Source organism: Mugil cephalus, chromosome 12, assembly GCF_022458985.1.
Source record: "Mugil cephalus isolate CIBA_MC_2020 chromosome 12, CIBA_Mcephalus_1.1, whole genome shotgun sequence".
Lineage (NCBI taxonomy): Eukaryota > Metazoa > Chordata > Actinopteri > Mugiliformes > Mugilidae > Mugil > Mugil cephalus.
In genome coordinates this window covers 6,060,634-6,297,828 of record NC_061781.1, presented here as the reverse complement: position 1 = coordinate 6,297,828, position 237,195 = coordinate 6,060,634, and the positions used below count along the sequence as shown (strand labels likewise).

At 40.8% G+C, this 237,195-nt stretch overlaps 7 protein-coding genes across 16 annotated transcripts; 5 read left to right on the top strand and 2 right to left on the bottom strand.

The window, feature by feature from the left end:
- Window positions 1-6,555: 6,555 nt before the first annotated feature.
- Window positions 6,556-10,547, top strand: cxcr2 (chemokine (C-X-C motif) receptor 2). The gene is made up of 2 exons (XM_047601200.1): window positions 6,556-6,991; window positions 7,846-10,547. The coding sequence occupies exons 1-2, from the start codon at window positions 6,917-6,919 to the stop codon at window positions 8,911-8,913; spliced, it is 1,143 nt and encodes a 380-aa protein (XP_047457156.1). The 5' UTR covers window positions 6,556-6,916; the 3' UTR covers window positions 8,914-10,547.
- Window positions 10,548-16,971: 6,424 nt separating this feature from the next.
- On the top strand, window positions 16,972-21,779 carry faima (Fas apoptotic inhibitory molecule a). 2 transcript variants are annotated; one of them, XM_047600420.1, is made up of 5 exons: window positions 16,972-17,262; window positions 17,997-18,119; window positions 18,209-18,437; window positions 20,158-20,207; window positions 20,325-21,779. In XM_047600420.1, exons 2-5 carry the CDS (start codon window positions 18,006-18,008, stop codon window positions 20,472-20,474), a joined length of 543 nt encoding a protein of 180 aa, XP_047456376.1. In that variant the 5' UTR covers window positions 16,972-17,262; window positions 17,997-18,005; the 3' UTR covers window positions 20,475-21,779. The 2 variants fall into 2 exon arrangements, with proteins under 2 accessions (XP_047456376.1, XP_047456375.1); XM_047600419.1 differs by having other exon boundaries at window positions 16,978-17,262; window positions 17,994-18,119.
- Window positions 21,780-21,964: 185 nt separating this feature from the next.
- parp9 (poly(ADP-ribose) polymerase family member 9) lies at window positions 21,965-27,498 on the bottom strand. Its single transcript, XM_047600418.1, has 8 exons — window positions 27,359-27,498; window positions 25,605-26,492; window positions 24,796-25,008; window positions 24,346-24,561; window positions 24,003-24,063; window positions 23,373-23,851; window positions 23,116-23,278; window positions 21,965-22,980 (listed from the first exon to the last, which is right to left on the bottom strand). The coding sequence occupies exons 2-8, from the start codon at window positions 26,475-26,477 to the stop codon at window positions 22,700-22,702; spliced, it is 2,286 nt and encodes a 761-aa protein (XP_047456374.1). The 5' UTR covers window positions 26,478-26,492; window positions 27,359-27,498; the 3' UTR covers window positions 21,965-22,699.
- Window positions 27,499-27,580: 82 nt separating this feature from the next.
- On the top strand, window positions 27,581-37,914 carry parp14rs1 (poly(ADP-ribose) polymerase family member 14-related sequence 1). 2 transcript variants are annotated; one of them, XM_047600417.1, is made up of 17 exons: window positions 27,581-27,763; window positions 27,884-27,984; window positions 28,516-28,546; window positions 29,532-29,816; window positions 30,077-30,301; window positions 30,394-32,666; window positions 32,841-33,071; window positions 33,302-33,520; window positions 33,697-33,772; window positions 34,083-34,229; window positions 34,480-34,542; window positions 34,691-34,867; window positions 35,042-35,257; window positions 35,350-35,961; window positions 36,080-36,216; window positions 36,406-36,580; window positions 36,873-37,914. In XM_047600417.1, the coding sequence occupies exons 1-17, from the start codon at window positions 27,589-27,591 to the stop codon at window positions 37,157-37,159; spliced, it is 5,430 nt and encodes a 1,809-aa protein (XP_047456373.1). In that variant the 5' UTR covers window positions 27,581-27,588; the 3' UTR covers window positions 37,160-37,914. The 2 variants fall into 2 exon arrangements, with proteins under 2 accessions (XP_047456373.1, XP_047456372.1); XM_047600416.1 differs by having other exon boundaries at window positions 34,080-34,229.
- Window positions 37,915-40,412: 2,498 nt separating this feature from the next.
- Window positions 40,413-53,889, top strand: esyt3 (extended synaptotagmin-like protein 3). Its single transcript, XM_047602044.1, has 23 exons — window positions 40,413-41,163; window positions 42,450-42,491; window positions 42,894-43,028; window positions 44,238-44,314; window positions 44,470-44,539; window positions 44,618-44,707; window positions 44,783-44,838; window positions 44,924-45,044; window positions 45,168-45,344; window positions 45,928-46,010; window positions 46,220-46,268; window positions 46,466-46,555; window positions 46,849-46,911; window positions 47,002-47,061; window positions 49,267-49,338; window positions 49,448-49,534; window positions 49,854-50,003; window positions 50,154-50,524; window positions 50,668-50,766; window positions 51,033-51,164; window positions 52,105-52,210; window positions 52,868-52,917; window positions 53,450-53,889. Exons 1-23 carry the CDS (start codon window positions 40,828-40,830, stop codon window positions 53,487-53,489), a joined length of 2,556 nt encoding a protein of 851 aa, XP_047458000.1. The 5' UTR covers window positions 40,413-40,827; the 3' UTR covers window positions 53,490-53,889.
- Window positions 53,890-56,156: 2,267 nt separating this feature from the next.
- dnah7 (dynein, axonemal, heavy chain 7) lies at window positions 56,157-117,206 on the top strand. 2 transcript variants are annotated; one of them, XM_047600372.1, is made up of 66 exons: window positions 56,157-56,299; window positions 56,533-56,620; window positions 56,740-56,881; window positions 58,088-58,166; window positions 58,567-58,747; window positions 58,952-59,024; window positions 59,191-59,316; window positions 61,345-61,464; window positions 61,623-61,806; window positions 61,922-62,101; window positions 62,303-62,575; window positions 62,782-62,909; window positions 63,220-63,298; window positions 63,476-63,700; window positions 63,886-64,032; window positions 64,497-64,676; window positions 65,085-65,225; window positions 65,345-65,712; window positions 66,761-66,947; window positions 70,727-70,920; window positions 72,030-72,228; window positions 72,384-72,524; window positions 73,101-73,313; window positions 73,424-73,533; window positions 74,162-74,330; window positions 74,943-75,045; window positions 75,703-75,830; window positions 75,930-76,142; window positions 77,197-77,295; window positions 77,607-77,855; window positions 78,772-78,921; window positions 81,460-81,642; window positions 83,002-83,178; window positions 83,434-83,565; window positions 85,317-85,538; window positions 86,395-86,592; window positions 89,130-89,285; window positions 89,429-89,597; window positions 90,665-90,791; window positions 91,473-91,692; window positions 91,964-92,590; window positions 92,942-93,187; window positions 93,385-93,614; window positions 93,840-94,170; window positions 94,279-94,625; window positions 95,348-95,528; window positions 95,833-96,018; window positions 96,443-96,606; window positions 97,371-97,525; window positions 99,527-99,717; window positions 101,695-101,828; window positions 101,928-102,263; window positions 102,434-102,560; window positions 102,851-103,045; window positions 104,990-105,082; window positions 105,165-105,341; window positions 105,573-105,734; window positions 105,843-106,043; window positions 106,224-106,385; window positions 106,971-107,156; window positions 107,968-108,105; window positions 110,009-110,239; window positions 111,434-111,586; window positions 112,593-112,770; window positions 113,498-113,601; window positions 116,521-117,206. In XM_047600372.1, exons 1-66 carry the CDS (start codon window positions 56,231-56,233, stop codon window positions 116,725-116,727), a joined length of 11,964 nt encoding a protein of 3,987 aa, XP_047456328.1. In that variant the 5' UTR covers window positions 56,157-56,230; the 3' UTR covers window positions 116,728-117,206. The 2 variants fall into 2 exon arrangements, with proteins under 2 accessions (XP_047456328.1, XP_047456327.1); XM_047600371.1 differs by having other exon boundaries at window positions 56,533-56,641.
- On the bottom strand, window positions 117,041-146,541 carry slc39a10 (solute carrier family 39 member 10). 7 transcript variants are annotated; one of them, XM_047600374.1, is made up of 11 exons: window positions 146,348-146,541; window positions 135,634-135,712; window positions 131,643-132,983; window positions 130,772-130,949; window positions 124,334-124,509; window positions 123,058-123,222; window positions 122,752-122,860; window positions 122,387-122,680; window positions 121,562-121,642; window positions 119,527-119,717; window positions 117,041-119,376 (listed from the first exon to the last, which is right to left on the bottom strand). In XM_047600374.1, exons 1-11 carry the CDS (start codon window positions 146,437-146,439, stop codon window positions 119,224-119,226), a joined length of 2,859 nt encoding a protein of 952 aa, XP_047456330.1. In that variant the 5' UTR covers window positions 146,440-146,541; the 3' UTR covers window positions 117,041-119,223. The 7 variants fall into 7 exon arrangements, with proteins under 7 accessions (XP_047456330.1, XP_047456329.1, XP_047456332.1 ...); XM_047600373.1 differs by having other exon boundaries at window positions 131,643-132,986; window positions 146,348-146,540; XM_047600376.1 differs by lacking the exon at window positions 146,348-146,541 and adding an exon at window positions 137,806-137,958 and having other exon boundaries at window positions 131,643-132,986.
- Window positions 146,542-237,195: the final 90,654 nt, after the last annotated feature.

The following is a 237,195-nucleotide window of genomic DNA, read 5'->3' as shown; positions in this document are numbered from 1 at the left end:
GAGTTCATCTCAGCTAAATAAATATATAAAGTTTCGCAGTACTGTCTGTGCTGGCGACAAATTCCTGTCTAGCTTCAAAAACGCTACTTCAAATTTGAAGAAACATTGGGAGGCACAGCACGGTGAAGTTAACACAATAAGTCTATAACCAGAGCCTCATTTATCAACCGTGCAACTGTTTATTAATTTGTACTGGTGCATAGAAAAAATGTGTACATTTACGTATGTACGGTCACATACACACAAAATCTAGTGGTAGAACAGTGGAACTACACATAGAACTCATTAAGAGAATCCATATGTGTATTTGGTTCCTTCCTGTCTGCATTTATAACCTACTCGTTTCTGTTCTGGGGCCTCATTTATCAAACGGTGCAAAGAAAATGCTCTAAATGTGTTGAACTTTTTTTGATTTTTTTATGTAAACTATATTTACCTAACGATTTATATCAAACTCTGATGGCACAGAAAAACCTCCATAATCCTGATTCCTTATTTAAGCAGAATTTGCTATATGTGCGGCGATCAAATAGCATTGGCTGGCACCAGTCAGGGGCAGGGATTGTTGCGTGCAACGCTAATGGGCTCGAGTGAGACTAATATAGAGGGACAAAGGTATTGGTGTTAAAAAAACAATGGTGTCAGCAGGGCCCTAACAATGAGGGGATGACAGTAAACTGAAGACAAATGATGAATGTCTTCAGGTATTCTGTGCAAAGTCATGGAGCACATGAGCATTGCAAGTAAAGTGTTGAGTCACTCACTGCTGACGTACGTGGCAAAAAGAACTACATTCATCCACTTTAAGCCTTCAGAGCTTGGGCAACTTAGTGATTACTAAAAAGACTACAAAGTATGTTTGATTTGTTCAGTCTCCTGTTTATATTTTACACTGATGTCACTCTGTATCTAGTTGCTGTGTAGTAGTCAGTACTTTGTCACTGTAAGCCCTGTACATTCCTTATGCCTGGTAATTGAGGGTCACTATGGTTTTATTAAGGTAGGGCACTGCGCTGAACAGAAGAAGTTTCCAGGTCATTGAACGAATCTTGTCAGACAGGCCTTCCTTTTCTCTATGTTCCCATGACTTTGTAGGATTTATAGAATCCATTATGAAATAATTTATTGTCCAGGAAACAAATCTGAAAGATCCACTTGGCTGACTTTGGTCCTCTGTCAATATCCCAATTGTTTTTGAACATTGTGTACCCAGCCACAGGCACACTGAATATTTTCAGCTCATTGAGATCACAAACATTTCTTGTGCCTCGTCAGATTGATGAGGCTTGCGCACTCAGTTTATTTGTTTCAACACATATTCCCACCGAGCAAGATCATGTTTAGCTGTGAAGTATATTGGTTTTGGTCCTCGGGGTGAATTACACTTCCCGAGCTCCAAACTACAAACATTCAAAGTTCTCCCTTTGCATGTAATCTGCTCGTTTTGATTAGATTGATTGAAGGCATGTGGGAGTTGCTCCTCCGGACAGCTGACACTTCAGGTGTACCTTTTTTAGACAAACTGTGGGGAACCATGTCACCACTTTAAAACCAGAGGGTATGATCACATCACCCCAATGCTGTGCAAGGATTATTGTGACACAACACAAGACAAAAAAAATAAAAACGTTTTTACAGTGCAAGGTTACATAACTCTAAAATACCCAAAAGGTATTTAAAAAATCAGACCACAGACACCCTTTGTAATAGTAAAGCTTGCACATGTCCTGCATGTTATTCTCACATTACCGGATGAGCTTGTTTGCCATCAATACGCTATGTTCAAAGTTGAATCCCAGCGTAGGCATACAGCTTTCAGGTAAGAGTTGCACTAATCAAAATTATACCAAGTGTTACGTGAAAGGAATCTTCCATGTAATGCCTCTCAGTTCTCCAGAGCCTGTCTGCTTTTTGTGCAATGAGCTGTGGGTTTTGTGGCCTGCAAACACTCCTTTCATCACCCTTAGTTCCAGCTGCTTTTTGTTAAAAAAATAAAAAATAAAACAAATTCAAAACACATTAAACCCAACTTTAAAGTATATATACATACTTCAATGTGTTACGTGTTTTTAATTGTGCCAAGCAATGTATTTTTCATCAGCTTACAACCAAATCATATTATTATTTTATGACTGATTGTAATTACTTACTTTACAGTGTAAAATCTATTGTACTTATATTTCCAAAAGGCATTGAATAAAGGAAACGGGACTTGTAGAATTTCTTGAAACCTTCGATGCCTTTTGGATTACCATGACTCAGATAACTGAGAACCTTCACAGACATATTGCACTTACGTTTTCTTAAGGCAGTACATACTGTATGTGTACACCAATTTAATCAAGTAGGCCTGTTGTATTTTATTTCCAAGTTCATATGCAGACAGTCGAAAGCTCAGGCGGAGTTCACTTTTTGGCAAATAGGTCACGTTTTTAGAGGCTCAGGCACCATGAGCCTTTCTTAGCCACTTAAAACACACAGATCTGCCACTGTTTCAAGGGGGAAAACACACCACTAGTGTGTGGGTTGGCATAGCAAACCCCTTCCTTCTTTTTCCTATGTGAGCTACCAGGCAAGCTATTTTAGACCTGACCAGGGCCGTTGAAACCAGCCTAAATGGCACGGTGGTTGACCCTGATTAATACGTGCTTTTGGAATACGTACAGTATGCTGTTGGACAAGTCTGTGAATCATGCCATGTGCAATAAAAGAAAAAAAAAAACAGAAATCTGTCTTGAGGCCTCTGGCTCTTTGTGTATCTGTCCGGATTCAGTGATAAAGCTGATGTCATCAGTAATGACAGTTTGTCCTGTTATTCCAAACTTATATAATTATAGTTTAACTACTTGTCCCGAACTACAAAGTTGAATAAACAAAAAAGAGAAAAGAATATCTTAGTGAGTCAGAGTCCTTACATACGTCCATGTATTTGGTCAGTAAATAAATTCCAATTCATGATCGCTGGTTCATATTGTATTACAAGAGTTCATAGGAAAAGAATAACCCCTTTCAACAGGAAGCAGTGCATTGTTAACACACATATTTTCTTTTGTTTTCCCGCCTTTTTGAAGCTATTCTATGCTTCACAAACTTTAAAGCAGCATTGTGTATCTTTTGTCTATCTGTCTATTTGGGCCCTCCCTGGAACCAAGTATGCTCTTAAATTTCCAACACTGTTTGAGTGGACACGAACAGAACAACACAACGCTGAACTTGCCGTACCTGGATGAGCTGACAACAAATACAAAACCATGGAACAGGTTGTGTGAACTGACAAACCAGGTGTACAACCCTTCTGCAGCAACTGCACTGCGCTCGGGTCAGAGTCAGACAGACACACGTCACTTCTACATAGTTTGGTATCTTTTTACACACTTTCCACGACTTTAATGAATAAATTCAGCAAGAGCTGCTATACTTTCTAGTACTTTATCTTACGAGTGCAACAAGAACTTTACTCTGCAACTGTTTGTGAAGCACAGTTTCTGGTCTGTAAAATAACACTCTTAAGACATTTCTTTACCTTCACGTCACATACCATTAAAAACAAAACCCTTTGTAACAGAATTTCTTCAGTACTGCCCCATTGAAAACAGCAGGCAGCACAGATAAAAACGGGAGTTGTCACTGTCTCAACAATGACAGCATTTAAATACAATAAGGTGTGTACACTTGCTTCTGTTTTCCAGACCAACTTGACCCCTGTTTAAACAGAAAGGACCTTTCAGTGGTGTGTCCACAAACTGATCTCCAGCCATTAGGCAGACAAAAACCAGAGCAAACAGAGCCGGATGGGTAGATGGGAGGATGGGCGGGCCCATTTCAAACTGACAGCTCATAATGCAAATGGGCTGCCTTGTGTGCTGGATCTCCGTTTCTCGAAGTGTATATCAAGCTATTAAAATAGCAAAGCTCACAATAAGAGCTTATATGGATGCCAGAGGGAACGGAAGTGGATTAGAGTTCCCAAATCACCGCAGATATTAGCCTGGCAACCCTATCACAGACAAATACGTAAAATGAATAATGTGCACCTGCTCTTCAGAAATATCCTAGGAATTCCAACGAGCTCCAGGGAAACAATCAAATAATAAAGTGGCCAGTGTACAGCAGCCTTATGCCCAACCAAGCTTTGCAAGTACTTCATTGGCTCAAGTGTATGTGAATGTATGTCATTTGTTATTAACTTTTTTTTTCTTATTATTTTTTAAAATCTCACACATTATTAAAAGTTTCTCAATGCCCCTGAAAGGTTTTTGGTCTCAACCAAAAGTTGTTCCATGAGGACTGCTGGGGTTTTGACCGCTTCAGCTTCAGTAGTCGATAATTGTGGATTTCACATTTGCAAGACTAACATCAACTTGTTTCCAGTGCAGGGAGGCGCCGGGTCAAATTCATCCTCCTATTTATACATTTGGTCAAAGAAAAGTGATGGGAAACAAGCCAAGGCTTTCTGCTCTGAGCTTGACGTGAAAGGAAAATAGCTGCCTTGTAAAACAAGTCTATTCCTCAGGCCAACCTCAACCAGATGAATATTTGAATCAACACATTGGTATAATTGTATACCTAATAAACTGGTAACGGAGTGTATTCTGATCCTGCTTACAGTTCTGCCTATATTGGGTTAGGGTAATATTGTCAATGTCTATGAGCTGGAGTTCTCTTAAAATAAAGGCCTCCCTGTTTATTACCTCGTGATGTAGCTCACAAACAGCTCAATACATACTTAAATAATGTACCATATAGTATGGATAATCAGCATAATGTGTAGTCTGTTTGTTTCCAAGGATTTATAAGACAGGCCTCGTTTTCTAAGCTGTCGCGTGTCAAGGTCAGCGTTAAGAACAGAAAAAATTATCACACCGCAAATTTTAACCGTTTTATCACTGAGAGCAGTATATGGTTTTCCTGGACTGGTTTTCCTGCAGAAACAATCCATATGAACTTGTTGGATTATCTTTGTTGGGGAACTTACTGGTAGAGGTTGACCTGCTTTCTTAAAGCACAAGGAATGGCCGGGGGGGTGAGATTTCCTTCTCGGGCCAATCCTTCAAGCTAGAATCTGCTGATTAGAACAGCATGTGGTCCAGCAGATAGAAAAAGACTACAGTCTTTAAAAGGACAGAGCGGGGTTATATTTGGAAACCTTTCTGTTCAGTAGGCGTTGAGAGCAGGTAGTATGGTGGGCCTGGTGGTCTAGGGTCACCAGGGTGCTGGGATGAGAACACTCAGAATAACAACTGTGGTGGGAGGTGCCTACTAGTTACCCTGTTTAACATTTTTGCTCTCTCCTCCAACTTTCCTTAATTCTGATTCTGACTTTATTACAGGTTCATCTTCAATGCTTACGAGTTCACACATATTCATTTATAAAAATGGTTCGAGTATAAGCTCCAATGACTTGTACCAGTTACCAGTTGTAGTTACACCTTAAACTTGCAGCGTCATCATCATCTATGCAAAAGCTCTCCAGGAGTTCCTGGAAAAAGTGGTTACATCAACAGATTAAATATTTGTCTTCATCAGCGCATACTAGCTCATAATAATATGGTTATGGTGTTGCTGGGTGGAGGACTGGGCAGGATTGAAGAGGTCAAAACATGGTAACTTGACTTTTAGTCCCACGTGTTGGTCATGCTCAAAGCCACACTGTAACTCAATGGTTTTTTAATATCTGTAACTTTTATCACACACACTTTCAGTTCGTCTCAAGCCCTGTGTCAGAATGGGTGAAGAAATCACCAGTGTTATTTTCTCAGACTTGAAGAAGCTCCTTTTAGAGCCACAGAAGAAATAGGCTGAGCACTGCTCCTCCGCTAAACTACTTTCATGTCTAAAGTGACATGGCAAAATTTTGTATTTCCTAGGTGCATACTCCTACAACAATTTTGTTTAACTCTGATTTCAGGAGGTCCCACAACAGAACTACACTGAACAGAGGTTGTGTCTGCCCCCAAGTGGACAAACACTCAATATGATAGCTATCCTTAAAATATTCTGCCATTCAAACATACTTACAACTTCTCTCTTTTTCTTTCTCAACTTGATAACTTTTTTCACACAAACAGCACTGGGGGAGGCATGTTTTGTCAGGTTAAAAAAAAAAGAGAAAAAACCCCCAAAAAACAGTTCCTGTTATTGTAGCAGTGCAGAGTACAGGATACTATTCCTGTCAGTCAAGTTGGAAACATAGCAACATGGCCAATTATAAGTAAAGTGTTAACATACAATAACTAGTACAGCAGACTATACATTACACTACTGTCTTTCTGCATTACACATTCATTAATCCTAGAAACAATGGTGTCGATTCCACTTTTTTCAGAGGTATACAGCTACACGTGTGTAAGAAAATAATGAATTACATACAATCAAAGTATAAAAGGAAAACAAATATGCAAGTACGTTAAAAAATGTCCAACAGATGATGAAGATCAGTATACGTTTAGCTCATGGATGGCTCCTCTGTTCTCCAGTCCACTAAATATCTAAATAGTATCTCTACAGTAGTGTAGAGCAACACTCTCTTTCTGTATGTCTCGTCCTTGAGGTTGCTTGAGCTTACTCTGATAACTCTGGTGCTTGTGACTAATCTGATGACTCTAAATGTGATTTCTTTATTTCTTTTCATACAGTGCATTTTGCACCGTGCTAAGGGAGAACATTCAACTCACTCACTTCAACATCCACCTGTGTGATCAAACATTGAGATACAGTTGAGACAACATGCTGTCAAGTCTTATTTATGTAGATTGACAAAGAAAGATAATGTCTGTGGTTTGCCAACTTCCCTCCTCACACAATCACTAATACTGCATCTACTCTGCACACATTACACAAGGACTTCAAGAACGTCGAAGTAAAGACAGCGTGTGGCTTTTATATTCTTCAGGCAGTGCCGATCAAGAAAGGCGAGATGAAGCTACAGCTCTTCATATTTAGCGTTCTGAAGTATTTGGTGATGACCAGTCAGGCAGAAGAAGAAAATCAGGTAAACTATGAATTTCTTGAATTTTCATATTTGTTGCAAATGTGAGCAACTATAAAATGACCTATAGATTTTTGTATGTTAGATTAAGAGAGTAGATTATGTTTGTGAACACTGTTTTTCACATTAAATCCAAACTATTCAAGCTGTTTTTAGTCATTTTAGTTTACGCCAGTCATGTGAAATGACTCACTCGCGTTCCTTATAAGGGTGAAAAGATAAACCTGACCACATTAACTGCTATTAACACCTGCAGAATAACCAGCAACTCACATACAAGGCGAGTGAATATTAAGAAGATGCTGATGATTGTAGTTTACCATGAGATAATGTTTAGGCTTTAACATCTTACACACACAGTGGTGTCTTGGTTAGCACTGATGCCTCACAGCAAGAAGGTTGCATGTTCTCCTTGTGTCTGCATGGGTTCCCTTCAGGTACCTCTCACCATCCACGGACATGCTGATTAGGTTAATAGTAGATTCTAGATAGTAGATTCTGGCCATAGTGTGATTGGTTGTCTGTCTCTCTGTGTTAGCCTCGTGACAGTCCAGGGAGGTTTCTAATAGGTGGATTTTCTCCGCTTTCCACTTTATGGCAAGATGCATAAAATCAGATGCAGGATTATACTATATATAACAGACATACAGGGTACAGTGTCTTTTTAGATTTAGACCTGTTGAACGCAAAGAAGGCTGTGTTTCCTAAATGTCAGGCATTTCTAGCAGCTCATGGGTTTGTGTTTAAGTACATTTTATTTTGATACTGTTGAGCTGGACTGTTTCTGTCACCATTTTATTTTGTCATTTAGGCGTATCAGGCTACCAACAAATTGTAATGATTTTGCTTTTATTTAGGTGACGACCACAGAGGAATTTGATTTCAACGAGTTATTCTCCAGTGGCAGTACATTTGAAGATGCCTCATCCATTCCATGCGATGTAAAGCCGCCTGCATTGAATAGTACAGGCTTGATGGTCGCCTACATGATTGTGTTTGTTTTTGGCATCATAGGCAACAGCATAGTTGTCTGTGTGGTTTGCCATATGAAGAAACGCAAAGTCAGCACAGATATCTACTTGATGAACCTGGCAATAGCAGACCTCCTCTTCTGTCTTACTCTCCCCTTCTCAGCTGTCGATGTCCACTTTGGTTGGATCTTTGGTGACTTCCTGTGCAAAGTTCTCTCAGGCTTTCAGGAGGCATCAGTATACAGTGGTGTCTTCCTGCTGGCTTGCATCAGTGTGGACCGTTACTTTGCCATTGTGAGAGCTACACGTCTCCTGTCCACCCGTCACCTGTTGGTCAAAGGAGTTTGCACTGTTGTGTGGCTGGTGGCTGGATTGCTGTCCATACCTGTGGTAATTAAGAAGGAGAGTATGTATGCTGAAGACCTGGACCAGTTAATATGCTATGAAAACCTGACTGGTGAAAGCGGTAACCACTGGAAAGTCAGCATCCGCATAATGCGGCATACCTTGGGCTTTTTCCTGCCTCTCTTGGTGATGGCTGTCTGCTACGGCTGGACTGCAATGGCCTTGTTTCACATACGTAATCAGCAAAAACACAAGGCCATGCGTGTCATCCTGGCAGTGGTGTTAGCATTCATTGTGTGCTGGCTTCCTTATAATATTACTGTCCTGATTGACTCGCTCATAAGAGGAGGGTCGCTCAAAGTGGACTCATGTGATTCTCGAAACAGAGTCGAAGTGATTAGAAACGTGACAGAAGTGTTAGCCTTCATGCACTGTGCCGTGAACCCAATTCTGTACGCCTTCATTGGGCAGAAGTTCCGCAACCAGCTGCTCGACACTCTCTACAAACAAGGCCTCATCAGCAAGAGGCTCCATATTGCTTACAGGACGTCAGAGGTCAACAGTTTAGGCAGCATGAGATCACGCAACACTTCTGCATCTACAATGTAAAGAACCTTGATGATATTTAAAACCCGCAGTTCATTGAGTAGCCACTTGAGGCTGACTCCAAGGAAGCAAATTCCCATAGACCCCCCATGTTAAAAATCCCAACTTTACAGTATTATTAATCATTTTTACAGCCTGGAACAGAAAAACGATTTTGGTCTCAATAGTTTATTTCAATATTCATGACTACCGTACAGGGGGTGAATTTTTTTCTAACTAATTTTTTATTAGCATAATTAAGTGAATTTTCGCTTTGAGCCTGAGCTGCTTTAACTCCACCCCATCACGACCCCTATGTCCACATTTGGAGTATCTGAGTGTGGGCTTCGTCCACTTGGAGCTGGGTTTGCCCATAGTATATAAAGTCAATGGTTCAGTCCCAAGGACGCCACTTGGGAAACAAGCCCAGCTGCCTCTGTTTCAGCTTTGTTTTAGACATACTGTAACCTGGATGACAGAGAATCTTCACAGACAGCCTCCAGGTGCATCAATATTGGCTGTATCACAAGCCAAAATAGTCTTTTATTACGCACACTTAATTTGGAATAACCTTAAAATCTGAAAATTTAGGACACAAAATTAATTATTATTTAATGGAAAAAGGCTTCACTTTGCTCAAAGATAGTAAGTAAATAAGTAATCTCTAACAACCACTCAACCAGATTGAATGAGCAGAGGGTTAGCGGTTTGATCCCCGGCACATGGACAGTATGCTCTTGACCAACACATTGAATCCAAAGATGCTGCTGGTACTCTGCCCTGATTTATATGCGCGCTTGTGAACAAATGGGTAGATGTGTCACTGTGACTTGGATGCCATTAGGGAGAAAAGAGCTATATAAATAAAAGATCATTTAAAACAATAAACACCATCTTTGTTTTCGAGCTTTTCCACGAATACGCATTATCAAAAAAAGGGAGTTCCCCGTATGAAGTAGGATTGACTCATTTAAGTCGTGTTATTAACAAATTCGTGTGAACAGGTGCAGTTAATATCTTTTTACTGTTGTAGATTTGAATAAGCTTGTGGGTGTTTGTGTCAAGAAAGCCTTTTATGTCATATCTTTGCATGCGCTCCTTTTATATGAAAAGCAAGCCTGCGGTTTTTGTTTTTGTTTCTGTCATGGAAAAAGAAAACCCTGTTCACAATCAGACTTAAAAATCTTTTGAACAGGAAGAAGTGATGAAATGGTGTTCCTGCTGTGCACCCCTAAACAACTTTCATTTAGCCAAGAGTTCTGTAGAAAATGCTCGTACAGGAAGCAAACCAAACATAGCCACAACTATAATCTGAAAATCCTTTAAGCTCTTCATTATCCAGCTACATGTTTCTTGCATTGTTAATCAAATACATAGTATTTTTGCTATTACCTGAATGTGTACGTAGACTAGATGATGCTTGATATGCTTGATATGAAGTATGCATGTGCACTTGAGCTGCACTTAGATATGTTAGGAGGTTAAGTGACTGGTGTAAATGAGAAGAGGGGAAATGTGACTTCATGAGAAACTGTGCAACAGCCATTCTTGCAAAACAAAACAAAAAAATTTCAATGTAAAACCATGTCCTGGTAAATGAACTTTCATTGTATTCTTGTACTGTTTATAGTATCAAATAAAAGTAAATCCACATGGAATTGTTTGACTTATTTCCAATATCCCAGTGCTCATAGTAATTATATGTTGGTTCTGCAGCGTGTGTAATGCAACAATATAAGTAGTGTACTCTTTTACGAGAAATTATCTTAAAATGTAATAAAAGCGGAAGGATTACTCAGCTATTGTGTGACCTGGGGTCAGTTTTAGAATCAGAAATTTCTGTTGACTGTGGAAAACATAAAATGGCCAAAAGTACATATAATTTCCACTGGGTCTTCACTAGGGTCATGGGGATTGCTGGAGCCTATCCCAGCTGTCGTCGGGCGAGAGGCGGTGTACACCCTGGAGAGGTTGCCAGCCTATTGCAGGGCTAACACCGGGACATACAACCATTCCCACTCACACCTAGGGTCAATTTAGAGTCACCAATCAGCCTAACAAGCATGTCTTTGGAAGTGGGAAGAACCATTCAGTATGCAAGATTGTTTGTGTATGACATTCATTTGTTGCGCAATTCAACACAGACGCACACAGCTGATGTTTCTCATCAACATTTTTCCACGCACGCACACACGACAATTTCACTGAAACGCTAATTAAACGCTGTCTCACTCAAAGTTTAGTGATGTGAGTTTGTTGCCCGTCTTGTTTGGTGTGACTGTAGTCGAGAAGCATTCCCTCTAAATTAAAGAAATGAACACTACAAACAGAAAAGCTAAATTAACAAAATAGTCAAACATATTTGTTTTTTAAAAAAAGTGTCAGTCATGTCTGTGAGATGACAAATATATGAAATAGATCAGAAGTAACTAATCCTTCAAATACTGGAGATGACTACCTCAAATGCAAACTGGCCAGGTGGGCGTACGAAGAGACACTTTCCTGTCGTGCACATTTGAAGTCTGAGATGACTTTCAGTTTATCTCAGCAAACTGCTCCAGAAGTTTGCTTCATACTTGGCCAAGAAAAGGAGAAATAAATAGAGGAAGTACTGTATTTAGTAATCACATTTTGCTCTGTTATGATGAGTTCATGTTGAATTTATAATTATGTGATTAGGTTAATCTTCGAAACAAGTGCAAAGCAGTAGAGAGGTTGACAGTTTAGACTATATGCTCATTTACATCAACATGAGTTACGTGGAACTTCTGCCAGAAGATAGAAGCCTTTTCTTTCAGATTATTCTGTCTCTGACTGAAGTTGCAAGGTGAGAAAAACAAGCACCATGTGCACACCTACACTTGGTTGTGGTGTAAAACACACCACTGAACCATGAGCAAACACTGTGTTTACAAGGCTACTACGTCAGTCAGTCCATTGGAAAAGAGAAGAGGTTCCATATTTAAAGTCACTATTTACTCTGTGTTTGGAGTCAGTCGAATACCTGGATATTTTTATCCTGACGACACACATTTGAAACCGACTTTTATATCGTGTACTGGCACACCCTCTGCAAATTTATTTATAGTTTGACCGATAAGAATTTGAATCTATACATTAAGTAACACAGGCAGGGAGTGAACAGGGTCCACTATTACTGCAAAGATGCATCCGCTTACATAGACGGCTTATGCTCTCATCTAACTTTAATTGCTACATCTGCCCTTATAATTATACCCAGTGGCATATTGAAAAGAGCAGGGTAGATAGAGCATGGCCCCATTTGGTTCCTCTGGAGAGACCACAGAAACCACAGATACCATAGTTATTTCAGGACTCTTGAACTAATCTGGACTGGTTTTGAACAACTACCTTCATGTTTTTGGTTAGAGTTCAGTACAGTACAACTGTGAAGCATTTTTGTTCTATTCTGTGAGACTGCGGACATTCCTCTCCCTGTCCTGTTTCTCCAGTGAATGTCAAAGTTTTAAGGGCCTTCAGTGACCACTGAATGAAAGCAGGTCTGAACTACTTAACTCTTACAGTCTCAGATATCCACATTCATGGATGCAACTTCTATGTACAATTTTGAAATGTTCAAGCACATTTGAGACACGGTACGCTTTTAATTGCAAGGCAGACATTAAACGGTTTTAACACCTGTCAAATTGTGGTCTGAATGGTGAGAAGGTGAGAGTGAAAGCCCCCTGTCACCCTACTTCCTTGTGATCAACTTGTCTCCATTTTCCTACACCATTTGTGCTGATTTGTTTTCCAAAATGTCTGTGGACAACTTGGGAAACAACCCAAATATCTCACTATACAGTATGTCACACATACTTGTGGGCTACACACTACATGTATGCTTCTCATTTTGACCATCTGTGACCTTCAAAATATAACTAGTTGAATAGAACAACTGCAGCTAACCAATGTCCATTCAATTTGCCGGTCAAACTGCAAAATGAAAACTGGGCTTATCATTCATTTCTCTTTCTGACTTTCGGTTTAACCTCAGTTTTTTTTTTGAAAATCTGAAACCAGTCATTACATCATACTGATTTGTTTTTAAATATAATGAAAACTGTGTTTAAACTGAAGCAGTATGCAACAGACATTTTGATATTGAATCTTTTTCATCCAGGCATCAAGGCATCCTGGGTGACAATGTGGCAAAGACCGACTTTCCTACATGGACTTCCAGGATGTGTTTATGAACTTTATCAAACCCAAAATGCAAGAGTGAGCACAGCGTGTTAAAGTCAATAAAAGTGAGTTAACGAAAACCTCAGCAGGGAGGTAAGTCCAAAATAAAAATCCATAAATTCAAAAGGCAAAATGCACCGTGGAAACTCCTGGAAACTCCAGGAGCAAGGAACAAAAAACACAAAACATCTGTAAGGGCACAGACCAAAATGTGTGGAACTATCTGGCACTGAAGGGAAGCCATGCCAGCCTTTAAAAGAGAGCTGACTGGTGATTGGCCACAGCTGGGTCAGGTGCTCCCACCATTTTCCTGCACAGGTGAGTCTAATGAGAGTGAGTGAGGGAGAAAGAGAACCAAAACAAGGCACTAGATGCACAGGAAACTCACAACCAGTGGTGTACAAAGACAATGTGGCCTTATTTTCAGATCCGAGACTGTATGAATGCATTATTTGTCATGTCAAAGCATGAAATACAGAATAGAGGGACTATGACAAAAGCATTACTTGCCCAGTGTATTAATGGACAGTCTACCGCAGCTCCAGCTCATATTCTTGGCAAACTCTCCCCCAGCTCTTATCCATGGTTGGAGTCATCCAGCTTAAGGCATTTTGACCCAGCATCTTCTATGTTTGTCAGTTTTGCTGTGATGTTGAACAAAACCCTGAGCAGGGCAATGGAGCTGATAGGGAAAACGGCACGTCTCTTACCTTAGATCCTAAACCGAGGTCCAATTTTCTAATCTTCTTCTAAAAGCATCGGCAGCCTGACTGAGAAAGGCTCCGTCACAGGATGTGCGGGATGGAAAGCTTACTAAAGCTAAGAATAAACTGGCTGCTCTCACTTGAGAAAGCTGGGAATGTGCTGCGGTGATGGTCAGCTCTCTGAGCAGAAACCAGAAGTGCTGCTTTTGGCATTAAATAATCAAGGCAGACCAAAGTGAACTACTGCTCCACCCATCCTGTCCGGAGAATCTGAAGTGAGCCTCGAATATGGGAGAGCTGAACGTCTTGCAGATGTTAACAAGGACAACAATGGGGTTGTTAAGGATTAAAGTTGGTATTTATTGGCTTCGTTATCCAACCTGAAAGATCTGCCCATCTCTAATATGATGTGAGGCCTTTTTATACAAAGTCTTCATGGTAAAACAGTCGATGTGTGTTCATGTGTTCATTCAGTAGAAGTTTAAATGTTGGCTTTGTTTCTGTTGTGAGGTTCGTCAGAGACATACATGGACAACTGTCCATGTTCCAAACCCTAACCAGTCTGACAGCCTGAGACTGATCCCGATAAGAGTCCCAGCACCAGCCCTCTCCTGTAGCTCTTTCCCTGGCTGCCTTTCTTCTCGTACCTCCCATATCTGTCCTAGAGTCTACTCTTACTGTTCTCCAAGTTCTTCTCCTAACCAGTCTGTCCCTGTACCACAAGATGAACCATGGTCTTGTGTGTCATCTGAAGAAGAGAACACGAGCCTCCCCAGACGCCTGTTAACTCCTCAAAACCCAAGCAAGCACCATTTGATGACAGCAAGCCCTGAGCCCAAGTGGGTGAAGGGTATACAGACCATCATCAAACAGAGAAACAGGCAATGAGGCTGCGGACAACCCTCACAAGGGCAACCTCCACAGAAACGCTCAAGGAAGACGCAATAAAAATGACTTTTAATTGGTCTTCCTGTGACCTTAAGCCAGCCTTTCTATACACACAAAAATAAATGTCACTATTGTTGGCTATAAAACCCAGTATTATGTTTTAATGACTCAAAAACCATGAGTTTTTAATATCAGCTTGTAAAAACGTGCAATGTCAGGTATGTGAAATGGAAAGCACTTTTGGAAGCACTTTTGGCCTGTGCCAGATTAAAAAAGTCTGCGGGTCGTAATTTGCCTGAACCATTCACACTCACATGTGCATCTACAGCCAATTTAAAATCACCAATGAAACATACAACTACGTCTTTGGACAGTGGGAGGAAGCTGGAGAACCCAGAGAGAACTCAGGCACAGGGAGAACATGCAATATTATTATTTTATCGTTTCCCTGTAATGCCTGCATTGACCCAGTAGATGGTGCACTTCAGCCACATTGGCCTTTAATAGAGGGTTGCGTATTACTCTCTTCTTACTTTTGATAGTTTTCAGATAATTTTAAAATTATTAAAAAATCTTGTTTTTTTCATGCGCTAAGAGTAATAAAAACACATAGGGGAAAAACCCTGACTGAGGTTGTCATAATTCATGTAAGAAAATGCTCAATGCATTTTGAAAACAATTTGTACAATGAATCTTGTATATTCATGTTTTCCTACCTTAAATACCAAATCCTTTCATGTGATAACTTTTACATGTCATTTACATATGTGCACACAAACCATCTATCTGTTCCTACCTGTTCGATCAAATTTTAAAACCTGCGTGGTCCGCGAGTCAAAAGGTTTGCCCACACCTGTTTTAGCCAGCATCTTTCCTCAAAAAGCAATTTTTACTAAACTGCCATGCTACCTCAAAATATGAAGATCATAATGCTATTTCAAGATTCAAGATATATGTTATAGTAATTTCTCATAGGGTTGACATCCTCAAGAAACTAAATTATGTTCCCTGCCAGCGGTGTCAGTGTAAGGAAAAATGGAAAAAATTGCATTAAGACAGAATATAAATTACTAATAACTGAACTAATGGAATAATATTATGCAATTTTAAATGATTTAGACATTATGAGAAAAATTATTTTACAGTCAGCTTAACTGTTTTGCAAGGAAGAATGGAGAAAAATTGCAGTGTCCAGATGTGCCAGCCTGCTGGAGACATATCCAGACTCATCTACTAAATACTGACCTAAAGGGAATGAATATTTATGCAATCTTTTACTTTAAGTTAGAAACTTGACATTATTTTGCAATAACAATATAACAATATTTTCTTTATTTTTGTGCAAGTTTTTGTCAAAGAAAAAAAATGATGTTGACCGTGATATCATGTATAAAAGCAACAAAAAGATGAAACATCTGGGGACTGGTGAGTACTTAAGTACTGTAGCTGGAAGCCTGCTCGTAGCTGGGATGTTGCATTTTCACTTGCATTGACTTGCTTGTCTAGGAGTCTTCATGGTTGGGAAGCTTCACTATCAAACCCTGGCATGCTCAAGAGAGTTTTTGTTTTCTCATGGCTACCTACTGTGTGTAAAAATGTGGAGGTGAATATGTTTCTTGCAGTATCTTTTGACAGCAAATGTTGACGGTGGGTCAGTCGAAGATGCACAATGTCTTTGGACAGTTTGAGGCAAATTTCTAGACTATATAACATAATTTAATTGACACAGAACTTGAACATTTGAAAATAAAATGAGACGCACATTTGCAATTTAATAATTACCTAACAATTTAATTTATTTATTTATTTTCAATTTTATCACATGTTAGATATCACATTCTCCAGTAGTAAGTACAGAAATCACACCTCTGGTTAAAATGACACAAAACCCAAAGCCAGTGATGTGAAATAAAGTGGGATCTTTTAGAATCATTAATATAGTATGTAAGACGCTGAAGTTAAATGGGTTTGGTTTGGTACCCTGTCTTCTTGACCATATTCAGCTTAATACAGCAAAAACCAAGAAGATGGTAGTGGATTTCAGATCCAAGTCCCCCCCGTAAGTATCGGGGTCTACAGCTGGACCACAAACTAGACTGGTCGGCTAACATAGACTTAGTACACAAAAAAGGTCACAGCTGTCTCTATTTTCTCAGGAGGCTAAGATTGATTAATATCTGCCAATTCTATCTAGTATCTATCTACTTTGAACAGTCTAAAGAGACTCTACTCAACTGCCCCCTGTATTTAACTCCATACTATGCTTACGTGGTGGTAGAATAATATTTCACTACATGAAATCCTGTCTGATTTCTGCCATAATGATAAAAGAAGGATGGAAACCTTAATTTACCTGGGAGTCAACAGCTCATTCCTGCGGGCGTCTTGGCCGGGTGGGCGGGGACAAGCCTGCGCGTAGGCCAACATCACGTTACCATAGTAACAGCATAGTCACAGCTCGTCTGTCGGCTCTCTGCACTGTTAGCTAAGACCCCGCTAATAAAAACTGCGTTGAGGTGGCCTACAGAGCATTTGTTAACTTCGGAGCCAGGGGGAGTCCTTCACCACCATTAAGGTAACAATGATGGATGACATCCCAGAGCTAACGCTGGAGATTATCCTCTTATAGCAGCGAGGGTTACGTTAGCAACTCGGTAGCAGCTACGGAAAATTTGCTCGACAGCGTGGTCGACAGCTAACGCAACAAGGCTTCCGCTTCATTTTCAAAATAAAACCTTTATTGACGCGTTGCACATGAAATTAATCAAAAATACGCCTCACGCTAAACCTATTCACAAAGACGAATATTTTAATGGCCATTAAAGGTCGGAGGCGCTAAAATCTGATCTTTTTTTTTGTCACTTGAAGTCTCTAAGACGTGAGAAAGAAGAAAGAAACTATGTAAATATTTAACATCCACGAAATAATCTTACCATTATTTATTTCTATCACTTTGGATACAGTTTGTCAATCAATTTAAATATGTGGTGGAACTGTTTTTACATTGCATATAACGTTACATACATATATCGAATATCTACGTTCATGTTAAAAGGAAATCCCTGGCACCGGATGTCACAATGCAAGAAACTGCGTTAACTTCATTATGTTTAGCCATGTTTCTTTCACGAGTTGACGAACTGTGATTACTTTAAAATAATCCCCTCTCATTCCTGCCTGTCGGTAGCATTGTACATTAGTGGAGATACCTACACAGAATACGCGTTCACGTCCGTGTTAGCGGCTAGTTGTTAGCACCTTCCCGTCGCTACATGAAGCCGTAGTTCTTTTATTGTTTGTCTCCAGCAGGTTCTCAGGATGTCGAATGACCTCGCTGGTGTGTGGGAGGTGGCGCTGAGTGATGGAGTCCACAGGATAGAGTTTGAACACGGCACGACCACTGGAAAGAGGGTCATCTACGTTGATGGAAAGGTATGCGTCCACGGTGGCTGCCGGCTACGAACCGGAGGCATTTCTTTTTTCCTTTTTTCTTGACCCTTCGTTATTACTCCATCCTACAGGAGATACTGAGACGAGACTGGATGTTCAAACTTGTGGGGAAGGAGACATTTAACGTGGGCAAGCCAGAAACCAAAGCAACCATCAACATCGATGCTGTCAGCGGGTTTGCTTACGAGTACACATTGGAGATCAATGGGAAGAGCCTGAAGAAGTACATGGAGAACAGATCAAAGGTCACCAGCACCTGGGTGCTCAACTTGGACGGCATTGACTGCAGAGTGGTCCTGGGTGAGCTCCTTCTTGCTTCTGTTTTTCCACTCCCCACTCCTCCTGTCTGTCTAGTCATCATGTTATCTGATTGCTATGTTTTTCTCTTATGCTACTTCCAAAACAAACACATAACCAGTACTGGGAGTTCACTTCAATTCAACACATCAGTTAACATCCTATACAGTAGTAGCACATAATTGCAAGACTGGTAGAGAAGAAATTAGGTAGGAAATCAGAGGACAGGAGCTTGGTGCAAGAGAGTAGAGGATATGTGCTCAGTGCATCAGCCATTCAGAGTTTTTTGTAAAAAAAAAAAAAAAAAATTGGTTCCATCTTAAAAATTATTATCTGGATGCTTGCTTGACATAGATGTTCAATCGATATTCATCTTGGTGTGATTTATGGCTTCTTAAAACTCCCCTCTAATGTCATGCTGGAGCTAAGGCTAAGCTGTTTACCTGCTTTAAGCCCCGCGCCACCTCCAGCCACCTCTGTCATCTGGGTAAGTTAATCCGTTTTGTAATTGCACTGCTTACAGCTGATCAGGCGGCATACTGCCTAAAGCACATGCGGCACATAAGAACTACCCGACACGTTGGCAGCTTCAGTCGAAATATCTGAAATGTGAGTGTGGTCTGTAATTACATTTTCAGAAAGCAGCTTTGTGGCCGCTGATCTGACCACCACATTGAATATAAATTATCTATCCATGTATTTGCTTTCACAAGCCTATAACACAGTGGAAATGACGTCCTTGGTAGCCGTTACCTAACTAATATTTACAACATTCAAATGAACTGTATACAGGTTGCATTTGACTAAGGAACTGAATAATACATACAGTGAAATTTAGTTTAAGTGTCAAAACCTGTTGAATTTGAAATGTGGAAACACCAAATTAGTTTCCGTACAAATGTTCTTATGTAACTTAGTTGTTCTGAAATTTATTAAACAAAATTAATTCTCAGATTTATTTATTTTTTGTGTGTATCCACAGTGAATCACTGAGTTTTGGCGCTGAAGGTTGTCTGCTAGTAAGCTGAAAATAGGGAAAGAAAACTTTCACCTTTAAACATGCCAATCATCCAAAGAACACATCCAAACCAATTAAAGAATGGCTTTAGCAATAAAAGAGAAACATTTTGAACATGAATCATTTTGGATTGGAAGAGAGTGGATAGAGAGAACAGGAAGGTCTGGCAAATAATTCAAGTCACAGAAGAGATATCAGTCACGGCGTTGCCGTCTGACCAACTTCCACGCCTACAACTTTTTTGTGGCTGAAAGTTGGTCTGTTGGGAACTGATTATGCTCCTTCAAAGACCTACCCAGTCAATCAGATTACTTTGTTGGGGTTTCGACAGTAATAAACAGAAGAGTGTCAGCGGCGTAGTCATTCACAACATCTGAGTGCAGTTGTGATAAATGATATTGACCATGAAATGACAAACGGTTATGACGTGATAACAGGGAGAATGTTACGTTCTGTTGCACTGATTGGTTGTGGAGGCTATGCAGTTGCTGTGCCAGGCTACTGTCTTGCTTGTTTTTGGGAAGGTGCACAATGAACAGATGTGCTCGTACGCTGCCATACCAGCACACAAAAGAATTTAAAAAATGTCTGTACAAACACTGAAACGTATTTTGCCACCGTCCCCTGGCAGTCACACCGCACGCTGTTTATTCCCCAACTGCTGTATGTTGACGGTGGTATTTATTGTTTGTTGACTTCTTACAGAGAAAGACACCATGGATGTGTGGTGTAATGGACAAAAGATTGAGACTGCAGTAAGTACAATGGCAGTAATTTTACACCGATCTGTTATGCAGTAACATGGCTCAGTGGTTCTATGTTTTTCGCATGCTTGCTTTCCCTGAGCACGCTTTTGTGATATGCGCTCACAGGGGGAGTTCGTGGACGACGGCACAGAGACACATTTCACACTCGGAGACCACAACTGCTGCGTGAAAGCCGTGAGCAGCGGGAAGCGGCGAGACGGGATCATTCACACGCTGCTCGTAGACGGCACAGAGATAGCCGAGTGCACAGAGTGACCGCAAATGTGTTTTTTATTTTTTTTTACATTTGCATGAAAGCGGAGGTCCGGTTCGTATGTGTGACTTAGAATCTGTGACAATGAGCGAGGGTGCTGTTGAGTAATATATTTTAAAACCTGTTGGGAGTCGGGGAGCGTCTGACGTAAATGTGCTCTGCTCTCCGGTGTGTTGATGGCCGTACTGTGCAGGGTGTTATCAGCCATATGTTGGTGAAGGTTGTCCTGTAATTCATGTAGTAACCTCCAATGACAGGTCCTGCAGCCTGGCCAGTTTTAAAAGACAAGACGCAGCTAAAAGAAAACATTTACTGTCTCAAAATGTCCACACTGGAAAAACGGGATTTTTTTCACTATAAATACAGCCAATCACAGTAACATCCAGATGCGCCGCAGGTTTGTCACTAAACCAGGCTCTGATTGTAAGTGAAAACGCACCATCTCGGGTCGCTAAGGTGACAACAACTTGTCCCATTAAACCCCAGACTCTCCCTCCTCACGCTGGCTTTCTTGTATGTTTCGACATTGAACAGCTGATTTACAAAAAAACAGGGTATGAGATTATCTCTTGAATGTAGCATCATTCCAGAGTGCACTGGAGTGATACTTGTGTCCTCCTGCATTGACATGCTTAGTGGTCTTTGTTTCGTTGTTAAAGTCAGTTGATATTAAAGTAACGTGTAATGAGTTTTCAGCAGACTAGCCTAGATGTGTAGAATCATTGGCATTGTGCACAAACTAATGGCTTTCATAGACAATCACTCAGATGTGACAATATTGCCAGTAGCAAATTGTAGACACAGCTGAAATACATGACTTGGTCATATCCAAGCACAATTCAGAGACGTTCTGTTGTCTTTAGGGATTGTGTGCCATTCTGTTGTGCAGTCTCTTGCTTTCATCTGAAGGTCAGATATTGTTTTTACATGATTTACGCAAATCAGATTTTACGGACTTCTTCTTGAAGAGCTCATTGAGCATTAGTAAAATCCTACGAAAAGGCAAACATTAGTTCGCTTTACTCCGCCGAGTTGGCTGATCACATGGTAAACAAAGAAACCGGTCACTGTGAAATGCAGCTGAAAGCTCCTGGAATTAGTTTTTCTTGTCAAACCGTTTCCAAGGTTGAAGTTGGTGACATTTCCACTCAACGTGCTGCTGTGATTTCTAGCGGTTGTATTACTGTATCATTAAGAATATGAGGGACCCTCTTTCATGTGTTCTGTATAAAAGCACTACATTTGTATGTCTTTTATTTTGTTAAATGATCTTTGCATTTAATTGTATTAAATCAATGTGATAGCTATCTGTTATTGAGCTTGAAGTGTAATGTATACTGTAGCAAACAGTGCTGGACACATTAAAAGACCAGTGTGTAGGGATTTTCAAATCACAAAGCAGCGGAACACTCTTTCATGTTTCAAGTGTGTAGAAGCAGTGTTTATTAGGCTCAAATGAGCACAGTAGCCCAGAAAGAATAAATCAAACACATTTCAAAGTTACCACTGATTGTTTATTAATGGAACCATACAGGCTTTTAAATACTTTTAATTTCTGCTAGTACAGTTTATCTTTCCAAATCCTACACAATAAGCTGTCTGTCCATGTGTTTCACCAAGTAACCACACAATTTATAAAGCAATGTTTTTACAGTTAAAAAGACAAAAACATGACAAAAAAATCATTTATTTTTTAATTCCAATATCAATGTCAAGGAAACATCACAAAATTCTCAATTTACATTATGCTCCATCTTACTCTCCACAGTTCAGTCATTGCAACAATGACAAACTTTGTCTTCATTTTAAGATTTAAGTCTTCAATCACAACTTGTTTATTCTACGCTGTAATACACAGTGAAATATAGATGTATTGTTATTTGATGATTTGTTGCTTTAATAATGTGGTGCCACTCAAGACTTAGCCCTCTATAAAAAGCAGAATCAGGCCAGGACATTTTTAAGGTGTCACCACACAGACAATGACGTGTCATGATGACTGCTTTCTTCACAATGCTAGTGATGCTATATGATACATGTCGAAAACTCAAAAAGAAACAGAAACAGAAAATCTGAAGTTTTGCAATCATCAGCTAAAAGGCAATAAGCCTCACATCAGTGATTCCTTTGTAATTTTACAATGCTGATCTCCGTTATGTGTCAAGGAAGTGCTTCCTAATAGTAAATACATCTGTTAAGGATGCACTTCCGCTTGTTTTACGGTGATCTACTTAACACTCCTACAGGTAATGATGTACCTGGGTAGAGCTTGATAGCCGCTAAATATGACGGCGAGATCGTCCTTGTCTCCGGTCACGCTGTCATACAGAACGTCTGGGTCTGACCCCACGGGAGGCGGCAGAATGAGACCTGGTTTACCACGGGTGGATTTTCCTGTCAGCACATCAGCCTCCACAAAGTACAGGTACTCTTCAGGTTTCTCCCTCCACACTTCCAAGGCTTTCTCCACGCTGCTAGCGAAGTAGATGCCCTCTCCACACGCTGGCTCTGTACTCAGAGGAAGACACATAAGTCATGTTTCTATATGTTCTACCTTTGCGTTTGTGTAGCCTGCAATTCTTAATATTTAAAACCCTACAGATTTCCTATTAATACTTTTGTTTTGTGGAAGAATTCTCATACCATTAGGTGGCGCACACTCTGCATAGAATCCGATACGGCTGACCATTTCACAGAACTGTGCAGGTATGCGTTGTAACATTTTTCGAGGACCAGTGGAGCAGTTTAACTGGTTTCTCTTCAGGTCAAACATTGTCTGCAGTGTGGGGTTCACTACTTCATCCATCTGAAAATGAAATTATTCAAAGTAATAAGATTAACACAAAACCTGAAACTAACTGGAAACTAACTCAAGCATGTTGCATTCACACATAGGGTACCTTTGATATCCGCAGCCCCTGCCTGCTGAAGATAGATGATCTGGCTGTGAACGTCTGGCTTGAATGGTCAACTGTCTGTCTTTCAAAAGACAATTTTCTTTGGCTTGTCCTGAGACACAATTCCCTCTCTTCCTCGAAGACAAACCTCTTGTGGATGTTGCAGAGCATGGTCTCAATCTTCAACACGGTGACCACGACGTCTTCACGGGGAGTTCCGCTTACACTTATGCATGCGTGGCCATTCGAAAAAAACTCCTCAATGGAAACGCCTTTTCTGGACAGGCGAGACACCTGCTTCTGTTCTTGATCACTGAAGTGCGAGATGAAGTTGTTGCAGATATCAACAGTAGAAGGTGGTCTTAAGAGAAGACCATTGAGCCATTTTTCAGCTTCGCGTGTTGCTGCATCAGAGGAGCTGCTCAGGCTGATCTGTGGAGTTCGACCTCTCTTGTCAGGGAACTCATGTCGGTCATTAGATGCTGGTGGAGAAGACAAAATCGCTGCTTTATAGCTACATAATCAAACTAATCATACTACATAATCACCATCCACCTGCAACAAGTATCTACACGGGTCTTATTAGCCTAGATAAAGTGTTGTGTGTGGTGGGGAACTCAAATATATTGTTACCGTGTAGAAAGCTGGGGTTTGACGCCCTCTTCTGGAGCAATTTCATTTCTTTCTCAAAAGCCTGGAAAGAAAAGGTAATGAACACGTCTGTTTAATTCTTGGTATGAGACTATTCACAAAGCATAAAATGATTTCTGGCTGAGTTAAGTTACAGGACATTAGCAACAAAACTTGACAAACTGGATAAACCCAATCAACTTTTCTCAGCAGGTGTAGGGAGTGTTTCATACCACAGTAAATATTTAACCACGATCTGAAACTCACAGCTCAAAATCCCAACTTTTTTTCATTTACCACATTAAAGATGTGGTAATATTAATATGAGATGGTGACAGATACAAACCTGAAAGATGTCGTGGTCAGAAGGATATATGACAATGTAAACGTCAAACTTCTCTGGAAAGTTTTGGGCGAAGCTGCCGACCACTTCTGACATGATTTTGGCAACTTCCCATTTTGGGAACTCAAGGGCTCCAGTGCCGATTGCAGGAAAGGCAATTGACTTGTGTTTACTTGTCACTGCACTCCATAAGCAAAAGCTTACTGAATCAAAAAGGATCTGAAATGATTGAAAAGGTGAACAGAAAAATAAAATGCAACAAAATGTATTGTATCCATTCAGTTTAGTGATTTCTTCATTGTTGCTAGAACATGAGATGACTTGACAAAGAAAATAATGATACTGAGAATCTAGACCCCAATCTACATGAGATTCTTTACACTGTAGTATGTATCAATTTATAAAACGTCAAGCCGAGTTAAAAGACCCACAACACTTTCATCTCATGTGTACCTTTTCTGCTCCACGGTTTTTCTTTTCAGTGCAAAATGTGTGATACACCACTTTACATTTCAGCCTGTAGGCTCTCGTGGCGATGACTGTACTTGGAGGGGCATTGCGTATTTCGACTTGCATTTCAGGACCAGCTTTGTTGAACAAAGCTTTGGAAATCCGACCAATGCTCAGATTGCGGTCTTGTGAAGCTGTGTTTACAATGACATCTGTCTGAAAAAACAAAAACGAAAACAGAAAGATGTATATCATTTAAAGAAATTATCACAGCAATGTGTGTTTTATTGTAGTTTACACTGAGTTGAAAACAGTTTACACCCAGAACAAAGCAGCGGAACTCAAGAAAGAGGCTTTAGGAGAGATTAAGTATAAGACTATGGTTTTTATTCAGCTTAAAGCCTAAGGTCAGCATTAATTCTTTTAGACACACTATGTTCTTTTCAATTATTTTCAGTAGCAGTGTATTAAGGTTTAAGCAACAAAAGAACTTGGTTTGTTTTAGATGGTAACTACCTGGTAAGTTAAGGAAAAGATCACGGTTTGGGTTATATAAGACCCTTCCACAACTTTTAAAGCCTTTCTGTCAGATCTACAAGTCCAGTTGCCTTTATTCAACGATTACTATGACCTGAATGACTGAGAACCTTCACAGACATATTTCTGTCGGATGTAAATGGCATTACTGACTACAGGCCCCAAGTACCTGAATATTCTTGTGTCAATCCAAAACAAATTCCCCCAAAGGACAATGCAATTTTATATCGAGTTATCATGTGATTACGTCAGGAAGAAATAGAGCCAATTCTTACCTGCTGGTCCTCAATGTGGCCCATCTTCAGGATCACTTGGACATTTCCTACCTGGAAGGTAGACGCTGGCATGTTGGCCGCACCTCTGGTGTTGTATCTTGTTGCCTGGCCGTATGAGTTTGACTGCTGGTGGGTAAATATCTTCTGGCAAGCTCTCACCATTTCTTTGACTGTTGGCTCATCATTGTTCACAAGAAGAATCTCTGTGGGAAGATATCCTTTGGACTTCTCACAGTAGTGTTTCACAGTAGACACTATGGTCTCTGCACATTGCGGCAGAGGGTAGTGGAACAACCCAGAGCTTATAGCAGGAATGGCCACACTGTGCAGACGATATTCACAAACTAAGTCTAGGATGTTCCGGATGACCTTCTTCAGCAGAGGTTCAGCGCGTGTCACATCAGAATGGCCCGACAGATGTGGACCCACCGCATGAATCAGCATCTTGCATGGTAGTGACCCAGGTTTGGCAGGAATTGCTTCTCCTGTTGGCAGTTGACCATTTTTAGCGACATAATCCTTACTTTCTCTCTGGATGTCAGGTCCACCAGCATCACACAGAGCTTGAGCAAGGCCGCCCCAGTGCTGTAGATCGGTGTTCGCAGCATTCACGACAGCATCCGCGCGGAAATTGGTGAGATCGGCCTTCCACACAGAAACCTTAACACCTGAAAATCGAACAGAAAACCTCTCCTCTGGGGTGACAGTTGGCAATCTTTGACTCGCAGCACTCGGGTCACTCTCAAAATCGACACCATCGAATGTGGCCACGCATCCAAATTTGATATCAAGGATTTCACTCAGGTCGGGTCCACATTGTTTCACAATGTCAATTGATGATCCATGAAGAGGAATGTCTAATTTACAGTCCATGGTTCCTGAACAGATCTATGAAAACACCTTGTGTCAATCAATCACACAAGCACACTTGTCGAGAATCATAAATATGCAAAAAAACAAACACAAAACAAAACAAAAACTGTCACCGTGTCACATATTTCTGAACATAATAACAGTTTTTACAGGAATTAATTTTATGATTGCCAGTGTTATCAGGTCTGAAAATGCACAGGAAAATACTGGTCAACAGGTGATTTATGCAGGCGATATCCTGTCAAATGACCAGATATCTGCGCACCTCTCCTTTCTCTCCAGTAGAGGGAGACACACACTGTGCAAGACCATGTCACTCGGTAATCATTCACCTAGAAAGACAACACTCATGTCCTGTTCCATAAAACTACAATTAAAAAAGCATTATGGAACAACTGTACCTATGTGCTCATATTGCCTGCTAATACAAAGAACATTAATTATACTTAGTGCAAATTGTAAAACACGGAAAATTGAGAAATAGAACATAAAACTCCACAATTTATCATTAAAGGTTTACAGAGACTTTCATGTAGGTCACACGATATGTGTAGCTATTGCCTGTTGATAGCTACCTGCTACTCTATTTAGTGCATTAACATAATGATAAAACTCAAAACCTAATAGAAAGGAGGAACAGGAGTTAAATATTTATATCGCCTTCACTGTTTCTGAGTCCGGTCGCCATTTTTTCTTTTGTTTATTTGTTATCATATACGGATGAGAATGAGCGCGAGCAACTTGACAGCGCGTGTTCACGAGGCAACAAAACAAGAGAAGTTTTGCATTAGTATTAACGACGATATATAATATAACGGCGAGTGCAGAAAACTACACTTGAGGCCTAAAGGAAAGTTCATTGCGTTGAAAAAGACACTCACCTCGGCCTGGAAAGTACCGATGTAAAGGAGAAAGTGAAAGAATGAGATGGCTCGAGGGTTGCCAGGTTCAGTCTGTCGTTTATGACAAGTATTTAACTGCCTTTAGCTGCAGTCTGCCCACTGTGCGTCAATCCGCCATGATAACGTTCGACGCCCTCCTTAGAGGGGTTTTATTTCATCAGAAACAAAAGTGAAAGTTACAGAAGGCGGATGGTGTCGAACCAGAAACCATGGCCGACACGTATTCGCATGCTCTCCTCGTCGAGCTCGAAGAGAATAACATACCTAGGTTAAAAACTAAACTAGTGAAATACTTTCAGAGTAAGAAATCTAACGGCGGCGACTGTCAGGTCGACTATGAGAGTGGCAGCAACACGGCGGTGCTGCGCTTCTGCAGAGAGGAGGGTAAGCTGGCCCCGTAAATTAGACCTTGAAAAGTAAAAAAAAAAAAAAAAAAAAATGTCGACTTATTTTTATCTGTTTACTTATGTTAGAAAACTTCAATGCCATTCTTCTCCCTCACAGACCAGAAAAATGTCCTGCAGAAGGAGGCACATCAGATCACCCTGGATAAAGGGGTTTTGAAGATGACAGTTCGCTTACTCGCGGAAGAGAAAACATCGCAGGTGAGCGGTTTCAAAATGTCATTAAAATAATAATAATAATAATAAAAAATACAGTTACAAAGTAGACGGTATTGGACAGGTAATTTAGGTGGAGCTGAACTTTGCTCTGTCCTTTTATAATGCGTTTAACGTGTGCCAATTTGTCATTTCTGTTACTTTCTGTCGTGTGCTCACACAACGTTACAGTTAACTAAGCTTCATTTGATGGGGATCATTGAACATATCCTCAGACTCACAGAAGCCTGTCTCAGAGTCAGTTTTAAGAGCACACAGCTGCCCTGGTCCTGCACTGCTTATATCTCACAAGAAGTCATGTGAGTGATCATAAACCAAAGGCGGGGCTGCTCTCTGTGATTTCTATTCTTCCCTGTTCCTGCTGTGTGGATAAACAAGTGTGCATAATGCATCATCACTGCGTGCTGTTTCCTCAACCCAAAACAGTTTGAGTGGATTCTTTTTAACCCCGCTGGGGTATTGTCAATCCATAACAAATTTAACATCCATAACAAAATTATTTTTTATTTCCTACAGGACGTTTCATCTGATAAAGTGAACAAGAACTGTAAGTACTGGCACAAGTTCTTATATAAAATATTGACATATACTGACAACCTATGAATGCACACATCTTGTGGCACCATACAATTTATGTACAGTAGTCCGTGACAAAGGTAATTTATGGTGCCAGAAATTGCAAATATACTGAGAAGTGACATCATTTCATTTATAATTATGTTTTGTTTTTACATGTTTACATTGTTTTTTCTGTTTACGATTAGTAGATCAAACTTTAAATGTTTAGTTTTGACTTTTGACTGGTAGTGTATGTCAGTCACTATGAAAAGAAAAAAAAACAGCTGATCAGCATGTTTCATGTAGGACGCTTTGTACCTCTTTCTTGCTCCCAGCTTAGCTCTTCCAGGTTTCCTAAAGAATAATTTACTTCCACAGAACCTTAGTCATTGTGGTGTGTTCAAGTGCAAATTTCTGACCCAGACAAAGGGAACTGAGAAGTTATGTCATTGCTGGTCTTTATGGCTGGTAGTTTATGATGTCAGTTTGGTGTGTTCATACTTTTAATTGAGCAAGTACACTTATCCATCCTTTTTATCTATTAAGTAATATATTAAGTAATATATTATACGATGATATATATATGCCACCAGGCTCAGTGGAGAGTAGCTGACGCCATCTTGGTATGGTTGTATTGACTGACGGCTGTTTGTTTTTATCAAAAATATATATGGGTGTTAATTTAAACAAAAAAGCTTCCCAGCTCTGCTAACATTTCATACTGGGCTTGAACCAAATCCAATGTGCCTTTGTTTCACTTTCACTTCTTTACATAAGTGCCTATGCACCTGTTCCCTTTTTGTCTCTTTTTGTCATTTTACTTTTATTATTTAGCTGATTTGGTGGTGAGTGTTATGTCTGTGAAACTCTCACAAGAGGGTAAAATTAATTTCAGTCTTGACAGATGTTATTAAGAAGGCCATCTTCACACATGAGACATGTGTATCCACTCAGTCTCCATGTCTCATTAACAGCGGATGTCGCTGCTACCAACAAACAGCCGAGTGTTGAAGAACGCAAACCAACAGCTGAAGTCCAGATAGAGGCAAAAGGCGGAGATGACAGCACAACGGATGAAGAGCTGTGTTCCACTTCTTCAGTTTTGGAGAATGTCTCAGGGACGTTAAGCCAGGAGTTTTTGGAGATGCTGGTGGAAAACATTTTAAAGAATGCAGACTCTACATGTGCCTCCCAAAACTTCACACTGGAAACCTTTTCCGACATCTCCTCCACTGTGGTGACATTCCAGACTGCAAAAGGTACCCGTCAGTATTAAAATAAGTTTAACCTTGGCTGACCATTAGGTTGGCTTAGGTTGACCATTGCATAACGTAACATAAAAATACAGTGACTTGATTCTGCTTTTCTAGATCAATAGTGGGCAGCACAGAAAAGTAACATATAACAAAAGTAACCAGAAATACACATGCCATGTACTGTATTGTATTTACAAGATAGCCTACTGACTGTGAGTGTGCTGAGTTCTCACACAAATGCATTTCCTTATACCTTTTCCCAGAAAATACTAACTTCATGGAAAGATGTCCCCAAAACAGAACATTCACAAAGAAGGGATTATCAGTTCGACCTCTTGAAGTCACAAAGCAAGTTGTAGTTGAGGACATTTCAAATGTTGATGAAGAAATCGTCCGCCTCTATTTTGAGAATGAAGGTGGAGATGTGGAAGACATCGTATTTAATGATGTGGAACAGTCTGGTGTCATCACGTTTAAGGACCATCAAGGTAGCTCATGTACACTATATTTGAGATATTACTGTGTGAATATACAATTATTATAAGATGATATGACAGTGCATTGTGTATTTTACCCATAGCTGTTAAGAAAATCCTGAAGAAGAAGCATCACATCAAGCAGAAAGCGATCAGAGTTTATCCCTTTTATAAATCTTTGGGAATCACCCTGTATGGCAAAGACAAGCCTTCACTAAAACCCCCTGCTGCCATCTCTGAACCAATTGACAATGCTATTTGGGGATACCTGACTAAGAAGCAGTCAGCAGCAGAGACCATTCGAAGTAACTTGGAAAAACACTTCTGCAGCGTAAACCTTGGTCAGTCTACTGTGCGCTTGACCCCCATGTCTTCACTACTGCAGCAAAAGGATGCCAAAGCCATTGTCAAAGAGTGGAAGGATACTGTGAAATCAGCCTTTGCACAAGCTCTGTCAGAATTCAAGTCTCTGAAGTTCCACCCAGAGTTAGATATGTGGGAAGAGTGTGAGGAGAAGATCAGACAGATGCTGCGGAATGAAGATGTGGTTGTGGTGCCTGATAAAGCCAATAAGGTCTTATCAGTGGGTGGCCTTGTGAGCGATGTCAACAGATTAGAGAAGAGTCTGACTGGAATCGTTAGCCAGATTGCGAAAAGGGTGCAGAGAGAGAAACAGACCAGGACTCAAGGGCTCAAAGTGTCACCATCGATTTTCCACATCCTGTGTCAAGATGGCCTCCAGGAAAAGCTTCTGCGTGTGTACCCAGAGCTCAAAATGTCATTTCCCAAAGAGAGTCAAGATTTGATGCTGACGGGCTTAACTGATGAGATACTTACAGCAAGCAAAGTCATAACAGATGCAATGATTTCATTGAAACGACAGAATTTGGAATTAGACAACTCTGTACTTGACTTGGTGAAGGATGAACAACAGGAGGAGCTTACAGATGCTCTCCTCACATCCAAAGGAATACATGCTGCATTTGAAATAGGTACATACGCAGTGCAACTTGTTGCTGTTTCTGACAGAGATCTGAAAGATGCCCAGGACTATTTGAGACGCCTGCTAATATCCGAATGCATTGATGTTGAAGACTTGAATGTCCTGGAGAAGCCAGAGTGGCAGGATCTGGTCAGTCGTCTAGAGAATGACAACAGTCGGTCGTGCAGGAGGATTCGAATCCACACCACTAGTCGTCAAGTTGTTGTGTCTGGCCACAAAGATATTGTCATAAAAGTCAGCAGTGAACTTAATAATTTCTTAAAACAGAATGCTGAGGTTGAAGAAACTGTTGTGGTCAAGCCAAATGCCATCATTGAATACATTAAAAATCAAACATCTTGGTTGGATCAATTGGAAGAAAAGGTGGTGGTGTCTTGCAAAAAGGAGGCCATCTGTCTAAGTGGCCCTAGAGTTGATGTGACACACTGCAAGACCCTGGTTGAAGAAGCACTGTCCTCAGTGGTATTTGATAGTTTAAAGCTCCCCAACCCCGGAGTAAAGAAGTTCTTCAAGGATAAAGAAGCTATGTATATTTCCTCAATCAAGGACCAAACTGGTTGCCTGGTGCAGCTGGTTGACGAAACTGGTCAAGAAGAGGATGACTCCGCCCATGGGCAAGTAGCACAGCCTGTATACCAACTTCAAACATCTGAAGGAGTGGAAATAGTTGTTTGCAAGGCGGATATGTGCAGTTACCCAGTGCACGCAGTCGTCAATGCTTCTAATCAAGACTTGAAACATGATGGAGGTCTCGCAAAAGCACTTTTGAATGCTGCTGGCCCTCAGTTGCAGGTTGAATGTGACAAACTAATTAACTCCAGGGGACAACTCAAGCCAGGGGACTGCGTCATAACTGGTGCAGGAGGGCAGCTGTGTTGCAAAAAAATTATCCATGCAGTAGGACCTGCATTTGAGCCAAATAACCCTAAAAAGTCTCTGGCCCAGCTGAAAAGAGCTGTAAAAGGGAGCTTAGAACTTGCTGAACTGCATGGCTGCATCTCTGTGGCTCTTCCTGCCATCAGCAGAGGCAAAGGCTTTCCCCTGGGTCTGTGTACAGTCACCATTGCCAAAGCAGTGAAGGAATACTGCGATGAGATGTACGATGACAACCCCCTGAACAAGATCCATTTCGTGAACAATGACGACAGTGCTGTTCAGGCTATGGAGGTCGCAGTCAGGCAGGAGTTTGGGAATCATGGTGTCAGCCATTCTGTTCAAACTCCAGGAGCTACTAACCCTAACAAAGTTAACCCGGTCACAGCTACCAAGTCTCCACTTTCGAAGCACCCTGGATCCGACCCCTGCTTGGGTCGCGCGCACACCAAAGAGGGCTTAAAAATCACCCTTAAAAAAGGAAATATAGAAGCTGCCACGGTAATGATTTTCCTTATTATATTTATATAAGAATAATTACTAACAGTTTAGTAGTATTTAGCATGATTAGCACTATGTATTTGTGGATGACTAATTAACAAGTATCCTGTGTATGTTAACAAGATAATTTGAAGAACTCAAAACTAATGACAGTGTGTTAACCCCTTTTTTCAGACGGAGGTAACAGTGAATACAGTGTTTGAAGATCTTGCACTGAACAAAGGGGCAGTTTCAAATGCCATCCTGAAGATGGCTGGGCCCAAACTTCAGCAACTGGTTCATGCCAAGAATACTAGTGGAACTGTTGGAGAGGTAATTGTTACTGACGGATGCAAGTTGAAGAGCAAACAAGTCTTCCACGCAGTTGTACCTCATTGGGACAAAGGAAAAGGCACAGCTGAAAAGGTAATTGGGATTTCTCTTATCTGAATTTGATGAAATGACTATATTGATTATACAGTGATATTACATACAACATAAATTACATTTACCAATGTTTGCTTTCAGCTATAACTTATTCAACAATGAAAGTTGAAAGAATACACACACACACACACACACACACACACACACAGTATATACCAGTGTCCAAAGCTTTTGACAATGTATGCCATTTATTATATTTATGCTTCCAGACCTTGAGTGGGATCTTCAGGAATTGCTTGGGCCTGGCAGAAGAGAATGGCCTGACCTCAATATCATTCCCTGCTATTGGCACTGGTGGCCTGGGTTTCCCAAAAGACCTTGTCGCTTCTCTGATGTTGGATGAAATCTTAGAGTTCAGCAAGAAACAACCCAAACACTTGAAGAAGGTCGCCATCATCCTTTACTCGGGAGATGCACCAACTATACAGGTAAGGAAAGAAAACAAGCTCGACAAACAACAGGAGAATTGGTGTAGTGACATCACCACAACAGCACTGTTTACAAAGTGTCAGTCTTAAGTGTGGTCTTTTTTTTTTAACTTCTGCTTGTAGGTGGTGTAGTATTTGTGGGTTTTAGTAGAAGATATCTCTGATTTTCTCCCCAGGTTTTCAGTGATGAATTTACAAAGAAGTTTCCCAATGCCACGGGTGGTTCAGTTGAGAGTGCCCCACAGACTTCAGGTTGGCAACATTTTTTTATGTAAACTTATTATTTATGTGCAGTTATGTCATGTTACAGATCTGTAAGACTTAAATTAAAAACATAATATAAACACAAACTTTAATTAGTGTATATTATACAGTGCACATCAAACAAACCTAAGGCAAGGGCAACCTCAGGTGAATAATTGAGCTAAATGAAAAATTTGCCCAGCACTTAATAATTTCTTGATCATTATCATATCTTTATTTTATTTATTTTTTTTTTCCAGAAATCTTCATTATAAGAGGAATTTTGCTTTTAATTCTCATTTGTGTTCACTCCCAGCAGGCCCCTTCTCTAAAATTGTCTCGAGCTCAGGAATGCACGAGACCAAAATGGGAGGTGTGACTATACAGGTGGTCACGGGAGACATCACCAAGGAGACCACTGATGTCATTGTCAACTCCTCCAATGAAAATTTCTCTCTTAAGTCAGGTAAATGGTATCAGGAGATTAAATATTTAATTTGTTCAAAATAAGTCAGACTTAGGATTTTAATTAGACTTAAGTGCAAATGTATACAGACTGTGGATGTTGATTCTTTCAAAGTATCAAATCAAATCAATTTACCTGACACAAATCCTTCTTAAAGTCAAACCATTTAAATGAATGAAAATCAATCCAAATCCATACACAGTAACCATGACGTCCATTTGTTTGTGATTTACTCTGTTGCTTTCTCTAGGTGTATCTAAGGCTATTCTGGATGCAGCTGGCCAGGCTGTTGAAGTGGAATGTCAAAATCTGGGTAAGAAAACACTTTATGATAGTGTACCCAGAGAGGATGCCAACAACAGGGCAACAGTATTCTTATTCACTGAGTTAATGATTAAGATGATACCAAAGGTAGCAATGGTTGTTCAAAAGGCATTCAGTGTCAATGTCTACACCTTCAGGTGCCCTGGCAAACCAAGGCATGATTATGACACAGCCAGGAAATCTACAGTGCAAGAAGATCCTCCACCTGTGCGGACAGACGGACCCAGTGAAAATTAAAAAAGTAGTGACAGAGGCCCTCCTAATGTGTGTGAAGGACTCACACACTTCTGTAGCATTTCCTGCCATTGGCACAGGTAAGATTCATTAGTAGAGGAGTTAACTACATGGAAAGTCCCAACAGTTAAGGGAATGTTTATGGCAGAGTTAAGGGTATTGGTCCAAGTTATGCTAAGTTTTATGATCCATTTAGACTTTACCCTGTTGCAGACTAGTTTATTTCAGTTTTTTTTGGCTCCTTCTTTTTTTAGGTCAAGGAAATGTACAGGCAAAGCAAGTGGCGGATGCCATGTTGGACGCAGTGGTTGATGTGCTGAGCCAAAACACTTCCAGTACCCTGACAACGATCCGGATTGTCATTTTCCAGCCGCCTATGCTCAATGAGTTCCACAGCAGCATGCAGCAAAGGGAGGCCACTGGACCTAAGGATAAAGGATGGTTTTGGGAAAACATCAAAAAAATAAAGAGTAAATACTGAGAAGAAAATAAGTGTTGCTTTAAACATTTCTCAGTTTGGACTGTTCAGTTCTAATATTGATCTTTAAATTTATTCTTTCAGCATACTTTGGTGGTGGGACCTCTGACAAATCACAGAAGGAGGGAGATTTTGTCATCGAGCCCCTGAAAGTGGATCCCACTTGCTTCCTCATCTGCGGTGACACACAGGCTCAAGTAGACTTGGCTAAGGAGCGGATCAACGACCTGATATCCCAAGAACAAAACAAGATCTGCATTCCAGACAGTGCCATCCTTTGCTTCTCTGATGCAGATCACCAGCACATTAAAGACATCCAGAAAACCATGGGTGTGAGCATAAGGATTGAAAAAAAGAAGGAAACCGCTTCACTTACCATTGAAGGATTCAGAGAGGTGGTCAAAGCCAGCGACGAGATCCATAAAATGCTGAAAAAGGCCAGAGAAGATGAGCATCTGAAGAAGAAAGTGGAGCTGGCAGGCACATTCGCAGAGTGGCAGTACCAACAGCATGGGCTTCAGTTTCAGAGATTTGATGCAATGGCCAACTTCCAGCTTGAGCAAGCACTAGAAAAGGAGCAACCAGATGTAAAAGTTAAAATCAGTGGTGAAGACTACACTGTCAACTTGTCAAAACGATCAGCCACTAACAGCAAAGGAGACACCCTGAACATAAAGCGAATTGACAAACTGAAAGGTATTTCAAGGATGGTTTCACTTTGATTCTAAATATTCACAGACAAAATCATAACATGAGCCCAGAAATCTGTTAGACAATAAGAATAAAGTATTTATTTATTTATTTATTCCACTAGATGAAGACACGCCTGAGCACTGGGATACCATGCCAGCTAAGACCAGGTGCCATGCTGTCACCATCCAGGCTGGGACACCAGAGCATGCTGAAGTCTTGAGTCTGTTTCAGGCCACGTGCAATCGCGCCGTTACCAAGGTAACATCACTTCAGCCTTCCTGCAATGCTTTAGTTATCACATGGCATTGTCAGGTATCTCTTGAGAACACAAGTCGGATAGCTAGAATAACAAGTTTTGTGGGAGGCACAAAGGTTGTGCGTTTCTTAGAAATGTAAAAGTATTTGTCAGAGCAGAATCTACAACAACATCCTTTTTCCTCCTTGTAGATTGAGAGGATCCAGAACCCCACGTTGTGGAAGAGTGTACAGATCAAGAAGCGCGACATGGATCAGAGAAATGGTCATCAGAACAACGAGAGACGGCTTTTCCATGGCACCTGTGAAACTACTTTGTCCATCATAAATGAACTCGGCTTCAACAGGAGTTATGCAGGAAAGAATGGTAAGAAGACTGGGCACTGTCTTTGAGTGAATTTGTAAAATCAGGAACAGTGCAAATACATTTCCAGTAGGGAATGGCAGGTGAGTTCATGGGTTTAATACACAGTTGGATCAGTTTTAAAATTTCTTTTAAAAAAGAACTTTGCCTACTTTGAGCTGTAAATTCTTCTAAGGAAACGTTTCTTTTTGATTTACTGCTCTATGATCTAATTATGAAGTGATATGATGCTAGCTACACAAGTAATATTGTAAAACATGTGTCAGAGATCACTGACTTTCTGTTCTATTTTCAGCTGCATGCTACGGCAATGGCACTTATTTTGCTGTCAATGCCATTTACTCTGCTCATGACACCTACTCCAAGCCGAATCAAAGTGGGGAGAAGTTCATGTACCTCTGCAGGGTGCTGACTGGAGAATTTACTGTAGGACAAAAAGACATGAAAGCACCACCATCCAAAAGCTCGTCCATCTCCTTTGACTTGTACGACACTGTTGTGGACAACGTGGCCACACCCAGTATATTTGTTGTGTTCCATGACTCCCAGGCTTACCCTGAATATCTGATTACTTTTAAGTGACACGGCTGTGAGATATAACTCATATAATTGATATAGCTAAAGTACTGCCTCACGATAGTAAACACCTGTTATTCGCTAGTGATTTTTTCATTTGATTTGGCATATTTGGATGATGCTTGAAATTAGTGCAGTACTTTTACTGGATTACACGTGATGAACGCAGAGATCAGTTACTAGCAGTCAGACTCATTTAGTGCCTTGGAAATATGTCAGGGAAATATGCTGTCAGAAATCAGTGGATGGAAACAAAATGGAGAATGGAGAACTAATCTTGCCTTAAAAATTTCAAAAGCTCTGAACAGTGTTCAGAGTTTTTATGATGATCTTTTGTTAAGTACCTGCTCTGTTCCTGGAAATAATGTTATAGCACAAGCTTGTGTATATTTAGTTAATAATCAGTTCTGGTTTTGAAAGGAAAACCGAAAGTAACTGCTGTTCCAGTAAACAAGCCACTTTACTGACATGAATTAAACAATGATGTTTTCAATGTTCCGCACATATTTAATGTCACTTCACTTGCTTTTGTCTATTTGAACAACATGTGTAATAAGCCAAAATTTCCAGTCATGTCACCAATTTATTTACTTGTTAACAAATTAATTAAGGTGGACTAAACTTCTGTTTACACTGATGCATGACCAGGTTTTCAACTACTATATGAGAGGGGTATTAAAGAGGCCATGCTGTGATTTTAAAGACCTTGTCCACCACTATTCTGTCCCTAAAAATAAAGACATGTAGAGAGTACAGAGACACTGAGTGCCTTATTATTTGGAGTTTCTTTACCTTTATCATCTTTACCAGGATACCAAATCCCTTTGACATGCTACAGTAAGTCATATTTTTGACAAATGCTGACACATACTTGGAGATCTAAACTATTGTAAGATGGAGTCATTATTTAAAAAAATAATAATAAAAAATCAGTTATCAGTATTTTGGGATACAACAGTCATTTACTCATTTGACGTTTCTGACGATTTTGAGAAAGATCCTCATCATTTTAGAAAGGTTTGTCATAATATTGAAGAAGTTTATAAAGTTTCTGATTACTTTAGAAAATTTCACTATTTAGAAAGTTTCTCATCACTTTAGCATGTTTCTCATTACTTTGAGAACGTTTGTTATTATTTTGAGAAAGTTTCTCATTACTTTAGACAATCTAATTTTTTAGAAAGTTTCTCTTCATTTTAGAATGTTTAGACAGATAGATAGATAGATTACTTTATTCATCCGAAGGGAAATTAGGTCCTCATAGCAGTCTGGCAGTCTGGTATTTGAATACAATAGAATAAAATACTGAGGTATAAAAATAAAAGCAAAAATGAAAACACAGAAAAGGACAAGGACACTCAAAAAAACAACACAAGATACACAGGTAGATATGGTGCAGTGGCAAGATGATGGCAGTAGTGCTGATGATATGATGGTAATGTTATTGTAACTAAACAGTATATAATAGTAGTATAGTATATAATATAATAATATATAATAATACAAGTACAACAGCAGTATATAACTGTATATAATAAAAATAACAGTATATAGTACTAATAATAGCAGCAACAGTATGTAATAATAATAATATACATATATGTAGTTATGTACATAACTACAATACATATATATATATGCACACATGTATGATGATGAGCATACACAAGATATGACATAATATATAGCATAGGTATAATATATGCATATAAGTACTTGACTATACAAGATATACATACAATAGATAATATACTGTGAGTATAAGAATATGTAAATAGAATGTGCAAAAAGACAGAATATTGCGTAAATATGATATATAAAATCAAAACGGTTAATATTAACACAGATCAGATATGATATGAAGTAAATGTGTTGTACAGGGTACACAGTGCAAAGGTGACAGGTAGATTTAGTGCAGTTCTGTGATGGTGGCTCTGACAGAGGTGAGTTGTAAAATCTTATTGCGGTTGGGAGGAACGATTTCCCGTATTGCTCGGGAGCAGCGGGCTTGAATGAGTCTGTTGCTGAAGCTGCTCTTTAGCTCGTCTTTAGTTGTTTTGTGGAGGGGTGAGAGGGATTGTCCATGATTGCCAGCAGCTTTGCCAGCATCCTGTCCTCCACCACCTCCTCCAGGGTGACCAGTTTAGAGCCAACAACAGACTCTGCCTTTCTGATGAGTCTGTTCAGTCTGTTGGCGTCCTTTGCCTTGATGCCTGCACCCCAGGACACCACAGCAAAGAAGATGGTGCTCGCCACAACAGACTGATAGAACATCTGCAGCATCTTGTTGCAGACATTTCTCATTACTTTTAGAAGTTTTCTCATTATTTTGAGAAAGCTCTTCATCATTTTAGAAAGTTTCTCATTACTTTTAGAAGTTTTCTCATTACTGTGAGAAAGGTTTAGAAAGTCACTCATTAGTTTTAGAGGGTTTCTCGTTATTTTGAGAAGGCAACAAAAAAGTGGTGATTCTTCTATTTGTTCAAGTGCTAGGTATTTCACAACCATTAAATCAGGATCAAAAATACAATTTAAACACGCTGTTGTGCTGCCGACAAGGTGACATCTACCCGATCTCATGTGGTGTCCTGGTCTGTGCTGCTGCTTTCACACTGATTATAAGATTATAAGTTTCATATAAGTCATGAACATCCTCAGCTGCTGTGCAAAGGTTGGAGATGCTTGGAAATCTCATTTCAACTGTTTAGACTGGATGAAAGACAATGGGTCTAATATAGTAGTAAAAATAAAGCAGTTTGTTGGCTCTCGTTTCAACTAACACTGAAACTACTAAACAAGGCTATAGTGAATTCTGTGCAACGAAAGGAAGAACTTTTGGAAAAAAAAGTTTGACAGCATTCTGTCTTTCTGATGTGGATAAAACTTTTCCACAAAATCCAATTTTCTCCTCAATCAACCAAAGACGTAATATTTAGTGAGGGCATAGAGAGCAGAAACTATATTTATTCCACAGTGTCAGTATCAATCTGAATCCAAAAGAACTGTAATCTAAATCTATTGTTATATTCAAGTCATTTATTGCTAGTTGCACTGTAAAAAGGCATAATTACATCTTTATACTCATATTTTTATATAGTTGCTGTGTCACTGGATTCAAATCGCTGGGTATTGTAGTTTCCAGACTCCCAACATCAGATTTGTAGGCTGCTAAAACGATTCGATTAAAATGAGCCGCTGCCTTCTGGCGCCATCTGCTGGACACACTACAGCAGTGTAGAGACGTACCGCGGACTACTTTATCTCAAATTTGAACCCCAAGAAACTCGAGGAGCTTCACCACAGCAAAACGCGACATGAAAACAAATAAATAAATAAATACAGCTTACATCATGTGCAAATAATAAACAGCAAAAGCAACGCGTATACTGTGGTCCAATAATATGGTTATTTCTCCCCACGTGTTTATTTTTAGGGTGGAATTCGCGTTTTGCTGCGCGCATTCCACACCCACGAGCGCAGGTGTGCCTACCTGGCTGGTTCGAACACGGAAGTTTTTGGGAGCGTGACGATTTTAGGGAGGGAGGTAGTCAGGCGTCCGCTGGTGTTTCATTTTAGAAAAGAAGACTTAAGCCCGACGAAAAGCTGTACAGGCGCCGAGGGTTAACTGGTTTACCGCACCTCTGAAACCGGGTTCTCAGCCAGAGTCCGACCCGATGGCATCCGCCGGTCAGATGGGTCCGAGCGCCCCGGCACCGTTGGCCGGAGGCGGGGAGAGTCCGCCGACGCTGAGCCCCTCCTCTGTCAATCGCATATTGATGGAGTTCTTGATTTATTTGGGGCGAGCTATGGCCTTCTTCTACCCCGTGTATCTGACGGGGTACCTGGGCTTTAGTGTCAGCTGGGTGCTGCTGTGCATGATGATGTTCACTTGGTGGAAGAAAAATCGCCAGTGGAAAGACGCGCGGATCGGATCGGCCATAGACTTTGTGGACAACGAAAAGAACGTGATCGACACGGAGCTGAAAAGTGCCTTACAGATGGCATCCTGGGTATGTATGGTGGTTCAACCAGAGACTGAATCTGAGCCTCTTTACTAGTGTGTGTGTGTGTGTGTGTGTGTGTGTGTGTGTGTGTGTGTGTGTGTGTGTACTGCCTGGATCGCAGCAAAGTTGCGTAAAACTAGCTTTTAAACTGTTGATATCTTGTCACCCCGTTGCCATGACAACGCCCCCCTCTATTTGCATGACAGGACAGACTGGGACTTAATCCTCCCGTCCTCGGAGGTGGGCTGAGCCAACCAAATGTGCTGTTATTTTGCAGGAGGTTTCGCCTCTCCTCATTTGATTACACCACACCCGCTCAAAACAGTGACTCATGAGAACTGGGAGAGACAATAAGAGAAGTTCTTCCAGTGGCAGAGGAATGCAGGCTAATATGTGCAACTGGTGTGCCATCAGATCAGATTTTCCTTACACGTTTTTCTTTGCGTCTGCACGAGATAAAGAAAGAGGTGGCGATGGCATACGTAAAAGCAAAAACAGGTTTTGAAGCATGCAAGGAGCTGTATCCGTGGATCTTTTCAGACCCCATTTTTATGTCTGTTTTCCCCCTTCAGCGTCCTGCAGGAGTTTAATTCAGTTTTATTTATGTAGTGTCGATAATAACACAAGTTGTTTCAAGAGACTTTACAAAATCTGGCCTGAAACCCTTCAGAGCAAGCCTGAAGCTTTCCCATTTAACGGGGAGTAAACCTCGAGGAGAACCCAGCTCATATGGAGGGACGCATCTGCCGAAGGTCGGCCAGGTTGAGACAGAAAAGGGAGAGAAGAGAACAGCAGGAGAAACGGGATAAACATACATCTGTCATAGAGCCATACATCTGACGAAAGCAAACATAGGGAGCACAGAATTGCATGACTAGTGATAGAGAAGAAATTAGATAAGACATTAGAGGATGGCATGGTGCTGTAGTTTAATGTGTTGTGGATCCATCAGATGGTGTTCTTTAGAACGTGATCCCTAACTTCTGCTACAGTCCACAGTTTTGATGCCGCAAAGAAGCTTTGGTAAGCCATCAAGAAAATACTACTGTGCCTGCGTTGTGTCAATTCTTTTGAATAAGGAATGACGTCAATATCAGGAAGGGGTAATGCTTGGGGGTAATTTTACTGATTTCGTGTCCACTAATTTTACTCGTAATTTGCATGAAAGATTTAAGACTTAAAAATGCCACCACAAACTACAGTATGTGCATGCCACTGTGCCATGTGGAGAATACTGATACATGTTGGGTTACAGATCTGTTTGTAACTTCAGGTTTCTTTATTTTCCAAAGGTGCAATTTACAGAGGTTGAGAAAGTCCACTGGGTTAATAAGGTAATGTATTACATTAAAAGTTATCTTGCACCTTTATAAATTTGTGGTTTATTACTTTTTATGGAGTGGGCAGTTCTCAGTCTGCAAAGTTGGCATGGTTTACATTTGAATGAAATGCATAGATTTATAATGCAGAGCATGTGGATAAAGTATTAATGCCACTAAATGATAAACTGGCAGAAGTACGCAAACTGTGTACTGCAAGCTGTGTTGTCATGATGTCATTACTAAAAGAAAAGAAAAGAAAAGAAAAGAAAAGAAAAGAAAAGAAAAGAAAAGAAAAAAAAAAGCTCTACAAATAGTTCCATACATCTGTAGGCGTTTAGTGTTGTTACATTTGCTGTTTGATCAAGGTGTTGAATCAAGGCGTTTTCCTCAGGCTGTGTTTTGTCTTGTGTACAGGTTCTGGAGCAGGCGTGGCCTTTCTTTGGGATGTACATGGAGAAGCTACTTAGAAATAACATCCAGGAGGCCGTCAGGCAGTCCAGCGGTGCGCTCAAAATGTTCACTTTCACCAAGGTCCACTTCGGACATGTAGTGAGTTTCATTCCTGTCTATTTGTGCCGCATCACTCCATTCAAAGTTGTTTCTCTGTTTGAGGTGGAAGTCCTCATGAAATATCAGTCAAATACTTTTGTGTTTATGACTTGCTGCGCATAAACACGACGTAGTCACACTCTTCGTCTGAGCTCCGTGGAGTCTAATTTGTTTACCACTACATGGCTGCCGTCGGAGAACCATTGCTGTTTGGAGTCTGCTATCGCCTCTGTTGTAAAAGATATTGGTGACAAAATTTGACAAAAGTTTAAAGGACTAATAGTTAACAGTGATTAAGGCGTTTGTTGAGAAAGCCTGAATGTCTTGAAATACAATAAAATCCAAATCGAGTGTTCACAGAGTCATTTGGATAAAAAAAAAAATGTTTTAGTGCCAGGTTATTAACATGTTTAAGTCGGTTGTAAAGTTGGTCATGTCCTGGGGAACCTTAAGGCCCGACTACTGAGCCAAAGCAAGTAGAGCTCCCCCTGGTGACTGGCTGCAGTATAGGTCATAAGCGCCACCTCCCCAATATTAGTGGATGGGATTCGGGCCAAACTAAAACACTAAAGTACACACCAATTTTTTTCGGTTATTTTAAGTAGTTAATATAATGGTGATACATGTTCAAATATTTAGTTTTAGTTAGTCATTTAACTGGTGGAAGTAGAGCAGAGCATAGGAATAATTAAGTCTGGAGGAAGTGTGGTCGGGTCATCGGCATCTCGGCTCCGCGTGGCTCCACTCTTGGACCGTACTGATCAGACTCTGCTTCCAAAGTCACAAGATGGCACTGCCCATATACCCGGGAAGATATCTTCAGTTTGGCTAAAGCAAGGAAGTGGGGACACGTCCATATTTATATGCTCTATGGGCTTGACTCACTCGTTAGCCTCAAGTGGCCATTAGAGGAATTGCACAACACTGCATATAGTACATTTATTTATCCCCAAGGGTGCAATAGGCAATGAAATGAAGTCTGGCATCTAACCAGAAGTGCAAATAGCAAAATGTGCAAAATTAACACATATAAGGAACAAGCTACGAGTACCTGGAACACTGCCCTTTGATTTTTGAAACACAAAGCATAGCAGTGAGATTTCAGGATAGTCAGATAAGATGCTATCCCGGTCGTTTGCAGTGAAGTGAGTTCCTATGATAAATACAGGACTGTTGACAAGGTTCCTTCAAATGTCTCCCTTATTTCAGCCTCTCAGGATCACTGGAATGAGAGCACTCACCCATGAAGTGGACCATAAGGAGGTGATTCTGGACATGAACATATGGTTGGTCACACACATTTCTCTCAGTTCAGATTTGTCAGTAGGCGTAGGATGTGTTTTGGTCTCATGTCAATGTCAACTTTAAATTGTGGTCGTTTGTCTAGTGACATGGGTGAGGTAATGTGCTGTGCGTCTAACCAACGCTGTTTACTTTGCAGTTACAACAGTGACGTGGACATTGACGCCGACGTCAATCCGGCAATCACAGCTGGGATCAAAGGGCTTAAAGTGAGCATTTTTCTCATTTCGATGTGTACTCTCTCAATGACTCCATGTTTACTGAAAAAATGTCCCTCAATCTTGCAGTTCAAGGGGACACTGAGAGTCATTTTAGAGCCTCTTATTGGTCAGTCACCGCTGGTGGGAGGAGTCACTCTGTTTTTCATTCGCCGCCCCGTGAGTGCTCAAATATTTCTTCGGTATCTTATTGTGAAAAGCTCTCGTCTTAAACTTAAAATCTCTTTTCCACAGACGCTAGAAATCAACTGGACTGGCGCCACCAACCTTTTGGATAGCCCTGGATTTAGGTCAGTTTCTACAGCACAGTCATCAGTCTTTCCGTGTTAAGTTGTCTGGTTGCAGTCCTCTTTCATCTCATGTGTCCCCTCCCAGTTCGCTGTCTGAGGGAACCATCATGGACATCATCGCCTCTCTCATGGTGTTACCCAACCGCATGTGTATCCCCCTCATAGACCAGGTCAAAGTGGATCAGATGAGGTTCCCGCTTCCTCGTGTATGCACCAGTGACTACTTTTGGGCTTCAGTTTCAGTTTATTACAATTTTTAATGAAGGTATAGACAGTGTGTATCTTTTTTTTTTTTAAAGACTGTATAACGTGTCTCCTTTGCCCTCCAGGGTGTGGTGAGGGTCAATGTGCTGGAGGCCAGGAACCTGTTGGCTAAGGATACATACATGATGGGTTTGGTGAAAGGCAAATCGGACCCCTATGTGACACTCCGAGTCGGCAACTGCAATTTCAAAAGCAAGACCATCAAAGAGAATTTGAACCCAAAATGGAACGAAGCGTACGAGGTAGAGTCACGAAAACACACGATAGCTGTACATATTTTGATTCAGATAATAGCAGTATAAATGCTCTATTCACACACTGCGTCAGTTGATCATTACACTGATTCTGTACGCGGATGCTAGCAGTATAAAGGATCATAAAGATGGACGCAGCCTGCGTGGCGTCACCCATAACATTCATGAATAGTGGGCCAAAGAGGTGGAGTATGACTGGAGCTGGAGGTGACAGCTAGACACACAGCTAGCGACCTGTGATCGTATCCACCTGTCAAAGAAAGCATTGTGTATAATTTTTAGCTTGATGTAATCTAATTTTTTTGAATTGGGTTATCTAGGAAAAGTTCAGGGCCGCACCGTATGTGCGAAAACCTCTCAAGCTTGTTTTTCTTGCCCTGCAATACCGTGCCAATCATGCTATGCAAAAACCCTATCACACATTCCTTTTGTGTTCCACATTCAGTTGAGGATCTACTCAAATCAGTGTCAGCTATTTCAATAGTGATGTCACTAATTGCTCTTTCAGATATTTGGTTTGCTAAACTGTGTGTTTGCAGTAACTGACCACTTAGTCCCGCTCTGTGTGCAGTTTGTGATCCACGAGGCCCCAGGACAAGAGCTGGAGCTGGAGGTATATGACGAGGACACAGATAAAGACGACTTCCTGGGAAGGTAAGACATAATGTTTGAGTCACATACATGCGTTGTGCTCCCTAGGCTTCACAAGCCATCTTTGACCTCGTCTTTTATTTCTCATTATTTGACATATTTTACATTTATTGATGCACTATGCATGTCCCAATTCGGAAATAGCAAATGTGTATTAATACAGTTGTCATAATCTGAAAATCTTTTTTTTTTACACTGGCTTTCTGCTTTAGGTATAACCTGGATTTTGGAGTAGTGAAGAGTGAGAAATCAATGGATAAGGTGAGCTTGTTTTTATAATATTCCACTGAGTAAACTGGTAAGCACACATAATAACACTACTGCTGTGCCTCTGGAATCAAATGAAGGCTGGCAGTATAGGGCATTCCTTATTAGATATACATTTGTTGGCACTTTCTGTTTAGAATAAACCTTTTGAGTGAATGTCCCGTTGATAAATGACTCTCCTGCTCTCGTAGTGGTTTCCTCTGGAGGGGGTTAATCACGGTGAAATTCACCTCAAGCTCCAGTGGTTTTCCCTGCAGACTGACATCAGACTGATGAAGGAGGTACGGTAGCCCCGGTGTTTGGATCAGAACACTTTTATTCTCTTCTGTGAGGATTTTGTTTTGTCTTCATCTTATGCTGGAGCGATTGGAGTGCGAAATGTTGCTATGCAACTTCCTGAATGGCTGATGTCGTACGCACAGAGTACGTGGTGGAATTGAGTAACTTTAACCTGACCCCGACAAGTGTTGGGCTATCAATCAACTGCTAAAAAGATTAGAGCAACAAAAAAAATAAGTGTGTGCGTTTGTGTGTGCGTGTGTAGCTCATGTGTTGCCCCCTTCCTCTCTTCCAGTCGACCGGCGGCCACGCTTGCGCTATGCTTGCAGTTTATCTGGACAACGCCTCGAACCTACCAGTAAGTGGACTTTAAAACAGAGTGATGCTGATGATGTCGTTGTTGCTGCGAGCGGATGATGCAGAGCTGTATTTTTGACCTTGTCTCTAGAAAGACCACAGTGAGATGGCAGAGCACCAGAAACATGGGAAGCACGCAAAGGGAACGCGGGTGAGGCGAGAGCTCTTCAACCCTTTTTTTTATTCTTCCATCGGACTTTTATGAGTTTGCCCGTGTGTTTTAAGAGGGCCCCGTACTTTCACAGGCGTGTTAACATTCCAGGACAGACTTCCTTCTGAGTGAACCATAAAGGTTTTATTCGATAATGGGCACGGTATAGATAGTCTCTGGTGATTGGACAGAATCGTCAGAAGTAAAGGCCATGCTTAGTGTAGGCTGGTGGGGACGGTGAGACGAGGAGAGTGCTCTGAATGAAAAGACTGGAGGTGGGTGGGGTGGGGTGAAATAAGGTCACAGCACTTCACCTGGAATGACACCTGACAGCAGCAGAGGGGAACGTAGTATAACTCCGAGACTGTGACGGCATTTAAATGGAGACGGATAGAGGAAGCTGTGAATGGATGAGGACGACGATAATGCTGAGGCTTGTAATTTCAGTAACTTCAGTAACAGTTGAAGTTCACTAAAATACATTATTAACTCAACAAGTAAAAGGTTTGAAGAAGATCCTGCATTATCCCTCTATCAAAACTGACTTTATGAAATAGAAATCTCAGATTCAGCAAATTATCGGAAACAGAGGAGGCCGGAGGTGGACAAGAGTGAAAAAGAAAAAAAAGCACATGTGTGCTATATATTTTACTTCAAATGATTAGTTGAATATTATGCGAGAAAGAGAGATTTTCTGGAGAGCAGAGAAAATATGTTGCAGCTTCCCTCTCCTTGCAATGCCTCACAGCTGACAGCGTTTCAGTTCGGCTGTCTTGCTTTCTGTTGGTGTTCCAGGTGTCTTTAACCCTGGGCATAGCTGGTATTTCCCGTTTGTCCGGTGCGTGCCTTTCATTCTCTGTGGGTGTGTTATTACCAGCTGGGATTCATGGTGCTACATTTCCCCCTTAACCTACGGCAGTTTCGGGTTTGGCTTTCCCAGCGTAAAGAAAAGAGGAGACGAGAAGAGTTGTTTGCTAGCTAAACATTAGTGCAGTGAGGACTTTGTTGAGGTAATAAAAACAGTAGATCTTTAGACGTGTTTAAAGCAAGTATAGGCTGATGTTTCTAAGGTTGTCGTAACGGCAAATGCAGTCAGGTTTAAGGATCTCACTGGAGTGTCTTTGGAAGAAGCCCCGTCCATGTGGTAGTTAAAGCAATAATAGGCAAACTGTCATTTGTTGCAGTTCAACTAAACCTGTTAACCGAGTTCAGTGCAAGGTGTCATAAACTGAACTTTGCCTCTGATTGCCATCCAGTGGCCACTGTGTGAAATTACAGTGGCGAAAAGCGAGGAAAACGATGAATTTCCTAATTGTCATGCGTTTATGTGCCAGGAAGATTAAAAAATAAAGTCTAGTCACCAGTAGCATTCCCATTCTGCTCTTGCGTAAAGGTTTCTTTGTTTTATGTGCCCCAGATGGTGTGTCTGCAAAGCATTAGAGAGTGAAATGCAGAACGTTCCCAACTTAGAACAGCCTGCTTTCAGACTGACAAACTCCCAACATTAGTTTGTTGCCTACTGTATTAGTCACGCATTGTTTTAATGGCAGAGCTGTGGCATATGGACAGGCAGGAATTTCCTGTTAACAGATAGCCAACATTACAGAAAAGAATTATTGTCCACCCCTGGTTTCCTATAAAACGACAGGTAAAACCCTAGCCAACATCAAGTGTACTCTTGTAACAATGATTCAGCAACGTAAAGCCGTCAAAGAAAGAACAGCTGAAATAAATGTGGTGAATTTACTCAAATCTCTCTCCCCTACAGTCAAGGCTAGACTAGCAGCATCGAGTTAGCTATTTCGCATTAATCACTATTATCTGCTTTACTCATCATCACCTTTTTCTCTTCCTCATTCTTTTTATTCTTTCAATTTTGAATTGAGAATCTACTTTAAAGATTCATACACTCAACATGTGGCTTTGCGGCACAACAATGTCATTGAGCATGCAGAGTTGTGCCTCTCACGCTGTCATTGAAAACGTAGCACATCGCTACTGCTGTAGTTTAGTTTGTCAGTCATCATGGGCCTTGCCTGTTGCGCCCCAGGTTAAAGTTACATCACCAATATACTACTACTACTACTACTACCACTACTACTACTACTAGAATTACTGTAAATGTTTGTACATTTTGTTTGTACATGTCTGACACAGATAAAAATCTTACTGCTTTTCTTACCGCTCTCACTGATTTATTTTCAGCTCACAAAGAAAACCGCCGGTCCAAACTCCCTTGTGGAATTATCCATTGATGACGAGGTTAAGAAAAGCAAGGTACTGTTCTCGCTTTACTACACCCAAACACAATTTTTCCTTTTTTTTTTTTTTTTGCAGTAAAACCGTTGGGTCATAGTAGTAGTTACCTGGTCTTCTCTTTCCACAGGTTGCCTATGCGTCCAAAGATCCGGTGTGGGAGGAGGGCTTCACCTTCTTTGTGCATGATGTCAAAAGACAGCAGCTCGTTGTTCAGGTAATTGTGCACACAGAATAAATGACTCGGCTGTTCACGTAATGGCACGTCAGGTAATGCCGGTAGTTGACAATTATCAATCATCACTGTCACAACCAGATATTGGGGACTTCATCATTCATTCCCACATTTATTTAGTTTTGACTTGACATCAATCAACTGCTCAGGCCCCAAAACATACACGACGAAGGCTTCCAGTCTAAATGATCTCATTTGGATGCCTTATTGACATCTTCAGTTGAACTGATCTCCCTATGAAGTTAATTTATTGCCAGTTTTAACTGTCCCGTCGTTGTCTGCCTTTGCTCATGTGGTCCAGGTCAAAGAGCCTGAAAAGAAGACTCTGCTTGGTGTTCTGAACGTGCCCCTGGACCGCCTCGTCAGAATCTCTGACATGACTCTAGACCAACGCTTCTCGCTGGAGCGCTCTGGAGCAAACAGCCAGATCAAACTGAAGGCTACTCTCAGGGTGAACATACACACTCCCTTCTTTCTTTGATCCCCATTGGTTTCCACTTTCCTACTGTTTCCAGCTGGTGCACCTTAACTTACGTCATTCAGGCAAAATGCCAAGATAATTTGACCATTCCTGACATTAGCCATGACCTTAAATCTGCAGATTCTTGTCGCGGAGGAGCGACCACCCACCCCCTCTCCTCCCTCACAAACCAAACAACAAATACCACAGACCAACCAAGGAGGGAGCACCTCTGTATCCAGTCCCTCTGTCGCTGCAGCATCCTCTCCAGCAGTCTCTTCCAACAGTACCCCTGCTTTCAAAGCCTCTTCTCCGACTCAAGCGACCTTTACACAGTACGGCTCGAATGAGGATTATTTAGGCCGCAGACGTAACTCCTTCCTGGCTTCTGAAAACGGGAAGACCTCTGCTGCCGTATCAAACATGCGTCGGTTCGACTCTCACAGTCTGCTGTCAGAGAACTCCATCGCTTCATCTCGTTTTGACCTCTCAGACGGAGCCTCTTATCCAGAGTGAGTCTATGGCTTTGATCTGTTTGCGTCCACATGACCCCCTGACTGGCGTCTAACTTTTCTACTGATATCATGAACTGCGCCAGATGGATTTCATTAAGAGTTAAGTGTGAAAGTACCATTTAAAATTTGTATCTCCACAGGGCTATTAGGAAATACCAGGGTTCATTTGGAATGATTAGCCTGACTGTACGCCATGCTTCCCTGAGGAACAAACTCATAGTCCTGGTTAATTCCTGCAGGTACGTCACAAACATTTACCCTCACTTCAGTTTTACAGGGCTGGCCAACTGAACTAGAAAGAGAAAGAAGACATGGAGTGGCGAAGAAAAAAAAAGTAATCTTTACGTCCTATGAAATAGTCTATAATATGGCACTTTGCTCCTGCCGTATGCAGTATAGTTGCATCTCTTTTTTTTCTTTTTTAACAGTTAGGATCTCATGAATTGGTTTCTATTGTGATGCTGATGATTTGATAACCCTATCACACAACATTTGTTCCCCACAGCAACATATTCCCCTGCAGTGAGAATGGGACAGACTCTTATGTCCGTCTGTATTTGCTCCCCGACCAAACCTGGAGACACCGCAAGAAGACGCATACTAAGAGGAGGACGATCGACCCTGTCTTCAACGAGAGGTACACATACTTGAATTATCCCACGCAACTCATATTAGAATTGTATATACTGAAAGTCAATATGCTGTGAATCTGATCACAAGTGACCAGCGTAAAGTACAGGTGTGAACACAGCCAGCATACGTTGGGGATGCCTGGTATTTATCCACAGTCAATTGGTAGTGTGAACACATCCTGGGTCACATTAAAGACCTCCTACTCATCCAAATGCTCCTACTGCTCCATTAGAGGAGTTTTGCCTCATTAAGTCAGAAAATAAACACACACACACACAACCACTTTTATAAATGATCACCTCTGAATGAAAAAAAACACCCTTAATTGATGTCAGTTCATAAATAATGAGAGCCTTTTCAAATATATCCGTCCCCGTAGATGTTAAATAATAAATACATCTAATCAAGAATGAACAAATGAAACTGTTTAATGAGTACTTTTATATGAGTACACTGTTTGGTTTGTGATTAAATAACTTATCAGCATGTGGTTAAATAATGACGTGATTTATTTGCCTTTATTACCACAGATAATGGTGCATAAGGAAGATTCTGGTGTCTGAGTTGTAATGTGAGTTTTGGGCAAATCTTAAAAAAATAAATAAAAAAAACTTCAGGTCAGTTAACATGTGCGCCTAAGTCATGATGCACACGCAAAAAAAAACACTGTTCCTGGTTCTGAAACAACAGTAGTGATCCATTAGAGGACGCCTCTGTTGTAGTATTTATTCTGTTGTGCCCCAAACAATGTCCATGTTTATTTACATACAGAAAACAGATCTGAGATCAGATCTGAAGAGGTGAGACCTATTTTAATACCAGGTGTGAACACGTGTACCCAGAGCTGGTCACTTGAGGACGTTATGTTAATGCAAGGTCTGAACAGGGACCTTTGTCAATGTCTGACTTTTGGTTTTATCTTTTTTTCTTATGCCCTCTCACAGGTTTGAGTTTGATGTGTCACTTGCGGAAGCACAAACTAGAAAGTTAGACGTGTCAGTGAAAAATGACAGGATGTTCCACATGCGCCAGAGGAAAGACATTGGCATGGTAGGCAATGTTATTTATGGTAAAACATGTGTGTTGTTGTTGCATCTGTTTTAAAGGCTATTTTCCCTTAAAATGTTTTATTTGCTGTCATTAATTGCAGATATATGCAATCCAAGTTCTCACTTTGATTATGATATAGTGCTGTAAATCTTATGTCACAGGTGTCAAACATACGGCCCGCGGGCCAAAAGAGGCCCTGGATGAATTGAAGTGCAAAAATTATATTGAAGACATTAACTGCAATTTTTTCCAGTAAAAGTAGCTGCCATTCCACGAGTCCGCACAATATTATTAATAGATGTGGACATAACACGACACTGAGACATAGAACTATGCAGAAACTGCACTTCTTTTTCTTAAGAAATGTCTGGTCATTCACTAAATCTAAACATATTCTTGATGTCCTTGCACTTCTTTCCACTAAAACAAAGGAAACATTTGGAGTTGTCATTATTTATAGGTTAATATGCTATCGTGTTACTGGTCCGGCCCCCTTGATATCAAACTCGGCTGTATGTGGCCCCTGAACTAGAATGAGTTTTACGCTTATGTCTACATGTGTTGCAGAATCAACATGTCAACCCCCTTGGGTGTCTTCTTTTGTAGTTTTTAACTCAGTCTGGATAATCAACTGAATTGTGTTGCTTCTGTCCACAGGTCGTCTTAGATCTTTCACAGCTGGATCTAGCCAAAGGCGTCACAGACTGGTATGGGGCCCAGTTTCTTTCTCTCATTTTCCATGATTTGTGCAACATAGTCGCTCTAAGTAATTATTAGCAGTTTTGCTCTGAGAGGAACAAAAAGTTGAGCTTGATATATTACTGTTTGTAAGAACAAAACTGAAATATGAATTGAATTATCAATACGTTCTTTGTTTACAGTATATATTTTCTTGAAGTCATCACTAATTTACATAAGAGGAAAGAAAGAACCGCCTTACCAGCAACACGGTGTACCCCGTACAGCTTCTTTGAGTGTTGCTTATTATGAGGTTTTGTATTTATTTCTAGACTGTTGAGGAATCCACCACGTGACTGCACACAGTCAAGAACTAGTCTGGCAGTTTTTTGTCACAACTGAGTGGAACCAAACAAGCTGTTTCCCCGTCTTTTAAATTCATTTAAATCAAGGGCTTAGCTTATAACTTAAATATCTGTTTATTTTAATTATTTTCTCTGGTGGTTCCAACAAACCCAAATAATAATCACACAAATGTTTTCACACCTCTCTCCTGTGAAGGTACGAACTCACACTGCCTGGACTGAAGAAATCCGTCTAGCAGGTGGAACCGTAACACTTCTGTTTGCAGCTTCAACAACGCCACTGCTTCCGATCAGAGACACACGACGACGATAATGCTCCAAACTACATTATTACCTTGAATACAGCATCGAGTTGGCTCTGTTCTGTCTTGCAGATATTTAACGCTTAAACACTTTAACGCTAAACATTATTAAGCATTTATTTTCCATGGGGGGAAAAAAAAAAAGTTTCATCGTACAATCGTTCTGTTTTTTAAGCAATGTCTGTGTTTTGGATGTTTTTTTTCTTGGCTGGTTTTTTGCCTTCATCTGAGCCAATGTTATCATATTGTATTTTTATGTAAATATTTGTATTTACAATTTTTATGTAATATGTACATATACGTATATGAGGGGAAATAAAGTTTTTTAAAGTGCGTTTGTCACAGCAACAGTCTTGCACATGAGGAAGGGCTGCACGCTTTAATGCACGCTGAAAAATGCATTCAAGTAAAAGTGGTCAAGGGCAGTCAAGGTATAGGCTCGGTTAGTCCCGTCCAATACACATAGAACCAGCATCAACCTTTGCAGCAGTCTGAGCTACTGTACTGTCTGTCTGCAGAGGTCATGTCCCCTGGATCAGAAGTGATTAAAAACAAGGTAAGAAATAATAAAAAAAAGTTTAAGAATATAGAGTCTGTCAACAGCAGTGTGTGAGTGATTAACAGTGTCTGCCAGTTAGGAGCGTGGACTGCTCAAAATTAGTGATGTGTCATGCGCAAAAGAGTCGGCTCTGAGAGCCGATGCCTGCTAGTGAATCAGAAGAGAGACGGTGTAGTTTATACACATAGTTTACGTGTGAGTGTTCTCTCATCAGTTTGGCTCGCTCTGCTGCACTTTCAACGAAGGCCACTGAAACTTGCTGAAAAATTGCATCAGCCAATCAAAGCCGAGGCATCTGATTTTTCTCAATGACAGTGTGCACTAAGGACATTTGTTTACTGAGTTTGGTTCTGTGTTTGCTTGTGTGGATTTGATTGCAGTGTTTTGTTAATTTTATAATTAAAAATGAAATATTTAAAGTTTTATTGGACAAAATCATGGTTACAAAATCATTCTTCTTCTTTTAATAACAGCACAGAGGCAATTATTAAGCTTCTCATAAAAACATTAAATGCTAAAGGGATAATCAACACACAAACCATATGTATGGTGTGTGCTGTGTTGGTCTAAAATATTAGCCTACAGAAGACAGTAACCCTGTCACAGAAAAGGCCACGCCCCCTTATGGGTGAAAACAAAGGAGAAGTTGCTGCGTTGTGTATTGTTTAAACGATACTCTGAGAACCCCTCAAAAGAGAGGCACAGAAACTGAAGAAATGTATGGCTTCAGGCCATAGAATGGGTGGACAAAGATTGAAAGTTGTGACGCCCTGATAATCGATATGTTTATGTGTGCTGCAAAAATTTTAAATTATGATGCTAACGTTAGCTGATGTCAGTCATCAGAGTTGTCAGTTATGATGTTAAATATAACAAATTCGTGTTGAAAAGTTAAAGTGCTGAACTGAAATGACAGTAGGTAATGATAGAGCACAGAGTTATGTTAGAGTAAAGCTTTTTTTTTTAACAAGAGGGTAACGTTGGCTCAGTTTCATGATGCGTCATGATTAATTTCGGATTCATTGAGGTAAGAGTAATGTTTATATTAAACTTGTAAGTATATTGAGCTAGCGGCCTCATTGACTATACAGTCGAGCTAATACAACAACAGAAAAACCAGAGGACACAGTCATACAAAATATGTGGAAATGGTGTTTCAAACACAAAAAGAAATTACTAAAACAATGAGACCATTAAAATAAATTGTTTAACTATTAAGAGCTTCTATAAAACTAAGTTTTGCATCTTAATTCTGACACTGTACTCTCCTCTTCTGTCCACCTCATCATAAATGCCTCATATTCTATATTGTGGATTAACCTGAGGTGTTTCACAAGGTTTGTTGTGTTGCCACAACGCAATAATTTAATAATTATTGTCGAATAATTTTCACTGTGGTACCGCATTACCTCAAATGACTGATGTATCAAAAGTATTGATATTTTGATTTGAGAATCGATTTCAGAGCATGAACACCTGGTATCAGAAGTGTCGATATTTCAGTATCGACCTGCACATCACTACTGTGGAGCCGCGACCATGCCGCGTCCACATGCGATGGAAATCCGCCTTGAACTGTCTGCCCTACTTTTTGCCACATCTAATCTCTGTGAGATGGGCTTCTCAGTTGTTGGTTTGGTAAAAACAAAATGACTAAAGTGTTTCATTGTTTTCTGTACTTTTGACTTTTGATTTTGAAGCAAGTGGTTGCACAACTAAATTTTCATTTTCTTTTGAACTTTGTGTTATTTGGTGTTGTTGTCTTGTTCAAAGTGGGGAATGACCAAAAAAGTTTGAAAAGCACTGCCGCTAGTGGTTTGTTTTCACTCACATGGAGGCGTGGTTGTCATCTGTAAACGATAATAAATAAAGAGCCGTTCGGGAGCCGAAAGAGCCGTTCGGGAGCCGAAAGAGCCGTTCGGGAGACCAAAGAGTCGATTCTTCTTTGAGAGCCGGGACAAAAGAGAAGACTCTTAGGAAAGAGACGAACTTCCTTTCATTACCACCACCTAGGCTACTGTTGACTCCTTCGCAACGGTGACCTAGCAACGACCCTAGCAACGGAACGGGTTTTCGCTGAGGACTACATGTTAACGTATGACTATCTTTCCCCAATATGAGTTTTGTGAAGAAGAAAAGAAATATTACAGACAGCCAAGCACCATTTCCACCAAGTCCACCGCAGGTAAGCTGGAAGCAATAACTAAAATCGTCAACTCATTTGGAAAAAAAAGTTTCAACGCGACAACATTTACCTGGTGGCGTTGTCAGTCGCTTAACTAACTGGCTAAGAAACTCCAATGTGTAGACTGCTGAGTGAAAAAAAATAAAATAATACAGTGTATTTCTTCTGCCTTTAAGTTTGACCTATTGAACTGGAGCTAACATACCTAAGCTAACTTATACACCTCTGGCCAGGTCCCTAGAAAACAGCCGTGGCTGGAAACAAAACCGTCGTTTTCTCTGTATCCTCCACCGAAGCAGAAATCTGAAGGACTCGAAGCAGGTTTGGGGTTCAATACTCAAGGTTTGAAGTCTGTCTTGTTTTTACTTAGATAAGAATATCTGGTCTGCCATTGGTATACTGCTGTAATTTGTATTATGGTTTAACCGTATGTGCTGTAGACGCGTTGAGGGACAGTGGACCCGGGCAAAGTTATGGCGGAACCCATAACCGGTTCCAGAGCAGGACGGCAGGACGACGTGTCCCCAGGACGTCCAGCAGTGTCCTCACACAACTCCGTAAAACTCCGGTCAATTCCACGTGGTGAGTTGAAATGGTTTTAATATTCATTTAAGATAACTTATCTGGTATGTCCACATTTAATCACCATCAATACTTTTTTGTGGCAACTTTGCATTTTGAACTACACTTTCAACTGGCAACAAGTTATTTAACCTCAACGGATGCAATGAGTAGCTTCTCATTTCTTAAATAACCATGTCATGACCCATCCCTTGGTTGTGGAAAAGATGTTAGTCTGTTTGAGAAGGGTCAAATTATTGACATCTATCAAGCAGAGAAAACATCTAAGGTGTCTGAAGTCTTTAAAAGGTTAACAACTATCCAGCGCGTTGTTCAAAACTGAAAGGCTTGGTGGTTCAGTTATTGCCTGAGAAAAAAAGTCTTTCACTTTCACACAATTATTACATATAATTTATTGCCCAACAATCTGTGGGGAAAATACAATAAAACCTCAGATTGTAGATGCTCATTTAAACATATTCCATGCAAATACGTGAAAAAAGTAACTTAAAAAAATAACTTTTATAAAGTGTATATATATCTGTATTATTGAGCCTATGCAGTTATAGCCTATACCCTTGAAGTAACTTGCACTTCGGTTCAAAAAGAAGTCTTATGTGGAGTTTTCTTTTACTTGACATCGTTTAAAAAAAAAGGACACACACACATGCATGCAAACAGGAACAAATACAAATGTAAATGTACATGACACCAATGATATTAATATCCATCTAGCTGACATGACCCAGGATTCATCAGGCTCAAATTGTGAAAGAGAGGTGCATGAGACATCATTTACACACATCGGGATGTCCAGGAAAAAGCTTTGTGCAGTGTATGTTAAATACTCCGTAAGAAGCGAGAAATTTGTTCTTGTTCTCGAGTTGAACTCCAGTGAAGTCTTCATATAGGCCTCCCGCTGCAGCATATGTCACACGTGTCAGGCGTAGTGGGAGATGGACCACAAGAAGCACTTCTGTTATTATTTTCGGATGTTGGCCAGTCGTTTTGACGACACTCTCTGTCAGATCACGCCGTTCATTCAGCATGTACCCACACACAGTATGCCGATCTTTATCCAGGAGAGATTAGCACTTACGCTGCAAATATTAGCATCTGGGAGCTCACAGAATGGCTGCTAGCATTTCCGTCTATAAGCGTTAACCACGAAATATTTATATGTAATTTATACGTAATTCTGCTTTGCACTTTTTTTCTTCTTTTTAGCCCGCTGGAAAAGGAGGAGGACAGTGACTCTCCATCATGTGGCTCTCTCAAATCTACAGGAGAGGCTAAACGTAAAAAGGTGAAATATAATGCACACTCCATATTATATCACAGGTTGTCTTTTGTTGTGCATCATTCTTTGGCACAATCCCTTCATGACACTTGATCCTGATAACCTTTTATTTGTGTTTTGTTGGTCTCACCAGTTGCAGTTGCTAAGTGCTGCTTTTTTTCCCAAGCAATAAAAGTAGTGCATATTGTGGATAGGGTTTAAGCATTTAAATGTGCAAATCTGCAACAAAATCATACGGCTGTATGAAGAAAAAAAGACTTACACACTGAATCCTGTCCTCCACAAAAGTTAAAGCATTCTCTCAATCAGGTCCTGGACCAACATCCAATAATAAGCAATCAGTAAAATGTTTCCTTAAAATGTATTAATGACTATTTACAATAATGTTAACATTCTCCCTTGTCAGACCTATAACTACTACATCCAGAGAGGGATAGAACTTGGGAACGTGGCTCCTCTGGAGGAATCTAGCCTGCAGAATATTGACGAAATGATCCCCTGCCGCCTGAAAAGCCGGAGCGTACCCCAGAAGTTGCTGGTTAATGAGATCAAGGAGGACTATTTGCTCAGCGTCAAGGCAGCAATCTGTATTTATTTAATTACACTTATAACTCATTCAATTTTGAGAAGCATGAATACAGTATAGCATGCATGAATTAATATAACCTTTAAAATAGACATCAGAATCAAGATGGAATGAAATATACGTATTTTCATTTCAATTGTTATAACTTCACCTAAAAATCATGACCTGATCATTTGCTTGTCACGTCTTTTGTGTGCGATTGCAGTGAAATATACACTTGGAGATTTAAAGGGAAGTGACAAAGACAAAGTAAAAGAGCGGCCCCCGCACAGACTTGAGTAAGTCAGCTGGATGTGATGGAGAATGTTGCAAATGTATCATGTAACAAGTATGCAGCTTCTTAATAACAAATGACTGGAAGCCTTCTGAGAACAAATTATGTATTTAGTATTCTCTTGAGAAAATAAGTCTTTTCCAGTCCCTTCTGCTTTTTTTCACTGTCAGGGTGGAAATGGTGCCAAAGCCATGGAACAAATCATTTATCCATGCGCGAAAGAGGATGAGCGATAAGCTTCACTCCATCAACCCCATTATGCTACAAACGATGGGCCTTTGGCACGTCTCTTACAAGTAAGTATGCTCTGACATGTTTTTATTTAATCCTCAAATTGTCATGGTTTACGAGAAGGCTGGACCTACAATGCAGACGGACAGACCAAGAAGTAGCTGCAAAAAGGTCTTGTAATATTATTCGGAATGTAGATCAGGAACTGAAGTCGAAGCTGGAGCGGAGTTGGTGGTTGAGTCTGGGAAGGTGGCAGGCAAATACAGGAACTGAGGACAGAATGCAGGATTAATTGGATGAACGAAGTAAAGTGATGACGCTACTGGGCCAATGTACATATCACTACCACTGAGGTACGCTGATAATCTGGCAAAGAGTGGTGAACTGAACCGGGCTTATGTCCAGTGGAGAGTGGCAGTGGCTGATTGAAGGCAGGTGTCTTGAATGAGGAACGCTGATGGTGTGTAGGTGTGGTGACTCCAGCTCCGCCCAGCTCCAGACAAACACGCACAACAGGGACAAGACAAAACATACGCCCACAAAAGGGAAGGGAAAACAACTAGGGAACACTAGGACCCTGACACAAATTCATTATTGCAAAAAAAAAAAAAAAAAAAACGCATCAGGTGTATGTTTTGCTCTTATAAATTTAATATCGATTACTTTCATTCATTAATGTTTTGAATCTGGTGACTGTGGTGACATGCCTGTGCTGGTGCACCTGTACTGATGCATTTTACATCAGCCAGCTGTAATTGGTTTGCCAGAGCTGAACAGGGTAGTAACCATAGTGACAAAAGTAGAACAGGCTACAGCAACTTGGACTACAGCCTGTTAGAAAAACCTACAAAGCAACCATGAAGATTTACATTATCAAAAAGGAAGGAATCAGCAGTGGATACAAACATGGACTGGTGTATCGTTTCCTAAAGACTGTGGAAAGAAGAAAAGGAATTATGGGGCCGTAGAGTGCAAGCTTAGATCCTACCCAGTTGTCAGTGTTTGTGTAATTACTCTCTACCATGAGGGAGAGACTGAAGTTTCATACTTTATCTTAAAATAATTTAATATTTTTTTCTGATTAAGGCAACGGTTCTCAAACTGGGGTCCCCGAGCCATAGTTTGGGGGTCCGCAAAATAATTTGTAAAGAATTCTTTAAGTTATGCTGTTTGATTAAAAAAGTACATATAACTACATGTGGTGACTGCTGTGCCAATAAAGCAAACATTTTAAACCAAGTATTCCCTCCTACATTAGCTCTGGGTCAAGAAAAAGTCTGATATGATCTTTATCATATGATATGAAGTCACTCTCCTGTATCTGTCGCTTTACTCCTGAGGCACTTGCTACACGGCTCCTGCACCTCTTAGCATTTCTTGCTTGCAACAATGGACAAGTATCAGTACGTCCGCTTCGAGTGATGCTAAGGTTATTATTTAGCTTGAAAAGTTTAATACAAATAATTCCTATGGCACCTGGAATCACGAATGGTAGCTAACATATGTTTAATTGGCGAGGATTATGAGGGGGTCCTTGGAAGTTTTCTCCCTTGTAAGGGGCTCCTAGCTCCAAAAAGTTTGAGAACCCCTGGATTAAGGAATACATTTTGTCCCAGACTTTCATTGTCTTTTAATTTTAAGTTCAAATCACAATTTGCAAAAGTACAGTAGAAAGAAACCCATAAATTGTGAAGATAATCAAAGCAGGGAGTCATACTGTGTAAGAATACCTAAATAAATGCAGTCAATAACAGGATGAACTGCACAGTTGAATACTGGATGGTAACTGTGTGTATATTAACATGCCAGTGTAATACTATGACGATGTCAAACATATTTCCAAATGACACGTACAAAGTGTATGTTACACTTTACAAAAATCATTTTTGTGAGAATTATTTACCGGTTTCTTTGAGTATTTATACAGTTTTTCAAGAATATAAAGTAATCAAAAATGGGTGAGATCTAAAAGACTTTTATTAAATTTGTGGTGTTGTGATATGTCATATACACACTTCATAATGCTGCTAAGACTGGTGTGTTAGATCCGTGTTTGCCATATGCTCTTATCCTCTGCGTTAACCTATTTGCAGAACGCTCCGTCTGATAGATGTACAAGAGTTCCACAGCAGAAAGGAGTCCATTGAGCTGTCCGTGTTTCAGCAGATTGTCACCCGACATGTTGAAAATGCCAGAGGAATTCTTCTCAAAAAGTAAGCCAACATTATTACTTAACACCAATGTACCTGTCTGTGACTGCATTGCTAAGTACGAAGAGCAGATTGCCCGTGTGGATTCAGTGTGCACATGTAGTGAAGGTGTTCTACTTTGATATTTGTGGTTCAGTATCTGATTTTGTTTTCTGCTCTAGTTGGGTTCCTGAAGTGCAAAACATTTACTACCAAGGGTACAGACGCAAACTGGTGCCTTCCTCCAACAACATGGCCAAAATTCAATCATTCTTCAACTGCGCAGGTGCACTGATGACCTCCCAGCTACAGAATCTTGCATTAGACTCAATGAGCGACTATACGCGTCTTCTTTCGAAAGACCCGGTAGGAGGAAAACACATAAGGCCAATAGAGCTTCGAAAATGAGAAATTCTGTACCCGGACGATAAGCATGTGGTCACTCAAGGTTTCTGTTTTGATTTCCTCTGCACCAATCAAGCATTCACATCGAGCCAGTGAGCACCCAGGTTTTGTTCTGCATCTTATCCTACAAGACAAAGAAATCAAGTTTGAGCCTGCCCTCGAAATATATGAAGAGGTCCTGCTTAAGGTCTATGAGTTAATGCTTATGTCTGTCAGCGCGGTACCTCGCTTGGAAAGCCAACTGCACCCTGAGTGGGTAAGAAGACGTTTGTATTTGTTTGTAGTATATATACACAAGTTACCATTTTGTTAAAGACTGTATAAAACAAAGGGATAGTTTGTTGAACTGTTTGAATTCACACAAGGTAATCACTGAAATGCTACAAACCTCTGTTTTTATCACTCAGGAATGCATTTAATTTTATGTCTGAGTTTACTTCTTGCTGTGTCTTCTCAGCCAGTTTCCCAGCTTGAAAGCACCCTGAAGCCCATCATCCTTCCAGAGATCCTTCAAGCCCAGCAGGAGGAGGTACGCGAGGTGTTCTGGTCCGAGTGTGTCAGGCCCAAGGAGTTTGTCCACGAGTATGATAAATATGCTACGCTAGTGTCCAGGGAGGCAGAGGAAGATGTGGAGCAGTTCCTTAGTGAACAGCACTCCTTCCAGGAAATAATGTCAGAGGTGATACACTACCAGCAGCTTACCGACCAGATCCAGAGCTCATCATGCAAGGTACTTAGATACAAAAACACTCAAATCCAGCAAAGTCATTAGACTTATCTGTCTCATAAGATCTGGTTTAAACCTACGTAAAATATTTGTGTTTACATTTGATGTTTCTGCACTCTCGAATCCCTAATAATCTGCTATATTATAGGTTTGTCACTGGACATTTGTATTGTGATAACTGTGCTACTGACTGATACCATTCATTTTAGGTGGTACAGCTTGGCATGTTTGAGGTTCAGTCCCATAAACTCATCCACTCCCTTGTTAACCGGGCTCAGGAGCTACAAACAAAACTGGTTGCACGGATGCTACAGGACCATCAAGAAGTCAACAGAAAGTCAGTTCCTTCACCGTTTTCACACTTTTATTGAAAGCAGAACTGTATCGTATACAGAACAACTCAGAAAATGCAGTTGAATCAAACGGTTTGGTACATACTGATCAAATATAGACTTTAGAGTTTAGACCTTTGTTCGCCAATCTGGAGAAAAAATATTAAAAAAAAAAACTGTTTTCGCCTGGTTTTAGATCCAGTGTGAGCTGCTGTATTCAGTGTTCTCTAGCCCCAAGCTGTGCCTTAATAAGGCTGTAAATCTGTGAAATCCAACACATATATTTCTGAATTAATGCTGTGATCCCTCTCACAGGCTCTGTGATGAATTTAAGAACATTTCGGAGAAGGCACTGAGCACACCACCTGATACTCAGAAACTAATGGAGCTTAAGGTGACTATCCCATTGTCTCACCCCATACATCAGTTTGGTACAATATGCTATTCACAGTTGTCCTTTACATCATGTCCTCAAAGTAGGTTTGGTTTGCATTTCACATTCACCATCCAGTCAGTAAAACTTGCATTATATGTATTAGAAGTATAAACTCTTGCCCTGTTCCCCACTCAGACATACATTAATACGGTGGAGACCGTAGAGATGCCGCTGTTGGAGCAAAGATTGGCAGACTCCAACAAACATTTGTGTTTCCTGATGGACTTCTTCACCTTCTCGCCTCTTGACATGGAGCTCAACACAAAGACCGTCCAGTGGTTTAAACGTATGCCGTCCATCTTTAGGGAACACAGACAGATAATAACAGAAAAGACGGAGCAATATCAAAGTGGACTCAAGGTCTGTGTTTTTTCTTTGCATACATATTTCATGTATTTATAAAACTATTGATCTATGTTAACATTAAATGGATATTTTGTCATTGGAGCTGAAGAACCATCAGATTTAACTGTTCATTTGTTTTCATTTTACCTTCAAATGTACAAAGAGCAAAGAGGATGTTTGTGTATGTGCTCTCATTCCAGATGTGCCGTGAGCGCTTTGTGGAAGAACTGGAGAGCTACAGTTCACAGGTGGAGGAGTTTGTGGGCTTTGGTGATCTGACTGATCTCAGCATATACCTAAAGAAAGCCCAGGTCCTCAATGGCAAACTGGAGTTAGCCATGGAAAAGGTATCAGGACATTGTTCTAAAAAATATACATGGCTATATACATGGCTATAGTAAAATTTGTTGCACGAATCTGAGGACCAAGGAGAGTGAGAGCAGACCAGTATTGGAGGTAACTTGCAGAAGAAGTATAGGTTTAGTGACATGGCACAGCAAGAGATGCCTTTGTAACAGTCCACCAGCACCATACACAGTTGTGTAATGTAATATTTTTTAGTGTGTTTCAATGGTAAAGTTTGCTTTTAGAAGTACTTCAGAAATTAGGTTAAAGATTAGAGGTTGGATTAGTTCATTGTATTTGAATGTGAACAGTATTTACTATACCACAAGAGGGCAGCATTGGATGGAAAATTAAGTCGGTCAAGGCTGTGATGAAATTTCTCATGTGTTTGTTATGTGTCAGTCATACACTGATTCTGTATCCATCTTATCTTCACATTTCTCCTGCTGCCTCCTATTCTGGACAGATTAATGATTTCAATCTAGAAGAGGAGGCCTTTGGCTGGTCTATTTCCCAGTATCCGCAACGCAAAAAGATCCAGGAGAAGCTGACACCATTCCTGAACCTCTATGAGACAGCTACTGAATTTCTAAAACAATATGAGCTGTGGCTTCATGGGCCACTCTCCGGAGTGAACCCAGACAAGGTACAAGCAGTGGAAAATGAATTATATTTAATACATTACTGACTGGGGAGTTTAGGCTACATTAAAAATTAAGCTTTGATTTTCACTACACGAATTTGAAACAAGTTACAATGACACCTTACGTTTCCAGTTTACGTTATAGAAATTCTAAAAATACTTTGGGAATGTCTGTTTTGTCAGTCATGCTGGTCTGAGCTAAACAGTAAAAATAATCAACAATAATGTACAATTTACAATTGCCATATGCAGTTTATTGAAATATTATAACATTTGCTTAAAAACAATAGAGCTACAATATATAAATCCATGACGAGTTTTATTTTGTGAATTCAAGTGAGAAATATTTGTTCATGTCCATTTGAGTAATTTCCTGTTTCTTAATCGAAAAAAAAAAAAACACCTCTGTAGGTAGAAGGTGATGTCAGTAACTACTGGCGCAATCTATATAAGCTGGAGAAAGGCTTCAGTCAAGTACCCAATGCCCTGAACATAGCCACCACAGTAAAGGCCCAGGTGGAGGACTTCAAGGATCACATTCCAATGGTGCAGGTAAGGCCCTGAGAGACAGATTTAGTAGCTATAGATCTCAGAATTTCTTTAGTTTCAGTTAAATTGTTACGCTATTACACTTAATAACTTTTAACGTACTACTTCTACTTTTATTGTAGGTACTATGCAACCCAGGCCTGCGCCCACGCCACTGGGATGCTATGTCGGAGTTGGCTGGCATTGCCCTGCAGATGCCTGAGGACCAGGCCTCTGTGTCTCGCTTCCTATCTTTACATTTGGATGAGCACTTGAGCAGTTTTGAAGGCATCAGTGAGGCGGCCAGTAAGGAGTACTCCTTGGAGAAGGCCATGGAGAAAATGGCAAGTGAGTGGAGTGAAATGGAGTTCAGCCTCCTCGCCTACCGAGAGACAGGCACCCACATCTTGTCGTCCGTGGATGAAGTGCAGATGCTGTTGGATGATCACATTGTGAAGACACAAACCATGAGAGGCTCGCCCTTCATTAAGCCTTTTGAGGTAGAAATACGGTAAGAGACTAGATGAGTTGCTTGAAATATAGCTTTGCTCTGTTGGAAATTTTTTTTGTCAGATCAGTTTTTGTCTTATGAGAAACCATCGGCAGATAGGCCTGTTTTGGACATGGCGACAGCTGTGGTGAGGACACTGAAAAGCGACTGATCGGTTGACTTTAGGCTACGATAGACAGATGGTTGAAGTATTTTTTGAAAGTACCTGCACATTTCCAAACAGTTTTCATAGATGACTCCTTAACTAGTTCTGTGTTACAAACCTTCTGGTGAGTAAGGTTATTGTCAACCCTCACTTTCCCCAGGGTATACCGCAAGTGTACCAAGAACGAAATTATCTTGCATATAATATTACAAATATTGCACATAAGGCAATTGAACAAATTCAGCAGATACAGAGACCAGAAGGGAGAACAGCCCACGGTGGGAGTGTGAAGAGGCAGTGATGATGTTTCTTGCTTGGGACAGGCAGTGCTTTGGTGCAATATCCTGAATGGGGAGAGTCCTAATAATCTTCTCCACTGTCCTCACATTCTTTCAGTCAGAGGCTGCTCCGCCAATGTCAACTCTTTCCTTTGTTTGTCTGTTAAAAAGGATGGAGAGTTGTATACTTATACCAAAAATAGCAGAATGGACAACACAGTACAGTACGTGGATTAAATTACCCATAAAAAAGTCACCAGAGATCGATCTTTTTTTTCACCATTCACCCTTCTTTATCCCTCATAATTTGTGACATTATTGAAATATTTTGCTGCCAGGCATAGCGTCGTTCAGGATTCCCTGCAGCTTTTAGATATGTATCGTGATATATTGGACCGAATGCTTGCACAAGAAGATTTTGATCAACATTTGTTATACCACATGAAAATTTCATATTGCTATTATCTAGCTTTGTGGGTGTTAGAGTTACAAAGAGCACAGTTGTACCTAACCAAACTGTGGTATCATCCTCTGAATACCTGCCACACCTGCCAATATAGTAATGCAGATAACGCAGAACTAAAATTCTAATTGTCTTCATCGTCATTTTTGCCATGAATTTTAGGGAGTGGGAGGGAAAGTTGCTGCTTCTCCAAGAGATCCTGGACGACTGGTTAAAGGTTCAGTCCACTTGGCTTTATCTGGAGCCAATATTCAGCTCTCCAGACATCATGACTCAGATGCCTGAGGAGGGACGCCGTTTCACAGCTGTTGACAAAACATGGAGGGACACCATGAAACAAGTCTCTCTGGTAAGTTTTTTAATTTTATTCATTTTTAAAAAATAATTATCTCGGCTGCATGAGCTTCTCTTTTGGCTAATACCGTAAGTGTATTATGGCTCATGGTACCAAAAGCAGAATTCAAGAGGCAAATCTGTTTTAGAGGAGTTTTCAGGAGAACAAATAAGTGAGAGTTACCTGAATCTGACTAAACACATTTTATCATTAGAGAGGTTTGAAAGTATATTCAAACTGTAGGGCTGAAATCTAATTGTTTTGATGACATTAATGGTTATTTTAACATATTTTGGATTAGGGACACACCCATCGGACCATTGCCATTACATTGTCATTTTTTTACGCAGTCATTTTGACATTAGAATAATTTTTATGTGATTGATTCTCAGTAATTATAGTTATTACATAGTTGGTAGTTGTGACATTCTGCAAAAATGATCAGACAATTTCCTGGTAAGATGAGAAGAAAGTTGATTTTGATGTTCAGTCAACAAATAAGGTAAATGTGAAAAGGACTTGGAGTCAGTTTGAATTGCAAATACACATCTAAATTCAAATATGACAGACACAGCCCAGGCCTGATATATTTTACCAAACAGCAACCTTATTAAAATATGAGGCCCAATATTCAGATTAAACTGAATGCTGGGCTCTGACAGGTAAGACAGCATAAACCTGAGCAGGTGGGGAGACACGCATATCTACATGAACATGCAGAATGAGAGTGAAGTACAGAGGAAAGGAAGACAAATACAATAGAAGCATGGATGAGTAAGTAAACAGAGGAGAAACAAAGTGGAGTGAATAAGCTGGAAAAGAATAGAGAGCAAGGCAAAAAATAATAAATAAATAACTGAACAAGGATAGAAAGTGAGTCTTGCACCAGCATCCTCAAAGAGTTTCCAAAGGGTAATTGGCGTCCTCAGTAGACCTGAAATGAGACACATCAATTTCAGGCAGTGTCCTCCAGAAAGCCCAGGCTGACTGCACCATCAAATAGAAATTATGGATTTTGTCTGGAAGGGGCATGGGTGTATGGAGCCACAAAGAAAATGAGGTCACCAAGGGACAGAGAGCCTACGCACACAGATGCATGCATACTGTCTCATTCACTGTGAGTTGTTTACACTGTGTTTTAGAGCATGTTGGCAGAGATGTAGCACCTTTTACGCTTTCATTTGTACTCACCCAGTTTCTGGAAAATGGGACTCAGTCCGAGTCTGAGAACTTTTTTTCTAGAAAAGGTGCTGTTCAGTTGAATACTGTCATTCTAAAGACTACCTTGATGTTGGAGAACAGAAATATGACAGTTTATTGTAATATTATTGTATTTTAACATACAAATTAAGAAGGAATATAAAACACACACACAGACACTGTTTTTTACACAGCATATCAGTCACAAATAAGTATTTTTTTGCTAAACATAGGGCTCACTGGTTAATGATAACTTTACCTCTTTGCCATTGCATATACATACCAGTGTATGGCTGTTACGTTTTTGTTGTTAAAGATAAGATGTGAGCACAATTTGCTGCACAGCATGTTTACAGCTTCCAATCCCCCGTCTCCATTTTAGGAAGCAGTGAGTGGGATTATGAGTGATAAAAAATAACACCCAAAACTAATTTGATTACGACTGAGACTGTGCTAAAGCGTATTTGAAGAGCACCTCTATTGGTTATAAACAGCTTTGAGACTATTGGCTCAATCCCCTCTATGTCTATTGTTGAAGTGCCTTGAGCAAACAACTAAACCTCCCAAACTGCTTCCAAACAGCCCTTTGCATGGCTTCCCACTGCTCCATGAGTGATTAAAATCAAAACATATTGTATTATTTGTCACAATGAAAATTAGAATTTGCCTTATGATCCTCATGTTTATTTTCTTTCACTGTTCAAAGCTAAAGACCATCTTGTGAAGGCCAGTTATAGAAAAAAGCCCCCTTTTGCTCAGACTAGTACTGCATCAAAAACATCCTTTCACATCATGATGATGAATTGATGTACATGAAGTTAGAGTCATCTCAACTACATACTTCGATGGAACATTGTGAGCAAAGAGGCGAGCTACAGTACAGCTCTCCTCTCCACAGATCCCATCAGGCTGTGATGTTTTGTTCCCAGGCTGTCGTTATAACATCAGCCACTGGGAGCTGCTCAAGACACACTGATCTTCCAGTGCCTCACATCTCAACTTTCTTTTCCTACCCCTTCTTTTTTATTTGCTTCTTGTTTTAACGCGTCGCTTTCCTACAATTGCATGCACAGTTACAGATAAAAACAGGGTCAAATCAATTTAAAAGATTTATTCCAATGAACCTCTTTCCTTTTAACTATGCAGCGCATCACACCCTTGCCTCCTCTAATGAGCCGTGGGATAGAGAAACAGTTCACCTCTGAGCTCATGGAGAAGATGACTGGCATATTGTTTACTAACATACTGACTCGATACCCGATCAGAATTCAGTCAAATAGGAGCTCACTTAATATTGCATTCACAAGCAGGCCAATACTCTGCAGGATGTACCTTGAATATATAAGACATGTGTGTCCTGGATGTGCACTCTTTGTCAGTTGAGAACAAAGATAAATACATTTTCTTAATGCAGATTATAGACCTGCTGTATCAGCTGTGGACAGACCCTGTCCTCCATGGAAGCCATCTGTTTGGTTCATAAAAACTACATTACCACGTATAATACATGCATTACAGCAACGCCATTCATTCAGTATGCTCATGAATAGCCTCCCTTGGCACCGTGGATATAAAAATAGACCTGTTATTGCATTGTCCTCCCAAAGAATGGGCCCGATTCACAAGTGTGAGGAAATCTATGAAAAGATAGAATCACAGTTCATCAATCAGACGTCCTTAGCCGGCATAATTGTATGCCCATGAAAATACAATCAAGCAGAGTCATTATGGAGAAATTGAAAGCAGTCATATTTTAATTATGATTAAATCACTGCTAAGCAACTTAAAAGGAGATCTCAGCCATTTGGACCTGTTTAATATTTGTTAGGAATAACAGGTAGGCAACAGTTTTCGGATGTTTTTATTTTTTGGCATTTTGCTTTTAAAGTTGATAGTCTAGAGACAAACAAAGGGAAGGACAGAAAGCCTTGACATGGAACCCCAGGACAGGATAACCATAACCATTAGAGCACATGTTACTCTATTTTTCATGTTGACTCCACACTAGTTTTTTCACCCTCCTTTATCTCATTAAACACCACTCAGGAGATGATGTCTGGCTTCATTTCAGAATTGTAAACATTTTCATGTGAGCAGGTTAGACATTCACTGTCCAACCTTGAAAATTAGATAGACTTTCTATTTGGACACTTCCTGGGACTGACAGTTCCACAGGATATTGAATTAGTGTACCGATGAGATGATATCAGAGCTGAAATATTTCATAGGTGCTAGACAGGCCTCGGGTGAAATCTCTATTACTGTCACGCATCGGGTTTTTTTAGGGTGCTGTGTGACAAGTGGCCCTCACTGTGGAACATATAGTGGATGTCGCTAAAGAAAGCTACTGACGTGTCACTTTCGAAGCAGCAGTGAAAAATATGAATCCTGAAAGTACACACCTGCAGCTGGGAATTTTGTATGAGTCAGCATGGACCTGAATTTTTTCAAAGGGTCAAAACATGTCAAACCTGATTGTATTTCATACTGTCTAGTATTGTAAATATGGTGTAATGACCTGATGAAAAAGACAAAAGTTCCAGTCTTGGTGGTTGTTCAAAGCCTTTAACCCTATTCGCTTCAACCTGATATAGGACAAGCATGTGTTGGCAGTAATAGCCATTGACAAGATGCTGGAGAGGCTTAAAAAGTCAAATGAGTTTCTGGAAATGATCCTCAAAGGTCTCAACAACTACCTGGAGAAGAAACGTCTCTACTTTCCTCGGTTCTTCTTCCTCTCAAACGAGGAGCTGCTGGAAATCCTCTCTGAGACCAAAGATCCCACGAGGTAAGTTGCCAAAATCACAATCTTAATGTAATTTATTTATTATATAAATTGTCGTTTCTTCTTGTGTGTAGGTAGAATATCCATTAGCATCCAAATACCTGGTCAAAATGAACTAAATAAAAATGAATAAAAGTTAGCGTTGCACCACAATATATAGTGAAAAAATTGCAGAACTTCAAACCATTGTCATTGGCACAAATTTACTAGTATTGAAATCGTGTCATTCAATCTGTCTTAGGTTCCATGTTACAGAACACTAGCTACTAACTAGAGATTAAACTCATTACAAAACAGCTATATATATATATAAAAATAAAACAGCAGTTTATATAATAAATGCTAATGTTAAAACCACCATCTGCAACAAATGGCACCATCGGTCTCAATGTGTGCAACAAACCCACTTCTTCACGTGAAGGGTCACCAGTAAAGAGAAAGCTACAATGTGTACAATTCTGTGCGATTGTAGCATGGGTTAATTTATTCTGTTGGCATAAGCTTTTTTCAATAGAAAATGAGACTAATTAATAATGAAGTTGTTCATTTTACTAAAAGTGCTGCTGGAGTCTTGACCTCTTTACAATTTCTGTGCTTTGGTAGCAGGTGAAGTTGTGCCAATTTCAACTTTTCAAATTAGACTACGAGGTATTAATTAAAGCATTCTTTTCTATAACAAAATCAAATTTGAAGTTCTAATGCTACATATAGGAGGCTCAAGCTCATAACAACATAGATTTGTTTGGGTGAATTGTTACAGGGACACTGACAATTTATTCCTCATCTTGTTGGATGTGCAGAAAAACCCGTGTTCCTTTGTCACCGGATTGTCACTGGATTCATTTTTATACAGTTCTGCTGTGCTCTCAGAGACGTTTGACAAACTAACAACCTCATCAACCTCACCACAATCACACAGTTGTGTGCATAAAGTGTGAATAAAGCTTGGGCAATTTACAGCCAGTATGTGAGTGTCATTGTTCAAGCCTGTAAAATGTGTCAAGGCCAGTGTAACAATCTCTGTGGCCATTAGATCAGATATGGGACCCTGTAGACATTAGGCTACACCTAAGTGATTCTATTTTCTTGTTCTTCTTATTCCTCTCCATAAGGGTGCAACCCCATCTGAAGAAGTGCTTTGAAGGCATTGCCAGTGTGATGTTCACTGATGTGCTGGATATCACCCACATGAAGAGCAGTGAGGGTGAAATGGTGCAGCTCCTGGATATCATTTCCACATCCAAAGCCAGGGGCCAGGTGGAAAAATGGCTTTTAGAACTGGAGAATGGAATGATTGCCTCCCTGCACAAGGTGTGTAGGAGACTTATTGTCATAGTTTTATAGTATATTGCATACATCATTTGGCAACAATTATCTTTTTTAACTCAGGCACTATGTTTATGTGTAACACTTTATACACAGTGAGTTCATATGTAAACCCTTGTTACTCTCGTGGTCCATTGTAGGTAATAGGAGAGGCTATTGAGGCCTACCCCAGTGAGCTGAGGATCAACTGGGTGCGTGCTTGGCCAGGTCAGACCGTGCTGTGTGTCTCACAGGTCTACTGGACAAAACATATCCACGAAGCTATCAGTTCAGGACAGAAGGTGATCAACACATCGTTGTATTTCTTTACACAAACTGTGTGTTCTGGGTTATGGTTTTCTGTGCATATTTTTCTTTTAAGTCATTTAGTAAGGTTTAGAGTACATCCTACAAAACCTCACTTCTGTCACTCTCAGCATGGGCCTGCATTGCAGTGTTAGGCATGTGGTTTTCTGGAGATAAATCCTTTGAGAAACCCAAATCATTTAACACCCGCGGTTGTTTTTTTCAAAAATCGTCAAATATTCTGCTAACCATATACACTAAAATTTAGCCAGTTCACTGCAAACTCTGTTTCTACATTTTAGTTTAAATCAGTCAAATCACAGTTATTCAGACTTTATTTTTGCAGACCCAGATGTATTCACTAATTTCTCAGCATGCCTTCCTATCTGCAGTATGCTTTGAAGTGCCGTAAAGTCTGAATGAAAGAAGTAACTATGGCAACATGCAGTAGGCTACATGCTAGTGTACAAAATTCATGGGACACAGCTTTTCAACGAGTGTGTAGAGTTAAAATGTGACAGGAAACCTCACATTTATTACACGTAATATTTCTCTCTCTCTCTTTCTCTCAGGCTCTAGATGCCTACCTGGAGCAGAACAACAGGCAGATTGATGACATTGTGGCTCTTGTACGTGGAAAGCTGTCCAAGCAGAACCGTGTGACTCTCGGAGCCCTTGTTGTGCTGGACGTCCATGCCAGGGATGTTTTAGCAGTACTCGTGCAAAAGGGAATAAGTGACGAGAACGACTTTGAATGGCTCAGCCAACTGCGCTACTACTGGGTGGTATGGAAGGGCTGTGGGAGAGTTGAATAGTTTGGGGATTAATGTCAACTCATGGATCATATAACCATACCTTAGGGATTAACCTCAGAACTGCTTCCCACCCTGTCCAGGAGAACCACCTTCAGACCAAGATGATCAATGCTGGTTTGCCTTATGGCTATGAATACCTGGGCAACACTCCACGTCTAGTCATCACTCCGCTCACTGACCGCTGCTACCGGTAATGCTACTATACGAGCAAACCCAACACTGTTCTTCTTCTCTAATGTTGACTTGTTGAAAATGCCTCAGCTTAATGTCTTGTCTTTATAAAAACACTAGTTGGCGATAACTTTAAATAACCGAACACGCTTCCTCCTTTTTCAACCATTTGTAGGCCTAAATTTAACTTTTCTTGTCCTTGTTCGAACTAGTGTCATAATTAAGAGTAAATATGTAAGATCAACGCAACAGTAAGAAGATAGTGTAATGGTTTCATCAGCCACCTGGTGAACAAGCACAGTGTTAAACTACAGAAATTAATTGTCCTCTACACCTTCTTATCAGAACTGTAATATTAATTAATGTTTAAAGCTAAATTTACAATTCAGTGACAACATTTCCCATCCAGTTGTTAATGTGTTCTAGCAATGAGTGTGATTAGCCATACCAAAGATTACTAAATGTTTTAGAGTTTAGACTATAATGACAGGAATAAGACAATGCCATGACACAGGATGTTCTTCACTGTACTGTATATGCTACAGCTATGATTTCAAAAATGTGTTCAACGTTCTGAGTTTATTTTTAAAGTCCACAGTTGATTCACTCGATTATTTACTGTGTTCTTTATGTTTGTTGTTCTCCAGCACTTTATTTGGTGCCCTCCACCTCCATTTGGGAGGGGCCCCAGAGGGCCCGGCTGGTACAGGAAAAACAGAGACAACCAAAGACTTGGCCAAAGCTGTAGCCAAGCAGTGTGTGGTATTCAACTGCTCTGATGGACTAGACTATATCGCTTTGGGCAAATTCTTCAAAGTGAGTGTATTCACTTAGTGCTACTGAATTTGAACTGATGCAGACTAAATAGCCTTAGTTGGGAGTGAAACCAAGCACTTGGAAAATGTTTTACTTCAGATAGTTATTCAGAAGCAGATATGAACTCATGCTGTTACCTTCCTCTTTTCTACCTGGGAATATCCCGCCAGCAACACTATTAGCAATTCAAAGACCCACATAACAAAAGGTGCCACGTGGTTAAAATATCTCTAGTTCTTAATTCCTTCTATCCTAGAATGGTATACAAACTTGTGTCAGCTCATACAGCACTGAAACCTGTCCATAGAATTTACCGCATTGGTGCAGTTGTGTTTGAAGGTGATTTCCTTTTAAAAATAGCACTTTACCGGCAGCTCTGCATGATTGCATCTTATGAGCGTCATGTGATTGCAGCTATATGTGTATGTCTTGAACGTGTGAAGTCACAAGGGCCACACTAAGTGATTAGTGCTTACAGCCGACTCAAATTTCCTCCCTTTTGCCATACTGAAATAGCTCACATATACAGGCAAAACTTTCTCATATAGCTGTGTGTGTGTGTGTGTGTGTGTGTGCGTGTGTGCGTGTGCGTGTGTGTGTGTGTGCGATCAGGGCCTATTGTCCTGCGGAGCTTGGGCCTGCTTTGATGAGTTTAACCGCATTGACTTGGAGGTGCTGTCTGTGGTGGCTCAACAGATTCTCACCATACAGAGAGGTTTGTTTTTTTCACATTCTGCCTCCCTTTCCCTTTGATCTTTGAATAAGCTGGCAGTATACCAGGAACAATTTTGACATAGTTTCACCAGTGAAAAAGCAGATTTTAGACAACAAAGAAATGAAACACGGAGCTAAGGCAATTTTTGTAAGTTAGCCAGCAGAGCTTCAAGCACAGCTTTGTTCATTGCAGCGCATCAGTGTGTCCTACATGTGCTAGGGGCGGTGAATGATTTGCGTCATAACACGGCCAAAGTAGCTAAAAGGCTACTCAAAATATCCTTAGTTCAGAAGTGAAGTTTCAAAATGGTAATAAGTTTCTGTTACTTAACTGTTGCTAAGTTGTTTTTCCAGAGTTGTTTTTAAAACCTAGAGTTTGACAAAGCTTCTACATCTATCTATGGCCATCACAGCTACGTGTCTTTATAAGGGCATTTAATGTGTATGAGCCACTTTGTTATGAAACGATAAGGTGAACAGATTGGGTGGACTTGGTGTACAGGAGTAGAGAAGGCTCCCAAAAACTACTTTTGGAGTGAATCAATGATACATATTTAGCCTTTGACATTGCAAACATTTTGGCAGCTCTAATTGTCAGAATCCACAAAGTCATACTGCAAACACGATGCTGTATGTAACATCATCTGTGTTTTCCCAGGAATCGCTGCCCATAGTGAGATGCTGTTGTTTGAAGGGACAGAGCTAAAACTGGACCCATCTTGCGCTGTCTTCATCACTATGAATCCTGGTTATGCCGGACGTTCTGAGCTGCCAGACAACCTCAAGGTACAGTATTCGTGACTTTTTTTTTCCTGTTTTAAATGTCGGAATGTGAGTTTGAAAGTATTTGGTATTCCTTTTCATAAAACTGACTCTTTACACCAGGCCCTCTTCAGAACTGTTGCCATGATGGTACCAGACTATGCAATGATTGCAGAGATCGTGCTCTACTCATGCGGTTTTGTGACTGCGAGGCCTCTTTCAGTGAAAATAGTGGCCACTTATCGACTCTGTTCAGAGCAGCTGTCTTCACAGCATCACTACGACTACGGAATGAGAGCTGTTAAATCTGTGCTAACTGCTGCTGGAAACCTCAAGGTAAGACAAAAAACGGTTAACTCTGATACGATGAGATTCTTTATTGGTATCTTCTCCAAACAGCTGCACAAAACCTAATCTCTATGAATGTTTATGAATCCCACATAAATGCATATGCATGAGCAGAATCTGTAGACGAGGAAAAAGATTTTGGTACCAGAAACTGCTTCGCTAAGATGTTTGTCAAATTCTTTCATCAACAGTGTGAGCAAATTCGGTCCAAGTGAAATAATTTCATTGTAGACTACACTCAATTCAGACTCCAGTCTTGTGTCACAAGTGCTCGTAAATAGCTCATACTGTTATTGTGACTGCTCTGTGAGATTTAAATAGTAATTAACGTTCATAGTGAATAACACATTTTAATCACTGAACAAAAAGTACTACAAATAGTAAATGAGCACAACTGGGGGTACAGCGTGTCTCAACTCTCTCTCAGTCCGTCTGCATCAAAGTGCTGAGGAAGTTGAAAGGCAAATATGCACATAGCAGAGTGTATTGTGTTGCCTCATCCCCAAAACAGATTTAGTTGTATTTTAAATGCAAACAAAGGAAGTTTTCAGTTGGGTTAGGTTACATATTGGTAACTCTGTGTTTCTACTTGTAAATTTATTCCTCAGAAGTAATCTTTCTAATGTAGTGAGAGCACTGACTATTGACCCCTACATTTTCCAAACCGAAAATGACAACTGTTTTGCAAAGGGCAAACGGTTGTTTGAGAGAGGATGAAAACTTTGAAAAGGGTTTCAAAGAAAGTTATCAAAAGACATCTGTCTTTTTATAAGCAGAGGATATGCCCCCAATTGGTGACCTGATGCATACATGGATTCTTTCCCCTCATGATTAGTTTTGTATAGGCTCAGCAGATACACTTAGTCAGAGGTTGTTTTTTTTGTTTTTTTTTAAATGTCCTCATAAAACTCAGTAATTCATTTGCATTTTATGTGTGCTCCTCTTATTACTGTGTTGATGTCTCATATTATCTGCCCTTTACTTACATTTTTCCTCTCTCTGTTCCTCCTTTCTCCTTCTTGGTGGGTTTGTTTCTCTGCAGCTCACATTTCCAGAGGAGAATGAAGACACCCTGTTGCTGAGATCCATTATTGATGTAAATCTGCCCAAGTTCCTGGACCATGATCTGAAGCTTTTTGAGGTGTGTGGAGCTCTTGTCTGGATTAATGGAGCAGTTCACATCAACTCATGCCAGCCCTGTTAATTCCAGCCAGTTTGGAACCACGATGCACAAGAACAAATTAAGTCTGTTTGAATCAGTGCACTTTTGTGTGTGTGTGTGTGTGTGTGTGTGTTTGTGGATGAATGATGATGAGCAATGACTTTCTGAAAGGTTTCATTTGTGTGAATATGTATTTTTGTATGAGAGTATATAAGTCTGCTTGTTCCTGTTGGAACATGGTGCTTCACTCTCATCCTTTCACTTTCTTCTTCTTTCCTGTTTCATCTCAGGGTATTACCTCCGACCTCTTCCCGGGGGTCCAGCTCCCCAAGCGTGACTATCGTGTCCTTCTGGAAGCTATCGAGGAAAACTGCAAGCGTATGAACCTTCAAGTCACAGAATTCTTTATTGAGAAAATCCTCCAAATCTTTGAGATGATGATAGTGAGGCACGGTTTCATGCTGGTGGGGGAACCCTTTGGAGGGAAGACCAGTGCCTACCGTGTGCTATCAGCAGCCCTTCATGATGTCTTCGAAAAGGTATGATGTTCATTTGAATTTAACCAGCAGACTGAGGAAGAAGGTGGAGGTTGTACATGTAGTGTTTTAACAATTATAATTAAGATTAAGAAGAGATTATGATTAAGAATACTGTGAACTCACAATTATAATAACCAGAGAGTAAGAACTGAGAGAACACAGGTGGTAAAAACAGACACATTTATTATGTTAGTGTCAGGTATTATCCTTTCCTCCAATTTTTCAGACATCTTGAAAACACAGCCTTATTTTCATATGGTTGACCATGCATTTTTAAACGTTTTAGTTTATAATGCTTATAAAATTTGATGGGGCTTCCTGAGTCCTTGGGACACCAAGTTAGTCAATTTGTAAAAAAAAAAAAAAAAAATTAATCCTAAACCTTCATGTCAAGTAAAAAATATGTGTTACCCTCACTATCCAAGGCTTATCTGAGCTACATGTTTGTCCCAAGTAAACACATCCATCCAATTTGTCAGAGCTGTAGTCTTTGTTTAGTAGTTATCGATCTCACAGAGAGGACCAGAACTGGTTTGTTGTATTTACATGGCTGAGAGGGCTGAGAGGCATCCCACCAAGGAGACAGACGAAGGCCTGCTGATGGAGCGCCAGGGAACGCCACATTTATCATCGTCATCTTTGTCGCCGCACATCCACTGATCGTGTCCAACACCCCTCCTCCTCCTCCCTCTCTTCCCCAGCAGTTTGATTTCTCATTGTTTTTAACTCAAACTGGCATCTTGTCTGAATCAGTGTTTGTTGCAGTTTTTCCTTCTCATCCTCAGTTAGCAGAAGTTGTGCAGCTATTTTCTGAGCAGGGGCAAGTCAGTCAAACGGCTTTTTATCTGTATATGTACATGTCTAGACAGATTCTAAAAATCTTTATGGATTTGTGTGCGTGTTGTTTTTACATCAGGGTTTGATGGATGAGAACCAGGTACAGATCACAGTAATCAATCCCAAATCCATTACCATGGGCCAGCTGTATGGCCAGTTTGACCCCGTCTCTCATGAGTGGTCTGATGGCATCCTCGCTGTCAGCTATAGATCCTTCGCTGCCTCTCAGGTAAGATGGTAGCCCGTGAGTATTCTCATAGTGTCTAGCACTGCTTTCATCTAAAACACACCTCAGTTCAAACACAGTAATCAGACAAACACACAACGTTGGACACGTTCACACTGTAGAGTTGTGCAGGACTAGTCCCACACGACCCGTCTCCCATCGGATACAGAACACTATGTATCCACAACAATGTAACAGAGCTTCAATATGAGTTGAATTCTAATGTTCACTTTGTTACTAAGTTTTCATCAGACTTCTGTCCATTGAAATTGTTTTGTGTGATACATCACTTTTGTCAAGAGAGACACACATTTTCATTAGAGACATTTAACTGGAAACATTTCTAAAAACAATGTTTCTCTGAAGAGCAAACTGCCTTTATATCTGTTGTGTTTAGGTTTAGCTGGATTGGACTTGGTCAAGTTCCTTCTGGACATGAATGTCTAATTTATTATTTACTCGACAAACTGAACTCTTGGCTCCAGTGTTGGCTTAAGAAACGTTCTGTTCCTCACACATTTTTCTCAGTGTAAAAATATTTGTTAACAAGGAAGACATCCATCCTTACATCCTGCTGTAAGTTTTGATTTATACGTCTTAGGTTGGAGTTATGGGAGTTCTGAGTCTTTAGCTGAGCTTGTTATTGTCTTTCATCTGAAGTATTGTTGTTTGTCCCTTTGTCGTGTTTGATTCTTGACAACTTACACAAAAAATGACTGTGACATTTTAACCAACCTATAATAATTTCATATACCACGTTTAGTCCAATGCTATCTCCACAGAAACAGGCAACTGAAACAACTTTTTGTCATCAGCTGAAGCAAAAATATTTCTATTGTATCTTTGTTTCAGCTGTATTCTGCTGTGCTGCTACATACAGGCTGTGGCTTTGCCCAGGAATGTTTTCTCAAAATAGACAGCGAGGACCTTCATGTCAGGCAGGCGGTAGAGATGCAGAATTGTTGAATGTAGTGCAGCGCTTCCTTCATAATGAGTAATTCAGAACTGAATCACTTAGAGCAGGAAATGGCTGCTGCACTTCTTGCTACGAGAAACTTTAAAGTGGTTGTACTTGTGCTACATTAGGCTGTGACCAGATGTGCATACAGCAAGACAATGACGCATTATTGTCTGCTCTGTCTCAGTTTATGAGTTTTGGATGGATCATTGTACAATAGGCATGACATTCCAATTAACTGCAAGCTGTGAGAAAGAAAGGCTGCTGTGACAGGTAAACAAAAGAAACATTTGGCTGTCTTGTTAAAATTAGATCTTCAATAACTCTCTTTCATTTGTGTACACGCGTATCCACACACATACACTAGACACACATGGGCTGACAATTTAGAGATTGCAATGTAGGCATGTCTTAATGGAAAATCATTTGTTCACACTATTCTCAGATTCCTTCCAAATGAACTTGTCATTTAAAAAAAAAAAAAAAAAATGTCTGTATATGAAGTTGTCATTTTACAAATTGTATTTTTGTCAATGAATAAGGAGTGTGAAGAGTGGCAATACATACTGATGCAATAATAATAGAAAACAAGAACAAATAATGGCTTCATTTATTTTCAGAAGTCTTTTTTTCCTCTCTGGGCAAAATCATTTCTTTGTTTTGTCTCATTCTCTGCAACACATTTTACTAAACTAATTTTATGTCTGCTAATCTGGAGTCAACAGCAGTGTAGTGTATTAAATCCTCTGCATGCACAATGTATTTTTTTTTTTTTTTCAGTCAGATCATTACATTACAGCATACTCTCTTTTCCTCAGCCCAGGCATCTCCATTTGTTTATATTATAACAAATCAATTAAAAGTGCAACTCTTGCCAGTCCATTTAACTGGAGAATTGACACTTATTTTTTACCAGTGTAGGTGTTACTTTCATTCATTTGCAAACATTCTTTACTTAGTGTCGGGAAAGGTGGGCTGTATGGTAGGCCCCAAGTGCAGGAGATGAGGCAGGGGTCCCAAATAAAAAGTATTTTATGAACACAAAAGGAAACAATAGGCACTGCAGAGGTGGCAGGTGATTCCAAAATATGTAGAGAAAAATCACAAAGAGGCAAGAGCATACAAGTACAACAAAAGCAGGATGACAAAAGCACGAGAGGACGACAAGATGACTTAAAAAAACAACGCAACCGAGAACAAAAGGAAAGGCAGGGTTTATATACACACATGGGCAGAGGGGTGACGAGACACAGGTGAAACCAATCAGGGTCCAGCACACAAGGAGAAACCAATAAAGCAATCAAGGGAAAACGGAGCGACACAAGACAGGAAACCAAGGAAGAACTTTCAAAATAAAACAGGAAACTAAATACAAAACCATGACACTTAGATTTTTAATGCACAAGAGTTCTTTCATGACCTTGAAAATATGCACAATACGTTTTTCTGAAATTATGTTCTATTTATCTTCTGGTAAGTTACAAAAAGTAAAATGATGAGCCAACATGCCACTGCTGTGGTCAATGCTTATGACTGCTCGTGACTTTCCAGATGTGAACAGTCGTATGTCTTGTGCCTCTCAGAGTCCCGACAGGAAGTGGCTTATCTTCGATGGACCGGTGGATGCTGTGTGGATCGAGAATATGAACACGGTACTCGACGACAACAAGAAGCTTTGTCTGATGAGCGGTGAGATCATTCAAATGTCACCACAAATGAGCCTCATCTTTGAGCCCATGGACTTGGAGGTGGCATCACCAGCTACGGTGAGAAGCACCTTTAGTTTCGTTACATGATTCTTTGTAGCGTCTCTTTTTCAACTGTGGCATTGAGTGTGAGATGACTGTAATTAATGCCATTCAGTTCTGAAATTCACAGTGAAGTACTTTATTCAAAGGTCACTATACTTACTTCACATGCAATTGTTGCAGTGAACTATTTTATGACTTCATGTCCTATCCAATTGGAAGGTTCACTTCTCATTTCTTCCAGTTTCATACTAGAATGAAGAGACTGTAGAAAGAGAAATTACATCTTTTAGTTTTGGTTTTGTGAACCTTTCTCACATTTTGAAATGCCTTTTGCACCGTGCTTCTTTTTAACTACCACCTCTGCTGGTTTTGGAAGACAGCAATGAGAATGTTGTTTTTTTAATGTTTTTATTTATTTATTTTTTTTACAAAGAAATGGAATTTACCATGAGGGCATAACATGTAGCTTCCCTGCCCCCAGCCTCCAAAATCCACTCCAGGTGCAGATACTTTTGACAGATGCAAGCTTTTCCATTCCTCTGAAATAACCTGCAATCCATGTATAGTTATTTTCAAGTATTTAAAATGTTTTTGTTTTTTTAATTGCACCTCTATTTATGGTTCTTGTGAGGCAGGGACAAGGGCTTTTACTTTCACTACGTAGAGATAATACCTTTACATCTTCCTGGCTCTACTTTTTAAATAAAGACACTACTATATTTTTTAATCCTCTCTAGCCTGACATCTGTTCATTTAAACATGCTGAATGCAGAGGCATCCAAATTTATGGATCACAAGGAACTCTAGTCATACTGCACAGTCCCCCTTTGGGTCTGTTAATCTCTTATTCTTTATTTGTCTATTAAAGTTATATTTCCTCCCTATGTACTATCTTAAAATTGTACCTTATTTTCTCTCTTACCACATCTGCATTCATGTTATGCATTTCTTTTATGCATTCACCCATCTGTTCTCAACGTTTCTTCTATTGTTCGTGGGAAGTGTAAGTGTTCGGACTAGATCATTAGAAATGATATCATACAATATGAGCAGTACACATTTATTTACACTGTTATTTATACATATTTTTACAGGATGTAATGAACTCTCTGTAAAAGTCTTTTTGTTAAATATCACAGCAGCACCTGAATGCTACCCTACACTACAGTGTACTACAGTGCCTACATCTAGTTCCCACCTTTACACCAACAATTTTCTTTTAATGAACCTAATCCTGATGTATTCCTGCTTATCTGCTGATACAGTTTTGTTTATTGAGAATATTACAGAAAATGTTTATTCTTAAAAGTGTGTTTTCCTCTTTGAGTTAAGGATCACAGGACTTGTATATTGATTGTTGTGTGTTTATGGCAGGTGTCTCGCTGTGGCATGATATACATGGAGCCACATATGTTAGGCTGGCGGCCTCTTATGCTGTCCTGGCTCAACACCCTGCCAACTACAGTAAATGCCGTGCACAAAGACCTCGTCACTGCCCTCTTTGACCGCATACTGCCAGCCTGCCTTCAACTCATCCGAAAGGCCACCAAGGTGCTGAATTTATAAAAAACTTTCATCAAAACATACCGTACGCTTAGGCTAGCAGCGGTTCATTGTACTACCTATATGAGAAGTAAATATTTAAAATATTCATGAGAAGTTTTAGTTTAGTTTTGCTCTTTTTAGAATTTTAAACATCCTGTATTAGCATGTTTAGTCAATTATATTTATATTATATTATCTTCATATTACATATTTCACATCACGTCTGATTCAGTGTTGATGTGTGTCTTTGCTTCGCTCCAGGAGCTGTCCCCGACTTCTGATGCCAATCTGGTGAAGTCCCTGATGAATCTGATAGACTGCATGATGGAGGAATTTCATGATGAAGCAAAAATGAAGAGCATGAATGAAAAAGATGTTTGCTCCTGGTTGGAGGTTTGTGTCCACAATATTGGTGCTCGCAAATGCCTGCATCATTATAACGTAATTATTATAGGTTTTTAGTGCAACCCTACAAGACATGTTTACACTGTGTAGTGTCCTGTCCAATTCAATGTCCAATTCAAATTCCCACTCTCACCAGTCTCTATTTCCACGTTAGAAAAATGTGTTTAATTAAGTGTTAAATTCTAGTCATTCTGTTTGAATAATGCAACGTATAGTGTTGGGCAAATTAGTGGTGCAAAAAAAAAAAAATGTCAAGTCCACAAGAGATTAGAAACACTAAACTAACATCCAAGACCTTTGAGAGTCTCTGATGTGTCCCCTCACATTTAATTACACTGCACATTAAAAAGTTGCACTTGAACAAACTACAGGGACTGAATCAGAATAAACAGTCTTGTCATGTGCTTAGAATACAAATTGAGAATGTGTCTGATAAAAAAAGAAAAAAAGAAAAGGTTTTATTTTGCTCCGTGATGACATTGTAAGCCTGTGATGTTGGTCATGGAAGCAGAAAGAAATGCTCAACGACCTCAAAACAATGACTAAAATTGACGTAATAATTGAAACTTGTCTCAGGTACTGAAATGTGAAAACTTTCTTTTTAGTTATCTGCAGTTTGATTTTCTTTACTTATATTCAACTTTTGTTAGTTGCAGGGATAAAAAGAATATTATCCATTTTACCAACCAATTGCAGTGGTCTTTGTGCATTCAAAAACATTTTTTTACTAAACAACACGGATACAGTATGAACAAAAGAGCATTCATATTCCGTTTTAAATGTACTGTACTAATCAGGTCCGCCTCCACAAAGCATGGGAACGTTTTAGCAGATGAGCCTTTTCTTGTGCCCCCTGTATGAGTTCCAATTGATTTTTTTTGCCTCTGAATCATGTCTTTTGAAAGGACTGCTATTATCCCCCTGTGGCATACTGCACTGATGAATGCCTTTCAACCCTCTCTCCCATGTTTCTCAGACAGTCATTATCAAAGTGTTGAATTAATCAGCTTTTTAACAGCAGGAGCTATCATGAGGCTGCTAAGCCTCATTTCCAATTCCTACAGTATCCCTGCTGTTTTTTTTTTCTAACAAAGACATCTCTTCTCTGTGGATTCTGTTTGGTCTTGTAAAGAAATCTGTACACTGGTTGATGCATTTATCTGGTTGCTGTACATTTAAAACAGCTGAGTAATTGCAAACCTTTCCCATAGATAGAGATATTTGACTGCAGATTTTGTATGCACACATAAGTTTTGTCTTTGTTATAGGGTAATACAGTATTTACCCATTTGATTGGGTGTTTAATATCTTAAGATATTAAACACCCAATCGAATGGGTTCGATTTGGTGTTTATTCTTTATATAAGGAATATATATAAAGAGAGTAATAAGAATTATATATAAATTCTTTATAAGATAAAGTAAATACTTTATCAGACTAATAAGTCCATAAGGTACAATTTGTAGTTATTCCATTTATCTGAAGAGTAAATATTCCTTCCACAATAAAGTAAAAAAAAAAAAAAAAAAAAAAAAAGTATATTTTCTTAAGTGCTGGGCTTTTGTTTTTTATTTGGAGATGCACATTCACTTCCCTGTAAAACAGGGAGACAGGAACATTATTGTGGTAATACCAGCAATCTATGACTATAATAAGTCTTTTCATTAAGACTCATACACACGAAGTGACAACCCACAAACATGTCTAGCAGTGACAGTTGATGTTTTCTTTTTCAAAGGGCATCTTTGTGTTCTGCCTGGTGTGGTCAGTGGGTGCCAGCTGTGATGATTTGGGCCGGATCAAGTTTGATGCAGTGGTCAGAGAGATACTGACTGGCCCCTTAAGTGAGGAGACCAAGGCCCAACATGGCATTCTGGCCAGTGTTGAGGCTCCACCTAAACAGCTCACAGTACCCGTGCCCGCTGAGGGAACAGTCTACCAGTATCGCTTCATTAAAGAGGTTAGTCTGCTTCACATGTACAATTAAACTTGTGGTTTAATTATTGTGTTGCGGCTAAAGACAAAAACTCTCTCTCTATTATGGTGACGAATACAAATGATTATGGTGCATAGTTTTATTCCATCATTACCACAATAACTGACAACAGACACAAAAAGAGCCCCTGAACACTGAGCCCCTGTGGACATGACTGACAGACATAGAAGTATTAAGCATTGCTTCTCCTCAGATGGTTAGGAAAGATAGTTGTGACCTTTATGTCACACTTTAGTCTTTGTCACAAGGATCCATCTGCGTTGAATTTGCTTCCATTCATAGTAAAATATATATATATATATATATATGAATTCATATCTAGAGTGAAAAAATGTTGCTCATGCAGAATGTTTTAACCTTTTAATGACATATTAATTATCTCTTTATTATATAGCATCCATTAATAGTTTAGGGAATCCTAAAAAGAAACATTTATATTGGCATGGGTCATGTCTAAGTAGTCTTTGTTTTGCAATTTTAGATATTCTCCTTGTTCTTAGAACCTAATTAGAGGAGGACAAGTGGTATGGATTTAACCAAGAGGTCTGTAATGACTATAGGTTTGTCTCAAGTACAAAAGGCTAACAGGTTGTTGACACTTCATTTAGCCTTAGAGACATCTACCTCACACACATCAACTAATGTTAGGTGCAGGCTACTGAAGTGAATCAATTCAGAGCATAAACTAAAACAACTGGTATTTGTCTCAATATATAGACAAATTGTTGTGTGTGTTCTATATTGCCCAATGTCTTTCATATCCCAAATGAAAATATTTATAATCGATTTACATTTTTTGTTTTTTCCATATCCTCTTTAGGGCCCAGGCAGGTGGGAGCTTTGGACAGATTTGTTAAAGACTGCTCCCTCCATAACAAAGGACAGGCAGTTCAATGAGATCATTGTGCCCACGGAGAACACAGTGCGTTACATGGCACTGATGGATCTCCTCGTCACTCACCAGAAGCCCACTATTTTCATCGGCCCCACTGGTACCGGCAAGAGCGTCTACATCACAGTGAGTCCTCGGACATATGCGATACATTATGTTGAAGAAATGTGAGTTATAAACTATGCAGGTGCAACTGGTCGCATGTTCAAAAAATATATCGACAAAGGTTCAATTTAGCTTCTTTATTTTACTGGGTTGGGAGTTAACTTAAACATTGTCTGACAAAACTAAACAATATTTTGTTATTTATATTATAAGAAGACAAATGAGTAGTTACAATAGAGACAACTTTTTTAATATGATGTTACATTATTATGTCTTTGGCTTGTCCATATGCCCATTCTTCTGAAAATATTTTAGGAACATTTTGAGGGGAACATCTTCATGTTTCACACAGTCGTCTACTTGGACTATGAATCGATTCGATTGGATCTCACAAAACAAATATTTGGCCATAACTAAAGAATCCTGCCATAAAATATGACAAAAATTCACACAAATGTCTTAGGAGGATAAAATTATGAAATCACATAGTATATCCAAAATGTCAAATGTTAGCTTAACTATGGCATCATAATGCTGTGGAAAGACACTTGTTACATTTCTTCAAAGTCTTCACTACCTTTCAATTATGAGTCTGCACAGACACATGTGTTGCCTTGACTAGCTAGAGAAGACATGCACCTGCAAGGCTGGAGTCCTTGTTTATATCTGTATTTTCTAACTACCAGTCCTCATCTTCACTACATCTGGGATCACTTTTCTGTTTCTTTTTTCCCTCCTCTAACGCCACATGTGCAAAACATGAAAACAAAATTACGATTAATGCATCATCAATGCGCTGCAACCAGCCAAATACTGCTCATGCTACCAATAACGACCAACAGCTAATTATTTTCTTTTGCTCCATTTACAGAGAAATATAATTACCAGGCTGTCTTACGCAATATGAATCTGTTTGTATTAGCAGAAATTATTACTGTATGCAGAAAAACATACCTTTGCTACTGATAACATCACTTCCAAGAGCAGTGAGAATTCATTTCTAAGAAGCGTAATTCCAGCCCAGAGTAGTGCTCTGAACACACCAATCATTTGAAGGCAGACACCAGGTGTGAAATGACCGCCTTCAAAGAATACAGAGTATCTTTCAGCAGAGCTCTGGCTATTTATATCAAGGACTAATCCCCCTCCTTCCTTTGCTTCATTAGTTCATCCATTAGTGTGCTCAAACTTGAGTCTCTGGGGTGAATAGAGTTCATCTCATCGGGAAGCCTGCCTCGCTACCCACTTCCTGCCTGTCTTTGTGGTGGAGGCTCTGTCCCATAATGCCACCAAACGACTACAGCCCCAAATCGAGCCAAAATAATAAAGACTAACACACAAACCGTGTGAACATGAATAGCATGGTGCCCGTGCTGGTGCCTGCACGCAATATTAAATAAGGCTCCTTCACCTACCCCATATTTTCCTGGAGTGACAGAGCCAAGCTGTACTTCTGGCTTATAATTCAGACAAGAGGATAATGATGCACTTTGGCTACATCCTGTGATCATTCACATCACAAGTCCCCTTTGATTATGCAGCTCATTACACACATGATGTGTGAGGAGTGTGTACATGCATGTGCACGGGGGAAGCACGGCCATGTCCTCTGAACCCACGTGGGCCATAACAGATAAAATCCTAATAAAAATACTCTTCTTTACTCTGTCTCCTAAAATAGAATAAACACAGACAGCCATTTGTCCAAATAGGCTATTAGTCAGTATCATTTTGTAAAAGCCTGTTTTAGCTTCTAGTCATGTCCCTTTGGAAACTCTTATGTATCATCATAATTTCATTGATTTTACCATTTTTAGCTGCATATTATTACTTCAGACCATGTCTGAGGGCAGGTAATTTCCCGCTTCTTTTCAGTGTGATTTTCAGGGATTAACTGAGATGGAGTGATTATATAATGAAATACATACTGAATGTCACATTTAATTAGATTATAAAGCTTATCACAACCATTTGGGAGGATAAATTTGTCAATTATCATTTTATGGGCACTCTACTTGTACAAGGTATCATGCTAAATCAGGATAGAGGGTGAGAATACTTATAAACCTTTCCAACCTAATGAGCAATTGAGTGCTTTTTGTTGAATGTGCAATTGCCAACAAATTTATTACCATAATTACACTTATTCATAGACAAAAATCCACAAAACTCCTTGGTATTTATTATTCACACTTGTTCACATTGATTAACTCTGACCTACCTTTTTTCTTATAACTTTCTATTGAATTCTTTTTTATGTAATGCTACTTTTCTTGATAGATCAAACTGAGAAAATACATGCACGTCTGAATAGAACAAGGACAGAGCCCCGGCCCGAAACGTAGCAAATAATGACAAAAGCAAGGAACAGCCAGCTCAACCTCACCAGGCGACTCTGCATAATGGTCACACTGCCAGAAAACTACGAGAGACAATAAAGAATAGTTGTGTTGTAGATGTGCAGATATTAACGCTGTTAGAACACCGCATAAAATGCACCTCCACACTCTGAGATACGGTGATAATTTGTGTTCATATTTCATTCACCTCTTGCCCAGGACTTCCTGTTGAATCAGCTGCAGAAGGATGTGTACAGCCCACTATTCATCAACTTTTCAGCTCAGACTACAGCAGCCCAGACACAAAACATTATCATGTCCAAGTTAGATAAGCGACGCAAAGGCGTGTTTGGCCCTCCGCTGGGGAAGAAAATGGTACGGCCACTTAATCATGATCATATTATGTTTGAACATCTTGTTCGTCAGTGTGCACTCCTTCTTTTTGACGGCTTAACAAGGTTTTCATCAGCATACAGGCTGAGGTCCTGTTCCCAGTATGTTAATTTTCATCATAACAGGTGGTGTTTGTGGATGATGTGAACATGCCAGCCAGGGAGGTTTATGGCGCCCAGCCCCCCGTGGAGCTGCTGCGCCAGTGGTTGGACCACTGGAACTGGTATGACATGAAGGACTGCTCTATGATCAACTTGGTGGACATCCAGGTCATGTGTGCTATGGGGCCACCTGGTGAGTAGCACTTGTGGTGCCCTAAACTTTACTGTTACAAACGACAATGACACATCGACATTACTACTCTTGATTAGTTAACAAAAACGTTTTTAGACTGAGTACAAGGGCTGTTGAATCAGTGTCACTAACCACTCCCTGCTGTTTTGTAGAGCTCCTTACTGCCTTAAGGTTTTTACAAATAGAATGTGTTTACAACTGCACTCCCCCACATTCCTCCACTACAATTACCAGTGTAAACATGAAAGCAGCTCTGTCCACTGAGGCAGCTGGCAGCGACATCTGCAAAAGAAACACGGTGGGTGCCACTCTCAGGTGGCCGCACTACAACTACATTTGCTGGCGGTGCCAAGTCAGACAGTTGTTTACCTTTTCCAAAGATTTGCATGGCTGTGGCAAACGCTGACCCCAAACCAAGTAAAATAGTAGAGGAGCTTGATTTTACTGATTCTATTAACGTAATTATACATATCCAGGGAAGATCATGGCAAGGAACTGGTTGTGACATCATCTTTACAGTTGTCTTTCTTTTTTTATGGTATTACTTGTTTGCCTATGAGAAATGTGACTCCTACTTGGATTAGTGCAATTTTCCACTGGACATTTGGAAATTAGTAACACAAACATAACTCAACAGTAGATCTAAGAGTAGCACTTGTCTGAAAGCATTGCACAGAAAAGGTACCTTCAGTGGATGAACTTTATTGATTCAGGTGGCCTTGCAAGACATGAAGAGCTATAAAAGATGATAAGACACATCTGAGACACAATTGGTTTCGCTGTCCCTGTGTGCTGTGACACTGAGGCCTGGAAAATACTAAAATGATGAGGTTATCTGTTAGAATTTACTTTGAACATGGGGCAGTGTGTAGCATGGTTACCTCTGACATATGCCCTGGGCTGCTGGGTCATCTTTGAATACTCTCATGTAAAAATAAACTAACCACCATGAAATAACAAGGCATTAAACTGGAGTACCAGAATTACTGGTTAAAACTTTTCTGTCAAATGTCTTATCTAAATATTCAATATTCAAATTTGTCTTGTTTGCTCTTTCTGTTTTTTAGGTGGAGGTCGCAACCCAGTCACTCCTCGGTATCTGCGCCACTTTAATATGATCACCATTAATGATTTTGATGAGAAGACGATGTATACAATCTTTTCAAGGATCATAGATTGGCATTTCACCATACGGTCAGTATAACCAACATATAGCATCTACTGTGATTTGACTCGTGGCACAGAATATATGCATAAGTTTAGAAGTGTACATAACCAAACTTGTACATAACATTCAATAAGCTGCTCCAAGGTGCTGCATGTTCTTTATGAGCTACAGATTTTCAGTAATCTTCTGTGTAAGATTAACTACTGAGTTGCTTTAGTGATAGTATGAACCGTAAACTATTACAAAGGAAAAGCATCTCAAACAGGAATGTTGGTAATATTGTAGAAAGAGTTAGGAGGATAAATGGCACTTTTCATAAAATTATTCTATGCATCAGTTTCAATAATAACAGGATTAAAAGCTCTTCATCGTCTCTTTTCGTATTACATGATTGTTTATGTCAGAGATCACAGGTCCTAAAGCAATGGAATCTTTTGGACAGATTTCAAGTCCACCCCAGAGCATATGCATTCAGATATACCACCTGGATGTTAAAAAGCTAGACATTTTGGATTTGTTTGGTTGTCATTTTGACAACATATCAATAAGGATAAAGAAAATATCCTTAATCATGCAGTACTATAGTCAATATATTCTCTTACATATTTAGTTAGTAAAACAAGAATTATAGACTCAGTGCATTCAACTAAACTGTATGAAGCAATCAGAATGGTCTCTGACCAGTGAATCAACCATTTTATCTACAGGTTTTCCTTCCCCAAGCCATTTGCAGCTTTGACCTCTCAGGTCGTCAATAGCACTATGTCAGTGTACCAAGAGGCCACCAAGAACCTGCTACCGACCCCGGCAAAGTCCCATTACTTGTTCAATCTGCGTGATGTCTCCCGGGTTATCCAGGGCATCTGCTTGTCACGGCCAGAGACTGCAGATGAACCATCTGTCATCAAACGGCTCTGGGTACACGAGGTACTGTTGAGTTACCTGAGACCAGTACAGCTAAACTAATAAAACAGAACAATCCTGAAAATGTGTAAGTGCATCACATTACAGTTTCAGATGAGGTAACTTCCTCTTCTCACTTGTTGTACAAACAAGTAATTTTTTTGCGACCTTGTGAATGTGTTAAGAGCTCTCTGTACTGTATCTGTTTCTTGCATGTATCCTTAACTAAATCTATCCCTTTGTGTTTCTCGCATTTATCCCTAACTCCTGACTTCTTTGCATTGTTAATTCTCAGGTCCTGCGAGTATACTATGATCGTCTGGTCCATGACGCAGATCGCTCCTGGCTAGTAAGTCATTTACAGGTCGTGACTCAGAAACAAATGCAGGAGAATTTCCATCAGCTCTTCCAGCATCTGGACCAGGACCACGATGGAACGGTTACTGAGGACGACTTGCGCAGCCTTATGTTTTGTGACTTTCACGACCCCAAGGGTGAGGACCGCAGCTACCGTGAAGTACACAACCTAGATCAGCTCCGTCAGGTTGTAGAGTCACACCTGGAGGAGTATAACACCATCAGTAAAGCAGCTATGAACCTGGTGCTCTTCCGTTTCGCCATCGAGCACGTATGCCGCATTTCCCGCATCCTCAAACAGCCAAGTGGCCACGCCCTTCTGGTGGGTGTGGGCGGGAGCGGCCGCCAGTCTCTCACCAGGCTGGCTGCCTACATGGCTGAGGCAGAGCTTTTCCAGGTGGAAATCTCCAAGACCTATGGAACCACTGAATGGCGTGACGACCTGAAGCTAATCATGAGGAAGTCAACGCAGGGTGAAGCTCATGCCGTGTTCCTCTTTACAGACACTCAGATCAAAATGGAGTCATTCCTGGAGGACATTGGTAATCTGCTTAACACTGGTGAGGTAAAGTGGATGGAAGTGAACATCGATGAATGATTTATGGATCAGGTTTTAATATGCATGAATAGAACAATCAGTTGACGTATGCAAAATAATGTGCACTACCAGACAAACGCCTTTTTATTCCATTTAATGACAAAGTGTCAAATTAGTCAAACTTTTGACTAGTATTGTATAAAAAGTATTGTGAAGATGGGACAGTAAATGAAGGCTCGGATGAGAGGTTAGAAATTATAATAGATTGATTGACAGATTGAGGCCCAGTGGTTGATGAATACATGGTTAGAGAAATGAATGTGGTTAAATATTAATACAGAGAGAAAGAGTGTAACATGATCATGTGGTTGTCTCCAGGTTCCTAACTTGTTTGCTGTTGACGAGAAGCAGGAAATCTGCGAGCGAATGCGTGTGCTGGACCGGCAACGTGACCGCGACAAACAGACAGACGGCAGCGTCTTGTCCCTTTTCAACATGTTTGTAGAGCGCTGTCGCACACAGCTGCATGTGGTGTTGGCTATGAGTCCCATTGGAGATGCATTTAGGGATCGTTTAAGACGTTTTCCCGCCCTCATTAACTGCTGCACTATCGACTGGTTCCAGGTGCGTGTCAGCATATTATGAATGTTCTGGTGTGTTGTTTGTCCAACCTAAGAGTCTCTCTAGTTATTTACAGTTAAACAGAGAAATTAAATAGTGTATGCTGACAACATTCATTAGTAACAATCACATCACTAGTGCATCATGACAGAGAATAAAAGACACTGTAGATACAGACAGCATATTTCCTTCCTTGTTAGACCTGGCCGGAGGACGCCCTGCAGGCTGTGGCCTGCCGCTTCCTGGAGGACGTTGAGATGACTGATGAGGCCCGAGAAGGCTGCATCAATATGTGCAAGAGCTTCCACACCTCAACCATTGATCTGTCAGTCCGATTTTTGAATGAGCTTCAGCGCCACAATTATGTCACACCAACCTCATACCTGGAGCTAATTTCCACCTTCAAAGCACTGCTGAAGACAAAAAGAGCGTAAGATCAATATATAGTGTATGTGTCCACAATGAATTGTAATGGTTATTTTATATTTATGTTAATTTCAGATTTTATAAGAAGTTGTCTGTAGTTTTAAAATATTGAAATTAGATTTGAGCCATGTAAGTATTGATCGGGCCGTTGCAATTCAAGGACCACAAACATCCAACTTCAGTTTCTATATGTTAATATTTTGCTTATATCTCTCCGTCCTTTGGCCAGTGAGGTGATGAAGCTGAAACGCCGCTATGAGGTTGGTCTTGAAAAGCTGGAGTCAGCAGCAGACCAAGTGGCTACTATGCAAGTTGAGCTAGAGGCTCTACAACCACAGCTGCTTGTTGCTAGCAAAGAAGTAGATGAGATGATGGTGGTGATTGAACATGAATCTGTGGAGGTGGCTGAGACAGAGAAGGTGGTGAAAGTGGATGAAGCCATAGCTAATGAACAGGCCATGGGTGCCAAGGCCATCAAAGACGAGTGCGATGCTGAATTGGCTGAAGCCATGCCAATCCTGGACTCAGCCCTAGCTGCACTGAATACTCTGACCACTCAGGTAAAATCACTCATATGCTTTGGGCTTAATGTGAGTCAGTGGTCCTTTGATCAGTTTCAAAGGCCAGACGTACTGGTTTAGAAGAGTAAATAGTTTTTCTGTATACAGGATATCACAGTGGTGAAGTCCATGAAAAGCCCACCTACAGCTGTCAAGCTGGTTATGGAGGCAATTTGCATTCTCAAAGGCCTCAAGCCAGATCGTGTGCCGGATCCCTCTGGCTCTGGTAAAAAAGTGGAAGACTATTGGGGACCAGCCAAGAAGCTTCTGGGAGACTTGAGATTTCTCCAGAGCCTCCACGAGTATGATAAAGACAACATCCCACCAAATCTTATCGCCGTCATCCGCAATAAGTACATCACCAATCCAGACTTTGTACCTGAGAAGATTAGAACTGCATCCACTGCAGCAGAGGGCATGTGTAAGTGGGTTTGTGCCATGGAAAAATATGACAAGTAAGTCATTTCAGTAGGTAAGTTGCCCTCTTGTGTTTTTGATGCTGAGTTTTCCTTTTGTCTTTGTGATTAACATGAAGCTTCATTCTCTTCAAAGGAATAATAATTCCTGTGCATGTGATTCATCTAATAGGCCAAATGCGAGGCACGAATATTTTAAAGAGAAATGTTTGTATCTTTATTTTAAAGGCCATGCATATTTCTAGGAGTTACTTTAATTTTTGCTCACAAAAGAGCGTACAGTTTCCCAACACTTAAAACAATACCCAGACAAATCAAGCATTTCCATACATGGTTAGTTTCTATAAGCCTTGTACTAAAATCACATTAGATCATTTGTATCATCTGCAATAATGCAGCAATGAGGAAGTTACAATATTCTGTCTGTGAAAAAAAGATTTGTTGACACCTGCTGCTACTACTACTGTGCACATACTGCATAGAATTTAATTATTTTTATGTGTTATTTTATTTCCTCCCTCCTCCTGGTGTGTGAATGTGAGCAAATGGGTGTATGTGTCATTGTGACTGTAAAGTGCTTTGAGCACCAATAGGTAGAAAAGTGCTACATAAATACAAGACGATTTACCATTATCCTAGTGATTGTTGACCGTTGGTTCGTACAAATTTGGTTAATCCAACCTATCCAAGAATCTGCACTGAGATATGACTTATGTTGTAATTGTAGACTCATGGTATTATATGCTTCATGTGACTTTCAGAGTGGCCAAGGTGGTGGCTCCAAAAAAGGAGAAGCTGGCTCAGGCTGAAGGAGAGCTGAAGGTGGCCATGGAGAGCTTGCAGAAGAAGCAGGCCGCCCTCAAAGAAGTCCAAGATAAGCTAGCAAAGCTTCAGGAGACTCTGGATGCTAATAAAAACAAGAAAGCTGACCTGGAGAATCAGGTTGCCAATTATATTTTATACCTGTGTGTATGAGGGGAGGCATTTCAATTTTAACAGATGTCATTACTTGAGAAGATAAATTTTTCCTGCACATATTTGACCACAGGAAGGTTTTTGCAGCCCATGTTTACTAGCCAGATGTGTGCTGTAGTTAGGTAAATGTGGAGATGGAGAAGTGGATAACTACAGTAGTCAATCAGGAAAAATAAAACAGGCAGACACCATTACTGTATGACAGCTCTTTGTCCTGAGGAAACCACAATATAGCAATTTTTTTCTTTCCTCTTCTGGTGATGCCCTCCAGGTGGATATGTGCAGTAAGAAGCTGGAGCGCGCTGAGCAGCTGATCGGAGGCTTGGGTGGGGAAAAGACACGCTGGAGTGAAATGGCCTCCGATCTCGGAACACTCTACAATAACCTGACTGGGGATATCATTATCTCAGCAGCCATAGTGGCTTACCTGGGCGCCTTCACCTCCAGCTACAGACAGGTACAGATACCTGAGGGAGCAGGTCCTAAATACACATGGAATTAATTGACACTTAACTGAAGCTTTGTTTGTGTTGAGCTCATGGTCAAACCCCAGCACTTTTTCCAGCCCTCCTTTCTGAGGCTCATGTCTCCAAGACAACAGACAAAGGTCCTCTCTTTGACCTGTCTACATGCAAGGCCTCTGTCAAAGGAGAATTAGTTAGTTTTAATTGTCCATAATATGATGATAATTTTTCTTGGCACTGTGCACATATGTTACTTGTGTTTCGTTTACTTTTGTGCAAGTCTATATTTTTGTATACACCTGAAATGTCCATTAACATATTAATATATCCTTTTTTGTGTGGATTAGTGGATGTGTTAGTTTCTGTCCTTGTAAGGAATGGAAATGAAATTATTACCAGTCATGTTCTTCTCACCAGGATCAGACAGAGGAGTGGATTAATCTTTGTAAGAGCAGAGAAATCCCGTGTTCATCCAACTTGTCTCTCATGAACACGCTGGGCGACCCAGTAAAGATTCGCGCATGGACCATTGCCGGGTTACCTTCAGATAGTTTCTCCATCGACAACGGTATCATCATCTCGTGAGTACTGAAGCAAACCATACAGTGACACAAGTGTTATCTCATTTTTTATCATCATATTGTCTTTAACACAGTAATTATAGATGAGTTAATGAACTTGCACCTGAATTGTTGGCATAAATCAGAATCACATAGTGGCCTCTACGGAAACAGAAAACTAACAGTTGCACGGAAGCACTTTGGAGGTGTCAAACAGCTGCAAATTGTTTCTTCGAAAGAAAGAAAAAAGAACATTTTTATTTTCTTCAATGTGAAGAGCATTTTCTTACTCTGTGCGTGAGTATTTTAATTGAACCTGCAGGATGGTCTTTATATATTCATTACACTCAGCGTGCATAAGGAATGTGTTACATTGTTTAAATGCAGTGCAGCTGCATATTTTGACCAATTATTTAGCAAGATCACAGGAGATTAACAAAGAATAATTACCGACCCCTAATTAAAACAGCTACAACTAAATATGCCTAGTTCAACCTTAAAGTTCTCTAAAGAAAAAGTAACAAGACAAAGCATCTGCTTGTTTGTGTAAATGAAGATGCAACATTGTTTTTTAATCACAATACCATGGGTCCTGGTGTGCTCTCCAACTGTGAGCTGTCTAACTGTGCTCAGAGTGAATGTTCACCCCTAAGCTGCTCTCTACATCTTAGTTCTAGTCCTCCAATATCCCCCATGCTGTTATGATGTCTCACAGTTAACAGTAACAAGATCTTTTATTCCGACAATGCAGCACCATTTGATCACTCACCGCTCTGTGTGCGCAGCAACGCCAGGCGGTGGCCTCTGATGATCGATCCCCAAGGCCAGGCCAACAAGTGGGTGAAAAACATGGAGAAACCCAATAGGCTTCACATTATTAAATTGAGCGATGGTGACTTTGTACGCACTCTGGAGAACTGCATCCAGTTTGGTACCCCAGGTAAGCACTGTGTTCTTGTTTCTGCTGTGCCTCACCCATATTGGTGCTGTTCCTTTCCCCACCTGTTGAGGTCAGTCTTTACCACAAAACCTAATAGTTCCTGCATAAAGATTGCTCCTTTGTTCTCTATTTTGCAGTGGAGAGACTTGAAATGAGCAATAATGCTGATTGAGGCATTTGTGTAACCCTTTATATGTGGCTATTGTACAATTAGTATTTAAAACTATTGTAAACCATACAAAAGCTCAGGAGAAATCAGTTATATTGTCTGCACTTATATTTTCTCTGTCCTGTATTAGGGTCAGGTTTTTATTGTCTCTTTGTCTTTTGTTTTTTATTTAGCCTGTAGCTTTGAAGTGGAACAGGGTTCAATCCCTAGTGCATATTCTATGTGGATGTGACATTCTGCTCCACTAGCTTTCAGTATACACCCTGTCAGCTCAAAACCAAACTACATAAAAAGAAGCTCAAAATACTTTTGTCTTCTCATAGAAGTTGGGGACATAAGAGAAAACATCGAGGAAGGAATTAGAATTAGAAACAGAGACAGCTATACTGCCATTAAAAAGACATCTAAATAATGATCCAACCCAGCCAGCCATTGGGTTTTTGCTTACTGGCAGACTAACAGTTCAGAGAGTGGCTTATCCTCGTAGGGTGCAAAATAGTCCCCCGAGGGTAGAGTTTCATAGCCTGCTTTCTTACTTTACAGTTTCTTACTTTACAATTCTTGCTGTTTCTACTGCATTCCACAATCCAGAAGATGTAGTACCACTCTTACATTTAGCATGCTCATAGGACTTTCCACAACAAAACTCTCGGACTAGACATATTTTTTGTGTATTAAATAATGTAAAGTATTGTTTAATCCGCTGAAATATTAGCATCACTGATAGTCTGCAGGGGCAGAATGGTACTCCTGAGCTCTTAAGAAAGAATCTTAAGAAATGATTGATAAGCATCATCAGCTATATCATCAACATATCTAGGAGGAAAAGGGGGAAAAAAACATTAAAATATTACCTTGTGAAGGCATAATCTCAATTATATAATGCTAATGTTCTTAACAGGAAAATAACATTATCATATTTAATGTGAAATCGCATTACAAATGATGTTGTGGGATTAAGGCATTTGCTAATGGTAATGTTTTACAAGCTTCACTGATTTCTTGAAACTACATGTGAATTTATCTGTCCACAAAGTTTCTTAGTCCGCAGGGGAAGTTTATTATTGATTATTCAATAGGGTGGGGGTTAACATTAATTCATTGTGTAGCTTATAATATATAGCTGCTGTAGCAATATCATACTGTCGTTTATTTATAGTTAGGAGGGTTTGACTACAGCTCCAGCTTTTTCAAACACGTTTTAAACTGCTGGCAGAGCCGGAACGATGGCACCAGCACTCTGGCATAAAGCAGGAAGCCTGCATTAAATAAATCCTGCATGAAGGAAGTAAAGTGTCAAGATTTAATACCATGATGTATATTATGTTCAAATCACAAAAACACATCATTTCCATAGTGGTCAAATCAGAGATGAAATCAAATATAACAACAGTTAAATTCTAATAATAGCCGGTTAAAAAAACATTATGCATTTAAATTTAAAGTCTATAATATTTTAAAGTCCAATTTATACACAGATATATTCGCTAATCTAATGCTATCTGGAAGTTTTCCAGAGCCGAGAATTCAGCAGAGTAGAAACATATTTGCTCTTTATTAACCCTGGTCTCTAGACTGATCTGCCAAACTGGTGCTCTAAAACGGTTTGGAAACCAATGCAATGACATGATCAAGGTTTTCTGGGAATACCACTTTGTCCTGGCTCGCAGTCTGACTGCACAACACAGAGATATCTGGAGTTGTGCAATGGCTCGGCTGATGAGGTAACAGTATAAAACTGGTCTGCTCCTGAATGACATTGTTTTGAAAACTGTACGTATGAAAACAAAATCAATGATTACAATATTAATTATGAGTTCATTTTCTTTCAGTACTCCTGGAGAATGTTGGAGAGGAGCTGGACCCCATTCTCGAGCCTCTTCTGCTGAGACAGACCTTTAAACAGGGTGGTGCCATGTGTATCCGTCTGGGAGATTCTACTATTGAATATGCTCCAGATTTCCGTTTCTACATCACTACAAAGCTACGCAACCCTCACTACCTGCCTGAGACCTCTGTCAAGGTACTTTAGAAGCTGTACCGTTACCATTTTACTTTAAGTATATATAGTACAAAAAATGTTATTATTGACATGGAAATAGACTGATTATCATACATAAACAATAACTATGAATAATCAATGAAGTGACAACATTTGAAAATGAATTTAACAACATACATAAGCACCAGTCAAAGGTCTGGACACACCATCTCATTCAATTCAGTGAGAAAGTTTGTCCAAACTTTTGACTGGTAGTCTACTTTGGACAAGAAAACATTTTTAATTAAAACAGTTTCAGTACTGTGAGTACTTGCTATGAGAGCCCATCTCCAATTTCACTTTTTCAGCTTGATACCTTTTGATAAAAGGGATCAGACAACTTTGCCAACTCTGAATGCACATCAGTGCCAAGCCACTGTAAATTAGCTTTGTTATAGTCATTCTAAATACGCCTGTGTCTGGTTAGTCCCACTGCTGCAAGTCTTATTCACACCCACACTACATGCACACACACTCTAATAGATAGGCACTCACACACCTTTTGACAGGGAATAGTCATGAAGCATAGCATAGCAAATCCCCACAATAACCATACACCAGCGTCGTTTGCGGCAGGTGTCAGTGTTGCATCCATGTAATGAGCCTTGTGGGTTTTTCCATAGCTTTTCTACAAACCTCTTCCACGCAGATGGTGCCAGTAACCTTCAATCCTGCCGCAGTCATAGATCTCTCTTCTACAACAGAAATTCTGCCGACATAATAATATAATCAAATATAAGTACTTGCAAGAACCAACACAGACATCTGCATTTTTTTGTATTTAAAGTTAATTTTAGTGAAAAACGATTGCTGTGCCATCTAGAATTTTATCATTAACTGTAAACTAATGTGGAGCAATGTATTTTCCCTTTGCACTATGTAAGTTGTACATTGTTACAGGCAAGACTTCACTGCTTAGAATTCACGATTAGATTTTCTGATATGATAGCAATTTGTTTGCAGTCTGTTTTTCCTGATGACACATAAGCCCTGCTTTGCCTTTATTTAATATTGCATGATACCTTTTAAATGACTGCCCTTTTTTTTTTTACCTCAACACAATGAATCTTTGTCCGTGGATATCATCTTCCCAAGGAACCCCTTCCCAACCGCCAAAAAATAAGAAAAAAAAGATTCCAAGAAAAGGAGCATTAAAGGAAATTGCATTACAGAGAGGCAAGGGGTTGGAAAGCATTACTGAAGATCACATTTCAAGCATCTATTTGCAGGGGCTCGGCTCTTTATGGGCAGCTATTAGATTGATTCAACTCATTTTTCACAACTGGCTCAATTCTTCTTCTTCATTTTTGCCTAAGTCTTTTTTTGCCTACAGTACATTACACTATGATGCTTCCATTATTCCCATTAAACCCTATTTGAAATGCAATAGTTCCAAGTACAAGAGGGTGAGCAGCTTGAAAACCAACCGTTAAGGAACTCAAGGGACTAAGGGAAGCACAGAAGGAGGGTGTATGTGTGATAAGGACAAACTGGAGATTTATATAGGCTCCGAGTCTTTACCACCAGCTGAGTGGGTCCACAGCATCAATAGAAATGGAATTAGACCCCAGAGAAGTGCACTCGTTTATTAGGGCGGAGAGTAGATAGCAGATATAGGCTTTTAACCTCTGGGTAAGTGCAAAGCAGGATGACTGCAGCTGTGGTAAAAGACACTCCTACACTCTGAGCAGCAACACCTTTTTACTGAAAAGAAAAAAAAGTAAATGCATCCTACCTGTACTTTGCCAAGACTAGAGTGGTTACTGTAATTGACTGGCAAGGAGGTTAGTGAGTAGAACAGCACTGAAGCCAAAGTGATTAATTCTGCACTATAAAGTACTTTGTTTTAATGACTGAGAGCAAAGGTGGCCCAAGACAACCCCGGACACGTACACACACATACATGCTTATTGTATGTTTGTATTCTGTATCTCTGTGAGTATGTTCTCTGTTGTGTAGGTGACACTGCTAAATTTCATGATAACCCCAGAGGGCATCCAAGATCAGCTGCTGGGCATCGTGGTGGCTCGGGAGAGGCCTGATCTGGAAGAAGAGAAACAAGCTCTCATCCTACAAGGTGCAGACAACAAAAGGTACGGTAACACAATCAATACTCAAGTCAGAGTATTTCATCCAGTTAAATAAAATGTGAAATATGTAGACGTTTCTAATTGGGTTTGCATTTTTGTCAGACAACTGAAGGAGATTGAGGACAAAATCTTAGAGGTGCTTTCTTCCTCTGAGGGCAACATTCTGGAGGATGAGACGGCCGTCAAGATCCTCTCCTGCTCCAAGGTGCTGGCCAATGAAATCACAGAGAAGCAGGCTGTAGCTGAGGTGACAGAGCAGAAGATTGATGAAACCCGCATGGGCTACACACCCATTGCCAGGCATTCTGCCATCTTGTTCTTCACCATTGCTGACTTGGCTAACATCGAACCTATGTACCAATACTCCCTCACCTGGTTTATTAACCTCTTCATCAGCTCCATTGACAGCTCAGACAAGAGTGAGGATTTGGATCAGAGGTAAGCAGACCTGACGAGCACAATACTAATTCCTGCAAGTCACTTATTAAAGTGACCAAACCACTGCTTTAAGTTTCCTATCCAATAATAGTGCATGATTAAGTTTGTGAGTTCAGTTTGAATGTATACTCTACTGAACAACATGATTAAATTTCTATGTATTTCTTCAGACTGCAGATCCTGAGAGACCACTTTACCTACACACTCTATGTCAATGTGTGTCGCTCGCTGTTTGAGAAGGATAAGCTGCTCTTTTCCTTCTGCCTCAATGTCAGTCTGCTCATGCACAACAAGCAGGTAGGAAAACACACACCCTTGCACAGCTTTGAAACACAATCCATGGAAGAGAACACATCCAATATTGTTTTTTGGTTTCTTAGTAAATGATTAGCTAATCAGACACAGTGGTTTGTTTCATTACGCTGAATCTGTCCTCTTAATCATTGCTTTAGTTTATTTGTATCTTTTTTTCTTGCATTTGCATAAAAAATGTCACCCAGAGACAATCGCCAATATTTTCATCCACAAACTAGTTAATCAGTTCTGGTCTTTCCACAACTGGGTAAACACTTCACTTGATGTTGTAGGTGGATGAGGGGGAGTGGCGCTTCCTTCTAACGGGTGGTGTTGGCCTGGATAACCCCCACTCAAATCCCTGCACCTGGCTCCCGAAGAAGTCTTGGGACGAGATATGCCGCGTGGATGAGATGGAAAGTTTCAAAGGTCTGCGTCAGGCCCTGACTCAGCTCAGAAATGAATGGAAATCTGTATATGACAGCCCAGTAAGTTGCATCGACTTATTTTTCATTAAAAAAATAATAATAATACAAAATAAAACAAGCTTAACAGAACTAGTCAGAGACAAAAGTATGAAAACTTATAGAACTATTATTGAAGCCGTAAGTCACATAAGTATATAGTGGTATATGGTATAGTAGTGTAGGCAAACCTCAGCAAAATCTATTTTAGTCAGAGATGAAGTGCATTTAGCACAAGACCCACAGGCCAACTTCTGCACATGCTTTAGCTTTAGCTTTAGCTCAGCAGGTTCCTCAGTCGAACCCTGGAATACTGATAAAGCTCCTTCTTCCACCAATAGTGTTGTGACTGAATATGCCACAGCCCCTTCACAGCCCCATACACCAATGTGCATCATATACACCAATTAGTCATAACATTATAACCCTCCTAGTATTGTGTAGTTCTCCCTTGCGCCTCCAAAACAGTTGTGACTCATCAGAGAATGGACTTCTTAGGGTGTCCTGTGGTGTCTGGAAACAGAATGTTGTTAGTGGACGTCTTTGGGTCCTATGGTTCCAACTGAATTGAATTGAATTGTGTTTAGGGGAGGGGTTATCCCACAGATCAGTTTGAGATCTAGTGAATTGTCAGGCTGCATCCTGCTGGGGGTGGCTGCTGCCATCAAGGAGTGTCATTGTTATGGGGTGGGGGGGGTCTAGTCTGGTCTAGGTGGGTGCTACATGTCTAAGTAACATCCACATGAATGTCACATCCAAAAGTTTCCCAGCAGAACATTGAATTGTCACAAGATGGTCAATGTTATTTATTTCTCCTGTCAGTGGTCATAAAGTTATGCCTGATTGCTGTATTTTCTAATCGATAATACAGTACGCTACCTCCTTGGTCTTTTGTGTGAATTTGCATAATTGCATTTTTTCCCTGAATCAGTGAATACAAGGAATTTTAGCGACATCTCCTTATTTTTATATTTTTATTTTTTCACATCAAATTACACCATTTTGTTAGTTTAAATGCAATGCAGCAGAGACAAAGGAGAGAGAAATTAAAGTGGGAGAGGAGAATAATTTGCCTGTCAAGTATAGATGATGCACATAGACACTCCATCTTTGAATTCTAAAGAGTCCAAAATTGAAGTTTTATCTAATTAAATCTATTCAGTCCCTGTTGTGCTAGTCACATCTATGCAATCTAGATACAAGAACAGCTGTTTAATCAGTGTGGGGTGATCACAAACGCGTGTGCTCCGTGCATGCTTGTCTCTTGTCTCTCACACACACACGCACACACACACACACCATCTTTGATTTATAATCAACGGAATCAGCCACAACACTTCTGTCTAATTAAATGTAGTTTGTTCCAGTTGTAGAATTCACATTTATTGAATCTTGATGCAAGAGCAGCTGTTCAATCAAGCACGCATGCACTCAGACTCACACACGCTAACACACCTCTGTTCACACAGAAAATCCCCAGGAGACCCTAAATAGGTGTATCCGTCTCAAAGCACCTGCCAACACACACAGCCAGAAGGCTCTTGGCAAATAGCCTGAGGGAAATAATTCTTAAAGTTCCCGCTAACATTGCTCACTTCCTCTGGTACGCTTGTCCCACATATTTATCAAACATTTTGCTGTGACCCAGTACCCAAAGCTTTTTCATTCTGTTCCACCGCCTTTCTCTTTCCTCAGCATTTCCTTTTTCATACGTGTGTGGGTCTCTCCTGGCGTAACTCTCCTCATTCCCGTTCATATCACAGCTTGTTTGTGTTTGAACTTAATTACATTGCTTAATCTCGCCTCTCCAAAAAATGTATTTAGCACCATGTTTCTTTAAGGTAACCTTGACAAAGGGCATTCCTTTTTTCATCCCTTCATTCCAAACCAAATTAAAATGAGTAGAGTTTGAAGAAAATTTCTGTTTACGTACGGTCTGAATCCAAAGCGTGTTGTCAATATTTACAGAGCCCCCATCAGACTCCTTTCCCTGGCGTGTGGCAGGAGAAGCTGAGCAAGTTTCAGAAAATGCTGGTGATCCGTTGTCTCAGACCAGATAAGGTCAGCTTATGTGAGGAATTACGTCTGTTTTCTTGTTCTTTTTTTAAAATAAAAATACTCAACTTGTTTCATTAATTTCCAGGTTATTCCCATGGTACAAGAATACGTTTCAGACAGTTTGGGTCGTCCTTTTATTGAAGCACCACCCTTCAACCTAAGTAAGGCCTTTGTTGACAGCCATTGCTGTGCCCCCCTCATCTTCATCCTCTCCCCCGGCTCAGACCCCATGGCTGCTTTGCTGAAGTTTGGAGATGAAAAGGTACTGAGACGTCTGGAATATTTGGCAGCTTTGAAGGCTGCTGTGTGTACAAACTAAAAAAAAGAGAAATGAATCCTCTTGATTTACTAGGCTCCCACATAGGTCTTAAAAGCACCGAAAATTTCTTGGCACCTTCCAAGGTAAACAGCAGCTACAGTACATAACTGAGTGTGTGTGTGTGTGTGTGTGTGTGTGTGTGTGTGTGTGTGCACCACTGTTCTTATCCCACAGGGGTTTACTGGTAACAAGCTGACCTCCCTCTCCCTGGGCCAAGGCCAGGGTCCGATTGCCATGCGTATGATTCAGACAGGCATTAAAGAGGGCACCTGGGTAGTCCTACAGAACTGCCACTTGGCCACTTCATGGATGTCAACACTGGAGAGAGTTTGCGAGGTCAGAACACGCACATCTACACACAGCTTCGGTTGATGAAACAATGCTGATTTATTCCATTTAATGTGGATGTATTTACTCATTTGTGAACATTGTGGCCGTGAGCAGGGACTGAACCCAGATACCACCCACCCAGACTTCAGACTGTGGTTGACCAGCTACCCGTCCCCTACTTTCCCTGTGGCCGTGCTCCAGAATGGGGTGAAGATGACCAACGAGGCTCCAAAGGGCCTTCGCGCCAACATCGCACGCTCCTTCTTAATGGACCCCATTTCAGACCCAGAATTTTTTGGCAGCTGTAGCAAACCGGTCAGTGTGTGTACATGTCTGTGTGTGTGTCTTGGTGGCTTCCTGTGCATATCTACTGTGCATGCAAGAGTGGGTGTGTTTTAGCTTTAGTGGGTGTGTTTTTTTAGCAGGTGAAATACCAAACAAACAGCAGTCATTTATTTTAGACCATACCCTCATCTTTGCTTATCTATCTCTCAGGCTGTGTTCAAGAAGCTGCTGTATGGCCTGTGTTTTTTCCACGCCCTGGCCCAGGAGAGGAGAAAGTTTGGACCTTTAGGCTGGAACATTCCTTATGAGTTCAATGAGACCGACCTCCGGATCTCTGTACAGCAGCTACACATGTTCCTGGAACAGTACCAGGTAGTGTTTTTGTTTGTTTGTTTTAAGATATTTCCTTTCATGAATGATTTTATTATGTGTTACTGTATTACAGTATTACAAACTGGTGCATACTAACACATCCGTCCTCTGTCATATATAAACAGTACCTATATAAATTGAGTTTATCTTCCTGATACAAAATAAAACTAGAGCTAGTCATATGTAGACTTACATCTGTGATCTACTCCTAAGTATATACAGTATTCAGCAACCAGGTCTGTAAGAAAGGTTCTGTTTTTTACAAGTGGGTTCTGCTCTGCTCAAGTATTCACTTTCATAAGCCATATTCAAAAACCCTCTTGACATTTTTCCTCAAAAAGATAGCACCGCAACCCTCCGCCATGTGCAGTTCCTTTGCTCTAGCTGAGAAAAAGCAGCCGAAATAAACTACTGAGGATATCTTTTTTGAACACAGTGACATTTTCAGCTTGTAACCAAGTGTTGCTCAGAGGTCGTACACTGAATTTCAGTTTAGTTTCCTGTATCAGAGGTTGAGTGTACACAACATAACTAACAATTTACAAAGAGGACCACTAGCAAAATGTTTTTTCTTGCTTCTTACAGGAAGTGCCATTTGATGCCATACGTTACATGACCGGGGAGTGTAACTATGGTGGACGGGTAACAGATGACTGGGACAGAAGAACTCTGCGCACAATCCTCTCTATCTTTTACACCTCAAAAATGATCGAGGACCCTGACTATAAATTTGACCCCAGTGGCCTCTACTATGCACCTGCTGAAGGAGATGTAAGAAATACAGAAAATCTGCAAACAAGGGAACACAAATATTACAATCAAGATGTTTTATTAAAATAAATCCCAAATTTAGTTTAGATTTGGCTGTGACACAAAATAATGCTAATGTTTTGTATACAATGTTATTATCCAGGATATTTTAATTTGCTCTATTAGAAAACCTTTTTGTCACTCACCCAGTTTGTGAGATTTAACTGTTAAGTGGCTCCTTGTTGCTTTCAGCATATACAAAATGAAGGCCTGTCATGTGTGTTCTGCTGTGTATTTATTAACACAACAGTACTACCTATATAATGTCATCACACCCACTCATGTAGATGTTTTTCAGTTAGAGCGGCAGAGCAGACATTTCCCATCAGTTGTTGCCACTATCATTGCCTTGTAAACTCAACGAAATTTAAACTCGCTAGTTTTTTAAACTAAGCACATTAAAGACTCTTAGTTCCTTAGCACTGTTGTTGAGCTACCTTTAAAAGGTCATTAGGAGATAAAATGCGTGGAACAAGGCACAGCAGGCAACCACCATCAGCGAGGGTTGATATATTTGTTAACACAAGTGCAGTCTATGGCGGGCACCATTTTATTTGGCATTTTGTTCTCCAGCACTGTGCCCCCCTCCAACCACATCTTTTATTCATGAAGTCACATTTACATAGTCATTAAAATAAATGTCAGCAATCTAAGGAGCCGACTTGTTTTTCAGTGAGTGTTATTACTCGAGATGTTTCCCGACGTCGTGTTAAAAATTGTCCCTTTAGTTTACCTCTCTCCTCTCCCTCTGTTTTCTGCGTCTCTGCTGCAGTACAACAGCTATATAGAGTACACCAAGGCGTTGCCGCTCAACCCATCGCCGGAGATTTTTGGCATGAACGCCAACGCAGACATCACCAAGGATCAGGCCGAGACACAGCTACTGTTTGACAGCATCTTGCTTACACAGGTAAATCGAACGTAATGTACAATAAAACTAGTGTTATATTGATTAGCAACTAGCAACAAAGAAAAACAAGTACACACAAACACACACAGTATATATAATAAAGTTGAATTGGTCAATACATCAGTTTTATGAAAAGACTTTAAGTGACCATAAAAGTTGGCAAAAATATTAGCCACAAAACTGTTTTGTGGCCTGGAATTGGTACAGAAAAAAAAAAGAAAAAGAAGCATTGACTGATTTTCAGAGCCAACCATCCTGGGTCACTTCCCAAACCAATGCCTCCCCCCTTGGCCAACGTCCCAGAAGCTCAGTTAGAATACGCCCCCTCAGTTGGTAGATATTCAAATTGTAGACAATGTGCCTCGTACTCTGACCCAGCAAGTGCATGGTATGCAAATACTCCCAAAATAAACAGATGAAAACACATCAAGCTAGACACTGAATCAATTTCTCAGATAAACACGCACAGTATCAGCAATGTTTTTTTTTTCCTTTCCAGCCCAAAACATTTTTATCATGCTCAATAAAAATATGTACGTATAAAAATATGCCGTGCAACATTAATTAAAGCGAAAAACTATAAATAAATACGCCATTTGTTTGTAGAGAGACTTCTCAAACAGGTTGTCTTTCTTTGATGCATCAGCGACACAGTGTGACTCACGGTGGCTTTGGTGGAGCTGTGTGATCCAGCATCGTTATATCTCAGCTCTATAGTGTTAGGCTGGTTGAGCTTGTTGAGGATTATATCTTACCCACTTCCCCGCTCCAGTCAATGTTTGCTGCAAATAATTTCTGAGGGATTTCACATCAAGTCCTGCTTGAAGATGAAAGAGTGTCTTCGTCTGCAGAGTGGAAAAGGATATTTATTTATTTGTGCATCCATTTATTTATTTTAAAAAACAGAGCGGGCCCTGTCACCTTGAAAATAGTGTTTCGCCCTGCTAACAGTTTAAATTGTTTTAACTCCTGTGGAAATTGAACAGATCCACAGACAAGAGTGACTCTCTCTCCCTCTCAGCATCAAACCTGGGCCACAAACAAACCGAATATTTCCCCACTCATCGTCTTCAGGATTTCAAGTTAAAATTAGAGCTCCTTGGAGTCTGCCATTTATTCATATAAATTCCATTCAACAAGATTAATAATGGCTTCAGTCATGTGTGGACTTCATTAGCATCTAATACGCTCTCATCAGTCTCAATGACCGATAAACAGGGAGACACTTCAAATGGAATGAAGCAGCTATTTATCATTTGCCTACTGTAACCTCAGTGCCATTAGCCAATGATTATCCATTACCGCTGGCTAGTGACTAAGCATCATATAGGTAAATGGTGCAAGTTGGACTGAGAGGAAAGCAGAAAGATCACAGATTGGAGTGAATAATTATCGGCATGAATGATCATTAGGATACTTGATAAAAGTGTTTCAAACTACCGTGTGGGAGAAATTGGGAGGAAATGATGTCGACCCTTTCATCTCATGCTGCGCGACAAGATCCTGAGATTATAGCTGCCACAGTTCTAAATACAATGTTAGAAGTAGATACAGGCAAGTCTGAGAAATGTCTAAAAATAAAGAGACGGATCGGGAAATTAAGAGTTAACGTCTAAGACTTTAATATTTTCTGTCATTTTGTTCTTAAGTCTAAAACAGCACAGCATGAAGGTGATGAATAAGCAAAGTCAAGTTTGAAGTCAGACCCCCTTTACATCTGGGTCTTTTCAGGATCAAAATAACACCATTGCAAAAGCCTCCTTTAAAAGGAATACGTAATTTGACAAGTCAAAGGCAGCAAATTATGGTTTTCCCGAAAAACCAAGAACTGTCAATCCAATCCCAGCCACACGTCCTGCCTCCCCTTCTCATCAGTCCTCTGTCGCTCTGTGTCTCTGATCAGTCCCGCTCTTCAGGCGGAGATGCCAAATCCTCAGATGACATGGTCTTTGATGTGGCAGCTGACATCCTGAGCAAACTGCCTGGAGACTTTGACTTGGAGGCTGCAATGAGGCGCTTTCCTACCAGCTACAATCAGAGCATGAACACAGTGCTGGTGCAGGAGATGGGCCGCTTCAACAACCTGCTCTCCACCATCCGAGACTCCTGCATCAACATTCAGAAAGCCATAAAGGTACGTAATGAAGAGCAAGGAAAGGAATGTGTTTACAGCGTCACATTGCCACTGAGGAAGATTTGATGCCATTGCACAAGAGAAATGTGTAACACCTTACATTGGCAGTAAAGGCAGGGTATTAAGTCTTTAAACCTGACCCTGGTCCAACTATCAGTGATCCTTATTTATTGGATACTTAATAGGCCGTGGTACATGGCCAAATGCACTCTAATTACACACAAATTTGTTTGTTTTGGATAAACAGTAAGGCCAAATGATAAATCATCATTGATTTTACATTTCTGTGCAATGAAAGCAATTATTCATCTGTAGACGCACACGTCTGCTGAATGATTACAGGAATTGTTGGTAATGCATTCTCAAAAATCAGATACTGTAAACATTAAGCACTCCAACACTCCAAACGCCCAAACCTAACAAATGTACTTTATTAGTTAAACCAAGGAAACAGTGACTACAAAGGTTTGAGGACATTTAGAAGGTAGAAACATTTGCCTACCTAAAAATCAAGTCTTACAAGCACTGTTGATTATGTTATTATGCATAATTAAGATAAATGAATCCATTAAAAAAAATAAGAGGAAGGAGGTTAATATAATTTTAATCTCGCTCTCTCTTTTTATTTTAGTTATGTTTTACTTTATTTGGGCCATAATATCCTCAGGCAGGTTTTGTCGCTTCCAAAACTTCTAGAGTTGTCTATGTTTGAAATATAATATAATATAATATAATCACAGTTAGACTGGAGGAAGTAAGTAATTATACCTCATTTATGTAGTTCACTGAAGTGTTTCCCATCAAAAGAGCAAAGAGAAACTCATCTGATTATTTGTATATGAATGTGTGTAACATTACACTCTCAATTATACCACATTTAAAATATTAAAAAGTATGAACACTCACATGCTTTTCTTTCTACTCTCATTACACTGTTATACACAAACACATTTCCTCTCCTCCTGAGATCCACCATCCTCATGAGAGTGAACTAGAGAGTGAATAAAAGAGTCAGGAAGGAATGAACACATCATGATTCAAACTGGGCCCCCGTAATGTGCTTGTCTGTCACCTAGTAGCTCCAGAGAAGGGACACCTTCAACTTATCCCACATTCAATTTATTGTCAGAACAAGACTTGAACAACTACACAATATGAAGTTATGACTATGTGTGCGTCTGTGTCCGTGTGCAGGGTCTGGTAGTGATGTCTGCGGAGCTGGAGGAGGTGGTCAGCAGCATCCTGAAGGGTCGCATCCCAGGCATGTGGATGAAGAAATCTTATCCTAGCCTCAAACCGCTGGGAAGCTACGTCAGTGACTTCCTAGAACGACTCCAGTTCTTACAGGTGCCTCGACACAAAATCACAGAATCACATGCCAGAAAGTACTTTGTGTTATTCAGAACTGCTTATTAATGCACATAGCGCATAATCACTGGAAGTTCAAGGAAATATTGAAAAGCAGTTGTGTAATCAGCAACAATTCATCAGTTTTGGGTGACTAGAAAAAAACTACAAACAAAGTCAGCAGTTTCTTTTCTAAGCAAACCATCAGAACATAAACAGGAGATTTGGGGTTTTAAAAGCTCAGTACAACAAATAGCAGCATGAAAACTATTTTTGAAATAACCTTAACCTTAAGTCTTGGACTTGCAGGGTATGAAGTAGTTCCAAGTCAGGAGTTGCTGGTGTGAAAGCAGAGCTTAAAATTAAAATCATATTACTTGTGAGTCTACACCTCTGGATCTAACGGCACAACAACCACAAGGTCCCCCTTTCCATCTCACTACCTTTCACACAGAAAGTCAAGGCAGAATGGAGGAGCACCTTGAACAGACGGTACAGGTCCACAACCCTGTTGCCTCATTTGTCATCTCAGAGTTGAACATGAAACTACTATGTCTTCACATACTTTACCCCCAGTGTATTGTGAGCTGGAACCTGCCTTAAGCTGCTGAAATATGTGCAGCCACATGACCTACCATGTGAGCCTGTAAGATGACCTGCTTCATCTAACAGAACACTCATGTGGTTTTCTTTGCATGTTATCCAAAAAAACGTCTTCCCACAGGGTGAACTGGAGAGTCATGGGTTTGTTATCTGAGACAGCACAGTTCTTTCTACCAAAACGATGATAGATAGATAGATAGATAGATAGATAGATAGATAGATAGATAGATAGATAGATAGATAGATAGATAGATAGATAGATAGATAGATAGATGAAAAAGGGGAAACTCAAAATGCCATTGCAATTAAACAGTGTTTTCTTTCTTTCTTTCTTTCTTTCTTTCTTTCTTTCTTTCTTTCTTTCTTTCTCTTCTCTGCCCTGTTTTGTGTCTGACTGGATCAGGACTGGTATGATAAGGGCACGCCGGCTGTATTCTGGGTCTCTGGATTCTTCTTCACCCAGGCCTTTCTCACAGGCAGCCAGCAGAACTACGCCAGGAAACACACCATGCCCATTGACCTGCTGGGCTTTGACTTCGAGGTCCTGGACGACAGACAATACAAACGACCTCCAGAAGACGGTAGGACACTGCCGGGAGGGAGAGGGGGGTTGATAGCAGCTGAAGCAGCATAGAAGGTTCCCTTTATCGAATCAAGGTAAAAACCAAACCGATGGAGAGCACTTGTAGAGGAAGGGGAACCTGAAAGATGAAAAGGGGGAAAGCAGGAAGTGAAATAGGCAGTTGGTGCGAGTGAAGAAACGGATGAAAAATGACATGAGGCTGACTGAATGTGAGAAATGCAGAGTGTAAAGTAAGAAAGTAAGTTATAGAGAAGCCTCCCTGCCGCTCATCTACATACAGGCCTGCATCAGCCCCTCGCTGCGCCTCCAGCTCCACTTTGAGATTCTCAGTCAAAGTCTCACATGAAGCCTCGCCCTCAATCAGTCCCCAGCTGGGCCCCATCACACTAACACAGCCTGCACCGCCGAGCTACAAAACAGACTGTGTGTGTGTGTGTGCGTGTGTGTGTGTGCGTGCGCATTTGAGTGATACCGACAAGATGGCAACAGCCAGTTATCTGTAAACATGCACCCCTTTCTTCCAGCCTATCAGGGGAAGAGCTCACATGCTCTTATGAAAGAGCGAATAACACAGCAGACGTCAGTTCAGCTTCATCCATAACAGGTTACGGTTGTTCATGAGCCAGCACCTGCACGTGTCGTGTTGACAGGGTTCCTCCATCTGTCTACTTTGTGGTGTTTGTGTGACGATAATCAGCTCTGTGTTGTCTGTGTGTCCGTGTCAGGTGTGTACATCAGAGGTCTGTTCCTTGATGGCGCCCGCTGGGACAGAAAGACCAAGCTTCTTGCAGAGTCCTACCCCAAAGTGCTGCATGATCCCATGCCTGTGGTGAGGACACTGAGTGCACTGCTCACATTGATTACAAATATTTACTTTTATCACGGTCATGTTGACCCATGTCTCTGCGATTAAGAGGTCACTTTCAGACATTCACAGCCACTTTTGATCTACTTTGTTGACTTTTACACTTAGTTGAAGTCATCATCATTCAATTATAGAGTGAATGAGACATTCAGCTCTGATTCTGTCTAGTACATTCAGGGTTGATTCCTGGATAAATGTGGCATTTACAAGCTCCACTTAAAAAGTTCAGTACACACCTGAAGGACAAAGGACACCCTTTTGAAAATAGCCACATCAAAGTCTTAGCCAGAGAAGACAGATGGTTTGAGAGAGGAGTAAAGGAAGCCATCCATGTCAAATTGGAGACACTAAACTCTAAACAGAGGAGGTGGACTGAGATTTAATCTGCCATCAATTTACAATACAGTCTTAACTTCTGTCCGTAAGAAGTTTTAACACCATTCACGTCTTGGAGGCTCCCACAATAGCTTCGTTAGGCACCATTCATAGGGGAAGTAGCTTAGCACACAGTCCCCCTCCTTAACGACAGGTAAGTACTCAGCCGTTAATGGAATTATTGGCACCAGTTTCTGGTTCTTACAGAAACAAGTCAAGCAGGACACTTTCTGATGGGTTTTACTCCAGAGTTTCCTATTTAAACCCACAGTCTCTCAGAACTGAAGAAGCCACTTGGATGAGTGGTCGTCTTCAGGAAATTCTACAAGCCCAGCTGCCTTTCTTTAAACACCTTTTGCATCCATGACCTGGGTGACTGAGAGCCTTCACAGACATTCAGTACATGTTTTTCTGACATCACATTCTGAATTTTACTTGCGGTATTTCCATCATTTAAAGTGTTTGGCCAGGAATCACACACTGTCAGTCTCAGTTGACACTGTTGCTCTCAGTCACATGAGGCTGTTCAGTAACATTAGCAAGCACATTAGTTCAGAAGAACGATTAGTTTTTCACTCAGAAGCCACTGACTCAAGTATCACTTGAGGCGAGCACAGTCCCGGTCAGCCCTGAAGCTGTGGCAGCAGCTGCTTAAAGCTTCAGACTTGTTCCATATTTTGAGTCGACTTCCATTAATCTGTTCAGTGGCGTCGACCTTATTCCTCTTATTGCCATTTGAGGCCATTTTCCGTTGCTATGTAGCAACAAACCTCCAATTGGTCATTTGTTTCTCCAATCATCAGCAAGGACAATACAAGATTCATTTGAAGTCTGGAGCCGCTCGACCCTGGAAACACCTCGACTCAACAAACTAGTCTCCTTCAGGAGCGTTTGTCGGGAAGCTCTCAGTTCCCCACCACACACTTCTCTGACATCAGATTCGCGGGTGACTTTCTGATCTGGATGCTGCAACTTATCCACCCACTTCTCGGTGTGGTTGTTTGTCAAACTGCATAGGCACGGGAAAGGAGACAGCGGTTTGAACTTCCCTCTCAGCCTTTCAACTGTTTCTGCAGCGTTCCATGTGAAAAACCGAGTGCTCCACTATGAGCACCCTTCAGCGGAAACCGTGAGAAAATGTGCTCTGTTGTTTGAACAAGACGCCTACTGAGCCCGCGCTCTGATTGGTTCAGTACGAACACTTACTTTTTCGACTAAAATTACAAACCTGCTGAGAGGAAAGTGTGGGTTTACATTTAATATTACAGTATTTGACACTTCAGTGTGGGCAACTAGTGCGCCTCACTGTGAGATGAATTTGTAGCGTATAGTTAAAACACTGCAGACAACCTGTCCAAAAACCCCTGTTGCATAACGCATTACATAAAGTTAGAGGGGCGGAGGTTTATTGATTCTGCCCCAGTGAATTCCTCTGGGCATCGGAATAGAAGGAAGTTATTATCTTTCCTCACAGCAGATTATGAAAATAGGCCAGACTCCATGTTATTTTTTGTTGTTTTTTTGTTTGTTGGTTTTTTTTTTTGACATCAGAGAGCAACAGAGCCAGTGGTGGAGGAGAAAGTGAACATGAGCCACTGTGCTGTAGCTGCAGCTGCACCCAGGAGGATGTTCACAGCTCCTCTTTCTCTGGACTCAGCAGCAGCACTGTTTCCCATTCTGCCTGCAGGACGTCTGCCTCCTTTGCTTCCCATCCTTTTATTAATTATCCAAGCTTGATATTGTATATGAAAGCGGACTGACAAGAGTGATGGAAATGAGCGCCAGTGGCTGAAAGCGACGGCTGATCAAGTTTTCCCTCCATTCTTCTCCCCCCTCTGTTCTCCGCTCCTCACAATGCAGTCAGCGACTATGAATAATGCACAACCCTGACTTTTTTAATATTCAGACATTTCAGGGCAAGTTATTAACAGAATCAGTTCTTGACAAGAGCAGAACTTAATTAAAAATGTGTTTATTATTTGTGGGGGGAAAACACAACAGAGGCTGGCTTTGAAATGCTAATCTTCAGCGAGGCGCCCGTTGTGGAACCAGATGAGCACTTTTCAGGCTGCAACTCTACAAACTGTTTTTGTTTTGTTGTTTTTTTTTTGTTTTTTTATTTCAAAGATGTTTTTCGAGTGGCCCAGTTTATCCCTTTTTGCACAACCAAGACTTCTTAATGGCCCAAAGGGGGCTCCTGCTCATTAACACTTTTGTTATTGTTCTAAGTTTGTGTCCCTCAAGTTCCAGTTTGTAAGTTAATGATTGGACCAAATTAAGATGCAGGTTAGTTTCCACTGCTTTAAATGTTTATCTCTCTCCACCCTGACTTTTGAGACACTCTCACCACCATACATTAGTCCTCCAATTAGGACAGGTTACTTTTGTTGCTGATGAGCAGAGGCACATCAAACTCCTTCGGCCCATTTAACTATTAACCCCTAAATGACAGTTTGGCATCTTTTTAAACCCCCTGAACGCCTCTCACTCACTTGTACTCTTTGTCAGATGTGGCTGAAGCCCTTGAAGCGACAGGACATTCCCCAGAAGATGTGCTATGTGGTGCCTGTCTACAAGACAAGCGAGCGGCGCGGCACCCTGTCCACCACCGGGCACTCCACCAACTACGTCATCGCCATGACGCTCAACTCCGACGTTCCTGCCGAGCACTGGATCAGACGAGGGGTGGCCCTGCTCTGCCAGCTCAGCTCATAGTCTGTTTGATTTACGCCCAATTAAAAGAGACTGAAAAGAAAGACGCCGGCTCTGTGGCTTCTCCATGAAGCTAAAAAACAAAACTAAATGAATTCAGAAGTGACCAACGAGACTGAGATAAAGAATTCAAGTGTGACAGCTTTAGAGCAGGTAGTGAGTCTTTTAATGAGCTATTTGTGTTTCAGATCTGGAGGATTGAAGGAGCTGATATGTAAACAGACAGAATCAGAGCCAGACGGAGGTAGAGTGATGTGTGTCACTGGTACACATGTTGTCTTGTCACCAGTTGTAAAATTACATTCAGGAGTCCAGGATCTTTCAAGGCTTTATTCTTCTTTTGTAATGGGGACAATGCACAGACAGGCAAACAGCAAGATGTCGCATTTTATATCCAGATCACAAAAAAAATGTACAAAGCAAACATGATCATGGACTTTCATTTTGCAGGGGTTTTCCCAATAAACAGGTAGGGAAGCTTTGGGGTATAGTGTCACTGTGTCTCACTCAGATTTTATTTTAAAAGACCCAGAAACATAGCGAGCACATGAAATGAAATGGGAAACAACTGGAGAGATGTGAACTCATCTTATCAAAGAGCTTCACTTACATTCAGCTCATTAAACAGGAGCAAAAGTAAAAAGATACGACATGATGATGATAACTTACATGCTCCCACAACTCCATCATTTTCTTTTAGAAAACAAATACAGGCTCGTACCTTTATGTCACACTACACCCCAAAGAATCTCCCACAATCTTCACGCACAGATAATTTAAAAAGTAACAAAACTTTTCAACATGGCAGTACAAAGAATGAAAACTTTACACTCAACACAATGTCTGTACCGTTTCACTCATGCTACATGCATGATTGAGTCAGATCAATGACATGAGTTCAACGTGACTGACGATGACTTCCAGCCAGTTAAGACACAGACAATGGATGTCACACAGTGACAGGATAAATGAAGTCACACACATTTGTGTGCTCCAGCAGCTGAAGCTCGGTCAGGTAGCTTTAGCACGTGAGCCGCAGAACAGCCAATGGAATGTGAGGGTGGGGGCGGGGCTTCGGGGGGGGGGGGGGGGGGATTAAGGGCGGCATCAAGCACCAGCCACTGAGAATCCACACTGTGGCCACTTCCGGCACAGGCAGCAGAGCGACTATGAAGTACACCCCAGAAACATTCAGGAATGTTTGTGCTTCTCTTGCTTTGTCTATCTCAGATTGTCAGGATGAGAATTCATTCTTTGACAAAAGTACCTTGAAAATATTAGCGGGAACAAAAAAGTTAGCTTTTATTTCTATAACTACTGACGCTATCGAGACCTCATGTATTTACAGGAAGTAAAAACAAAACAAAAAAATCAGCAATGATGTGTCAACTGATCCTCCTACTGTCCGGTTGGTCAGAGTACCTTTTAGGAACTCAAAAGAGGTAAAGACTTTAAAGAAGAATGACGACTCCATCTGAATTCACATTTTGAATCCTTACAAAGAAAGATCAGACAAAGGCCTCACAAAAATATGTCTTTTGGCTACAGATAGTCAAACCTTTACAAAAGAAATTGGTCAGATATTTGCGACATCTAGTTCCTAAACATAAAAAACACTGATTACTGTAAATGTTCATTTGTGAACACTTTGGCAGCTGTGTTAGCAGCAGTTATCACTATCAGCTACGAAGGTTTAATAGTTCGCAAAAAACGCTAATAACAAAACTAAGGGAAAAACGGAGGAAAACTGGCATTCAGACCAGCGGAGTCAGGGGAACGCTTTTCTATTTTGACACTGCAGCATAGAAGCTGTTGACACATCCTGCAGGTGAAGTGACATTAGCTGAAAGGTTCCTTCTGGCTCTAGCAGCTCGCGAACGGAGCCGAGCATCTTTGAGGACAGCGTGGGACGAGGGGGACGGTGCAGCTGTGGGGGCTGCTCCAGTGGCCGGGGCTTGGCATAGAGGGGATGGATGGATGGATGGCAGGTGGAACACAGCACAGACTGATGAGACATGGATGATGGGACACAGCACAGACTGGATGACACACAAGGAAGGTGGAGGTGGAGGTGGAGGTGGAGGAGGAGGAGGAGGAGGAGGAGGAGGGGGGCACACGACGACAACACACTAACACAAGATGACGATAAATGGGTGGTGAGCAGCTGGACCGTGACAGCTGTCTCTCTGCAGGGACGCTGCTCCCACCTCACCAGATTTTTTTAGGATGGGTTTACTGGTTCAGAGGACCAGGATGTGTGCTCTGGTCGGCCACAGATACATTCTTCTGTCATTGGAAATGACAGGAGAGGGTGACGGAGGAGCACAGTGTAAACATCACTAGCAGAATGGTGGGATGTGGTTTGAATGAATGAGGCACGGGCCGTGAACACGATGCACATCGCATGCAAGACTGGGCCGTTACGTTGCAAACAAAGCATGTTAAGGCCGAGAAGGACAACACTGATCCACCTGCTTCTCCCCTCCTTCACTCCCTCCGTCAAAAGCCGAAATCAAAGACGATCTGGTCTTCGAAGATGGCGATGAGCAGCATGATGCCGAACCCGGTCAGCAAGCCCAGGTTCTGAAGGACGAAGTGTCCCAGCTGGCAGCGCTTGTGCTCCTCGCTGTCCCCGTGAAGCATCTCGGGCAGCTGAGAAAGAAACAAAGCAGCCAGTCGGCATCAGAGACGAACGTTTCTGGAGTAAACACGGCAGATCAGAAGCAGAGAGACTGGAGACGTGAAAGTTAAGCTGCTGTTATTAGGAGACAATGGGCTGTGGAGAGAACTGTGCCAACTCACCATATCCACCAGAGCCACATACAGGAACATGCCAGCTGTGATGGCGAAGATCCAGCTGGTGACGTTGTGCGTGTACTGGCCCACAGCGGTGCCGATCATCATGCCGACGTAGGCCATGAGGGCAGACAGCAGGTTGTAGACGATGGCCTGCTTCACTGACATCCCGGCTTTCAGCAGCACCGCAAAGTCACCTGTCAGAGAACACGCTCGTTTAAACGCCGTAACAAACTCTTCTGACACACGTCCTTACGTCGAGCTCTCCTCATGAATACAGCTTTCTTCACCAACTCTTTATGAAACGTAAAAGCCAGAGGAAGCTGACGACGTGAAGCCGCGCGTCCAAGTTCTGTCAACAGTTTGCTCTGCTGTGCTTTTTGCTTTGTTTAATTTCTTCCGACTTTTCCAACTCACACCTCTGTCAGTCTTCGTGTAGGTAAAAAAAAACTTAGCCGCACTTTTTAAGAAATATATCATGAACTCCTCTCTGATACACTAATGATTACACATGCATGCCGTAGCCTCTCTACCCTCTTCAATCATTGCCGAGCCAAATGCAGGGAGAGGCCCAAGTCTCAGCGGAAACGCCCTGGTTTTGGAGGGAGATGAATACTGAGAAGGGGGGTGGCCTACATTTCCTGCGCCGTGTAACAAGCGGCCTCTTTTCCTCGCTAATTACCTCAATGAATATATTACCACTCTGCTCTCATCCATCAATCAACCCGGGAGAAAAGAGGGGAGAAGTTAAAGAGAGACGGTCTGAACACACCTCACGTCCCTGCCACCCCCCCCACCTCCCCCCTCAACTTACTCCGGTGTTTCCTGCCTCCCCCGTTCCAGTCCATCACACACTCAGACACGCCTGCCGCCGCCTCATCTACCGCAATTAACACACCCATCTCAGCCAATTAGCTTCACTGTGGGTGGTTAAAGAACCCTCATAATCATCATCCTTTCCATCCAGCTGCCAGTCGGGGACGGTTTTTGTGTTTTTTTTGTGTTCAGGAGGAGCTGAGAGGTGCACTTGTCAAACTGCTGGGTTTGTCTGACAAGTGGCCCGACACGAGGGAAGGGGGGTCTGCTGAAGTGCAGGCGCAGACTCAACAGGAAATGTGAAATTACACAGGGACAAAGAGAGTGATCTGGCATATCTTCACTGTGTGCTTGAGACAGGACTTCAGGGCTGCAGTTAGTCGCTCATCTGGAAACTCAAGTACAACTGAGCAAAGAAGAGCAATAAAGGACAAAAATGTTCAAAGCCCGGGGCCTTCTTGTTCTTATGATGCCTCCGTGATTTCCTGGCACTTCAAACGAATGTTGGAATGACACGTGTTAAAGTGGCCTCCTTTAGCAGCATCAGTTAAAAAAAGAGCTGCACCACTTCTCCCCACGTGCTTCCTAATTTTAAACACGACATTAAGAGGACTCAATCCTATAGATCAACATGAGGGGGCTTTAAGTCACCGGTTCACTCTCCGTTCTATTCATCAGGTACACAAACGAGGAACCCAGACACATCCTCTGTGCTGATGTGCTGTGGATGGGCCCATTGTGTGTCTTTTCCACCACACTCTCTCCTCTCGCTATAAACAAACAGGCAGAGCAGAGCACCGCAGAGTAAAGAAAAACAAAACACAAAGGCAGAGCAAAACTGTACACTGTTGCTGAATCAAAGGGTCCTCTGAGATGACTGTATGTAAATGAGTGCACCAGCAGCTGTAGGTACATCACCTCCGCACCGACAAGTCATCTCGCTGCTGTCAGACAAAAGCCATTCATTCGGAAGGAGTGAAGAGGGGACTGATGATCACTGACACTGCTGGCTTAGGTTTTAAGGGACAGATGCTCACGAGACTGATTCAGAGCTGTTTTGCATGAGGCAGCATTGATTTTCATATTGAGCGTCATTGTGTGAACCGAACAAAGAGTTCGAACTGCTGCTTTGTTCCACTTGTTGAATGAATGAAGTGTGCTGCGTCTGGTGCGTGAGGACGAGCAGACAAGCTTGTGTTTGGACCCTTTGTCGCCGTGTTCTTACCGAGTTCATGAGGTAATTCGTGGCAGAAAACAGCCACTGACGTGCTGATGCCTCCCGTCACATTTGCGCTAAATGCTGCACCTGCAGAGACGGAGATGAGAAAGCTGGAGTTACATGAAGACAGTTACCACTCTGACCCAGTCAATGTAACTTCAGACAGGAGATTATTGGCTCAAAGTCTGGAAACAATAGAAAGTAATAGAAGTCCAGTGACTTCCTACTGAAAGACACAGCGATGGCAAGTTCCTGCTCCCGGACGAGAAATGATCTGGCTCTTAATTACCTTCACAAGCACAATAAATCTGTACGCATTGCACAGGTATGCACCTGAGTTTTTGTCAGATTAAATAACCAAAGTCTTTTAATTTTTGAGAAGAGTGCAGAGTCTCTAAATGTTGTAGCAGCACGCTGCATGTACAGATCACAGAATTCAATCTAGTCCAGTTCATTTAACCACTGGAAGCACTAATCAGTAACAACCATGAATTGAATTCACTGAGTGTCTGCACTGAAGGAAATCATCTAACTTAAAGGACCAGTATTTAAAGGATTTTTCAAAACTTCCAATTACCTTCATCACTGGATCTGATTTCTATGAACCAAATACACAGATCTTAACTTAGTGGCCCATGTAAAATACATACAGCTTTCTCCATCTAACATTATCTTAATACTTGGGAACCTTTACTGTCTCACTTTCTGTCTGATCTGGGCTGAAACTTGAGCCACTGACACTGAGCCCATGTCTCTGTTGTCGTCACAAGTAAATCTACTTCCAGTGTCTTTCAGGGATGTTGCAGGTTTTATGAACTCAGAACTCGTTACCTATAGCGAGGCCGTCGCTAAAGTTGTGCATGCCGTCTCCCATGATGACCATCCAGGCAATGCTGGCTATGCCGGCGTCCTTCATCTCCTGATCCGAGTGGCAGTTTCCTCCGTGAGAGTGTCCGTGTCCATGGCCGTGCTTCTTGGCTTTCCGTCCATTCTCCTTGGTGGGAGACGAGTGAGGGTCTGTGGCTGCCAGCGGCGTCTTGTTGCTGGGAGATTCCGGTGTCTGGAGCTCAGTGAGCTGCGTGTCGTTGTGACCATTGTCGCAGGAAATGACTGTGCTGTCAGGGTCTGAAGAAGACAGGAAAGGTTATAGTGAGCGCCACAAACATAAAGCTGCTGCATGACTGAACATCTCTTACCTTCACTGAGTGGCTTTAGGTGCAGCCACTCTGCATCAGAGCGCCGATTTAACTTGTGATCCGACAACTTCCTGCCAATCTTTCCCTCCTCGTTCACCTTCTTCATGCCCTGTGAGCAATGATACGATTTTACAATCGATTCACAGACATTTCATTACATGTCAAAAAATTCTTAAGCTTTGTGACCTCGAAATAATCAATGTCAACGAGAACTGAACTCAAGGAATACAGCAGAGAAAGCCAAATGCTGGGAGAATTAGCGTTCAGCCCAGCGCATCAGCAGCAGCAGGGTCATGATGGTCTTACCTTTTGGTCCTTGTAGTGCTTAAACATGCCAATGCAGTGTTCAATAATGAAGAGGAGGTAGATGCCAGCCAAGGCTGTGAGACCTTTCCACACTCCATCAAAGGCTGTTACCAGATCACCGCTGTGGCTTGACCCGTGTTCACTGTGGTCGTGAGCCCCTTGAGACTGTAGGTAGGAAGAGAAACACAAGAGTGACCGAGAGGACCGTGAGAAGCTCACGTTTATCACCTAAGAAACGTCAAAGTGTGTGAAGCGGAGGAAAGTGCGCAACTGTAACAGCACACACAGTGACCCGAGGACCCAGACGGTTTACTGAAAAGGGGAAGAGGGATTTGGAAGTTCCAGCATCATTAAGATGAACTAGGTCATCATTCATTGCTGGCTATCACACGACTCCCAAAAGACATACGAGACCCTTCTGTGCAAAATACTGTTAGTACGGGGGTGGGGGTAGTTAGTATTTATTACAACAATATTTTGGAGCTATTAGAGCTTGGTCCCAAATTGGTTCTCTGTCTAACAGTGTGTAGATCCTATTTGTAGAAATGAAATGAAGTACTTGTGTTTTCATTAGTGTAAACGATAGGCTTTATAAATATGGATGGCGGAACAGTTCCTTTAAAAGTGAAGCCAAAGAAAGCAGAGCTCCCTCTGATGACTGGTTGTAGTATAGATCATAAACTGGGACTTGGGCCAAAATAAAACACTAAAATGTACGTCAAATAATTTTATTTTCACGGAGGTTTCAGTGATTTTAGGTAGTTAATATAATACTGATGCACGTTCCAAGTATCAGTTTTTTAGATAAGTTTGGTTTTAGTTTGTTATTTGATGCTGTAGAAACAGGATGTGACGTATTAGTGACCATCAGTTGTCATGCCAGCCGCTCTGTAAAGTGGTGAGAACGGGATGACTTCCCTCTAGTCTCCAAGACTCTCCAAATAGGCCTGTGAGCGGTTTCTCCAAGTGTCCCAGCCGCGGCCTTATTGGAACGCTCTGACAGGGCTGGAATTCTTTCTGGACAGGTGAGCAGAGCGGTCATGTTCAGGATGAGTCAAGCACCCTCAGAGCTTTTCATATGTATTATTCCCAGTCCAAGTATCATTTCTTCTGGGCAATCACTGTATTTTGTGCGCTGTGTCAAGAGTCTGGGTTCTTAAAATACTTCAGTTAGTGACAGCTGCGCCGGTGAACTGATACAAGTGGACCAAACGAAGCTGAGTGTGCTTCCACCTCAGAGGGGTTTGTTCCGGTGTGATTAGCGCGGTGCACTCACGTGAGGCAGCAGGTGAAGGAGAGCGTCGCCGCTGAGCGTCCCCACTGCCAGCGCTACCAGGAAGGTGAGCAGGAACTTGAAGCAGGACTGGTTGAGGATGGGCACGAGCACCACCCCCAGCAGAGACAGCAGGCTGATGATGGTGATGGACACAAAGCCCCACAACCACACCCACACTGCAAGAAAGACAAACAGATGAAATATGACAAATATTCTTTATTTTACAGCAGATGAATGAACTGCAGACGTCTGTATAAATACAAACACAACACCTGTTTGGATGAAAGAAAATTCCTGTAGCTTACTACATGTTCAATAGCAAAGACACTAACAGCTGCAGTTTTATCAGTATTCGGCTGCTGGCTGAAGGACCTTTCCCCATCGCGTTCGCGAGTGAAGGAAAGTATCCTCCAGAGGTTTTCAATCCATGTGTCCTTGTGATGACACATGACGCCCGAAGCAAAAAAACATGAGGTGACATTTCAGCAGGTTTCTGCTCGTCTCATTTTTCATTCAAGGCCACTGTCCTGAGACACGAAGCACAGGAGAAAAAGTGGAAAGGTACACTATCATTTAAGCTGTCAGTCCGCCTGTCAGTCCAGGACACACTTCAAAAGTGCACGAGACCGAGGGAGAAAAAGTTGGAGATTCTCTCGTCAGAGATGACAAAATGTTTAATGTGGTATGAAATTCAATGTCAGACCAAAGCTGGAACTGTGTCTGCTAAAGCGGAGCTGGGTCGCTCACCGCTGATGTTCAACAAAAGGACGTCTATTGACTAAAACGATGTCTGCATGTAATGCACATCTTACACACTATTGACTTCACTGATGTATTTCACAAGTATGAAACAACACAATCAACTACTGCTCAGCAAATATTGTCCTGGAGGTGACAGCAAACTATTCACCACACTATGTGTAATTAACATTGAAAACAAAGAAACCTACTGGCTCTACGTTCCCTGGCAAAAAGGTTAACCGTGCAACTTATTCCACCGGTATATTCTTTCACCATGTGACAAATCATTGAGCCCGATTCATATAAACAAATGTCCCAGAAGTGACACACTGGCAGAAGGAAGAAAAATGACTAATAACAGTAAAATGACGCAGACACGTCTAATCGGCCCCAGGTGGCGTCGCTTTTGAAGAGATGATCTGAAACATGTCTCATGCCTGACGGAGTGGTCTTTAGAGAGACTGAATCAAGCTGTTCTCTGACCGTTATCCAGCTGCAGGATTAAAAAAAAAAAAAACTCTCTCCCCAGGCACCAGTCTCACCACTCAGAAAACAGGAGGCTGAAGTTCCTCCTGGGGGAAATATTTTAAATAAAGAGCCAGGTCCTGACGCTGAGTACACTCAAACATATCATTATCTTTTGGGAGGATGGCTCCCCAAACCCCTGACGCTCACTGTGGATTAACATGTGTCCTCTGAAGCCACGACAGAAATAGGAGGCACTTACGATGTTGGCGAGTACAGTCTAACGGCGTCTACGTTTGTTATGTTTCTGCACTCAATTATTCAGGCTCTCTTTACATTTGCCATCTGAGTGGTTTATTTACTTGCTGACATTTCTTTTTTTGCGGAACAAGACAAACCTTCTGACAGTGCAGTGAAGTTCACTGAGCACTGGGACCCTTTGAGCCATCTGAATTCAAACTATAAGGTGCAAATATTCCCCCCCACTGACAGCTGCATCTTTGCTCAGGCTCAGATTAAAGGTGAAAAACCACAGAAATATCCTGTGACAGTTTCTACTGAACAGGAACAGTCATCAACAGGAATGTCAAAGATCAACTAGACTTTATCCTCAGCTCTGTTTGTTCTTGTTTGTAACTAACATAAGCTTTTTTTTTTTTTTAGTGTGTTTGGCCAAATTAATGAACGGAAAGCGACATTTCTAATTACAATCATCCCTCTCGTGATGTAATAGACGCTGCTCAGATTAAATGCTCATCTGTTTGTGGATTATTAGCAAGTTTATATAACAACAGGAAGATTATGCAACTTTTTACTTTAGAAAATAATGTAGCACATATAATATGCTTCCTCACTGTGTAGCTGTCTCTTTCTATTGCTTATGATGTGACTCAACAATTTCCCATATGGGTATATAAAGTACATCTATCTATCTATGTACTTAACTGCATGGGATTTTGGGTCGATATAATATCAAAGTTGCACAACCTCCGGAGGGTGGCGGGGGGGTTGGAGCCCATCCCAGATTTCACTGGGTGAGAGGTAGATCTGGTTTAATCCCAAAACACTGGACATAGTCTACACTCCATGGCACACAGCAGATGCCAGCATCGTGCCTCGACATTCAAACTGTCCACGACCCTGACAACAATATATTTATGGAGGAAAACGCTCTCAGACCGACTCATCCTTATGCTGAAATGGAATGAATACAGTGGCAATGATTGGCCGTGCCCGTCGTAGCTTCTGAGACACACACTTAGTATTGTTTCTGGACTCAACCTGACACATGCACGCAACTGGTCGTCAACCCACAAAAATACCAGAAGTATGTTTGGACACACCTTACATAAACTGGGCAGGGCATACATGCTGTGATCTGTGCTGTGCAGCTGCGGTTACAAAAATAGACCCCTCAATGTTTATTTATTAATTATTAGAGCGGACAAGAGATTCACATGTCTAAATGTGTTTATCACATGATTATCGGCAAAGAAATCTCACGTATTTTCATCTGTTCTAAAAGACAAATCTTTCAGATTTTAAATGAACTTCGCTTTGTCCAAATGTGCGGTGTTCTCACAGCTCAGAAGGACTAAATACTCAAAACAATGATCCAGTGGAATCTGCCTTTAGCGAGAGGGAGCAGGGTTTTAAGTATCAGCTGTGCGCTTGGCCAGAAAGTGCTAGACTCAAAGGCTGCTGGTAACTCAGTTCACATCCACAGTAAATTCAAATGACTGTTCTTGTTGAGAATGCCATCTGGCAGAGCCTTGAACTTTCTTTATCTTTTATCTTTATCCATTTTTGCTCCAGAAAGTGTGTGTCTGCTTCCACCCACCATGTGACTCCTCAGCAGGTCAAAGGTCACATCACTGAACAAGTGTGTAATAATGACACATCAAAACGAACGGTGTTAGCAGGTTTATCTGTGATTAAAGAGAGCAGCTTTATGAGGTTCAAGTGAAACATTCCACTCGTGTTGTGTCTGAGTGAGACAGCCGCTGAGCTGCTGCGTGTTTTAAGCCGGTAGGAACAATGTGACGGCCTGTTTTCATGCGACCCCTCTATTCTTTCTATTTGCCAAACCGTCGCTGGCTGACACATTTCCCTGTTCTCCGTAAAAGCAAAGATATTCTCTCCCTTTCATGTGTTAAGCAGCAGAATAGAGTCATCAGTCTTTCCAGCTCTAGTTTACTGAATGTATTAGCTATATACGTAAGATGGACAAACTGGACGGGATGAAATAATTTTCTAGCCATAGCTAAAAGGTGTCTTTAATAACCCTCGCTTTCTCATTTTATTGTCCACCATTATTTTGGATGTGCCTTCCACACGTAAAGGTTTTCCAGTTGGCTTCTTTCTTATTTGTCGCCATGAGGCGGAACGCTGTGCAACCCTGAGAGGCAACTGTGTATCAGCCAGACAGTCCATCACCGAGTCACTGCAGGTTCTTACACTCACGCAGCTCATTTACTTCTCTATCTCATTACCTTTATGCAGTTGTGGTTTTGTGCGACTGTGCGCAGATGTAGGAGAGGGTGGGGGGTGGCGGGAGGGCGATTGAAGGCAGTGATAAGGGAGCGTAAGAGAAGAGAAGGAGACCAACTGCTCTGTGTCTTCTCTCCAATTACACATCTCCTGTGAGCCACGGCTCAGACAAATGGTTCAGGGTGTCGCTTAGGCTCTCCTAATTGGCACAGCGCAAAAAGAGAGGGGGGGGGGGCAGAGAGAAACAAACGGCAAATTTTCTGAGTCCCCCCGTGGATGCCAGCAGGAGGGAAATGAGAGGCAGCTCTGCACCGTGTGGTAATGTCTATGGCTGAGTCTTGGTGCACCATTTCAGAATATCCAGCGCCTCTAGTTTCCCACTAATGAGGAGCCATTGCTGCCCTTTTGACTTGTTTGTGCAGTCTTCCCCGTCATCATTACCATTTTTACGACTGTCTTCAGCGGTGGCACGCTTCTGCCTGAGGCACATGTGATACAGGTTTCTCTAGAGGGGAGAGTTTGTTTAATAATTAAAGACTTAAGAGGCCATACGTTTAGGGAATTCCTCCGACCTCACAACAGAGCTTGAGTTCCTGCTGTTTTGACAGTATTTTTTCACACAGTTTTCTGCTGTTACTGTACTGTATTTGACATAAAATGGGACTTCTAATTAAAAGTAAACTCAGGTTATGTAGTGGTGTTGCAGTGTATGCAGCTCACCAGCTTCTCGCCTACTCTGTGTAACACAAATTAAAATTAAAACACAATTACACTTGAAGCCCAATAAAGAGCGTAAGAACAAATCAGTTCAGAAGCTGTAAATGGAACACAATCAGGCTTATTATCCAGGTTCATGATACATTTTTCTTTCTAGATTTCTCTGTTTTAAGTATTTTATGAGATTTACAAACTCTTCCCACTGATTATACCCACACATCAGTGTAGCATAAAGCCCCAAAACGCTGCAGCGCTGTGTGTGGTTTGGTTTTTTGCATGGAGAAACTTATTACTAGTGGTGTGAGGTTTTTATGGCTTTATGAGTTTTATACGACCTGTAAGTCATTAACTGTAAAACGTTGCGTTGTCATAAACCTAGTACCTAAACCTAATGAGATACCAGAGCAGGGCTTAACATTAACCTACTTCTTCTTCTTCTTCTTTTTTTTTTTTTTTTTTAAATAGCTCATCATTCAGCCGCTTTCATTTCTGGATTGTTAGAACTTCAGGCATGTGATTAGAATAAAAACAGAAATGGACAGAAAAACAAACTAAATGTTCAGCACATGACGGGCGCATTTGTTCACTGCCATGGCAACTAAAATCATTTGATAACAAGAGCATGTTGTCACGGACAAAAAGCTCAGTTTGAGCTGCGGTTACATGAGTGTCTGATAGTGATTCTATCAGATGTACATAAACATCTATCACATGTAGAAGAGGAGCTGGATGAGGTAAACTCACCACTTTCTCATTCAACACCAATTTTGTAATAAACAAAATAAACACTCTCTTACTTCCTGGCTATGCATGTGTACATTAGTGGGCCAGACCCAGACTGACTTTTCCTCAGTAATCAACTCTCTTAATATATTTGCTGCCTATCAGCTGATGGCCATTAGCTGCACCTACGCTCACTGGAATTGAGACTAACTAAAAAAATGAAAATAAATAACAGTTGCGCTAAAGCCATTCCTGCTTATTTCAGCCTTCCACACCTACGACGGCAACTGAGATTGAAGATGAATCCATTTAAGTCCAGTTCACACGTCAGGACATGCAATAAAAAAAACTTTTTTCCACCGATTGTTCTTGTGTGGTTACTAAATGCACACAGCAGAAGACTGGCTACATTAAGCTGCTCCCTGAAATGTACAGCTGTGAACAGGATTCAGGGTTTCAGAAAACGTTGCATGTTTTCAGAAACGTGTACAAAAACTTCTCACAGGAACAGCACGAAGTGTGGTCTCATGTTACTTAAAGACGTTTTGCACTCACTTTCAGGATCCTGTTTTTAAACTACAGTCAGCGTTTGAACTATTCTCTTGTGAGTGTTTGCTCTGGGAAGCAGAAATGAGAAGAAAAGCAGAAATGAGAAGAAAGGCAATCCTCACCCACAGAGGGTCGGCCCCACCAGAGCACTGTAAATAAGGAAAGATGGAGAAACCGATAGTGGCCATGTCCTGGGGGATAACGGCTCTAATACCAGGTTGACTTGACAATTATCATCATTAGATTATTTCAAATAAACATTCTATTGTGCAGGTCTGCCACTCATCCCCAGGAGAGGAGCTCCAGGTTACACATCCTGATAGTATCAAGGTGGTGGTTTACGCTGGAGTCCCAGTGGTTTCCAGATAAAAACTTACAGATGGCTTTTTCATCAAACCTGGTCGCTTTACCGACAGTTACTCCATTATTTTAATTTAATGTAATGGCATTCAGGGTTTAAGTGATGCTTCAGTAATGTATGTCATTTAGTTACTGGAGGTGAAGGATCTGGCAGTGGTCATTGGTCACTGATCATTGGTCTCCCTGACAAACCTTAACTCCTCCTACATAATCAGACTAACAACTACTTTCTTTGCTCTATGTTTTGTCAAACAAAAAAAAAAAAACACAAAATGTGGTGTAAAACACATGAGATCTTTTGCACTTAAGACACTATGATATTATCGTTTGTTGGTTTCTATGTCTTAATCTCATATCAAAATGCACTAGATCTATAAGATACTTGGCTCTTACCAGTACTGACAGGTTCCATGGCTTCCTGCTCAACATCCACGTGGTGGTAATGAAGGATGCAGACACGACTATCTATCTGGTAGAGCAACGCGGGACACAGATAGGTGAACTGGCTGGGCGAGATGAGCGAGTCAGGACTCAGGCCGTAGTGGGCGAGGAGCTGAGTAACGTTCAAACACTGGAGAGAAAAAAAGAAACGTAGGAATGTAAATTTGAAGAGAATAAAGCATTGACCACACGACAACTGCAAAATTATTATGTTAAACCAAATAAAACTAGTAAGTATCAGCTACTCTCAGGCCTTCTTCCTGTCAACTTCCATACAAACTTCTCCACTTTTTACGGTGGAAAGTTGGTCCCAGAGTTGCTCCACTGGGAACTGACTATGCCCCAGCAAAGATCTGTCAGGCCAAACTGTTTGTGTGGGCCTTGTGCAGGGATGGACAGAAGAGTAACACGTCGTATGTGGTACATGTTGTCTGAATGCTGTGGAGGTGAATTTGTTTACAACAAAGTGGCTTTGATTGGAGAACCTCCTTCATATTTTGTGTTATCCTTTATTTAAAGTCACCCAAATTAATGTAGGAACTAGAGCTGCAATGTCTAGTATGTGACATCGAGTTTAACTGATAAAATGAATAAGAATGATAACATTCATTATTTCTATGATAGTTTTCTTATATTTTAGTCATTAGCCAAAAGAATAATTGACTTTTTCGAAAACAATCAATGATTTTTATTTTAGGAAGTAACAGGAGAGGCAAATATACTGACAATAAGTCATTGTATGAATGCAATATTACTATAAGAAATGTCATATAAAACACCATTTCTACTTCTAAAAGATAAACATGTTCCTAAACTGCGTTACCTCCTCGTGCTGATGTGACAATCCACCTGGGTGACCAGGATCAGGGACTGGGAGAGTGGGTACTGCTAGTGGTCCTGGTGCTTCTCTCTTATCTTTATGAGAATGGCTGTGTCCATGTTTGTGATCATGGTCGTGGTCGTGATTATCAGATGGGGAAGGAGTTTTATTTCGCCCTTGATTTCCTCTAACTCTCGCCGGCTTTCTGGGCTTCTTGGGCCGGGTTTCTGTTGGGGCAAGAGATGAGTGTGGCCCCTCAGGGACTTGGGAGGGCTCCAAGAGGGTAGAGGGCAGCTGTTCCTGTTTGGCGGGAGTGATCTCTGTGGTTGGCTGCACGTGAGGACCACCGTGATCGTGGTCATGTTCATGATCACCACTGTTGTGACCGCTGTGGCCATTATGAGTTTCAGAAGACAGCTCCTTGTTGGTAGCAGGGATCTGTACCTGGTCATGACCATGGTCATGGTCATGATCGTGGTTGTGATCGTGATCGTGGTTGTGATCGTGGTTGTGATCGTGGTCAGGGTTGTGATCATGACGTTGGTTGGGATCGTGGTTGTGATTATGGTCATGGTTGTGATCGTGATCGTGGTTGTGATCGTGATCGTGGTTGTGATCGTGATCGTGGTTGTGATCGTGATCGTGGTTGTGATCATGGTCGTGGTTGTGATCATGGTCATGGTCGTGATCGTGGTCATGGTCGTGATCGTGGTCATGGTTGTGATCGTGGTTGTGTTCATGATCGTGTTCATGTTTATGATCATGTTTTGCAGGCGCACCAACAGCTGGGCTGGCAGCAGTAGTCTGGCTGCAGCCTGTGGGAGCTCCGTCTGTGTGTGGACGGTGGAAACCCGGCTTGTGGTGTGAGTGACCATGCTCATGCTGGTGGCCATTGCCTTCAGTGGTGGATGAATGTGAGTGTAGCCCCTCCTGCACATCCAACAGGTCTAGGTGGGCTACATGGTCATGACCCAGGTCCTCGTGATCCACACCTACCATCTTCACCTCTCCTAGGCCCAAGCTATCAAGCAGACTCTGAAATCCCTGGAAATCTAACCGGCCCTTCTGACCGTAACGCCTGAACAGCTGTTGGATGTAGAAGCGTTGCTCCTCCTCGAGACTGTCCTCGGGGAGACCGTTGGACACCGGGGACACAGTGGCTCCTCTCACGTACGGAGCCTCAGAAATTTGCAGGTCGTTGTGGGCGTGGTCGTGGTCGGCATGCTGATGGCCGTGTTCTTCTCCGTGGCAGTGGTTGCACTGATGGAAGAGAAAGGTGAGCACACACAGGAAGCAGAACTTGGTGTGCACGTGGACTCGCATTGTCCCCTCACTTCTGGTCCCCTGCTAAAACAGAACAGCATCAGAATTTGTATCAGTGTTTTCTCATAGTCATGAGAGAAATTTGTCTTGGTGAGAATAAATAGGGATGTTCTATTTAAGTGCGCACTGTTGGAGCCGACAGTCTGCTGTATTACAGATAAATTATTATGGGGTGTATATATAAACATCTTACACAACCAAGTAAGCATCATTCAGTCTGTCTCTTTCCTGCTGACTTTATGTTTCTGACTCCATGGAGTTACTTATTCCATCTGGGATTTAATGCAATACCGATAAAAAATAAATTTTAAAACAGAGGCAGGCTTTTGGATAATGGTTGTCCTGTAGACAGTCGGCAAACAGAGAAACACTATATCAACCGCTCAAATTATTTCAAAACAAAAAATACAGGCTTCATGGGATTGGATGTCCCATCCCAGTCAGTGAAAAATTAATCCTGATTCAGTTCTCAGTTTTAAAAACACTGGCACAATTTGATGTTGTGAGAGTTAATTTATTTCAAGTTAAGTGTATCAGCGTAAATAGATCTGGCTCTGTGTAACAGTATACAGTGTACGTGGTAGACAATTACCTTAAAGCAAAGAAGAATAATATGTTTTGCATTAGAGTAAAAAGTCATGTTTTTGTGTAGCTTTCACTGCAGAACTTGTATTACAGCTGTGAACATTAGATACAATGAACTGACACACAGCGACATCTTCCAGCGTAGCAGGGTTAGCAGCAGTTCACACGTAATTTGAAGGAAACATGAAACGAATTAGGATAATAAGCCTGCACATCATAGATAAATTCAACTTTCAGAGCTGCTAGCTTTAGCTTAGAATAACGGATCTAATAACTGAATCGGGGACCCTTCTGGAGCACAATAAACTCTCTACCGAGAATTGTGTAACATATTGTTTGTACCCTCCCACTTTAAAAAGCCTGAAGCAGCAATATCATTCCAGTCAAATGATCCTCATAAGGTCTCTTGTGAAGCCCGTGGGCAGTTGATGGGTGAGGGGTGGGGGAGGAGTGGAGTAAAGAGAGGTCAGATGAGGAGTACTGCTGGATAATGGTAAAATGGCACACAACGGAGACCAGACAAATACACAAACGCACAGGCGGTTGGCGTGTTAGTGAAGTTTATACTGAATATACAGCACGCACATCATGGGGGAATAGAGGGAAAGGATACGTGTTGCGTGGACCGCAGATAATCTAAAAAACAAAGAGGGTGACAGATCCTCCTCGCAGCTGTCAAGGCTCGTAAAAACCGAATGCAAACTGTAGGCTAGTGGGAGCAACAACAATAAAAATATCACAGTTATAACTACATACATGTCTCTGGGAACACAAAGAGCAATAAACGGCGTAAGCAAAAGTTGAGAAGAACAGACAAAACTATCAGACCAGTTCGAGATTATCCACGTGAGCCTTTATCAGCAGGACAAAGTCAGTTTCTGTGCTGAAGTTAAGAACAATCCACCATTTACACCATCTAGAGCCATTTATCCAACAAACTACCTCACCTTGTTATTCCAGAGGAAGGTTTGTTGTTCCAGGTAAAAGTGCTGTACACAGGATACCAACAATATAAGGAACATAATCTCTACACATACGAGAGACGAAAGTCACATACACAACATGCAATGAAAAATCCTCCCACCTAATGAATCCTTCCCAGTGGAAAGTAAAACATTTTTAGACAGGAAACATTTCCACCGAAGTTGAGACAAAGCCACTGTTAATTCATCAAAGCCTTAATCACTGGGGCGACGACATCAGTATCTTATCAGCTCATAACGTCAGGAGTTCCTTTTCCCCGTATAACAAGATCAGAACTTGTTTAAAAGTAGCGTTTCTCATTAGTATGTTATATTCCTTGACAATGTAATGCCAAAAAATGGACATTTCTGATTAAAATGCTAATTTATGCGAGAAAATAATTCAAATTACAGTACACAAATTTAAAAAAATGAAAAAGCTACCGCTGATCCAACTTTCGCATTCAAACTGTTCACAATCCAACACCTTCCAAAGACATTGAAAACAGCACGGATATTCTAAAAGCATGAAAAATTAAAGCGGCTTCGTAACACTGCCCTCACTCTCATTTAAAATTAGTTTCAGAAACTAAAACTGAGACGACTTACCGCTGTGTGTCCTTGGAGGAGTGGTGTGTGAAATTAAAGTTTGACCAACAAGTGAATGGCGGTGTTCTGACTCAAGGCTGCTGACATTAAATGCGGTTACAATCCTACTTTGCCGCTGTAGATAAGACAGTGTTTATAAACATGAGACAGCAGTGACCTATGAACCTCACAGCAGATAGGTTGAGCCAAAACCAGGACCAGCACAGCACCAACAGAGCCTGCATTGTTTCCTGATTAGAGTCTTTGTTGTGTCTGGCCTTTAATAAAAACAAGGGAATCTTTATTTTAATTGCATGTTACACAAACTAATGCAAAACATAAGCGTCAGAAATTCATTTCCCAAGGTTTTTTTTTTTTTTCAGACTTGAAACTAAGTACGAAACTACTTTGTATGTTTTTATGACAATATTCCAGAAAGAGATTTCACAGGGTGGTCGGAGATGTAATCACACCACGAGACAAACAAATAATCCCATCATTACACTGCGAAACAGAATAGGTAAGTGGTAACTCACCAGATGCTTTTCCTCCTGCTTGGCCCCCAGTCCTGGTCTAACAATATCAGGGGCTTTGACAACTCTTCTGAAACTGGCACTGTGGAAAAATATGAAAGCAAAGACACGAGTAAAATTCAGACGCTGGCTTTAACAACAAGTTTAGTGAAGTAACTAGTCAGGTCGTTATATGAGGTGAGTAATGTCTGTAGTCACAACTAAATATTAGTTTGTCTTCATGAAGAGATCATAGCAGAAACACAGATCAGCCACAACATTATGACCACCACTGGCAGGAGAAGTAAATAACATCTTGTGACAACACAATGTTCTTCTGGGAAACTCTGGACCTGGATTCCTTCCTGTGGATGTTACTTAGACATGTAGCACCCACCTAGACCAGACCAGACCCTCCACCCCCCACCAGCCCTCCCCAGCAGGATGCAGCCTGACACAGACACACAGAAACAGTATAGGAACAACTAAAAAAATAAACATCACAAAAAAATAGTACAAGGTGTTGACCTGGCCTCCAGATTCACTTGATCCAAACTGATCAAGTATCTGTGGGATGATCCACAGAGGACCCTCCCCTCAACCCACAGGACCAGACACCACAGGACACCCTCACAAGACCCATGTTCACGTCTTTGATGAGTCACAACTGTTTCGCACAAGGCAGACTTGATTGGTCTGTATACAACTTATAAATCTTATTTCACTCATCTCTCAAACATTTCTGCTCACATTAGCAAAATAATATTCTTTCATATGTTTTCCAACTTGTTCATGACAAAAGACGCACTGTTATTTCTTTGAGGGGAAAAAATGACTAACCCCTAAGGTGCTTCATATGATTCTCACACGACCACATACACATCCTTCTCATTTCAGTATTAAGAAGATGTCTGCAGGGAAGCTGAAACAAAAATAAAATCTATGCTCATATTCAAGACATGCCACAAAAAGGGCCCATGTTTACTGTTAAAAAACAAGTACACGTTTTGTTGCTAATACAAAACAGCAATTAAACAAATGGTTAGTGAACTCAAAAGAATTGAAATCTTTAAATGTACATATGATTTCCCAAATATTTAATAGTTTGAGCTCTTGAAAAGTGATGGATCCTTACAATACGTGCGGCGGTTTCCCAGACCTGTGATGGCTCCATCAGAGGATTAAACCTCACCTTTGTGATGCACGCCGCTAAACCAGCAAGCTATGCAATCCTAAAGCTTGCACCAAGTGGGGAGTGAGAGCTGAATTTGTTCTTAAGATGGAAAAATAATATAAAAAAACATGGCATCATGGAGGTTTTCTTAGTAAGGCCTGGGGCACGGCAGAGAGGCCAGATGTCAGCTGTCACATGGACCCAGCTCTCAGCAGATGGTCTGTGGAAAGCTTGAAGGACCACGGTCTGTTGTTGTGTGATTCAGAAAGTAAGGAAACAAAGTGAGAAACATGTGACACACCTGAGTTCCAAGTCCCTGCTGACAACCACCAAAGACAGCTACAAACATGATTGCTGGTTAACAGTTTTCAGCTCACACATCACTGCCTCTAAGACAGACCTGAGGTTACACAATCCGACATTACAACAGTAGCTTAATCTTGTAATGTCTCTGTTATTGCAACACATTATTACAATGCAAAGAACAGTCCTCTTTGCGGTTATAGACGTGGACAGTGACAGCCACCCATCACTGCTGCGAAACACCTCACAAGAAAAACAAGCACAAGTCTGAGAAAACAAGGCTGACACAACATGTGTTTAAGTCAATACCCAGAATTACTGTGGGCTGTCATGACACACGCAGTTTCAAATAAATTCAATTTAAACAGGCCACAACTTTCGTAAACATCTTTAACTCAAACGGCCCTTTGCATGGCAACAAACAAAACGTCAAGGTCAAGTTTATCAGGTTGAAGCCGCTGAGCCACGCACACAAAGCTGCTGTTTTTGCTCTTCAGAGCCATGAAATGTCCAGGCAGAGTTAGGGACCGACAGTACAAAAAGACACAGGTGCACTGCTGATACTCTGTGGCCTGGAAACGAGTTCATCATCGTGTAAAAGATTTTAAGACAGCAAGACTAGGCTTGACACAGGCAAGTAAACAGAACAATCTGCCAAGCAATACACTGTGCAGGTATGATAGTAACAACACCTTGACAAAACACCGGCTGATGCTTACCTCCAGTCTGAAAGCCCAAAAAATGGACAAGAGTTCACTCCACAGCAATAAAATAAAAATGTTCACACCAGCACTAACATAAGTAACGAGTAGAATGAGTCCAGTGACTTAACTAATTTGTACAGGGAGGCGGTGAGGCGCAGGGAGGGAATTTGTGTGTCTGCGTGTTTGAGCAGTCAGGGAGCTGTGTCCAGGATCAACCACCTGACCAACTACTAATGGTATATGTGTGTCTGTGAGGGTGTGTGTGTGCGGGCTACATGTGTACTGCACATTTTACAACGTATCCTGGATGTAAAGTTTAAACAAGTTTAAACATATATCTAAAATGCTCTATGTCAGTGTTTGATATAACACTGACCTGTGCCCAGTTCTACAGGCTTAAAATCAGACTTTCTGTCCTGGCTACTTAACAACGCCTTTCTGAAATTAGACCAATTATTATTGTATTATCAAATCAAAATGAAAGACACCAAACTGTCAATTTAGTGAACATGTTGTGTAAAGTGAACACAGATTTGGAGCATTTCAGGTAAACATCTTGTAATACCTCAGTAAATGTTAGACCACGTCATTGGAGTGGTGGTGAAACGGGGGAAATGTCAGCAGCTGTATGTGTGGAGGCTTTTCACATGGCTGCAGTATGGAGGAGATCCTGAAGTACTGATCTCAACCACAATAAAATGTCTGAACTTTGCTCTGAGGCTGCTTGTACTCTTGAGGTTCACAGGGGGCCTGGAGCCTGTTCCAGCTGTTTAACCGTTTAACTTAACTCATTTGAATGTGATTCTTCAAACAACCCCAGGACGCCAATGCAAACAGCATGACAGTGCTCCTCACAAAAATCCATAAGTGTGTGTGAATTACCGTAATAATGCAGATATTGGATTTAGCAACAAATAGCAGCAGTTTCTGTAGTTCACGAGTACAAGAATACTTAATGTAAGCTTTTGAGACGTGGCTTACTACGGACAAATCTATGTAAGATTAAATACAGTATCAGCGAATGCATCAAATTTATAATCAAAAAGTTGAATTTCTAATCTAATTTTGCTAGCTTGGGAGTCTCCCTCCTTTCCCAAAATCCCTTTAAATAAATGTAAATCTCCATGGTTTAAAAACTCAAGAGCACAAACATTGGGATTTAAAAAGTGGCAGTAATATATATATATTTTTTTTTTAAATGTTGTTCGAGACGTGCAAAAATATTTCCAATTTCGTTACGAGACCATAGCAGAGTAAATTAGCCCCTAGTGGCAGCCATAGTATTGATATTGTATGGGAAATACTGCATCAGGATTGTAGACTGTAACCAGCATTGGTGTAGGTTGGGTGTCACCTATAGAACGGTGCCTTAAACCAATACACCTGGTCAGACGCTTGTTTACAAAAGTCTTATTAGAAACTAACAAATGGCAGCTACAGTGTCTGTAAGAATATATATTATTTTAACTGTAATGTAGCATGATGCGGTTCCAGTTACTAAGAAAATGGGTTAACAAGTGCTTCTCTAAAGTTGGGATCACAACAGAAATGAATAATATGTTATAGACAACTACTCAAAATGTTTTATGTTTTTTCACGTGCATATAAACGTACTGAATGTCTAGCAACATACAAATTTCCCATATTCTACGAGTTTTGCCCTAAATGGGATCTAAACAAGTGTCTAACACGCAGTGAAAAGGCTGGTGTTTGGTTTCTGTGTCCTAATGTGTCATCCTGCACATAAATAACTAACTAAATCGCCTGTAGGATGTTATCCCCCCACAGGCATGTCAATGGTTTACTAAATGTCCTACTTTAGCAAACAAAGAAGAGATGCATTTTCTGCACATTGAAACCAGAGTGAGAACCGATATGAAAAATATGATTCTTTTGCAATACACAGCTGACTAATTCATGCAGCCGCATCTGTGTTCGCTGAATCTAGATGCTCTTTTCAAAAATTCAGTGTGTTTACATGCACATGAAAAAAAACAAAACAACAAATTATTGTCTTAATCGGACTCTAACTGAGGCCTGTATCATGAAGCAGGATTACGGACTTATCGAGGTAACTTCAGGGTTAACACCGGGTTTCTGGTATCACAAAGCTGGATTCATTCTTATTGAGGTAAGTTACCATGGTAACTTACTCTGAACGACAAACCTGCTTCAGGTCTGGGTAACTTTCAGGATTTATCTGAATCCGATAAAAGGCTCCACCCACAGCCGAACAGTTGTTTGGGAAAGATTGGCATTCCCTTTCACTGAAGACCGGATTGAGATTGGAGCCCAAATCGTGAGAAGAGCGTTATGGTGTGAACGCATCTTCCTGGATATAATCACATAAAGAAGAATATATTTTAGCCATTTGTCCCTGCTAAGCTCAAACACAGCTCAGAATCAGGATATTTTCTTTCAGGCCAACAACTTGTATTGATATGATGTAATTGTGGCATCAGCTTCCAGCTTTATTGTAGCCCATATAACATTAAGAAATTAAGAAATCCAACTCCCCAGATGCAATGATATTTCTGTGGTTGGTTTGTCCTCCAGAAGGTTTACATCTGGGGGAATGAGACGAATTGTCATACACGCGATTCATCTATGCAGCGTAGTGATTGGTATTCATGGCTGTGTTAAATGTAAACTAATTGAACCATTGATGTGTAATTCATGCATTTATGCACGTATTATCTGCAATCCTTTACCATGCCATTTGGCATCTCTTCGATGCAGCCACGGTGTTTCATTTAACGGTGAGATTTACTTTTTCTTCTTCATATTTGAGGAGAATCAGTGTTTGCTCCTTTTTGCTGGCAGATCAGCGCTCATGATCTGCTGCCTTGGAACCGCTCTTGATACCACTGACTGTATATACTATGGACAAACCCATCGTGATGTCACCCTTTGGATTCTGAATCTCGAAAATGAAGCCTGAAGTGGGCGGAGCCTGTGGTCACCATGTTGGATGAGCTTTACTCCGTCCACACTCGGATACTCCAAATATGGACATCAGGGTCGTGTTGGGGCGGAGCTAAAAGCAGCCTGAATGTTGAAACCCACCCACCCAACTTAGTGCTACCGGGTTAGCTCAGGCTACCGAGCTAGGCTATTCGCTATCCTAGGTGCTAGCAGCAGGCTAACACGGTCGCCTCTCTCCCAGTTTGATGCCATTTGTCCCGACTAAAATATAATATACAATACATTAAATACAGTTATGATTTAGAGATTAATGTCTTTACTTAAAATAAATACTAGCGTTCCGTTACAAGTTATGAGTCACATTTCACATCTCGGCTAAAATAAAAATCGGTGATGTAGTGATGACTTTCAAAGTGTTCTCTGCCCAGATTTCAAGTCCTGCAAGTCCAGTTCTTCATGTCATGTAGAACATGAGGATCACCTGAATTTTATACAGACAAACAGACATGTAAAATAAAGTATGTATTATATGTACATAATGTGTATGTGTACGGAATATTATTAACACATATTCACATTTTGTTTCCTCGATCTTAATTTATGTTACCGTCCAACTTACACTACTAACATATAAACCTTGTTTCAATATCTAGACTAACGTTATGTATGGACCCATACTGTAATATAATATTAATATTTTTTTCCGTATTTTACCGTAGCATTGGTCCTATGGGAAAAGTAACGTGAACAAGACATTAATGTTTCGTATTTTATGTGGTGGATTAATATGTCTCACACTGACAAACTTTACTTAAAAGTATTATTAATTATTATTTACGTTCTGACCTCGGTGGCGGTTTGATTGATAGCCTCTCGTTAGGCTGGATAACAATCCAGAGCCACTGGAAGGCTAGCCTAAGGCTAATTCATTACCTGGCTAATTAGATAGTTAACTTCAGCTACCTGGCTATATTGGGCACTGACACAGACCATAAGAATAATTCTCCAAATTCACTTACCGGATGGTCTTGAAGGAGATGCAGCAAAGTAGACAACTATTATTTTTTATTTAAAATGATCCAAATGGACCAAAGCCTCAAACTCAGCTGAAAGGTTGTCATTAGCTCAGGTGAGGACTAGCAAAGAGACCAAGGCTAGCAGCTAGTGGCCTCTGGCAGCGCCCATGCGTCACCTGTCACTCAACGCAGGAACGCCCTTAATTATGCAGCATTTTAAATGTTAATATTTAAATGTTGGGCTTTTTTACATGAGGGTCTATGGGGATTTGCTGAGTTGATAACCAGCATCGTGATACCGCTTATCCAGATTGTCATTGTTGTGGATAGGTTCAGCTGGATAGGTTTAATCCTGAGTAAGTTGAGCTGGCTTCGTGATACAGGCCAGGAACTTAAGTGCATGTAAATACGTCACTCAAACTAAAATCCAAGCTCTCCTTATTCGACTAAGACAACAAAATAATACGATTGAAATTCGGTTTTCTCCGGCATGTATACGTTTAATCAGACTACAACAGGATAACGTGTGTGCGCTTGCTCCACAGCTGCTGCGCTGGCGTGTGACCCCAGAACAAAAACATTATGTATTCATCTTGTCTTGTATATTATATAACATTATAGGTCAACGGGTAACGGGGACCGTATTACCGTGGTATTATCCCGCTGAAAAGACGCATATCGCCACCTACTGTGGAGGAGGAGGACATGTTCCCTGTCAGTTATTAGATTTTTTCCGCTGCATGTAAACTGGGACAAGGGCCACATTCAAAAAGTCAAATTTTGAGCATAGCTCAATTAAGCTGCGCATGTAAACGCACTGGGTGTCATATTTACCAATCATGCCACTGTACAACCCGGAATTAAATCATATAAACTTCTGTTTGTTTGTTACAGTTTATAAAAGCAACATTTGCATCCATTTGGCTGTGTAAACATCCCAACCGCATGACACACAAAGTCTCTAGATCAAATACTTAAGCTATATCTTGCAATCATGAAGTGGCCCTTGGAAGCTGGAAGCTGTAAATAAGTTTTGGTGATACAGATTATCACTTTAACGGGAACTGACACACAAAGGGGCCTTTCATGTTGAGCATGAGTCAGTCTATGTATACAGTAAATGTTTTCTATTTCCCTGGAGGAGCTTTGTCAGTTCTGTGAAAATGACTCTAAAGATAGACACAGGGTTATATTAGTTCAGTTTCGAGACTGCTCATTTGTGACATGTGAGCTGAGGGCATGATGAGTGAGAAACATCGGGATTCAATGTACAGGGGAGTTACAACAAAAGATGTTACTGACTGCATTATGTGAACTGTAGAACTCAGCATGTACTTTGACCCATTTTAGGTTAGAGTGAAATTCAGGATAGTTCGACAGCCTGTTCTCATTCAGGTCCCTTTGTGCTCTTGTTTCGTCAGAGTGGAACAGACTCATTAATGTCTGTGGAGGATCTCTTAATTACAGTGTAGGGTATAAACAGACTTTGGGAAGCCCTCACATTTATCCAAGCAGGAACTTCCATTAGGCATCCATGGTGAATTATACTGCTATTGTATGACTGTGTGGACATTGTGAGTCTTTCAAAAACACAGATTTAACAACCCTGACTATCAAATATTTTTGATAAAGATTGCAACTAAGGTACAAAATGTTTTGCAAGATGACTATTCAACACATAAACTTGATAAAAACCAGACTCACAACAATAAAGTAGAGAGGACCGGGCAAACTCCCTATAAGATTTTTTGCAACTTGTTGTGTGTGAAAAAGCCACCAGGGAATAAATCTTGAACAGTATCGTGGCTACAGAAAATCAATACTCAGTTTCCTGCCTCTGGACAACCATCATGCATTTTAAGTAATCTAAACCCGTTGAGAAACAACATTACTCCACAGATTTTGCCTTGTAATATGCACAGGCCCTTCACTCAGGCGAAGTGTAGTCGGTAAATCTGAATCAACGCAGGCTCTTGGTTGGAGGGCTTTGTGACCCACTCCCACTTCACACCAGTTGGTCTGGAATGGTACATAGTGTGGCAGACATGAAACCGAGCCAGCGTGTATAAGGAGAGGGACTCTGTGTGGAATGGCAGAGAGCCACAGTCTCCAGCACATTTATTTTTTTCTTTAATATGCAATCAAACCCACACAATACATATTGAGCGGCAACAACTCTACTACTACTACTATAAAAAATTCAGAAACGGATTATAGACACACCACGAATCATTTTCTCTCTATACCTATAAAAGCCTATTATATCACAGTGATTGAAAGACAAAAATTAACAGCAGGCCATAAATTTAAATACACTTCTTTGCTGCTAACTAAGAGGGGGGGACCAGATCAAAATAGAGGCATAAATTACTGCGCACAATAAGTCAGCTCCTGCACACAGGCAGCAAATTTCACACTGTGCACGGAATGAAATTCGTGTATGACTGCTAAGTGATCAAGGTACCACCTTTATGGACTGTGGTCAAAGTTGTACAGTATGTAGTGGCATTCATACTGATTTTTTCATTAGCGTTTCTGTCTGGTGATATGGAGATTAATATCTTTCTACAGAAAAACTAAAGAAATGGCTTAACATTTCCAGCCCATGTGGCCTTGTGTCAGCTTTGTTTTTTGTTTGTTTTTTTAAATATACAGTATATACCAAGAACCTTGACAATAGGCAACGTTCACAGAAGAACTAAGAAAAATAATTGTCGATAGCATATTTATTTTAATCAATGCACCAGTTTTTTTTTAAATGTTATAATGACACAAAAATGTTATCGGATGTGGGATTAACCTTTACTTCAGACAATGTTTACAAGAGAGAAGACAGCAGACTGCGAAAGGCTTGCTACACTTAAATTGACACTTGAAGCTCATAAATCAATCAAGGACGATATGAGGACATTTTAAGAAGAACTTGAATTCTACAGCCCCTTTCAAAGTGTTCAACAAGGTAAAAGTGCCATGACATCTGAACACAACCTTCACATGTCTTTCAAATACAACTTGAGACATTTTAACATTGCAGTGTAAAGTCCAAAAGCCTGCCTGTGTGGAACTTTACACTTTTCTGCATGCGCACGTTGATAATCATTATTACACTTGCACAAACAGAGATGTGTTGGTAGACGAACAGCTGTCAGTCTGCATGGCCAATGTATATAGTGTGCATCAGCACTAAGCAATAATTTAGTCATGTGGACTGAGAATGAAGGTGGAAAAGGACGAATGGCTTCTGTATTATACTAGAGCCATAGTCGCACTTAATAACTCAACAATAAGGAAATAACAATGTGAATCATTCCAATGCATCTGGATAATAATTCCATATCATGTGCAATAATTCTCACAATGCGCAACACAAACAAGTGCAGTTATGACATGTGACGTGCAATAACTATGTGTGAATGGGATCGCTGTGACATGTTAGTGTTTTATTTGTAAATTTTTTAATTCTAGTTTTTTTTTTTTTTTTTTTTTACAGTCCTTTATCTTTTTATTAATTCATTTTTTATTCCTGTATTTCTATGGCATCTTAGGGGACCATAGGCCACCTTAATTTCATTGCACTGCACAATGACAATAATGACATTCTTTTCTATAGTTCATAAATGAATAGGAGGATAGCAGGATGTCACACACACACACAAGCAGAATGAACACACACAAACAGGGTCTCGGCAGGTTTCACTCTCAAGTGAAATTTGAGACCTTTTTTAGAACATCATGGGTCATATTTAAGACCTACACGAAGTATGAAAAATAAGGAAAATCAGAGACCCAGAATTACTTTCAAAATTTAATGTAAACTCAGGACATCCCTGCGGTGGGCTCCACTAATGAGGAACGGAAACATAACAGGCATTCTTAGTTTTGTTTCTTCATACCGCTAACATTTATATTTCACAAATAAGTAAACGGAACTAACCGAACACCACCAATGCATTGAACAAAAGGCGAATAAAGCTGTTAATGGACTTAAGGATTTAAAACTTGACTAAATTTAATTTAATGCTCGTATTTAAGACTTTTTAAAGCCCTTAATTGGGCCACATTTTAGACTGAAAGTTCAGTAGTTAGGATTGTACAGATAGAAGAGATACCAGCCATCGCTTATCAATGGACCCAACGGACGGAAGCCGGACGACTACACGTGGTGCGCACTAAACCCCACACCGAGCTTCTTCTTCCGCGTCATTGAAACGTGACTCAAAAACGGCAGCGTTTACAACAGACGAAAAATAAATTAGTTCACCAGCACACAACGAGCTGCCAGCGTACAAACCACCCGCCCGCAAATAAGCGACAACTTGGTACACAATCGGAGCCAGCATCCAGTGCTATTGTGTTGACAGTCGCCCCCTTTTCGGAGAGGCTAACGCTAATGCTACAATCCTAGGCGACAGCTCAGGCAGCTAACGTTAGCTAGCTCACGACACGCAGGAAATTAGCCCAGAGTCTAGAGAGAGGAGCGGTTCATATGCGGTGAAATATTTACACATAAATGTTCACAACAGTGGTTAACAAGATCTACACGTCGTAGTGAACACCGCTCGGGTCCATGTTGTGGGAGTGAATGATAACAAATGGTGTTTTTTTTATATAGTTACCTCACTCGAGTGCCGTGTGCATCTCCTCTCCGCTCGGTACCAAAAAAAAAAAAAATCCGGTCTCTTACGTAGGCTACCAAAGTTGAGCACATTCACAAACGCGCCTCGCGCAGTTTCCGTAGAGTCCCGGTGGGGGCACGCGGACAGTCTGCGCAATGTGCGCACTGCACCCGAGAAAGCACTGACGTTTCTTTCCGCCAAACTGCGCCTGGGCTGTCATATGACTATCTAAGGAAAGGATGTTAACACAGCAAAGCAATGAGTAACTAACTGACCCCGCAGGGAACAAAGCCCTCATCAACTGAACAAACACCGTCATTACATGTCGTTTGCATATTCAGCATGAGGCCCTGACCTTTGCTCCGACTATATGCCTCTGTTGATTACGCGGTGGATATAAATTTCCTTTAGTGGCAAAATCCCTTTTGTTATTTACTTTTTAATTTTATTAACGTAAAAAATCTATTTAATCTAGTCTAATCTCCAATCACTGGATAGATAAGGTGAAACTGTAACTAAATTACAATACTTGTATACTTTAAAAACTACTCGTAAGTTCTAACCAAACATGACAGGAAATGTATAGAGGCTGAACAACTGAAACCTGCTGAAACTTGTTTTTTTTTTTGTTTTTTTGTTTTTCTTTTGTGCAGTTTCCTCATTTTCTTAGACCTACCAAAAGTTTGAACACATGCATAATTAATAGCTACCAAAAAATAGTAGCTTTACAGTACGTGCTCAGAATACTGAAAACCCAATTCAAAAAATATAAACGTTTGACTTCTTTTTGATTGTTTGCTTCATATTAAAGAGCACGAGAAAGGTTTTCGTGATTAAGCCTGTCTCTGTCTGGATTACCAGTGGAGCAGAGAGGCACATGACTAGTGGTGAGTCTGACTGTCTGCACATAGCTGTAGGCATAAAGGTCACCTCCTCCACACTGTGACTGAGAATGTGGGGTTTTAATCACACGAGAGGTGAAATATGCATTTTAAGGCTGATCATGTTACTTTTTTTGATTCTCAAAAGCTGAATTTCCATACACGGCCTACCTCTAAACCACTCCACACCAAACCACCTAACTACCTTTTCCATTGCTTAGGAGTAACCCCTCCCACGGTGTAATGGATTCGAGGCAAGCTTCCCTACCGTCGCTCCCTGGTCTGTGGCCGTATATCGCGTCCATTTCCTCATACCACTTCGGGACCTTTCGATCAGCACCGCTCGTATTGTTGTGCCCCTTGGCTGCCCGATAATCGGCCTTCAATTTTTTAAGCTTCTCCTTCAATTGTTTCACTGTCCTAATAAAGTTTAGTTTGGCCATCTCAGCCGCGATCTGCTGGAAAATCTCGTCGCTCCGAGTCCAACTCCCACTGTATACTGTCTTTTCCCAACAAGGACAGAAAAGCCCTCACCTCCGAGTTGGTCCAAAACGACATTACTTTTCCAGTCATCATTTTAAAAAATGTACCGACATGAGTGCAGAAAGTTGAAAGTGAGCAGCTTACTACTAGTCAGTACTGTCTGTTTAGTCAAAACATCCTGCTTTGTACATGGCGCTGCATCATGACAATTTTTTTCTGACCAATCAGTAGTAAGCAGCATTCTACATCACATTTTCGGCCCCCGACTATAGAGTGGGTACTAAAAAGTACCCAGTAAAGTATCCCATTGGCCTTGTTCAGCTCACCTTCTAGCAATGGAAATAGCAATTTAAAGTAGGTGGTGCGGAGCAGTGTAGAGGTAGGCTGTGTATGGAAATCTGGCTAAAGTGTGCTGTTTGGACCCCACATTAAACAGATTTAGAATTGAATGAGCACGCAGCGCCTCTAAAAAGTGTTCACCTCAACCTCTCAACCTCTGTCAGGCTGCACATTACACATTTCAAGTCCAGCCACAATCTTCTATTGGATCTTCTTTTGGATTGAGGTCTAGGCTCCAGGACATTAATTTTGTGCTGAAACTACAAGTCCAGCTGCCTTTCTTGGATATACCATGGACCTGGATGACTGAGAACCTTCACAAACAGCATTCCTACATTATGATGCTGGTACCACCATGCTGAACTGTGGGGATGTTGTGGTTGTGGTCTTATGGGAGCAACATGGAACCTCCATGTTGCTCCCATAAGACCAAAGAACCATCTTCCGGTTGATCTTGGAGACTCCCACATGCCTTTGGATGAACTCCTTATGGTGTTAGTTGATGCAAAAAGCTTAATGGTTCCAAAAGCTTAATGGACTAACAGGATTTGGTTAAAAATTAAGCTGTTAAAAATCACATTGCGTGGTGTCCATGGGAGAACTACAAGGAGGAAGGTACTGCTCTACAATAAGAGGCGTTTAAAAATCCTCAGTCTGACAAGGAAGATCTTTGAGAGGTACATGCAGCTCAATTGACAAGAGATTGACATACAAACAGGAAAACAACACAGTGTGATTTAAATGTGCTTTTCTGGCTCTTGGTCTGAACCTGGAAAATGATTTCCCAAGCTGATCAAGGTACCATACATGATTATGTCAGTATGGCTTCCTGCCAGCTGGGTGATGCAGTGATTCAATGACCATGGGAACAGAAATACACACACTACAACTTTCTGGAATTTCCCAGTCAGAGCTGTTGGCCTACAGAAACAGTGTTTGTCATGTTGTGTAATTTTCACATCTATTCATGACGTAGACACTACCTTATAAAGTCATGCACTAAATAGTGCAGTGTCTGAAGATAAACATAGCACATTATATAGCAAGGCAGAAGTACTTATGGAAAGCCTGGGTGAGGGAAAATAGTCATTAACGTAAGTGTACAAACATATTACATTACCCCAGGATGAGGTACAGTTTTATAAGGTACATTTTCGTAATGAACATTAACAGCCTCAGGGTTTACCTTTAATCTTTCTGCTTGGCCTCGCAATTATTTACACAAGCCTTTTTACACAGTATTTCAAAGCAATCAGCAATTTCATGGCTGACAAATACTATGTCCTACAGTACAAAAGGCACTGAATACAACTGACCTTCACCATCTGTACGTTGGTGGCAGTGTGTGTGTGCCTGTGTGTGAAGGTGAGTCTGAGGCATTTGGACACTGAGGAAACACAAGGCTAATTTCTGTCGGCCTTACACCAGCTGGGTCCGCTTCCCGGTTCCTCCCCGCCCCAGGTTTCCCCTCTCATGTCGGCTGTCTCTCCCGATCTCAGGGAGATTAATATCAAGTGATTGGCAGCCGTGTTCTCACTTAGCACTCCGGTCATGTTGCCCCAGGGTCTCTGCCAGTCGTAAATGCAATGGTGGAAGTGCCATTGTGGCTTTCACTGTCATTTAGCCAGTACCCAGCCCCAGCAGAACGGAGGATGAAATGTGCCAACCGCTGTATTGAATTATGAGCTCGGCTCAGCCCCTGCCATATATACAACGCAGCACAGGGAGCCATTTCCTGCTGAAATGCCTCTTGCTGCAGATTACTGAGGTAATATTTCCTGCACTGCAACTAGAGTGGTTATGGTCCGCAGGCAATCTGCCTGACGCAGCTTTTGCCCATGGAGGTACGACTGGCATGAAAGACGAGCCATTGACTCGTGGTGGAATTACCCTTTTTATTACACAGCGGTTAAAAAGGTGAGGTGATTTTTAATGAGGACAACTAGTATAACTTTTCACACCAATGTGAGGCCATGAGAGACTCCAGAGCCACTGTTCAAAGTTACAGACACACATGGAATAGTTAATTCGAGTTACATGCCCTATTACAAACCTATTTTACCAGAGTCAAATTAAGGTCATTCATCTAAAATGTGTCCTTAGGCTTGATGGAAATAGGCATTGGGGATATACAGTCTGTATCCTGTATGTGTACGTGTGCATGTTCTTGGCTGACATTTTGCTGATACAGAGCTATACTGGCACCCCTGCCGGCCCACTGGATCTGTGTCCTGGAGGGAGGCCAGGGCGGAAAGAAAGAGACAGAAAAAGAGAGAGGGGGGAGGGAAAGGGGATAGAGAGATACGACAAGTGACAAGTTTTAAATATCAGCTCATTAGCCACCTGTAAACCTATCTAATGAGCGCTCATGGATTTCTCATTCCCTTTAATCGCGTAGAGGTTGAAGCAAGGCAAGTGTGCTTGCTTGTTTTCCCCTCAGGTTTGTTGTACTTGCCAAAGCTCTAATGCACACACATACCACTCCAACAGCCAGCCAACACCTACCAACTCACACGTCCTTGATCGATGCAAGCAGGGGAAGAGTGTGTAACAAGCTCCATTAGGCTGCAGTTAGCCCATATAAATATCCACTGATTAAGTAGACTGACTACTCGACAGAATGAATTTTCAAGGTTCACAGACTTGCCCTCTGATTTTAGGGATGTTTGCTTCTTCTTGAGAATACTTACGTTAGCATGCTTTCTAAGACCGGTTACATTTAGTGTGTACATGTGCAAAGGCGTGTTCTTCAGATGTTTTGTGTCTAATTTATGCATCGTAATTACAAGGTGCAAGTTATGAGTGTAAATCTGAAAGTAAAAGCAGTGTCATATGAATGTTTAATAGGAGAAAGAGCAAGATATTTCACACCTCAAATTTTACAATTAAGACACCAGTGAACAGTGGCCTGCACATGCGCATCTGGGACGTATAATTCTTAACGGTGCAAAAAATTACAGTATTTATCCAATATTTCAATCCAGCTTGGATCAAAACAGAAGATCAAGGAGAGTCAAGATTCTTTGGAGCGGCCAGATCAGATTTTATCCCACTTCAAGCTGGGGAGTGTTCACATACCACTTTAAGGAGTTCTTTGAAGTTATCTCGCTGAATATCACCATGTTCTAATGATTTTTATTTTTCTTCCCACTGCTGAGAGTCACAAATAATACCTAAAGAAGAACTGTTGTGAACCTAGGTTGATGGTGGAGTTTCTTTTTTCCTTCGGTGAAGGCAAGTGGGCACTGGTGTTCTACTAACAATACTGTTTCTTCAGAAAGTCTTATTCACCTATAGGTATCTAATAATTAGATTCATTATTTCTTATTTGATTGCATGCTTGTCACACCTAAATGATTCAGATCATCAAACAAATACAAATATAAGACAAAGATAACACAAGTAAACACAAAATGCAGTTCAGTCATAATCATTTTGTCAAAATTAAACTTTATTTGCACACGTTATCTTTGTCGGTATGGTCCTCTTCTGCTACCCTTGTTCCTCCACACGCTTGCATGGAAAGTCAGGAAGAGCACACCTCCATGGCCTTCTTGAGCCATTCACTGTCGTGAAGGGCGACAGCGGGGGGGCGAGCGCAAGATTCTGCTCAGGGAACCTGCTCTCCACGCACTTGCGTTAGAGGCCTAAGGCAGGAAGAGCACAACTTCCTGCCCTTCACGAGCCATCATGAGAGGCTACAGCAGGGTCTGCAGCAGCAAAGAACAACCTGACAGAACCAACTTAATTATATTTACATAGTTCTAGTAATACACATTGTTACAGGATGCTTTACAAAAACTGTCTTGAAATCTCCAGAGCAAGCCTGAAGGCAACACTGGCAAGGAGAAACTTCCACATGACAGGAAGAAACCTTGAGCAGAACCTGGCTCGTACAGAGGGACCCAGCCGGGTAGAAACAAGATCAAATCAAGGATCAAGATCAAATTTGTACAGACTCTCAAAAGCCGAAGAATTTTTATTTACTAAAGTTGTGACGCAAATCTATTCAACCCTAAAACTAAGCCCTTCTTTTTTTTTGCTGAAATTTATTCAGCAATGGTCTGGTAACATCTGGTAACGGTAAATTGAAGAAAATGGTGCATATCAATAAACACAAAGTGTGATCGTGCAGTAAATACATCCCAACATATACATATACATAAGGTAATGTGTAGAGAAACTTGAAGTTGCTTCTAAACTTTTGGCCTGTAGCGTACATCTGACTAAAGCAAACACGTAGCATCAGAAGGTAATGAGAATACATTGGCATGATACTGGATAGACGTAGCACAACAGAGGAGCTGGAGAGGAGGTCGGTCGCTCAAAGGGTAGTAGAGGAAGCAGAGAAAGATGCCAAGTTGGGGCGTATTTAAATAGGGCGCGCTCAAAGCAGTTGTCCTATAGGAGGCTGTGAGGTGGTCAGAGAAGTGATCCAAATCTAACTCTACATGAAAAAGTGTTTGCCTCCTCTCTTAAAACACAACTTAACTGTGGTGTATGAGACCTGAGCTCAGTTTCTTTAGCCACACCCAGGCCTGATTACTGCCACACCTGTTCTCAGTCAAGAAATCAATTAAAGAGAACATGGAACAATAAACGTGGTTATGATCGTTTTTAAGAACGTCTGTCATATTAAAAAGATTATATAAGTTTTAACACTGATGGCCAAAGGATTTTCAAAGTCTTTCAGCTTCCTGTGTGCTGGACTGTGATTGATTGTTCAGTTTGAAAGGACTCTGTGGAGACGTCTGTTGCTCTGTCTTTTTAAAGCGTCCCAACCAGACGGCACTGATGTTCGCCGTGGGGTTGGATCCAGGCCTCACTTTTTTGTCATAGCCTGCATGTAAATATTTAATAGATACCAACTGAAGCAGTCCTGGTACAGTAGGGATGGGAAAGCAGTTTTTGTTTTCCAATAAGTTCTCTCAGTTCTCTCTCTTTGGGGTCAGGGAGTCTAGGTGAGGTGTCCTGCATTTTATTTTATTTTTGTTTGGTTGGCAAATGCTCAACCCAAATGATTTTACCATATGTGAAATGGAACGTTAGTTTGGACTGCAAATTTTGGTTCCTCTCAGGAGCAGAGAAAATGAGAGTCTCGCCTTTTTATGTAGTGTATAGGTTTCCCCTCGGCCAGTCATGAGAAAATATACTACTAAAAATGTGCAGTGGGCTGCAGTCTTCTGGACAGCTCTAATTTGTTGTTTCTGGAATCTGCTATAGCCACTCTCCCAGTCTGGGGGTCACTCTCCAAAGCTTTCTGATCACCTCATGGACCACTATTCATCTTCACCATTTTTTTCTAGTTAATTTTTCAGCCCATGGTATTTCTTGGGGTTTCTCGTGTTCCTTATTCCTGATGTTGCTGATGTGGCCCTATGTCTGGGTGGTTAACTATCACCAGTTTGTCAGTCTGTAGTCCCATAGGATCTTGTCTCCGCCATTCTCCACTACCTTTAGAGGTATCTCCCATTTTTACCTAACATACTCTGTACAGATGTTTCTGTACACCATGTTCATCCTAATCATCAAATCCTCAATATATTCTCATGTTATATCAATGAAATGTTTAGACAGCCACTGTGTCTCTATATGATAAGATTTACCAATAGAAATGTATGCTTTACGTCATATTCTTTCACAGCAATTCTTTAATGGACCCATGACTTTGCTTAAATGAGTTCTTTGATTACCATAAACTATGCGAACAGGTACTTTGCACACCTGAAGTGTTATTCACTGCTCCCTCACAAGAGGTAAAGTTGGGTTTCTGTCCAAGATCAAGTGTTTACAGTGAAGGAACCTCATCCCGTCCAGACAAATCGCATCGCTTTCCATGCACATAGAAGTGTGTTTGATTTCTGACAGCCTTGGCATTTTCTTAAATCCAGCTGCAGCTCCTCCTGTCAATAGCAGCTGTGTTGCTGCGGGTTCCTCTCCATCTCTGACATCTTACAGCAGGGGTGTCAAACTCATTTTAGTTCAGGGGGCCACATGCAGCCCAATTCGATCTCAAGCGGGCCAGACCACTCAGGTAATAATAATAGCATAATTGTTAGCTTAGCATAATAGCACGCTAAGCTATAAATAACGACAACTTGATTTTAGTACAAAGAGGTACATAATGAAAATGTTTACTTTCTTTTTTTTTATTTAAAAAAACATTTTATCAACAAACTGTATTTCTTAAGATAAGTGCAATTGTGGTGCATTGGTGCCATCTGCTGTTTAGTTGTGGGTCTCAGCGTTGTGTTATGTCTGCGTCAGTGACTAGCACCACCCCTAGTGGAAAAATTAAAAAAAAAAAAAATTGAAACAAATCTCATAATGACCCCTCTGACGGGCCACTTTTGGGCCGCGGGCTGTATGTTTGCCACCCCCGTCTTACAGGAACGGAGTCGTGCCTGTTCAGTGGCTCCCTGCAGAGAAATGTGATTCAAAGCTCAGAATCTACGTTGTACATATCAAGGCCAATCAAAACACGATACATTTCACGTGCCTATTAATGACATCGCAGTGATGAAGGGATTCATTTGACAACATCGTACTGTATTTTTTGGTCTTTAAAAAGATAAGCGCCTTACCCAGAGCCATTCGTTCATGTTGTATAGTGCGCATATTATACAGTTGTTAAACTGACATAGTAAGCCTGTGGAACATTGTGAGGGTCTGCTACAGTACAATCCTTAATTGCATTTCTCCTAATGTTTTTTTTCCACAGTCGTCTTCTTCCTCACTCCATTGAAGCCTCAGTTTGAAGCCAAGAGCTAAATCTGATTCAGGGCCGGTGAAGTCACCAACCCTCTGAGCACTTGAAGAGCTGTAGTAAATCCAAGTGATTTTCTAGATGACCAGCTTCAGTAGTTAAATGAAGTGTTTTCAAATGTTACGTTTGACAATATTCAATAATGATATGAACTGTAACGATTTTAATTTTCTTCCTCACTATGATTCAATAGGCTGAGTCACCATGGTTTTGTGTTAATACAGTGGTTGTGGTTGATAAAGGTTACACTGTGTAAGACGTGCAACCCCTAAGTACCATAAACTGCGAAGGTAGGTTGGCTTGAAGATTCCAGTTAGTGAACATAATAAGACATTCTGACTGAAGGTGATGCTCATCTTAGTTGTTATTCTTAATGACACTGATACATTTTCTGATAAATTTCTATATGTGGAATATAAATAACAATGATGACACAACCAGAATGTTATCTGTGTTTCCAATAAGGGAACTCTACTGAACAATAAATCATCGATACAGAGGCAATGCCATCAACCCAGTGAGTATAAATCCTTCTTCAGTGGAAAAACTTTTCTGACACAAAGTCTACAGACTTTCTTTGGACAAAGGGCTATATGTACACTTTACTTAACAAGGTAGACAATTTTACCCAAAGAATGATATTTCATCGGTGCAAACCAAGTTGTTTTGTCACTAAATTAAATAAATTGTGATTTTGAAAAAGACAAAAACTTACTAAACTATATGTTTGCTTTGTTGTTTTCAAATAAAAAGCTTTCAATCTCTAATGCATGCGTGTGCGTGCTCAACTGGATCAACGTGCTCAACGACAATTACATACTTTGTTGTTGATTTGTTGCAGGACTTGCATGCAGAGGTTTCTGTTGGTTGAAACACACCCCATAATGAAATTCCATTGAAGTGTTGCCAAACTCATAGTATTGTCCAGCTACATTACTTTAGAGTTCCAAGGTTAATCACTTTCAAAAGGTACTTGGGGCCTCTCCACACACTGCCATACTGCAACCACTTCAACAAGGTTAACATCAAGGATTAATAATCTCACTTAAAGGACCAGTGTGAAGGAAATGGTGGCGGCATATAACGCTGGGGAGACCAGGTGCAACCACCTGAATACAAGCCCCTCACTTCTCCCTTTCTAAGAATGTAGGGGAAGCTACAGTGGACATGAAAAACATGGAGGCTCGCTTGGTTTGTCTGTTGTGATCTACTATAGAAACACAGCGGTGCAACATAATGGCCTCCATTCTCTCTGTAGATATGAAAGAAAAGCTAACAAAAACAAAATTTGCGGTTACAGGCGATTATGCACTAATGTGTTCTATGTCTAAGCAATAACAACATATATACTGAATATATCTCCAATCTGTTAAACTCAGATCGATTAGTGTGAACCAATCAATCACCTCCAGAAGAATTGTAAAGATCAGGTTTAACAATCACCAGAAGCCTTATCAAGCGACACTAGTTAGGCTGGTACATTCCAACTATAAATCTATTAAAATACTTTCACTTTCCGTTGCTGTCATTTTTCTTTTTTCTTTCTTTTTTTTTGATACCTGTCTAGGCCTGGCTCGTTGTGAGATCACAAAGAAAAATTTATGAGACCCGTCACTCAGATAAAGCATTAGCTGAGGGTGTCATTCTTTATCCCACATTCATTTGCTATCTCTCTTTCATTCCTTCTCTTTTTTTTTAATCTGCTCTTTCTCATCCTTTCTTGTCTTCCCAAAGACAAAAGGCACGTAAGCCCTCACAGGCGGTGTCTGTAATGTGCACACATGGTTCCCCGAATGTGATCAGACCCACACTGTCTAAATAAAAACATGTAATGTAAGACGGAGCACTTCCCTCATGCCTTCCCTGTATACCAGGTAGGCTAGTCATTCAAGAGAGGACTGATTGCAGCTTACACACCATGACAGAAATCATAGCTGACACATCCATTTCACTTGCAAGAAAATTCTTAATTTTTATAATTTCTTTTCTTCTAGACACCCCCCTCCCCTCCCCTTCTCCCCTTCCACACTAAAATACAGTGCCGCTAATGCACAATCTCTCCTATTTCACAGTCGTCTATAGTTACCAATAGCCCACAGCTCAGTGCAGCAATCCAAAAGGTGATTTGATATATACAGATTTTATTACACTACCCAATGATTATCATAATTTTACGAGTTTTCTGTCACATTTGTTACGGAAACTGTTCGTCTGATGGCCGTGCCGTGGCTCTGCCCTGACATCCCAAATCCGTTTTTCCACGTGCTGTCACGATCCATCAGTTTAATTTGAAAGATCACAAGCGTACTTAGCCACGAGCGTCGATGCTGTTATTCAATAAGACGGCCATGTTTCATTCTTCATCTGTCATGGAAACACCGAGAAAAGTGCAAGAGGAATGCGTCTACGCTTTCGTCCCCGAACATAGCCGACTAACTCACAGGATCTGTCACTCAGATCTGTGGAGACGAGGTCAAGGGAGTGACGATGATTTTCTAAGCGTCAAAGGTGAACTCTGCGGAAGACATTCTTCTTTTAACACATAAGGGAATATGTTAAATAATGGCATGCGGGATGAAAAGGGAATGTGAATAAGGATGGGTGGAAAGAGATGATGCAAAAATACCCTATTATAAAGTGTGCCCTAGTAAAGCACCACAAGTTGCCAACCAACAAATACATATATATACTGTATATGCCTAATTCTGCAAAAATATTGTGTCAGCTGAGTCTTAAGTGTTTCTATTTTCTATCTGGGTAGAGGCAGTGAGTTTTGCATATCTTTAAAATGGATTTAATTCAAAATATTGAGCAGGTTGCTTTGAGTAAGCACTTGTCTGGAGATTAATGTGCTCACTAGTCTACTTGTAAAGCAAATAATCCATTTGTCTCCATCAAAAGGCTGCATTAATATAAACCTTACAACATTTTAATTGAAGGTTAATCCAAGGCCTAATTTTATTCTGGACTTTTCCCAGACTTTCTTAAGGAAATCCATGCAGTTAATGTATTATTTGACTAAACTGAAGACTACTTTAAAGATTTTGCTATGTACACATTATGTGTGTATACATAGCAAAATTTTGGGTGGTAGCTCCTGGCTAAAATAATGCAAATATAAAAAAACTGAAATGAGCACTATAAAATAAAACAAAAATACAATAATGAGAATTCAACTTACTGAATGTATGACAACCAAAATCATGTTCTGTCCTGAACAGGATTTGAACCCCGAGCTCCTGTATCCCATTAAATTGAAGCCACTGTCACTAATGACTGTGATATGTACTACAGCCTTCCTACAGCATTTCCTCCTCCTCCACACTAGGTGGCAACATGTATCTTGTATCAACAGGTCAATGCGACCCCCTTTCCCAGGTGACCTATTACCTCATATAATAAAGAATACTGCATACATCCATACAGCATTTCAAACAACAAAATGATGGATAATAGACTCCTTTACAGCTTGTAAATAGTGTGATGTATTTTGAGGGGAGGGGCTTAGCTGGAGGAAAAACATCCCAAACACGTTAGCTTGTGAACACCAGTTATTATATTTCAACACAGTGTTTTGGCAAGAATGGATGAGGAAAATGCATATTACACGTAGGTATAAAGTCTGGGCGGTTTTTATCATGTGAAGCCTCTCCTACAAAGATATTACAAGAAGTAAGGGGCACCACTGTGGAGGATAACGTAGTCAATGTAACTTCGGCTTGGATACCCGTGAAGCATACAACTAAAGCTGAGTTAGCTAGCACTTAGCATTAGCATTAACAGGAAACAAGAATCCCCCAAATGATAAAGTTAATTTAATTTCAGTCACAGTTTAGTCTAACTCATGATGTTATCCTGATGATGCACTACATGTTAAACTGTCCTGATAGGAAGTGTGTGTGTTGTTGTTTGTCCAATCCTCCAATCAAATCCTTTCTTTTAATTGCATTCAACCAAAGTTGTCAACGATTGGCAGTGGCTGCAAGTGATAAAACTTAAACCGTTTTCGGTTTTGACCTCTTTATAAAGGCTGCTGATATTTGAATAAATCGCTATACAAACTGTATATAAACGCAGTGGCACATGCATTCCCCAATCGGTGCAATTTCCCAAACATGACATGGGACTGATTAACCTCTGCGCTTCCATAAACTTCTACATAACGATCATGTAACAACACATTTGATTTGTTTGATTGAAAAAAATGAACAAAAATCTCTGCCCTTCAAAGATCGTTCTGTATGGGAGTAGACCAAAACTCTATTTTTGAGCTGGAGATCCCATTTTCGTGGTTGACAGTGACAGTGTTTGCCTCAAGCTTCCCTCTGTTTTGTCTCAGTTATCATTGTGACGTCACAGTGACGTAGGCCATGAAGGGGTCTATCAGTATCAGGTGTGGTGCACGCACATAAGCATTATCTAGTTTAACTCTGATTAAGGCATATAAATCCCGGGGAAAATGATTTCCATTATCTGGGTGTCTTAGTCAGATAAGAAGAAGTCCGATATTAGTCAGGGTGACGCGTTTACATGCACTTACATACAAGTTGTGCAGTTAGAGTCGGATTAAGGCAATCATTTGATTCAGTTCAGAGTTATTGTGGTCCTGTAGAAGTTTGTGAGTAATTGAGAGGAAAGTCCAGCCCTCTTCAAAAGAGTCTCTGTTGGGCCTTTTTCACCAGGTGTGCAGTGTTCACAGATGGTCAGATGTGATGAGGATGTCCAGGAATTCTACGTCATTGACAACCTTGACCGCCTCCCCTCAAATGAGGGGAGGAGCGTGCTCTGTTCTCCTGGTCGTCCTGTAGACCCACCGCGGTGGTGTCATCAACTTCAAACTTCACAATCGTGTTTGTGGGACAGATAGCACAACACTTACGTTTGAACACTGTGAAGAGAGCTGGCCTGAGCACACATCCCTGTGACGTTCCTGCGTTCAGGACCAGTGTGGACAATTTACTGTCCCCAGTTCTCACAACCTGATGTCTGTTGCTAAGAAAGTCCCTGATCCAGAAGCACATAGACACAGACAGTCCCATATCATGAAGCTTCAGTGTCAGCTTGTCCTGGATGATGGTGTTAAAAGCTCTTTGGAAGCTTATTTTTCTCAAGTTGCTTTTGGTATGAAGTGGAAGGCCTAATCTTTGCCTTGAAGACTGTCACAAAAATGAACAGAACAAACCAAAGAGAGTTCACATTCGCAGTTTACATGCTGGCATTCAGCAGAATCTTGGTTGGCTTTTACCTCCGGCAGACTGTGTCCAGTATTCTCCAAAAAAAAGCGTGCTTTATTACGGCTGATGAAGGCAAAAAACTAAAAACTTGTCTTAAAAGTCCTCAAGCATGGAATGGAGTTTCCCAGATTCATGATGTCTGATGACATTTAGATAGGAAGCAAAGAGCTCTCTGTTTGAGTTCATTAATAAAAGTCTTAAATGCAAAGTGGAGGCAGATAACTTGCAGTTATTCCCTCTAAAGGTCAAGTGAATCTCGTGCAATTACTGAGTGACAGGCAAATGATGAAAGGATCGGAGAGAACAGAGGTGCTTATATCCTGTTTACTTTACAATATAACCCTGCTGCATGTGGAGTTTTTGTATATACAGGTAGGGAAGTACACACATTCAGGCCAAGTAACTCAACAACTGCTGGATGGATTGTCATAAAAAACAACCATGGTCCTCTGAGGATGAACCTGTCTTTACTCCGGTCATGCTCTGACTTATCTTCCTGTACCACCAGCAGCCGTGTGAAATGTCTTAAGATCTGTTCGTCTAATTCAAATCCAAATTAGACAGGAATCTTCCCAATATTTGGATTTATAAATAATCTGTTCAAATCAGCTTCAGACATAATTCATCCCATGCTCAGTTTCAATTATCTTTGCTGCAGCTCAGACACCACTGTGCCTTACTACAGCCTCACAAAGTGTGAGTGGGTGAACAAAAAGGAATTTTTGAAGCTTTTTATATAGAAGTGTTACATACAGTAAAAGCAGTCCATTCATCCCATCGCCACCTCTGTTATTAAATTTCTTTACTGGGCCATTTATACCACATCAATATAACTTGACATTCAAGCATTCGATACGGACTGAAGTAGCAGACAGTGTTTATTTGTTCTAAGTGTCCCATTGCTTGTCCCACTGCTTCCTATGTTGCGGACATGGCTGAGTATGTTAGGTGATCTGTTTGCTTGTTCTGTTGTGCTGTTTGCAGGAGAACAGAGGAAACTCTGTAAAGGAAAAGAGAAAGTTTATTATTAAGCTGTCCCAGAGTCTGGTACACAACCTTAACAAAAAGCAAACCCATAATTTAGGATCTGTGTCTATTTATGAGGAACCGTTTTGTAATCTCTCACTTTTATCTTGGTGAACGTATTAAGTGTTTGTCGGGATCACACATAAATCTGTCTCAGTCTCTGGCTGCCTCTCTTTCTTCCTCCCTCTCATTATCTGCCATCCATCAGAAACACATCAGAACTGTTTCTGCCGGTCGTCCTGCACCGCGAGACTTTACGCCACAAGGCAGATTTTGACACCTCCGGCACCGATGTGACAATGAGAGCCAGTGGCCCTGCCTATAAAGCATAGCTGTTGCTGAAATACATGTGCTTTTGTTTGATAGGGAACAATTACCTATGCCCAAGCAGTTCACATAGTCTCTGTCTTCATCAAATACAGCTCACGAAGTATAAAAGCACAGATTTATTCAAGTAATAACAATCAGCTCATGCTTCCATTGTAAAATGACGTCTTTCTGAAATGCTCTCCTGTGATAGTCTTTGCTGTCTGCATGAAACACCCATATTTTCTTTTGAACATGTGATGAAACTAGCCGTATATTATGTCATGGTTGTAAATGAGCACATGCAAGAATACAAGGGGGTGCAGTTTCCATCAGTGGGGTGGTAATGAAGTAACGTTGCCACAACTGTCACTGGCACCAACTAATGCTCCTTGTAGAAGGAGCTAGCACAAGTGTTCTTCCAGGCTTTCCCAGATGGCATTCACTGATCTAACGTTGGACACGTTATGGTTTAGTGCAGCAAGAGAACGCAGCATTGCTTTTATTCCCTTCAGTGACTGCCAAACTAATTCTGACATCAGCCCATGTCTTTTAAATATAACATTCGTGTTATGCGTGATTCATTTGCATTAGGAGGCGTTTTAAGAAAATGTTGTGCAAATGCAGTTAACATAATTGTGAAACTTCATAAATGCAAAATGTTCCTATCGAACGCCAAAGACTTGCTGTCACCAGCTGTATTCTCTGAACCCATGCCTGGAAACTTTTCCAAAGTTCTTGCAACTTGACCATATTACGTTCACTTAGTGCTTAGGCAGTGTTACCAGACTGGGTGGTTTCACGTCCATGTGGACTGTTTTGAATTTTATTTTTCTGCTGGTTGGGATCAATTTGGCTTTTTCTCCAACCACTTTTTATGGTTAATTCGAAACAAAACTAAACCATTTACACCTTTTTGAGTGACTACATCACTCCGACTGCTGCTATCACTTAGCCTGTTCTGCAAAGGTAGCATCTCACAAATCCTGATATGTTTGGGTGTGTTTTGTGTGTGTGTGTGAAAAAGTTTGTGTGTCATTAGTCTGTCTTCATGTAACAACCAATATTTGTTGTAGCTTGTTCCCTGTTACTGGATTAATTTAGTACTTGTTGAGGCTATGTATGTGACATCACAGCTAGCAAAGAGTCCGTGGTTATAGCCACTGAGTGGCAAAAAGTAACAGATGAGCATGGAGATTAGTAACATTAGTTTCAGTGATAGGCTTTCAATAGCGTCTAAACTGTACAACTAAATTAAAAAAAAAAGGTGAAGAGCTGTTCTACGATCGACTGTAGCAACAGATCCACCACAGAAAAGCGGTCAGAGATATATTTTACAGATATCTCCGACTACCAAAGAACAGAGAAGTAAATGCACAGAAACCTGCTGCTGTGGTTCACATGTAGTGTCACGGAATATTAATTCATGCTGTATTTTTTGATGAACTTAAACTAAATGAAACTGAGGCTAATCCACTTTTCTAAATCCATACTAGTTCATATGGATCATTGTGTCCAATTGCCCTTAATTTGATCTGACAATCCACATTTTTCCCAGTCTAGCTGCATTTGCTGCTGCATTTCATCATGTGTTTGCCACTCAGGGGAGCGTGGCCCCAGGTGGAAGTGACGTCAATCCATACCATCTATACCGTTTGTGCCTGTACTATATGCAGTGACAATAAAGTTGAATCTAATCTTATTTAATTTATTACAGCTGCTTCTTTCTAAGTGTAGAGAAGCCAGTGCCATACACAACGTCATCAAAAGGCTTTGTTTGTTACCGTATTTAAGATTATAAGATTGGCTTTGCTAACGTAAACAATATGGGTTGTGGAACTACTAAACTAAATTTAATGTTTTTGTGTGCATTTAGGCAGTTTTTGGACAACGTTAAAGTTGAAAAGCACTGGCTATGTGGCACTCAGACAAACAAAAAAAAACGTGGAGAAAATTTAAGAGAGTTATAAACATAGCTATTAAATAAGAATTGAAATGTTTGTCTCTTACTCAAAGCCTCCTTGAAATGGGCTAACAGGACATCCAGCATTCACGTACAGCTATAAGGTTTCAGACAGTGCTGCATAAGTTCATAGAGTGAATACAGCACTTCTTTTCAAATGTATGAATCGTAGACAAACAGAAAGAGAAAAATAACAGAACAAAAGGAAAATGATTGTCAGTTCTGTCGTGAACATGTGCGATTTCCTCCAAATGGAAGGTATTATTCCCTTTTTCTATTATTCAGAACTGAAGAACAGGGATAACAGGAAATGATGCGGGGCACCCTGTGGGTTTTTAGGAAATTTGGAAATACCCAGTGCAGCCCAGAGTGGCTCCAGTTTCATTGGGACTTTAGAAATAGCAAAAAAGCAAATTCTTTTAACCGAGCCCAAAAAACATATTATATAGTGATTCTGCTTCTGCTCGGCTATACAATGATATTTTTGAGATTTTGAGTAGTGCAGTCTTTGTATATATTATTTTATATTGTAACTGAACAATGAACAATGGGATGGAATATTATATTTCTTTAGACCCTTGTCCCAGATCTGCCATTTCTTCTCCCCTCATTTTCCCCCAATCCACATTGTCACAGTTGATTTAGTAGTCCATGGTGTTGTAATATATTGTGTATGTTGCTGTACTGCCTCACACTGGCTCAGCTTGTCTGAGGCAGCAGGTCCAAAACTGTGTCTTTATGTAAGCGTCTGCAGGTATCTAAAAAAAAAATCTCTCTCAGACAGACCGCTTTTCTCCAAAGTTCTACTAAAGTTGGGAAAATTATGCAACTGTACCCATAATAAATAAATACCCAACTTTATATGATCTAATTCTCTTCACTGAATACAGACTCATCCATAGTCAAAGGAGTAAAAAAAAAGATTTGTTGACACCAGGGAACTCTACAAGCTTAAGTCCTTTTTCTTGTCTCCCAATTTTAGACGTAGAAAGACCTTATTAATCCACAAGGGAAAAAACTTGGTCACAGCACCTCTTAAAACATATTAGCTGGATCTGTATTGTACTATAAATAACAGGGTTGTAATTGAAGCATGATTTTATTTTGGGTCGATTGTCAGACATTACAATAGCACTAAAAGTGAGTAGGGTAGACAGTCCTCTCCTAACATGACACGCCAGATGGTTTGTTGCGTGTAACCATCTGGGAAGTTGTCCTTGGAAACTGTTTAGGGGCACGCTCTTTCAAAAAGAAAGACTTTTTTTGAAAGTCCCTGCAGGTGCCAGCAGGACGGATAAATTATCCGTCTATCACCATCTATCATATGCTAACCACAACAATGTGCAGTCAGAGGGGTTTTAAAAACTAGCAAGCAGTCAGAGATACGTAATTTGAATGTCAGCAGACAATTCTTTGTAGTTTTTTGCACCTTTGCACGGAAAATTTACATGTAACAAAACACTCTGGAGAGAGTGTTGTCACACCAAAAACAAACTGCCAACGTGTCATCCAGAGGAAATTTTTTGAAGAAAACTGAAAACCGTGTACTGCTTAGATGACAGCAGTGTAAACACTTCAAATAAATTTGTCTAGATTAATACTGCTTTGCTGAAAGGTTGCTGTCCAAATATGCTAAGCTTTTGTCCTTAGATGCAGTTAGAGTGAAATTATAGAGGCACAGCACACTGATGATAACGTCTTCTCTCCACTAAGGTGTGCTGGCTGCTGTGCTGCTCATTTACCAAGCTGTTAGAAGGCCCTTTGTGTTACTTCATCCTGTAAACCTAGCTCAGTTTATAGGGGTGCAAAACAAACCATTTTACTGATATGAATTTAATATTGAAACCTGTAGCGTATGATAACAGAAAGTTACAGCACATATTGCAACAGCAGGACAGTGGCAGGAGGCCTGTGTGACTCATCTGCGTTGCAAGATGTAACCTATAAAGATTGTAGTGAGGCCTGAAGGTGGATCACATCAAGCTTTTTCTATGCTGTAGTTTCAGAAGAAGAAGCTGGTTCTTTTTTGTACTGCTGTTTCACGACGGTCAGAAATACAGTAGGCATACAGCTGCCAGTAGTTCCTCACAGGACCACCACTGACGGGTCTACAGAAGACCAGTATGGATGGTAAAAGTGGTTGTTGTGAGAATGCTCAGTAGTTACTAAGTGGCAAACCACCGGTTCTGAGCTGTGAAGCCCAAGTGGACATTGTTGTTTATTTTTTATGGCAATCGGTGTGGTCTTCTGCTGCTGTAGGCCATCTTTTTCAAGGTTGGACGTGTTGTGCGTTCAGAGATGGTATTCTGCATTCCTTGGTTGTAACGAGTGGTTATTTGAGTTTCTATCATCTTCCTATCATCTCCAACCAGTCTGCCCATTCTCCTCTGACCTCTCACATCAAAAAGGCATTTTCATCCACACACTGCCACTCACTGGATATTTTCTCTTTTCGGACCATTCTTTGTAAAACCTAGAGATGGTCATGGTGAAAATCCCAGTTGATCAGCAGTTTCCGAAATACTCAGACCAGCAACCATACCACATTCAAAGTCACTTAAATCCTCTTTCGTCTCCATTCTGATGCTTGGTTTGAACTTCAGCAAGTTGTCTTGATCACCTCTACATGCCTAAATGCATTGAACTGCATGCATGTGATTGGCTGATTAGCTATTAGTGTTAAAGAGCAATGGAATGGGTGTACCTAATAAAGTGACATCTTAGTGGACCAAAGTTCTGACCAAGAGCTACATGGCCGACCATAAAAGAAATGAAACGTGTAGGTGCAGAAGGCTTGAAAAGTAAGGCTCACTCACTTCTCCTGTTGACTGTATTACAAGCAATTCCTAAATTTGTTGGTTAACCGGCTCCAGACGTATGTTCCCTAACCTACCTGGCTCCTTATTTATGTGGCACAACATGAAAGAAGTAGCACTAGTCTGATAAATGTTAATTTCTGATACAGATATTGTCTATTTATTATGTATAAACAAAGTTTGCCAAAAAATAGCTGCAGCGAGTCTCTGGTGGATAGAGCAAGACAGAACGAGAAGCCTCCTCTAACCCACAATATGTTTTGGCCCTTCGGGAGGTAACTCTTCTCTGTGCATATTGTAAGCCTTGAAAGCATTTTGGGTCAGAATTAATAAGTAATGGGACACAGAGTAAGAGCAAGAGCAAGCTAGCTAAATATTTCATCCCTCCAGCTCTGTGCTGTGACCCAAAATCTGGACTACCAAAACAGACTTGTGGCAGTTCTAAAATATCATCCAAACAATGAAATAGTTCCCATGTTAATAAATTTAGGATTTTTATTGCAGTACACATTAATAGTTTTCTGGCCTGACTTCATAAAATAAGGCAAATCATTTGTATAAAAGCTTCTTGGGGAATTGAGTCACCTGTGGTCATCAGTAGCAGGTGCTGAAGTCCTCATTAACAGGATGCCTTTATAAAAGGAAAAGAATTACCAGTGAATGTAATGGCATATTTTAGTCTGCTCGCATCCTGTGGACTTTAATAAAGGCACTGATGTCTTCTTCATTTTACCATCAGCTCTAAGATACACCGATAAAATCAGAGAATGTACATGTCTAAGTAACACCCACACAAATACCAGCTCCAAAAGTTTCCCAGCAGAACGTTGAATTGTCACAATATGGTCAATGCTATTTACTTTCCTCAGTGACACCTTTAATGTTGTGGCTGATTGGTGTATTATTGTATTTTTGGTCTAAATGCATATTCCTGAAACAATTCAGACCATAATTTCCAGTCAAGTGTAATGAATACATAATTTCATTTGTAAAATTTGCCATAATACTGAAATTTAATGCGTCAGTCTCAAAGATTTGAATTTAAATGGACGTCCCCTCAATTGATATCTATCGGCGGGTTAAGTAACTCAATGGCGATCGTAAAGCCCAGTAATGAAAGTATGGCAACATTTATGTAATTTCAACATTATAAACGAGTGCCTGTGACGACATTCCCAGGAAGAATGGTGTATTGGGTTACGGCTAAAGTAATCTCTAGAAACAGATATCTGTGTATGAATGAAGAATGCTAATTTATTATCGGACGATAGCCGATGTAGCTCAGAGATTGCTGCTAATGCACGCTGAGCGTTTCCGACTGCTGCATCATTTGAGCAGTGACAGGAAATGCAATGTGGGGTGAGCTAAGCACACCGCCACCCTTCACTCAGTTCAGTTCAGGTTTATTTATACACCACCAACCACAATCCAAAGTGGCTGAAGGTGCTGCACAGAACCCAGAACCTCGGCACAAGAAACAGGACAATGGAAAGCCTCCTTTCGTTGCCATTTTTTAACAAGTGGAAACCTTGAGCAGAGCCCAGCTGGAGCACAGAGAAAGCAGGAGCACAGAAGCACTAAACAGTGAAATGGTCACTGTGCTACAGCTGAGGTGGCTGGTACCAAGTATGAATATATGAAATGTCCTAGACAGCTTGAAGAGTTCTGCATTTAAGTATATATTTAATTAAAACGCTTCTACAAAAGATACTTCTAGCTTCTCAGAGGTAACCATCTCCTTTTATCGTGTTGAGTCCACAGAATCACAGTATAAATTATACATTCATGTGGACTCCAGGTACTTGTGGTACCAGGGACTCCTCACGAACACCAGACTGGACTTGAAGGACAGCACTGATGCTGTGTATGAAAAGGGCCTGAGTAGACTGTACTTTGAGAGGAAGCTCGTGTCTGTCAGTGTGTGCAGCCAGCTGCTGGAGATTTCCTACCGGTCTCTTGTTGCGAGGACCCTGTACTTTACTGCAGTTTGTTGGGGAGCAGTACCGTAAGTCTTTTGGAGACGTTATTGGCAGAGAGAGAGATAGAGACATTTGTCTCAGTGAGGGACAAGAGGACACTAGACAAACTGCTCTTAAAATACAACAACAAAAGGGAGATACGTGAGGAAAAAGAAATGGGAAACATGGCAGACGAAGCAACAATGGGAAATAACTAATATGAGAGACACTGCTGGGCAGAGTAAAATTGTAAAACTGAATCTGTGCTGTAGGAATAATAAATTGTGTTGCTATGCAACTACCACTCATCTGTCAAAAAGACAATGCTGGCTTCAAAGAGGATTAAAAACAAGAAAAGATGAGTGCCTATAGTGTGGTTGTTACATCTAGGTGCAGGAGCTGAAACGTACTTCATGTGTGAATCAGAGGACAAAGCTCCGGATGTTTAAGTCAACACGCTGACAGCTCCGTCTTCAAAAAAGGAAATGATGACATACTCAAAGGAAGGAGGGTTTTTCACTATATATGTATGTATATGTATATATATATATTATTTTCTTATAAGTCAAATCATCATGAGGGGATGATTGCAGCCTTGTTATTGGTGATCGTCAGCAGACACTGCTATAGACCAGGATAAAATATGTGATTTTAACACCATTAAATGATGAAATGAGAGAGAAAATTTGGACTATTATAATTTTGCAATCAGACTGAACATAAAAGAGAAGAAAGAGGTGGAAAGAAATAAAGAGGTCTGAGATAAAGATACGTCAATAATCTCAGTTTACTCAGGTCTATGTTATTCTATGAGGTATTTTCCTCTTCTGTGCGTTGAGCCAAGCAGGCAGGGGAAGGATGAATGTCACATCTGAAAATAAAATCTGATAAAGACAGAGCTTGGTTGAGTTAGGTTGCTTGAAAAATCAGTTGACACACTGAGAGCCAAAGCCCGGAAAGCACTTTAAGACTTTTGTCTGTACAGTTAACGTCATTAACGATTCCCTCAACGGAATATCCCCCACTCCACAGGCAAATGTTTGTTAGCTGTAACCCATTCTATACCAGTCTGATTAATCTAGCTCATAATGTAATGAAATTATTTAATATTATCACTCTGTGTGGGATTCTGTCATGAAAAATTAATTATTGATGTGATCATGTTGGTGTATAAGGAGTCATTCCTTCTTTTTCCCTCAATAATCAGTGTCTTTTGTTTGCCTTTACTTTACTGGAGTTTTCTCTGTCACCGCCTCAACCTGTGTGGTGCTGCGTATAAAATTCTTCCCGGGTTTGAGTTATAATCTGAGCTCCGTCTCTGAAATAACCAACATCAGGGCGGAGATAAATAAATGGCGACTTCACTTTCATTAGAGACAGCTGTTATTGTGGTGGCCACCAGTGGTGTGGGTGTTTATTTGCATACAAAGCGAAACTGATCTAAATCTAAAGTGTTGGCTGGGGAAGCACGTGGAGGTGCATTTTAATGCACGAAACAAGACAATGGAAAGAGTCTTCTCTCCTGCCACTTTTTTTTAACAAGTGGAAACCTCGAGCAGGGCTGCACGCTGCAGAAGAGAAGCTAACAGTGCAGCTCGTGTCTACAGCAAGTTGCTGGAGACGTTTTTTTTGCTGGACACTGCGCAAGCTGTCCTTCACACCCACTTCACCGGACTATAGAGGGCCAACCGAGCTCATTCTCCAACAGACCCATCCACTGGGATCGCCCGTGTTTGATGTTAATGAAAAGTCTGAGCAAAGCCTGAGGTGGCTGCATTCAGAAGACACGAACGAGACACTGAAATTAAAATGAAGAATGAAGAAACGTCTCGACGTCTGCAGCGTTGTTATGTAAAACCATCTGACAGAGAGCATGGCCTTGACTGATCAGTTCTGTTGTTGTGGCGTGATAACTCCGCAGCACTGCAACAGCTTTCTTCTTTATTACAGATCGCCGAGCAGCGTCTGGGAATATCACACCTCTTATTCAGAGTGGACTTCTTACATCACTTTATCCGTTTTTTTTTTTTTTTTTTTTTTAACGTCAATGCCATTTTCTCAGGGCGGTTTTATGTCCCAGTTTGTATTGCTTAATCATGCATAATTATAAAGGTAAACTATGAACGATTATTAGTTTTACTTCCAGGACCTGGAAGTTTATTGTTTTTTAACAGACTTCATCAATCTTTTAAATTCTGTCAACCCCGTGACCCTCCTTAGATTCCGTTAGTGTTTACTTCAGTTAATAGAAAGTGTAATCAAATTTATTTCAAAGGTCATTTTTTCATCAATTTCCGCCTAATTGAGAGGTTATTTATTAAATGTAAACTCTCTTAATGGGCTTTAATTACGTTAATTCCAGAAAGACGCACCAGAGATAATGTGCAATAAGTGATGCGCTAGTTTTTATTCTCTTCAGCAACAGTGACAGGCACGATGTTTATTCATGCCTCCTACAGGTTGTCTCTGACTGGCAAATGTGAGGCGCCTCAGATATGGGCCCACCCTCATTAATAGTCGAAAGCAGTGGCACCATCTAATTATGAGGCTCATCCATCAACTGTAACAAGGGCCGTCATCGATATTTAGTTGGGCATAAAAGCCGGCACGCTCTGCTTTGTATGCTAAGCAAGACGCCACAAAGAATTTGCAAGTTTCCAATCTTGACACTAATGGTTTTCCATAATTTAATGAATGATGTATTAAACTGAGTGGGGAACCTTGGAGAACCGGGGGAACGAGCTGGGAGATGCAAACAAAAGCCAGGGCTTGTAATTTACTCGAGAAACTCTTGACCTACGCAAGGGAAGGAGGCGGCACACTGTCACCTCACCACCTCCGGCTGAGCAGAGCGGGGACTCGGGTATTAACATGCATTTTTTTTTTGGGTGGGTGTGCTGTCGTCGGAATGCAAAGGCTAGCTCTGCCTCATGCTAATTAACACCTCTTAATTATAATGAAGTGACTGATGGGTCATGCATTTTAGAAGGGAGAGAGGAGAAGATGGATAACAGTTGATGTTACCGGTTGTTGCTCTTTGAACCGCAACACACACCAAGTTTTACAGCTTTATCTGTAATGAGCATCACGAGCAAAATACCCTGACGCAATTTTCTCTGCAGGCAACCTAAATAATAACCAATAATAATGATTAGGACTCCTATGAACAACAAAGGGATGAATCACTCGTAAATGAATCACTGAGCAGGATATGAATCATTATTCGACAACAGCTGCTCTTTAACATGGTTTTCAGCTACATGTTCATTCATGCTTTGTTATTCCAGAAAGTAAGATTTGTGTTTGTTGTTTGTGGCGGGAGCTCGGTTCTCTCAGCTGGTGAGATAATTTGCACCACCGACACATTCACATGGAAATTCTTCCTTACAGGGGGAGCAATTTTTTCCTGTAATGAAGCCATTATTTTGCCTGTATCAAATTTGGTAGTGTGAGCTTAATGGCTTCATTAGGCAACAAATCGCCACACAGGGCCAGTGTAACGCACTTTGCCTTCCTGTCTTGGCTATATTTCATCGTTTGCCATCTACGAGAGTATTAAATTACGAGGGAAACGGATTACGCCGGGCTAACAACATGCTAAGCTTTTATTGCAGAATGTGATTCCGAGCAGCGTTCTTTAGTAGCGGTGCTGGTGATTTAGCACTGCACAGGAAGGGCTCCGGTATGTTCTATTTTTAATATAGTATTTCATAAATACTTTTCTCGTACAAAAAAAATAAGGGGAAAGAATGTCCTTCGCTGAATATTACACTGGTCATAACATGAGAGAAACATAAGAAACACTCATGTACAAAGCTTCTTGTTTAAGGCTTAATTAGTAAGGTAGTGCGACTAAAGAAAAACAAGGCATGTGCTGCAAAATGAAGAGCCAAAAATCACAAAAAAAAAAAAGGCAAATTGTGAAATTTCTAAGAAGCACAATTGTGCTTTCTACGTGTTTCCATTGAAAAGTGTTATGCGAATGAGCTGTGACTCTCATAAAGTCTCGTCTCGTGATATCTCTCTCAAATTATCATCGTACGAGACTTCACTTTGAGGAAATGGACTTCAAATGAACTGGTCACATGACCCCTGCGTCATCTCCAGTGACGGTGGTGACGGGGAAGTGTTTCCACTGCATATTTGTGATACACAGTTATATCAATACGTCTGAAAAACCACCTCAGGAGAGCATAAAAGTGTTTTAGTGATTTTTGCGAAGTTTTTCGAAATGTCTTTGCTGTGGTTTGCTGGGGGAGCAGTACCAGCGAAAGAGACATCGGTAGGATCAATAAATTGATCCAAAAGGCTGGACACGTGATTTGTAGGGAGTTGGAGTCGTTTGTCTCAGTGAGGAACAGGGGGACACTGGATAAACTGCTCTCCATTCAATCCATCCCATCCACTACACCAAACAAGACGGTCAGAGGAGCTCGTTCTCCAGCTGAATGATTCAGCTCTGCTGCCATAGTGAACGATACAGAACTGCTTTTATGCCTCACTCTATCCAGCTGTAAAACAGCTCATCTTTTTGTAAAAACTGAGATACTATGACTGAGCAATTTCCCTTGTGGATCATTAAAGTATGTGTAAGTCACAGTGACAGTGGCTCTGTGGTTACACTGACGCCTCCCGGCGAGTTTTGGGTTCGAACCCGGCTCGGGCCTTTCTGTGTGACGTTTGCATGCTCCCTGTGTCTGCGTGGGTTATCTCTAGGCAGGAACAAGTGGCATATTACTGTTTCCTGTTTTTCCAGGAGAAATGAAGAGCAAGACATCACCTTCTCTCTCTCTTCCTTTGTCTTTCCTTTGTGCAGTACAGCACAGCATAAAACAAGAGTTTCATGAAGAGTATCAGCATTTTAGAGCTGATAAGCAGAAGTTCAGCTGAACACACAGAACCAATACATTTCAGAATATGGTAACACACACAGAAAGAGTAACAATGTAACAATGTAACAAGTTCACAAACAATTTTGCGCACCTGCTATGCTAGCACTAGCACAAAACACAATATATATTAATATGTATACGCCAGGCCTATCAGCATTTTAAACACATATTCCAAAGAAAGAAAAGAGGTGCCTCCAGTCAAACCAACGCTGTATTACTCCACCTATTGGTCCAACTGTGCTACTGTATGAAATCATTGAGTGGACAAATAACCAGTACTGCATAAAAATAAAAATACAAAAAAAAAAAAAAAAAAATGGTGTCACCACATTCTGTGTTGGTCACACGTCTTAACTGGTGATTCTAAACTGACCCCAGGTGTGAGTGTAAGTGCGAAAAGTTGTTTGTCTCCGTGTTAGCCCTGCGATGGTCTGGTGACCTGTCCAGGGTGCACCCCGCCTCTCACCTGATGACAGCTGGGATAGACTCCAGCAACCCCCGGGACAGGAGGTGGATGCAGCACACAGACACACGCAGTTTAGGAGCAACTCAAAAAAACACGAAGGACAGCACAAGATGTTGACCTGGCCTCCAGATTCACTAGATCAAAGATTGATGAAGTATGTTTGGGATGATCTCCTCAACCCAAAGCCCCCCACTGACAACATTCTGTTTCCAGACACCACAGGACACCCTTAGAAGACCCATGTCCATTCTCTGATGAGTCACACAACTGTTTTGGAGGCACAAGGGAGACCTACACAATATTATGACGTTATGCCTGATGGGTGTGTACTGAGACCTCATGCATACAGAGATTCTTAGCACTGGCAACATCATACCAGTCCCCCAAGAGTTGTACACTAATTTGATTATTGTACATACAGTCATTGGCTCATCAGTGTACCTCAACACCACTCTTTAAATTCTACTGATATAAAAATAACAGCTTAACATATAAGAGGTGGAACATTTCCATTCTCATGCATTACATACAGTGTTCTCATCGTTCTGTTCTCATCAGTAATGCAAAGTATCAGGAAAGGTACTACACATATCAATGTGAAGAAATGTTAAATTATGAATTAGTAATCAGTCTTTAAATCCTCCAGGAAATGCAGCCAAAAATTACATATCAAATCAAATTTAAATTGCCTATGTGGAACTTGCAGTACCCAGGTCTAAATGTATTAAAATGCTACTAGCTCACAGGCGCTACCTATACACATGTCACTCCAAGGCTGTGAACATTTCCCATGAAGCGTGCAATCATTCAAAAAAAAACAACCAAAAAAACAATTATGAGGATTCACTCTTTGAAATGCATTTTGTCCCGCCCTCAAAACACGCGGTTAGCAGGCGCCGTCTCATAGCTAACTCCATGCACAGCTGCAATGTTTAATTCATGCCTGTGTGCGTTTGACTCATTCTATTCCAGGTAAGACTGTGACAGTCGCTGTCACTATAATGGAGTTGGAGGGGGTTCTGTGGCAATAAAAATGATAATCAGCTGACAGACAGACAGAGGCCACACTGAGTAAATAAGTATAAGGCTGGTGGGGTGAGTCAAGTGCCAGACAGCTGTCTCAAGAGTGGAGCTTTTTGGAAGTTGTGATCTTATCTTTAATGAAAGGAAGCTATAAAATAGGGGAAAGAAATCCTGCCCCAAGCCTTGCTTTCTACTGATTAAAGCAGATTTAGCGGCATTTCATTGTCCCCAAAATATATTACATCCGTTTGTCACATCTGTTGCCATGCAACAATGGCACTTCTGCAATTGAATACTGAGTCAGAACGAAATGTAACTATGTCAAAAATGTCTCTGTTTTTCCACAAACTCTCCAAGATTTTATTGTGTGCAGGCTCTGAAAAAGTCGGTCATTATTATTGTTTTTTACCATTCTAAAAGCATTCTTGTTTTGTCCCTGCTAAAGTACAAATCATGCTCGTATTGTGTATGCGCCGGCCGCGGCAGATGGGATTTTGCTTTTGGCTGTTCTCAAGTGAGCACATCTGTAAGCATGGACCATTTTGGTGAACACTGTGTCTCAGTAACTGCTTGATGGGATATATTCAAATTTGGCACAGACATTCACTCGGATTCAAGGAAGAGTCGAATTGTTTACATAGGTCCAAGGGCACAGTCACCTCATGTTTGTTGGCATGCCATTGTGACAAAGGTTCATGGAAAGTAATATGAAGTAAAATAGCACAGATTAGACATAACATTATGATCTAACAACCTCATAATAGTGTGTAGGTCTCCATTGTTCCTCCAAAACAGTTGTGACTCATGAGAGAATGGACATGGGTCTTCTGAGGGTGTCTGGTGCCTGGATGTTGTTAGTGGGGACATTTGGGTCCTATGGGTTGAGGGGAGGAGACTCTGTGGGTCATCCTACAGATACTTGATCAGTTTGTAATTTAGTGAATTTGGAGGCTTTCCTATGGGGTGGGGGTGCCTGGTCTGGACTAGGTGGGTGGTATTGAAAGTCTCCCAGCAAAACATTGTACTGTCACAAGATGGTCAATGTTATTTACTAAATGATGAAGCGATGACATATTGTATCTGAATAGTCAAGGGTCCACTTTGTAGTGACATCATTTCACACACAGAGTATGGCCCAGACACGGGCATACGGTACTATTAATACTGGTTAACTATTAAATCTACCCACAAGTCCTTGTTTTTTTCTTTTAGAGCATTAGCAACAGAGTCCTTTGTTCCATTAAAGACTGATTTTAAACGGATACTGGAAAGACAAAATAAAGCTATTTTTTTTCCCACATTTAAATTATAGACGAGAACATATTCTAAACGACTCCATCTCTCTTCTGCCCTGTGCTATTTGTTTCCTCTTAACACTTTCACAAGGTGATGCCACAATTTTCCCTGCTTAAAAATGTGTAATTAAAAACGGGCATCCCTGTCCCCATCCCCTTAATGTCCTCATTCACCACAATCACATACAAAACACAGGGCTTTTTTCTTTTTACTTATTACCTGAACGTGTTCAATTAATGGATTTTTTTTAAGGTTATTCTGCAAGTAGAACCAAAACTGTGGCAGATGTTGAGGTGATAAACCCCTGAACATCCCGAGTACACAGAAGATAATTAGGAAACTCTCCTGAATACATTAACAGGAATTAATCAGACAATCTCTTTACCTTTTGGGTGATGCACAGACTAAAATTAAACCAATCCTTTGTGTATTTGGTGGATCATTTCCTCACATATGATTAGAGATTTGAAACACCCAGGCCCAGATGTCATCCAAATCAACATAAATTACCTAGTTCAAACACATAGGTGAACAAACAACAATGTAAGAACGTTTTGTGTTTGTTACATGCTTTTCGTTTCTGCACATTTCTCTGGTTTCAGATGCTGCTTCCCCTGGCTAAGTGCACCTGATACCATTTCTTTGTTAATGGAAGAGAGTGGGCCAGTGGGCCGTTGTGGGCAGTGACCATGACACTCCTTTGTTGGGCTTTTGGTCACTGCACGGTTAATTCTTTTTAATCAACGCAAATAAATGCACACAACAGTTTTCTTTCAGTCTGGTTTCTCTGTGTCTTTCTTCCTGTGATTCTTTTTTTTCACTACCCTCAGCCTCAGTCAATCTCTGGGGACATAACAGTGTATAATAAAGTGTGATCATTTTATGCTCTCATGCAGTGCTTATATAACTGGGGGGCATCATTGTCATATTGCAGAAGTGGCACACATGAAAATGAAATTAAAAAAAAAAAAAAACATGATTCGGAACAAAAGCTGAATGAATATCATTTATAAATGGAAAAAAAAACCCAACGGACAATATGCATGATTTATTCAAACAGTATAACGAAGTGAACAGTAAATGATGAACAGACTTTTGAGAGGGGAAGAACACAATCATGCTCTTGGCATAAACGTAAGTACAGAATATGTAGCCGATGTGAGATATTAAAAACAATAATTAGCATCTTTTTTTTTCTTTAACAGAATCTAATGAGAAACATCCACTTGGCTCCTTTTTGCTACTCGCAAGCAAAAGCACGACAACAAAACCTAGACAAAGACTGCTTTAACTAATGTGCAAGGGAATGCAATATAACAGATCTGCATGGGTGTACGTTCACTCACAGAAGCAGCCTGAAACAGAGGCAGTAAAACAGAATTAGGTCAAAATCTTTATGACAAAGTAATGGCCCGTTTTGCATGGGTAGCTAATTTGAGCATCCCTCTAAGTTGGCTGTGTACTCAACTGAGTGCGTAGAGCATTCCAAGTATAGACTGCAGGCTCTGAAAGTAGTCGTAGCCACTGTGATGTCCCCCAGGGACTTAGGGACTTTGTTTTGACGCCTCAAGGTTAGCATTTTGGCTGCCACCGTATGGTTTCTGGATCCAGATGTGACCTTGATGTGGCGTTTGAACAAACCATTCTTACTCGCGTACTATACTGTACTTGTGTTCTTGTGGATTTGTGAGACGTCATCCATCGCTAAAAAGTACCGTTCCAGTTCGAAGTACAATTTGACCGAGTACAGTCTAGATTCCTCTACATTCTATCGAGGAAGAATTGGGGAGTAACTTGCGAAGACTTTGGGTTGCCAAAGTCAAGTCCGAATAAGACCAGAAACCAGAGTTTGTGTACCTGGAACTGATACACCCCCATATGTGGACAAGAACTTGCAGCTGGGGAAGAGGGAGATGGGAATCTGAATCCTGACCATAATACATTATGCATTCTCACATGGCAGAAAATGAGAAGGTGGCTGTGTGCCCTTAGGTACAACATGGTTTATTATCTATTTCAGCCTGAATGTGACCATAACTTACAAAACGAATAGAATAGAATAGAATAGAATAGAATAGAATAGAATAGAATAGAATAGAATAAGTAGGTCGTTATTGTCATTGCACAACAGGATTTAGTTTCAGTTCTGTAAGTTGCCCAGTAAAAACAGTAGGAGAAACTCTAATCTAAATTAGAAGGGAGGTAGGCTATTTACATAGCAGCGGCATGGTTGCAGTGTTAATGTGTTTGTGTGTCAGACAGAGAGTTTCTTGGACTGATTTAGAGCAGCCACAGCCCTGGGGAAGCGGCCACAGCTGCGATACCACGTTGAGATGCAGTATGTTAAGATTCTCTCCATGGAGCAGCAGCAGAAGGTTAGCAGCATCTCTTGTGGTAGTCTGGCCTTCTTCGGGCCCTCCTGCGTGTGTTGTCCATGTGAGGTCCTCAGAGATGTGTGCTCCTCAAAACCTGATGCTGGTCACCCTCTCCACTTTCTCACCTCATGTGGAGTGACGTCCTTAACTTGGGATCTCCTGAAGTTGATGACGAGCTCCTTTGGAGCACCAGTCCACCAGGTTCTCAGTCCCTACCATGTTGTATGACTCGTCGCTTCTGGCGAACAGCCCGACCATGGTTGGGTCATCTGCAACTATCTCAATGGTGTTGGTGTCAAATGCAGGGACGCAGTTGTGGATAAACAGGGAGTATACCATGGGATTGAACACATGGAGGATGTGTAGGGGGGCCCAGGCTCATTGCTTTCTGAGGAAGTCGTGGATCCAGGTGGGTTTGGGATGATCTGGTGGACTTTGGGGATTAAATTGCCAGGGACGACTGTGTTGAAGGAAGAGCTGTAATCCAAATAACATCCTGACATATGTGCTCTGTCTTTCCAGGTGAGTCAGGGCAGTAAGTAGAGAAAGGGACATGGCATCCTCTGTAGATCTGTTCACCCTGTAATCAAACTGGTGTGGGCCTAGTGTGGCTATGATGAAGTCCTTAATGTGTTAGAGGACCAGTCTCTCAACACTTCATCACTTTCGCATCGATCGTCATTCAGGGAGGTGAGGCTTGACTTCTTTGACACTGGCACAATGATGGCAGATTTTAGGTACTTTGGGACAGTTTCGAGAAACAGACACAGACTAACGATGTCTGCTGGTAGCTGTCCTTCACAGTCCCCGTGAACCCGACCCGGGAGCTCAGCATGGGTTGACTCTGCTCAATGTGCACTGTACATCACGTGTGCTCAGTGTCGGAAGCTGTTCCTCCCCGTCCCTCTGTCTGCCTTGTCAAACCGAGCAAAGATGTTGCTGAGCTTGTTGTGGTCAGTGTACTCTCAGAGTAGAGGGAAGCATGAATGAACTGCAAATGAGAACATAATTGAGGTGAAACATTAACTACAAAGAAGGATCATTTTCTTATAGACGTATGTACAATTTATGACCAGGGAAGTCACGCCAAGGTAGCCATTAGGAAGATTTTTAAAAATAATCTACTATTACATTATACTGTATAATCTAATAACACTTTCCAATGCCTCTGAAAGTAATCTGTGATGTCTTCAGAGGGACTGATTTTACTGCACATCCTTTAAGTCCTGTAAGATATGAGTTGGAGCTGCGGTGGATCAATACTCTGCCAATGGTTATTCTTTTCTTTCTCCTGTGACCACGTGTTGGTCTTTTGACAAAGAAGCAACAGAAACATCAATTTCATCAGCTGTTTTATTCCATAAGGTACATTTACATAGAGGTGGTCTACTGGTAAAGGATTGGCTGGAGCCTCCTTTTTGTCACATCCAGCTGTCTCCTAAGGATTGTTACACCATGAGTCCTGTCCCTGGCTCACAACAATGAGTGTCCTCTGAGGCCACGTTAGGGCTGGAGATGAGAGATTACAGAGAAACGGCTCAAATCAATGGATAATGTAGACCAATCAATCACTGGCGAGGAAGGTGGGCACATGTGGCAACGAAGAGAGGTCTCCTGGTCTCTGGCATCTCTTTGATTAATGCCTCGTCTCACCAGTCATGGTGACCGGGGCTCCCATAATGCATTGCAGACCAGTGTCTGGAGACATAATTTTGTTCAGCCTCAATCCCCCAAACCCTCTCCATCCTCACATAACGTTGCATGATGATGCCTCCCAGCTGACCATGGCGGTAAAGCGACCATTAATAGTGTTGCCATAGTGATTAATCACAAACCCTGACAGAGTCGAGGCTTGTCGTGTTGTCTTAAACAATAGATATTTGAAAGGCACTTCTTGTTGCCCTTGGTTTGACTTACATCGTTGGTGCAAAGCCACATTAAAGGCAAGCATGACATTCAGTAAACCCACTTCATTTCAGATCATATCAAATGAACAAATGCATGTTTAGAGCAGCCTAATGGTGCAGGTGTGTTCTGCTCACGTGCTGCACATCACAGCGTAGTTCCTGTGACACACAGCTTTAACAAATGAGACGAAGTGTGAAACGACAGATAAGATGGAACTTAATTTGAGCCCTGTGGGGACTGGCATCTGTGCAGCGGCAGTAATAGGATTTCGGAGGGAAAAGGACAAAGATAATGGACATGCAAAACTGAATGTAAATAAACAGGGCAAGTAATGAAACAATGAATGAAATGTATACAACTGACTAACTGGGGTCTGATGGGAGATAACAGATATGATATGGGGAAAGGCTGAGAAGAATAAAAATATATTAGTTCTGATTCCGATTTTCTATTAGTATTAACACGAATCAGGCATAACTTAATATTGTGTAGGTCTCCGTGGCACCTCTAAAACAGTTGGGACTCATCAGAGAATGTGTGTCCTGTGGTGTGTGGCAACAGGATGTTGTTAGTGGGGGTCTTTGGGTCCTATGGGTTGAGGGGAGGAGCCTCTGTGGGTCAGGCTTGTTCCACAGGTACTTTTTGGAAGTGAATTTGGAGGCCATGGTCAGATGGTCACTGTTATTTACTTCTTCTGGTTTTAATGTTGTGGCTGATCGGTGTAGCAGCAGACACAATGGCATTTTTTATGGCTTGTCAAAGTGAAGTTCACTAAAGATAAATAGAGCAGGTCAGAGAGTGAGAGGGTCACATCTTTTAAACACATTTCTTTAGTGGATGGTTGTAATTCAGTGTCTTCATATATTTAAGTCAATCCAGGCTCAAGATCTGAAGATCTGAAACCACAACTTAATCTTTCAGGAGCAGCCATTCAGTACATTTATATTCTATAATGTAACCAATGTTTTTTGCTGAAAGTGGCGAGGTTTGTCTTTCCAGTTCTGGAGTCAAGCTGTATTCAAATCATGGCAAATCATGAATATATAGTGCTCAAAACTATTCAGTCACAAAGTCTCATCTATCCATTTGATCACACAGTACTTGGGGGTTCAGTGTCTTGCTCAAGGACACTTCAGCATGTGGTCCGTGCACTGCTACCGTGTGGTTCATGGACAGCCTGCTCAGCTAAGCCATGGCTGCCCCTAAGATTATTATTATTCTTTTTAACCATGTTAAATAAAACTAATAATGGTTTCACGGTACATTAAGTAACCCAGTATTCCATGAAAATGAATCACAATTCACCTTACATGCTGTGACAAGCCTAAATGTCCTCCGAAATAAGGTCAAGGCATGAAATTTCAATTCTTAACAGCCTCATTGTTTATAGTTAAAACCATCTAAAAATGATTCATTTGAGACAAACGCAACATTTCCTGCTGTTGGTTCACTTAAAAACTGCTTTATTGTGAAGCAGGTAACAACCAGTCACTCTTAAAAAAATATATCCACAAAATCAGACAACAACAAGTATCTCCTGCTTTCTGTTTTTTGACAGTTTTGGTAATGAACCTGAAGCGGCAGCCTCAATAAACTGCTCAACAGTTTCAGGCGAGCGGATGCACTCCGCGAACTTCTCAGCGAGGTAACTGTCTTGGCGGTGTCATGCTGATGTTTGGAGAACTACTCACACTGTGAGCAGCGTGAAGGTAGATCACTTGAAAATATTATTGACTGACTTCTTGATTAAAACAACGTGAGATTGTTGGGCTGCACTGGATACAGTAGAACGTGGTGCATTCTGACAAAGTAGCTGCTCTGCAAGTGTTTGCTGCAGAAACCTCCTTGAAGACTTTTTACGCGAGTAAACAAAAGCTTTCTTAATTCAACCAGAATGGAAATAGAAAAGATTCAAGTTTATATGAATATGCCTTTAAATGGAAATATGCCTGTAGCTGTACATCCAGTTAACATTGCATTAGTTTTTGTGACAACAAGCATGCAAACTATCTACAGTACAAGTTGTAGATAATACACCCCAAGCTCTGGGAGTATGTTCTCCAAGACCTCTGGGTCATTTTTATTCAGATAAGAGGCAGAGATTTAAAAAAGTAAAATAAATCCCACCTTTATGCTTCACTTCAGACAATCAATAATGGTAGCACTTATTGTCAGAGCGAACTCCCAGACTAATTTTTGGGCACGAGGGAAATTTGTTTAAAGTATCTTCTCAGAAAAAAAAAATTAAGTTTTAGCCCGGAGCACTTAAAATGGACGAATATAAAATTATTGAAATTGTGAGCATACATCTTTGCGAGTGGTCTTTATTGCCTTCCCTATGCTCTTCAGAGGCCACAACAAGTGCACACAAGCAAAGCCCGGATTAGCGGGTAATGGCTGGCATCAATATGACTGTAATGTTATTTCATGATGCATCCTGATCGTTACTGGCCTGGCAAAGAGTGGTCCCCAGCTCGCTGTAATGACCGGGCTGTCAGGAAAACAAATGTTATTACGCAGCGGTATTAAATATAGCCGTTATTTCTGTGACAGAGAGGCAGGAGCGAGCAGTCGGCTGATCTTCTAATGTGTGTCTTTGAGTGGGACGAAAGTGCACCGCTTTCCGTTTCCTCATCAGTGCAGGAGAAACGTTTCACGTTATTTACTGGTCTCTGGGATTTTATTGAAGCCTCATTTTTAGTTGTCACACACAAACACACACACACAAAAAGAAGAAACTTGATTCTTGTTCGAAGATTGAAAATATACGTTGCACTTCGATATTGCGTGGCATTCAAATCCACTTAGAAAAAAAAAGTCAATAATATCTGCAACTGTGGGGGTAGTGCTTCTGTTGGGAGCAACTGAGGGAGGTTGTACTGAACGCACAACTCTGAGGCTGAAAAACAAGAATGACTGGAGCAGTTTTAATTACTGCAGCAGAAGAGAATCAGGCAGAATTTGTTCATTAGCCATTACGGTGTAATGTCTTCTAATGATGCTTGAACTGAAAATTACTCTCTGTGTTGGTAGGATGCTAATTTTTTTATTTTTTTTTTAAAAAAAAAAAATTTGTTTCCGCATCTACGATAATAACGCTAATAAGAAGGTTTCATTATCACAATATCCGATGCAACTATAACACATAATGGATATGTGTGCAGTTTTTCATCAGCGAATTAGACATAAATGATGGGAGGGAGTGACTGTGTGGTTTCACGCCAACCCTGTACCGTACAGTACAAAATCAGCTGAAGGAGCATAGGGACATTCGTATTGATATTTATTGACGGTTCCACGGTGAACGGTGGCGCGCATGTAATGCCGCAGCAGACGAGGCCAACACCTAATGAGAACAGAGAAGAAAAAAACAGGGGAGCTGCAACCAAAGAAAATAATGAGACAGCTCGGGATCGTCGAGTGAATTCAGTAGACTGCTGGGGCCTGTGTCTTACCACCGTTTCATCATGCAAAAGAAATAACTCAGGTGTATTGTTATTAGTGCACAGTTCTCTCGCGCGGTATGCATTATTTAGCTGTAAACCGACAGTATTCAGGTTAAACTTTACCTCAAATGCACCATTGGAAGCAGAAGTATCCATATGCTTTGTTGAACGGGGCCATTTCACATCAGTGTTTGTCACTGATTCAGGGAGGAATTGATGTACTACTGTTATAATGTTTCATTTAAACTCAATTTGGTTCATGCTCACGGGGTAGTCGAGATAAAATTTGGACACTCCCTGAACGCTACATTCTTGCAAATTATTTTGTGATGGGTCATACTTTTTTTGCAGGAAAATTTGATTTCGGCACACCAGGAAAAAAGAAAACTGCACAGAAAACGAGTGTGGACGCTGGCAATCATCGCTGTCGTGTCATATATTTTCAGTTTGATCGAGTATCTACTGAATATGCTGAGAGGACCTACTCTGGCTGCCAGACCCTTCTGAGGGAGACCCCTTTGGAGGCCTATAGAGGGTCAGCTTAGCTCAGCTGATTTATTCTTGTGTGAATGATTAGACCAGGCTGTGAAACACTTCGAGAACAACACTGTATAAAAAGTATGTATGTATATACACAGTTGTCCATAAAGTTGGCATAAAATAGTTTATATCTCTTCTCATGAAATGATTGTGCCAATTTGATTTATTCTTGACAGATAAAGACTATAATTTCTCAAAACTTTATTGATCAATCTCTTTCAAGCATATCGCAGTGAACATTAAACCACAATTACCCTTTACAAACTGTGTATGTAGCCTTGGACAACATTGGGGTTTTGAACAGCAGGATCAAGGGTTTTGTTCCAGTTTTTCAAACTTCGTCAGTTTAAGAGGAAACGCATATTTGAGGACATTTCATGCATATGAATGCCCAATATTACTCTCTCAAATGGCACTCAGTCATTAATATCAAGTATGGCCATCCCTGACATGGATTAATGCGTTGAGACATCGTGGCATACTGTCCACAAGCTTGTTGATGTCGACAATGGGCAGGATCCTGGGCTAATTCCTGTAGACTCTGAGGAATACTGTCCTTCTCATTAAGGGCTCGGCCCAACCCATCCCAGGAAAGTTTGATAGGGCTAATACCCAGAGAGCAAGCAGACATGGCATCTACTGAACCTCCTCTGCATCAAAATAGTCTCTCACTGCTCTGGTGTTGTCATCTAGCAGCCTATAGTTGTTCTCATAGACCCTTGTTGCATGTGGGAGGCAACAGATCTGCAGGATGTACCGGTACACAATGGCATAGACGTTTCCTTCCACCATAACCATTGGCATTTTTCCTCCATAATGAAAACCGCCCTTAACCATCACTGAGCCGCCTCCTTGAGTAGTTTCCTGGGTGCAGTCATCGTGCAGGTTCTCACCATATAATCATCACCACCACAGATTTTACATACAGCATTTTGTGATATTTCAAGGAAATCTGCAATATTAGCTTGTTTGTGTCCATCCTGTCGGAGTCCAGACTCTCTTTAGTGTATTGCCAGTTGCGTGAAGCATAGCCTAAGGATCTTCTGCGACAAATTTGGTTTAAAATTATGCAGCCAATGGTTGTTTGTCTCGGTGTTGGCCCTGCGATAGACGACCTGTCCAGGGTGTACCCCGTGTCTCGCCCAATGACAGCTGGGATAGGCTCCTGCAACTCAGATGACTGTAGTGAGGATAAGCAGTAGCAGAAGATTATACAGCCCATTCTGGAAATGTGGACCCACTGTATACAGACTTTAAGCAGGAGAAGGAAAACACAGTGAATGTCTCGGCTTTTATAGCTCTGAACAACTGTTAAACATGAATTAATTTCACCTGGGTAACTGGGACTCATTATTTGCAGTGTATATATATATGAGATACATATGTGGTATATAATCTTTGCACTTCATCAAAAGTGATAACTGATGTGTATAAACAGGAAAACATAATTATTCCAACTTTGGCCAACAGTGTATATATGCAATAATATGGAAGATTTGTGGTAATATAGATGTCATATAAAGTAAAAAGTGACATACATAACATATGTAGTTGTAAGATATAAAAGATATTATAATTTTATATATTCCCAACAGCCTTAGTTTCATTATGCTTTTGCATTTCCAATATCCGTCACCAGCTAGCTAAGAATCTTGTCTCAGTTGCTTCTAGATGACAGCAATCGTCTTCAAGTGCTGCTTCCATGGCTGATGTTTCCATTTGAGCGGCGAGCATTCTGTTTACACAGCTTCCCATGTTGCAATCCTAATAACTGCTAATCACGAGTTCAAGTATTTATCTGTAACCCTATTTTCCTGGTTGTTTTTGCTCGATTATGAAACTAACTCATGCTTTTATTCCTGTCTGGCTGTACTCAGAAGCCTTCAGAAGGTCAGGCTACAGTTTCCCAGCATTGTCGTTTCTTACGTGTGCTGCCTTTACCGCCTTTACAAAATTGTCCCACAACATGTTATTAAAATGAACATAATCACTCTGAGAGCACTGGAGGATTTTGGGTAATGAGGGAAATTGACGGGCAGTGCCATCAAGCTCAGCTCGTCTTCCATTAGTGCTGCTGGGGATGTCTGGCTGAATGAGTAATGACAAATTTAACGGTAAACCTTGGCTAATGTCTCAGCCTGCCCTCCTCCGCCCTGTAAATGATATCGAGATCAGTGTTGACACAGGTGGAGGAACATGGTTTTCTTCTACGTGTGCAATCCAGATGTACAAGCTTTGATCGAGGTAAGAAGATAGCGCTGATTCGAACAGACACACTGTTGTTTACAGCTATTGGTGCAGCTGGCTAGCCTGCTGTAACCACATTAAATTCTTATCAGATTTGAGTCCACTAACACATCATTTGGTTTTCATTATGAGGTGTGTTTCAATCTTGGCATGCAATTGGATAGTTCTACAACAAATCAGAGCTATTTTATTGAAAACAGATTCAACTCTATGGCGCTCTGAAGATGATGTCTGTGATTACATCCCTGTTACACTTCTTTCCAACATTGCGTTAAGTCAACCAAACAAATTTGATTGGCCCGGCACATCTTTGCTGGACTACAATCAGTTCCCAGCGGTGCGGTTCCAGACCAATTTTAGCTTCCAGGTGGCTAGCAGCTGCGGGTCTATCTCACTCATGGACAAACTAAAAACAAAGCTGATGAAAACTTGGTGCCTGTCTTAACATGTCTGATTTTAAATTACTGGAAGAACAGCAACAACGATGACAATATGATATAAAAAAATAAAAAAAAATAAAACGTTTTGCTGCCATTGTGGGCTGGAAGCAGCACATAAACTGTATGCCTACCAAACTAATTCAGTTAGTGTGTAATTTATGATGCCACACGTTCAAAGGTCAGTATCAGTAAATAGAAAGACAAAAAATTCCACAGATTAACACACATAGCATCAATTTAGTAATCAATACCTGAATCTGCAGAGAGCGGTGACAGTAATTGACCGATGATGCGAGCGCACAGAAGGATATTAGCTAAAAATGTCAATGTCTAGCTGTTGAAATTTACAGTAGTTATATTAAACAGTACATTTCTTGAAAAGTGTTACCATTCGCTGTCTTGACAAGTTTGAATCGCTTGTGGCACTTTCTTCTTAACTGTGTTTATTAATAAAGGTGATACAACTTGCAGTCAAAAGTGAGTAAGTTCACCACAGATATTTATCACATATTCATATCCGTAAAAATTAGAATCAGGGCAGATTAGGTGACGATGATTAGAACGTCCTGAGAGTGACAGACAGAACCGGTCTTATTTAAACCTCTGATCTAAATTCTTCTGTTCTCTTTGCCATTGAAGTGTCTGGTGCCTTCATGCCAAGATGAAAGACGAAAAAAAAGTCTGTGGATATCTTTGAGTCTAACGGGGCGGTAAAAAGATCACCAAGTTATTTGGAATAAATAATTCTACTGTAAGGAAAATCGTCTACAAGTGACAGGAACACTTTGAAATTTCTTCCAAGACATTCAGTCAAAGAGGAGGCTGTTTAATGCAAAAAAATGAAGTATGTCTCACTCAAAAAGAGTATTAGAGCAAAACCATTTGTCAAATGCCTTTCTAAAGTTGTTTGGCCACAGTAACGGGAAGGAGACCAAACACTTTCCAGCAAAAGTGCCTCATACCAGCGGTGAAGAATGGTGGCAGAAATGTTATAGACTGAGTTCACTGCTTCAGGGACGAGGCAGCGTACAGTCATCGATTCAACTATGAATTATCAATCATATCAAAGAGTGCTTGAAGATAACCTGCTGTAAAGAAGAGGAGAGAGTTTTTGGAATGACCCTAAGTCATTTGAATCCTATCGAAATGCTGCATGTAAGAAAACCACCAGATGCGTTGAAACTAAAGCATTGCTGCATGGAAAGAGGTAAAGAACGTGTCAAAAGCCAGACATTTTCTCTTTAGTGGCATCATAGGGGCCAACTTTCCAGCTTTGTGGTCAAAACATAAACATAAAGTCTAGTGGTAACACTTTGTGTCTAGTAATGATCACAGATTTTGACTCTGACCCGTCCATCCATTTGTTCACAGAGTAGCGAGTACACTTGGAGCAGTGGGCGACCACTTGTGTAGCACCCGAGGAGCAATTTGGGGTTTCACTCAAGATACTTTAACCATGGACATGGGGGATGTGAACCGTTGACCCTTTGGCTTCTCAAACCACAGATCCCAAAATTTGCCGTGTGGATGTCAACAGTCCTGATATTAAAGTAGCAGACTAATATTGAGCACAACCCTGCTCTTTACACTGAAAAAAGAAAATCGTTGGACCAACTTTAAAAAATGACTTCAATTTAATTTAAGTTTTTACAACTTAAGTTTGCAGGTTAGATTAACACAATTGATTTCAGTCAGATACAGTTCATAATTTGAGTGCTTCGAAATCAACAGTTCATATTAATACAACTTAAAGTTAAGGCACATCCACTTAGAAGTTTTTCATTTTTCAACTCAGTTATTTGTAAAATACTGTTTTATTTATAGTTTTTTGTAAAATACTGTTTTGCCCAAGAACCTAAAGAAACTTAACTCACAGACTTTGACTTGTATAAGAATAGTAAGTGTAATTTCATGTCGATGTAATCCACAAAGTACAGTACACTGCCAAGAGTAAAGCAGAAAACTGAGTGAGACTCATGGAAAAACATTACATTACTTCAACTACTACATGAATACACTTTTTAGAGTGTATGTTTTATGTTTTGGTAAATGCGTCTGTGTGCGCTGTAGGTTCTTAAGTAGAGTACAGTCCTGTTTTATTTGAACTGAATCAGCAACAACTTAGATGATTCATCTACAACTAGATGGCATACGGGCTCAGTGAGGTTATTCTCCACAGGAAGTGATACACATTCCTGTACGACAAAAGATTATCATACACCATTATGCATTTTTCCAAACCCAGGCTACTGAGTGATTTTGATGTCATGATGTGAGAGCAGCTCTAGTTGATTAACTCGAGCGGCCGAGGATCTACTGTATGTCTCTTTCTCAACGTGGGCCTCCGTCCTTTGATTTCCTCATCATGAAAACGCTCTTTGCAGTGTTTGTCGAGCACCAGGCTGAATCTGGGTTAAATCACAGAGATGAAAGCACGTTTCCTTTAGCAAAACCCCAGTCTCCCTCTTGCTAATGTACCTCCCAATTTACACAGGGATCATCATCGGTCATTCATCATAATGAAATGCGTATATTCCCAACAGTTTCACACATCTCCTAGGAACTCCATCCTCATTCATTTTCCACCTTTAATAAAGAAACTAGCTGTTCAGCTGCAGGATGTGTTTTCCATATTGACTTTTTAAAATAGCTTATAGCATCTGTGAAACTTCGAGGGCGATTTCCGAGCCTTTCCAGACTTGACCTTTATGCTACAAGAAGGCAAATAAAATAAGAGAGAGATGCATCAAATGTACTTCTCTAAGATGTCCTTGCTGCTAATTGCATACAGGAAGAAACCTCTACGGGCGAAAAGGTGTTGCATCACGTCAAAAAAAAACTTGGTGGTCGTTTTTCTCTCACCCTCTTTGTTGATGATGTGGATAATGAGCCACCTGTCTTGCTGGAGTCCTGCAATATTTCACTCTGCTTTTCATCTGCCGGAGCACGGGGAATACAATGCTCAGTGTGGTATGAAAGAACAAAAAAGGAGTGGCAGTTTTTTGGCACAGTTGTTTAACCTCTTTTTATTTTTTTTTTGCAAATCGTCCGCGTCCTATTTTTCTAATCTCCAGACTTTTCCCCGCGAGCACGGGAGCTGAAGCCTGTAATGCTTTTCAATGACGCGCCATTATTATATTCAACTGCATGGTGGAGAAACACAGCGATTCATCTCTTAGGTTGATGACTCCATTCAAGGAGATAGTTCGTTTCTTTGTAACGGTCGCTGTTCATGCGCTCATGTAAGTTGGGAGCTAAACGACATGTTTGCGTTCTTGTTGTAGGTGGCTCCACATAATTGAAGCGCTGCGTTTGTGTGAAAGTTTTTAAGTCGTATTTTCAACTTAAATTAGTTGCCAAACCGGTCCTCACATTTCTATGCATTCCCTCCGCTGTCAGACGAGCAGCAGAGGGGAATGGGGAAGGGAAGCGGCGGCCGCTGCTGCTGCTGCTGCTGTGCAAAATGCAAATGTGAACTTTACAGAGAGACCGGCTTTGATGCCCAGGTCTCCTTGGTTTGCTGAGAACTAACAAAAGGACCCACGGATGTGCCTCCATGTCAGACGAGGTTCTTATTTATGGTTTCAGCGGGTGGTTAACAAGAGTGCTGTGAACACTCCAAGTGCAGATAGCACGAAGGTGGTCGTGCTAGCTCTGCGGGTCAGTGCACAGTATGCATATGATATGAGGAGGTGCATGCATAAGAGAGCAGCTCTGATTTTCTCCCAAAACAGCAATGCGGGCAGTTTTTAGTCGTTTAAATCATCGTATGGAAATGAAAATGTTTCTCAGCTGCTCGGACTAAACCCATCGACCCTGATTGGCTGAAACGCGTGTCCACCAGTACACATTATGCCCTCTAGCATACTCTCTCTTTTTCTGCGCTGCCAGCCGATCTGCTAATGTCCAATTGCAATTGATTGAAGAAGCTCAACACAGTGGGCAGAATGTTGCCAACACACAAGCGCACAAGAAAAAAAAAAAAAAAAAAGCTCTGCATTATCTCTTCAGCACCAAAGAGCAGACGAAGAGGGACCTTAGGGACCGGGGTCAGAACCCCCACTCAGTTATGATGCTGCCTTTAAACTGTTGGTAGTTAAATTAACAATCCAGTGTGAGCAGTTTGAGTTAGAGTGGCCAAAATAAGTGTGTTGCCGACACTTTGATTGGATAAATGGGGATTTATAAATGTTTAATCCATAGTTGCTCAATATGAGGGAGTTGCAGGGCATTGCACGACCTGCATACAAGGTGTGGTAGTGTTTTGAGAAGCAGTTTTGAGATCACTTACTTATTTCATGGACCAGGTGCGCTGTTTCATTGCATCATATAACAATCCGCAAATCTGAGAGATGCGCACATGGCGCATGTCATTACATGACCCTGTCTAATGTTTTATGCTCCCAGTCCACATCCCTTCTCATGCAGTATCATCCCGAGTGGCTTCTGTTCACACAACCCATTTCGCCGCTGTGTGTATGTTGTGAGTCTTCAGCAGTCTCGGCCGTACCTCTGCGCTGCCTCTCAGGACTGCCATGTCATTACGGAGTCTGCAGTTAGCATGGAATAAACGGATGGAGCACTCCTGCTGCTGAATTCACAGCTGGTCTTGTTTTCTGTTGCTACGGAAGCCTCACAATATGTACTTACATTTCCTTTATGCAAGTCCAAGTTTTGCCACATCAGATAGGCTAAACAGTGAAATGTAACAGAACAAGACCTGCCCTCCATATGGAACTGTGAAAGATTATTTTTTCTATATTTTCTCTTATACTGCCCATTGCGCTTGTCTCTCCCTAATACTGGTTAATGAGGTGAGCTCACAACATCAACCTGCTGTGGAGGAGTTGCTCAGCTGTCAGAATATCCGACTTTAGATGATCGTTTTCCTCATAAGCATCCAGATGTGAATTTGAAAGTAAAAGGAAAGCGTTGCTTGGAAATGGTGAAACAAAAGATCTCCGTTATTCATTTTCAAAGATTTATTATGAAATTGATTTGGTTGCAAAAGAGATTTATTAGTGGGAGTCCATTGATTGCCACAGCTGTGTAGTAAACGACGGGTCAATAACCGGCACAGCCTGCTGCCATGTTTACTACCTTGTTTAACAATGCGGCTTTATCTTGTGAGAAAAGGCCATACCATGCGTTAACACTGTGGAGCTATGACACGTATTTGGTGTGAAAAGCCGGCAACATACAGAACGAGTGGTGAGGAAGGTAGTGTGTTGCTGATTTTTTGGCGGTTTGGTTTGTCTGGCTGTTTCAAAAGTACCACTACAGATTTTCAATTGATTCTGATTCTGAGCACACGGCGCTGGTTAAATATTCACCCGATTTATTCCAGAATAACCAACATTGGAAAGTATTTTGAGGATTCTGGCGAAATTGGGACTTTTTAAATCAATATATATAATTATAAATACAATGTTTACACTAGTGTATGAGTGATGACAAATACTTTGCTGTATAGTCCTTTTTTACTTGTCACAGTGGGGAAAATACACTAAGACTTAAGGAAGAGTATATTTCTATGTTAAAGCACCTTAATAAGCCATGTGTTCATGCCTAATATTGCAAACATAAAGAAACACACAAAGTATTTTAATAATAGTATTTGTGAGAGTGGCTGCAACAATAAAAAAATAATAATAATGCATTTGGTGTGTACTTTAGTGTTCTTCAGAATATTATTCGCAGAATGAAAATGGGATACTGCCTTCTCCCCCACCCTTTTTCAAAATGTCTGTCAAAGTGACTCATTTTAAATCTCAGCTAGCTGAGGTATTCAGATACCGGCACCTTTGCGATCGATCAAACAGCTTCTAAATCCTCCTATTCCCCCGCTGCCTCAGTCATTCTTCACTGGAGCCATTCTTTTTTGTTCTTCTTTGAGTTTTTGTTGCTGCCACTTGTGGCTTCCCGAGGTTGCTACCTTTTCAATCTCAGTGTAGCCCCACTGGTATGCCGTGTAAAAATACCAACAATAGAAAGTCACAGCATACAAATGTGCTTCAGTTCCGTGTGCATTTGTCTTTGTTGTTGAGAATAAAGCTGCAAGTACTGGATTCTAGAGCCAGACCAGTGTCCTGTACTTGATATAGAAATTAATTTGAGCATAAAAATATAGAGAAATACTCCACCATGGCATCATAAACTGCAACTGCATCTTGGAATAATTTGAAGGAATTGAGCCATTAGTGTGTATTATAGCATCAAATAAATAAAATGATACTTATCAGAATATTGGACTCTTGAATATCCACATCAACATTATATTAACTAAAATGAAAAAAATATAAATATATTTTTCTGTTTTAGTTTGGCACAAGTCCCATCCACTAACATGGAGGGGGTGGAGCTTATGATCTGTACTGCAGCCAGCCACCAGGGGGAGCTCTAGTGGCTTTGGCTTCACTTTAGGGGAGCAGTTCTTCAGTCCATGTTTGTACAGACTACGCTCAGGACAAGTGAGGGGAGTGAAACAGTTTGTGTGAGGCTGTTGCCATGGGTTTAGGTCGTAAAAAGTTCATTTTTACTGCTATGTAGATCAGCTTCAGTCTTTATCTACATTGTGAGCCTTTAGGAGGCTGAAAACAAGACAAACAGCAGCACCTTGGGTTGCTCAGGGCTAGTCAAGTCAAGTCAACTTTATTGTCAATTCTGACATGTGCAACACAATACAGGATTGAAATTACCTTCCTCAAAGGCCTATGATGCAGCACGAGAAATGTGACAATGTTGAGAATATATATATATATATACACACACACACACACACATATATATGTCCTGTATATACAAAATAGACAAAAGAGAACATGACATAGTGCATGACAACATACAATATACATAAAGTCACTGATACTACCCTGAGTTGAATAGTGCAGAAAGTGCAAGTGTGGGTGGAATCAATGAATATATGTATATACTAGTTTGCGGAGGAAGTATAGGCACTGTTGAGCCTTCTTGGCCAGTGATGCCGTGTTGGTATCCCAGGAGAGGTCCTCTGTGAGGTGCACACCCAGGAACTTGGTGCTGCTCACCCTCGCCACAGCAGCACCGTTGATGGACAGAGGAGCATTCTTGTCCACATTCAGAGAGAGATTATTGTGTGTGCACCACGTGGCCAGATAGCTCACCTCGCTAGTAGCGAGTGCAGGTTATTCAGTAAGTAGGGAGTTGTGTAAGAGCAGGTAGGAGGATTAGACATTAGGATAGACGCTCCACTCTTTCTTGCATGATTTGCAATTGAAAATGAAGCCATTGAGAGAGCGAGAGTTAGCACCGCCATGGCTGAGACCAAGGTTCTCTGACCAAATTGTGGATTTCTCCCAGGGTAAGGTGTGGTCCAAAACCAATTCTAGACATCATGGGTTTTTTTCCACAGGTGAGAAAAAAATGGAACACTGTGAGAAAGATTGAATGAAATTTTGGTTGTCAGACTGTTTTGGTGGAGAGGAGGCAGAAGTGGAAGACCAAAGTTTAAATTTAACAGTTGATACTCGCTCTCTGGTGATCTAAAGATTATGGAAGTAATTGAAAGTAATCAAAACGAGACCGTGGACACTGAGGAAGTTTGAAGTAGAGTTTCTCTTCCTTCAATCTGAAAGGAACCAGTTGAGATGGTTTGGCATCTGAACCAAATGTCTCATGGGCAACTTACTTTGGATGTTTTCCTGCCTCATTCAGCCCGAAGGACATCCCTGCTTAGACCAAGAACACACCAGAGAGATTTTATTGAAAATCCTATCTGGCTCTGGTATGCCTCAGGGTCCCTCAGAAGGAGGTGTAATATATTGCTGGGTAGAAGGAAGTGTTTACCAGACCTAGCCTGTTGGCACCATCACCTGGCCTGGGATGAGAGGCAGAAAATCCCTAGAACATCATTTTATCTTACCCATACACACAACTATTGGTAAATTAGATTTTTTGGTAGTGCCTGAAAGTAACATACTGTTACATGAATGACTTGAACAATTCAAAAATGGAAAATAGAGTTTGTGTTGCCAAACTGGATAACCAGCATCAATGTTATCAGGCTTCACAGCTACTGGCTAATTCAGCACCTCTTTGACAGAGTACACCTTTGAACTTTGAACGTTATTTGCTGAAACAGAAGCTAGGGCTGTTTGCTGCACCAGCTTCCTTCTTCATCTTCACCAACCTCCTCCTTAATTACGCGCTAATGTTCTTGTACAATGTGTGTTTAACAAAGGGGGCTTAGTTGTCCCGTGAGGATTGGTGTCTGAATAGTTTGAGAGCTCCCTAAAAGACCAGAGCATTTTATTTTAACAGTAGCTGTATGATGGAGTTATTTCAGTTTAGGGCAAATTGTATAATAATGAAGAAAGTTAAATGCAGGAATGGATTGGTGTTAATAATCCATCTACTCATATTCACATACCACTCACCCTCATACTTTTTCAGCCCATTTAATTCCACCAATAACAATTATTACCTGAGAAGACACAAAGGGCTTAGGGCACTCAGGAGACTTTGTTCTTACACAGGTAATCGAAGGATATACTTCTTTACACAGGTGCTCTATCTGCGATGGTTGAAGTGAGGGATCAAAACAGAAAAGATTGCAAAAGGCAGTCTGGGGTTGAGAAAAGATCAAAAGCCTTTATTTAAGCATGGCAAGAAACTAAAAACACATGGGCTGCAGCTTTTTATTGCCGTTTGCAATCCTTTCTTTTTTAACAGTTATTACCTGTCTGAACACACTTGGCTATAATATGTTACACATGTGGCATTACTATGTTTTATATGCATAAAATAGACCGAATCGAAGAATTTGTTTAGATTTAGACTATGCGGTTTTCCACCAGCAACAACTGTTGGTGAGTATAAAACCTAGACTTTAACCAGCAGGAAATGGAACAAACAAAATCACACATATGTGTTAGCGGGCCTAAGGAGTGAAACGCTCTTATTTTGCAGTGTAACACTTGGGACTAAACGGGCTCAGTTCCCATCTCACTTGACCTGAAAGAGAGTGGGAACAGCATGTGGAGAATTTAAGCAAATACATGCAAATAACATCCAAACTCCTCAGAAAGCTGGATCAAACCTCTTTTCAAATCATATTTTGTATTTCACAGTGCCAGTCTGCGTGTCAGCTATTCAATATGTGGAGTGATTAGCTTTCTCCAGATTTGAGGGCGTAAAATCAGGAATCGCAGTGAGTTTTTCAATGTTTTAGTACCAGCTGAAATAGTACATGTGTGCACCTTTTGTTTTAACTTAAATTAATTTGAACATCTGATCTATACTGTTGCAGCTTGCAGTTGGTTTGACAATGACTGTTTGAGGGTCTGCCTGCTTTTACGGATCCCATTTTATCTGCTGGAATCTCGAGAACCGGAATCTTGTCCTTGAGCCATTGGCAGTATCACTGCTGTTTTGGTTTATGCTGTTGCATTCTGCTTCCTTCCTCTCTTTTCCTCAGGTAAGCCAGGGTTTGTTTGTGTGTTTACTACTGTTCAAGCTATTTGAAGAGTCTTGAGACCAAACGCAGCACAGTATGAAGTCACTCAACCAATTAAGTAAAGTAATACAATAGTTCGTATCAATCAAAGGCATGTGGAAACTAGCTGAAAGTTGGACAGTTTAGAAGAAAAAAAGAAAATGATTTTTTTTTCCCCTTCTGCCTTCCTTCGCCATTAGCCAGCCCTGTATGGGGCAGCACCCTGCGAGGAGGAAAAATCATTACCTCTCACTTTGAATCACCCACCCCTCTCTTTGTGCGGCACAGTATACGGGTTTGCACTGCCTTCCCGAGCTGCGGACACAATTCTCGAACATGTACTGTAACTAATTCCCCTACTGTGCTTGCATTCTCCCTTTCATTGTGGTTAGCTCATACAATACCTTTTCATGGGAGGAGAGGATGATGAATCCATAGCTGGGTGACAAATGATGGGCGAGCATGTGTGTGTCTGTGTGTGAGAGAGAGAGAGAAAGAGAGCGGGAAAGAAAAACAGATGATAAGAGAAAGTGATACATAAATATGATTGATTGAAGTATTACAGAGTGTATGTGCAATGCCACCCTCTGCGGTTTTGATGTGCTCCAAGTTGGAAGTGAATCTTGCGTGCCTCCTGGAGTTAACGGGCATATTCGCCTTTTGTTGCGCCAATGAGAGAGTGACGGAGCGATGAGAGAGACCGGCTGAGAGTGTGAATAACACAGACAAAGGCACGCAGTGAGAATGTGTATGTGCGCCGTTGAAGTGCTCCGAGTTTCAGTCGATGTCGGATTTTCATCAGTGTCATCAGTGTGTTATTGTGTCTTACGGACGCACGGATCTGAGTTCAGTCTTTCACCTGAGCTCTTAACTTTTCAGACAGCACAACAGCGTTTTAGCAAAGAATGGTGTGAGCATGCAGTTGCAGAATATACTAAAACATGTAGTATGTACACTGAGCATGCATGACGTTATGACCACTGACATTAACGTCTTGTGACAATACAATGTTTTTCTAGGAAACTTCTGGACCTGGTATTCATTCATGTGGATGTTACTTAGACATGCAGCACCCACCTAGACCAGACCAAACACTCCCCACCCCACAACAATGACACTTGATGGCAGCAGCAGGATGATGCACTGAGACCCCTCCCCTAAACCTATAGGACTCAAAGATACATAACAACCATGGAGGTGATCAATGAATCAACCACAGTGGCTCAACTTACTCCTGCCGTCTCATATTGTCAAAATTGTGTTTCTTATTCATATGATTTTACAGATTATTTTAAATTCTGTGTTTCTGCTCCCATTATAATGTAGCACATGAGTGGGTCTCTCCTCTCCTCTCCTCTCCTCTCCTCTCCTCTCCTCTCCTGCAGAGGGTGCCGTGGTTCTGTTCATTTTGCTGTCATTACCTCTGTCTGTTGCACTAACATTGTGCCGTGGCTCCGTGAAATACTTGTGCACTGCTGTGACTCAAATGATGCAATGCATTATTGCTACATAAAAGTAATTTCCTGCTTCAGAATGGCAATGTTTGCATGGAATTATGAAATCCAAAAAGGCATGTGTTTATATCTGAAATTAGTTTAAGTATGTGTTAAAAAAATGCTGAAAAAAAATGTTCTGCTTTAAGGTTTATTCCATAATATTATCGGGTTCATCCACTGGATCTGGGCAGTCTTTCAGGTTAATTAGTTATGATTTATTCAGGGTGGACCTAACTTAAAAGCTGTTCTTCGCTATGTTCTGCTGTACCTGTATTATTTAACACACCAGCTTGAAGCACAACATAAAGAAATATCGACGTCGTTTAGTTTTATGGGTTTGTGCATTTTATTTTTGAGGCCAGGAAGTCCATTTCAGACAGTTCCTCTTGAGATTTTCCTGCTTAGCAGTTGTGATGCTGTGGCAGTCATTTAATTTCTCAAAGCGCCCATTTTATTAGGTTTCTGTTTCAAGAATTCCCACACTTGTGATAATTGGGTTTGGGTTTTTTTTTTTTTTTTTTAGATAAAGCCCCATTTTCAGCATGTCCAGCAGGGAAATCCAACTTAACTAGAGTATAAACACCGCACCGAAATATTCACATAATCAACCTATTTGATTACGCTGATGCTACAGCCCTGTCCCAGATCTCTCCAGCAGTTGCTGAAAAATACGTTTTACACTCACAATTCATTTTGTTATTCAATTACGTGCCCCTATCACTTCGGCTACAGTATGAATTGTGTTTAATTTGCTTTTTTTTCATAGCGTGTCAATAACAATTCAAATCATCTCAAGGCGTTTTACAGAACGTAGAGCCCGAAACCCCCAAAGCAAACACTAAGGAGACAGAGGCAAGGAATGTTAAGAGACCTTGAGCAGAGCCCAGCTCATATGAGGCGACGTATCTGCTTGAGGTTGGTCGGGTAGAAAGAAAGAAACAAGAATAAGGTGGGGTGAAGGAGAGGACGCGAAGGGAGAATCAGAGAGAATCAGTAAGCAAGCAGTCATACATGCATCAGGACAAAACATGCACGTGCAGCAGGCAAACAGAATGCATGCATAAGATACATAGGAGATTGATATGTGATAAAACTAATGCATATACCCAGCTTTTAAAGAAGTAATTGTAGAAATGCTTAGTGAGTATACAATGCATTCCAGTTAAACAAGAGCACAGATGCACGAGGCTACTGTATGCCAGTGACAATAATAGTTCTAAGTAAGTTGGAATGTATTTATCACGAGCATATTATGCGTAACATTTAGGCAGGAACTGAAAACTGTAAGCAACCAAACACCAGTGAGGTTGATGGAGCAGGGATCACAGATGAGAAACATGCAGCTCCAAGCCAGAGGCTCTCACAGAGAGGTGAGGCTGAGGTGAGACATTCAGGGAGAGAGTCACAGAGTTATGTTGTACAGTACATGGATGCATGGATAGTGAATGAGAGGACAGTAGAGCACCACTCTGAGACAGTGACAAAATACAAATTTAATTTTAATTGAAAAACCTTAAACATGTTTAACCCTTATGCCGTAAAATTACTACCCTCTGAACACCTTTGTGGCAATAATGCACACGCATAAAGAATCCTCATACATCAATATTTTTTCTGCTTTTTTTTCCATAAATCACTTAAACAACTTCAGACCTGCTCAAAACTAAACTCTCAATAACGTTCAGGATTTTAACCCTTTAATTGCCAGTCTGAAAATACAAAGTGTTAAACGTTTTGTACAAAAAAAAGACAAAAACTGAATTATTTTCCATGACGTAAACAGTAGGTGGATGGGACTTGGTAGTAATTAGAGTCTTAGATATGTCAAGGGTTTGTAATAAAACTGCTTTGATTGCATTAGTGTTTGTTATGTAGTGTCCTATAATCCCTCTGGACACTTTTGTGGCCAAAAATGCCCCATAGATTTCCATTATAACTAAAATTTTTAATCCGACTGCCATTCCAGTACAAAACCATGCAATCTTAAATGCTAGCATAAGAAAACTAGTGATATTTTACATTTTTACTGTATTTGATCGGATTCAACTATTTTCCCAATGTAGGCCGACACATGAATTTCTTGTAAATTATTCACTGATATAATGGGAAGTTGTTAAAGTGATTCAAGAAAAAAAGTAGAAAAAATATATATATATTTTTTTTTTTGCATGTGTACATTTTTGTCACAAAGGTGTACAGAGGGGGCAAAACGAATCACCAGAGTATAAATGACATGTGAGAGTAAAAAATGGCTAAAGCGAAGCGTTCCTGCAGAAAAAAAAGTTGAAAAAAAATATGCCAGAGGAATGGATAAGAGTTAAGGTGATTCGAGCGTATCTGGGCTTGAAGCCCCTCATTTAACTGCAGCAGTGTTTGGGTTAATTACCATTATGTTATCTCTGCAGACAAACCGAAAGATATCATGACCAGTCACAGCAGAAACGTGAACATTTTTTTTCTGTATTATTTTGCTGCATTAAGGAAATCAATAGCTGCTGTTGCCCTCGCGGCACAAATGAAGGATAGATGAGGATGGATGCAGGCAGGCAGATTTATCACGCCTTTTGTGATGGATGCCCTATTCACGAAGAGAAAGAAATCCAGCGTTGTGTTACCTATTCAGATATCTCTCCCTGTGTGCGCCTCACAAACGACACTCGACTCGTATTCAAAGGTTAATAGTGACACTGTGAGAATAACAACAGCAGAATATGTGATTGTGTACGTTTCATAGTTTCATATAGTTCCAATAAGGACAAAAAGTCAAGGTCATCAGAGAGCGGTTGCTCTTATCTCTGTGTCAGAAATACTCTATCAAGAACTGAACAGGCTGAGGGTTGGGAGGCCCCTGGACTGGAGGATGAAAAACAAGTGCATTTGGCACTAGATGATAACGCTGAAGGACGCTGATTGTCATGTTTAACAATCACCTTCTGCATTATTCTGAGAGCAGTGGTACAGAGAACACGCACCCTTAGAGATTTTTATGTACGGAAGAAAAAAAAAGCACAATGAAGAACATGAAAAGGGAGGGGCAATATAGCTACATGGTTGCACTGTAGAGGCCAAACGAGGGATAGTGTCAAGCCAGGACACGCACAGGACACGCACAGAAACCCACCCAGACACACACACACACACACACACCTTTTCACTAATGCATATCCATTTGTCTGTGTAAACGCAAGGTGAGCAGTGCAACTGGAACTCTAAGTGCTTTGTTGTGCTGGGGGACTTGGTGCGTCTACCCTGCAGGACATCCATATTTCCCCTTAAGGGTCCCCACCGTATTAGTCTTTCATTCTATTTCTATGCCTTTTTTCCAGTGTGTTCTGTTTATTCCCCCAGGGAATTCAAAACCGTACAAAATGGTCTGTGGCTTGCTGTGTCTCCACTGCTGGAACACACACAAAAAAAAAGGCAGTGGACTCTACGGCAACGCAGACCCTGGTGTGGTCATATGGCCGTATTCTGCGAAATTCATTTTAAACACATCCGCTTCAGGAAGGCACGTTTTGCAGCCACGCTCTTTGTTTGTTTGTTGGTTTTTTAGCTTAAACTCCTGAGAGAATATCCAGTTTGTGCTTTCTGCATACAGTTAGGAACCTGTGAACGTTTGAAAACCACGCAGTGATGTAAAGACACACATGAAAGCACACTGTGATACTCTTCCATACATGTTGTGAAATGTGTAAAAGGGATGATTCAGTGTTGATATTCACTTCACTTTTGTAAAGTCCTTACCATTTATTTGTGGAATTAGGTGCTTGTTTGTTAAAGGTTAAACCATCTGCGCACAGTCTTTTGAAGAATGTCTTCCCTGTACAGATGTAAGGTATTTGAATCGGTAACATTGATCTCACTGGCGAGTGGGTGGATTCCTTGTAAAGCCAGCCAAGTGCAACTGGTGGACAGAGAACATTCCTGTGTTCACACAGAGAGCAGCAGCGTCATCGGTCAGAGGCAGCTTGCCCTGCAGACAGCGTGCATGTGCACCACGGTGTGGAAAGTGCACCCCTTTGTTTTAAAATAAGATGCCGTGGAATAAATTGACCCCAAGACGAAGAGTTTTTTTGCTCTGCTGCCAAACATCTCCATGAAGGCAAGGTTGTAGATATAAGTCAGAGATTGAGTCCCATTGTTTTAAAGTGTGTGGACTTGAAATTAGCTCCCGCAGATAGAGGGAGATGCATGAGGTTACAGTAACAGTTGACCACCAAAATCTCAGTTCTCAATCAGTAAATCCTTGAGTCTATGTCAAGGTTCGTAAGTTATTACCAAAAATGTGTTTTGGCTTTTTAAACAGCATATTCAAGTGAATATTTTAAGAAATACCCACAGAGTGTTCCTGTGATATTTCATTCACAGCAATGGATCAGCCAAAGCACGTACGGAAGAAAGACAACTCACAAACAGAAATACCTCAATTTGCACGAGCCTTTGCACTTTGATGCTTTCTATGTGTACATGCTTGTTACCTGCTGGCACAGAGCACAGCGAGTTAACCATGGTGGATACATACAGTACATGTTACCATGGTTACCACATACTGTACATCCTCTCCTATGCTGTGCATCATCTTGCAGATTATGTATACACACACACACACGCACACACACACACACACACACATATATACATATAAACGATTAGAAAAACATGTCATAAAAATAGTTTGGCACAAAAAATGAAACACTGGCTGGGTGTGTGGTTTAACCTACTGTACTGTAGAGACATTTATATTCTGTCTCTCAAATTACGGACATGGAACACAAATTCCTAGAAATATGAGGTTGCCATTTTATATATTTAACGGTATCCTTCAAAAGATGGTTTCCTTCAGAATGAGAAATATCTGCGCAACTTGAGAGAAATTCATACACACTCTGTGTATCGTTCCTTTAATGAACGATCCGCAGCTGCAGCCTCTTCTTCAGCTGTCCCGTCTTTTCATACATCCTTCTTTTCTCGGGTATATGAAGGTCAGGTGAAGGTAATTTCAGGGATTATGGGAGCTCAGTGACTGGCCCTGTGCCTGCCATGAAAGGGTGAAGTTAATGGCTCGAAGAGGAGTGGGAGGTCTCCAATCTCTCTGCCGCAGGCTGTGAAAACGGATGCCTTTTATTGCAGATTGACCCTCACAAGCTGTAGCTGAGGCCTCTCAACGGATGTTCAGGGGGGTCCGTGGGTGTCTTTGCCTGGATTTACAGTTAATGTACCGGCGTTAACGAAGCTGCTATGGGCCACTGGCCCCCTTTGCTGCGACTCGCAGGAGTGTCCATCCCCTCGTTGATCGCTGCAGGTCTGCTGTGGGTCACAAGTGCCAATAAAACTGTGGCCTCCACACGCCCAGATGACTTTGGGTCTGATGGGCAATGGTGGGTGAAATGGGGGAGGGTGGGTTTTTCCCCTTTACCTTGTCAACACTTGAACCGCATAGTACAAAGTATGTACACTGATCAGGCACAGTATTAAAACCACTGACAGGAGAAGTGAACAACATTGACCATCTTGTGGCAATTCAATATTTTGGTGGGAAACTTTTGGGCCTGGCATTCATGTGAATAAAAGCAGTAGTATAGTAATGACATGATGCAGGAAAAGTTAACAAAATCAGAAGCACCAACAGCTGAAGCAGCAGTTTTGTCACTAGTCTGACAAGTCCAAATACCACAGCCAAGCTCAGTTTGATAAGAGCTGAGTCAGGCTACAGCATTTGGAGAAAAATAAAGGGCTCAAACGCAAAACACACAATCGGGGAAAGGCTGGATGAACAACTCAAAGTCGAGAGATGCTGTCGAGGTAAGCAAGTAAAGTCCAAAACACAAATCCAAACAAAAGATGTTGAAGAAACAAATCAGGCTAATACCAAAAGGGATGCAAGGAGCCAAGGAACACAAAATCAGGCACTAGAGGCATGAACACAAGGACAACATGAAGGAATCTCAACAAATGACTTGACATCAGATATACACAGACAAAGTCTGATATGTTAACAAGACACAGATGAAACCAATGAAGGTGGAGGACACAGTCACAGCTGGAAAAACACAAAGGAAGTAAAATCGACAGAAAGACACAGGGACAATAATCCTTTCAAAGTGAAAAAGGAAAAGCAGACATAAAAACTAAAACTGAACAAAAGCTCAAATCTGTTATGGCCTACTAACAGAAAAGTCCAAGATTCAAAAACACACAAACAAAAAAGTAGTTTTCTATTGAACAGAATGGAAAACCGTTATTAGCTGTGTTTCGATCAGAGCAGCAACAGCAGTATACCTAGCAGTGTCAGAGTAGCTACTGTGATCACAGGTGTAGTACAAGGTGTAAGTAGCAGTGGTGAAATACTACAGTCAAAGCAATAGTACTAGTTCTAGGAAAGTAGTATTTACTAGTCGTAGTTTCTTAGTAGAAACTGTAATGGCAGGTAACAGTAAAGTAGTGGTGTTCTTAAGAACCCCAGTGATAATATTAGCAGTGGGAGAAGATGCAGAGGTGCTAGTTGGGGTTATTAGTACTCACAGCGGTCCAACTCTGCATGATTCCCACCGTGTCACCCTCACCCTCACCTTCCCCGTAGCTCCTCGACAACTGCTGGGCTCAATGTCATCCAAAGCATGAGGACTGACAGAGGTGCGGAGGGTTTGGCAAACCCCTCTCCGGCTTTAATGGAGATGAATGCGAATGTGTGGAGGGGCTGCGACTGCCGGGTCACACGTAGATGAACGACATGCTGTGCGAGGTATATGTGCTCCCAACGACAAAGGTAGCTTTCTAAAGATTGTTTTACACTCAGGCTTTGGGCACAGATCAGAAGTGTTCATTTTTATAATGTGGGTTCACTGAGCAGAGTCCAAGCCTTTGGCAGACATTTTGTTATTGCTGTCTAATATTTCCGACCCTGAAATGCTTTACAGGCACTTACATGTCTTAAACCGAGCTCAGCTCAGTTTATTGCACCTTAATATACTAAATGCAGGACTTGTAGAAGGGAAACTCATGGTTTATAAACAGTTTGAAGAGTAGGACAGTCTCTTCTTCCGTCAGAGGCTGTAATAACAATCATCTGTGTCCTCGCAGTTTTATAATATGAAATGTCACACAGTAAAAATAACGGCAAATACAAGAGACTGTCATCACCCCAAACGAGCAAACACTGTGCTGCTCGGCTGGCAGTTGGCGTCACAGACATATCTCCCTGAAGCAGGTGTTTGTCCCTGCAGGCTTCAAACCTGTCACCTTTATTCCAGGGCCCAAGAAGTCAACTTCTCCTGTCACTTTGTGTGTTATTTTGAAGAATTTGAATGAGTTACTGACCCGATCAGAGCGGGCCTCTCCAGGATGTCAGCCCTCCATCAGCTACTGGAGATCCGGAGATCAGAACAGATCTACCAGTACCTGGGGTACAGTAGATTCTAAATTACACTGTAAGCTGTGGTTTCTGTCTATCGTCACACTCAGATCTGTTACTGGAGCACTTGTTGTTGTAAAGATCTTTGACAGTTTTCTTCATGTATTCATTCTTTTTATCTCTAACAAGCCGCATTTTATTTTAATCAACTCACTACTGTTGCACGAAGAAGTTCGTGCAGAGTAAAGTATCATTATTTATCTTAGTGACTTTTCATGTTAGTAAAAGTAAAACTGAGCACTGAACAGCATCAACAAATAATTCTTCTCACATACTTACATAGCAACATTTCAAATATGTAAGAGTTCCTTAAAATAAAGCATTTTTAACTCAGACAAAAGTCACTATTCTGAGGATAGGAAACTGATTTTTTGACTTCTTTGTCAACAAAGAAAAGTGTTGTAATAGATGAACTTCTCGTCAGAGTTTAAATCTGAGATGAGCAAGTCAGGTGACCCTGTCTCTCTGTCTAAAATTTTCTTCATAGTCCTTATAAACGCAATGCATCCTGATCTGAAAACATGGTCAACCATTCATTATTCTGAAGTCGTCACTCAGAGTTTGGAAGTAATAGTTGTTGAGGTTTGTGCTTACCATTGTCTGCCATCATTAACACGTGACTCTCACCGCAGCCTTGCCTGGAAATCACCAGGGCACTCTTTGCATACGATGGAACAGGACTTGTTTACCTAAATGCTGTAATACTTCACATATTAAAAGCATCGTCTAAAGGGATAAACACAAACCGCAGGCTGCTGCTGTACAGTGACAACCTTTCTCATGTACGGCACTGACCTTTGCAGAAGTGTTTGCTCCAGGCAGTTGTTGCTGATACTGTGGTCTCACTGTGAAATCATGACCCACAAGCGCAGAGCATCTCTCACTATGCTATTTCGGTATTCTATTTATGGCCACGAGTCGTGGGGCCTTTGCCGTGTGCTCGTTGTCTGTTCTGTTCATCGAGCACCGTTACGAAAGCATAGGCTGCTGGAAGACTTAAAGGGACTAAATAACATAGCATCTTCTGTGATTCTTTCATTTGCTGCAAAAAATAAACATATCCAGGTTTCTGAAAACCATAATTTAATGTTTAAATGAGCAGCGCATGCTACATTTGTGTGTGTTTATTTTGACAGTAAACACTGTTGCTGCAGCTTTCTAAAAGGATAAAGGAGGTTGTAGTTAATGTTATGGTGTGGTAAACACTGTGGTTTAGTGTAAAAGCCCTGAAAAGGGGAGTACTTCAATGACAGCATGGACGCACGCAAACTTTCTTACACAGATGTTATGACTGAAACTGGTTGACATGAATACAAATATCAGCACAGTATCACAATGTGTACAGTTCTTCTGCTGAAATAGCCTATAACAAACACCAATAGACAGTGTTGTAATATTATTATATAAAATGTACATTAATCAGCAGCATAACATGTCCACGCTATCTCTAACATAAATCACATTAATAATTGCAAATCTGGATAACAATTGACTAGTAAAGCATGATATTTCAGATACACAAACACAACACACAGTCTTAACACTATATTCGCTCAGTATGTGTACATTTCAAAACATATAAATATTGCAAACTTGTTTCCATAGTTACAACCTACTACCAGTCGCGGTTAGCATTTCAAGAGGCTAATGTGGTTAGCTTACTCATCGTGAGGTAGAGAACTTCCCAACGATACCTGAACATATCACATCACAAATACTCTCGTGAACATCTATATATATGAAGGTAAGCGCTTATTATGAGGGATTCATCCCTAAAAATGGGAGTATTTCAATGAAAGCATGGACGGACAGAAACTTTCTTCAGATCAAGTATGTAATGACTGAAAGGAGCGAGCCAGGCGATACGTAACGTTCAAAAGCTCAAAAGTTGTGCGCCCGCCCCCCTTGTGGCACCCTCTCAAAACTACTACCAGAAGTTTTACAATGGCGTGTTAGCATGGCATTTTACATATAAATCACACGAAAACACAAAAATACCATATATCATACTTTAACAGTACTTAACTGCTGTAACTGATATTATAACCAGATGGTGATATGACATGAAAATGCTCATATATCATCATAACATGAAAAACACTACACTTGTACATTTGTATTAAAAGAAATATATGTATATATATATATATATATTCTTAAGATAAAAACAATCCAGGTTTATGTGAAATAGTATTTGTCTATTTCAGACCTTTCCTTCCCCCTAAGACAATTCCTTCAGGGAAAATGTGTTGTGAGTTGAGTATTGCCTCAGAGACATACTTTACCTCATTTACCTCATTCAAAGATCTGAATCCACACAGGCAGTCGGCTAGTCTCTGTTCAAAAGGAGAACCTAAATGAAATCTAACAAGAAATGTACTTTAAGTGTTAATGACAACAAAGCCGCAGTGATTCGCAACATAACCACAATGCATTATTAGAACCTTCACTCATCCAGTTTTGTAGACGGAGACAGTGATTGAATGATTGATTTAAACATCAATATTCCCTGCCTACGCCGGTTTCTGTCACTTGATGGCAAACAGTGAGACCTCCGAAGTGATGGGGCCACACTGTTCTCTTTGAGGAAGCGATCGTGCTTTCAGTTTTACGTGATGGGAGATTTGGGGTACAGGTGGTGCCAGGGAGACCAGCTCCATTATTTAGCACTACATTACCTCCCATCTCATCCCTATTAGCAGGTACAGATGGTGCACCTTGTGCCACATAAAGGTGCTCACAGCTGGCCAACGTGAACTGCGTCTGGACTGTGGCCATTCACATAGTAGACCAGATGGGGTGGGGCGAGTTGGCCAGCGAAGGTGTGTGCCCAGGCTGTACAAAGGTATTTTGTTTCTCATCTGCTGACAAAACTATGTTTTTTCATATGATTGTTGGGTATTATTTCACTGTAACATGCCTTTTAAAATAAATGCCAACTGCCAGTGGGACTGGTCACTGGTGTGGTTGACTGCAACGGCTGCTAATAGCTGCTGGATTTGCACCTTGTGGTTTTTGGGTTTTGTAACTTGATATGATTGACCAGTAAGTTTTCAGCCAGCTAGCAGTGTAGCTCTAGGGAGGGTCATATGTCAAAAACGATTATATTAGATGTTATTTAGTTCAGACACTCTCTGTCCCATGAGGATTTGGCGACTTTTAATATTTGCATTTCAAAGTTCATCTCAGGCAACTGCTAGATTAATCCCCATTAACAACGTTATGCACACATTCATGTCGTTTGCAGATCAGGACAAGAGTGAATTTTGCTTAGTAACATGATCAGATACTGTCCAAGTGACATTTCTGCATACTCGTAAGATCCTAAAACATTTCCATTGAATTGCATCATGCTATAACTTGTCATGTAATATTCCAGTGCTAAACCATCTAATAACAATAGGAAATATTCAAACTTTCACATGAGAAAGAAAGACATTTACAGTATAACTGGCACTTTAAGCAGGAAGTCGACTAGTCGCCAATCACATGACAATAACAACACGTAACAGCTGAGGAGTCCAGAGGTTCATCAAGTTAGTGGAAATACTTCACTAAAGATGAAGCCCATTCTACCGTGAGATGCAGGATAGGTAAGTCAGTCCTGACATACAACAAATGTACTACTGTAATGCACACTCATCAGAAAAGTTATCCACTAACGCCAACAGTCAGTTAACAAGAGAAGGACGCTGCAAATCAACAATTTGTTGGTGAATTTCATTGTCCAAAGTTATTAGACCTTTTGCTGGTTTACAGAGCGCATACTTTTTTCTTTTAATTGACACATGGTACACTATCCTATCTTACAACACACTGTAAAGTACTGTGAAATGCTGGCGACAGTGCCGATTTATATAGGCTGACGGTGTTTATGTTGTTGACGTGGTCTATGGCCGACAGCAGCCCATGTTCGAATTTCAGTTGCCTTGCAACAGCCTCTGTAGCTTCCTTTGCGTGAGACACTATAATTCAGGTCAAGAATGTAGATTTCATTGTTACAAAGCATTACTTTTTACTGTGTTTTTACCATTGTTGACTTGAAAAAAATCCAAAGTCATTCAACTCCTACTAACTTTTATTTGCTTGTAGTCTTCATGTTAGTAAAAGTTGAGCATGTTAGGATTCTAAAGCTATTCAAATTACCAAATATGAATTTATTAATTATTTTTATTTATTATGAAATAATATTCCTCTCCAGAACCTGCGTCCTCATATGGTGACATTAATTTTTAGGTTTGTAGCAGCTTATTCGGCTTCATTGAGACCTGTTGTCCTCATAAGTGGATGCTTTTGTCTGAAGTCTAGTGGTAGCAAAGGGTCAATACATGCATTCATTCTACAGCCAATCAGGGGACAAAAGTGGAAAAAGTACACAACCTCATCATGTTTTATGGTTGTAACGGGCTTCAACGTTGCTAATTAGCAGGTACTGGTTTGAGGACATTAGGACTTCATTGTTTGAAATCTTGTTTTTGCACAGCAATGCTCAGGTATTGAAATAGTTTTATACATTTGATGCGCATTGGTGACTTCAATGTATTACACAATGGAATAATCCCTGTGTCCACATATGAGGACTTTTTTTTCTCACCAAAAACTAGTTTCTGTTCAAAGATGATACCTAGTTTTTACTTCGGTTCCACTGATCCCAAATATCTTGGAGGAAAATGTTATAAACAAAACTTTGGGTCTCAGGAAGTTAAAACCAATGACTGTGTCATGCATTTGTCATTATTCGTGTCAGTTATTTAGGATATTGTGATAAGCTACTGGAATGTGTTCTGTATTTAAATCATAGTCCACTCAAGCTTCTCTCTACAGGTAAAGGGCTTTACCTCCTCTGAAATGGGTTTCATTCTGTGAGATATTGTTTAAATCTCCGGGAACAGCAATAAAACCAATGCCACCTCATAGCAGTGCTATAGTGATATAATCCAGAGCAACGAAATAAAGGCGATCTAATAAAGATGAAAGAATGCTCGCAAATGATGTGTGTATCCCGTAGACTTTGTCGAGCGGTCCTTTCCTGTTTTTGCATTGCCTTTGACTCACCATAGATGTTCTGAACGTGGGCTTTAACACTTTAACTGCATTGTGTACCTCACACAAGCACTATTACAGATTTGACTTGAGACTTTCATTCAATATGTACCTCTTACTCCCTATCTTTCGTCCACATGACAAATGAAAACAACCTTAGGAATCCTTTTCTCATCAAGAAATAATTTCACGATACACTGCAAGTGCTGACCTCTTCTCAGTCACGGCTCCTGGGCACCAGGTTTGGCCTGTCCCTTGTCTGCCTGAGGTGCAGCTGGCCCTCCCTGTCAAATCTGCCAAGCCTCTGTCTCCAGGCAACAGACTCAGAGGCCACCTGTCATTTTGGATCAATGGACACACCTGCACACCCACCTGTCCACAGTCTTGTCACACAGGGAGACAAGGGGGGTGGGGGGGTTCATCTCATCCTGGATGGTTGATGACCTGATTCTGAATGAATAGATGGGTCTGCATAGCCTGATTTAGAGAGAAGAGATCGAGAGACCAGACAGAGGCTTGTGTATGCCTGTGAACGCTCTGGCAATAATAACTGATACCGCTTTTGTCTGCTTGTATTTCGCACCGAGCTGATAAACACACCACACGGTCAGGTGATTCTCAGACTGGTTGCAAACTTTCTTCTTGCACTTACATCGTCTCAAAAATCCTCTTCACCTTTCAGATTCACCACCTGCCTTTCACCTTGGGAGGCCCTGATGCTGTTCTGATGAACTGCTTTTAACAATGACTGGGCACAGACAGAAGCTCTCACGGTCATAACCATTAGTTCCATTCGGATTCATCCGTCGAGTGACAGACGACTGACACCTCGGGCTCATCTTAACATACTGGAAACACTTCATTTCTTTTAATGCTTGCAGTTAATGTGCATATCCGTCCAGAGATCTTCTTATTCATGAATGCATCGCCGACCTCTGTGTAGACTCATTAAGCGTTGTGCAGCGGATAGATTCTGTAGGCTATGAGGGCCAGTGCGCTGATACAAAATGTGCCTGGGGAACCACGGTGGGAAAGATTGTAATAATCAATGTAAAATTATTTAAATGATTTCATGCTCCGGTCTGTGAAAGTAACGTAGGACGTGCCATGCTTGTCACTAGAAAATTAGTTATGCATGTTCACATATGAGCCCCGCATTTAGTAGTTTCACTTTTGATATGTGAAGTTTAGCTCAGAAGGCTGCTTTCAGTTTACGATACAAACATGACGATGCCAAAAAAAATAATATATATATATATATATATACATATATATATATATATGTATAGCTGCATTAGAAAGCAACTATAGTAGAAAACTGGATTCCAGTATGCAGCTTCTCTAGCAACCTGTGTTAGGCATTAAAATAAATCTGCAGCAGCGTCAGTGACTTATGTCTGTGAAGGTTCTCAGTCATCCAGGTCATGGTAATCCAAAAAAGCGTTGAATAAGGTCAGCTGGACTTGTAGAATTTCTTGAAGACGTTTCGCCACTCATCCGAGTAGCTTCTTCAGTTCTGATGAACTAGTGGGAAATTGAGGTTTAAATAGGAAAAACTCTGTGGGTAGCACCCACCAGAAACTTGCTTGACCAGAAACTGGAGTCACTAATTACCATAATGGCTGATACTTACCTGTCCTTGAATGGGGGGAACTGTGTGCCTAGGCTAGCTTACCCTATGAATAGAGCTCTAACGAGGCTATTGTCCATGGGAACCTGGAGGCTCAATGTGTGAATGTTGTTGAAACTTCTTGGGGACAGAAGTCAAAACTGAATTATAAATAGTTGGTAAATTAAATCTCAGTCCACCTCCTCTGTTTAGAGAAGGTTTCTCCATTTTGACATAGATGGCTTCCTTAACTCCTCTCTCAAACCATCTGTCCTCTCTGGCCAGGACTTTGACGTTGTTATCCTCAAAGGAGTGTCCTTTGTCCTTCAGGTGGAGGTGGACTGCTGAGTCGTTTCCTGATGAGCTGGCTCTCCTGTGTTGGGCCATGCGCTTGTGTATGGGTTGTTTGGTTTCCCCAATGTACAGGTCTGTACATTCCTCGCTACACTGAACCGCGTACACTACATTGCTCTGTTTCTGTCTAGGTGTTTTGTCCTTGGGGTGGACCAGTTTCTGTCTTAGGGTGTTTTCAGGTTTGAAATAAACTGGGATGCGGTGTTTACCAAAATTCTCCTTAGTTTCTCTGATACCCCAGCTATGTAGGGGATGGTGATGTTCTTCCTTCTGTTTTGTTCCTCTTCCCTGTCCTTCCTGGGATATCTTTTTGAGCCTTTGACAAAGGCCCAGTTGGGATATCCGCATGTCTTGAGGGTTTGTTTAATGTGTGTTCCCTCCTTGTCCTTGCCATCCTGTCTGGATGACTTAGTTTTGTAAATATGTACAGTACACTTTGAGCCAATAAAGGCACTGAATTCAGAGGCAGATCAAAGTTAATATGATTCATCTTAAGTGTGTGTCTGCACTAAAGTATACAGCTACTGTAAGTATCCAATAGCTGTCAGGACATTTCACACAAAATCCCCCAAAATCCAGCTTTATGTCACACTAGACGCAAAATTGGGAAAAAGGTTTTCAGTGTCCTTACTACGTTCAGACCTCTCATTACATTAGAAGCATTCACTTCCCTCTCATCAACCTTATCTTTTATGAAAATTTATCAACTACACTGCGAGTTACAGGTTCTCTACTCAGTGTCTAAACAACCAAACCATAATCATAGCATCATCATCATCAAGTATAGATTCATGTCTGGACAATGCACCCAGACAATATACTCACTTTCCCAAAATATCCACACTGTCCCAAATGATCCTCTCATTCCCAGAAAATGCTTCACTGTCCCAAAATGTCCTCACTTTACCAAAATGTCTTCATTGTCCCAAAATGTCCTTGCTTTTTTCGCATTGTCCTCTTTTTCCTCAAAATGTCTTCACTGTCCCAAACTATTTTCCCTCCCTCAGAATGTCTTAACTTCCCAAAATGTTCTACCCCACAATGGCTTCATATTTCCAAAATGTCATCCTTTTCCAAAAATGTCTTCTGTACCCCAAAATGTCCTCACTTTTCCCCGAAGTCTCTTCACTGTCCCAACTTGTTGTCACTGTCCCAAAATCTCCCAACTTTCCCACAATATCTTTAATTGGCAAAATATCAGCACTTTCCCAAAATGTCCTCCAGGTCACTGACTGCAGGCGGCGGCCTTTCCCAAATCCCTTTACTTTTTCCAAATGTCTTCCCCTTCTCTCGATGTGCTTCCTTCTCCAAAACTTCCTGAAAGTGTCACCAAGACACACCACGATGTTGTGTGTGTTTGCTCTCTGTCCTTGTTGCTGGATCGCTGACTGCATGAATACCTTTTTCCCTCCACAATATGAGCAATACAGGTGCTCACACACACACACACACAAACACACACACACATTTGTAGCTGACCTTACAGTGAGCGCGGTCAGGATTCAGTTATTTTCATTACAGTATTAATTGGGGAAAAAAAGTAGCAGCCTACGCCTCTCCAGGCTGGAGGTCTGAGGTCTGTGACGATCCCTCAGCATCTTTGGAGCAAAAAGTGAAATAAGTGATGGTACTTGAGACATAGCATGATTATGGCTTTTTTTTTTTTTTTTAGTTTAGTTTTTTCTTCTTAGTGTGTAACAGACAGGTCCTCCAAGTATTGTTGTCAGTTGAATAAGCCTCCTGGACTCCAATATAGGCACCATTTATCACAATAACCCTGAATGTCACGAAGCTTAGTAGTTTAGAGATAGAACAGTGTGACCCTGACTGTCCTGTGAATGGCAAATCATTACCTTTATTTGAACAGTACTAAGTCCGTATATCTGCATTTTATTCTCTTGTCAATTCACCTTGTACACCTTGTGATTAACAAAAAAAAAAAAAAAATGTTTGCTATGACAAATAAATTACACGAGAGAAAACAGAGCCAGATGGTAATCTCCTTAAATGCGCAGGAACCAATGGATGTTTTATAAGTGCATAATAAAACTCTTGTCTGGGAAAGTCTCATCATTGGCTTTCACATTGAGAGAATATATATGTAGCGAGACAGTAATTAGTGGTGTATTATGTGGCTGCCCCGTGGGAATTGGCTGTTTCGAGTTTGTTCAGCACAATTAGCAGGGTTAGCCATTCTGCCCGCAGAATGTATCGAGGAGCTGTCTTTTGTGCCATAATTGTATCTACAAGCTGCTACCGGGGACACATTGACGTGCTTCTGTGCAATTTGCTCAGTGTTCACTATTCATTACAATTATACTAATTTACTCAGCTAAAAATGCGTGGATTTTTCTTCTTTCTGTCGGCTCCTGGAAGAATTTCCCGATGGGCCATAAAGAAATGCAAAAGGCTAGAAAGAGTCAGAGAGAGAGAGGAAACAAATACGAAGCAATAGGTGGCATATTTTACGAGTTGCATGTCAGTATCGGTCTCCCGCCTCCAAATCCAATAGTCAGATTGTATTGAAATGAAAATCTGCTTTCGGTGCAAAATGTCAGCCTCTTTCAGCTCGTTTCCTACTTCCTGTCACAGTAAAAATCTGTACAAAATTACCCCATGAGGAAAACACTTAATTACCTTACTTTGTCAGTGTCGAAGCTGCCCTTATTCTGAATTCAGTTCAATGTGAGTGGGCAGCAGAGTACATATTGATTTTGTGGATCACAAAGAGAGTGTATGTGTGACTGTTTTGCGAATCGCTGCTGTAATTTCCACCCCTACCCTGCATCCCCACGCTCCCATCATAATTTAGGTCTGATTATGCCTTCATGCTTCCGTAATTTAAATATTTACCGGGCACCCCATCAACATCCACAATCCTCCACCCTTCATTTGCATGCTGATGTGGAGGCCAATAGGGCAGAGAGGTTTGGAATAAATACACTGTGTCATCAGCATTTGCTCGCTCACAGCTGAAATTAGCATGGACCTTTTGGCTATGGTTCCCGCAGCAGAAGTGGCTCTTTTAAATTGGCCGTGAGGGGTCATGATACCCCTGAGACGACATAATAGACTCATGTCCAGAATTTACAATTGTAGCCCATAAAGTCCTTCCAGTCCAGATTGAGTCAAGCAGCAATACTGCAAGGTGGTGACGGCATTGCAATGGACTGTCTGGCAAAAGGGTAAGACATTAGAAAGGAGGTACCTAACATTTCACTTTTCATTATATTCTCGTTCTTGGGAGGGCATTCATTTTATATTTTTTAGCATTTTGTCTTGTTTGGTTTGTGAAGACTGAGTCATTGCAGTTGTGACTCATCAGAGATGGACATGGGCCTCCTGAGGTTGTCCTGGAAACAAGATGTTGTTAGTGGGGGCCTTTGGGTCCTATGGGTTGAGGGGAGGGGCCTCTGTGATCCCACAGATACTTCATCAGTTCAGGATCTAATGAATTTGGAGGCCAAGTCAAGACCTTATGCTGTTCTTCATCTTTGTTTAAATTGTTAACCATTTTTGTGTGTGTGTCAGTTGCTGTGTTTGTATTATCTCTAGAAAACCCAATAATTACAATAAAAAAACTTGTCTACATTTCGTAAAACCTCTCAAATATCGGTAAAACACTTTTATGCTCTCAAGAGGTGTTTTTTTTTTCAGACATATCGATATAAAAGTTTATCACAAAAGTGCAATGGAATTTTTTTTTGCAATTCCCCATTACCGGTGCCACTGGAGATGACACAGGGGTCATGTGACCAGCTCATTTGAAGTCCACTTCCTCAAAGGGAAGTCTCACGTGACGAGAAGTATGGGATGTTGGGAGATGAGCTGGGGATGGCTGCTACCATCAAAGAGTGTCATTGCTATGGGTTGGGGGTGTCTGGTCCGGTCTAGGTGGGTGGTACATGTCACCTAGTAACATCCACATGAATGAATGCCAGGTCTAAAAGTTTTCCAGCAGAACATTGTATTGTCACAAGACAGATCTTTAAAATGCTTTTAAGTCAAGACTTGTTTAAAACAAGACTTGCTCTGAAGTCTATTGGGAGCCAGATGGACGTGCAATCCAAAGTCCCATCTTTGCAGACTATTAGCCAAGAGGTCACCACCCCAAAGGACATTGGGAAAAACTTGGGTATTAAATTTGAAAATATGATAGCAGTTTCCTCATCACTTTCCTCCATTAATTATTAAATGGTAAAAAGGGTATCTAATTTTAATTTTAAATTACTACATTATGAAACAAATTCATCAGCACTTCACATGTACAAACTGAAACTGGGTTTGTGACTAACCTTGGATCTTTCACAATTAAGAGAAAATGACAAATATGACTTGACTGTGAGTCCTCAGCTGTAGTCAGTCATTCAAATATTAACGCAACAGAAACGATATAATCTGACATAACAGTCTTTGAGAGTGGGTTAGTGTGGATGATATATTGACAGGAAGATATTTGCATAATGAAAGGGCAGATAGGGAAGGGTCAGGTTAGTGCCACTGCCACATTCATGTGTATAAAGCGTGCAGCCTGGAGGATTTTCAGTGCAGCGAGGCAGCCAGCAAGCACACTCAGCTGCATGGATTACTTTAAGGCAGTGACATAAACATTCTGCTGCACTTCCCAGGGTGCCTCCAGTCCCCTTTGAGCTTGATGCAAAGAGATTGTGACACTCTGAGGATGCCAGTGGGAACCCTGACAGAGCTTTGAATAGACGAACACTCTGGCTCGGAGCTACATGTGGAGTGTCAATTTAACCAACGTGGGGATGTTTTACACCGAGGGAGATGCAGGAGCAATGATGGCCCATCCAGAAAGCTAGTTAAAAGTTGGGCTCCGTTGTTTTATCCTTTTTTATTCAGTCTATACGGTTTTAGAGATGTAACTACCAGAGTCTAATAAGACGGGATAGTGCACAACGGGGTGTTTAAGTGTCAGTGTGAAAATGGCTACAATGGAGGTAGAAACACTACACCTGATAGAGCAGCTCATATCGCCGCTCTATTCTTGTGACTTCTGTCATAATCACATATAATAGGAAGAAAATTGAACATTCTGGTTAGTGAGTCAGTCAATACGAGGCTTCAGTGCACTTTAAAATATTACAGCCCCATTCATTTATATGAACGTTTCTCTTCTCTTTAACTCCAATATTCGGGACAAGTTTTGATACGGAACTCAGTTTAATAAGTTTTCAAAACTTAAACTTGAAGTAATGCATTGACTGGACATTGACTCAATGTTCACTTAAGTCACATCTCTAGTTTTGAGTTGAAAAAAGTGAAGCGGGGTGAGGAATTTTGAATTGACATTTTTTAAGTAGACAGAACTATTACTATAAAATGGTGATACCTTTGAAACAAGGGTACAAAGAGGATTAAACAAAGGCATTAAAACGTTAGCGCCATAAGCATGTGGATGGGTGGATTTTAGAAGCCATTTCTCTGCCAGGAATTCCAAAGTGGCCATTTTTAGTGGAAAATGTCATTCAATGCATTTCTTCAAATGGAAATGGCAACCATTGTACGTCTTGTCATTATATTATGAAATAAGTGTTACATTTTCAACAAGATGCTAGCTGAATCTGTCTGAAGTTTCAGTCAACTTGAAATAAAATAAAAATGAAAGTAGATACTAAAACCTCAACTTAATATGAATATATTTAAACGGATCTTCAATGGATGACAACCTAATAAGTTGTTTTAACTCACAGTATCATGTTGAAAAAAAAATTTTTTAGATGCCTCACTGTTCTGAGTAGTAAACCCAGACACTTGGTAATCAAACACATTTTACATCGACACTGCGGTGAACTGTAATTTTCTGCTGTCAGTGTGTAGAAGCCGCTGTTTTCATCGCACTGTGTAATTTTTGAGAGTGGCATTGTATATATTGTGTAATGTTCACAGAATTCAGGCATTTAAATGAAATGGACACGGGAAGACTCTGTAGTGAAGACTGAGTGAATGGAAACACACCCTAGGCTGTCTTTTGACAGCCAGTGTGGTCAACTAGCTTTAACTTACCCCGTTTTATATATATATATGTGTATCACTTTCAAAACAAAAAAGTTACAAACTGATTCTGCTTTACATAAAATGTCCAGAAATATAATAAAATGCAATAAAAAATTATTAACAAAACGAAGAATGGACTAAACATAAAATAATGGTGCAAGGCATAAATTCACGTCTCAAGCAAATCTATTAGCAGGCCAACATAATGAACCAGGTACAATATGAACATGTCAGTCTAAGAAAACTCTACATGAAATGGTAAGTATTTAAAAGTAGATTAAAACAGTAAGGCAACAGTGCAATCAATAATTCTGATATTATTATTAGGAAGTGGGTTCCACAGGGTCGGGGCTAACATAGCAAAGGCACAATCACTTTCAGTTTTGTAAGCAGAAAAAAAGTCAAGATAAGAAGATCTGATCGGTAGTGATCTATCGGTTAATTGGTTTTGTCAAACAGTATCTGAATTAATAAACTAAATGCATAGTGAGACTACCACACAACAACTCCCATGAGCACTGCGTGCGCACAGTGTTTGCTCATTGGTCCATGTAATCAGGCGTTCTCTTCACAACCGCGAACATGGTTGTGAATCGTTGAAGTGATAATGTGGAGGCCATAGGCACACTGAAGGTGTCAGAAAACCCGGGGAGGGGATGAACAAAAGAAAAGCTGAAGATGGAACGCAGGATTTAATAAAAATTAGAATACAGCTCTCTTGAATGCTCGATTCAGACACACTGTTGCCCCTGGCAACCAGCAACACCCAACTTTAACTCACTCCAATAGCTAGGAAAATTAAGTGTTTTCCGAATATAACATTTAATTTATTTGGAGAGGACAAAACACTGGATACATGGGTGAAGAATGACATGTCCCCAGCAAAGAAGAAGAAAAGAAAAGAGCGCAGAATGAGTAAGCGAGGCAAAAATAGCTAGGAAGCTAATTTTACACGAATAAAATCTTGAATCATTATTTTGAGTCACATTATTGAATAATTTAGTTTAGTTAATATTTGATAAGAAATTGTGACTTGTGACTCGTCAAGCCCTGGCTGTGTAGTGCCTTAAAGGTGATAAGAAGGATTTTGAATGCGACCATACGTTTTATTGAGCAACGGTGAAGACGTGCAATAACTTGCCAAAATGAGAATGCAGAGATTCTGATTGGACAAAATCAAAGAACTGGTAAAGGCTGGATGTGACAGATAATGATAACTGTCTGACTTTAGGTATCAACACAACATGTAACCATAACCATGACATTTGGGGCATACACACAGGGGGAGTCGCTGATCGATGCAACGACCAAGAGGTGCTACTGATAAAGTTAACTGACTCACAAACGGCCACACACATTGGTCGGAACAAACCGTCAGCCACTTTGGTCCCTGCCACCAAATTTGCCACACTCATAGCAGGCCTGGAGAATCGGGTGGACGCAGATGGCTTTTATTTCCTATCGTTTTGTGACTGTCTAATGCTTTCCAGATTAGGGCGTGCAATTGGGATATGGATTGGGCCAAAATGGCTGCAAAATAGCTCTATGGTGGTTTGATTTTTAAAGTGCATGAGGATTGCTGCACTGTTCGGGCAAAGGGGGAGTCAGGTATGAATGGAACAAGATAGAAAAACAGGCATTTAACTTGTGTTTTGGATCTTACAATTGGCATCAGATTGCCTCTCATTGATCAGAATCCACAGATCCCATTACTACCCCTTTCTACAACAAATTATGTGTATAAAACCCAATACATGTGCTTTCGTTTATAAATAATTAAAGGCACGTTCTATTTTTGTGGCAGTAAAAAGAAGGCAAACGTGCATCAGGGTTTTCTGTGTGTGTCTGCGTGTGCATGCTTGGGGAGAGTAAGCTTCAAAGGGGGTTGACACTGTCAGTAAATAACTCATGAACAAACTAAATGGGTCGAGGATAGAGGAGTCACAATGGCGGTGTCCTTTATGAAAAATCCAGTAGCTACAAGTGTGTAATTTTGATGCTGGAGGGAAAGGCCTTGGAGGTTGCAGTGTGAACCTCTCATGCCGCACTTCACTAGCTAAGAACAGCTTTTAGTCAAGTAAATCTTGTCCGGGTTGAGTAGCTTTGCTCAGCCACACAGAAGTATGAATAGAGAAGGAAAGTAGTGTCACTACTACTGATGTTTAAATAAATTTAGTAGCGTTTCATAGCTATGTTTTAAGAATCTCCTACAGTCCCTTTTCCTGAAGCTACTGTATATTATCATCATTTGACTTGCGTTCAGATTTGGTGGCACTTACTGTTTCACTGTTCACCCAGTGCTGCTGTTGTTGGTCAAATATTAATGGAATTCCCAATTTTTCAAAATTACTCTCATTTTGCTCTGTTTTTTGTGTTTGGCTCTAACTAAAAATAACGCACCAATTTCAGGTTAGTGAACACAGTACATTTAATTCCTAGCAGACATAAAATGCGTACATATTACGTATCTTTATTCTCTCATGAAGCAACAAACACAAGTACAGCCTCCACTGTGTCTAACGCGTGCGCTGTCCTTAAACTGTCTGCTGCTGCAACACTGCAAATTTCCCCGCTGAATTGAATTAAGGGCTATTTTATCTTATCTCTCAGACATGGGATTTTGTTAACATGCTGACATTAGCATTCAGCTTTAGAAAAGCCTCACAGACCTTCTGGCATGGTTCCCAACTTTCAGGCTCGCTTCATGTAAACGGTGTTGGGCGAGTTCACATTTCACAAGATCAAGCTCGAACCTGTTCGCACTGCAGCTCACAAAGTTCATCCTATGGGTTGCATGTAAAGACAAAAGATAAACCTTCCACAGCATCACCCTTTTGAAAGAGCGTTTTTTAAGGTCATTGTTGCTCCTCTTTGCGGTGCTTGATCCTTCCACACATGCAAAGAGGTGGAGCGGGTGACTCTTAGGCAGACAGCTCCCCACCTGCGATAGTGCCCACCTGTCACTCAAAGCAGCCATGACCTAAATTATAACATTGTTTATTTATAACTTGTTATGAACGTTATAATTTGAATATTAACAATTTAGGGAAAACTCTTGTTTACACATTGTTATTTCTGCTGTGTAGTAGGGCATTTCAACACAGAGGCCTTTTTGTAACCAGCGCTTACAAATGGCCATTTGCATATTTTGGCACTTCTGTGTTGACTTTTTTCAATCACCCTGAAGCTTTGCTCACAGTCCTCAAAATTAACAAGTTAATGCTCAAATGTTCTTTTCATGAGTTTGAGTTGTTTTTGAGCTATTTTTAGTGGAATTTCCTCTTAGCTACTTTCCAAACTAAATACTGTTTACTCTGAAATTACAGACAGAGAGAGAGATAAAAGCCGAACAGTTGGCTCACGATTTCACCCTTTGTTAATGACTTCTTGTGATCATCATTCACTCGCAGATATTTTCCAGCACTGGTGGGACGCTTCAGCTCGATGTGTCTCTTCAAATTAGCTGGTTTGTTGTTCAAATTAGTTTTCTCTTTTAGGCCCAGCAGGTACAGTTTTTCTTTCCGTAAGAATCTGGATTGATTCCCCCTTCAAATATTCAGCTGCAACTCTCTCAATCAGCGCTCATAGTCTTGCCCATTAGTCGGCAATAGATGTGTCAGTCAATCATTTACCAAAGCGGAGAGCAAGGGCGTGACACTGAAAATTCACGATCCATTTTCAGTGGTACTTGTGCTCCCTGCAATAAAAGCCCTGCACTGTTTTCAGGCTCTTTCAAACCCAAGTACCAGGTGGCTAAAAGTAAACAGTCATTGCAATACAGGATGTGTGTGAACAACCAACAATAGAAAGGACATGTGGACCAAGAACAACAACTGTTGCTCTTACTTTAAGTCACACTAGTTGGACAATGTTTGTCGTACTGTACTGCCTCTGGCTTCTGAAACTGTGCTAGATTTAAAAATGTTACCACTCACCCCGGGGAATTTCAGTGACAGGAAGTCTACTCTATAAATGGAAAACCATCTCATGTGCTGGAGAGATCATTACGACACAGTCCCTACCATGCCCAAGTCACCTCCCGCAACTGTTGTCTCTGCCACTATTGCTGAAACTGCACCCCCAAAGTTCCATTGACTTCCATCGGTTTTTCAAATGCACACAACGAAGCTAATAAAAATAAAATCAGGTCGGATAAATGTCATTCTGACAGCTGCCAAAAGAAAGATAATTTTGCACACACAAAACTCACAGCGTTTGCTTCAGCCAAATCCCTATAGACTATCCACCGTATCTGTGCTGTCAGTCTGGCTGGCCATGTATTGTATTTGTTTGCTGACATCTTTACTTATTTATTGATGTTTAGCATGCAATCATGGTTGGCACGAAACTGCTAAAATGTAAATTATAGAGAGTCAATATTCCAATTTCTCTGCCAGCTTTTCCGCTGTAGAGAGTTGGGTATGTGCCAGGCATGTTACCCACACCTCATATTGATGAGAGAGGCAACAGACACAGCGTGCATAGAATGCTAATGGGAAAATACAGTATGAAACAGTAGCTGTTTATCGGTTCTGAAGTAATGTCGATACGCTGTGCTCTTACCCATCGAATACAGGTGAAAACTCGACATGAAGGTTGTTTTTGATACAGTGGCGTCTTCAAGAGCCAAAGACGTCCTCTGATATGAGAGGATCTGAAACAGATTCCCTAAGTGACCAGCTCAAAGTCTTTTTCTTCTTTTTTTTTTTTTGAGACACTTTAAAAAAGCAAGTTGGAAGGTAGTTAAACACTGATACTGAATGTGATTCAGTATTGTGTTTCACTTGTAAGTTGTGAATCGGGGGTTTTATGACCAGAGTAGGTTTCAGTCGTCATTAAAATCGATCTGGACTCTGTCTTCCAAAAACACTCTTAGCACTAAGATCAATAACCTTAAAGGTGTGTTTAATGCTTGGACCTGCAGTTTTTAAAAAGTTTCATTTTTTTCAGTGTAAATCTTTCTGCTTTGTATTGACTCTTCCGTTACACATTACTGACATAAAACAGGATGTAGATAAATGTGTCATCCTTGCAGCACTCACACAGTGTTAAGCTGCAGGTGTTATAGCAAAGAAAGGGATGAGAGAAGATAGAGATTCACTGGCAAAGTTGGCGCAGGTCTGGGGTCTTTTGTTTGGTGTTGGATGAATCCACAGCTCAGGAATTACATCCAGTGGCAAGTTTCAGAGCCAGTGCCAGAAGGAGCTTGTCCTTTATGTAGCAGGATGGAAAGTAAGGCTGCGCAAAATAAGAGGTGGATTAAAAAACGTTTGCCTTTAAATAACACTTCTTCCCTTACCTACTGCAAGTGTTTAAGTTGGATAACCTTAGCCATGGCTGAATTATAAAACACTTTCTTGGACAGAAAGAACATTTGGACATTTTTATCAAAGAATTTCTGCCATGCACATCCGAGACATATTAAATTACAGATAGTCCTTGAATTATTGGATCTCAGTGCTGCTTTTAACATGGGCAAACAAGGAGTCAGACTAAAAACTTAGTGACCAAACAGTGTGATATAGTCAGTATTATTTATTGAAGTACAGGGACTATGTGTCAGTTGCCAATTAAACAGAAAAATTCCCCAAGGCTCTATTCTTGGTCCTCTACATTTGAACTGCTACATGCATCTATTAGTTTAGATTAAGACAACATCTTCTGGTATAGTTCTTTTATTTTTTCTCTCTTTACCACACCCTCCTCTACTGTCTTTATGCATCTGTTAAGAGCTCAAGTTTAATAAACCACCTGCTGTGCCACTATACTCAGAAAGCCTTGTTCCTGTGACTCAGCAGGAAGCAGACAGAAAAATGCATCCTAGGAGCTGAGTCTGACCAAAATCGCCTCACATTTTGGCTGAAGTTGTTCATCCACTTCATTATAGGGGATTGAAAGAAACCTGCCACCTTCCCATGGTGTTTAAACTAAATTTAATAAATTTTCAAGCTGAGATGAACAAGCAGAGCCGGGTCCTTATTGTTCTTGTGCCCCTTTTCCTCTCAGAGCAGCTCAGGCTGCCTTTATCACACAAATTGCAGTGTTGCGGTGGGACTGTGATGTCAAGCCACATTGTAAAAATGACACTCATGTTGCATGCTTGGCGGAAACCCAGCTACCCGGGGCTTTGCTTGTGTCGCAGTCTGCTGACGAGAGAGGAACTTGTTGGCATGTAGCAAAATTGTTGAGTCTACAAAGACTGACAGTGATATTTTTTCCTCCCCTTTTAAGTTCTGCGAACCCTAAAATGTGTTAACAGTGATGTAAAACAAGTAAGTGAGAAATCTCCAGGACACAGCTGACACTTAAATTGTATATCCTGGCATTACGTTGGAACTTTGTTAATAGCAAATTTACACTCATGCATTGGTCACTGATAAGAATAATTTCAGGGTTGCCACGTCATGACCATTTAACTAACTGAAGTTAAACTGAGCACTTATAGCTGCAGACATGGTGATTAAACCTATTTCCCAATGCGTTATTAACCTTATCAACATGTATATTACAAATGTGATGTATGGGTAAACAACACAAAACAATAAAAATAAACTTATATTTATCACTGAATTGCTGCCTGACATTGAAATTGTGATAAAATTATTAGTGATGACTAGGAACCTGGTCATTAACCATTTACAAACTGTGACTAACGTTAATAAATTCTCAAAAGGTGTAAAACATACAGGTTTGACTAATTTTTACAAACTCAGAACAATTGCATTTTAATGTTAATCATTTCTACGTAATTATTTCATCTTATTTTTTCATCTCTTTTCTTGCAAACCATTTTTTTGAAAAAAGTCCAAGTCAATCATTTACACCTCACACATTCCCGTTACTATTTAATATAACGTCTGACCGGTGATTGAACAACATAGACTTGCCGATCAAATGTTTTGTCCAACATGACAGCAGGAAAGGGTAAATCTGCTGATTACAAATCAGAGGTGTGCTGGTTGTCAACAATGCAGCTCTACATCTGCTCACACAACAGCACAGTCAGTGTTGCCAGATACAGGTGATGGTTTCCAGCAAAAGGGCATTTGAATTGCTAACACTAGCCTCTCATAAAAGAAGAAGAGATGAAACACAGAAATTGTCCAGCGAGAAACTTTGGCAATCACCCACCGCAACTACTCTCACCTGGTTACTACAGAGTCATTTTATGACATAATGTAGTCCACCGATAGGCAGATTGACATTTTTCTTTTAAAAACGCACCAAAATTATCCTAAACCTCCCCAAATTTTATCCACCTGCCAAACTATCTTTGTCCGTAAAATGAAACTGAAACAAAATAAATTTGACATGAAACTGCTCGATCTGGCAAAACTGTGCACTACTTTATGAGGCTCTGGGGACACAGTGGAGACACATGTCTTGCTGCAGTCAAAGTGGGCTAAGGCAGCCGGTTTTAGGAGCCAGAAATAGCTTGAAACAGAGCCACAGTGCCTTTAGATTGAAAGGAGTCAATTGGGGTGATCTAGACATCTGATCAGGATGCTTCCTCCATGCCTCTTTGTGGAGATTATTCTGGCATGTGTAACTGGGAATTGGTGTGTCTCATAACTGCTGGCTGTGCCTCGACATTAGCTGGGGAGAGCTGTGCAACATGCCTGGCAAGAAGTATGGACCTTACTTAACCTGCTGCCACCGTGACCAAGACCCCAAGAAATGAAAGCTGATGGTCGGATGTCGATTAATTACTGAAGTGTTAAGAAACCATGTTTTTAGCGTTGAGAAAAAGACCTCATGAAAAAATGCGGGTTATTTTGCACAATGGCGCTGCTTAAGTCATTCATAATGCACTTTCATGGAGAAAAACCTTTTCCCTAAAGCCACACAAAAATAATTTCACTTTGTGCCTCGAAGGTGAGATATGACCTTTGAGGAAATGTGTTCACATCTAACTAAGACTGAGAACATCATCTGCTTATTGGGAGGACAACAACACCTGCCTCTTCCCAGGAAATGTAGCAGATAATTTAGTATCAGCCGCATTGCCACCTAATGTCTCATGAGGTGCAGACGTTCCTGCCAAAATCAGAGGGTGAAAGAGAGGTGGTATGTGTGTGTACGTTTGTAGGTGCTGGAAAATGGCAAAGCACACACAGTATGCACTGACATTTTCAGTGGATGTCCCTCGTGTACCTATGCCGCCTGCTCATTGTTATCTGTGTGATTTCTTTCCCAGCTGCTAGGCATTTGAGTTCAATTCCAATTTTATCCCAAACCGAAATGATTATTGATGCTAATTAGGTTTGTGAATAATCATTACACTCTCTTACTGAATGTGGTAAAATACACTGCATTATATTTTCATGGATTTTACAAAGCCATCTGTTGGAAAATGGAGTTACTGCACCATTACTATTGACTGTTTCCCCATTCCTTGAGGATCCAAAAGCAGACACAAAATAAGTTCTATTAGTTGTACTTAACAAAGGAAAGTCTGTTGGAATATGAAATCAGTTACAGATTCACTTAATATTTTTGTGAAGCCTTTGTCTCAGAGTAAACTGCATGCACACCCATTATGAATCACCATATCCCAAGCTGTTAAGCACCCTGATTTGATTGGGACTCTGAAGCATCATACATATTAATAATACCAACCATTAAAGCTAAAGTTAGAGAAGTGGGCTAGCTAACCTACCCTAAAGGGACTAGGTCCTATTTTTGACAGCATAAACAGAAACTATGCAGACGAGGTGAAATACACGGCAAAAATTAAACCTTGTAGACTTAGGTAGGAGTTGCAATACACAGACAAATATGTACTATGTATATTTTTCATGAAGGAATACATTTTAAATATATTTACAGTTAATGCGTCGTAGTCATTTATGGTCCATAAATTATGGACCTTAGCTATTGGGTATTGTTAAAGCTCAGCGTGTGCCAGCAATTTAATTAAAGTTGGAGGATACACAGGAGACAGGTTTTAAAAGAAACATGACAGTCAAAAATCAGAGACTGACAGTGCCCATGGGGCAAAATCCCAGATGCTACATTTCTCATACTGTATATTTCCTGAATCCTTTTATGCAAAAAATAAAAAAATAAAAATTCTGTGGATAAGCACCATCGTCTTTCAAACTCATGCTGCAAGCTCTTAAACTATAAATATGTTGTCCAACAGACTGCAGATATAACTGAATGACCTTGATAACATAAATAGGGGGAAATTTGTCAATCTTAGTGCAGGAACCCCAGAGGAGTGTGACTATCTATTGCTATACCCAGCCTGCTGCAAGCAGATGGGTACCAACATATGACTTGGGTTCTCCACAAAGTTGCTTAGCTACTGTCACCTTGGTGATTGCTCTGGTAATGTCAGATCCTGGGTACTGCAAAGTGCATAGACTGTATATAAATATGGACAACGCATCCCAATGTCTAGTATTGGTCAAACTGACAATATTTTCTCAGGGACAGGGGACACCATCTTGGAGCCAGAGTCTGATCAGTATGGTCCAAGAGGGGAGCCACACAGAGTCGGGTTATCGATGACCCCCCCAGACTCACATGCATTTTTGTTTAAGGTGCATTGCTCATCTGGTTTTTTAAAGTGACAAACAACTCACTACAATGAAACTTATTGAACAAGCACCAGAATTATATTAACTACTTATAATGACTGAAGAGATTCTTGAAACAAAATGAATAGTCATGTACTCAAATTTTTAATTCAGCCCAAGACCCATTCATTAACATGGCTTCACTTTTGAGGAGCTGTTCCACCGTCCATATTTATACAGTCTGTGGTCTGGAGTCACTAACAAGGTTTTTATTACTGACCACTGACTGTGAATAAAGTTAGGTCCCCAGGAATCATGTGATAGAGCAACGATACTCTAAATAAGAAGAATAAAAACTAGTGCTGTCAAACTTAACATGTTAACATGGATTAATCCGTCATCAAGATTAATGTAATTAAAAATCTGAATGCAATTAATCCATCTGAAGCTCAGAAAGACTGAACAACTCTGGCAACACATTTCGAGCAGTTTGATCAAGTAGAGTTACCACCGTGCATGTGCAAATGGGCAGTTGACCCGGTAGTGACAGGCAGCAGAACCAACTGATAAAGACAGAAGACGCTAAGCAGCATATTGGTCCTCTCTATGGGAAATCTGAGTACAATAACACCCAAGACTGAACAGTTGACTGACATAAAGTATTATGCACATTCTGCAGGAAAGAGTTTTCTTTTCACCAAAGCACTTCCACATTAACGTGAAACATACTGTAAGTTTGTGGGATTCTGCCAGCACTTCTGCTAACTTGTCGCTCAGTTTGCGACAAACAAGACAAAGACAAGCTGGCAATGCCGGATTTCAACTATCTGGCCATTCTTGCAACTGCTCTTTTTTTTACTGTTTAAATTTTATTGTTCCTTGTCCCCAAGTGATAAATAAATGTAAACATGTACTTAGACCATTAGAACATAAGTGCTGATTCAGACACTTGTTAACATACACATTATCACATTAGACAACCGTAGGCCACTTCTTGAACTAAGGGTCAAATGTGTTCTTCAAAGTCCACCTCTGCATGAACACTAAGTTGACCTGAGAAGGTTGCCTTGATCTTCCCTGATTGGCTGAATGAAAAGCACATGCTTCTAAACCTCACTAAGAGGCACAGGGACGCAATTTAAAATGTGTGTGGAAGTTATCATATATGGTTCCTTAAAGGAACCATATATATAAAGGGTTAATAAAGACATTAAGTGCACATATCGCTCTTTCTTGAGTTCCTGAATGCAAAATGAAACACGATCAGTAGAGCTTAAAAATGAATGATATTTAATTATGATTAATCCAAATTAATACACAGCAACCCTGTGATTAATCCGATTAAAAACAGTTTGACCCTGCTAATAAAATAAAACAATGAATTGCCTTACAAAGTGAAGCCTGTGTAACCAAAGCTTGATTCCTCTTTGTCACCAATCTCCAGCATTGTTCACAAACTGTTACATCCAAATAAGTCAAACTGCTGCTCTAAGCAACACTTTCCTCCATTACAACAAACACTGCATCGGTCACAAGTTCATTGACTGCTGCTGTACTTGAAATTATTTCTTTCCAGTATTTAATCCACAGCACTTGCTTGTAACTTCTGACCCACATTTCAGTCAACTCATAAAAGTCACAGGGACCTGCTGCCCTCATGAAGACTTAAAGCACCTTGCTACTCCTTGAGGCAATTTAAATCTTTTTTTGTCCAAACAGGTCAAGGCAGCTGGCTGTGAGCTAAAAAAAAGAAGAAGAAGAAGAAAAAAAGATAAAATTCTCCACACATTTTAAAGTGCTGAAACTTTTTACGCTCGAACAAGATAAAGGAGCAGCTTCAACCAATTATCTTATCAGTTGGAGTGAAAGGAAATAAGAAAAGGCAATTTGTCAGTGTGTGTCTAATCATATTGGCACATCGTTGTATTTAGCATGGCTTTTTGGGCTTGATCTGCTTTGACTTGCAGAGACTATTGAAAATTACTTCTGTTAAATGAGATTATGATTGATATGACCTGCTCTGTCACAACACAGTGAAGGTGTTAAGACTAGACTTTAATGAAAGATCAGATTGCCCTTGTATTATCACCATAGCTTGCCAATTTACTGACTTAAATAAAAAAAAAAAGTTAAGAAAAGAGTTAAAAGACTTTAAAACAAAGATTGAAACATTTGCAAGTACAAACACAACTTGTACAGCAAGGTACAGAGTGGACGTGGTTTGTGATAAAACACTGGTTTCACGCCTGGCAAATATGTCCTCCTCCCAGGCAGAAACTACCTTGGAAGATATGAACTATTGCTGGTTGGTCTGCGTCGGAAAGAGTCATGGAGTGTAGAGGTTGTTGAAGTCACATACGAGGCTAAACACAACTGAAGACACATCAGAGACAGCAACATTTTACCACTTTACCATGGGGTGAAAGGTGACATTAACGCCTTATTGCAGGTTTATGTAGTCCAGAAGGTTTGACAAATCTAACAAGCAAGCATATGAATACAAAAAGAAGCACAGGGTCTGATCTATAGACCACTTCATGGCTTACGTTACTGTGACGTCACAAAGTCATCTGGAGGCAAAAGCTTGAGGCGAACACTGTCACTTTCAACCATGAAAATGTCATCTTGCTGTATTTTTGGTGCTAAAACCGAAAAATCAAAAACACTAACTTGAGGTTTTATCACATACCAGCCACTGCCAGTTGTGGACGACTTTGGTTTGGCTTTGGCGATTAAAAGAAAGGACTGGAGTGCACACTTCTTATCAGGTCACAGGTGTGTGTCCAAGCATGCGTTGCATACGTTAATAATTCTTGTAATATGTTTGAGGAGACTTCACCTGATAAAGACAACCCCTCAGTGTTCGTATGGACAAAAATCATCTTTCAAATTCAAATTCTTCTATTGCAGGTCTTGCTCATTTCCATTCAAGACATTGTTATATGCGTCTAACGATTTGCATGCCTTCAATTTTCCTTCCATGTAGGTGCTGGGTTTCTCAGTTATGTACATGCAAATGTCTGCCCATTGAATGGTGGGCAGAGTTCTCAAATGATTTGACAAATTATGTTAAATTCAATCATTATTTGGGGGATTCTTGTTACACATTAATGCTAATGCCTACTGCGAGCTAACGCAATACTAGTTGCATGTTTCAGGGGTGTCCTAGCAGAAGTTGCATTTACTATGTTCCCCTCCACAGTGTTTCCATTTACTTCTTGTAATATCTTTGATCTGTTTTATCAAGTGAAGTCTCTCCAACAGACTTAGTCCCCTCTGTGTCCTCCTTTGGTCAAATCATCCATCCAGTGAATGAGAGTGTAGGGGTCGGTGAATGTCGTCCCATCAGTCAGAGTCTACTTTTTAAAATAACACCCAAAGTCTCGGTGAATGATTGTATTTGTGTATTCTCTAAAAAATGCTTTTCCTCATCCACTCTTGCTAAAAACAGTCCATTGAAATATGCTTACTGCGGTTGATGTGACTGCATCCAGTTAAGCCCCGCGCATCAAAAACCGTCACATTGTTTACAAACTGAAGGGGTCTATATATATTCTGCCTCAACAAAACTAAACAACCACTTCATCTTAAAAACACCTCATGGACACAATCACCAGAATACAGTAAACTGGTCAGGTCCTCTATTTAGATTGCACATGTTGTTCTTTATCAAGAAGTTGCTAAAAACCACAGGTATTTTTGAAGGGACCCCATGTTCACAGCCCTAAGTGGAGGTGACACTGCAGTAGGTTACTGCCTATAACTCTGATCATGTGATACAGGTAGGATGTACAGATCGTTTTTATGTCAAGCTTGGGGCAAAATTCCATCGTGGATGGCACATATACAACAAAATAACATCTTACTGGAGTTTATTCTTCATAGTTTATACCAACAACCAATAACCGAAAGACTATTGAAAAGTTTTACCTGCTGTAATTTGTGCCCACGGTTTGCTGAAACCAAAACACCCAAACATGCCAATCACAAGTGTGCTGTGAGAGAGCAGAGACAGACATGAATTTGAGTTTTTATTGAGGAGACGGTGGAGGATGGAGAAAAGGAGATGTCTTGATTAGACAGCCATTGCCACGCAGCCTCTCTCCAGGCAATTTGCTAAGACTAACACATTTTCAGTGTGCCTTGGCTTCCTGCCAATCACTTGCTGTGCATAGTAATGTGGCCAGAAGGTTTGGGATTTTGTAGTAATGTAGGAGGTCAGCGGAGAGAAGTGCCGCTGGCATCCAACACCCACTCTCCCGGAAATATGCTTTAAAAATGTCATTTGCAGGTGCTACACTGCTGCTTGTTATAGATTTGAAATGACAGTGTGTACGCGCAGTGGACAGGTGTTGAAATAATACATTTAAAGAGGAAGTCTGTCCTGTCACACAGTGTAAATGTGTTGTATGTGGGCATGTAGGTTACTGATATGCATTCTAATTTTACCCAAATTTAAAACTGAAAGTGGTTTATTCGAACGTTTGAAGGCAGAAAGGAAAACGCCAAAGGGAGTGTGCGGGAGGACATACACATGGAGAAATACTCACGCTTGCAAATGCGCAGACACACACACAGATATTGTCTCAGTGTCATAGCAACTGTAACCCATCATGCCCACACTGGTGGAGGCGCCAGCCGCTGTCTCCCTCAAGAATGACAGGCAGGTGACAGCACACACAGAGAGGCATCTGCAAAGGCTGGAAATATCCTGTCTGTTGCTGAATACAGCTGGCTTCAGAAAGTATTCAGACCTCTTTACTTTGTGCATACTTTATTTGTTTAACTGCAGTGCTGGCCTATCAGTCTACACTCCCATAACGACAGAGTGAAAACGTGTTAATATAACAGTCGTTGGTTGCGGCGCTCCAGATCGCGCTCAGGTGCAATCTGTCCTGCTTTATTTATTTACCCAGTCAAAAGGACTAACTTGTTGGAAGGATGGCCATCTCAGCTGCACTCAGTCAAGCCTTTTTTAGCTAGAGCCGCTAGACAGAAGCTTCTGTTTGATTAAAAGGTACATGTCAGTCGCTTGGAGATTGCCAAATGACATCTGAAGGACTCTGAGGGCATGATGGAAAAGATTCTCGATTCTAATGACAGAAAAATGTAACTCTTTGGGCACATTTGCAGCAGCCTGAGACTTGTGCGACAGCTCACCAATCAGCACCGCAATGACCTGAGGCCAGGACAGCCAAGACAACGCTGTAGTGGCTTTGGGATATGTCTGTCACTGTCCTTGCCAAGAAACAGCGCAGATTAGAACTCATTAAACGTCTGTGGAGAAACTCGAACTTGTGATATATGGTACATCACATTAATAAAAGAGAACAGACAGACAGGAAATTCATTGTGCAGTAGCTTCAGCGCATACAGTATTCATTAATACACAGGATAAGATGTTACAATCCCTTGTGCCATGATACGAGGCAAAACACAATTAGAAGCCTAGTCCAACTGAAAAGCCGACCAGCAGGCTAGCAGTCAGCTAGCAGCTAGCAACCAACAAGAAGACACCAGCTAACTAGCCTAGCCAATGGCAGTAGGCAGTATGCAGCATGCCATTCGTGTTTTCAAGTGGGCACCTCCCTTCACTGATGTTAGGCAAGTTAGGTCCACGACACCTCAAGAAGGCTTAACAGTGAGTTCCAGCGTCCTGGAGTCACCCCCCTCAGTGCGCTCACCACACAACTGTGTGACTTTCAACTGAAGAGGTTAATTAAGCCCTACTACAGTGTAATATAATAACACATACAAATAATAATAAAATAATTAAAGTGTTTGTGGTTAGTCTTACATGCTTAGAGAAGTTAACAGTTTGAGTCCAATGAGTTCCTTAAAAAGGGATAAATACAGGGGAGGCCAGAGAAGGGAGGCAAGCGTAGAATATAATCTAATATAATCCATCCATTCCTTCAACCTTTTAAGATGGCTTTTTTTTAAGGCATTTCAAAACAATGTGGGCCAACAAAGTCTTGCAATGTATTTTCTGTGTGCCCCCATTTCGAGTGTATTTTTTATTCCTCCATGCTACTTTGCGCTATGTTTGAATGTGTACAGCCCCTTGCCTGTCAACAAATTCAATACACATTGCTCTAAGCCACCTGAGTACCCGCTGCCTGCTACCAGTCGAACATACTGGGTGAGTGGCCACATCGTTGGACAACAACCGCTTTAAGTGCTGAAAATTCAGCAATAGTCTGACAAAGAAAATAACTGTAGCACTGCTCTACACTCCTCTCGTTTACAAAGGGTGAATGCTGCCTGGTCTTAATGGCTGTTTTATGACTTTTCAGCTTTTATTGCCTAAAAAAGTCATCACATATAATACTCCAATCAATCTGATGAAGTGAAATATTTACAGTAGTTATCACATTTATAGTAGGGTAGTTTGTGACATTTCAGAAGTGACCTCCCCAACACTGGCTGTTTTTCTGGACTACTAACACTACATTGATTCTAAATGTATGTGTGGTTTATACCTCGACGGGAATAGGAGGAGGCGTCACCCACACACATAGTCTAGGCCGATGCGAGCCATTTATATTTGTGTGTTCAGCAGTGGGGCTCGCTCTGTAACAATGCTACACAAACATTAGCCACACTGTGTCTTTTATGTTAAGTTGCATGTCAGGCTACGGCGTTAGGGTCTGTGATGACTCGTAGCTGCGGGTTAAATTGATGCAAAGCAGCAAGCAAAATATTCTCCTGACTTCAATTAATAATTTACATTTCATAATGTATTATTATTGAAAGGATCATGGATTTGTCATGTATTTTAATTCAAATAACTTTGCAAAGAGATTTTCTTCATGTGATGCACACCCAACTCTTGGATTGTTTGTCATTCACAACAGCTCTCTGCAACTACAGCTCACCTGGGATTCTGGGATGCTTACGAATGTCTGTGTGGAAAACAGAAGCCTCACCTTCTGCTCAATAACTTTTAATACAGCAGGATTCGATAAAAGTGCTGCTTTGGTGCAAAACCACTGTGCTTATACTATAGGAATAAAAGGGAGAGCAACACAGATATATTCTGTGATGGAACTGCAGCTGGTAGCACATTTAAATGCGACCACTCGTTCAGTAGTTATTTTAAACCCTCATTTAAATACCTTTGTCCAGGAACCGTCCCAAGCAACAGCCACCACCGCAAGCCTTTTTATTAGGACTGTGAATAGCAAGCTCCAACACATATTGAAAAGTGTCTCCAACCGACCCTGCGGAGCTCAATAAGACATTTGCTCACAAGCTTGTACCAATTGTGTATATCAAGATTATTATTTTTACAGATTTTTAAAACAGGGACAGAGACATCCTAAGGTCAAGATTTTTGAGAGCTGAGAAACATGATGGGCAGCATTAATGCAGCACTCAGGTCCAGATGGATTAATATTGAGTTTTTACTTATTAATACGTCATTCTGGAATCTTATTGAACTAATCTGTTGTGAGAAAATTAAACTCCAAGCTGCTTCAGTCTGAATAATTTCAGCACCTGTTGTTGACAGAAGAATATAAAGAAGGCCCTCAACCTTCACATGCCATCGTGGATGCGCAGCTAGAGGTCAAACAGGCCAGCTGCAGCTTTTCCTCCTCCAGTCACTGTCACACCATTAAATCATTTATTCATAAAGGTAGAAACCTACCATAACCAAAGCAATGACCAGTCTTATGAGATGTTATATGACATTCAGCCACATATGTACCTTTAAGAAAATCAAAGACACGTCCAGACTCTCAGGACATCTGCCTTTAACCATAACCAATACAAGTCCAACACTAATGCCGACAGATCCTATTCTGCTATGTGCTGAGGGCAATGACTGGTGAGTCAGGCAGAAGAATAAATGTTTATTACTAGACTCTGAATATTTAGCCAAATATTGTCAAATTTCAGGTTGTACCCTCTGTATGAGAGTATCCCATGTGACCAATAACATTACTGCAAGTACTGTAAGAAGAAAAGATGAACCTCCCATAACACTGAACAAGACGATGGGATCATGTCTCTGGGTTGGGGATTTTTAAATAATAATTAGCCACATGTGTAAATGCTATAAAGTTACAGGTTTGAAAGATAACAACCTAACTTCAGCTGCTTCACCTTCAGCTCCTTGTTTTAACACAACCCCAGTTAAGCTACTTTTGTGGCTGTTGAGACACTCAAATCCAAATTACATTTATTTTAACTTCTGATAGGTATGAAATTGGTACATGAGCCATGTCCAACATGTTTTATGAGTTTGGACTAGGCTAAATAGAGGAGAAGACCTTGATGTTCATGACTTTGTCGTGCAGAGAGTCATTCATCTAACTCTGTTTTATCGTGCCTTTGAGGCTTGCTCTAACCAGGTGGTGTGAAGTGTGTGACTGAAATCCTTACAACTCCAGTTCGGGGTCCATGCACTGTTAGTGGTTGAAACCACATTGTTTTTGATTAGTTTAGTTTTTTAGACAAAAAGAAAACATCTTAATTGTATACAGGAACTGCAGGACTGTTTTCATGTCCTCTGATCGAAGGGTCATAGAGCTGCTCCATTTAAGCCAAGCTAGCAGTTAATGTTCATCTGCTGAGAGCTGCACATGCGATGTGCATGTTAATGTTAATGTTAATGTTCTGAATGTTTTTAACCCACGATGGCAGAAAGAGGAGAGGCTATGGATTTGGTTGCAGATCTTTTTAGAAAGCCATTTTCACTGAGGGCTTTGAAGGAAAAGCTGGATATTGTGAGGAAAGGCTGCCTAATCCTGGAGCCAGCTAGCCTGACCCAGCCAGGGAAAAGGGGTGTCTGCCACTTTCAGGTCAGCTACCTTCAGCTGACAGGCTCATAGGAGAACTCTAAATAGTTTCTTAAATTTGGTGAGTAAAACTGACTTATATTTATCTTCTGCGTATATTTTTGCCGTTTTAGTGGGTCGACAGTGACACTAGTGCAGGAGACTTTTTGAATTGTTCTAACTTAATTTTGAATTTCTTGATTTAGTAACGACATTCATACTAAATGAGGTATGCCTCTACGATGCAGAGTCCTATTTTGTTGCGTATCCGTGTGATGTTGATGGTGATGGTTATAGCAGTGGCGCTTGCAGTTCTAGTTAATATTGTTTTTACACTACGGCCATTTTATTTATTTTTTTGATAATTACGCTTCTGCTGAAAAACCTGTCAAATGTACTGCCAACAAAGTGCATGTAGTTAAATGTAGAAGAACACAGTTAACTAGGAAGGCATTTAAATACACTAGTCTGGGATAATTTAAATGGGATAAGATATCTCAAGTCAGACAGTGTACATAACGCCTAATGGGAACAATATATTTATCATAACGTGATTTACTTTAACTGTCAGTTGTCACATCATCTCCAAAGTATAGACAAGGAAAACTCATCTAATTGAATTTCTATGCATCAATGTTTCTGAATGCCAGCTGTTTCCAGCTGTTAAACTTTGACCACATTCATTAATGAAAGACAGACTTTGCTAAGGCAAGTTATGCCCCAATGGGTGGCC

What these genes read in the sequence shown, in the direction of transcription:
- cxcr2 (XM_047601200.1), top strand. Translation starts at nt 6,917, where the DNA reads ATGAAGCTACAGCTCTTCATATTTAGCGTTCTGAAGTATTTGGTGATG. An exon ending in AGGCAGAAGAAGAAAATCAG is followed by an intron (nt 6,992 to 7,845) that starts GTAAACTATGAA and finishes GCTTTTATTTAG; the next exon opens with GTGACGACCACAGAGGAATT.
- faima (XM_047600420.1), top strand. Translation starts at nt 18,006, where the DNA reads ATGTCGAATGACCTCGCTGGTGTGTGGGAGGTGGCGCTGAGTGATGGA. An exon ending in TGACTGCAGAGTGGTCCTGG is followed by an intron (nt 18,438 to 20,157) that starts GTGAGCTCCTTC and finishes GACTTCTTACAG; the next exon opens with AGAAAGACACCATGGATGTG. An exon ending in GACAAAAGATTGAGACTGCA is followed by an intron (nt 20,208 to 20,324) that starts GTAAGTACAATG and finishes ATGCGCTCACAG; the next exon opens with GGGGAGTTCGTGGACGACGG.
- parp9 (XM_047600418.1), bottom strand. Translation starts at nt 26,477, where the DNA reads ATGGACTGTAAATTAGACATTCCTCTTCATGGATCATCAATTGACATT. An exon ending in GCCACATTGAGGACCAGCAG is followed by an intron (nt 25,009 to 25,604) that starts GTAAGAATTGGC and finishes TTGTTTTTTCAG; the next exon opens with ACAGATGTCATTGTAAACAC. An exon ending in AAACCCCAGCTTTCTACACG is followed by an intron (nt 23,852 to 24,002) that starts GTAACAATATAT and finishes CTTCTCCACCAG; the next exon opens with CATCTAATGACCGACATGAG.
- parp14rs1 (XM_047600416.1), top strand. Translation starts at nt 27,589, where the DNA reads ATGGCCGACACGTATTCGCATGCTCTCCTCGTCGAGCTCGAAGAGAAT. An exon ending in GACATTCCAGACTGCAAAAG is followed by an intron (nt 29,817 to 30,076) that starts GTACCCGTCAGT and finishes ACCTTTTCCCAG; the next exon opens with AAAATACTAACTTCATGGAA. An exon ending in GAGTTATGCAGGAAAGAATG is followed by an intron (nt 36,581 to 36,872) that starts GTAAGAAGACTG and finishes TTCTATTTTCAG; the next exon opens with CTGCATGCTACGGCAATGGC.
- esyt3 (XM_047602044.1), top strand. Translation starts at nt 40,828, where the DNA reads ATGGCATCCGCCGGTCAGATGGGTCCGAGCGCCCCGGCACCGTTGGCC. An exon ending in ATTCTGGACATGAACATATG is followed by an intron (nt 44,315 to 44,469) that starts GTTGGTCACACA and finishes TTTACTTTGCAG; the next exon opens with TTACAACAGTGACGTGGACA. An exon ending in TTGGATAGCCCTGGATTTAG is followed by an intron (nt 44,839 to 44,923) that starts GTCAGTTTCTAC and finishes GTCCCCTCCCAG; the next exon opens with TTCGCTGTCTGAGGGAACCA.
- dnah7 (XM_047600371.1), top strand. Translation starts at nt 56,231, where the DNA reads ATGAGTTTTGTGAAGAAGAAAAGAAATATTACAGACAGCCAAGCACCA. An exon ending in CATCCAGTTTGGTACCCCAG is followed by an intron (nt 97,526 to 99,526) that starts GTAAGCACTGTG and finishes ATTTTCTTTCAG; the next exon opens with TACTCCTGGAGAATGTTGGA. An exon ending in ACATTCAGAAAGCCATAAAG is followed by an intron (nt 110,240 to 111,433) that starts GTACGTAATGAA and finishes GTCCGTGTGCAG; the next exon opens with GGTCTGGTAGTGATGTCTGC.
- slc39a10 (XM_047600373.1), bottom strand. Translation starts at nt 146,439, where the DNA reads ATGTGCTCAACTTTGGTAGCCTACGTAAGAGACCGGATTTTTTTTTTT. An exon ending in GCACACGGCACTCGAGTGAG is followed by an intron (nt 135,713 to 146,347) that starts GTAACTATATAA and finishes ATTTTTCCACAG; the next exon opens with TGCCAGTTTCAGAAGAGTTG. An exon ending in TAGCGACGGCCTCGCTATAG is followed by an intron (nt 121,643 to 122,386) that starts GTAACGAGTTCT and finishes CCGTCTCTGCAG; the next exon opens with GTGCAGCATTTAGCGCAAAT.